The sequence below is a fragment of the Pecten maximus genome, chromosome 15 (genome assembly GCF_902652985.1).
Source record: "Pecten maximus chromosome 15, xPecMax1.1, whole genome shotgun sequence".
Classification (NCBI taxonomy): Eukaryota; Metazoa; Mollusca; class Bivalvia; order Pectinida; family Pectinidae; genus Pecten; species Pecten maximus.
This window is the reverse complement of record NC_047029.1, coordinates 32,006,130-32,237,552: the sequence shown is the minus strand read 5'-3', so window position 1 is coordinate 32,237,552 and position 231,423 is coordinate 32,006,130. Positions and strand designations below refer to the sequence as shown.

General features: G+C 35.2%; 3 protein-coding genes and 1 long non-coding RNA gene across 10 annotated transcripts; 2 read left to right on the top strand and 2 right to left on the bottom strand.

Annotated features, from left to right (window-relative positions):
• Nucleotides 1–32,875: 32,875 nt before the first annotated feature.
• On the bottom strand, nt 32,876–33,841 carry LOC117343389 (putative uncharacterized protein DDB_G0282133). Its single transcript, XM_033905731.1, has one exon. The coding sequence runs from the start codon at nt 33,839–33,841 to the stop codon at nt 32,876–32,878; it is 966 nt and encodes a 321-aa protein (XP_033761622.1).
• A 13,741-nt stretch (nt 33,842–47,582) lies between these two features.
• On the top strand, nt 47,583–74,863 carry LOC117343445. 5 transcript variants are annotated; one of them, XM_033905795.1, is made up of 4 exons: nt 47,583–47,716; nt 48,851–48,928; nt 70,408–70,672; nt 74,482–74,863. In XM_033905795.1, coding segments are annotated over exons 2-4 (330 nt in total). In that variant the 5' UTR covers nt 47,583–47,716; nt 48,851–48,864; the 3' UTR covers nt 74,483–74,863. The 5 variants fall into 5 exon arrangements, with proteins under 5 accessions (XP_033761686.1, XP_033761685.1, XP_033761684.1 ...); XM_033905794.1 differs by lacking the exon at nt 74,482–74,863 and adding an exon at nt 72,857–73,259; XM_033905793.1 differs by lacking the exon at nt 74,482–74,863 and adding an exon at nt 71,092–71,726.
• Nucleotides 64,442–69,244, top strand: LOC117343446. Its single transcript, XR_004536016.1, has 2 exons — nt 64,442–68,225; nt 68,559–69,244. It is a non-coding gene; the product is annotated as an uncharacterized LOC117343446 (long non-coding RNA).
• A 7,298-nt stretch (nt 74,864–82,161) lies between the features above and the next one.
• Nucleotides 82,162–158,499, bottom strand: LOC117343860 (PDF receptor-like). 3 transcript variants are annotated; one of them, XM_033906404.1, is made up of 13 exons: nt 157,839–158,499; nt 121,952–122,057; nt 112,889–112,999; nt 109,475–109,638; nt 108,660–108,763; nt 108,105–108,273; nt 101,502–101,658; nt 95,983–96,043; nt 93,599–93,668; nt 92,912–93,003; nt 87,325–87,505; nt 86,221–86,322; nt 82,162–83,912 (listed from the first exon to the last, which is right to left on the bottom strand). In XM_033906404.1, the coding sequence occupies exons 2-13, from the start codon at nt 122,025–122,027 to the stop codon at nt 83,823–83,825; spliced, it is 1,377 nt and encodes a 458-aa protein (XP_033762295.1). In that variant the 5' UTR covers nt 122,028–122,057; nt 157,839–158,499; the 3' UTR covers nt 82,162–83,822. The 3 variants fall into 3 exon arrangements, with proteins under 3 accessions (XP_033762295.1, XP_033762294.1, XP_033762296.1); XM_033906403.1 differs by lacking the exon at nt 86,221–86,322 and adding an exon at nt 85,037–85,174; XM_033906405.1 differs by lacking the exon at nt 86,221–86,322.
• Nucleotides 158,500–231,423: the final 72,924 nt, after the last annotated feature.

Below are 231,423 nucleotides of genomic sequence, written 5' to 3'. Positions count from 1 at the left end.
AGGACGCGAGGACGAGGGTCAAAAGGACGTGAGGACGAGTGTCAAAAGGATGCAAGGACGAGTATCAAAAGGACGCGAGGACGGATGTCTAAAGGATGGGAGGACGAGTGTCAAAAGGAGAGGAGGACGAGTTTCAAAAAGACGCAAGGACGAGTGTCAAAAGGATGCAAGGACGAGTATCAAAAGGACGCGAGGACGGATGTCTAAAGGATGCGAGGACGAGTGTCAAAAGGAGGGGAGGACGAGTGTCAAAAGAACAAGAGGACGAGTGTCTAGGACGTGAGGACGAATGTCGAAAGTACGTGAGGACGAGTGTTAAAAAGATGTGAGGACGAATGTCAAAAGGACGCGAGGACGAGGGTCAAAAGGACGTGAGGACGAATGTCGAAAGGACGTGAGGACAGGTGTCAAAATGAGGGGAGGACGAGTGTCAAAAGGAGGGGAGGACGAGTGTCGAAAGGACGTGAAGACGAGTGTCAAAAGGACGTGAGGACGAGTGTCAAAAGGAGGGGTAAGACGAGTGTCAAAAGGAGGGGAGGACGAGTGTCAAAAGGAGGGGAGGACGAGTGTCAAAAGGACATGAAGGCGAGTGTCAAAAGGAGGGGAGGACGAGTGTGAAATGGAGGGGAGGACGAATGTCGAAAAGGCGTAAGGACGAAGGTCAAAGGGACGAGAGGACGGGTGTCTAGGACGTGAGGACGAGTGTCAAAAGGACGTGAGGACGAGTGTCAAATGGACGTGAGGACGAGTATCAACAGGAGGGAGGACGAGTGTCGAAAGAAGGGGAGGACGAGTGTCAAAAGGAGGGGAGGACGAGTGTCTAGGACGTGAGGACGAGTGTCAAAAAGACGCGAGGACTAGTGTCAAAAGGAGGGGAGGACGAGTGTCAAAAGGACGTGAGGACGAACGTCTAGGACGAAACCAATAGAAAGCAAAACAAAACTAAGCTAATAGCTCAGGAAAGAAAGAAAAAATCAAAAGCTTTGAATAGGAGCAGCTGAGCTAACTTTAATATCACCTTAACAGAAGACATGTTGGAAATCACCGATTCCAAAGTTTTGAATAAAACTTGAAAACTTGAAACCCGATTCTGCAAGAAAACCAACTTATTGAATTTTCATGGAAAACGAATTGATTGAACTTATACAAAACCAACTGATTGAACTTGATACAAAACAAACTGATTGAACTTCATACCAAATGAATTTATTGAAATGTATACAAATCGAACTGATTTGACTTTGAAACAAGAGAAATAGATGAGTGTCAAAAGGACGCGATGACGAGGGTCAAAAGGAGGGGAAGGACGAGTGTCAAAAGAACAAGAGGACGAGTGTCGAAAGAAGGACTCGAGGACGAGTGTCAAAAGGATGCGAGGACGAGTGTCATAAGGAGGGGAGGACGAGTGTCAAAAGAACAAGAGGACGAGTGTCAAAAGGACGTGAGGACGAGTGTCAAAAAGAGGGGAGGACAAGTGTCAAAAGGACGTGATGACGAGTGTCGAAAGAAGGACGCGAGGTCGAGTGTCATAAGAGGGGAGGACAAGTGTCAAAAGAACAAGAGGACGAGTGTCAAAAGGACGTGAGGACGAGTGTCAAAAAGAGGGGAGGACGAGTGTCAAAAGGAGGGGAGGACGAGTGTCAAAAGAACAAGAGGACGAGTGTCTAGGACGTGAGGACGAATGTCGAAAGTACGTGAGGACGAGTGTTAAAAAGATGTGAGGACAAGTGTCAAAAGGACGCGAGGACGAGTGTTAAAAAGATGTGAGGACGAGTGTCAAAAGGAGGGGGAAGGCGAGTGTCAAAAGGAGGGGAGGACGAGTGTCAAAAGGACGTGAGGACGAACGTCTAGGACGAAACCAATAGAAAGCAAAACAAAACTAAGCTAATAGCTCAGGAAAGAAAGAAAAAATCAAAAGCTTTGAATAGGAGCAGCTGAGCTAACTTTAATATCACCTTAACAGAAGACATGTTGGAAATCACCGATTGGAAAGTTTTGAATAAAACTTGAAAACTTGAAACCCGATTCTGCAAGAAAACCAACTTATTGAATTTTCATGGAAAACGAATTGATTGAACTTATACAAAACCAACTGATTGAACTTGATACAAAACAAACTGATTGAACTTCATACCAAATGAATTTATTGAAATGTATACAAATCGAACTGATTTGACTTTGAAACAAGAGAAATAGATGAGTGTCAAAAGGACGCGATGACGAGGGTCAAAAGGAGGGGAGGACGAGTGTCAAAAGAACAAGAGGAGGAGTGTCGAAAGAAGGACTCGAGGACGAGTGTCAAAAGGATGCGAGGACGAGTGTCAAAAAGAGGGGAGGACGAGTGTCAAAAGGACGTGAGGACGAGTGTCAAAAGAGGGGAGGACGACTGTCAAAGAGACGTGAGGACGAGTGTCAAAAGGACGCAAGGACGAGTGTCAAAAGGATGCGAGGACGAGTATCAAAAGGACGCGAGGACGGATGTCTAAAGGATGCGAGGACGAGTGTCAAAAGGAGGGGAGGACGAGTGTCAAAAGAACAAGAGGACGAGTGTCTAGGACGTGAGGACGAATGTCGAAAGTACGTGAGGGCGAGTGTTAAAAAGATGTGAGGACGAGTGTCAAAGGAGGGGAGGACGAGTGTCAAAAGGACGTGAAGGCGAGTGTCAAAAGGAGGGGAGGACGAGTGTGAAATGGAGGGGAGGACGAGTGTCGAAAGGGCGTAAGGACGAATGTCAAAGGGACGAGAAGACGGTGTGTCTAGGACGTGAGGACGAGTGTCAAACGGACGTGGGGACGAGTGTCAAATGGACGTGAGGACGAGTATCAACAGGAGGGAGGACGAGTGTCGAAAGAAGGGGAGGACGAGTGTCAAAAGGAATTGAGGACGAGTGTCAAAAGGAGGGGAGGACTAGTGTCAAAAGGAGGGGAGGACGAGTGTCAAAAGGACGTGAGGACGAACGTCTAAGACGAAACCAATAGAAAGCAAAACAAAACTAAGCTTATAGCTCAGGAAAGAAAGAAACAATCAATGTACAAACCAGGAAACAAAGAATACTAGATACATGTCAAAGACCATAGATGTATCCATATGAACACAATACAATGGTATGATACTAGTAACGGTACCATGATTGATTTAAGCTTAAACGTCTTTTTTGGATAATGGTCTAAAGATGCCAGAGCTTTGGGACAATGTTCAAATGCGCATTATGGAATTGTGTTCAAAAGTGGCATCTAATGAGACCATAATCCATTAAAAGACAGTTGTGCTATGTTCTTAATTAGTTTCTTCGATTTCACTTTATTTGTATGATAATTGAAATGGACGTTAGACGACTTTCCATTCAGAGGTCAAGAAATGAACAGCAGATGTCAACGACTGTGGATGGTAAAAAAATAAAAACAATAGTGCGGAAAAATGAAAAAAAATGAAAAATCGAGATATTTAAAAACAAATGAGATATTGTCAAAGGATGTCAGAATATACGGAGGGATGTCGTTGTTACATTTGGATTTTTGTTTTTAATTGCTTTGAATAGGAGCAGCTGAGCTAACTTTAATATCACCTTAACAGAAAACATGTTGGAAATCACCGATTCCAAAGTTTTGAATAAAACTTGAAAACTTGAAACCCGATTCTGCAAGGCCCACTTTTAGTCGCCTCTTATGATCAACATGCTCCGTGAATACACTCGTGTGTGTTTAAAAGTTTTAAGAGGTCAATGTTACAAACCATATAAATACAATAGTATATACTAGATACACTGTACCATATATATACCATATAGATAACTATACAATTACAATTGTATATACTAGATATACTGTACCATATATTTATTTAAGCATTAAACTGTCTTTTTATGGATTATATGGTCTATATAGATGCCAGAGCTTTGCAGACAATCTTCATAATGCGCATTATGAAATGATTGTCTGCAAAGCTCTGGCATCTATATAGACCATATAATCCATAAAAAGACAGTTTATTGCTTATATTTACGTTTTCTATATTAGTTTCTTTTCGATTTCAACTTTATTTTTCATTATAATTTGAAATCTGACTTTTACCGACGTTTCCATTGTCAGAGGTCAAGAAATTGAACAGCCTATTGTGATTCACGTGCTGATTGGCAAAAAAAATAAAAAAAAATAGTGCGTGGAAATAATTAAAAAAATACTGAAAACATCATCAGATATTTTAATAACAATATCAATAATATTGGTAGTCAGTATTTCAGAATATACGGATGGATTATTCAGTTTGTTAACGATTTCGGATTTTTTCTTTTTAATTTACCATCCGGAACAATTATGCGGATGGAAATTTCACCCGTCACCACGCGAACGCAACGGCTGACAGCATTGACAGAGTTTAGCTATGAAAGTTGAATGTGCAGTGGGAGAAAGTGGAATTCGTCAAAAAACCAGATGTAAACATGTTCTTTGATTGCATGGAAACCTGATTACAGTTTATAGTAGCTACAACAGCACCGGTGTCAGGGATACGACCAATGAGAGAAGTGACAATGGCCGAGGGAGTTAGACGAGCTTCAGCGACAACGTTGCTTGTGACGGGTACCATGGCTGTTTCAAATTTAGGATGCGTTAGACACGATAATGCACCACTTGATGCTTTCTTTTGTGAAGAAGAAACTGTTCTATTGTACGACCGGAGAGAAGCCTCGTTCTTATGATTTGACATAAACATGATGTGTCGGGTTTCAAAATTTTTGTCATTCAAACACTGGATGGCGGTGGCGCGCAAACAATGTGGTGTGTAATGATTTTCCACTCTGGCCTCGGAACAAATATGTGTCAACATATGTGTTTATTAAATCTTGTTTTATTTCCATTTTCGTGATTGTTAACCATTCTTACCTTTATTTTCGTTTTACATTTTAAGATTTGTTTTCTGGTCTCGTACTCTATCCGATAGCATGATGAGCAATGATAAGATGCCATTTGTTTACATTGGTTGCAAGTAGTTACGGGGGATCCCGTCCGTACATCCGGTCGCGTATGAATAACACCCGAATGCACGATTTGGGTGTCAGTTATGCATAGAATGGTGTCACGCTTTGGGTGTCAGTTATACTCTATTAGACTGCAAAATTGTTTAGTTTGTTTATATCATGGCTTTGCCATCCAAATGTAAATATAACCATATATTTACATTTGGATGGCAAAGCCATGATATGAACAAATTAAACAAATTTGCAGTCTAATAGAGTATAACTGACACCCAAAGCGTGACACCATTCTATGCATAACTGACACCCAAATCGTGCATTTGGGTGTTATTCATACGCGACCGGATCCCCCGGAACTACTTGCAACCAATGTAAACAAATGGCATCTTATCATTGCTCATCATGCTATCGGATAGAGTACGAGACCAGAAAACAAATCTTAAAATGTAAAACGAAAGTAAAGGTAAGAATGGTTAACAATCACGAAAATGGAAATAAAACAAGATTTAATAAACACATATGTTGACAGATATTTGTTCCGGGGCCAGAGTGGAAAATCATTACACACCACATTGTTTGCGCGCCACCGCCATCCAGTGTTTGAATGACAAAAATTTTGAAACCCGACATATCATGTTTATGTCAAATCATAAGAACGAGGCTTCTCTCCGGTCGTACAATAGAACAGTTTCTTCTTCACAAAAGAAAGCATCAAGTGGTGCATTATCGTGTCTAACGCATCCTAAACTTGAAACAGCCATGGTACCCGTCACAAGCAACGTTGTCACTGAAGCTCGTCTAACTCCCTCGGCCACGGTCACTTCTCTCATTGGTCATATCCCTGACACCGGTGCTGTTGTAGCTACTATAAACTGTAATGCTGTTTCCATGCAATCAAAGAACATGTTTACACCTGTTTTTTTGGCGAATTCCACTTCCTCCCACTGCACATTCAACTTTCATAGCTAAACTCTATCAATGCTGTCAGCTGTTGCGTGCGCGTGGTGACGGGTGAAATTTCCATCCGCATAATTGTTCCGGATGGTAAATTAAAAAAAAAAAATCCGAAATCGTCAACAAACTGAATAATTCATCCATATATTCTGAAATACTGACTACCAATATTATTGATATTGTTATTAAAATATCTGATGATGTTTTCAGTATTTTTCTAATTATTTCCACGCACTTTTTTTTTTTTTTTTGCCAATCAGCACGTGAATCACAATAGGCTGTTCAATTTCTTGACCTCTGACAATGGAAACGTCGGTAAAAGTAAGATTTTAAATTATAATGAAAATTAAATTTGAAATCGAAAAGAAACTAATATAGAAAACGTAATTATAAGCACTAAACTGTCTTTTTATGGATTATATGGTCTATATAGATGCCAGAGCTTTGCAGACAATCATTTCATAATGCGCATTATGAAGATTGTCTGCAAAGCTCTGGCATCTATATAGACCATATAATCCATAAAAAGACAGTTTAATGCTTAAATAAATACAATAGTATATTTACATTCTGTGTTGCATTTGTCTATATGTCGTTACAGTAAACCAAACTGTATTCATGAGACTGTATACTACAATTTACAGTGATTCGGTCAATGTAGGCAAACAGCTCCAGGTGTTGTAGGTTACACCACAGGCGCTTGCGTAGAAAATGCGATTTTCAAAAAGGAAAAAAAAAAAAAATGATATGACAGTGGTATGTGTAATCTGTTAAGCTCATACACATGCCACTGTCATATCAATTAATTATTTTTTTGAAAATCGCATTTTCTATGCAAGCGCCTGTGGGTTAAACAATGGAGGCCAGTTACTTTCGGTCTAGAAAGCTTTGGAAAGCTAGCATTTATTTACAGAAGCCACAACGAAAAATAAAGCAACGTCACAAGTTATGACAGTATTATTTTATATTAGAAAAATGTAGTAAACACGAAATTACTATAAGTGCCATTCTTACGAAATATAATCAAAATGTCTATGTCGTCACACTCACAGGAGCTCGTTCCGAATGTTCAGAAATGCAAGACACGACACCAACAAAAGTAAAGTATTTACAACAAAAATCTTGTATAAATATCGGGAGTATCGACATGGTTTCCGGTTGTGTATGTGAAGGCTTACTGTTTGGTTTGGTTTATTTTGTTTAACGTCCTATTAACAGCTAAGGTCATTTAAGGACGGCCTCCCGTGCTTGCGACATGCATGCGTGTTGTGAGTGCGTACATGTATGTGTGTTTTGGTAGGCTGCGGTAGGTTCGTGTTAAGTCTCCTTGTGATGACCGGAACTTTTGCCGATTTATAGTGCTACCTCACTGAAGCATACTGCCGAAGACACCCACCAGCACACCCCACCCGGTCACATTATACTGACAACGGGCGAACCAGTCGTCCCAATCCAAATATGCTGAGCGCTAAGCAGGAGTAGCAACTACCATTTTAAAGACTTTGGTATGTCTCGGCTAGGGGACAGAATCTAAAGTCTTCCTCACCGGGACGAACGCTCAACTAAAGGCCAAAAGTGAGGCATTGTCAAGGGAGACATTAGGAACAAGAAAGTTGTTAAGAAAGAAGAGAAAATATAAGATCCCAAATTTAGTCGCCTCTTACGATCATACAATGGGGGCAGCAGGTGCAATTCTAACGCCCTACCTGCAGAGCAATAGGCCTACTGGATTTTAGTCCCCTTTCACGATAAAAATTATTGAACAATTTGACGATACCAACAAACGTATATGAAATAAAAAATAAAGCCAAATTTGTACAAAAACGATCTTATGTGCTTGCTATTAATAACGTCATAAGGGACTTTATTATTCCTTCTGAAAATTTCGGCTGTTTCGGTATTTGAACTTGATGACGTCAGTGATAGGGTAAACGGGTAATTTAAACGCGTAATAACCTACATTCTACCATGTTTGCTTTGCAACGCCAGTTTTGATTGGTTTAAAACCATGTATTATTTTCCAATAATACACGCTCGTGCCAATAATACACGCTCGTGAGTCACGGCTGTTATAATTTTATATATCTAATATTCACATATTTTACATAAGGTTACTATAGCCGAGTGGGCTAATGGGTTAGTATGTATGGGATATTAAAATTTTAATTTAGAAAAAATAAAAATAAAAATGGGTTAGTCTTTCATTAAATTTTTATCACGACGCGAGTTCGAATCCTACGGAGGCTCCCTTTTTTTCTTTTTTTTTCTTTTCTTTATCCTTTTTTTTTTTTTTTTTTTAAATTTTCATAAACAATGCCATATTATAGATGCTCTTGATCGTAGTACTGTAGTGCCTGTAAAGAAATGTATATTTCATCAACAAATAATGCAATACTCAAGAAATAAATTACAAGGTTTTCCCGGGGTTTCTTTGCTGTTTTTCTATTAGAAATAGGTCGATCTCAGAACTAAACAGTACATGGTAGAATAGAAATAATCTACTTTGACTCGTGTATTGTTGCAGGATATACAACTCGGACTCGGATATTTTGCAATTTTAATTAATAACTCAGGCCTGCGGGCTTCGTTATGAATTTAATTGCAAAATATCCTCGTCCTCGTTGTATATCCTGCAACAATACACGAGTCATCGTTAATTATTTCTTAAGTAAATAAACAAAAATCTTTATGAATGTAAATATAAGAATTTAACTGTTACCAAATGGTAGTATACAGTCGATATGAATACAATTTGGGTGACAGTTAAATAGTTCATGTCGTCCTAACGGGTAACAGTTCAATGCTTAAATATACTAGATATACTGTACCATATATATAACCATATTTAAGCATTGAACTGTTACCAAATGGTAGTATAAAGTTGATATGAATACAATTTGGGTGACAGATAAATAGAATGTCGCCCGTTAGGGCTACATGAAATATTTATCTGTCACCCAAATTGTATTCATATCGACTGTATACTACCATTTGGTAACAGTTCAATGCTTATATTTACATTCATAAAGATTTTTTATTTACTGTAGGTTATGACGCTTTTAAATTTGCCGCTTACTCTATCACTGACGTCATCAAGTTCAAATACCGGAACAGCCGAAATTTCCAGAAGGAATAATATAGTCCCTGATGACGTTATTAATAGCAAACACATAAGGCGGTTTTTGCACAATTTGGCTTTATTCTTTATTTCATATACGTTTGTAGGTATCGTCAAATTGTTCACAATTGCATGATTTCTGATTGTTTAAAATCGAAACTGTTTTTCTGCGCAATGATATACAGTTAACATTTAGAAGTGATGCGGCGTTGAACGGGCATTGCAATGGACAGACTCGATTCCTCGAAAACACTTATGTTTCTATCGACTGGATTTACGTTATTTTAAGAAGAATATCAGCTCTTGAATTCTAAATGAAAGTCGTCTTCACAGTAGGGGAAAACGATTCCAAGGATATTTCGTTCGAAACAGATTCCAGTCTAACCGGTCACATCAGTGTCGCTAACTTAGCAGACGATTTTCAACTTCACAGGGGCTCGATTTGGTAAGGTAGGCCTTTGACATCAGTGAATAACCACAATATTAAAATCCAGTAGGCCTACACATACACAACCGGAAACCATGTCGATACTCCCGATGATTAGCCTATACAAATTTTTTTTTTTATAAATACAATGTACTTAACTTTCAATGTTGACGTGTCTTGCATTTCTCAAAATTCGGAACGAGCCCCTGTGAGTGTGACGACATTGACAATTTGATCATATTTCGTATAGATCAAGAATGGCACTTAAAGTAATATCGTGTTGACTACATTTTTCTAATCATAAAATGATACTCTCATAACTTGTGACGTTGCTTTATGTTTCATTGTGGCTTCTGTAAATAAATACTAGCATTCCAAAGCTCTCTAGGCCGAAAGTAAACTGGCGGCCATCGTTCAACCTACAACACTTGGAGCTGTATTCCTACACTGACCGAATCACTGTAAATTGTAGTATACAGTCTCATGAATACAATTTGGTTTACTAGCGACATATAGACAAATGCAACACAGAATGTAAATATATAGTGATAGCTCGCCGTATATATCAATGAAGGTCGAATGCAATTTCAAACGGACAATGTAGTTGTCATGCAATTGCATGGCAATATGAATTGTAATTGTGTAAAATACATAGGTTTTCGACTATATTGAAAGTACAGTTCCTCGGCTAATAAGAATTAGTTTCAAGTATACTTCACAAGCTGATTACTTATATAAAACAATGAGTGTTAAATTGGTGTCTCTAATTCATTGTAATATTACAATGATATAAATAACGATATACCAACACCGTTATTATATACAGGTGCCCGGGTGTTAATAATAAATAGAAACAATGATGATATGATTATATAGTAGTAGAGGATGAGCTATCAGTATTGATTCTTTATATTATTAGAACATGGGTACCTGTGTATAAAATACATAGCACGATACGTAGTATACCAACCCATCTACCAATTTAAGTGGATTTTTTTTTATTCAACAATCTAAATATGCTGATGAGTATATGTTCTTTGGAATTCATCTTAACATGATAAGATTCAAGGTTAAGCTGTTTTTTTTCAGATAAAGTAGAATTGGCCACGAGACGAAGATTCAATAGAACCAATTTTTAATAAATTGATCAAATTACGTCTTTTAAGGGATTTTACAAGACATGGTATTATCGCCTTCTAGACAAATTTACAATAATTACAGTGTAGACATCAATCTGTTTCTTCCTCCATGACTCGTCAGTGATGTTGAGGGCCTGAATAAGATAGGAGGCGACCAAAATCTGGAAATAGATCGAAAGAATGTCAAAGTCTGGACGGCAAGGTGCGATGACATTGACAAGTTTTTGAAGAGAAATTTATTGTTTACACTAGTTCTTTTTTATATTCTAATATTGGTAAAACCCGTGTCAGTAAGTAGTTTAATATACCTACATGTACGTCATTGACATTCTACTGTCAGGCAAAGTATCACAAAATGTTATCAGTGCAGAAACGGGCATGGCTATCTTTCGAGTTATCTCCCGTTGAACGAACACATTGAATTTGTGTGTTCATCATGTATAATGACCTATTGCGAGATAGTTCATGTCAGAGGATCACGCTTAAATGTGGCTGACAAACAAGCGGTTTATTATCCATTCATTATTTATTCAAATGAATGCACAGAGATTACAAGTCTAAAGCCATATGTAGTAAACTTAGTTTCCATTCAATTAAATTACATTTACTTAAATGGTACCAACAATACAATAGAAAGTCATTTATTAATGTCAGGACCTGGACAGGGGAAACTACTTTTTTTGTTTACAAATTATCGCTGTAGTCCTAGTTAGCATACGGGGTAGGGTTTTCGTTGATGAAAAATGTAATAAACAGAATATCTAACAGTGTCTTCAGTAATACCAAATATATTTCACTCGTGTGGCTAATATTTTGATATTTTTCACTCGTGCTGCGCACTCGTGAAAAATATCAAAATATTAGCCCCACTCGTGAAATATATTTGGTATTACTGAAGACACTGTTAGATATCCTCTATTTATTACAACTTGTACAACAATGATAAAGTTTATACGATATATTGGCTTTCAAATTGATGTCATTACGTACAATGTATCTTACTCACACTCGCTGTTTGTCGTTCCAAAATCTCTCATTTAAGCGCTTTGTATTAGACGACAGTTATTACTTGTTATTTGTTTTTTTTTTTAAATGAAATGTAAGCTTGATCTTGGAAATATGTAGAAACATAATATTCTTCATGCTCAAAGTTTACAGGAACAAGCGAGTTTATATATATAATTTTGCCGAAAGTTTTTTTAAACATTGGCCGACTTTACGTTTCTGCTCGGAACCATTGCTCATCCAATTGATTCGTCACAAGAATGTACCGCTTTGAAAAGAAAATCAATGAAAACAGTATTTTTCATGATAATGGGTCGACACCCTATCGGTTTATTGCTGGTAAGATACATGTATCTATTGAATACATCATCGTTAAAGTCTAACCTTTTAAACCTGACACCGGCGATGACGACTGACAGAGGTGAACAGAAGCAGAGGAGGGTTGTAAGAGTTATCCTCTTTGATAGCCGGTTACTCTGCGCGCGTAAAATGCTATGTAAGATAGATTTGTCTTACATATCTACAGTATCTTACATGGGCCAACCCTGGCGAGATGGGAGAAAAAGATCTTTCGTATAATACAACTTTTTTTTCCCTAAAACTCCCAGATGGTGACGTGCACACACCACCCATGTGTGTCCGTATCCACTGACCTTGTAGATCAATTATATCCTCACGCATCATGTACTCAAATGCGCAAACACTATCGCTGAGATATAATAAAGAAATGACAACGGCGGAATTAATTTACATATTTTTTGTCTCCTTGAACAGGGACGCATAAACAAATTTGAATTTTTATTATAATTTCAAAAACACGTACTGTATATGCGTACCCTTTCCAAAGCTAACCATTCATATACACGTGTATTTCGCGACGAACAAAACAACCAAAACGCATGTTTCTTCAATTGTTACAGGCAGTTTTATGTGCGAGTTACTTCCCTTGTCCTGTACCATGTGGATGCATGAAAACTATGTAAATGGCGCGAACAATTCTCAAAATAAATTGTAAATATTTAAATAAATTATTTTCATCTAGTAATGGTCAATCGAATGTCTTGAGTTAAACTACTTAACAATGTAACAACTTATGAGCACGCAATCTCTACTCTAAGTTAAAAAAAATGTCTCTGTACCAATCAAAATTTTGGCAACAGAAAATCTTCGTTGAAAATTAGCAATGAGAACTGAGAAAATGAACGATATTTACTTTTTGTGTACACGTGCCATTCCCACTGACCTACAGTAAGGATTTTTAAAAAAAACTAATTGATTGTACGTTTTCATTAAGCGACATCAAAACAGTTATTTTTAATTTTCTAACATAACAGCAAGGCAAACAGTAGCAACATAGATAACCAGCTACTCAAAACATGTCCAAACTGATTGTCTGGGATTCATTATTAATGTCAACATTTGTAGATACGTGTATCATAATATCAATCGGTTTGTCAAAATATCTTATTAAATTGCATCATGCGGTTTGTCATTACCGTGAAAAATCAGCTGCTTTTCCAACAGCGAAAAATTCATATACACTCATGTACATATGTATAAGGAAATTTATTCAGGTTAAATTGAAGGTAAAATATCTTATTGTAAAAAAGACATAACCTATTTATTTATCCTAGTTAGAAATCCGCATGTCAACTGTTCAATGAACTACGGTTTCACACTATAACGATTGTCTCTCTTGGAGTGACGTTTCTGTAAACTGTATTCACCATGACAGAGTGACGATTATCTCCCTTGAGATATCTGTTTTGTTAATTACAATGTCACAGAACAAATAGCTGTTCATTTTTTTCAGAAGGTGTAATAATCCGTTATTCTTGGTTTACTCATGACTTTTCAGGACAAGCCAGGTATTGTTTGACTTAGAATTGTTACCAAAGTAAATTACCTACTGGCCCGGTTCACATTTGATCTGTGGTGAAATCCTTTAATTTTAGGTTGCTTCCATGATAGTTTGATTTATACTATATGAGACCTCAATCAAGAGATTCTACACTTTTAGTGTACATTTCATTTTCTGTGATTTTTAACATTCACACTGGAGACAGACAAGGCTCTTTAATTTTGGCCTTACTGTTATTGTGTTTTTTAAAATTCGGTAAATGGTCATGGCTCTGAAATTTCAAATTGACGATAACCAAATAAGAACTTGACTTGGACATATTAATAACATTACACATTGTACCAAATCATGTTTCTGTATCTGTTAAACAGTGAATATGCGGAAACGAAATTTTGATGGGATGAGGGCCAAGAGTAACACAATATGTCCCCGACCATGAAACGGCGGGAACAAAAACCGTTGAAAAGAAACAATCTAGTAAATAATAAATAAACAGTCTTTATATTTACTATTCTAGGGATCATTTTATTAGTTATCTCCCTTAGAACAGAGATATCCTTACGGAAACCCAGTGATCATTGACTTTTTTTTCTGAATAAAAAATACCACCAATTTCTAATCCTAATAATTAATAGATAAAAAAAAGAAAATAAATATATTACGAAACAATTCCAATACATAGTCAATCAGATTTATTTTACTTCAATAATCAAGCATGGTTTAACTTAAATTTTTATGAGGAATGTTCCAACATTCCATTGTGTTATTAGTTATTTTATCAACACCATTTTCTAATAATTAAAAAATATAGGTAAAATGTAAATGGCTGAATAACGTTATTTTCCCCAGCACACTAACACTGAACAGAAACAACGTGTGCGTTCACTTACTGCTGGGCTAAACACTATTATTTTATGGACTGTCCTGCCAAAGAACGACTATAAAACTCCGGACATTTATGTAGGCCTACGACCTACTTGACTTAAATATAGTAGAAATATCAATTGGTAAAAAAATCGCTGGAAAGGTCACATGGACACGAGGGTTTATCTCTGGTTTAGGATCTTACTTGAGAAGGACCTCCTATTCACATGTGACGCAATACACTTAAAGCAATGTAAAATTTGATAATGTAAGAGTTTTTCTTTATTTTCTGATTAAGTGTCATTAGAGATGCCGATATCGGTCTGGTGCTATCATTGTAACAGTTGGAATCTGAATTTTTTCCTTTCTTTACTATCTTGTTATTCATTAAATATTGTTTTCCTCGGCGTTAAACGTCAGATCAATTATAGAGGGACGGGTGTGTGAGCTTTTCGAAGATAATTATTTAAAGACTTTCCGAAAGCTACCTTGTCAATGTTCCAGTAAAACAGGTCATTATTCATCCATATGTTTCCAGTGGTTAAATTGTTATTTCATTAACAGTTAGACAGGACGACGACCAACGTGTGGTGCTGTACTTGTTTAACATAATTTTGCAGATCTTTTGTTAAGTTTGAGGGTGTTTAATATTTTTAAATCACGTGATTTCGTCAGTGCAATAAATTGTAAACAATTTAGGCCCTTTAAATCCTTAGATTAATAGCGAAGACTTTTTTTAACCCATTCAACAGAGTATCATTTGAGGACAGTTTCTACATGTGCTGGGGCTACTGAACGATTTTATAGTGTCATCATATTGAAACGCCAACTGGATACGGAATCTTGACAACGCACTTGGACACATCACAGCAACAGCGGTCACACTCTTTACTGCAAACTTTACAACTGAGCGTCAAGCAGAGGGCACCAGTCAAGTTTTAGATAATTTGGTTTGTTTGGACGAGGAGACAGAAACCCATACCTTCGTCACAAAGGCAAACGTTCAACTAAAGGCGAAAAGAAATATTAACAGAAAAAAAATATTTAAAAGAAAGAAAAAGATGAGATCCCAAAATTTAGTCGCCTCTTGTGAATAAATGCATCGGGGTCTGCAGGTGCAGTTCTTACGCCATAAGGAAACTAACTTATTTTTGGAAAGCTACATTTGTAACTCTCTGACTGGTGATTACGCTAAGCAAGGACAACCTCTGGTTCTGACACTGAAATACGAGTAGTCCCCCCCCCCCCCCCCCCCCCCCCATACACACACAACACAAAGAATGAATAACACCTTCAAATATATGTATGGGTATAGAGAATAAATGCGGAAATATGAACTTTTGGGTTAAATGTCCATTATTACAGTCTTGAAAATTGAACCTAAACAGTATCATTAAAAAATGGCTTGTAACAATGTATAAGATAGAAAGGGTGGTGGGGGTTATTTTAAATTTATTTATTATGTGTTTGTTTTAATAATGTTATATAATTTTAAATGAGATTGAGAACAGTGCATATACGGAACCGTTACCATTCTGAAGTATTAAAGGTGGTATGCAGGGTAACAACATTACTCTCTTTGTTTTACAAATATATATACTATATTCCCAGGTTCTGATGCTATGGGAACTAGGCATAAATGTCACAAATTATTGTCATCAAAACCTTTATGTACGGCAGGAAGATTGCCCTTTAATATACACAAGTCAAACAGCTCTGGGAATAATTTATCATCGAGTTAAAGAGAAGAGACAGACTTAACGAGACAATGTCTATATAATATACGCAGATATATATACACCAGGCTTCAAATATGTTTCAATGACTATATACTTCAGAATATTTCTGAAATATACCTGTCATCCTAGATACAAAATAACTCAAAGTTCTCATTGGTTAACCTCCAAGACAATAACTTTCACATTACGGATCTGCTCCGGGTGATATAAATACCGGTAAACGTGATTCAGTTTTAGTACGTTTATACGTGGTCTTGAATCTGAAATGCGGAGAAACGAGCTTTAAAATCTCATCAGATTGAGAGAACGGCGAACGGATTTACAAGGTGTTCAGTTATCTTCGTAACAACAAAGCAGATAAATGCTTGAAAAAATACCCCTATGTTAATAGTTGAATATCTTAACACACTATGAAATGTATGCCCACTCGTCCGTTTTCTGTATTCTCTAACACATAGTGGGATCACAGTATGAAATGTATGTCCACTCGTCCGCTTTCTGTATTCTCTAACTCATTGTGGGGATCACAGTATGAAATGTATGTCCACTCGTCCGTTTTATGTATTCTCTAACACATTGTGGGGATCACAGTATGAAATGTATGTCCACTCGTCCGTTTTCTATATCCTCTAACACATGGTGGGGATCACAGTATGAAATGTATGTCCACTCGTCCGTTTTCTGTATCATCCAACACATTGTAGGGATCACAATATGAAATGTATGTCCACTCGTCCGTTTTCTATATCTTCCAACACATGGTGGGGATCACAGTATGAAATATATGTCCACTCGTCCGTTTTCTGTACCCTCTAACACATGGTGGGGATAACAAGCTAAGACAAACCAAATATTGATTTGATAAGAAAAGCCGATGTAACAACATTCAAAACATTACTTTTCCCTTGGTCATTTTCCAAAATCAAAATAGCGAAGAAATAGGATTCGGTGATTAATAAGATTAGAGTATGTTTAATGCAGAAAGATAGACAATTAACAAAGTACACTGTAGTCTATATTGCATGGCAATTTCACCCAATGTTGGTCGAAACATTATTACATGTAAAGGTCATTAGTACAATTCTGGACATCGCTATACTGGCGTCCTTAGTTACAGCTGTTCGGAATACCTGGGATCATTTCCAGGAACACATATATAGCTTGCAAAGCTCCAATTTTCAAAAAATGAATATAAGTTAAAGAAAAAAAAAAAAAAAAAGGTAAAAAACAACAATAATAAGTGCCCGTCTAAACGCTGTTTTTCAAAATTAAGCATACGCGTACACAATTCTATGTATGTATGTACTTATGTGGTAAGGAGGGCTTTTAATTGATGAAATAAAAATAGACCTACTCCTCCGTACCACCTCAAATCTATGTACCGTTCTCTTTTTCTTTTGGCGATGTCTTTCGTGCACCCGCCATCATGAGACCATGGTTCTTGCATTCACATAATAAAATACAAAAGTTGATATTATTATAAAGGATCTAACTACAAAATCCGAGGAATATTTATAGTTTTCAACATGATTCGTTACTAATAAATTGTCGATGTACACAAATCACAGACCACACATGATTTCTGTACCATAAACGATACATCCATACGATAATAATTTAAGAGCAGAGATCTTATTTCTGCATTTTTTTTTACTTCTATACTTTTTGATGCATGTTTTACCACTGTTAATTGAGTTTGCGATTTGTGCTCTCTCTCATCCCCGGCGAGTTGTAAAAGGACTTGACAACATTTTGTCAGGTGTGTTAAGCGAAGATGTATATCGATATTGATACTAATAAAACAGTGTCATTTATCATATTAGAATAACATTAGTTCATATTGTCGGTATATATTCTAACCGAACTAAAGTATCAATCAACCGAATTTATAGAACTTTAATTGATTGACATATGAAGTTTGATGGATAAATTTAAGCTCAATGGTCCAGCAATATTAAGAGACATGCAGTACTTGAGTAGCAAATCGAGATCAAACCAGGAAATTAAAAACAATTATGAATTGTACAAAAAATTTCATTGCATGTGCAAAGTTTGTGCTAAATGAGGCCTCGCACAAAACACTCTTTCGTGATGTTTTTGTTGCTGTTTAAATTGATGAAATACTTAAAAAAATGAAAAAAATCGAGAATAAAAAAAAAACAACAAAAAAACAAAACAAAGCAAAACAAAACAAAAACAAACATCTCTATGCATTAAGGCAAGTTTGAAACCATATTCCAGCTTTACATTTGCATATTCAGAAAATATGTGACCTCACAATGCCTTAACTCATACACTAAAACACATATGACATGGTTATATTATAACTAAGCAGCAGGAAAATAGTCAGAGAGGTTGGTAGTTCTTTGTCTATATTATACCACTATAAACCCTATGGCTGATGACATATTTACATCTCAGCCGGTCAGGTCTTCTGACAGTTCGGGTAAGTTGGACGCATCAAGTAAATCTGTCATCTGTCCGGCATAAAACGGTTTGATTCGTAAATGTTACACCTAGAGAGAGCTATCCCCCGGTCATTCTGTGTCATTGCTTGCTGCTACTTGGAGATGACAGCGATTTTGTCAGAACTGATATATCGTCCATTACAAAATACATGGAAGCAAGTCCCTTTGCAAGTTTGTAGATATATTAAACAATACAAGTCGTATGCATCTTGATTTACGTTGGTCCAGTTTTATTCATCATCGGAATAAGGTCAAACACTGCCAGCCATGCCAAGACAAACATTGACTCATTATTGTAAAGACGCGAACAAAACTGAAACTTTAACAACAATATGAAAGTTTTTAATCGCCCTAGCAACACGGACACAGAGTCCACCAAATGTACAAAGTCACATCACGTTGGTCGCCTCCAGCGTTTTCAACACACAAATTATGCTGTCAAGATAACAATACAAAAATCGAAGTGTAAGCAAAGCCATCATTCCAGCGGAATGATTTAGAAACTATTTCAAACCTTAATAAATAGAACTAGGATGGTATCAAACCGTACATACACATTTACTATTTCTATGGACAATGCATCAGGCACCCTGGTGTTTATACGGCGATGCCGTCTCTCATACCTGTCAGTGTTTATCATGCTTACTCTAATACGTTTCTTATAAACGTCTATATTTACTAATAATATCCTATTTCCTCTCACAAACGTGTATTACGCTACTATGGCGAATGCGATGGTACATTCTCCCATACTTATCAATATTACCAATATAATGTTTATATAATCGTATATTTTCCCATGAACGTCAAAGCGACAACGATCACCTGTATTCATAGCTTAACTCCGTCTGTTAGTATACCGTGCTGGGAATGTATTCAAGGAGCCCGAGGGCATTGTCTTTCACCTGCGTTCTGATATATACATAGAGATATATTATTATTTTTGAAAATTACCACCAAAATTATTATTCAAAGAAACACAATTAACTTACAATATCAACATCTAGCATCCAGGCTGGAGTGTATTTCATTCTAGTCTGATTGGAAGGAAGGATATTGTAGAAATATTAAAACAAAATTGACTGCTTTGCGCTCAAAATCATCCAGTGAATCCACAAGTGTGGAAATCTGAATCCTTGATCCTGCTATTGGTATCTCAGGCGTGGATGACGCACGCTCCAACTTTAAGCTTTCTGAGTTAAGTATGACCACGACAATATTATCATTAGAGAGACAAATTGTTATTCTTCTGTTTCACATTTAACGTGTACTGATTATTCTGGAGAATCATATATCGTGTATCCTGTAAATAAATTACTTCTTTTGTCACTTATACAAATGTATATACCCACATGTATTGCCTTTCGTAAGCCCATTAAAACTAATCTTGTTGTACCTTACAAGTATTTTAAAAGACGAAGATATTAAAATGCTGTTACATATATGATAATTGAAAAAGGGAAAAAAGTGACATTTTTACGTCATCGCTAGTAACGAGTTTGAATTTTCTTACAGACCATTAAAATATCTTATGTACATAACACGCAAACGCTCTGAACATTCATGTAATACCAAGAGTACCAATAGCTCTCACTGAACAAGTTAGTATGGTACGAAGTTGTTTATTTTACGGGATTCCAATGTTTACTGGTTTTGTGAATAGAAATATAATCTTGAATATAGAGACCTTGTATATAAATAAGTAAAGCAAAAAATAGCCCGATTCACGATTTTCGAAAAAAAACCCATTACCCCTATTCCTCCAAACGTGTTGTATACTTGTCTACAGTTTAACTAAGGTATCTGTCAGTCTTGACATGATTTTATCAAAGTTTGGTTATGTGGAAGGACCAAGGAAAGCAGATTAAGAAATACTTCAAAAGAATGGTAAACAATGGGGAAGTTAAGTCGGTCGGGTTTGGTACCTTTTTAATATTTCCTGATTAACATCTAAGGTACAGTGTATCCGCATTCATTATCTTATTCTATGCGTAAAAATACCGAAAATGGAACAAAAAAAACCATATACAGTACCTCTTGTATCGAAAACAGTTGATCGTCTAACACTGCGGGAACTCATGGTCATATTCTTCTAGGTTTTCAAGGGTTTCTGAGTAAATTTGTTTTGTTTTGTTTTATTATTTACTTCTGTTAAATGTTTGAATGTGATGTACAAATCGACGAGAAACTGTTCAAGTTTTTTCGAGAATCCTTATATGTATTTGTATATAAATTTGATGGAAACATGACATTATGGCGTATTTCAAAAAGATAAGCAATGGCTTGACCTCTATAATAGCACTTGTATATATACATACATTATGTATATAAGATGCCACTGTTTGTTATCCGACTTAGACATCCCGAATTTGACCTCTTGACCTAGATTTTCTATAAGTCCCAGAAGATGCTACCTTTGTAGTTTTCACATCTCATTCGTCAGTGACGAGAAAAATGTTTACGAAATTATTCTCGGATGTTAATGGCCGCAACCATGCTGCACATTAACAGTTATTTTGACCTTTGACCTTTTTTGTTTTTATATACACCGTCGTGTACGTAAACAAGAGTTTAACGGTATAATAAAGTGTTTTCTATGTATGGTTGATGAAACAAATAACACATGACATTAAAGTTTTCAGGTTTGGCTGCTTATCAGATCTGACCCGGAAATGAAATGGTCGCCCAGGTTGACATATTCTATCAATTCTCTTTTTACGTTCTGTTGAGAAATTTTAAAAATGCCGAATTAAACATTAATTCACATCACTGCGGTATAATTGTCAAATGGGTATATATCTCAATCCATGTTTTATTCTTCATATTTTAGCTTTTCATTTTATTCCATAATTCAAATAAAGAATAAACAATCAGTGGTGAAAAAAGTTTTTTAACACCAACATACTAAATAGTTTAAAATAGTTGTCTGTAGTAGTTGCCTTCACCAGTGCTGTATTCAGTGCATTAGCTACCTCCGAGATTCAGGCCACAGACTTTGCCACCTCTACCGTAGACATGATTCCAATATGTTTTTACTGTGATTTACAGTTACCGATGTTTCGGAAAGGTATCAGACACTTTGTTTAATAGCTTAACATCTGCTGTCGAAATTCGAAAATCCTTGCAAAGTTCGGGAAGATTAAAATTCACGTGATTACACCCAGGTTTTGGACCCAGGTTTACTATATAAATTATGGCTTGTTTACTCCTGTATATATATGTTATGCTGTGTATGTTATGATTATTATGTAACGCTTACATGTAATGCAAAGCACAGAGTGATTTTGAAAATTATTGCGTTATATTAATGTTGCATGCTATTACATATTATTATAGATAGTGGTTAGCTTTCTCTAGACTGACAACTTTCAGATAACCAGAAGTGTGTTTACATTGTATATTTACAGTGTTCAATAGAAGTTTAAGACTTTTTAGATTATCTTAAATTTGTTTTATTAATTAACTTGTTCTACCTTTTATTATTATCCCTGACAATTTTGCTATGTATATTCTATATAATCTATCTTTTTACTTATATACACGTAAACAACGTTTAAAGTTATCTATTTCAGTACAATGTTATGTACAGCTATACTTATAATTTGTACATGTTAAAGAAACGATGGACAGTTCTTAAAATTGTTTCCAACATTATCATTATCGGAAAGCAGAAATATATATTTTGTAAATGGAACCATCGGTTTCTAAAGTCTATACTATATATAAATAACATCTCCGTATAAACCTATTAATGTAAAGTTAGTTACGTCATATCCCTCAGGGTACTGAAACAGAGGTTGCCGTCACTTTTCTTTCATATGGCAAGAACAAAGATTTCCTTTAAGACAGGTACTAGTTTTGTTTGACACTTTTCATGTACCTGCTTGAAGGCATGCGCATCAATTATATCGTGTAACACGCATGTAGATATAAACATGGTGAGAACAAGATTGTATGAGACGCAGATCTGTACCTGATACTGTGTCGTATACCTGTATACATATGCATGACTACGGTAAGCTTGTATGAGACGGCGATTTGTCATCAGAAATTCATAACATTTTTCTAAAAGTTTCATTAGGCGGATTTAAGTCCGGTTTTTCACGTAAAGCGTCTGTCTATGAACTACATTTGTACATATCTCTTCTCTAGCTGAAATTTAACCGGATCGCGAGACCTTAGTATAAACCTGTTTTGCAATATTGACTAGGATATATTTGTCATTATTGGACTATTTCTCCAAACCATATTAATATATAAATATCTATACATAAATATAATCTAATATCTTTCATGTCCTTTTACTGATGTTGAGGAGATCATTGTAACTTTTTGAATAAGTGCGTAGCTTCTCCATACCTTTATTTTTTTCTAATACATCAATATATTCAGTTTTTAACATGTGTCGCACTACGCTTGTATTTGTGTATTTAAAAGAGCAATTGAAGTAGAATAGATATATAAAATGGTAAAGTAGATTTGAACGTACTGAATTGTCGGAAAAAAGGGGAAATGGCCCTGCCTCTTAGTAACGGCTTATCTCATCAAAATATGACGAGCATGATGTATAATATTGACGACATTACACTCGCGGACAAATTACATAATACCGGATGTTGCGATTGTGGAAATTTCAATTAAAGACAGTGGGTTTGGATGGCGGATATTTCCTTATGTATAAATCATAAAAAAACAATGCTCAACTAATTACAAAGTGAGTCAGTGTCAAAGGAGTCTAGGAAGAAACAATTTAGGTAATTGAAATAAAATCCTTTATTTAGTCCCCTCTTACGAATCATAGTATGTAGGCATTAGGTACAACTTTTACGCATTACCTACAGATATATGGTTAACTAGGTCCTTTGGTAACATAGTGTTCTACATGGGATGCATGTGTATCACATATATACAAAAGGGAATGCTATTATGCACACCTGTTTGTATTTACAGATGTGAGGGTTGTTGTACGTTCATTTATCATTGTGCTCAGACTACCAAGATATCGTTGCTAATTATAAAACAGGCATGTCTGTATATGCTTACCTCGTGTACGACATGTCTGGTTTATGCGTTTGTCCTTTGTGTTCACATAAACATACATTTTTTATACATATTATAAATAAGTATTGTATACGATACATATAGATATCACATTTTGATATAGATCGAGTAATATATACAGCGAATGTCGAGTCATAAATAAAGGACCGTATAATACCGATGTAGTGTTCTTCATTGGTGGTGGGTGATAGGGAGCCATATGTAAGGAATTCCACAGAGTAATCAAATTGGCCAGAGTAAATGTTGAAACATCGCTCTTCGTAAATAAACTGGTTTGTTGGATTTCGTGGTGCTTACACGATGTAAAGTGATATAGAAGTAGTGTTCTAGACTGATGGTGCCGTCCAAAAACGTTATATAACAATGTAATTGAAATCAATATGCTCACTCTCATTGTAACGGAGTAAGATTGAGGAACTAGATTATAATTAGATTGTTTATATAGAGTCATCATACAGACATGGTATACAGAATGTATCTGGACCTGTTCTCATTAATTTACAATAGATGATATTCACCGAGGATTCAATTCCGTTCATTAATCATAAGGCGAAAATAAATACCCGTCGACTATTTATACATCCACACAAATGTATAGTGGGCGACTGTTAATGCCGAGTGATTATCCAGGTGTTGCCCGAACTAATTCATATCAGGGCATCCACAACAATTACATATATTTCAATTTCTACTCAAGTTGGACTCAATGAAACTACCAAACTTAATCTGTTTCATTTGCTCATGAATTTGACCAGATTAACACTGATCAGTGCGTATGAATACATGGTTAAAATCCGCGGAACGATTTCACTTTTTTTTTACATTGTTGTTATAAACATGGAATAATTATTAAAATGATCAAATTTATAATGTATTCTTGTATTCTATGAAAGACCAGATATGCTAGATACTTCTATTTTGACAAAATAATGCTATTTTCAATCCTAAAATTGCGGACTATTTTACTCGACCGACTAGACATGCACAATCCGGAACTCCTCGGGCTTTTCCGCATTTGGACTTGCACAAGCTTCGAGACATTAATATATAGACCGACTTTTTTATTCGAAAAAAAAACAAACAATTGAAATATAAGGATTGAATCTTCATTTGGTCGATTTCATGGGGTCATGAATTGAGTTGCTCTTGAGACAAATTCAACATGAACTGCTTCGCAGTTCATTAAATTTGTCTAAAGAGCAACTCAATTCATGACCCTAGTAAATCGACCAAATCAAGATGCAATCCTTAAATACATGGCACTGACAATGAACAGGTTATTAAGTTTGAGGACTCTTTCTTTTGAAATTTACCTTCAAAACCCCGTTTATTTAACTGGTAATTTCTACTATATATTTGGGAACAGCAGCTGATATTGCTTAGATATAAAACTCCTGAGGCACAGAAACAGTTATTTGTTGAATGCTGAAGCAATGAACTTCGAAAATGTATACCATTGCATCAAACATGAGAGAAAATGTGTGTTTCAACCATAAATTCATGTGATGGTAACCTTAGTCATTAAGATGGATGGAATATTTGGCAAAACTAGTTTTGAATATGACAGCAATGATGATACGATATAATTGTACAATGCAGTTGCTTTAGAATTAAAGCTTTTATGGACGGTCTTAATATGAGGTTAGTAAACTCAGACCCAACATTTTCATAACGAATCGGAAATTTACCTGTGAAGTGTGGGGACTACAGTGACGTTAAAGTGGTGTGGTTTGGAGGCACGTGAATGTGTGACGTTCGTGTATACGGTTTGTCTAGGTAAATAAACAAGATTTATCTTTCACCTTGCTGAAACGTAATTATTCCTGCAAGGCGTTAATGGAAGCTTTATTTCAGTATAGCAGCTCAGTATGAGAGGAAACATATTTATCACAACCCCAAATCGTGTTTCACAGTGAAAACACCCATGTTTGTTTGCATTTTGTAGAGAGTTATTTTCTTCCTTGTGACGCCAAATCACGATGTAGGTCACATAATGACCTTATAACATTATATTAAGGACGCAATTAGCAAAACTGAGGTAATTGGGTAAGTGTTTATCATCCCGAGTATTTGTTTTGAAAGCGACAAATCCTTTCTAAAGCAAAGCTTTCCACACAGGTATCAGAACTTATGAAGCAAGCCTAAGTGCCTTATAGATGATATATATGCTCGAAATCCTCATTTGTAGTATAAAAACATCCCATTGTTATAAGCATAGTTGAGTTGACCACATGGAAATGAATAAATATATGTCAAAAGATTTCACGTTCGTGACAAGGGCTTGACCTGATGACCACAGGGATCTACGCCAAGAGAGGCTTTAGTTACATTTGTGTTTTATACGCATTTGTTTTGACTCTCTCCTGCTTTTACCATATCTATTGATAGTGATATGATAGTGATATTTATAGTGATAGCTTTCCGCATCACTAATAACACCATTGGCTATTTTGATTATCTAGAGAAGATCTTTAATGAGGGAAACCATAGCATCATTACGGATTTTTTTTTATGATCGAGCAGGGTGTCATGCTACCGTCTCCAGATGTGATATTTCACTGTGATAGCACTATAAAAGCGTTCATTGGTGACCCTGTCATCCGCGGAAATCGTCATTAAATGACCTTATCGTGTTCCTATCACGTGAAGTTATTCCAAACCAAATTAAGATTATTTGTTGATCACATGATAGAATACTAACTGCACGTAGAGATGAACTAAATACATTATGGATCAGGAGTTAGAGGGGGCTTTGAGCAAGAGACAGATATGGAGGCACACTTACCTTTGTACTAAAATATATTCTACTCTGTCTGTAGGTGGGTAAAGTACGGTATACAGTTTTGCATAAACTAACGAAACGTACTCACCGGAAACGTAAGTTACTAATGAAATATTACCCCCATCATATCATACACCTGTATGGCGGTTTATTAAAGGCAGTACATAACATATGGTATTAAAAAAACAAACAAAAAAACATTATCTATGTTAACACCATTGTTGGCGTATACTGTAAAAGTGGATATTTTCGCGTGTGAAAATTTTCGCTTAGCCAGTTTATGTTTATGTACTGTAAAGTGGAAATATTCGCGGTGTGGATATTTTCGCGCCGTCAAGATATTTTTGCGCTAACTTGTATCTTTTATATTTAGTATTTTTATGTGTTAATATATTCGCGTGTGCAAATTTTCGCGGAGATTTACTGATAGCGAAATAAGCGAAAATTTCCACACCGCGAATATTTCCACTTTTACAGTACATAAACATCTGAAATATGGCGCTAAACGGACCGTATTTACTGGTGAGACCCACACTATATATGTACACTGTATATGACTGTGTATTAAAGCTGGTAAACAAGTACCAATTAACTAGGAATTTTTGTTTGATATATAACGAGACTTAATTGCATTGACGGTACGAAGTTGTGAATAAATCATAAGTTGTCGGACCACTTGAAAATATTAAAATTTTCATGAAGCATTTTGTTACGATTGATACTAGATATTGGTTGTATGCTTATATATTGTGTAGGTATCTATTTTGTAAAATAAAATAAATAAATAAAAAAAATAGAAAAAATAAATCAAATGGTGTGTTTATATTGCCGCCCTAATCAATTAGCAGCATATGATATTGAAAACATTCTTTAAAATCAAGGTCTACAAGGATAGCAGGAGATCGATTCATACATTTATGCATTTAAGATTGTAAACACCAAGTACCACTTTTCGTTTTATTGATGCCTTTTTTTCTATCTGATCCAAGGGGTTAATCCGATTATTAGGATTTCCTGCCATGTATTTAGAGAGATGACCTATATATACTGTAGACTATTGACAGGGTGTACAGTCGCATTGTGCCATAGGAAGGTCGTACCTTCATTATTTTATTGGTGTCCTCTGCAGTCTTGTTTTAATTTCGCCAGACCAGATTTATTTATCTTATTCTTTATTTCTAATAATTGTCTTATTCATATTTTCATTATTCATCTGTTATACGTGTTGTTCATCTCGCACTTTCGGTATTTCAATGTTTTGGCCCAGCATGCCAAATAAGGAATTTAAAACAAACCATTTACCATGTTTTCCGTTTTTAATAATAGTCTAACTTAATAGTCTGACATTTAATGTCACTGAACTTTGTCATAGTACTTCTTTAAGGATATTCTAGCCATTGTAGACTAGAACATAGTTGATACGAGACAACTAAGTCTACATAATAAGTCAGCGTTAGTGCTCCCGTTTGAGTGTAACAGATTTCTCCGAAACATGTGACAATTACTACAGATAACATACCGGGCGAGAACTGTGTTAACTGTCATATAATGTCACATAGCCTTATCACAAAGATAGTTTAACAATTGATCCATATATACTTGTACAATGGAATACATACATTTACAAAGGAACGCAAACGTGTGCAATGTACATTTCTTATTGTGCAAGTCATCAGAAACTGTTGTATTACATTAGTGTTCTTGGAAATTAAAAAAAAATTGTAGTTTATTGCTAACGATGGTAACTTGAATCTATTTGGGGAAGGGACGGATGTCCTCCCAAAGGATAGGTACAGGAAGCAGAGAGTAGGGATGAAATAACATACATTACGCGTAATTATATGTGTCGCCTGTCTCACTTACTCAGTATATAAAGCATTTTACATAGGTACAGATGGAATGCATTGATTTTCCAGATTTGAGATGATTTAAATATAAATAGTCTAGATATTTGAGTGATTTTTATTTTACCTAAAAATACAAAAATCGTAGAAATGATAGTAACAATTTTAATGCATTCAGCTAATCATCCAACGATATACCTATAACCCAAGTTTGGTTGCTCTAGCTTTTATATACTTTGTCAGAAACAGCCTAATATGAAAGAGTTAAAAGCAAAATCGGAAAAGAAGTCCAAAAATTTGAGATTTTCACCCCAAAATTGCAGAAATGCATGAAATATATTTAGTGTAGTGGGCTCTACTACCTATGCTACGTTCATGATTTTTATGAGGTTTTGTTGGCCCAGGCGACACAAAATGAGAAGAGAGGAAAAATATAACATATATAAATTGCATGAGAAAAAGAAAGATTTATTTTGGTCTCCTCTGAAGTAGAGTGAAACATAGTCTAGGCCTCGTGACTGATAATGCTTTTTAGTCGGACGCGAAGGCAAGTGAAATGCAGCTTTATTAATTAACCGTCCAACATGCTGCAATGTGGTGTACATGTTAATTTATTGTTTTAATTTTGCAAATTAAAAAAAAAAAAAAGAACAAAACAATTTGTATGACAGTTGCATAAATTAATGTTTAAACGGAGTTAAGGGTAATGGGCAGGGATGAGGAATGCTTTAAAACAAGGAATGCTGCAATATAAAACCCACACAACAACTGACGAGGTTTATTTTTCTATTATCCTATATCAGTACCCGGTTAACGTTGTGTCTACTCTGTGAGCTGCATAGTTGTATGGGATGACTATTGTTTTGCCTGTAGGATAGGATATACATTTAACAGTTCTATAATATTATATATTCTCCGTTTCCAGAAAGTATCTAATGCCTCTCTGCAGCGAATCCTGTAATATTGCGGTCTTATGTTCAGATTGTGAGTAAGTGTGACATGTATCAAGTCAATCTGGTCCATATTTTGACTTTTGATCTATCTGTAAAATATGTTTTTCCGAGGTCTATCTTCTACACTACTTGTCACTGAAGCTTTATATTTGGGGTATGAATTAACCTTATTTGTTAAGAATATATCATCTGTTGCATTCTTTGCATATCATTTCACGTCCGATTGGGAATTGAAATTAGCCGAATTATCTTGTTACATTATTTCTTTCTCTCTTCGTTTAAATTCTCGGGGTTTACCTTTACCTATTGTCAACAACGAACACACGATGTATGTCGCGCTATTTTGATTCTTTAAGTATCTTTCACGTTGATGTCTCCGTCAACACCATCTAAATGACAAAAAAAAAAAAAAAAAAAAGAGAAAAAAAAAACCCGCTCAGACGCTGGAGATTATGGGTTATGTTCACTGGCTGAGACTATAAAACTATAACATTACCATCACTGCTCTCTGCTTCATGTTAAGCATGACGCTTTGTGGACTTTTAACCTGTTACCGGCATTTGTGTACGATTTCTTCGTTTTACCCTCTGCCGTCGAGGTTTGGCTTTTCAGTGTGACTGAACTGTAAAAGCCCCCATTAACTGCCTTGCTATCGATGGCCAATTTTTATAAGGGGAACTCTTACGAGGATGTAAAGCCCAACAATGGCTATCAAAGACAACATCATTAACGCTGGCATTGTCGTCAATATCACTGATGACCAAAACTATAAGTTCATTACCATTTCATCAGGACCACCCGTGTTGAACACACTATGATGTTCAACCACCATGTTATTTTTCCTTAAACACATACACGTGTATTAAGGATAAGGAAGAAACAACGACTTTAAACAACCGGCCTCAGGTACATACTTACGTCAGACCATACTGACATTGTAATTTGTAAATATGTCCGAGTTGTGGAGTAACGTTGGGATTAACTAAAGAGTTATTGCATTGCTGAAGGTTAAACGAAGGTTAGCAGTGTAAACTTTTAACGTAACAACGGTAAAGTGCGTTTAAAACTAGCGTTAATGATTAAGACGTTATACACAACATTTAAAGATCTTCAAGACGAGATTAATTACAAATAGTATGAAGATATGGATAGCAAATGACACAATGACCTGGTCTTGCGGTAATACATTTTCACATAAGCAAAGGTATACTTATGAGCATCATACTATTAGGCAAAAGAAAAAGAGTTAAAGGGGTTCAAAAGAAGGTTTGTTATAGGACATTGTATAAGGAAGCCGATACATAATAAATCCTATAACTGAACGAAAACTTTGCCAATGTGGTGTTTGACTGAACCTGGCTGAGAGATAACATAATCTCTAACAATGGTTGTATTCTTCAGTGATGTAACACTATAAAATCGGCACCAGTCATAAAAATGTAAATTGATTATTCTTGGTCAGAAGCTGTCAAATAATAACAGTGGTGCGGATTAATTGCTGTTTCCATTGTCTCATAACATGGTCTGGTTTGAATGGTGTTACGTCCTATGGACAGATATGGTCTTTTAAGGATGGCCTAACCTTGAGTGCGAGATCCATGCGTGTTGTGGGTATGTGAAGTGCAGTATACTTCAGCGAGGTAGCACTATACAGTCGACCTCATTTTCGTGTTATCACAATGAGATAACTACAAACATATTGCAGCCTCTAAAAACACTCACCACACGCAAGCATCTTTTACACAATGGAGGCCGTCCTTGAATGACCATAGATGTGGATAGAAAGTTAAATGGTACTACACGAAACCATGCCCACGCCGTGGAGGTCGTCCTTAAATTACCATGGATGTTGATCGGACGCTAAATAATACTAAACCAAACCAGACATTAATATACTTGACGAAATTGCCTCGAGCCTTAGCACAGGCTTTTTATGTAAGAAATCAAATTTGCAGACAACACAAGCATAATACTTTTACAATCTTTAAATCCATTAATGAAGAAGCTGGCACATAAACATCAAAGGAGATCTAGAGTAAGTTACGATTTACGTTTATAAAAAAGCCATTGACGATTACACTTAATTCTCTGTATAATACATACAGAAACACATAAAAAATACTATATATTTATATATAAACCAAACTGATACTGTTTTCGAAGACACAAATATTACTTCCACGATTTCAAAACGGTTATACACAAGACCTCACGCACATACCACGCACGGACAATCAAATGCGACACTTGGTCACTACCTGCGTATAGGTTGACCACATGTTAACATCAAGAGCCGAATTGTGGCAAGTTCATGAGTCGTACATCATCATACTCAACATAAACATCATATGTACATTAGCATTCTTAACCAAACGGAATGTCAATTGCGTATGCGAGACGTTCCTTTTTTTTATAGCGCATGAGCAATAAATTACACAGCTGTTGCAAAGCGAATTTAAACTTTAATAGTTTAATTTCCGGCTGGTCTTTTATTGGTTTGTAAATGTGTCCAGTTAACATACACAGATGTATATATATCTGCTAGCCAGAAAATGTCTAATAGATAAGTATTATATCAGTTAATGACTGCTTACGGAAATGTACCCCACATACAACGTACATTTCCGTAAACACCTAGGTTCATGCATAATGTCTTCAATAGTTTCACATGATACTCTTATCTGTCTGACAAAAACTGAATATACTGCACATTAGCAAAACAATAAATAGTACAACATGTGCGCCGTCAAAATTTAGGTAACACTCGTGAAATTGTCCTCCAGCAGTCACGAAAAAAACCCACCAAAAACCAAACTGACATATACTCATCTTATGGTTTACAGTCAATGATGTATATTAAACGTTTACCTATACAAACATGTACAGAATAATCAAATCCACAGGGGTATCTATATTTGGTATATTATTAATTAATGATGTTATCATATTGTTTATTATATACACTACGCGACACAACAGAACATATTGTGATACATGCGTTGAGGTTGACCTGCATACGGTACCAGGACTGTAGTCGTGACTTAGCTGACATCCTAACTGTTGTGGTATCATGCCTTGCTCTTCCATCATTGATCAACTACGCCTTTACTATACCTCTCCAACGTTCATATGTATTCACAGTACACACTAGACTAGCTTACGAGTAAATAATTATGAAGGGAAAATGATGAGACTTTCAAGTATTAGGTAAAGCAGCGATGTACATGTACTCGTTTTATTTTTTGTCAGTATGACGTCAAAATACTTTCTCAGGATCCTTTTCTAAACAAACATAGCAGACTTGTAGGTTAAACATTTATTATACCCCAACATTAAACAAAAACGTATATATTTGTATATCCAAATCATTTATAGAGTGCACGGAGAACAAGACCAGGTGTTCTGGAAGGTGAAGCGTTTTTCTACTTAATGAATACACACAGCATGCAAATCTATATAAAAAAGGCGAAAGAACGAGCATCGAACAAGTCTAACTACAAATCGAGATTTCTCCCAAGGTGCTGGTGCGCATATTAGTATACTGTCAGTGTTTCTGGCTTACGACGGGGTTAGAAGTCCATCTGGCTGTAAACAGAAGCACATTTTGGGCCGTAAGAAGATTGCCTGTCATTAACACCTTAATTTTTCATAATACTACAACTCATAATGTGAGTTTTACAGGTCAATCTTAAAACAAGTTTTGAGTTGAGCGGTTGTCTATGTGAGACAAGTTTTGAGTTGAGTGGTGGCATATGTGTGACAAGTTTTGAGTCGAGCGGTGGCCTATGTGAGACAAGTTTTGAGTTGAGTGGTTGCCTATGTGAGACAAGTTTTGAGTTGAGCGGTTGTCTATGTGAGACAAGTTTTGAGTTGAGCGGTTGTCTATGTGAGACAAGTTTTGAGTCGAGCGGTGGCCTATGTGTGACAAGTTTTGAGTTGAGTGGTTGCCTATGTGTGACAAGTTTTGAGTTGAGTGGTTGCCTATGTGTGACAAGTTTTGAGTTGAGTGGTTGCCTATGTGAGACAAGTTTTGAGTTGAGTGGTTGCCTATGTGAGACAAGTTTTGAGTTGAGTGGTTGCCTATGTGAGAAATGTTTTGGGTTGAGTGGTTGTCTATGTGAGACATGTTTTGAATTGAGCGGTGGCCTATGTGTGACAAGTTTTGAGTTGAGTTGTTGCCTATGTGAGACAAGTTTTGAGTTGAGCGGTTGTCTATGTGAGACAAGTTTTGAGTTGAGTGGTTGTCTATGTGAGACATGTTTTGAATTGAGCGGTTGTCTATGTGAGACAAGTTTTGAGTTGAGTGGTCGCCTATGTGAGACAAGTTTTGAGTTGAGTGGTTGCCTATGTGAGACAAGTTTTGAGTCGAGTGGTTGCCTATGTGAGACATGTTTTGAATTGAGCGGTTGTCTATGTGAGACATGTTTTGAATTGAGCGGTTGTCTATGTGAGACAAGTTTTGAATTGAGCGGTTGTCTATGTGAGACATGTTTTGAATTGAGCGGTTGTCTATGTGAGACAAGTTTTGAGTCGAGTGGTTGCCTATGTGAGACAAGTTTTGAGTTGAGTGGTTGCCTATGTGAGACAAGTTTTGAGTCGAGTGGTTGCCTATGTGAGACATGTTTTGAATTGAGCGGTTGTCTATGTGAGACATGTTTTGAATTGAGCGGTTGTCTATGTGAGACAAGTTTTGAATTGAGCGGTTGCCTATGTGAGACAAGTTTTGAGTTGAGCGGTGGCCTATGTGAGAAATGTTTTGGGTTGAGTGGTTGCCTATGTGAGACAAGTTTTGGGTTGAGCGTTGTCTATGTAAAACATGCTTATGGTTGAGCGGTCGCCTATTTGAGACATACTTTTGGTTGAGCGTTGTCTATGTCATACATGTTTTAAGTTGAGCGGTTGTCTATGTGAGACATGTTTTGAGTTGAGCGGTCGCCTATGTGAGACCTGTTTTGGGTTAAGCGGTTCTGCTCCCACGTCGTGATTTACCAAAGCCATTATAATGGTACATGACGCTATCTGCTCAACGCTTAGCAATGAAGCGTTTGACAAAGAAGACTTACCTGGATCATTCCAGTTCAATTAACATGAGTTTTAGGTTTGTCCTCGTAGGGCGAACGCAAAAATAAGGAAAGACTAAAAAAGTTTAGGCAGTGTCGAGGGAGAAAAACGTTTTAGAAAGACGAGAAAATATTCCTAACTAGGTCGTCTTTTCAGATCCAGCAATGATATTACAGGTACTTTTTTTCGCCCTACTTAATCAGCTATGGAGAACAATGACAGAAAAATGATTTAATTATCGATCTGACTTTTTGTTTCCTTAATTTTTCCTTCCAAGGTGCTGGTGCGCATATTAGTATACTGTCAGTGTTTCTGGCTTACGACGGCGTTAGAAGTCCATCTGGCTGTAAACAGAAGCACATTTTGGGCCGTAAGAAGATTGCCTGTCATTAACACCTTAATTTTTCATAATACTACAACTCATAATGTGAGTTTTACAGGCCAATCTTAAAATTGATTTTGGCCTTAATATTTTTTATCAACCAACGTACATGATCATTACATTAAAACTGAGATCGTTTCAGACCATGGTATGTGTCAACTCAGGGGTTGACAGGGAAAGCATTTGCAATGAAACAGGAGACAGATCTGAATTGGGTGGATAAATCATGTTCCTCATATTCTTAATTTTTCATAATACTACAACTCATAATGTGAGTTTTACATGTCAATCTTAAAATTGATGTTGGCCTTAATATTTTTTATCAACCAACGTACATGGTCATTACATTAAAACTGAGATCGTTTCAGCCCATGGTATGTGTCATACATGTACCTCAGGGGTTGACAGGGAAATCATTTGCAATGAAACAGGAGACAGATCTGAATTGGGTGGCGAAATCATGTTCCTCTTATTCTGAATGACCAATTAGTGTAAGGCCGCGAAATACCTGGCCTGGTGTCAAAAAACGTGACAAAAGAATGTGTCAAAAGTCACCAGAATTACACGAACCTTGCATTAGCCAAATATCACCTCTGACAAAGCGAGTTTTATATTGTTTCCGTGAAAACTAAAATTTAACAGGATAACATGAACAATATATTCTGTATGAATTATAGGTTGTGTTGGTTTAAAAAGACCCCTTTAATCTGTCCGATGCAGAGTCCCAGCAGCCTGAGAAGAATCACTTGCCTGTTATTAGTTGTTCCTGTACACTGAAAAACGCAATATGAAATACATGTTTTATTATCAAGTAATTCAATCAGACTACTCTAACATGCGCTCTAATTTGGTTCGTCACCTTTTTCCGAGATACATGTGATAGTTTTGACAAAATATTTTTTTGTTCTTGTTTTGGTTATCTCTCTCTGTTGGCTTTTGAGTTGAGCTGTCGCCTATGCGAGAAATGTTTTGAGTTGAGCGGTTGCCTATGTGAGACAAGTTTTGAGTTGAGCGGTCGCCTATGTGAGACAAGTTTTGAGTTGAGCGGTTGCCTATGTCAGACATATTTTGAGTTGAGCGGTGGCCTATGTGAGACTTGTTTTAGGTTGAGTGGTCGCCTATGTGAGACAAGTTTTGAGTTGAGTGGTTGCCTATGTCAGACATATTTTGAGTTGAGCGGTGGCCTATGTGAGACTTGTTTTAGGTTGAGTGGTCGCCTATGTGAGACAAGTTTTGAGTTGAGTGGTGGCCTATGTCAGACATGTTTTGAATTGAGCGGTTGTCTATGTGAGACAAGTTTTGAGTTGAGCGGTTGTCTATGTGAGACATGTTTTGAGTTGAGCGGTTGTCTATGTGAGACATGTTTTGAGTTGAGTGGTTGCCTATGTGAGACAAGTTTTGAATTGAGTGGTGGCCTATGTGAGACAAGTTTTGAATTGAGTGGTGGCCTATGTGAGACAAGTTTTGAGTTGAGCGGTTGTCTATGTGAGACATGTTTTGAGTCGAGCGGTTGCCTATGTGAGACAAGTTTTGAATTGAGCGGTTGTCTATGTCAGACAAGTTTTGAGTTGAGCGGTGGCCTATTTGAGACATGTTTTGAGTTGAGCGGTTGTCTATGTCAGACATGTTTTGAGTTGAGTGGTTGCCTATGTGAGACATGTTTTGAGTTGAGCGGTGGCCTATGTGAGACAAGTTTTGAGTTGAGCGGTGGCCTATGTGTGACAAGTTTTGAGTTGAGTGGTTGCCTATGTGAGACAAGTTTTGAGTTGAGCGGTTGTCTATGTGAGACATGTTTTGAGTTGAGCGGTGGCCTATGTGAGACAAGTTTTGAGTTGAGCGGTTGTCTATGTGAGACAAGTTTTGAGTTGAGCGGTTGTCTATGTCAGACAAGTTTTGAGTTGAGCGGTGGCCTATTTGAGACATGTTTTGAGTTGAGCGGTTGTCTATGTCAGACATGTTTTGAGTTGAGTGGTTGCCTATGTGAGACAAGTTTTGAGTTGAGCGGTGGCCTATGTGAGACAAGTTTTGAGTTGAGTGGTTGCCTATGTCAGACATGTTCTGAATTGAGCGGTTGTCTATGTGAGACATGTTTTGAGTTGAGCGGTGGCCTATGTGAGACAAGTTTTGAGTTGAGTGGTTGCCTATGTGAGACAAGTTTTGAGTTGAGCGGTTGTCTATGTGAGACAAGTTTTGAGTTGAGCGGTTGTCTATGTCAGACAAGTTTTGAGTTGAGCGGTTGTCTATGTGTGACAAGTTTTGAGTTGAGTGGTTGCCTATGTGTGACAAGTTTTGAGTCGAGTGGTTGCCTATGTGAGACAAGTTTTGAGTTGAGCGGTTGTCTATGTGAGACAAGTTTTGAGTCGAGTGGTTGCCTATGTGAGACAAGTTTTGAGTTGAGCGGTTGTCTATGTCAGACAAGTTTTGAGTTGAGTGGTTGTCTATGTGAGACAAGTTTTGAGTTGAGCGGTTGCCTATGTGAGACAAGTTTTGGGTTGAGCGTTGTCTATGTAAAACATGCTTATGGTTGAGCGGTCGCCTATTTGAGACATACTTTTGGTTGAGCGTTGTCTATGTCATACATGTTTTAAGTTGAGCGGTTGTCTATGTGAGACATGTTTTGAGTTGAGCGGTCGCCTATGTGAGACCTGTTTTGGGTTAAGCGGTTCTGCTCCCACGTCGTGATTTACCAAAGCCATTATAATGGTACATGACGCTATCTGCTCAACGCTTAGCAATGAAGCGTTTGACAAAGAAGACTTACCTGGATCATTCCAGTTCAATTAACATGAGTTTTAGGTTTGTCCTCGTAGGGCGAACGCAAAAATAAGGAAAGACTAAAAAAGTTTAGGCAGTGTCGAGGGAGAAAAACGTTTTAGAAAGACGAGAAAATATTCCTAACTAGGTCGTCTTTTCAGATCCAGCAATGATATTACAGGTACTTTTTTTCGCCCTACTTAATCAGCTATGGAGAACAATGACAGAAAAATGATTTAATTATCGATCTGACTTTTTGTTTCCTTAATTTTTCCTTCCAAATAGTACTTATTTCAGTGAGGCAGGTTTTTGATTCCCTCCCCTGTTGGAGAAAAGCTAGTTTGTAAAATTAGTAATTTTTTTTTATTTCAAAATTCATCTCCAAATCCAGATTTTTCTCGACCTACGTATATTGAGTTTCCTTTGTCGCCTCCTAGGAATCAACACTTCATGTCCTCAACATATGACTAGTCTAATGACTCACAAGCTGAATAATATAATTGAGTTTTGACGCTGACAGAACGCTAACTAAAGTTATTAAAAGGAAACCTAGTAGCCGGAGGAGTTATGTAGGCGGTAAACCAATAACTAACTAGCCGATTCATTTTTTGCTTTATGGCATAATGCTGAATTTCTTTTAACAGGTGATAGTATGGCTTTTGTGCAATCCTTTGGTATACAAGGAGAATTGTTTTATATTATTCACGAAAATGTGAGAACATTATCTCTAATTAACGAGTACGGTACACAAGGCTCAAGTATGATTAAACATCTTCTGTTTCGTTCTGTTTAATAACACATGTGGACAGGTATATACGGAAGATAAACATTGACTACTAACCACGTGTTGTATTAATTGTACATATTGCCACATTTTTTATGAACTAACGGACATTTACAAATTAATTATTTGTTACAATTAATTAACCTTCTCTTTAATTTGGATAATGTCATCATTATATATTCATAATCATGACTTTGAAGGCTATAGTAGCCACACACGTCACCCGACAAATCCTGTTACGGTATGACAAATTGAATAATTACTCTTGTAAAATATATTAGTCTAGAAGAATGTCATTCATCTTGAAACAGAACAGAATAAACCACAAGTCCAACTAGCAAAATAATAATAATAAAAAGCAACCAATTTAAAATAAAGTTTTCTGACAATATAAGGATGGTATCTGATGAGGAATTAAGAGTTGTTATACAATGATGGTAGAATATCAAATCATTCAAATCGTCGAGATATCTCGGGTATTCGAGGTGATCGAGTATATTTTTTGTAGTATTTTACTGTCAGAACTGACCTTTTACTTCGACTTAAACAGGTTCTACAAGCTTTCAGAGGTCGGGATAAGGAAGTTTGGTTGTAATCCTGAAAAAAGATGAAATGCCAGCTTTACGTTACCTCCTCAGATACGGTATATCCTAGTATTGGGTCCTAAAGTGCTCCTTAAACAGAAGGAATCTTTGAAATCATCTTCGACAATTCGAAGTCAACTCCTAATATATTTATGCAGCAAGATGCAGCAGGTATATTCTTGCGTTCTCCCCAAAACAGAGGATGTAGTTGGCATGGAGCTACCTGTGAGGGAAATGTTGGAGCTACCTGTGAGGGAAATGTTGGAGCTACCTGTGAGGGAAATGTTGGAGCTACCTGTGAGGGAAATGTTGGAGCTACCTGTGAGGGAAATGTTGGAGCTACCTGTGAGGGAAATGTTGTTTGTGCCATCGGATTAATAAACCGATCTCACAGATCATTTGCTACACTTTTGCAGAAGTCATATTTTACAGAATACACCCTAAAGCTATTTCATTAGCAATACGATATAATCATCATATTAAATAATGCGTATTGTCGGAATACCCAGGAAGCAGGATACCAAGATTACCCTTATTAAAAAGATAGCTTATTGGCAGCCAATGTGCATCATCTATTACGTTTTTGCCACACGTCTCATAATTCCGATACATGTGTCGACAGTTGTTTGCATAAACAAACACATTACATGCATTTAAAAAATCAATGGAAACATATTTGCATTTTAATTAGTATAGGTAAATATTTTTGTTGGAAAACCGTTTGTCACACAAAGTGGTTTCCCTGAATATCAAAAGCTGTGTTTACTTCTCCGCCGAATCACTTACCTGGATATCTTACTTGTGAACGTAATGAGAATGTAATGTGCTTCCCCACTACTTGGATTATGTTAATGTCACTCGCTTAAATGGCGATATAAATTATTTCATGGTGGGATTTTAATTTGAATATTTGGCAGGTATTATTATCCTAAGTTGTTAATAGATAATCACCCTGTCAAATTCAGTAGTGAAGTCTTAGGTATACTGATAATTTTTTGTCAAATACGACAGTCATTTTACATGCGGCATAACCGCGAGCCCATTATGTATGCATTAATTCAGACATGTATTACTTCTTTGTATTGCATAGTATTTATGCAAGCTAATGTCAAATGCTAGGAAGACGTGTTGATGGCATACGCATTTCAACTTCAACTCTGTCGGTAATTTAGACAGCAGAAGAATGAGTATTTTGTGAATAAACGGGGAACAGAAAATTTATTTAGTTTAAAGAGTCTGCCATTCGCTAATGTCCTTATGGTTGGTGTATCGCTCCCTAAACATACAAAACCATTATGAAGCAAGGTAGAAGATGGTAGCTTCCAAGCTGACCAATATATTGGTCGTTTTTCGGATACTGTTCAGGGCAAACTGCCGCGGATAGTAATCGAACCACACATCGTAGAGTTTTTCTGATGTTGCATTTGCCCGATATCATACCGATTGAGGGTACTATCTTGAAAATTAATCAGTTTAACTATTTTCATTACGTAATTCCTTTAAATTAAATCGGTTCAAAAAGACAAAGCAGATAAACTTCTTGTGACGTGCACTACAAATATTTGCGGCTTCGGTGAGAATGACCTTTAGAATGTTTATGAAACAATATTTGTGTTCAATCTTAGTTAAAAATTGTACAACAATCCATATTAAAGGTACACATATTGTCACATAAAATATCGTTTACATAAGACACAAATGTTATCACTAACCTTAATAAAACAATGTATAACATAGAGGAACCATATCTCAAGTTAAGGGATTGATGAATGTTATTAACCAAAAGCTGACATTTTATCGCTATAACTTATACTTTCCCTCCCGGCCTGTTTTTTTTTTAAAATTATGAATTGCTTTCCTATATCTTTTCGTCCTCATGACACCCGCCCTCATATGTTCCTGATTTAGCGAGGACGTTGAACTCCGTAAAACAAAAACACATCATGACTATCCTTTACGATATCGACGATAAACTTTCGCATGCTGGAAGACAATTCAATGTAAAAAAATACACCAGGCAGTAAACTATGTCACTACACGTTCCATATTCACTTTTTGGGCCAGAAAGAAGACAGCTGCTTTCCTAATATATTTGTGATTAATATGTTTGAGACAGAATCCATAATATTTTGTCTCATTACAAAAATATAAATAAATGCCTATGATTGATTAATCATTGTCCAATGCTATGGCGATACTAAACTTGCCTCAAATCTTGTGTATTGTCTTATACATATATACAGGGATTTTCCTCTAAATGAATATTTTTGTTTGTTTTTGTTAACCTTGAGCTATATGACCCTTTCATAATTGACAGATGGGTTGGCTGTTTATAGATAAACGTGATGTCCGTATACAAAGCAAGGCTTGCAGTTCCATCTTAGTTTAGATGCCCTTTCCTAGATCGTTCTCTTCTCCCACGTTGATTATTTGCTCATACATATATATAAAGGTACCTTTTTTATTTGCGATTGACCCTAATACAGTATTGGGTTTGCTGTTGTGGTTGAATGACTTGCTATATTAAGATACTTTTTTTATTGATAATTCTACCATGACGGTGATACTGGGCCAATCATCCTTCTATGATGAGAAATGTTTATGCTTATCATACATAAGCACATATTTCGTGATGTTAGAGGTTTTAATGAGAAATATACGTGTTGATGGAGACAGAATAAAAACAATCCAGCAGACACCGAGGAGGAAATATGAAAGTGTACTGTAAAAGATAAGGAGCCTAACGAAAACTTTTGATCCTAAGACGGATTTATAAACAATGACAGTAGCCAGTGCACTATAGCAAGCGACAATATATTTGATTCTGACAAGTCACAACACATACATGTATATTGAAGCCCAAAGCAAGAAGTATATAGAAGGAGAATTAAACGGCCTTCATGTACACACGGAAATATTGCATCAAAAGACTCCTGACAGGATTGTTTATATACGATAACATCAACGGTGTAACTGACGGTGTGCTGGCCATTACTCGACGATAAATCGTAAAGCCATTGTTCTTCTCTAAAAATAAAACATAATTGGAAGCTGTTTGCATGTCAATATATGAATATGGCGTTATATTGTGAGAAATTCTTAGAGGTGGATGCACATGGAATATTACTTTGTCGTATTATGTTAAGGCAGTTATGTAGTGGATTAACAAAATTTTATCATATTTGTGATTTTTTCACCATTTGTGATGCGACAACTTTCAGATGGAAGTATTTAAAACAAGTTTACACGTGAAAAGTTCGTTTTATAGCAATTATTCATGCTTTGAATTTGTTTCGGTATATCTTATCAAACAACATTTGTAATAAACACGTATACACAAATCATCAATTTTTCAACCGGGCTTCTACTTCTTCGATATATAACATTAAACCTTAAGAAACAGATAGTAAAAAAACAATCATAATTAAATAACACAATCATGAAGAAAAATCATCGGTTGAAAAATGTACCTAGGGAGCCTTAACATAATATACTAATATTAATCTACATATTAGCCATACTTACCTCACTTCAATACATAAAGTCGAGAAGAAGTGTACACGTAGGTTTACGAGCGATAAAAATCTGTACTTATTTTAGCGGTACTTTTAATTCAGATTTGTTCGTATTGAAATTATGCGACTTAATGGTTTCGTTAATTACACTCTCTTTATATTGATTTGTATAACAAGAATCCTGGATTCCTCATTACGCTTCATGTACCACACACACAAGGGAGGCTGTCCTTATATGAACATGACTTTGATTGGACGTTAAACATTGCAACCCAAACTATTACATCACCTAAATTCATTTTGTATCAACGACACGAGGAAAAGAAACAATGTCTCTTTAGCGTTTAACATGGAATGTGTATATCCAGTACATTTAGAATTTGTTTACAGATATTTCACACAATGCGATACGCAATTCCTAAACATTGAAACGACATTGAATATGCTGTATATTGTCAAAATGTAATCGGTTTTCATAACCAAAATCAAATACTTTCTATTTTCTTTGATACTATATGATGTAACATTCATATAATCCATTAAGTAATATTCTAATGCCTTTTGATATATGTGCAATGTCAAACCTTATCCTTCAAATATATCACATTATGAATTCTTTATCGCCAACACCTGTGTATAATAATATTACTCACAACAAAAAGCTGACGTTTGGTAAATTCTCATCCCTTGTGGCACAATTTAACATATCTTTATCAATGGGAATTTAGTCATAGGTCAATGGTATTGGCCTTCATCATCAACCAACTCTCCCTACCAGTCAACTCTGGTTATCAATTACAGCATCCACCTACGATCTCTCGTGTCAGTACACTCCACCTGTGACCTAATCTTATAATCTCATTTGTCATTGGTGTAATTTTCTCGAATAGTCATTATCTTTTCGGTGAATTTCCTGTAAAATATTTTTTACTGTACCAGGATTTTCCGTGTGTGCATCACTCTTGACACAGAATGGTCCTGCATGATGCAAGGGCACATTTTTACTGCAAGCTTGAGTTGTAGTTCGGTTTATTTGGAATTAAATAAATGCAAAGCAGATAAGAGGTCTTTATAAATTACATTCATTCAATTTGTCGAAACCCCCCCCCCCGCCCAATTTTTGGAAATATGACGTGCTTCCTATTACTATTATCGTTCCACTTGTGGAATATAAACCTATGAATTTGGTTTCAGTTGGTATAGTTACTGTTTTCATTTTGCTCATTTAAGTTCCAGCTTTGTCTAAAGATTGTTGTTTTTGTTTTGGTATTGTTTGTCTGAAGAAGCTTTTTTTTATATTTCACGTAAGTGTTCTAATTAATTTTCTTAGTAAAACACATCCCGAACAAAGTCGGGAGTCCCATACGGCTTTCCATAGGAACGAGACACTGAAACTATCACACTGTATTTGTTTCCGTTGCCATCCTAAACCTACCAGTAAGTTTAGAGACGACACACACACGGGTAAGGTAAACTAACATTAATTGCTTATCATTTCGCTAGGTGCCCTCTTTCAGACGCGTTTTACTATCCAACGACCCTGTTCAGGTTTATCTTAACTAAACAACTAGTCTTTATTTACAACTCGAAGGTGCAATATTTTGCCCATAACTTCTGCTGATTAGTCAGTTGAAAAAATAAAAGAAGAACGCCTCACCAATTATGAAGTGTAGAACAATGAATATATCTATACTTTAATGTAAGATGTATGCACGCTAACGTGTACGATTAGTTACATTTTACATTAAATGTGGTAATTTTGTTCTGTTTTATCCCAGATGAGTAAATGTTTTAGATAATATTTTGATAAGACCGTTGCTATCAACATGTATTGAAATACATGTGTTTTTAAAATCTTTGGCTATGGTTGTAAAAAAAAATTGGTTATGGAAAATTTGAAAAAATAGAAACAATATAGTTATATATGTTTTACTCGAATTAACATACGTTTTCTGCTGATCTTTGCAGGAACCCCTATTTGAATTAAACAACTGCCTTTTTTCAAGTTTCTAGGTATAGTGTACGGAGATTCGGTTTAACGCCCTCGGGCATTCGACAATAACGTCCTTACTGTCAATCATAAAACTATTTCCACCCGCGCACACCATTTGACAGGTCAAGGATAAACTTCAGGACGAAACATATCAGTTTTCATTATAATCTAGGAATACCAGAAAAATGAAAAAAAAAAAAGTATTAACATACATGTACATTTCTTACTTCAGAAATCATCAGCCTGTATACAAGAAAGTAAACAAGATAACAAACGCCTTTCAATAAAAACACAGCTAGAGTTAAATACCGTAGAGTACAAAATCAGATAACATCATATATCTGCCTGGTTATTTAAGACTCATCAGTAATTTCTAACCTCTTCTATCAATGCGTATCACCTTTGTTTGTTATAATATAAAAAAAGAATCATGTCAAAATAATTGTTTTTGTAGTAAACATCACTAAAATGTTGATAATATGTTAAAGAAACTGCAAATAAATGTCTTTTCAAAGCTGTTATAAACTATCTAAAAATAATAACTATAATAAAACCAACAAATATCCTAATGTTTATTATGATTTTTATGTTATATATTCTACTGATATTTTAAAGATATCAGTCCACAGCTAGTCGCTTCAAACGACACCAAGGTACAGCAGATCTACAAAGGACAATGTACACATGTGCACTTGTTATTGGTGCATATTTTCCCAAATGCACATTTATATAAACTATTTAAGCAAGGAGTTACTTGAATTATTTCAAAAGTATTAAATAAGTAACTGAGACAAAGTGTCTTATGCACAATCAGAACATTTCTCTGTGCACTACACATGTCCCTATTTAAATGCACTATCGATGTATATGTCTTTCAAACAGCCTGTCGATCACATTTAAAAAGAAACAACTAAATTCGGGATATTTCATTTAGTCCAGCAAGTGTAAAATTTAAAAATATTATAACTTCAAGAACGAATGTAGATAATCGATATTAAACATATTACGGTATACGACCAAGCCCATTACACGCCCCGGGGTATATACATGTATAAGTGTCATTAAGTCTTAGTACTGAATGCAAGTCATTGTACTGATATAATGTGTTCTTGTCATACTATTACATCACTGTCTTGTCTTTCGCCTCGCCCTTGTCACCAGATGATGTAAGGTTCCACCTAAATCATCAATAATAAATCAGTTTTCTGCTGCATGAACTTTTGTTAAACATTGATGTTCAGTTCATTTGTCACATCGTCGCTTAATATGTTAATTACTTGTCACACAAAGCCGATTCCAACCGATTTTGACAGGTTTACCCAAAGGCACGAGACCGTCTAGAATAGCAAAATGCTCATTATGTAATATACTACAACAGCCATATCTGTTGTCTGTATTGCTATCAATGTCATTCGTGGTGGTATAACATATCTGCACTAGTATTATGATTCTAATAAAACGTATCAGCTTGTGTTGAAATATATTTGTCAACGAAGAAATTGAACTTTCAGTACATAGTTAAAAGATAGACATGCTGATGAAGAATGCAACAACAGTTAAACGATCGTCAAATCCTGTTTAAATGTTGAATCTTAGTGATTTCTTCAATTTCTAAAGATAATAATAAACATTTCCTAACGTTTCTGTTCGTCCTAAAGTAACACTATAACATAGAACATATTATTAGGACCAGCACACGAGATAAATATATTGTTTTAAAGGAAAACAATGTGAAACAAACCATGAAATATCACTTGTTACGCACGCGCTGATATACTTTCTAATAAACGAAGTGGCCTTGACTAATTATAGTTTGAAGACAGTTTTCGGCTTTATGAAAGTCCAGAACATTCCTTACCTTTGAAATAAAAAGTTAGTGATATTAGTATTGAAATATCACGTATAGGGTAATGGCAGTTTACGACCTGTGAACATTTAATTATTCATGTTAAATAATTGTAAATGTTATATCAACTGATAGCATTCGCACTTTACTACCAGGAAAGAGGCACACGAGGTTTGCTACCTTGGCAGAAAAACAGAGTACCCGGACAAAAATAAACATGGTCAGACATGCGACCCATAATTACATCATAAAGAAACGGGTAGCGTACAGTACGCAAATTCCCTTTCTTAATGAAGTTAGAAATCAACAAAATTTAAATAGTTAATTTTGATTACGTTTTGATTTAATCAACACATAGGGTTAGAGTACATTTTGCTTGTATCGTGTTATTGTTTCTATTAATACTTGTACAAAGACAGGGACCGATAGCAAACAAAAATATTATTTACATAAATATGCCTTACCTACGTAAATGAACTACTTTGGTCGCATATCAACAAAAACATCTGTTTGTGATGAAGCGAGGCTGTTACGGTGTGATTAGTCTATAGCTGACGTTCACCACCCTGTTTGTCTATTGTATATTGGCTTGAAATGTGTATGGCTATCATTGTACACAGACTAGACAAAAAAGCTTAATTTACACTTTGAACGTCGATTATAGATTATCCTTCAAAAGAACAAGAAACATGGAAAACAAATCGTACCAATAAAACAAACGTGCTTGTTTATGTTTAAATACACACTGTTCTTATCGACAATATTCCACAAATAATAACAAATACATAAGACTCACTTTCTTAAATTGTAACAATAATCATTAAGAAAACAGAATGAACTTAAGTATTCTAAAATTTCGTTTGAAATGTGTGTTAGCCATAGCTTTACACACATAAATTTAACGTTTTGCACATAACTGGCATATCTACATTACAGCTAATTTCATTGCATTAAAAACAAATTGCATTGTGTTTTAGGAGAAAATAGTGTAATATTTCTGTTGCTGTTCTTTGTAAATCAAAAACCAAATTAACAAAACAATTTACTCTAGAAAATGTAGCTTGGTTATGTTGATGGCCAATTTGTACACAATTCTTTCTTCATAAGAGGTCAGAGTTTACAATGTTGTCATGTGTTGTTGAAAGAATACTAGAGGGATGTTTCTTTATCACGATTTTTTTCGCAATTTTTCATTAAACATCACGTTATAGATAAATCACAAATATATAGATACTGTTACAGAGTTGCACCAAACGTTTGGGAAAAATTTGTCTCGCGAGTGCCAAGGCAGACTAATTGTTATGACATGTCATAGTTTTACGGAATGACTGTGATGTTGGCAGGGTCACGAAGTTTATTGTAGCCGCGGGCATTGGACAGAACATGCCCATCTTAAGACACAAAGCAAAGAATAGTCACGTGAGGGGAACCATTAATAATATGTTCTGCATTGTCTCGAGCTCATTTGCATATTGGAGTGCCAGTACCTATATAGGGGGAGTCGACGTGCAGTAAGGACAGATTCCCAGGCATCAGTAAGCTCTCCACTTGTCTTCCAAATCGCAGCGGTGATTTACCTCTTGGATTAGGCTGCTAGTACCAGTTTACAGGTTAGTACAATGTAATTCACACAGCAAAATACATACTCTGTATTGTGCTTTATCAATATGTTTGCATTTTCAGCTCAGGGATTCTATGTTTCGTTGAAATACTATTTAGCTTTTTTGCTTACACTTTCATCGTTCGCAGTGACTTATTCTAGTTTTCATTTCATGAGGAGTATTCGTTCTAACTTAGCAGAAATATTTTGTAGTGAGTCCTCTGTTATTGAATTATCAATCAAATCCTTTATATATATGTAAATAACGCACTTATTTTTCTATTATAAGGAAATTGTAAGGAAACATAAATATAGTTGTATTTGCTTTAATACTATGATTATCTTGTGTATGATGTAGGATAAAAGCGAATAGAAATCTTAATATTGAGTTTAGATCATAGATCTTGGTAATTTAGAAATAAGATTTATGAATAATATTTTCTTATTTCACTATTTCCGATCGAGAAAGTTAAACGTAAATATCTTATTTGATATAATAATTTAGAAATAGATTAAATCGATTTTAGATATACTACTTACCTGGATATCACGATAATACATATTTGTGTTATTACTTTTAACGAATCGTCCTGAAATATGATTTCGATCATCAGTATGCATGCTTTTTTTGAAACTGTAATCAAAATGTTTTGAATAATTACATCATGTGATATTAGACAGACTTTTTAATATAGGGAAAGCTAGTGATCGTTTTAGCGACATTTTTAGTCTATTTTTTAATCTGTACACATTTCTGATACAAAGTTTTACCCAAATACACATTTAAAAGATTTATCACACATATAAATTGTATATAGCAAATTATAGGTAGCTTCTGATATGTCCAAATGTTATACAGCTATACGTAATCACTGTATGAAATTAAACAATGCATAATATACTTAACAGCATACTAAAAGTTAATGCATTGACATTGCTGAGTGAAATGTAAACCGAAAGAGAAAATATGTGTATTATCGCTCTGATATTCGTCGTTTCTACGACTATTTAAATATTTATGTGAAACAATAGTTATTTCAGCGAATGTGACGTTGTTGCTATGGAAATATTTGACGATATTTTCATGATAATGAATTACAATTATCGTTTGACATATCATCATGTTTATTATTTTCGCCTACAGAAACACCAAACAAAATGAACTCATACATTGCCATCGCCCTCGTGCTTTGCATAGCAGTTGCTCAAGTACAGTCACAAGGTAGGTGTCGCCGAGCATGCGCAATGCTCACTTTGTATAATGGGCGTGGTCTAACTTCTTTATAGCATGCTTATCCTTAGCCTTTAAGACATAGCCAGCAAAGTATATTGAAATATTCGCTAATATTTATCAGCAATATATATTTCATTGTGAAACTACAATAACAAATGTAGCTAATGCATGCATAGAAACCATTATAGTTAAATGTGCAATTACACTGTAGAAGAAAAACCCGAATTAATGTGTGTTTTTGATTACTTCTGATTGATACGAGAATATACATCTGTAATGTTCCATACTTCATAGAAATAATATAGCAGAAACTGCATTTATATCGCATGTTTCTATCTATTGTCATCTCGAATGAATGATTAAGGCAGGCAGAGCGATCTCATGAAAAAAAAACCTGGTGCACATGCATGGATAATTCCTACCTGTAAAGAGTGATGCATTCTGGGAAGGCAGCCGGATTGACAGCGGTAGTTGACAGGCGATAAAGTTACACGGCCACCGCTGACAAAGATTACGATTCCGCTTCTCATAAATGCACACGGTCCCTCTTAATCTGTCAAGTTGACTGACGGCCATCATTATCCAAGAGCCTATATAGGTCATATATCCTGGCAGTTTTGGCCTGCAGGTGGATTCGTGAGTTACAAACCGAGAGAGCACTTTTGGAAGACTTGCAATATAATTCACATTAAATTGTGGTCCTCCTTTTTTCTCAATATTTTTTCATTCAAAAGGAATAAAAAGACACCACTGTACATTAGTGATTTAGTCTTAGTTTAGAAATATTAGATTAAAAGAAAATATATTATCTATATATACATTTTTTTCTTAAATATAAATATTAGACTAAGATTTATATATTTATATAACATATGTAGAAACTATAATCCTTGGAATTTCAAAGTGATATTATATAATAGATTTAGTACGAAAACATATATAATAGTTAGAATAGATTAGCATTCACATTGGATTGTTTATCAAATAAAGGAAAAGACAATGTTACATGAAACTTACGGATAAATGTTTTAATCAGTTTTAATATATCAATCAAATATTTAAATATGTAATTTTATCAAGCATTTTGCATTTCATTTTATTTTTTAAATAAGCTTTGAAACAATTTTTTCCTTCCATAATTTTCGTTAAAATGAAAATAAATTAAAACAAGAAAAGACAAAAACTAGAATGATAAATTGATAACTTGTAGACAAATCACAGGTACAGTAAGGTGTAATAAAAAATTGTCCTGGATGAATTTCAGGGAGCGTAGCTGTACCTAGAAGATATGCTTCAGCAACTTTGTCGGCCGCGCGTGGTCGGGTTCAAGGGTCATCCTCCAGGTTACCTATTGTGATAATGGGGAATGATAATTGGTTGGAGATGATGATGTATCTTCAAATACTAAGAGGCTCACACCAAAGTGCCTATGGTGGCTTCAACATTGCAGATCTGCTGCTGTTTGACACTATAGGAGAGCTATGAAGCCGTGCGCAAAACATATATCGCCTGTTAACCTGTCATGCTTGCAAGATCACCTGACGTGTTATAACTTATCAAAAATGAAAATGTCGCTTTTGTATGGAATTACAGATGTATACAGCTCTCATCAGTTGTAATGTTTAACACAAAATCCACTCAAAAAGTTTTAGTTGATTGCATGTCGCGTTAGGTTGATTCTTCCATCTATATTTATATACATGGTCTTACAGGAGTTTCCATTTCATTTGATATTTATGTGGCGAATTGACATAAGAAGTTCGTGACAAGTTTCATATGAAATTTGAACTCGTGTAGGGTCCGGTTTATCACATAACCAATATTTTCGAAGGCTTGTATGACATCTTAAATATATCTTTGTGACGTCACTCTACATTTTGAACAATGAAGTAGCTATGTCACAACTAGTTATGTGATAAATAGTATATATTGGTTTTATATATATTTCAATATCTTTATTTATTAACTCAATATCATTTTTATATATATCGAACGCATATAGTATGCTTGTTTGTTAATTGACTACTATCTTTGCTATGCATTAGTTGATATATCTATATTATTAACATAACTGCACGTTACATAAGCCTCTTTGCACTCCTTTGCTTTTCATTGTTTGCTTGCTAAAATAGCTCTACAACTTCTCCCCTCAAGGGATAATGAAGTAGGTTTTCGACAAACTCCAGTTAGGTCAATATTAGTTTCCGTATTCGGAAAATTATGTTCCAATAAATAAATGATTCCAGGTACACAGTCGAAGACAGGTGGTAACACACAAACGGCTAGAGCTGCCGCACCCACAGGAGGTCTTTTGGGACGTGGCAGCATGTTGCCACTTATGGCTGCTGGCTCCGGAAGTGACATGATGCAGAACCTGTTCCTTTTCCGTATGCTGTCCCAGGGTCGTCGTGCCGGTGGTGCCATGGGTGGCTTGGAGCCACTTCTCATGAGCAACCTTCTCGGATTAGAGCTCTTCGGAATGTAGACGAAGTTCGTCAGATTTACCGACAATCCTTTGAATGGAGATAATTCATTGTACATCGCGTTATTGACAATCATCCAACTTTGGTGCATGGATAAATGAAAGCGTCATGCGTTCATGTTGTTCGTCCATTAGTCTGTCCATATCATACTTGTACGCATAGTATTTATTCTCATGTGAAGTGTGACTTTTGCTGAGATTCATTGTTGTGTTAAATAAATTCCTTTTCTATCTAACATAAGATGTTTGTCTGCTTTGTAACTGTATATTGTTGCTTGCTTGTACCGTGGATCATATACCTATACTTTAATACATAACCAACTATATACTAACAACGCTTATCAATAGAATTTAGAGGTGTTTTTTAAACTTCTGGTTAACGAAAACAAATACAAATTATATTATGGCAGCTTGAGAAATATCAAATATTAAAACGGACCGTTTAACAGATGAATGCAATAACTTAAAAACTTTTGCTCTAATGAAGAGAAACACAACGCATGCCTGAAGAGATTATTAGAAGATAGATGTCTTAGACAAATATACTAATAACTAACTGTCTTCAAGATAGAGTAATTAAATTAGCATTGACTTCTCTATATTTCGTAAAATTATAACAACTATTGTTAAATGTTTAACATCATAATATGCCGTTTTGCTATAAAATCAATATGAAAGAAAGGTTTAATAATTAACGAATTAAAACTATTTTTATATTTATGTGATACAAAAAACTAAAACTAAATTTATTTGGAAAAAATCCATATGTATTATAAGGAAACACTTGAAAATGTGTTACTTATGTTAAGCATGAAATATTGCTCATGATTGATTTTGAATTTAATATGAACTACTATACTTTTTAACATAAACGTTGGTATTATATTATAAAGAACATTATCATAATAGTACGATTAGAACATTTCTAAATCGCTTTAACAAAATTATTGAATACATTGACGCATGAATCGTATCAAACACCATGCCTCTGCCTACGTCATTGATGTATGTGTACACGTCAATGCTTTGCTTTGCTTATATATATACCTATGCAAATCTGTATCCTGCAGCAACACGATCCGGAACAGCATCACCAGGCAGATCAGGCCAAAATGCTGCTCTCATGGCCGCTTTGTCAAGCATGGGGAGTAGGGGTGGAGGCATGAGCCAAACACTCCCATTGATGGCTATGATGAATGGAAACGACAACATTAGAAACATGCTTTTTTACAACCTTTTAATGAGGGGAGGAAATGGTGGTCGAAGCCCAATGGGGTCTCTTGGAAATTTGATGATGTTTAGCGCCATGGGAGAAGGATTCATGTAAATAATACAAACTTCAAATTGAGTTTATTTGTTGACACCATGTGCTTTGTGCTTTACAACTGAGTATACAAACATTTCTATTTTGCGTTCGTATGTAAATATTGCCTGTACATGTTTGTGTTTGTGCTGTCATAATAAAAAAAATGTTTAAAATGTAACCTATCTCGTACGTCTTGCTTGCTTCCGTCCCTGTTTGTTAAACATTCGCTTCCATAAATACACAGCATTGAATTATATCTATCCCAGTCTTGATTTAAATTTCTACATTTTGAAGATACTTTCAATAAGCTAAGTTACATTAGCATCAAACATTTTCTATCTAACATTCGGATTTTTTTTGTGAATGCTCAGATAAGTATATACAAATATTATATTTGGTGCAAAACTCCATATGACGTTAAAACAATTAATACATACGCAAATAGCTATAAGGTTGCGGCTTCAGCTTTTTTTCTTGTGTAAACATATTTTTTTTTACATATTTTGCGCCTTTTCTTGTCAGCTTGCAACGTATATTACATCATCACACATTTATTTGTTTAAAGCTTTAAAAGTGTTTCATATCATCATTACTATCAAACACACGTTTGCATTTACAAGTTTTGAAAACAATACTGGTTTTATTTACTGTAATCGTTTCACTGCACCGAACTATAATTGGCGTTTGACAAATATGTGTTACCGGCAAGAATCACACTACTCATGACCATCTAACCATTGGATAGAAAGGAGGATGCAGCTGATTATGGAATTGTAGCTTCGTCGGCTGATACAAGCGTATCACGTGCTCTTATTGTGCTCAGGTAAATTAAGAAAGAACTTATGTTTTTCAGACGAATACTTTCATAATCTTCCATTGCATTATAATATGAAGCATGCACAGAGAAATCTATATATCATTTTAATCAAGCTTCATTAATTAATTTCGCTTAAAACTGAATGTCATATATTCGGAAATCATTTTGATGAATATAACATAATCAGCTTAATGTATGACACGTTTACCTTTTTTATGTAACGTTTATGTTTCTTTTAAGGAAGTATTAATCATGACCAACAAAGTTGATTTTAACCACAGAAAAGATTAGGCGACCTTGGCATGTTTTAAAAATTCTGACGTCTCAAACAAGACTATTTCATGACGTAACATACTTAGAATAGTGCATTATTACGTCGAAAAATTGCTTTCAGAAGGTATTTTGGATATTAATTAATTCAAAATAGAAAAAATAACTATGCCTGACGTGAATAACTCTTAAACTTCTTTCAAAGAATGCATTAGATTTTTAAACTCCACATATAAGCTAAAATAACCGTGTTTTTCACAAAATGTTTTTTTTTTCTTTAATTAGATCATTGACAAAAAATCAGACATATTATCAGTACACTAAATAAATTTATCTTATTAGTTGTTAATGATATTGATTTGAAAACAGAAGTCGGTCTAAATAAACTTATATTATAGATACCTGTCCTATTGATAATGTAAAAACAGAAGTCGGTCTAAATCAACTTATATTAAAGATACCTATCCTATTGATAATGTAAAACAGAGGTCGGTCTCAATAAACTTATATTATAGATACCTATCCTATTGATAATGTAAAACAGAATTCGGTCTAAATAAACTTATATTATAGCTACCTATCCTATTGACAATGTAAAACAGAGGTCGGTCTAAATAAACCTATATTATAGATACCTATCCTATTGATAATGTAAAACAGAATTCGGTCTAAATAAACTTATATTATAGATACCTATCCTATTGATAATGTAACACAGAATTCGGTCTAAATAAACTTATATTATAGCTACCTATCCTATTGACAATGTAAAACAGAGGTCGGTCTAAATAAACCTATATTATAGATACCTATCCTATTGATAATGTAAAACAGAATTCGGTCTAAATAAACTTATATTATAGCTACCTATCCTATTGACAATGTAAAACAGAGGTCGGTCTAAATAAACCTATATTATAGATACCTATCCTATTGATAATGTAAAACAGAATTCGGTCTAAATAAACTTATATTATAGATACCTATCCTATTGATAATGTAACACAGAGGTCGGTCTAAATAAACTTATATTATAGATACCTGTCCTATTAATAATGTAAAACAGAATTCGGTCTAAATAAACTTATATTATAGATACCTGTCCTATTAATAATGTAAAACAGAATTCGGTCTAAATAAGCTTATAATATAGATACCTGTCCCATTGATAATGTAAAACAGAATTCGGTCTAAATAAACCTATATTATAGATACCTATCCTATTGATAATGTAAAAACAGAAGTCGATCGAATTAAACTTATATTATAGATACTGTCCTATTGATAACGTAAAACAGAATTCGTTCGAAATAAACCTATATTATAGATACCTATCCTCTTGATAATGTAAAAACAGAAGTCGATTGAAATAAACTTATATTATATATACCTGTCCTATTGATAATGTAAAACAGAAGTTGGTCGAAATAAACTTATATTATAGATACCTATCCTATTGATAATGTAAAACAGACGTCGGTCGAAATAAACTTATATTATAGATACCTATCCTATTGATAATGTAGAACAGAGGTCGGTCTAAGTAAACTTATATTATAGATACCTATCCTATTGATAATGTAAAACAGAAGTCGGTCTAAATAAACTTATATTATATATACCTATCCTATTGATAATGTAAAACAGAGGTCGGTCTAAATAAACTTATACTATTGATACCTGTCCTATGATAATATAAAAACAGAAGTCGGTCTAAATAAACTTATATTATATACACTGTCCTATTGATAATGTAAAACAGAAGTTGGTCTAAATAAACTGATATTATTGATACCTGTCTTATTGATAATGTAAAACAGAAGTCGGTCGAAATAAACTTAGATCATAGATACCTATCCTATTGATAATGTAACACAGAAGTCGTTCTAAGTAAACTTATATTATAGATACCTGTCCTATTGATAATGTAAAAACAGAAGTCGGTCGAAATAAACTTATATTATAGATACCTATCCTATTGATAATGTAAAACAGAGGTCGGTCTAAATAAACTTATATTATATATACCTGTCCTATTGATAATATAAAAACAGAATTCGGTCGAAATAAACTTATATTATAGATACCTATCCTATTCATAATGTAAAACAGACGTCGGTCGAAATAAACTTATATTATTGACACCTATCATATTGATAATGCAAAACAGAAGTCGGTCGAAATAAACTTATATTATAGATACCTGTTCTATTGATAATGAAAAACAGAGGTCGGACTAAGTAAACTTATATTATAGATACCATCCTATTGATAACGTAAAACAGAATTCGGTCTAAATAAACTTATATTATAGATACCTGTCCTATTGATAATGTAAAACAGAAGTCGGTCTAAATAAACTTATACTATAGATACCTGTCCTATTGATAATGTAACACAGAATTCGGTCTAAATAAACCTATCTTATAGATACCTATCCTATTGATAATGTAAAACAGAGGTCGGTCTAAATGAACTTATATTATAAATACCTGTCCCATTGATAATGTAAAACAGAGGTCGGTCTAAATAAACTTATATTTTAGATACTGTCCTTTTGATAATGTAAAACAGAGGTCGGTCTAAATAAACTTATATTATATATACCTGTCCTATTGATAATATAAAAATAGAATTCGGTCTAAATAAACTTATATTATATATACCTGTCCCATTGATAATGTAAAACAGAATTCGGTCTAAATAAACCTATATTATAGATACCTATCCTATTGATAATGTAAAAACAGAAGTCGATCGAATTAAACTTATATTATAGATACTGTCCTATTGATAACGTAAAACAGAATTCGTTCGAAATAAACCTATATTATAGATACCTATCCTCTTGATAATGTAAAAACAGAAGTCGATCGAAATAAACTTATATTATAGATACCTATCCTATTGATAATGTAGAACAGAGGTCGGTCTAAGTAAACTTATATTATAGATACCTATCCTATTGATAATGTAAAACAGAAGTCGGTCTCAATAAACTTATATTATATATACCTATCCTATTGATAATGTAAAACAGAGGTCGGTCTAAATAAACTTATATTATAGATACCTATCCTATTGATAATGTAGAACAGAGGTCGGTCTAAGTAAACTTATATTATAGATACCTATCCTATTGATAATGTAAAACAGAGGTCGGTCTAAATAAACTTATACTATTGATACCTGTCCTATTGATAATGTAAAACAGAAGTCGGTCTCAATAAACTTATATTATATATACCTATCCTATTGATAATGTAAAACAGAGGTCGGTCTAAATAAACTTATACTATTGATACCTGTCCTATGATAATATAAAAACAGAAGTCGGTCTAAATAAACTTATATTATATATACTGTCCTATTGATAATGTAAAACAGAAGTTGGTCTAAATAAACTGATATTATTGATACCTGTCTTATTGATAATGTAAAACAGAGGTCGGTCTAAATAAACTTATATTATAGATACCTATCCTATTGATAATGTAAAACAGAATTCGGTCTAAATAAACTTATATTATAGATACCTATCCTATTGATAATGTAACACAGAAGTCGTTCTAAGTAAACTTATATTATAGATACCTGTCCTATTGATAATGTAAAAACAGAAGTCGGTCGAAATAAACTTATATTATAGATACCTATCCTATTGATAATGTAAAACAGAGGTCGGTCTAAATAAACTTATATTATATATACCTGTCCTATTGATAATATAAAAACAGAATTCGGTCGAAATAAACTTATATTATAGATACCTATCCTATTCATAATGTAAAACAGACGTCGGTCGAAATAAACTTATATTATTGACACCTATCATATTGATAATGCAAAACAGAAGTCGGTCGAAATAAACTTATATTATAGATACCTATCATATTGATAATGTAAAACAGAGGTCGGTCTAAATGAACTTATATTATAGATACCTATCATATTGATAATGTAAAACAGAAGTCCATCGAAATAAACTTATATTATAGATACCTGTTCTATTGATAATGTAAAACAGAGGTCGGTCTAAGTAAACTTATATTATAGATACCTATCCTATTGATAACGTAAAACAGAATTCGGTCTAAATAAACTTATATTATAGATACCTGTCCTATTGATAATGTAAAACAGAAGTCGGTCTAAATAAACTTATATTATAGATACTTGTCCTATTGATAATGTAACACAGAATTCGGTCTAAATAAACTTATATTATAGATACCTATCCTATTGATAATGTAAAACAGAGGTCGGTCTAAATGAACTTATATTATAGATACCTGTCCCATTGATAATGTAAAACAGAGGTCGGTCTAAATAAACTTATATTTTAGATACTGTCCTATTGATAATGTAAAACAGAGGTCGGTCTAAATAAACTTATATTTTAGATACTGTCCTATTGATAATGTAAAACAGAAGTCGGTCTCAATAAACTTATATTATAGATACCTGTCATATTGATAATATAAAAACAGAAGTCGGTCGAAATAAACTTATATTATATATACCTATCCTATTGATAATGTAAAACAGAAGTCGATCGAAATAAACTTATATTATAGATACCTATCCTATTGATAATGTAACACAGAAGTCGGTCTAAATAAACTTATATTATATATACCTGTCCTATTGATAATGTAAAACAGAGGTCGGTCTAAATAAACTTATATTATATATACCTGTCCTATTGATAATGTAAAACAGACGTCGGTCTAAATAAACTTATATTATAGATACCTGTCCTATTGATAATGTAAAACAGAAGTCGGTCTAAATAAACTTATATTATAGATACCTATCCTATTGATAATGTAAAACAGAGGTCGGTCTAAATGAACTTATATTATATATACCTGTCCTATTGATAATATAAAAATAGAATTCGGTCTAAATAAACTTATATTATATATACCTGTCCTATTGATAATATAAAAACAGAATTCGGTCGAAATAAACTTATATTATAGATACCTATCCTATTCATAATGTAAAACAGACGTCGGTCGAAATAAACTTATATTATTGATACCTATCGTATTGATAATGCAAAACAGAAGTCGGTCGAAATAAACTTATATTATAGATACCTATCATATTGATAATGTAAAACAGAGGTCGGTCTAAATAAACTTATATTATAGATACCTATCCTATTGATAATGTAAAACAGAATTCGGTCTAAATAAACTTATATTATAGATACCTATCATATTGATAATGTAAAACAGAGGTCGGTCTAAATAAACTTATATTATAGATACCAATCCTATTGATAATGAAAAAACCGAAGTCGATCGAAATAAACTTATATTATAGATACCAATCCTATTGATAATGAAAAAACCGAAGTCGATCGAAATAAACTTATATTATAGATACCTATCCTATTGATAATGTAAAACAGAAGTCGGTCTAAATAAACTTATATTATAGATACCAATCCTATTGATAATGAAAAAACCGAAGTCGATCGAAATAAACTTATATTATAGATACCTATCCTATTGATAATGTAAAAACAGAATTCGGTCTAAATAAACTTAAAATATATATACCTGTCCTATTGATAATGTAAAACAGAAGTCGGTCTAAATAAACTTATATTATAGATACATATCATATTGATAATGTAAAACAGAAGTCGGTCGAAATAAACTTATATTATAGATACCTATCCTATTGATAATGTAAAACAGAGGTCGGTCTAAATAAACTTATATTATATATACCTGTCCTATTGATAATATAAAAACAGAATTCGGTCGAAATAAACTTATATTATAGATACCTATCCTATTCATAATGTAAAACAGACGTCGGTCGAAATAAACTTATATTATTGACACCTATCATATTGATAATGCAAAACAGAAGTCGGTCGAAATAAACTTATATTATAGATACCTGTTCTATTGATAATGAAAAACAGAGGTCGGACTAAGTAAACTTATATTATAGATACCATCCTATTGATAACGTAAAACAGAATTCGGTCTAAATAAACTTATATTATAGATACCTGTCCTATTGATAATGTAAAACAGAAGTCGGTCTAAATAAACTTATACTATAGATACCTGTCCTATTGATAATGTAACACAGAATTCGGTCTAAATAAACCTATCTTATAGATACCTATCCTATTGATAATGTAAAACAGAGGTCGGTCTAAATGAACTTATATTATAAATACCTGTCCCATTGATAATGTAAAACAGAGGTCGGTCTAAATAAACTTATATTTTAGATACTGTCCTTTTGATAATGTAAAACAGAGGTCGGTCTAAATAAACTTATATTATATATACCTGTCCTATTGATAATATAAAAATAGAATTCGGTCTAAATAAACTTATATTATATATACCTGTCCCATTGATAATGTAAAACAGAATTCGGTCTAAATAAACCTATATTATAGATACCTATCCTATTGATAATGTAAAAACAGAAGTCGATCGAATTAAACTTATATTATAGATACTGTCCTATTGATAACGTAAAACAGAATTCGTTCGAAATAAACCTATATTATAGATACCTATCCTCTTGATAATGTAAAAACAGAAGTCGATCGAAATAAACTTATATTATAGATACCTATCCTATTGATAATGTAGAACAGAGGTCGGTCTAAGTAAACTTATATTATAGATACCTATCCTATTGATAATGTAAAACAGAAGTCGGTCTCAATAAACTTATATTATATATACCTATCCTATTGATAATGTAAAACAGAGGTCGGTCTAAATAAACTTATATTATAGATACCTATCCTATTGATAATGTAGAACAGAGGTCGGTCTAAGTAAACTTATATTATAGATACCTATCCTATTGATAATGTAAAACAGAGGTCGGTCTAAATAAACTTATACTATTGATACCTGTCCTATTGATAATGTAAAACAGAAGTCGGTCTCAATAAACTTATATTATATATACCTATCCTATTGATAATGTAAAACAGAGGTCGGTCTAAATAAACTTATACTATTGATACCTGTCCTATGATAATATAAAAACAGAAGTCGGTCTAAATAAACTTATATTATATATACTGTCCTATTGATAATGTAAAACAGAAGTTGGTCTAAATAAACTGATATTATTGATACCTGTCTTATTGATAATGTAAAACAGAGGTCGGTCTAAATAAACTTATATTATAGATACCTATCCTATTGATAATGTAAAACAGAATTCGGTCTAAATAAACTTATATTATAGATACCTATCCTATTGATAATGTAACACAGAAGTCGTTCTAAGTAAACTTATATTATAGATACCTGTCCTATTGATAATGTAAAAACAGAAGTCGGTCGAAATAAACTTATATTATAGATACCTATCCTATTGATAATGTAAAACAGAGGTCGGTCTAAATAAACTTATATTATATATACCTGTCCTATTGATAATATAAAAACAGAATTCGGTCGAAATAAACTTATATTATAGATACCTATCCTATTCATAATGTAAAACAGACGTCGGTCGAAATAAACTTATATTATTGACACCTATCATATTGATAATGCAAAACAGAAGTCGGTCGAAATAAACTTATATTATAGATACCTATCATATTGATAATGTAAAACAGAGGTCGGTCTAAATGAACTTATATTATAGATACCTATCATATTGATAATGTAAAACAGAAGTCCATCGAAATAAACTTATATTATAGATACCTGTTCTATTGATAATGTAAAACAGAGGTCGGTCTAAGTAAACTTATATTATAGATACCTATCCTATTGATAACGTAAAACAGAATTCGGTCTAAATAAACTTATATTATAGATACCTGTCCTATTGATAATGTAAAACAGAAGTCGGTCTAAATAAACTTATATTATAGATACTTGTCCTATTGATAATGTAACACAGAATTCGGTCTAAATAAACTTATATTATAGATACCTATCCTATTGATAATGTAAAACAGAGGTCGGTCTAAATGAACTTATATTATAGATACCTGTCCCATTGATAATGTAAAACAGAGGTCGGTCTAAATAAACTTATATTTTAGATACTGTCCTATTGATAATGTAAAACAGAGGTCGGTCTAAATAAACTTATATTTTAGATACTGTCCTATTGATAATGTAAAACAGAAGTCGGTCTCAATAAACTTATATTATAGATACCTGTCATATTGATAATATAAAAACAGAAGTCGGTCGAAATAAACTTATATTATATATACCTATCCTATTGATAATGTAAAACAGAAGTCGATCGAAATAAACTTATATTATAGATACCTATCCTATTGATAATGTAAAACAGACGTCGGTCTAAATAAACTTATATTATATATACCTGTCCTATTGATAATGTAAAACAGAGGTCGGTCTAAATAAACTTATATTATATATACCTGTCCTATTGATAATGTAAAACAGACGTCGGTCTAAATAAACTTATATTATAGATACCTGTCCTATTGATAATGTAAAACAGAAGTCGGTCTAAATAAACTTATATTATAGATACCTATCCTATTGATAATGTAAAACAGAGGTCGGTCTAAATGAACTTATATTATATATACCTGTCCTATTGATAATATAAAAATAGAATTCGGTCTAAATAAACTTATATTATATATACCTGTCCTATTGATAATATAAAAACAGAATTCGGTCGAAATAAACTTATATTATAGATACCTATCCTATTCATAATGTAAAACAGACGTCGGTCGAAATAAACTTATATTATTGATACCTATCGTATTGATAATGCAAAACAGAAGTCGGTCGAAATAAACTTATATTATAGATACCTATCATATTGATAATGTAAAACAGAGGTCGGTCTAAATAAACTTATATTATAGATACCTATCCTATTGATAATGTAAAACAGAATTCGGTCTAAATAAACTTATATTATAGATACCTATCATATTGATAATGTAAAACAGAGGTCGGTCTAAATAAACTTATATTATAGATACCTATCCTATTGATAATGAAAAAACCGAAGTCGATCGAAATAAACTTATATTATAGATACCAATCCTATTGATAATGAAAAAACCGAAGTCGATCGAAATAAACTTATATTATAGATACCTATCCTATTGATAATGTAAAACAGAAGTCGGTCTAAATAAACTTATATTATAGATACCAATCCTATTGATAATGAAAAAACCGAAGTCGATCGAAATAAACTTATATTATAGATACCTATCCTATTGATAATGTAAAAACAGAATTCGGTCTAAATAAACTTAAAATATATATACCTGTCCTATTGATAATGTAAAACAGAAGTCGGTCTAAATAAACTTATATTATAGATACATATCATATTGATAATGTAAAACAGAAGTCAGTCGAAATAAACTTATATTATAGATACCTATCATATTGATAATGTAAAACAGAAGTTGGTCGAAATAAACTTATATTATAGATACCTATCCTATTGATAATGTAAAACAGAATTCGGTCTAAATAAACTTATATTATATATACCTGTCCTATTGATAATGTAAAACAGAGGTCGGTCTAAATAAACTTATATTATAGATACCTATCCTATTGATAATGTAAAACAGAATTCGGTCTAAATAAACCTATATTATAGATACCTATCCTATTGATAATGTAAAAACAGAATTCGGTCTAAATAAACTTAAAATATATATACCTGTCCTATTGATAATGTAAAACAGAAGTCGGTCTAAATAAACTTATATTATAGATACATATCATATTGATAATGTAAAACAGAAGTCAGTCGAAATAAACTTATATTATAGATACCTATCATATTGATAATGTAAAACAGAAGTTGGTCGAAATAAACTTATATTATAGATACCTATCCTATTGATAATGTAAAACAGAGGTCGGTCTAAATAAACGTATATTATAGATACCTGTCCTATTGATAATGTAAAACAGGTTAAAATAAATTAAATCAGTAGTCTATGTAAACGTTTGTCTTATCCAACGTGTTGGATAGAATTGAACTGTTTTCTGCAGGCCTAATTTACATCAAGTCATTAAGTTATTACATTTGTAATCAAAAGTGACTATTTCCTATGTATTGCAATATCTCATATGTTTACCTGATTAAACATGACAGTTAACGATAAGTTTGTTTTCCCCTATGCAAAATAGCATACATCACATTAAATTGTCATGAATCAAACCAAGGTTTAGTGAGAAAATAATCATTGTCATTTATGTCTTCAGAATAGCCTAGACTCCTTTTATTGTGACGTTAAATATCAGCATTTCATTATCAGATTTTTGCAGGAGACGCTCTGTCCATCTATTCACTTGAAAGAAAAAACTATAATGTACTCGTATCATATCTCAAATTTAGGAAAGATATAAATGATATATTAATTAAACATAAGCTTTATTCACTGTCACACTAAAGTGTGCTCTTGAAAAAGTGTTCAAATAAATAACCATTTTCCCCAGAAGACTTTAAATGCAATGTGGAATACATTGGAACATCGTCGGGCATCAGGTTATTAACCCAATCGGATCAAAATAAAAAATAGGAAAAATACAGACAAAAAATTCATGAATACAATCTGATATTGCCATTTTTTAAAAATCCATGTCGCTTCAAATTGCATTGCATATGTTATATCGCTCATTGAAGATTTTATATATTAAACAAGACAAATCAGCTAAAAAAGGCCGGAAAACAATCAAATATGAGAATTCGCAACGTGCATTTGGCCACAACTCTGGCAAAAATGGAATTTTGATCCGGAGATATAACTTAAACTTCAATATACTGTGATAATGCAACTTACCAAGTATGGATTAGGAGAGGAAAGCGGTTGCAAAAATATGACGGAAAACGGTTCAATATGATAATTTTCTATTTACAAAAAGCCATAACTCCAACAAAAATTGAAATAATAACACGGGGGGTTAGCTGTCTTATGCATTCTATTTTAATCCAGTTTATATGACAAAAATATTGCGACAATACAATTATACTGAGATAAGAAGATGCGGTCGGAAACTCGAGATGAATTTTCTTCCGAACGATTGAAAATCCCGCGGGATTTCCACTTGTATTGACGTGATTCGATGAAGTTTAGAAGCGCGCTGGTTTTCATCCTCCGGTAAGTAGCAATGTTTCCTGATTTTATACCATTTTTTATCGATACTTGAATTTTACTTTAAATTTGAAGAAGAGCAAAACTGTTTCGATGCGTGTTGACAGAACATAGACTTTAAAATGTTCAAACAAAACCATTCTTTCAAATTTTCAAAATAAAAATTTAAGTGTCTACCGGGAGATATTGCTACCATATTTTAAAGTTCAGTTTTTATTTCAAAATTTCGCGACCATTTCGAGCGTGTTTCCCGGTAAACTTATTACTTTTCAAAACAACATATCATCGTGTATCCGCTGGTATCATATACTATAAGCATGATCTAATACAAGACAAAGTAATATGTTAAATTCCATCTATGACTTTTTGAGATGTTTTCTTTCGATTTCTAAAACTTTATTCGTAAAGAAAGAATTCAGAATGCAAGCGTCATTAGCTCACATTGTCATAATTTATTAAAACAGATATTGACCTCTATATACTTCAAGAGAAAAGTCAAATGTCAAGGTCATGAAGATGTAAACGAAATGACTATCCCTATTCGTATTTTCATATGTAAAAATCATTTGCGAAAGTAATTAGTCATTTAAGACAGTATGCTACGATTTGAAATAATCTTTAATTGATACTCTTTAAGTTTTACTTGACCACAACATAAAATCATGGTATCTATTAAATTTAATCATTAAATTAAACAAGAAAGTTAGAAACGTTCCAACATACTCAAGAAAGATATCGATATATATTTGCGTGTACAAATAACAAAAGCGCAAATTGACTATGAATCCTCTAACTATTTTGCGTGTCTTTACAAGGAGAGAAAATTGTGAATAAACAAAAATATGTAGTATTTTTTGTTGTTACAGCTATCAGTACAAGAACAATCGAAACTACGGGTTATAAAAACAATAAATATTGGTTATGTTGAGCATATCTAGCTATATTCGGCGTAATATTTCAATTAAAACTGAATCAAAACGTCATGTTTTATGCAATGAGTTGGTGTTAGGAATTAAATTATATCGAAAACTTTCTCTTTATATATCCGATCGTTTATAGTTACTAATGGTCATTATTCATGCAATGTTGTATCCTCGCTTTCAAATTCAATATTTCCCGTTACAGCTGCTGTTGGTAAGACGCCACAATCTGCAGCTGGAATGTTTGATCTGATGAATATGATGAAGAATCGTGGAGGCAAAGTAATGCCGACGGCGATGCCTGGTCCAAACATGCTGTTTTCACCCCGTCCAAAGATGGGTACTCTTCCATTCATCATGAAGATGAGAATGCTGGACGCCATGGGCATTGAAAATCCTATCTTAATGATGAATTTAATGGGGGGAAATATGGGAGGATTTGGAGCAATGAGTAGCATGGGATCCCTGCCAAGAGGATTAGGAGGAATGATGGGCGGTATGCCCGGAAGAATGCCAATGTCTATGATTGGAGGAGCAAGCAGAGGAGCAGGGGGCAACTTCATGAACAAAATGCTCCAGATGAGGATGCTGGCAAATATGGACCTAGTGTGATCGTTTTAATCTATTTCATTATAACTTTCTTCAAATTCTAAAATATTAGAAACAGGCGATATATATGTATATATATATATATTTGTAAGCAGAATGCAACAAAGGACTTATTGCGAGATATTTTCATTCTCATATATTTAGGTTTTGTCTGTATAGAAAACAGAAACTTATAGGTATGTAAATACGCGAGATATCGAATCGGTGACTTTCGCTACTTATAAATCAATTATCAGACATCGCTTTGATGGGTTTCTTACAAAAAGCTATTTTGAGAATGACAATGAATAAAAAATAGTCATTATGTTGTTGTTTTCCTATTGTGTTTAGCTCACTAGTCCTCAACGATGTCGTGAATATATATTTGATATACTACGGTGTACGCTGGCGGTTTTTACGCATGCTAATACTTTTTAACTATTCCTCGATTTCGTCATAAGATTACACAAGGACGGTCGTGAAAACTGTGGCATCCGTGTTACACCTTTCATTTCAAGTTGCGATGATAAACAATCGTCACTGAAAAATAAAAAGGAGATCGCCCACTTCCTGCTTCATCACGGTGAATCATATAATGCAATACGTACATAACTGCATAGTTTTTCTTCCTATTTGTGGAATATTCATCCTGACGAATCGTTTATCCTCATAAGTGAACGAATCCCTCAGAAAGCTTATATTTAGTATATTAATGTTCGCAGCTTGATACTGACATTAGATAGATATATAGGCATTGGCTATAACTAGGCCTTTAATTGGGCTTATATCGTGTGTGTCTTTTGCGCAAACCCCGTAAGGCGCTTCTTATTATAAAACCGCAGAATGCCGCATACCCAACAGGTTCGTTTGTATTATTTTCTTTACCCTATTTACCTTAGTCCCCTTGAAATAATATCGTTGAAATAAATATGTCATTTTTATATAAAAAAAAAAGCTTTGATATAAATTCGAAAATTCCACTCATTATAAGCAATATTAATAATATGTTTTATCATTTGACCAGACGAAGACCACCGGACTATATTTATAAGAAGTCGTTTTTGTCAACAAAAGCACTTCCGTTAACACTACGATATTTTTCTCTACATTTTCGAAATAAATATCCCCACCTAACCTGATGGGATATGCGGCAAAATAAAAGTTAGATTAGGATGTATGACAAATATTTAGTGTCTTTCATCAATGGCATGTTGATAATGTTTGCAGTTTTATTAATCCATTTCTAGCTAACTATTGTGGAAATAGGTTTGATTTAACCATTTTCAGTTATTCATTTGAGCGATAAATGTGTAATCCCTAACATGAATCAATCTTTATTATTACACTGTATAACTGATAAAAAAACTTGCTTGTCCAAGAATATCCCATATAAATTGAGCTGTGACATCATTTTCTGATAAATACATATGTTTCATATCTCATATCAAATAACATTATACTCATAAGCATGTACATATATAGCTCTATCGAATAACATGCATTCTTCATCTCATGGTACACTATTTTCTAATTTTTAAATAAATGCATTATTAACAAATATCTTGCCATACACACTTATTCAGATTGCTTCCTGCATCCCACCATGCTCCGTCTTTCTTCAGGTTATATCCAGCCCGGACAACGGCCTTACAACAACTACAATGGCTTTGGGACTTCATTGAATAACCCAATGTTAATGTCGGGAAATTTTAATCTGCGAGATTACATGCTAATGAACCTGATTGCGGGAAAATAAAATGAGGTAAATTAACTATTGGCAATGCGTGAAAATACAAATGCAAACTAATGTATTTTTTCTGTCAAATGAAGGCATTGCTTTTTTACATTAAAAAGGAAAATATGTATAAATGTAATGTTTCTTTAATATTTTGGGATATAGTAGGGTTTCCGTTTCTCGTACTTACGTATTATAATAAACAGCTTCCATTCTACAAATATCAACATATCCATTTTCTTTTAGTCATCTCCTCGACTTCAGTTAAGCATATGCGCTATCTGTTATATAGTTTATATATAGTATCAAACCCATTTATAAACTGAAAAAAACTATTTGATATTTCATCATTATCTTCAGGCATGAGGACGTTCGCAAGTGAACCGCGTCTAAGAAGAAGTGATCCGCCAACTTCCAGTATTTAGGCATATCTGACTAATCATAGATTATATAGCGTTTGTCGCCAAAGCTTGAAAAAAATGTGAATTGTTAATCTTGTTTGGTACAAGATTTGATGTCATGCCGATGAAATATAGGGAATGTATGTCTATATCGTTACAAATAGATATCTCCTGAAATGTTTTTGGAAGTTAGATCTTAGGTGATTTCATTAAATTCATTTGTTTGAAATGTTTTTCATCGCATGACCTAACTATGTATAAAAACAACACTCTGAATGAGTTGATTTAATACAATATAACCATGAAAGAAAGGAACATAAGTAAAGCATACTATCTTTAAATTCTGAAATGTTTTCATGAATTTTTTTGGTTAAGCACTGATTTCAGTTAGATATAAACCATTCAATCTGTAATGCGTTCACGTTGAAAATAATAAATATTTCTCTAACGTTAATCATACAATGCAGTAAGAGCCACGCTATTATTTTTGGAAACATAATCATAAAATAGAATTACTTAACATGTTCGGTGCAGTGACAAATATTGATATATTTCTATGATTAGTTGGTGTAAGTGTAGTTAGGCTTATCCCAAATGGTAATGTCACTTTTCTAATAAATGTGTGCTTATTTAGCATATATCTTACGTGTGTTTATGTTTTGTTTATTTCATAATCAGCAAACAATCCATACTTGATTATGCTGTTCGTGAGTTTAGGTTCACTCTAAAATATCGTACACAATTTGCATGCATACCCCATAATGTATTTGTGTATTTTTTCGCAATTTGACGGTTAAATGTAAATATTGAGTGCAATTGTATACTTTTTGATCCACCATATGCCTGAATTGTAATATATATCGCATGGCTGTGCAAACATTATAATTATATAAACTACCGTTATATATGCCATATTGCATCACCACAATAATCACATCAGGACAGACGCGCGTCTTTTCGAAACGCGTGGGATGAAGAGCCTGCTCATACTGATTGAATTGAGGTAAAAGCAATTAACCACTTTTTTTTTTGAAATTTACAACGTTTGATGTTTTTATAACAATGTACATAGCATGTGCCATTCATGCCTATTTTTAACATAATGCATGTTGCAATTGAATAACAACATATTATCTCCCCAGCTGAGAATGTAACTAGACTTCCGCCAATAAGTGTTTGGAATCATTGAGTTTTGATATTGAATTGCCATTATTTTTACATATGCATTAATATTAAATGTTTAACTGTCAGATTATCAATTTAAAAGTTATCTGAAATCAATATTCAAAACGACACATTTCACGAGCTTCAGTGCTTTGAATTGACCACGACGAGAAGATAAATGAAACTAGTTTAATATCTTATTTTTGAAATTAAATATGAATGAAAGATGGAGATTAAAAGTAAGTTTCTCTTTTAAGTTTTCCCTAATCACCTGATATATAAAAATGATTTATTTAGGAGAGTTAGCAAATGCATTCGTTATCACGGAAAATGACAACGATAATTTATTTATATAAATAAAACGATAACGATGTCAGATGTTTGGACAAGAAGAAGAGCTCGTGACCATTATTATTAGAAGTTGCGATTTGAGATGCAAAATTCTTTGTAACCGAAAGAAATACATTTCTATCATATTACGGTCTTACATTTTCCTAGTATTCGATATATAGTTGACCATCAACAATCCATTGTTTCAGATAACATCAGAGAGAGTCAATGGCCTTTGTAATAGATTTCATAATTAATCTTTGTCACAGTTGTGTAACAATTGTTCATTTCATGCTTTTTTTTCTTTTAAAAAGGAGCCCCTGGTCAGGGCGGAATAATGAAACCAGCAGCCACTTCTCCGACCATGGGTAACACTGGTGCTGTACCCACACGATCTAATCCTCTCATGGGAGGTATGGCTCCCTTTCTGATGATGAGCGGCAACGATATGATGAGGGATATGATGAGATGGAACATGATGATGAGGGGCATGGGTCCAATGATGGGAGGTAATGCCATGCAAAGGTGGATGTACTTGAATGCTCTTACCGGAAACGATATGGGATTCGGAATGTTTTGGTAAGTTAAAAATATTGTTGATAAAGCAATATCAAGTTGTATCTTGAGTTCTTAAATTGATACGAAACTGGGCAACCAAATGAATGACGTCATGACGTTTTAACGAAGCAAACATTTTCTCAAAACTATGTCTACCTTTATCATCGGTTTTAAAATGTGTGCTCTGATTTTTCCTCAAAATCGCAAAAGAGGTGTATCATGATTTCTGACTTTTGTCCTTTTGATTTTATCGGAAAGTTTGCCCGTGTACTGGTTTCTGGATTGTTCCATTAATCCTACATGTATATTACATTGTGTAGAATTATAAGTACAAATGTATATATATATTTCATCATATCATATTATAATAAAGACAAATGTTTTTTATAAAAAAATACCACGCATATCAATATTATGTTTTCTTCTTTCTTTTTTAAAAGATTCCACTTCCATGGACACCAAGCATCCAAATATGATTTGGTCTTCACCTAGGACGGTTTTTCGGTTTCATTTGTTCTGTCCAACAGTTCGAATGACCCTCTTTAATGCAGGTTGCGGTAACAACACAAGCGACATTCCATAAGACAATTCATTCTTTCCTTAACCATTATGTTTTCAATTTGTCTTACACACAAATGTTTTTGTTTGTTAAGCTATTTCGTTCAAGGAAAACAACACGTGTCTTTATAAATTGTTATCTTAGATTGTGAATACGCGCATGACTCCGAACTTGTTCTGATGAACTGATATTCATATTCTATAAGGCATGTTTTGTGATATACCTCACCCATATAAGAGATTTCATTTCGTTAATCACTAGAAACTGTTTAAAAATGATACTCTTTGCTCTTAAACATAAATTTAGAGATAAAATTAAAAAATGAACTAATAGAAATATTGCAGAAAAATGATATTCAACGAAACATTTAAATGTATAAATTTGAAATTCAGCATGCATGTGCAAATATCTTTTGTTCTTTTGTGATTTTCTGGTGTGATGTTGTTTTCACCTATAAATAATATCAATTTCATATGTTTTCTTAAGTTTGTCTTCTCTAATAAAATCTCTTCTAAATATTTATTTTTGTCGTTATTGGTTTCTGAATGAGTTTTTGCTGTTGATTGTGATTCCTATATGAATATTTAATGTATCAAAAGAGATACAAATTGGGCATATATTTGATATATATATGTACGTTTTAGTTTTACAACAAAAGTAACGAACATATTTCTCTCAGTTCCATAAATAGCCCAGCAGACTCGACCAAGACGCAACAAAAGATGACAAGAAAGGTCAAACCACAAATATTCTCAGGAAAACACTACTTAATATCTATATAGATACTTTACATATCTTATCATTAGTGATGTTTGCCGAGCGAGGACGATACTTTATAGTAAGAGTGACCTCTTTATAGATCCCAGGATATTGAAACGCAAATTCACTGCAGAGATCAAATTTGTGAGTAAGTGGATTTCACCAACCTGGGGTCAAAGTTTAGGCCACCATCATCCTTTAACAATTGTTCATTTGTTCATTTCATGTTTTTTTCTCTTTTAGTTATCACTAGTGCTGTACGCACACGACCTTTCGCTCTGGGAGGTATGCTTCCCATGATGATGATGAGGATGGGCCGCGGCGGCGGCGGCGATATGATGGGGAATATGCTGAGATGGAACATGATGCCGGGGGGCGCGGGTCAAATGATGGGAGGTATGGACATGCAAAGGTTTATGATGATGAATGCTCTTTCCGGAAACGATATGGGATTCGGAATGTTTTGGTAAGTTAAAAATATTGTCGATAAAGCAATATCAAGTTGTATCTTGAGTTCTAAAATTGATACGAAACTGAAAAACCAAATGAATGACGTCATGACGTTTTAACGAAGCAAAAATTTTCTCAAAACTATGTCTACCTTTATCATCGGTTTTAAAATGTGTGCTTTGATTTTCCCTCAAAATCGCAAAAGAGGTGTATCATGATTTCTGACTTTTGTCCTTTTGATTTTATCGGAAAGTTTGTCCGTGTACTGGTTTCTGGATTGTTCCATTAATCCTACATGTATATTACATTGTGTAGAATTATAAGTACAGATGTATATATATATCTCATCATATCATATTATAATAAAGACAAATGTTTTTTATAAAAAAAAAACCCACGCATATCAACATTATGTTTTCTTCTTTTTTTTTTTAAAGATTCCACTTCCATGGACATCAAGCATCCAAATATGATTTGGTCTTCACCTAGTACGGTGTTTCGGTTTCATTTGTTCTGTCCAACAGTTCGAGTGACCCTCTTTAATGCAGGTTGCGGTAACAACACAAGCGACATTCCATAAGAATGTCGCTTGTGTCATAATACTCTTTGCTCTTAAACATAAATTTAGAGATAAAATTAAAAGATGAACTAATAGAAATATTGCAGAAAAATGATATTCAACGAAACATTTAAATGTATAAATTTGAAATTCAGCATGCATGTGCAAATATCTTTTGTTCTTTTGTAATTTTCTGGTGTGATGTTGTTTTCACCTATAAATAATATCAATTTCCTATGTTTTCATAAGTTTGTCTTCTCTAATAAAATCTCTTCTAAATATTTATTTTTGTCGTTATTTGTTTCTGAATGAGTTTTTGCTGTTGATTGTGATTCCTATATGAATATTTAATGTATCAAAAGAGATACAAATGGGGCATATATTTGATATATATATGTACGTTTTAGTTTTACAACAAAAGAAACGAACATATTTTTCTCAGTTCCATAAATAGCCCAGTAGACTCGACCAAGACGCAACAAAAGATGACAAGATACGTCAAACCACAAATATTCTCAGGAAAACACTACTTAATATCTATATAGATACTTTACATATCTTATCATTAGTGATGTTTGCAGAGCGAGGACGATACTTTATAGTAAGAGTGACCTCTTTATAGATCCCAGGATATTGAAACGCAAATTCACTGCAGAGATCAAATTTGTGAGTAAGTGGATTTCACCAACCTGGGGTCAAAGTTTAGGCCACCATCATCCTTTGTACGAGTAAAAGTTCACTAGCAGATCCTTTTTCGGACGAAGAATTTTGTTGATAGCCTTAATAAAAAACGCCTATGTCCAAACACCGCTTATCGAAAATCTTATCCCCAAAAAGATTGCAAAATTTGTGTAACAGTTGTTCATTTCATATTTTTTTCTCTTTTAGTTATCACTAGTGCTGTATCCACACGACCTCTCGCTCTCAGGGGAAGTTTGCTTCCCTTGATGATGATGGGCGGCGGCGGCGGCGATATGATGGGGGATATGATGAGATGGAACATGATGATGAGGGGCATGGGTCAAATGGGAAGTAATCCCATGCAAAGGTTTATGATGATGGATGCTCTTACAGGAATGTTTTAGTAAGTTAAAAATATTGTCGATAAAGCAAAAACCAAGTTGTATCTTGAGTTCTAAAATTGATACGAAACTGAGCAACCAAATGAATGACGTCACGACGTTTTAACGAAGCAAACATTTTCTCAAAACTATGTCTACCTTTATCATCGGTTTTAAAATGTGTGCTTTGATTTTTCCTCAAAATCGCAAAAGAGGTGTATCATGATTTCTGACTTTTGTCCTTTTGATTTGATCGGAAAGTTTGCCCGTGTACTGGTTTCTGGATTGTTCGATTAATCCTACATGTATATTACATTGTGTAGAATTATAAGTACAAATGTATATATATATTTCATCATATCATATTATAATAAAGACAAATGGTTTTTATAAAAAAAAACACGCATATCAATATTATGTTTTCTTCTTTCTTTTTTTAAAGATTCCACTTCCATGGACACCAAGCATCCAAATATGATTTGGTCTTCACCTAGGACGGTGTTTCGGTTTCATTTGTTCTGTCCAACAGTTCGAGTGACCCTCTTTAATGCAGGTTGCGGTAACAACACATGCTTGTGTCATGATACTCTTTGCTCTTAAACATAAATTTAGAGATAAAATTAAAAGATGAACTAATAGAAATATTGCAGAAAAATGATATTCAACGAAACATTTAAATGTATAAATTTGAAATTCAGCATGCATGTGCAAATATCTTTTGTTCTTTTGTAATTTTCTGGTGTGATGTTGTTTTCACCTATAAATAATATCAATTTCCTATGTTTTCTTAAGTTTGTCTTCTCTAATAAAACCTCTTCTAAATATTTATTTTTGTCGTTATTTGTTTCTGAATGAGTTTTTGCTGTTGATTGTGATTCCTATATGAATATTTAATGTATCAAAAGAGATACAAATTGGGCATATATTTGATATATATATGTACGTTTTAGTTTTACAACAAAAGAAACGAACATATTTTTCTAAGTTCCATAAATAGCCCAGCAGACTCGACCAAGACGCAACAAAAGATGACAAGATATGTCAAACCACAAATATTCTCAGGAAAACACTACTTAATATCTATATAGATACTTTACATATCTTATCATTAGTGATGTTTGCCGAGCGAGGACGATACTTTATAGTAAGAGTGACCTCTTTATAGATCCCAGGATATTGAAACGCAAATTCACTGCAGAGATCAAATTTGTGAGTTAGTGGATTTCACCAACCTGGGGTCAAAGTTTAGGCAACCATCATCCTTTGTACGAGTAAAAGTTCACTAGCGGATCCTTTTTCGGACGAAGAATTTTGTTTATAGCCTTAATAAAAAAACGCCTATGTCCAAACACCGCTTATCGAAAATCTTATCCCCAAAAAGATTGCAAAATTTGTGTAACAGTTGTTCATTTCATATTATTTTCTCTTTTAGTTATCACTAGTGCTGTATCCACACGACCTCGCGCTCTCACGGGAAGTTTGCTTCCCTTGATGATGATGATGGGCGGCAACGATATGATAAGGGATATGATGAGATTGAACATGATGATGGGCATGGGTCAAATGGGAGGTAATCCCATGCAAAGGTTTATGATGATGGATGCTCTTACAGGAATGTTTTAGTAAGTTAAAAATATTGTCGATAAAGCAATACCAAGTTGTATCTTGAGTTCTAAAATTGATACGAAACTGAGCAACCAAATGAATGACGTCACGACGTTTTAACGAAGCAAACATTTTCTCAAAACTATGTCTACTTTTATCATCGGTTTTAAAATGTGTGCTTTGATTTTTCCTCAAAATCGCAAAAGAGGTGTATCATGATTTCTGACTTTTGTCCTTTTGATTTTATCGGAAAGTTTGCCCGTGTACTGGTTTCTGGATTGTTCCATTAATCCTACATGTATATTACATTGTGTAGAATTATAAGTACAAATGTATATATATATTTCATCATATCATATTATAATAAAGACAAATGGTTTTTATCAAAAAAAAAACACGCATATCAACATTATGTTTTCTTCTTTCTTTTTTTAAAGATTCCACTTCCATGGACATCAAGCATCCAAATATGATTTGGTCTTCACCTAGGACGGTGTTTCGGTTTCATTTGTTTTGTCCAACAGTTCGAGTGACCCTCTTTAATGCAGGTTGCGGTAACAACACAAGCGACATTCCATAAGAATGTCGCTTGTGTCATGATACTCTTTGCTCTTAAACATAAATTTAGAGATAAAATTAAAAGATGAACTAATAGAAATATTGCAGAAAAATGATATTCAACGAAACATTTAAATGTATAAATTTGAAATTCAGCATGCATGTGCAAATATCTTTTGTTCTTTTGTAATTTTCTGGTGTGATGTTGTTTTCACCTATAAATAATATCAATTTCCTATGTTTTCATAAGTTTGTCTTCTCTAATAAAATCTCTTCTAAATATTTATTTTTGTCGTTATTTGTTTCTGAATGAGTTTTTGCTGTTGATTGTGATTCCTATATGAATATTTAATGTATCAAAAGAGATACAAATTGGGCATATATTTGATATATATATGTACGTTTTAGTTTTACAACAAAAGAAACGAACATATTTTTCTCAGTTCCATAAATAGCCCAGCAGACTCGACCAAGACGCAACAAAAGATGACAAGAAAGGTCAAACCACAAATATTCTCAGGAAAACACTACTTAATATCTATATAGATACTTTACATATCTTATCATTAGTGATGTTTGCAGAGCGAGGCCGATACTTTATAGTAAGAGTGACCTCTTTATAGATCCAAGGATATTGAAACGCAAATTCACTGCAGAGATCAAATTTGTTAGTGGATTTCACCAACCTGGGGTCAAAGTTTAGGCAACCATCATCCTTTGTACGAGTAAAAGTTCACTAGCGGATCCTTTTTCGGACGAAGAATTTTGTTTATAGCCTTTATAAAAAAACGCCTATGTCCAAACACCGCTTATCGAAAATATTATCCCCAAAAAGATTGCAAAATTTGTGTAACAGTTGTTCATTTCATATTATTTTCTCTTTTAGTTATCACTAGTGCTGTATCCACACGACCTCGCGCTCTCACGGGAAGTTTGCTTCCCTTGATGATGATGATGGGCGGCAACGATATGATAAGGGATATGATGAGATTGAACATGATGATGGGCATGGGTCAAATGGGAGGTAATCCCATGCAAAGGTTTATGATGATGGATGCTCTTACAGGAATGTTTTAGTAAGTTAAAAATATTGTCGATAAAGCAATACCAAGTTGTATCTTGAGTTCTAAAATTGATACGAAACTGAGCAACCAAATGAATGACGTCACGACGTTTTAACGAAGCAAACATTTTCTCAAAACTATGTCTACCTTTATCATCGGTTTTAAAATGTGTGCTTTGATTTTTCCTCAAAATCGCAAAAGAGGTGTATCATGATTTCTGACTTTTGTCCTTTTGATTTTATCGGAAAGTTTGCCCGTGTACTGGTTTCTGGATTGTTCCATTAATCCTACATGTATATTACATTGTGTAGAATTATAAGTACAAATGTATATATATATTTCATCATATCATATTATAATAAAGACAAATGTTTTTTATAAAAAAAAGACACGCATATCAACATTATGTTTTCTTCTTTTTTTTTTTTAAAGATTCCACTTCCATGGACATCAAGCATCCAAATATGATTTGGTCTTCACCTAGGACGGTGTTTCGGTTTCATTTGTTCTGTCCAACAGTTCGAGTGACCCTCTTTAATGCAGGTTGCGGTAACAACACAAGGACATTCCATAAGAATGTCGCTTGTGTCATGATACTCTTTGCTCTTAAACATCAATTTAGAGATAAAATTAAAAGATGAACTAATAGAAATATTGCAGAAAAATGATATTCAACGAAACATTTAAATGTATAAATTTGAAATTCAGCATGCATGTGCAAATATCTTTTGTTCTTTTGTAATTTTCTGGTGTGATGTTGTTTTCACCTATAAATAATATCATTTTCATATGTTTTCTTAAGTTTGTCTTCTCTAATAAAACCTCTTCTAAATATTTATTTTTGTCGTTATTTGTTTCTGAATGAGTTTTTGCTGTTGATTGTGATTCCTATATGAATATTTAATGTATCAAAAGAGATACAAATTGGGCATATATTTGATATATATATGTACGTTTTAGTTTTACAACAAAAGAAACGAACATATTTTTCTCAGTTCCATAAATAGCCCAGCAGACTCGACCAAGACGCAACAAAAGATGACAAGAAAGGTCAAACCACAAATATTCTCAGGAAAACACTACTTAATATCTATATAGATACTTTACATATCTTATCATTAGTGATGTTTGCAGAGCGAGGACGATACTTTATAGTAAGAGTGACCTCTTTATAGATCCCAGGATATTGAAACGCAAATTCACTGCAGAGATCAAATTTGTTAGTGGATTTCATCAACCTGGGGTCAAAGTTTAGGCCACCATCATCCTTTGTACGAGTAAAACTTCACTAGCGGATCCTTTTTCGGACGAAGAATTTTGTTTATAGCCTTAATAAAAAAAACGCCTATGCCCCCACCCCCCACCCCCCCAAAACAAAAATTGCAAAATTTGTGTAACAATTGTTCATTTCATGTTTTTTTTCTGTTTTAGTTATCACTAGTGCTGTATCCACACGACCTCTCGCTCTCACGGGAAGTTTGCTTCCCTTGATGATGATGGGCGGCGGCAACGATATGATAAGGGATATGATGAGATTGAACATGATGATGCGCATGGGTCAAATGGGAGGTAATCCCATGCAAAGGTTTATGATGATGGATGCTCTTACAGGAATGTTTTAGTAGGTTAAAAATATTGTCGATAAAGCAATACCAAGTTGTATCTTGAGTTCTAAAATTGATACGAAACTGAGCAACCAAATGAATGACGTCACGACGTTTTAACGAAGCAAACATTTTCTCAAAACTATGTCTACCTTTATCATCGGTTTTAAAATGTGTGCTTTGATTTTTCCTCAAAATCGCAAAAGAGGTGTATCATGATTTCTGACTTTTGTCCTTTTGATTTTATCGGAAAGTTTGCCCGTGTACTGGTTTCTGGATTGTTCCATTAATCCTACATGTATATTACATTGTGTAGAATTATAAGTACAAATGTATATATATATTTCATCATATCATATTATAATAAAGACAAATGTTTTTTATAAAAAAAGACACGCATATCAACATTATGTTTTCTTCTTTTTTTTTTTTTAAAGATTCCACTTCCATGGACATCAAGCATCCAAATATGATTTGGTCTTCACCTAGGACGGTGTTTCGGTTTCATTTGTTCTGTCCAACAGTTCGAGTGACCCTCTTTAATGCAGGTTGCGGTAACAACACAAGGACATTCCATAATAATGTCGCTTGTGTTATGATACTCTTAGCTCTTAAACATAAATTTAGAGATAAAATTAAAAGATGAACTAATAGAAATATTGCAGAAAAATGATATTCAACGAAACATTTAAATGTATAAATTTGAAATTCAGCATGCATGTGCAAATATCTTTTGTTCTTTTGTAATTTTCTGGTGTGATGTTGTTTTCACCTATAAATAATATCAATTTCCTATGTTTTCTTAAGTTTGTCTTCTCTAATAAAATCTCTTCTAAATATTTATTTTTGTCGTTATTGGTTTCTGAATGAGTTTTTGCTGTTGATTGTGATTCCTATATGAATATTTAATGTATCAAAAGAGATACAAATGAGGCATATATTTGATATATATATGTACGTTTTAGTTTTAAAACAAAGGTAACGAACATATTTCTCTCAGTTCCATAAATAGCCCAGCAGGCTCGACCAATACGCAACAAAAGATGATAAGAAATGTCAAACCACAAATATTCTCAGGAAAACACTACTTAATATCCCCCTTTTTCGGACGAGGAATTTTTTTATAACCTTAATAAAAAACGCCTATGCCCAAACACCCCCACCCCCGCTTATCGAAAATCTTATCCCCAAAAAGATTGCAAAATTTGCTATAATCATTTCATTTACCGAAATTTTGGCCTCCAGGCGCTCGCATTACCACTAAATTACTGGACCCTTTTCGAATTCCTGGATCTGCGCCTGAAACTTTCACAAACCTGGGTCAAAATTGAGGCCACTATTACTATAGATCGATTCCCGATGTCCTTGCTTTACCAACTTAATCAATGGCATCATAGTTCTGTAACGCCATACACTTACATGTACTCGCAACAATCATCTTTCGGGTAAATCTTCCGGGGTCAAAATTGAGGTCAATGCTAGCTGCTAGTCTGTGATATTCGACGTTCTCACTACCAACTTAATCAATAATTAATGATTGTTCTAGATATACATATGAAGTTTTATGACAAGGGGGTTGAAACGCGAAATTGTATAAAGGATGATAGTTTTGATTAATTGTATAGTTTCAAGATATTTGGCTTATTAATGAAGGTGGTAGATCGATGACTCGATAATCGATTTCGAGTTACAGAGACCTCATTTTAACCTCAGGTGGTTGAATTGTAAACTCGTACAAGAGATGATAGTTGCGAGTGTATGTTTGAAGTTTCATGACAATTTGATAATTAAACAAGTCAATAGATTAAGGACACCCTACTAACATCCGTACGAACCTATATCTACATCACCTCGCTGACTCGTCGTGAGGAGATTAAAAGCGACACCATATAATAAAAGATCCAGGTCAGTGTAATATAATGGGAACTGTGGCAGTGATGACGAACCACTACGCATATCAACAAGAATCAAACATCAGACTTCATATCGCACAAGAATACTTAACAACTCTTTGACCAGGAGCTTATGAACTAAGCTGGCGTTTAAATATCTTAGCTATCAACTCTCCAGTTATAACAAGTATGCTTGCAATGATTTTCCTTTCAACATTAGTCGAAGGGAGATTACTCTAGCTATGGTAGCCAACGCGTTGATTGCTGCTACTAGAATAAATATGGTATAGCAGATTATTAATGGCGTTGCTAATTACACCAAAGGTAATGCATTCAGTACTGTAAATTATCCAATTTTATTAATTAATGAGATGGATAATTTAAACATAAACAATTAAAACCTTTATAATTACTGCCAATATACTTAAGCTCTCGATCGAGGATTATAATAAAAAGCTGAACAACTCGTGATACATGGAATTGGTGTGTTCAGTGTATTTGCCTTTGTGTTTATCATATGTTTAGTTAAACAGAAATATATAAATAAGTGTTATACGTAAGAATTCAAGACAGACAGGTGATCAGGAAATATTTAAGCAGGTACATATTGCTTACACAATTTGATAGTCCTAAATGTTCATTAAACGTCGCAGCATTCTTTTTTAACTAGCAAAATAACCAAAGAGGGTTATTAACTTTCTCTGTAATCCTGTGAGAATTATAGGACAATAAAGTTCCAAAGAAGACAGCTTAATTGTTATATATATATTTATTATATCTACAGTGAAAACTAACGTAGACAGGTATATCTAAAAACCAAGGTTTAATAAATAGCAACAGTTACATCACATCACTTACATCGGTAAATGATGGCAGCATATTGGCCGAGGTGGCGACATATATACATGTACAAGTATATGATAACATGAAAAGGTAATTTGTCATAGTGCTATGTCCTGAATATCTACCTGTAATTTTCTTTACTGGTGATGTAAGACGAAATGTAATTCCCGTGTTAAGATTTGTAGAATTAAATAAAGTGATATTCATTAAGTGTTTGTCAAATGGTGTTTCTAACAAAATACTAATGAAATGATCATATTACATTTAGATCTTCATTTCTGTACATATAGGTTTGTCCTAATGTTCAGATAAATATCTATATATTATATGACCCAGATAGGATCAGACTTTTGAAATATTATGCATGAGTATTTTTTTTATTCAATTTGTTACCGAGAAAATATTGATTAGAATGGTAACACTCGTTTCTCATTAATGATATCTTTAACATTGCTTTCGTTTGTATAGTTTTCATGAGGGATGCTGCTTTCGCACTGATTTGATATAGATGACTGTGGTAAATTTCCCTTGTTATGAAAAACAACAATAATAGGTATCACAGAGTTATATGAAGACTTTATTTGAATTGAACACATGAAATTACGTATTTCATACATATATAATGCCATGAAAAATAAAGCAAAAGCGTTCTAATGTCACAACGGACGTCTGAAAACCTTGCTGGATTCGCAAAAAAATTATGAAAAAATTGCTGCAGTTTAAAAACCCAATGTATCTTAACCATTGATGTTTCAACAACTAAACAAATATTTCATTTATTGTTAATGAAATGCCGATGGCAATTTATACCATCATCATGTAAGCTAGAATGCACTTTAATGCCTCCTTTGTCGGCTCTCTTGCCGTCGTACTGTCTTGGAAAAAGCGTCATTTGATAAATGATTGATATGTCATTTACTTGCAATGCATTACATGAATACATATCAATAATCAGATTTGCAATCAATAACGTATAACGTTAGCGTAATTAATTTTACGCAATAAAAGGTTGCTTCACAATGGATATTAACGGTAATCAAAGCCTGTCGATTTAATGGATCTGAACCTTATTTCTCACATATTTCAGAGTGGCCCATACTGTCACATACTTTGAAAAAAGCAGCTGGAAGCGCTGTAACGAAGGAGTCCGATGTTTTATCAGACTGGAATTCTTAACAAGCCCATTCTAGTGGATAGATGTTGCATAAAGAAGAATATGTTTTATTTTTGAAAATCAAAATTTACACATAAATAAGGAGAATGGTTCACAATAACACACTGACTTTGTATCCTAATTTGTTCGTATGTACATATCAAGCTCGACAGATAATTTTCAACAACATGCAGGAATTATAGAATAATTAGCGAAACGAAGGAAAACTGTCTATTTAATCTCTATTATTTGTCTAGCAACATGAATATAATATAATATATTATATAGCGTTCAGCAATTCCAGAAACTACGTCAAAAATGCCATTGTAGTAATACATGCTTGACGTTTAACATTTAATAGTGACAACATCAACAATATAGCATATTTGTAACAATGTGGGCAAATCTGAAGATTGCTTTAGTTCTTAATAATCGTAAATGTCGGTTTAAAAAACTGTTTTAAAGTGATCATAACACCGAAATATAAAAGAAAACGTTATAATTCTATAATATTTGTTACATGAAAATATACTGTTAATTATCATAAAGATAATGGTATATGGTATAGACAAACACATTTGTATTCAAATTTTGAATGACAGTTTTGTCTACAATTATATAACACACATAAACTACAAGTATTGCAAGAATGATTCCAATGCAGACATATGAATCAGATAAGGGAATTTCTAGACTTGTCATATTCACTTACTTAAATACATCACCTTTTATGCCTACATAATCAAATAATCGTCATTTGACACACTACAATATAAATACGTTAGTGTGTAATACAACCGGATTCAGTAACATGATCTCATAGCACAAAGCATTCGGTTGATCCTGTTCAACTTTCCAAACGCCGTATAGATTAATGATTTATCTATAATTTCATCATGCTATTTATTGATGTGTCTTGGTTCGTTTAACGATGATCCATGTTCAGGGACTAAATCCAAATAATTATGTGGCTCCGAATAAAACCACGTGACTTGTAGGATGTGGTACTAACATCTGGAACGTACGGTACGAATATGTACGATGTCGTTCCATGAAAAGTATCGTCACATCCGGGACTCGCGGCGTACAATCATACCGCGCAGAAGCGGAACAACATTGCCATTTGATATAGGAAGGGCTGATGAGCGGCGATTCTGAAATAGAAATTATATTCAATGAAAAAGATTATAATGGATATAATAATGCCAGATATCATAAAAACATTTGTTTGTGTCGCAAAATAACTAACTTTGTATAAACAAACTAAATTATTTCTTCGAGGTACATTATGTATATAATGGAAAAAGTCCTTAACAAGTGAACAACTAATACTAATACATGTACTTACTAGCGATATCGAACGAAAGATGTACATACTGGCTACGTTGGTCTAAATATACTTTGTATGCAAGTATACACGCAAATATCAACAAGTCATTCAGCACAACCTTATTGACTAAAAATAGAATACATTGACTTTATTTCTAATTTATTCGAAAAAACTATTTGATATATTACAAATTCTAAAATGAACCAATGAAAAACAACAAATGTTATTCAAGCAAACTATCACTGTACCAATAAAACAGGAAAGGCAAACCCACAAATCATACCTAGACTAAAAAGGCAAATCCAAGATGCATTCAAGTGATAAAAAAAATATTTTCTAGAATTAAGTATTATTCATGCGTTGTTCTATCCTGGAATATAAACAAACAAGTCAGTCAAAAGTAAGTAGTTTTCAAATGATAACAAACTGCTAAATAGTTTATTCAATATTTGTTAGACCCTTTTTCATCTTATTAACACATCTAGGCTATTCAAAGAATAAATTAATTTGGATCAAGCTAATGTCTATTCGAGATTCACGAATAAGGCAGATTAACAGTATCACACTCTAATAAGTTTATTCTGACACCGAAATAGACTACTTTAGCATCCTATTGTAATGCTGGATATATTGTTCATGGCTTTACTGGTCTCGGCCTTGGATGAGATTTCACAGCCTCCTTCAAAGGGACAGCTGTCCAACGAATGGTCAAAAGTGCGTGCCAGTTAAGACATAAGGGAGGAAAGGGCTATTTAAAAGTAAGAGAAGATTATCAGATCGTAATGTATTTCCTTCTTATAATCATGCACGAACCATTAACATTTCATCGTCCCTCTCTGTAAAGGAAGAGTAATATTTACACGTGTAGATAATTCATTGCAAATGTTAGCCTAATACCTGTAACCGAAATAAAAAGGTGGTGTACAAATGATTTTGACGGGGTAATACCTGGTTAACTGATGTGTTTGGGACCTCAGTTATTGATGTGAAGACAGAGAAGGATCGGCTGAGTCGTCTAAAGCTGGCTGATTGTACCACTCGACTATGCCGGTACCTCTCCCAGCGTTTTCGTAGAGTTAGCTGTACCTACGTAATGAACATGCAACATATAGCTATCGGGCGAAATAAATATCTACGGAAAGACAGGGGAAGAGAAAAGTAGTTTTGCATGACACTTGAAGCTACTAAACATTGTGGACTGACATAACAACAGAAGGACGGCTTCCTGCATCAAAGGAAAATAAAATGGCTAATCATATCTTTGAGAATTATACTTGTTATTTGGGCTAAATAAATTTTGCCATAAATTCTTTAAATCATTATTTATGATATTTTTTGCTACATTAAATTAGAGGGCCAAAAAGCGTTGAATGTCACCGACGTTTGATTTATCACAGTATAATTATTATATCTGACATTTAATTCTTCACTGCATCAACAAAACAGCTAATATCATTTAAAGACAATATCAGTGTATAAATGGATCTCTAAAGGAAATTTTAGAAACATACATGTTTTATTTAAAAAATATCAAAATAAATATTTTCCTAAATTCCATGACCTGGGCATAGAAGTAAGAAAACACACCTAGTCAAATAGCCTCCTATGTGAAATGAAGTTTCACAAACTTAAAAACATTGATTTAAGTGTTTATATCCAGACATCGTTGATTGAATATCAGATAAACTATCTGCATATTATGTTACACTATCATATATATCTGCGTATTAAGAACTTTCAGTTATTTATCTTTTTGAAAAATTGCATCATTTTTCATTTCAGATGTCGTTTGCTTATTTTTTGATATTTTACCAGACAATGACACAGTGAATTTCTTTTGGAGTTACTCATATGTGAAAGATATTTTTTGAATGTTAATAAACTGTATTATAACCTATTTTAAGTTAATTATCAGCTGGATTTATTGTTTATACACTACCTGATACTGTTTAATGAACAGAAATGACTCATTTTCGGAAACTATCACTAGCTAACATATATTAGTATAGAAAAGTCACTAGAAACAACTGAAAACGGAATTAGGTTCACAACATTGAAAAATGGCAATTCGCTGAGCAGTTTGGTTCGCGACAAGATAGCTACAAGCATGCGCAGAACTACTTTTCTTCTACCTTGTCCAGCCGGGGCGGTGGGTGTACCCTGATAGATGTGAGAGAGGTGTCCCACCGCACAGAAGACTTCATGCATAAATGTTTCCTTAAAGTGTCTTGTACCTGATCAAAACAATCACTTCCGTTACAGGTTTTTATCTTCAAATGTGTGTTGTGTAATTTGGCGAACTTACAAATTTGGAAACCGATAAAAAGAGCATCTGAGGTTTAAATCTTTCAAAGTTCAATTTCAAGTTCGTTATATACATGAGTAAAAGCAATAAAAGCAATATATGTTTGTTATTTTCAACATAAGCACCCGACCATTTTTAGTCGTTTTGTAAAATTTTACTCTGATGAATGATAAATGTTATTTCTTTCCAAAAATGATCAATGTTTTTGTTTATTTATCAGTGAATTATTTCTATCAAACCCTGTGTTGTTACATTTCCTGGTATTCTACATTGCACTTGGACAACCCAATAAATGGAGTTTTTTTTAATCTATTTATTATATTATATCCATTATGATAACAAAGGAAACATATTTCCTTGACAAGAAGCTGCGAAGAAAGCATATTTTGCTTCGACATATGTATTTGTTTTAATATAGTGTAAATAGGAGAGCAAACGAATGCGTTAAACATTATTTTGATCCTTGCTTTTCGAAAAGTTAACAATATGCAACAAATTATATTTCTAGATTATATAAAAGTTATAAAAATTAGATATCAAGAAAACTCAAATGTATGAAAGACGAGTAATTTTATAATTCTTCTTGTTCTCGTTCCAAGAATCATTGATGGCAGTAGAAGGACCAACACTTACATAGGATTATGTCGTATATACTGACATTACCATAAGCCGGCCGTACATCGTAACCTCATTACAATTCTATCTTTGTCGAAAGATATATCACAGATTGTTTGTCAGGTATCAATGCGTTATTCTACTGATATGCTTTACAGACAAAAACTTATGTTCAAAAGGCGATCTGGCATCACATTAAACCCTATTGAAAGGAACTATGTAAACGCAAATTGTATTCTTATGGTTGTAAACGCAAGGGGGGGGGGGGGGGGGGATGTTAGGGGGGGGGGGGGGGGATGTTATATAACGCAGTTACCTCCCCGTTGAGGAAGCAGTAGAGTAATGATATAAGAAATCCTTGGAATGACACGAGGAAATATGTTGTGTACGACCAGATCCCAAACTTGATGACGTCATCAGCAGGAGGGTCCGTCATAACGACGAAGTTTGTGATACCTAGCAACGGTAGGAGTACTAGCGCCGCTTTCACCGCCTTTCTGCAAAACAATTGTATACAGGTAAAGATAATAATAAAGTATCAGATAATTAGCATATCAAAAGTAATAGTTCGTATTTCAAAATTGTGCCTTTAAGTACGAAAATACTAAGATCTAGCACGGCGTTTGCTTGTATAAATTTGTTTGTATGGGTTTTAACAGCCAGTCATATGACGACAGCTGTAAGGTACTGTCCCACTGTAACGTCTAGCGATTCCGTCTGAGAAACGGACGCGGACGTTTATCGGACGTTGTTATGCGTTTCTCAGCTGGTTTTCAGCTGGTTTACAGACGTATATAGACGTTCATAGACGTTGACAGACGGAGCTGGCCGTTTTAGACTTTGGACATGTTCAAAGTTTCCAACGTCCAGCTAACGATCGCGATGGACGGTTCTCAAACGTTACTCACACGTTTGTTGGCCGTTTTCACCGTTATTCAGACGGAACATTACCGGTGTTTAGACTGTACACGGCCGTTAGGCAGACGGACAGTTCGTCTACCTACAGCCAAGGAACGCATTAAACGTCCATGGAACGGTTAAACCGACAAGAAAACAGCCGAATAACGTCAAAGAAACGTCCACTCAACGAACACTCGACCGCCCGAAGACCGTTTAAGTAACGGTAGAAACGGATGGATACGGATTGAGGAACGTCTATTAACGTCTAATAAAGTCTAAATAACGGTCGAAACGAACGTAAAACGTTTGAGAAACGACTTGACAACGATTAAGATTGGCGGGTTCTAGCTGACAAAGTTTTGGGCCTGCATACTCTTCATTTACTCATCCGCTTTCAATCGGAATGGATGACTATTCAGATGAGGTGGCACTTATGCAGGCACAGCTTGATGTGCAAGTTGCCAGAATAAATCTTTATACATATGCTGTTCAAAGACAAAGGGCAAGGCTCAGACAGCAGAAGAAGCGAAGGCGCAGATTCTGGTTTCGCCCATGGCTTGGCATCGAGAGGCGGAGGAGTTTTGGTCTTTACGACCAGTTGATGGTCGAGCTGCGAGCTGAAGATCACAATTCCTTCTGCAATTTCATGCGGATGCCACCGGATATGTTCAGTGAGATCCTTCGCAGAGTCGGACCAAGAATCACCAAGAAGCATACATGGTTCAGGGCCCCTATTGAGCCTGGAATGAAGTTAGCTATAACACTTCGACATTTGGCATCAGGGGCCAAGTATATGGACATGCGCTACGGATGGAGGGTTCCGCATAACACAATCTCAAAAATTGTGAGAGAGGTAATTATGAAAACAATTGTGCTGATTTTGATCTTGCTTTTCCATGTTCTAATATAATGTACTTACCATGCCTTGCATTCTTGTACTTAAAGGTTTGTGGGGCGATCGTGGATGAGTACATGAACGAAGTGATGGCAGTGCCAACATCACCTGAAGAGTGGAGGGTCATCGCAGATGGCTTTCGCACAAAATGGAACTTCCCTCACACGCTTGGTGCATTGGATGGTAAACATGTTGCAGTTCGGTGTCCACCAAAGTCTGGTTCAACGTACTTCAATTACAAGAAGTTTTTTTCCATAGTGTTGCTAGCTCTGTTAGATGCGGATTACAAGATCATCTGGGCCGACATTGGAGGTCGTGGGGCAGCATCAGATGCCCAGATCTGGAACGATTCCGATTTGAAAGAGGCAACAGAGTCTGGAGAAATCAACCATCCCCCGCCAGATCCTCTCCCAAATGACACTCAGTCCGTCGATTGGTTCTATATAGGTGTGTATTGTTATAAGCATTTGTGTCGTATTGGAATAAAATTGTACAAGTTTCCCTTGATTGTTAATTGTATACAGAACAGTTATGTGATCATTATGTTCAATTTCCGTCTTTTTAAGGTGATGATGCGTTCGGTTTACGCAACTTCATGCAGAAACCGTTTTCCCAAAGAAGTCTCACCAGAGAAGAACGTATCTTCAACTACCGGCTGTCGAGGGCTCGCAGGGTGTCAGAAAATGCGTTTGGGATCCTTGCAAACAGATTTCAGGTTATGCTGACCACTATGCAGCATAACCCTACGACTGTGCGTCTGATCACTACTACTTGTATCGTGCTTCACAACCTCATGAGGACAAGATACCCGACAATGCAAAACTAGCTTGTTGACCGAGAGGATGCCAACCACCAGCTCATCCCCGGAGCATGGAGACAGGACCGCCATATGGAAGACTGTGTCACTGTCCAGGGGCCAAACACAGGCAACAAGGAGGGCAAGCGGCTGCGCAATCTCATCAAACACTGGGTAAACTCTGATGCAGGAGAAGTGTCATGGCAGGACAACATGATTTAAAGGACATATTTCCCATTATATTGCTAATTGTGAAAAGTAGTATTATTGAAATAAAAAATACAAAGCCTGCCAAAATAAGAAAGTAGTTTTTTCTTTATCTACACTCCACCCCATACACAAACAACATCAAAGATACAAGCAAATAATTGTAATTTTAATGCAAATTATTTAACTGTTATTTACAGATATTTCAACAAAGTCCAGAATGTAATATGTTCTTGCTTATAATCACACATTAATAAATGTCTGTATCATTTGACTGTCTTTACTTGCTGCTACATTCATCTGACTCTTTCTCTGAGTCTGATCATTGGGCGCCGTTAGCGGAAGCCTTATGGGTCAATCCTGATGTTAGACGTGTCTCTGTCACCACGCTCAATATTCGATAGCCCAGAGATAGTCAGGTCTTCCTTAAAAAGAGAAAGAAATCAAACTCATAACTGAATCTTAAATATACTTTATAGAATTATTATAAAGTTGAAGGATTACTGCCAGAATTTTCTAAAAATATAAAAGCTTTCGAAATTCATGTACAAAAGATATTAATAAAATATACTGTTGTGACAATTACAAAAAGATATTTTATGAAGTTTACGTTCAACAAATATTTTAGTCTTACCTGTGAGGATCGGGTTGAAGATGGCGTGCGGATCATGTACATACTGTCAAGAGCTGCGACGAGTGGTGACGAACAATTGGTTGATATCGGTGCAGTCATATCCGTTAGTGTTGTGGTCGTGGACGCAGGTCTAGCCAAGTGTTGCAGCGTGTGTGGAACTAACGAGGTAGATCCAGACTGAGAGGGACCACCAGCTGCAGCAGAAGAGTTTGAGTTAGGCATGAAGTCCATCGATTGACTTCCCCATACTGAAGTGGCTTGCATCTGTGGTGTAGGCTGTCTCCACTGGTGGGGTTGAGGCTGCCACTGGGCGGACTCTGACGACCCTGGGTACCAATGATGCTGCGCGGTGTGAGGCTGGCTCCTCTGCTGATGCTGTCTCTTGACCTTCCATCTGGCCTGCCAGTCCATAAAGACCGTCTGAAAGTCGTCAAAGGCATCCTCAGTACTCTTGCAGACTACTTTGCTAACCTTGAAAACAAGAAAATGGAAATACAATTTTTACAATAATATGATAAAAATGAATGTCTCCAAAGCCACAGCATGTTTGATACTAGAATTGAATGAATTCCGTTAACAGTTATATTTCTAAATATTTCCGAATCAATAAAAATACCAATTTATATTCTCACATATTTCATGTAGGCAGTCCGCTCGTCGTCCGGCTCCCTCTGTTGCAGGGCAGTAAGTCGCGTCTGGGACTCAACAAGTTCCTTGCGTAAGACTTCAAGGTACTGGTCGTCAGCCTCCTCCTGAGACCCTCGCTGACGCTTACTGCTCCTGCTACTGTTGCTGCTAGTCGAGTCCTGGTCAATGTCCTTGAGGGACCTCCTTCGTTCAGTTGCAAGTCGCTCAGCGTCTTCGAGGTTCCCAGACTCGATAGCATCCTTTGCCGCAGCTGAGGACTGCACCTGGGATGAGATAAAATGTAAACATCCTAAGTATTTCACTTTTCACAACATTCAGACAATAATTTCAATATAATCAATTCATGTCCAAAAATATATTTTTACAAAAAATGTACTCACACTATGCAACGGATGTCGCCGATGACGGATCCTTTCCTTCAGGAACTGAAACTGTCCCATAACCCACTGTTCCCTGTCAGTGAACGTTCGTGCTCCGTCCCCCGATTGCACACGTAGGAGCTTGGTATTGAAATCACGCAGGTCCGTATACCATGTCTTGAGAAACTGGACTGAACATAGAAAAAATAGTAAAAATAAATTCATTCAGCAATTCAAACAAAACGCGTTTTCAAATAAAAATGAACAACCGTATTACATTATGCACAGTGTCAAAATGTTCACAAAATTCACAAAATTACCTTCATAACCAAGCTCCTCGGCTTTCTCGGACCACAGTCGATCTTTCTTGCTCTTGTTTTTGAAGTCGTGGTCCTTTTGGTCCCAGAGGAGGCGATTTTCTTGGACCCACTCAATCATGAGGACCTCATTATCCTGTGTTTTAAGCTTGAAGGCCCCCCTTGGTTTCTTCTCTGTTGCCAGGGCTCCTTGTGCTGGTTGTAGTTCGGGGGACTCTTCATCTGGTGTTGGGACCTCCTCTGGTGTTGGGACCTCCTCTGGTGTTACCTCTAGGACCCCTGGGGCATTCGACTCTGCTGATTCATCCCTGGGAGGAGGACAGAGTTTTCTGTCCTCGCTTGGGTGGGGCTTTCGATTGGGCCTTTGCTTTACCTCCTTTCCTAGCCGGCATGATGGAATGAAGATGTTGACTGTCCAGTTGCCACGACTGTTGTGATAATGACTTGGTGGAGTTAGCCTTTTATAATACGCACTCAGGGCGTTTGTTAGGCGTTTGTTAGGCGTTTGTTAGACGTTTGTTAGACGTTGTTCGGTCGTTTCGGTCGTAAGTCATACTGAAGCAGACGTTACTCGGGCGTTCGATAATCCTAATACAGACGTTATTCATACGTAAGCAAACGGTTCTCAGACGTTACTCAGACGTTACTCAGACGTTCCTCAGACGTTACTCATGCTTTTCTCTAAAACGTTCATGGCCAAAAATGTGAATTTGTCACCGTCTGAGTACCGCATGCCGTATTTTTTAGACGTTGGCAGACGGAATCGTTAGACGTTAGTGTGGGACAGGGGCTTTAAAAAACTAACACGAAGGAAAGCGCGGACAAAAAGGGTAATGTTAAACGTATCAACCACATTTATTAAAAACACAGAAAAAATATCAAACGCGAAAAAGCATCCTTTCAATATAATCTCAATGATAAATTGCTATTAGAAACGATATAACCGAAGTGTACTTGCCCTAGTATTAATTACATGCTAGTTGCTTGTTGAGTTTCATTTCGCGACATTATTTAATTACCCGACACAAGTTTTAACTGTTTGTTCGGGTTTTAACGTTTTTGAAACAATAACAGAATTATGAGGAAGGTTGTCAAGGAGACAAAGGAAGAGCAGGTAGATGTTCCGGAATTTTGTTTTTCTACTTACCTGACTTTGGTCACTTGCGGTTCGTTAGTTTGACTTCTTCTTAGTTTTATCACCAATACACGGATAATGTTAAGTAAAAATAATAAATTGATCTGAAAAGATACAAATCATCAGCTAATAAGTCAATATCACATGACTGACTAACAAATCACAGTTCAAAGTGATATTCTCCACAAGTGCCAATCTTCGGGCTTTTGTCAGCTTCATAATATATTTTATGCGGTCAATTTGGACAAGCAAAATTGGTACATGTAGGTATAACCCCGGTCAATCTATAATTGGGTCGAATAAATACAGCGCTTTGCGGAATTTAAATCGAACTTCCGTACGTCTGCTAGCTTGTGTATTACATAACAAACCAAGCGGAACAACTCCTGTACGTCTGTTAGCGTGGAAAGTCACGAGAGGTTTCGAATATACCTTTAAAATGTAGTGCAATCGAAAGAAAATATGAAAACATTTAACAATAAATTGAAGGCATTTATCAATATCTAAGAAATAATTATCATCGTTTCGTATTCCTATACGTAGATTCCCTCGTACCATGGACTAACAAAATTCAGGGCAGTGTAGTATATGAAACGCTAAGCTGTGTAGTGCATAAGTCGTCTGGTTTTCCGTGGTAATATGTTTTAAGTAACTAATGATTGAAGAGATATTCTTCTGATTATGAGTTTCATGACTTACCGCTATGACGGCGACCCTAGGAGCTTCTATTATCCAATAATAAGGCAGAAAATAATACGGAAACCAACATCTGGAATAACAATAGTATTAAAATAATACGGAAACCAACATCTGGAATAACAATAGTATTAAAATAATACGGAAACCAACATCTGGAATAACAATAGTATTAAAATAATACGGAAACCAACATCTGGAATAACAATAGTATTAAAATAATACGGAAACCAACATCTGGAATAACAATAGTATTAAAATAATACGGAAACCAACATATGGAATAACAATAGTATTAAAATAATTATATTGTTGGTGTAATACAGTATTTTGTTAGTGGCATATACAAATATAATTTCATTGAAATAAATAATCTCATTTTGGCAGAAAATCTTATAAAACAGATAATCTCATAGAGTAGATAATCTGAAAAAACAACAACAACAAAAAAAAAACAAAAAAAACAAACAAACAAAACAAAAACAAAATAAAAAACCCAGATAATCCCATTTAAACAGATAATTCATTGAAGCAAATCAATAATGTAAATGAAAGGCGTACACTGCACTGAAACAATAATACACGGACAATGTTAATATACCCTGGCATATAACTGTAGGATCCATACAGTGCATATCGGTTGATTGTGCAGATTTTAAACAGATTCGATATGGTTATACATGTAGTACGTTGTAATTACGGTGTGTCAATAATATACAAATATTCATATGATTTTTTTTTTAATATTACCAGATTAAAAAGTTTGTTGCTATAGTGAAAATTACTATTTTGTAGTATGTAAATTTCATTACAAAGCATTCCTCCTGGTTAGTAGTTATGTATTGTGTATCGATTTTCATATATCACAAGATTTTATGCTTGACGTTTCACTATGTCACTTTGATAAGACAAGTAAAGTGTATGTACCCTGTGGTGTAAAGTGTAGGGGATTGTAATCAAATTAGCAAGTGAAATACACGAGTCATTTGTCTGATAAAGGTGGCAAGAGTTGTGTCCGAAATGTCAGGCGTACAGACAGAGTGTAGGTTTATGGTAGGTTTCTCCCCCATTAAACAATAACCAAACAAACCTTCACAACTTAAATGTTAGCGCACCCACATTTATAAAGTCTAAAGTAATGACACCACGCACTCTCTCATAACATCAATATTTCAATGACTCGCATACATTGCATGGCACTTCAATGGATGCCAAACTATTAAGTTGTATATCCTTAATGGTCAATCAATACAGAAAATGTCATTAGGGCTAACCCATTGCGGTCATAATGTCTTTAAATGGACACATCAAGCACATTAACAGTGTAAAACACAAATGTCAACTCATATATACATTTCACAACGACAGAAGTGGTCACCGTATGTTAGTTATATCGGAGAGCTGATTGACAGCAAAAATTAAGTTGTCGTTAAAAGCGAGTTTAACTATACAAATCATTTTTGAAAACTATTATCAATTAAGGATTAAGATCAATTATTTTTTCTGTTATACAATCATAACAGAAAAAACTGGAGTGTACTCTAAATAAACCGTGAAGCGTCTTATACACACCAAGATATTTCACTTTCTTTGGCGAACTCATTTCTGTGATAATTATTACGCCACGTCATCAGCCAATCAAAAATGACGTTACAATTCGCAACGTCAAAAATTGTGTTATGGAGGTATAACAAAATTAGTTCAGCCAATGAAAATGCGTGTTTCATACAAAATTAATTTATTAATGATATTTTAGAAAAAAAAATAGGTAAAAAACTAAGATCTTTCCTTAATTACGAGAAATGAAAGTCCGCCACCGCGTTTTGTAAATGATTGTATCTTAATCAGCGAAAAACGTTGACATTAGAATTTGGTAGGTCCTACAAGAGTGTATCTGTTATCGCTTGTAGGAGAAAGCTGCTCAACCACGTGACTAACAACCACGTGACTCACAACCACGTGACTATATTCGGCTTTGTCTGTGTAACATTTAGACTGGCTCCATGTCTCTAGAATATTAAAATTATAACTAAAATTGACCTTTATGATTTTGGTCCCTAGGATATGTCTGATTCTAGTTTCAAACTAGGGTAGATAATCTAGTATTAAAATTTAGTGGAGCTAACAAAAAACTTAGGGCTGGTGGCCAGTCTTGTAACGTTCTGTACAAGCCTCAGCTGATTTATAGAGCATTGCTCACGACATACATGTTTTAGTTTTCGCTATTTCTTTCACCGATTTAACTATTTATATGTAAGTAGAAATACCGTTTAATGAGTATAAAAACTATATATATATATGGCCGATTTAATATACATGTATACCAACGTATGTAGCACACATATACGGATACTACCATGCTTTTACGAGATGAAGTTAACGCTTACCTGGCTGTGTGACTAAATGCCATCGTAACAACCCACACGACAGTGAACGGAAGTGGGATACCTGTCAAGAGAACAAATATTCAGTATCTGTCTTAAACAATAATCCTATCTACACCAATAACCCTATTTATAGTAATAATGATACAGCAATTACCATTTCTACAGCATAATCACTCTTTACAACAATAATCATATAACAGCAATAACTACTTTATCTACAGATATAACTTTGTCTACATCAATAACCTGTCTACAACAATAACCTGTCTACATCAATAACCTGTCTACAACAATAACCTGTCTACATCAATAACCTGTCTACATCAATAACACTGTCTACATCAATAACACTGTCTACAACAATAACACTGTCTACAACAATAACCCTGTCTACAACAATAACACTGTCTACATCAATAACACTGTCTACATCAATAACACTGTCTACAACAATAACACTGTCTACAACAATAACACTGTCTACAACAATAACCTGTCTACATCAATAACCTGTCTACAGCAATAACACTGTCTACATCAATAACACTGTCTACAACAATAACACTGTCTACATCAATAACCTGTCTACATCAATAACCTGACTACAACAATAACACTGTCTACAACAATAACCTGTCTACAAGAATAACACTGTCTACAGCAATAACCTGTCTACAACAATAACCTGTCTACAACAATAACCTGTCTACAACAATAACCTGTCTACAACAATAACCTGTCTACAACAATAACACTGTCTACAGCAATAACCTGTCTACAGCAATAACACTGTCTACAACAATAACACTGTCTACAACAATGACCTGTCTACAACAATAACACTGTCTACAGCAATAACCTGTCTACAACAATAACACTGTCTACAACAATAACACTGTCTACAAAAATAACCTGTCTACAGCAATAACACTGTCTACAACAATAACACTGTCTACAGCAATAACCTGTCTACAACAATAACACTGTCTACAACAATAACACTGTCTACAACAATAACACTGTCTACAAAAATAACACTGTCTACAACAATAACCTGTCTACAACAATAACACTGTCTACATCAATAACCTGTCTACAACAATAACACTGTCTACATCAATAACACTGTCTACAACAATAACCCTGTCTACAACAATAACACTGTCTACAACAATAACACTGTCTACAACAATAACACTGTCTACATCAATAACACTATCTACAACAATAACACTGTCTACATCAATAACACTGTCTACAACAATAACACTGTCTACATCAATAACACTGTCTACAACAATAACACTGTCTACATCAATAACACTGTCTACAACAATAACACAGTCTACAACAATAACACTGTCTACAGCAATAACACTGTCTACAACAATAACACTGTCTACATCAATAACACTGTCTACAACAATAACACTGTCTACATCAATAACACTGTCTACAACAATAACACTATCTACAACAATAACACTGTCTACAACAATAACACTATCTACAACAATAACACTGTCTACAACAATAACACTGTCTACATCAATAACCTGTCTACAACAATAACACTATCTACAACAATAACCCTGTCTACAACAATAACACTGTCTACAACAATAACACTGTCTACATCAATAACCTGTCTACAACAATAACACTGTCTACATCAATAACACTGTCTACAACAATAACATTGTCTACAACAATAACACTGTCTACAACAATAACACTGTCTACATCAATAACACTGTCTACAACAATAACACTGTCTACAACAATAACATTGTCTACAACAATAACCTGTCTACAACAATAACACTGTCTACAACAATAACACTGTCTACAACAATAACATTGTCTACAACAATAACCTGTCTACAACAATAACACTGTCTACAACAATAACACTGTCTACAACAATAACATTGTCTACAACAATAACACTGTCTACATCAATAACACTGTCTACAACAATAACACTGTCTAAAACAATAACACTGTCTACAACAATAACACTGTCTATAACAATAACACTGTCTATAACAATAACACTGTCTACATCAATAACAATGTCTACAACAATAACACTGTCTACATCAATAACAATGTCTACAACAATAACACTGTCTACAACAATAACCCTGTCTACAACAATAACACTATCTACAACAATAACACTGTCTACAACAATAACACTGTCTACAACAATAACATTGTCTACAACAATAACCTGTCTACAACAATAACATTGTCTACAACAGTAACACTGTCTACAACAATAACACTGTCTACATCAATAACACTATCTACAACAATAACACTGTCTACATCAATAACACTGTCTACATCAAAAACCTGTCTACAACAATAACACTGTCTACAAAAATAACCTGTCTACAACAATAACACTGTCTACATCAATAACCCTGTTTACAACAATAACCTGTCTACAACAATAACAATGTCTACATCAATAACACTGTCGACAACAATAACACTGTCTACAACAATAACACTGTCTACAATAATAACACTGTCTACATCAATAACACTGTCTACAACAATAACACTGTCTACAACAATAACACTGTCTACAACAATAACACTGTCTACAACAATAACATTGTCTACAACAATAACACTGTCTACAACAATAACACTGTCTACAACAATAACATTGTCTACAACAATAACCTGTCTACAACAATAACACTGTCTACAACAATAACACTGTCTACACCAATAACCCTGTCTACAACAATAACACTGTCTACAACAATAACACTGTCTACAACAATAACACTGTCTACAACAATAACACTGTCTACAATAATAACACTGTCTACATCAATAACACTGTCGACAACAATAACACTGTCTACAACAATAACACTGTCTACATCAATAACATTGTCTACAACAATAACACTGTTTACAACAATAACCTGTCTACAACAATAACACTGTCTACATCAATAACCTGTCTACAACAATAACACTGTCTACATCAATAACACTGTCTACAACAATAAACTGTCTACATCAATAACACTGCCTACAACAATAACATTGTCTACATCAATAACACTGTCTACAGCAATAACACTGTCTATAACAATAACACTGTCTACAGCAATAACACTGTCTACATCAATAACACTATCTACATCAATAACACTGTATACACCATTAACCTGTCTACATCAATAACTCTGTCTACAACAATAACCTGTCTACAACAATAACCTGTCTACATCAATAACACTGTCTACATCAATAACACTGTCTACATCAATAACACTGTCTACATCAATAACACTGTCTACAACAATAACCTGTCTACATCAATAACCTGTCTACAACAATAACACTGTCTACAACAATAACCTGTCTACAACAATAACCTGTCTACATCAATAACCTGTCTACAACAATAACACTGTCTACAACAATAACCTGTCTACATCAATAAACTGTCTACAACAATAACACTGTCTACATCAATAACACTGTCTACATCAATAACACTGTCTACAACAATAACCTGTCTACATCAATAACCTGTCTACAACAATAACACTGTCTACAACAATAAACTGTCTACAACAATAACCTGTCTACATCAATAACCTGTCTACAACAATAACACTGTCTACAACAATAACCTGTCTACAATAATAACCTGTCTACATCAATAACCTGTCTACAACAATAACACTGTCTACAACAATAACACTGTGTACAACAATAACCTGTCTACATCAATAACCTGTCTACATCAATAACACTGTCTACATCAATAACACTGTCTACAACAATAACACTGTCTACAACAATAACATTGTCTACAACAATAACCTGTCTACAACAATAACACTGTCTACAACAATAACACTGTCTACATCAATAACACTGTCTACAACAATAACACTGTCTACATCAATAACACTGTCTACATCAATAACACTGTCTACAACAATAACACTGTCTACAACAATAACACTGTCTACATCAATAACACTGTCTACAACAATAACACTGTCTACATCAATAACACTGTCTACAACAATAACACTGTCTACATCAATAACACTGTCTACATCAATAACCCTAGCTACAACAATAACACTGTCTACAACAATAACACTGTCTACAACAATAACACTGTCTACATCAATAACCTGTCTACATCAATAACACTGTCTACAACAATAACACTGTCTACATCAATAACCTGTCTACATCAATAACACTGTCTACAACAATAACACTGTCTACAACAATAACACTGTCTACAACAATAACACTGTCTACAACAATAACACTGTCTACAACAATAACATTGTCTACAACAATAACTCTGTCTACAACAATAACCTGTCTACATCAATAACACTGTCTACATCAATAAAACTGCCTACAACAATAACACTGTCTACAACAATAACACTGTCTACAACAATAACACTGTCTACAACAATAACACTGTCTACAGCAATAACACTGTCTACAACAATAACACTGTCTATAACAATAACACTGTCTACAGCAATAACCTGTCTACAACAATAACACTGTCTACATCAATAACCTGTCTACAACAATAACCTGTCTACACCAATAACACTGTCTACAACAATAACACTGTCTACAGCAATAACACTGTCTACAACAATAACACTGTCTACATCAATAACACTGTCTACATCAATAAAACTGCCTACAACAATAACACTGTCTACAACAATAACACTGTCTACAACAATAACACTGTCTACACCAATAACACTGTCTACAACAATAACACTGTCTACAACAATAACACTGTCTACATCAATAACCCTGTCTACAACAATAACCTGTCTACAACAATAACCTGTCTACAACAATAACACTGTCTACATCAATAACACTGTTTACAGCAATAACACTGTCTACAACAATAACACTGTCTACAACAATAACCTGTCTACAACAATAACACTGTCTACAACAATAACACTGTCTACAACAATAACACTGTCTACAACAATAACCTGTCTACAACAATAACCTGTCTACAACAATAACCTGTCTACAACAATAACACTGTCTACAACAATAACACTGTCTACAACAATAACACTGTCTACACCAATAACACTGTCTACACCAATAACACTGTCTACAACAATAATCATACATGTATCTACAGCAATAACACTGTCTACAACAATAATCATACATGTATCTACAGCAATAACACTGTCTACAACGATAATCATATCTACAGCAATAACCCTATCTAAAGCGATAAATCTGTCCACAGTAATACCCCTATCTACAGCAATAACCTTGTCTACAGCAATAGGTCTATATACAGCAATAACCCTATTGTCAACAATAACCCTGTCTACAGGCAGTGCTCACAACATCAGCCTTGTGGAACGTTTTTTCCATGCTGGAGAATGTTACCATTGGTCACAAAAATATGTTTTAAATGGATAATTGATAATGCATGTGCTTTTACTTACCCCATCCCATCAAGTAAAAGACGATGTAGTTTGGACGCCCCGAGAAGACAGACACAGCGATCATATTGTGTAGGTAGAGGCCTTCTATCAACATCCACATAAACTGCACTGTCTTAGTGTATTCAATCATTGCATACAGGAACTCACAAAGCACGGGCTACAATGACAAATGGGTGACACGGGATTGATAATCATCTAAAAATTCACAAAAGAGTATGCAGTTGAACGCTAGGGATGAAGAGGCTCGCCACATACATTTGCGTCTCAATATTTTACATTGATGATTCAATAAGAACCTATGAATTAGCATCAACTGATATCCGCTTAGTATCGTATTTTATTCTGTTCAGGCATAACCAACTGTAGAGACATCATATTTGCTCTATCAATACGTAGCTATATTGTGGCAAAGTGCAAGTTTTCCAAACCCGTACGACGTGTATGTAATATACTTTTCGCTATCTTTAAGATTAAAATTCTATCTTGATATTCTAAAAAAATGAAATTATCCGAACAAAAAGTCTCCGCAGTTGTCCGCTACCATGCTCGCCACATTCGAATAAGTAAATATTGTGGCGATGATTACAAATAAGCTGATGTATTTGTTTAAATTTTTAAGCAATAAAAACAAATCAGACGTAATTCTATGTGTCGCCTGTCCCGCTTTGACAATAGCATAAACAGTTTTTCTAAATCCAGAAATTACAAAAAATTACAGAAATATAAAAACGTAGTAGTGCTACAAGGGAGTGTATTTCTTTACATTCCACGATATACCTATAGCCCAAGTTTTGTTGCTCTACCTTTTATAGTCCAGCAGAAAAGAGCTCAACGCAAAACCTTAACGTTGATTTTTTTCAAAAGTCCTGAAATTTGAGATATTTAACCCCAAAAATGCAGAAATCAATGCAATATTTTTAGTATAATGACCTCTACTATCAATGTTACAACTGTTGAGGTTTTGCTGGTGTAGCTTTCTCAGAAACAGAGCTAAATGCTCATCCTTAGCATTATTGACGCCTTTCCAACATCCATCGTAAGCGTCATAAAATATACGAATTTAATCACATTACACGGTTACACCCCATTCTTCATTTAATCATTTCGGCCCATTTCGATTTCCATTCTATTTTTCCAAACATTAGTGTTGTGCAGTTTTGTATTATTTTAGTTATTCACCTATACAGTCCTCAATCCAGGTTCAGATGGTGCTCACTTGTACGGTTTTAGTTTAACCCTTTACAGTAACAATGATAATAATATAAGTGCATGTACTTAGAAAAAGCAAATTATACAAGTTCGACTTCTGTACCCTGGTTCGAATGTACAAAAAACATTTATCATTCTGGCTTTGATTGACAAGGCTGACACAACGTAGGCAAAACAATTACGATTTGATGTTTGAGCGTGGCTATCAGTTAAGTGAAACCATCGCGATATTCCAGAGGATATTGATTATAATACAGCCAAATAGTGTCATTCGAGGTCTGCAAATCTATTTTTGGAAACCAAGAAGATAATATATCAACAAACACGCAGTAATGATACATTAACTGATAAACTAGCAATTACTAACTAGGTTTAGTTAACGTCCTGTCACACAAAATGGAATTTTACAAGTCCGACCAATCTCCGGCGCAAAAAAAAATCTAAATATGGGTTCATTATACCAAGGACGAATCTGTATAAAGAATCATCAATGTATTATTTAGATGGCTCTTTATTCTCTGACTAACAGTGATAGTTGCTAATGGGTTTCTGTTGACATAAGGAATGATTATTTTACAAATACATGTACTTGATCTGAGTTAATAATAGAACATCAAACATTATAAATGTAGGTACATTAATTAGGTACATGTATATATAGCTCAGAACAAATCCTACATATTAATCATGAGAACATCAGAGTCTATTGGAAAGTCGAGGGATAAAGAACACATTTAGGATTGTATATATTGCCTGTTTGAACATTGTGTTACACTTTTGAATTCTGTACAAATCATTTAACAATACTGCAATGCCCATCCATTCGTCCTTTTTTTCAACGAAGGATATTTGTTCTATTGATTTTTGTGTTCCATACCTAATTATTCAGATTATTTTCACTGTTGCTTTAAACGAACCTGCAATTTGTGATACTAGAAAGGTAAGATAAACAGTTGACACAAGGAATTACTTCCCACGCGTTGATTAGGATGCTGTCTAACGAACTTGCTTTTTCGCCTACACACAGATTCGGATCGAAGCCCACTGAACGCCTCATCGCTAAACTAATATACATGTGTCCCCTACGATTAATTTGAACAGAACCGCTATATTATTATCATCAGATATTATGTTAGATCTTAACTGATAAGATTCACAACGTAAACACATTTGTAAACAGGTCATATATTGTAATCAAACAAATAGTTGATACGGATGATATTACGGATGATTCCATTTGTGATCGCTGGCAAAATAGACATCGGATGTTTTTTTTGTTGTTTTTTTTGTTTTTTGTTTTTTTTTTTATTGCGTGAATCTTTCTGCAAAAATGAAGCTTAATAGGGCCAGATGCCAATGAACTACCAAAAAGCAGGTCTACGTTAGAAATACAATAAGTATATAATATATAAATCAAGGATCGTCTGTTACGATAATCAGGTTCAAACAAATGTAGAAAAAAAATCCATAAATGACAAGGCGTCGTCCATATCAAAACTAATTCCAATCCGGAATTATTCGTCTCCTATGATAGTTACAAAAACCTGCAATGAGGTATACGGCTTATTTTGTACTCATACCTACAGGTGTAGGTGTTCTTGTTAGTATTATAACAGCCTCGCAAGATTTAATGTTAAATGGAGACGGAGTTTACGAATAATGGAGCTATGCCTTAGTGGTGTACTGTAAATATCATGATCAAACAAATAGTACTGTTATCTGTATGTGTAATGATATGTATACAGACCACAATGTATATACATATTGATGGAAACAACGCCTGTACTCAGGTTCCTACGCTAGAACGTTCCATTTCTTTCCATCTGAATTGAAAGCTACATTAAAAATGGAAAGTTTTATTGCGTTTAAACGAAAAATCAGCACCGAACGTTTATTTCCTGCGAATTACCGAAATGAAAAAGATCGATTTCGATTACAACTTCAAAATAGGTATTTTAAGGCACCTTACACTAGCGCTATCAATGGAAATTGCTAGTAGCAACACATTTTAGTTTTAATTACCTGTTAAAAGATTGTGGTTTGAACATCCCAAGACGAAGATAGCTCTAGAGCTTGTTCGTTTCTACATGTTTAATTTATACAGTAATGTCTATTTCTGTAATTAACATTGTTTTGTGTTATTTTTTTGTTTGTTTTCCTGAAAGTGCATCCATTCCTTCATAGTTTTTCATGAACAGTTTTGTTTTTGAATGTGTTAGCGATTCAAATGTATTTCAAACGACGTAAATTTTGAAAATTGCTATTTTCGTGTGACAGAAATACACAATTTTCGTTCGTTTGATGTAGTTTCCTTTTACAAATTTCAACAAACCTTGCATTCGCCCTTAATTATATTTCCGGTGTTGATGAGCCGTTACAAATTACAAAATCTCGTAATATTTTTACACAGCTTTCTGTTCACCGTTTCAAATAATCATAGCCTGACAACGAAAGAAAGAAATAGAATAATAAATAAAAGTTATAGAACAACTGTACTCTTGTATAATTAAATAAGAAAAAACATACTGTTTCAAGAATTCGAAATTATTGCTCCAATATCTGTTCTAAAATAACGTCATAACGTAAATTGATAATCTTTAATTATTTCCCTTCCGAATTGATCTATAAAACAGTAGAGGATATCGAAATAATAGCCAAACCGTATTTCTACAATTTAATAACGAAGGCAAATTATGAACAAAAAACTTAGATTTTCATATTTGCCCTTGAAGGAGACCATTCTGTTTCGTTATCTAGGTACAGCATTAGAAAAATATTAACTGAACAATGCAGCATCGTTAATGGTAGACGGGATACTAATTAACCGATCACGGTTTGTTTGTTAGAGCCTTTACATTCTCAAATGACAACGGAATTCATATTTGGCTGGAAACCAAAGGCGCATTTAAAGTGTGTTCACTCTGAAATGTCATAGCGTGACCATCGCGGGACACCATAGCATGACACCATGTAGCATGATACAATACTGTACCATCACGTGACACCATAGAGTGACAATCGCGTGACACCATTGCGTGACACCATAGCATGACACCATAGCGTGATACCATCGCGTGACACCATTGCGTGATACCATCGTTTGACACCATAGCGTGATACCATCGCATGACACCATAGCGTGATACCATCACGTGACACCATAGCGTGATACCATCGCGTGACACCATAGCGTGATACAATCGCGTGCCACCATCGCGTGACACCATCGCATGACACCATCGCGTGACACCATAGCGTGATACCATCGCATGACACCATAGCGTGATACCATCGCGTGACACCATAGAGTGATACCATCGCATGACACCATAGCGTGATACCATCGCGTGACACCATAGCGTGATACCATCACGTGACACCATAGCGTGATACCATCGCATGACACCATAGCGTGATACAATCGCGTGACCCCATCGCGTGACACCATCGCATGACACCATCACGTGACACCATCGCGTGTGACACCACATTCAATCACATTATAATTTTAGTGAAAATCATATAAATCTAGTAAGAGCTGTTCCTATCTTTTTTTCAATGCTCTCGAATTTTGAATTATTTTTGCTAAATATTAAAAAATTCAAAGTAAAGTTTTGGCGCCTTAAACGCAAGTGATTTAATTCGTATATGTTGTTTAATACCAAGTCCAGTGTTTCAATCACTATAAGACTTTAGTTTCAAACAACGTCATGATGAATTGCTCCAGGGCGAAGAGATACATGTCTGACATGTCACACGTTTTATATCGAATTTGGTACTCGCTAACGTGTCGCACCGAATCGAAAAACATTAACCACTAATATTGCAGGTAGATAAACGGAAAGATAACAATGGAGACGACAAATCGTTGAGGGAGATATTAAGTAATTTATCTTTTCAAATACCAAACGACGAATATAATATATATGTGACGCAAGGGATTTGTAATCAGAAAAATCGTCTGTGCGATGACAAAACTGCCATAGTCGATAGTGTCATGTCCAGAATGACGGGCGTCGGTGTGACGTTGTTGACACTTCCACCGGCCCAGACAACCTGGGTCGCACTAAGCCTGAAATTCGTGTAGACCATTATCTGGGTCACTAGCCAGACAAGGACCTCTCATGGATACTGTAGATGTCAACAGAACTGAAGGTTCTATGATATAAGCAATACACTTCATGCTAAGTCGCGGACATAGTTAACACCGTGGATGAACCTGACCTAACAATGACGAGTAGTGGTCTTTTGGTTAAGTGAAAAGACTTTAGCTGTGTTCTGTATTCACGGATGAACTCGAACTATCGAATACGAGTAGTGGTCTTATGGTGATTAAAAGGTTTTAGCTGTCTCCTGTGTTCATGTATGAAGCCGAACTAACACAGAAAATACTGTTCTTTATTGTAATTTTAAAAGTCTCATTAGGGCTGGTCCGATCCCTGGGCTTTTGCTTGAAAACCCTACTCCTTCTAATACCATCGGGTGGGTATCAACAAGATTTAATGTGAAATATCATTGGGAGATGGCAATAATATTTTATATAAATGACGCTGGCGTGACCAATTGGGTCCGAGTTGCGGGGACCCAAAAGGGGAACTTTGCTGAAATGTTGCTTTAAAGTACTATCGAGAGACAGGGTCATATCATATGGACACTTGTGTAAGATCTTATATATATATATATATATATATATATATATACTGTATATAGATAATATTTCAATTTCTACTGAAGTTGGACTCAATGAAACTACCAAACTTAATCTGTTTCATTTGCTCACGAATTTGACCAGATTAACACTGATCGGTGCGTATGAATATATGGTTAAAATCCTTCCGCGGAACGATTTCACTTTTTCTACATTGTTGTTATAAACATGGAATAATTATTAAAATTATCAAATTTATAATGTATTCTTGTATTTTAAGAAAGACCAGATACGCTAAATACTTCTGTTTTGACAAAATAATGCTGTTTTTAATCCTAATATTGCTTCGCAGTTCATTAATTTTGTCTCAAGAGCAACTCAATTCATGACCCCATGAAATCGTCCAAATCAAGATTCAATCCTTAAATGGTTCAATTGACAGATGAGGGCCATGACCATATATTTAAAGAAGTATATCTACAATTTGTATTTCCAAATAAAAAATAAAAACATACACTCATACAAATTCAAAATTCCCTTGATGTATACAGGAGAATAGCTAAGTTAAACATTGATCTAATTCACTTTGATGATCTTCTGATACATTGCCGAGATCTTCTGATACATTGCCGAGTTAGGTTATGAACCAGGACGAAACGACGTAAAATCACGAACTACCACTACTTGACCTCATTCGTATTATATAGTTAACGTCGTTAGGTGATGTTATCACGAAACATGCTTACAGTCTCAAATATGGTCGCACCCTCACTCATGCCAGTGGTGCCGACAGTCGGCCGCCCTCCAGCCTGAGCCACAAACTGGTCAACGTATAGTATCAGACGCACAATAGTCTGCACACTGATGGACACGAACAGGTTTCGATGGATTCTGGTTCGATGACATCTAAGACTCCTGTAAGAAATCATAACATTTTGAAAATGAGATTCGTCATAAACTCTTCGTGCAATAATACATTATTGCTTGAGCCTAAATTTACTTACATAGCGGATGTCGTTAGATAAGCTGAAGACCTTCTGAAACACCAGGTCTTTTTTCATTGTACTTTGTAGCGTCCCTGTGAATCTATGCTTTGTTCTTAGTTTGTCCTCATTATGTAGCTTTTGAGTTAGACGTACGATATTGTTCGGATGTCAGTATTCTCTGTTCTTTTTATCGATAACAAGATGTTTTAAAGTGTTATTACTGAAATATCTTTCATAGTGATCAAAATGACTCCAGATACCGTGATCAGAAATGTACTGTCATAAATAATATGAAGTGTTCTGTAAACAACTTACCTAAAATAACTAAAGATGAAAAGCGATATTAACGAGGACACAAGCGACACCCATAGCCCAACAATCTCCATTGTCCTGGTACCAACCACGATGTCCTTGATCATCTGGGGAGAGAAACAAAGAACACGCCGTCACATACAAGGGAGGAACACGACCGTGGACTTAAAACGAAATTCGAAAATTGTGATCTGTCTCTTCCTTTATCACATACTTTTCAGCAACGTTTTTATTTTTGACCATTAAGTATATTTGTTTCCTTTTTACATTTCAAAACAATTGCATATCCATTGCTGTTGATAGGACGTTCAATTACATACAACCAAGCAACACTTTTCTTGTTCTATTGTCTAACATGACAACATCCAAATGTCGGCCTTCGGAGCATCAGAAAGTGATGAAAGTTATAGTCCCCTAACTGAAACAAGCCAAACTCTGTAAAATCGGTTTGATGCCCTATTTATACAATAAGATAATTAAAAAAAGGCTTCTAAATGATTGTGTCACCGGCGGATCATTTCGATGGTGAAATCACACTGCAAGGCAACACATTGGCTAGGGTAGCATGACAACTACCAGACTACATTTATAATTGACACGCTATGTTCTCTGAAAAGCACTCAACATTTGAGTTTGCGGTAAAGAATGGTTAATGGTCCAATTATGATATTTCATTGTGATAGCACTATAAAGGAGTCGAGTAGAGACTTCATAATCCATGAACACCGCCGTGATATGATAAAGTCTTTAAATCTTATCTATTTCAATACGACGACGTTGGATGAAACAATTCAACTTTTATAACAAAGCAAACGTACCTGTCTCTGAGCTGAAGACTTGTTGGCGTAAAACTTCTTCCAAATGTCGTAAGCCTCTGGTGTGTAGCAATTGGTATAATTTGTGTAACCTTTTGGGTTGGAGTAATCTCCGGGGAATTTCCCCTCCCAACGACCATCCGCTCCACATCTTCGGAAACCGTGCTCTAAATAAAATAAGAAACATGTTAATGCTTTTTTTATTCTTAATTCCCAATATTGAAAAAGTAATGTGGGAAGAGAAAACAGGATGTTGATTATCATATCGTATGGACTCATCGTATTTATGTCGACTTGCTATATAAAGTTGCTTGGATACCTGTTTTTGTTTGGACATCAGTCAAGTGATCCAACGTAACAATATGTATTTCAAAGTGCTTTGCAACAGCCTAACAATAATTTGTGTCATTTTGAGGCGCTCACAAAAACAAATATGTATATATTAATCTAAATGTAGCAATGTAGCAATTCTAGTCTTAACAACTATCTCCGACTCATGAACTGTATCAAACAAATGTTTGATATAACGCACACGTGATAAAATGTTAACACGTCAGTTTGAAGTCTATGCATTCAATCATAAAATGTGGACAGTAAAATATTGATCGTAGATGTTCCGAGGAGTAGGATCTTCCTTTCGTAAAATACAATTGAGTGATATATCCCATGAACAATGTACAGACGCGAAAGGACAACTTTCTTTTCTCGGTGGTTTTCGCAAGTGATATCACAATGGACCTACGTTAGGTTTGATTTCCATGCAGCATGTCTGCTGTTTAGGTCAATAGCCCTCCAGGTCAATTGTAAATATGAGTAGAGCAGTTTCACATTCTCTCGCTGTAGGGTAAACGCTGCATTAGCAGTCTTGATTACCTTCATCATTTTAATAATTTCTAATTTCGAACATCACTAGAACCAACAAAAAAATGTCAAGGCGGATCCAGGGTTTTGAAGTAAGGTTAATGACCAGAAAAACGAAGGATTTCTCGTTAGAGTTATATTGCATATACAAATTTATACTGAAAATCTCATTGAAGTTTTATACTCAATTTTTGCTTCTGTTGTCGAAGATACTAATTTCAATAAAATCGTATGCTCGACTAGATATTATGCAAAACGAAACATTTAGGTATGTGTTTTTAATTTTCTAATTTTTTTTTTAGTTTTAGTGTTTCTTTTTTTGTTGACATGTAATTTAAATACGTGTCTGAAAAAGCATGTTTGACTTTTTCAATGAGAAAAAGAAACAACGTGACAATCACATGACTCATCCTGTCATACACACTGAAATGATATGCAAAAGCCATTACGAAAATTATTTAATCATTTTCGTGGAGTACACTTTTAAAGTTGAAATAAATGGAATGGTAATTTAAAAGTGGAATTTAAAATAATCGCTGCATTATTATAGCCAAACTATAATTGATTTGAAATTAAAATCATATGTACAAACAGAAAAGATTAAATATCTATTTATTTCACATAATTCCGTCTACCGCGTAATGATGTTATTGAAACGAAAACCAATATTGTAAGAAAATTTCAAGCATATTTCAGAATTAATTACAAATCTAATTTACTGAATTATAACAAACTTGTTTAAAATTGAAATTTAGGTTTAAAAAACCACCAAACAAAATAATAGAGCATTGTTCAGTATGATGTATTGTTTCAAACACAAGTATTGAACCTGAGCCGAAATACGTTACAACGAAATATACTGATAAGAATTCTTACCGCAAGAAACAAAACACATTAAAAGAACCAAAACCAATTTACAGAAACAATACAAACATATCGTGTAACATCAAGTATTGATGTTTTTTTGTGTGTCCAACCCGTCTGATATATTACAGACGTGGAGGCAATCACTTGGGTCATGCACGGGTCGGTACTTAACTGTGCAGTAATTATTTGAAAGATGAACGATAGGTTGATCATCTATGACAACGCATTCGTTAAAATGACAAGCAAGTCCGAATAATAATAAAGCCTTCAGACAATACTGGGAATACACAGATATCTACGGAGGTGTTATCACCAGACGATAGGACGAGAATCCTCGGTTCTACCTAGAGACGATTAAATCAAATTAAACGTTGATTGTAAAAGAACAAAAATGTTTAAAATTTGTATAACAGAAATGATCTATATTCAATTTGATGCAACATGGCGTGCCTTTTATCGCTGAGATACCTTTATTGATATATATGACCACGTCTACTACCAGAAGTATACGTCACAATCACTTGTAGTATACATAAACGATAAGAACATCAACGCTTGGAATAATGCCAAAATAATATTTATTCAAGTTAGTGTTTTTGCTTTTGAGCAAAATATACTTCTTAGTTAAAGATAGTTTTTGTTCGTACGAGAGACTGACGTTCTTAGCTACTGAAATATCTTAAATATCAACAGAATATTACAAAATATTGATGATTTGTTTAATTATTTTGGTTTAATTTGATGGCAGATTGACAGACGATGGTGCCATTCAGTGTAATTTATAGTGTGATCAAACTGAAATAACACGGACTAACTTTTCACTTACTTCGTTTATATGTTACATACATTGTGTTATCATTAAGTTTTATTTCGTTTTTGAAATAATGACGCCTTTTACTATATTATATTAAATACGCACAATTGCGTTACGATAAAGCTCGTAGAGATATCTCTGTAAACAGAATCGATAAAGCGGGTTTCCGTACAATATATTGCAGACAATATCACTCATATCACTGACATTTGCCCTATCGTCATGATGAAGTAGGTAATGGTATACTGTAGACAATTCCTGAATAACCATAATGGAATAAGGTACACCATATTCTTTATCTTTATACGAAATAAAATATAAGAAATACAAGAATCATATTTTGTTTACATTAGCGATTCTAATAATGAATATTGAGTCAGTTTGAATACACGTATATAAAGATAATTCCAGATGAATACTGATACGGTTGCTCTTATATGACATCTTGACTGCAATAGAAGTAAATTTCAGATACAAACAGCATCCTACTTCTCTGTTAAGTTATAAGAATGATTCTTAGCATAACAAATAATTTTATAAGAAACTGTTGGGAGTGCACGTTTATGTAGCGGGAGGAAATAACTTTGTTAAATGACCCATTGCCGTTAATGCTGTGGAAACAATTAAACGCTTCTTACGACATGAACCGATACACAGCAGGCACGGGCTTCATTGTCCTAAAAGACATAATTGATTGTTTATGCAATATATCTTTATATCAAATTTACACTATAATCACAAATATTGACTGATTTGTTTGCATAATTACCAATAATGAATAAAATCGTTGAATCAACTTATTGTTTATTAAATCAGGATGTTTTTTTGTTTTGATACTCCATCGGTAAAAGTTAACGGCTGGCGTTAATACTCACTTGTGGCGTCTAGCCCAGGAAATTGAGGGCAGGGTAGGAAGGTGACAGTTCCAACCCGGGCAGCCGGCCAGCATAAAATAGTATCCCATGTTGCATTGCAGTACACACCTCCTGTTTTAAACAGAAACATAATATTTACCAGACAAATATCAATGGTATATGTGGAATATACTGTAATGTATCACAAGAGTTTTATATGCATTAGGGGTCGGAAGAAAACAAAGACAGCATAGTCCCTGACGATACATTTCTGCGATATGAAATTGACCTCCCCATGTAGCTCGTAATTCAAGCAACAAGCCTTAAAAAGTCTTATCAAAAATCATATTCCTAAACTGGAATAGATTATTCCATTTATAAATACCAAACAGCACATCTTTGACATCACAGAGTAGATTCTATCGGAATTTATTCATACGTCTTGCTTTGTTATATACAGTCCCTAATTCATGCACATACTAGTTCCGATACTCATTGCATTTATACTGTGATGTCATAATTACCTAGCTACGCGTATCACCAACATACATGCCATATCGATTGACATAGATGCATTAATCAACAATCAAAAATGTAAGTGGTCTTCAAACTGCAGAGTCAGCGAAATTGTCCTAGTTGATGGAGTTTCCTCATCTAACCTAATTGCATTCCTCCAGTCACAATGGGATAATTTTTCCTTCTGCGAGCTACATGTGGCAGGTACCACGTTAACATTAAATCGTTCACGGCAGATTGTGCATTATTGATAGTATTCATGTCTGAATGAACATCAATGCATATAAATTGCTAATACAAGACAATTGATGTACTTCTTGTAAACATAAATTGATATGTTCTGTTGAAAGCAATTTATGTTTGATTTGTGAAACTAGGTCACGGCCACTGGCTGCTACAGATATCATGCTACAGATATGTTGCTCGTTAAATCTTCTAAATGTATTCCGACTAATTTCCTGCTGACCTGGAGAACATGATAATATGACAATGAACTATTTTCTCAATCTCATTTTAACAATGGAACCGACGCCATGTGAAATTGACTTCATTGTCTCTTCTTTGGAATCACCGGATATGTACGCATTTCGCTCGTGACCTAGTGGAATGATTGGACTGATCTATGATCCTGAGAAAAAAAAATGCGTGACATAATTCAAAGATATTTTAAGATGTTAATTCGTAAATGACATATCAATTGAAAAATGAATTTTTCCGATGTCAAAATCAAATTAGAGCAAATCTGGAAAAAACGCTACCTTGACTTTCTGAAGAGAGTAATAATCGTTTACAATATAAAGCAAACAGTATAAGAAGTCAGCTTAATGTTAAAGATGGTCAATGATGTGTTGAATGTGTATTTATATGTTTTGGTATCTCATGTTTCAATTTTTGTTTCGTTTTCATCGAAATTTGAAGTCATTGTTTTGTCTTTTTATATGTTTTACAGTCTATCGGTATTTGAAGTCATTGTTTTGTCTGTTTTTAATGTTTTACATTCTATCTACATTTGAAGACATGGTTTTGTCTTTTATATATCTGTTTTACGGTCTATCGGCATTTGAAGTCATCGTTTTGTATTTTATATTTGTTTTACAGTCTATCGACATTTGAAGTCATTGTTATATCTCTTTATATTAGTTTTATGGTCTATCGACATTTTAAGTCATTTTTTGTCTCTTTATTATACTTTACGGTCCATCGGCATTTTAATTCATTTAGGATCAACCTTTTTCTATGAGAGTTATTGTCTTTTATACCAAGGCACGCTTTTAAGATATGATTTTTTTCCTTTGTTTACTCTGCTCTATGATATCAGTGTTATATGATGTTTTACAGGTGTATAGCGATGCGAGTTTCCAGACACCTTACAATAATGCCTTGTGTGTGCATTCGGTAATACTTCTCACGGATAATAACTGTAATTACAGAAAATATATGGTTAATCAATAACACACATAATCTATGTCATCTATTTTTTACGGAATCCAGAGGACGAAAATTATTTTCCCGGGATGTGTAATTAGAATTTGATGTACGAGACCCGTACAGAGATTTACAGCGTTACGCTATAAAACCTTTATTAAATTTGTTGACACAGAAGTAGTTTATGACGGTGTTATGCAGTACGTATTCAATAAGAAGAACTGAAGCAATGCCACACCTCGTAAACCTACCACAATACACTAATATATGGCCACCGGTAGACAATATGACCCATTTTTTATGTTCAATGAATACTACCAAGACATAAACGGCGTGATAAATATATGTTTTCTATACTGACCAAAGCGTCAAATTTCTATTACCGAAGCGATTGGAACATAAATAACACGAGCCTTTTGAAGGGAAGAGTGATATCCAGCGAGGTTAATTTTAAATTAATTGTGATCAGTCATGTTCAATGAATCTGACTTCGAGTTCGAAATGTTTATAGCGTTGGTAAGGAAAGGCGTCTTTTACTTGATATACACTACAGCGGTGTAGGGTTTAAAGTAATAAATACAAAAAATATGCAATGTAAAACCAATATGTCTACTCCTGGTATGAAAAAAACCCATTGATTTATGTCAAAAAATAAATTAAAGTAGATACATGTATTATTTTCGAACTTTATAGGACGACATATTGAACTCGATCCTATGTGAGAAGACGACCGAATATACATAAACACTTTTTTCGTTTTGAAGGTAATAACTCAAATATTTATCATTCTCACAAAAATATAGTACTCTTTATAAATGTGTTGTATTAAAATTATATTATCAATTATATAACTGTTTATCTGTCATGTAAATGAAAGCGAATTATTTATCTATTACAAAAAGGATGACGACTAACTCAATATAATTGTTAAATAGTATTCAATAGTGTATTTTTTATCGATAATCAACCTACATATGTATAAAGTGTTCTATCATACGAAGTCTTTTTCAAAATCCTTTGGATTACAATGACGAACGAGCTCTACATAACACACGAGGTATATAATATTGAGAACGTAACCGTTGGATTAAGAATGGTAAAAAAACAAACTAAAGTACAAAACAAAATGGCTAGAAGTGCCAAGATTGTTAAAGCATTATCAATAAACATATACATGTAATATCTGAAAGAAGAACATGTATGTAAAGTGCAAAGTACTCATAGATAAAACAAGCCAATATATGTAGAAGAAAGTCTGCATTTTGTATAGATCAATGATTATACTGTACTACAAACCAATCACGCTACATCCAGAAAGGAAACTCTGATTTATTGCGAAAACCAATTATTTTTTTGTAAATTAAGTTCATCTAGAATGAAGACAACCCCTGCAGTCAATTGAATGAAACTAAAAATAGATATTTGTACTTTTGCTTTGAGAAGACCTTTTAGTTCTCACACCAATCGAACCAGATAAGCTGTCTATATATATTTGTTAAGTGGGTAATATCTTCTGTAACCGGCTTATATTGGCCGACAAGGGGATTCGTGTTGAAGAGTTGATTTCGACCGAATGATTCAAGCTATTACACATAGAATAACGAGGCACATACGTCAGCGATCTGTATTTGCGTTACGAGCGTTCAAAGCACAGGCAGCTTCATACCACACTTTTGTCAATGTTGAATTTGTGATAGTCACAATAATATTTTCAGCAAATGCGGATTCAACATGTCTTTTAATTCTTACAAAATATCTAAAAATGCAGATAAAACTAAAATTATTCATTTGAGAAAAAACTTATAAAAAGCTAAACAGAATTGCACCAAGTAAACTAGAACGTAATGACAATCTGTTTAAGCATTGATGTCATTTTTTTTAGTTTCATCGGGGTATGAAACAAATTTTGTTTGCAAGCTACGCGGATTCTTACAGAAGTTTGCAAACAAAATTTGTTTCATACCTCAATGAAACTAAAAAAAAATGACATCAACGCTTATAATTAATTTTTGAAAATGATTTTCTAATTTAAAACATGTTTTATGTACAATTTTACAATTTTTAAATGGGATTCTTTTTCTCAAATCAACACGCATTGTCAATTGTCGTATTGTGACGTCACATTTTTCGCGCCATTCTCGGAATTTCTTTCATAGAAGAATGAAAAGAATTTTTCGACCAATTACATTTGAGTATTTACCATGAAAACAAAGAAAAAATAATTATTCAAAAATGGATGAGGTAATTTAAGATTTTCCTTACGATGAAAAAATATGAACTATCTAATAAGGAATATTCAATTAGTTCAACCTCACTGTTTGATCTATAAACATCGGAGATATGACAGTACCTCCAATCAGAAATAGGTACTTTGGTTTATGTTATAACTTCCTCGCAAGTACTAGTGCCATCAAAGGTCAGAGTCTTGGTAAGAAAGGGGAAACACATATTCATACGGAGATGGAGATCAACTCTAGAATCTTCAATGTCTCCTAGGCACAGCGGACAAAACAAAATGTGCCTCCTGTAACAGGGAAGACGTTGCTCTTGACTATTTGCGTGTAATACATATTGCATGTACAGGTATGATTACATTTGACGCACGGAATTGGTTATTATATTGTGACACACATTGATTTTACGTGTACTTGTAAGAATTGTACCTGCTGCCCCCATTGCATGATCGTAAGAGGCGACTAAATTTGGGATCTTATCTTTTTCTTTTTCTGAACAACTTCCTTCTTCCTAATGTCTCCCTTAACAATGCCTCAATTTTGGCCTTTAGTTGAGCGTTCGCCGCTGTGAAGAAGGCTTTGGGTTCTGAGACATACCAGAGTCTTTAAAAATGGTAGTTGCTACTCCTACTTAGCGCTCAGCATTTTGGGAGTGGGACGACTGGTTCGCCCGTTGTCAGTATAATGTGACCGGGTGGGGTGTCCTGCTGGGTGTCTTCGGCAGTATGCTTCAGTGAGATAGCACTATAAATCGGCAAAAGTTCCGGCCTATCACAAGGAGACTTAACACTAACATACTGCAGCCTCCCAAAACACACATACGCACTCACCACACGCATGCATGTCGCACGCACGGGAGGCCGTCCTTAAATGACCTTAGCTGTTAATAGGACGTTAAGCAAAATAAACCAAACCAAACCAATTGAACAAAGTCATGATCATTATGTGTACGTACACATTTAAATAAATTTCTGGCTCATTGATAGTTGACTGTTTGTTCAATGGAACTGTGAGAAAAACGTTGTATGTAGAACTTAGATCGGTCACTAATCCAAATATACAATAAGACCGACTGCAACGGAAAGCACTGGGTGTATTTGTCTCCAGAACACATGTCTCAAGGTGCGATGTTTGAAACTATCCACACAAAGTCTCTTACCTCATGAGATTACACCGAAATCGAATACGTTATCCTGGTGTCAGCAGCAAATATGATATTCTGTTTGTGATACGGTACAGGTGGCCTAAATTGTACCTAAACTCAATAAACATTTTCCCGAAGCAGGTTATTCTGATGAATGGATATGGCGTAATTTCTTCTGTACAATCAAATATGAACAGAACTCACGATGCATGAGCAAATGGCCTAAAACAATTTTAGAAACAAAATTGGTTTATTCTAGATAAAAGGAGACCTTCATTGGCTATTTCTAAAGGACTTGCTTGTTTATTATGGTAACAGCATGTTCGTTTGTAATACACTGGTTCACTTCTGGAAAAAGTTATCATGATTTATTTGCATGTTTGTTTAAGTAGTTGAAAACAATTAATGTGCATGCCTTGCATTTCTTGTAATTTTGCAAGGATATTAAATTCATCGCATCAACCAGTCATACAAGGGCTGATGGCAGGAGAAATACACATCCGATAGGAAGATCTGACATGGTACAGGAGAACATAAAGATCCAAAATGTTACAATGGGTGAAGTAAATCAATCCCATCGATGTCTCCCCATATACTCCAAATTGTCTTAGAACTGTGAAGGCAATTCTATTTGATTATTTGCTTATATTGTTTAATATCCTCTCTAACAATCAGGTTTATACCCGGACCACTCCGGTATAATTGTTAAGACAGCGGCCGAATAGACTTTATCGCAATCTATTAAAACTGAAATCAGAGGACAACTTGTATTAATATTATAGACCTGGCTCAAATCAGATCGAGTCTCAGCATTTCGATCTCGTCACAAAAACCAATATACTTAGGAACATTTGAAATTGACTCCATAATGTGACGAGGCTTACAAAGTAATACTGAAACATCTAAAATCAATACCCGGGTAGGGAACGCATATGCGGTTTCCAGATAAAAGTTTGCAATCTAATTTGAAAATAAATGTCAAGGAGATATCTGATTATCGAAATAGGTCAACGTTAGGCAAAGCAAACGTCTCGCTTACCGTCATACGAACTCCTACTGTATTAGGAGGAACAATATACGTGTACTTGCTTTTGTCACAAGAAACGACCAAAATATACAAAAGATTTGGATATTTGCTTTGCGGTTTCAACATGAAACACATCTAACATACAGGATATTTTTGGACTCTCTTTGACATACAAAATGACACTTTCTTCCTACAAAATAATTATCAGCGAGAAGTTTTACAGATGGAAGTATATACATATATTAAGATTTGATAAACTACTTATTTAGTATTAATGTAAATCTAGATAAAGTTATACTTATTGGCTCTATCACTAACGAGTAAGTGCGTTTTAAAATACACTACCTCCAGATGTGGCATTTCAGTGTTTTGACGCTATAGGAACGCCATTTACTTATCCAATCATAAAACAATACCGATCTCAAATGACATGGCTTATCACGATTATCATAAACTGTAAACACACCAATTTTGGCACATTGGCAAGTTTTTGACAGAATACCGCTAAGGTGATTTGGTGCCCCACATTTTATTATTATATTATTTGTATATAGAACGTCAATGCGCAATAATAGTTTAACGCAACGCTTCCAATGCAAAAATAAGATTACCGCTAAACTGAAACCGTATACAGTAAACAACTCGTTTCTATTAGGATTGTTATTCGTTTGTAGTCCACTTTGATGTTTATCTTATTAGGTTCATTGCTTGACCATAATGGACTTCAACTGTTTGACTGTAAGACGATACACAAGCCAACTAAAACATTCCTCTCGGTCCATTATACTGTCACTGGAATTATCCAGTTAGGTTTCCTTTCATGACGTAAGACAGACATATTCGATAAGGTTATTTTTCTCGGTATATCAGTATTAATGTACGCAGTAAAATACAGGAGAAAAATTTAATACAAGTACATTAGCGTTTGGCTTAAATAACGTCGACAATAAGACGCAGTGTACATTAAGATGATTCCTAGAAGGTACGAACGGAAATGAAGCTTTTTCTAATAAAGTAGATTGTCGCCAGGTTTATGGCATTCATAGATAACGCTTATGAAAGACAAGATAAGATGTTGTATGGTCGAGGGACCCGTGTTCTTTTCTAATTGATATACGTTGTTTGTGAGTTGCGTGTACTTCTTGCAAATGAAATCAAGAACGGAACTTCTTATTACATTACTTATAATCAATGTCATTGTAGTCTAACTATCAGAAATATCACCAATCCATACATTATATCACCAATTCTTCACATAGGCGCCACGCGGGGAGGAAAAGATAAAGAAAAAGTAAACTGCACATTAAGCGATCAGATTCTGATAGTACGGCGACAATTTGATATTTCGTGACGACTACCATCCCGATCAATTACAACTGTTTATGAACGTCTTAGTTGCACGATATTCATTTAGGTGTCCACCAACGAAAATGCAACATATCCCAACAGCTGCAATAGGTATAGCGGATTTATTTTTTTCGGTTTGGAAATTCGCGTTCAGAAAAAAATTAAGTATGGAAAAAATTAACGAATTCTAACATAATTCGCTTGTCTTTCACATGGCATTATCTTATATTTATTTGTTTTCTAATTCCCCAAGCTGAAGGGATGCAGTAACATTATAACCATCGAGATGTAATTATCCAAAGATATGTATATCGATCAACAACAAAGTAGTACCCGTATATGTATATGACGAAATTACAGGTACGCTGCCATTTGCAGTTAATAATAGATTGTACGTCCTTATCAGTAAATTCCAGTTGATAAGAAGCTAGATGGCTAACGAAGGATGTGTTTTGCGTTTCTTATGATCTCAAATAAGGACAATATCTGTATTATTTATCAGTATTTTGATGTGTGCATTACGTTGATATATACATTAAGATTTGTTTATTTTATCTTGTACAAATCTATGCAAAATTAAGATTGATTTGTGTGATGTTTACATTGTAGATGATATTCATCCGAAGCACCCTTTGCTAATTAAGACAAATTCCAGATATTATATATGTTTTTTGTGTCGATAACCGAGATAGATATTGGTATTACCAGGCAACCAAGACCTCCCCATCAATACTGATATATTAAATCATTTATATTGATTTAGATATCCCGATTGATAATAATACATGCTCATGCTGGTACATGTTCGAATACAGCAAACCATTATGGCTCTAAAAACATCCCGAATACCAACGTAATTTATTTTATTCCTTTTATCTTGTGGATTATTTTCTGTCTTTGTTGTTTAGCCTTCTTAATGTTCGTAATCCTCATATTGTCCCTGTCTAGTACATTTAACCACACAAATCTCACGATGAAAAAGGCAAATATCAATAAATCCGCCCAATGGAAAAATATTTCCCCAAGCCTGTATGCAGCATGCAGATGATATAGTTCTTTTTTGCTTTACGTCTATTAAAATATTTATGTTTTGAACGATGGGTGTCCACAGTTGATGTGATTAATGGGCGGATTAATAGTGTTATCACAATGACATGTCACAGCTGGACACAAAACTGTGACACCCAATCAAGTCAAATGGAACTATAGGAATCTATACGTCAGGTAGATGTGCCTGATTCAAGATACAGTATAAGATGAAAACAAGAAATATCTTTTAAAAAGATAAACGGCATAGTTTTAATGCTGGTGGTTATAATGTAAAATTGAAGGTGAAATAAATTAACGAACTTAATTATTAATAAAAGCACGGATATACACAACATACTTACCTTCTATTTGCAAACTTTGGTCAGCCTGACTTCTGATGCAATCTTCGTCACTACCAACCTTCCAGGTCCTTACCATGCTAGGGTCAGTGATGGAGCCATTGTACGCCTGTCAACATAGAGAAAATATATTTATATACGTTATATCTACAAATACGAGGAGTGTTCAAATTTCATGCAAGATACTGCATGGTGACTGTAAAATGGTTTCAATGTGAGCATAAACTCATGCAATGACTTAAATGTATTTCTCATAAGCATGAAGAATGTAAGCTTGCGCATGCGGGAAAGGACAGCTTTATCTCGATGGTTTGCTCCAATGACTGTACATGTGTCAAACTAATAAATATATTACTTTTTATGTCATTGAAAGAGACAGTTTTTTAATAAAATTTGAAACAGATGGTTATTAACATCTTGTTAGAAAGCTGATATTCAGAAAGGGCCTCATATTTACATGCAACATGTACAATATGCACGTCTTATTTGGACATTTCTCATTTTGAGGTAGACCGAAGCAAGGAGCGTGGAGACGGACATCGATACCATGAAACAAGGGGCTACCTTAAAAGCACTTTTCGTCCCTGCACGTGCTCACCTCCAAGCTAAATTCACAGGGACTTGGTATAATTTACCAACAAACAGTCCATGTACATATGTATTACATGTATATCATACAATGCGTGTATGGGCCGTGGGTTGTGAATTCGTATCAAGTCCCTGTAGCTAAAACATAACAATAAGAACATTTCTCTTAATCATCTATACTTTCGGACATGATATACAGAACTGATAACCGGAAATGTTGATGTTACTGTACATTTAAAAAAGAGATTTAAATATAAAATTGTCGTATCAAACCACCGGGACTTGGTTCGAATTCCAACCCCAAAGTCCATATAATACATGTAAGATATCAAGGGGAGTATACACGTTTTAACTCTTAAAAAGAGAAAAAACTTAACAAGCATATTAAAGTTGTTACAGGTCGCTTATCCAACTTACATATGTAATTATAGATCAAGGCAAAGATAAATATTTCATCTTCCCTACAAGTGTTGAGCTAGTTATGACAACAAATTAAAAAACTAGGTAGGTTAGGTATGTCACTAATGAGTAGCTACTTATCGAATGAAAATACACAGATTTGGTGCCCTTAAATAGTAAGATAATCTTATGTCCTGTCTGTGGTACGAACATCGTATTGAAATCAACGAGCTATGTAGAATTTGTTTACATACATAAATCGTCATGTTCGGGTTAAATTCAAAGAGTTTAAAATGGCTAAAGGCGATCAATATGTATCTCCTCAATGGTAGTCTATGGCGCATCCAAGGTGATATATATGTGCATTTGTGCGGCATTTGCGGTTAGGCAACAGAGACTTTTCCAGAAGTCTTACTGTCTTATGTCGGTAAGTCTAACGATAGTATGTTACCTTTGATATATATCTGTAGTTCCGCCAAAGTGTATGGGAACTTTACACAAACTGAGTTAATAAAACATTTTTGAGATGACCCCTGTATTGGACGTTAAAGGTCTCCGTCTCTGTTCTCCGCACTAAGTCTACCTCAAAATGAAAAATGTCTATTTGAAGTGATGACATAATAGTTTAAAAGACAAGGATACGCCTATTTGTAAAATGCGATCAACACTATGATTTGTTTGCATATATATTTATTGCTTTCATAATCCAATTGAAATCAAATATACAGTTAGGGTCGCACAAAAAAACAATTATACTCATTCAGCAGATGCTGCATACAACGTGCGGACACGCGAATGAGATATTATCTCGTAAATCCACAGCTGTACGATTACACAGCACATTTTATGTCATTTGGTAAAAATATAACGGATTGGAAATTGAATGAAAGACTCCTGTACTTCTCAGTTAAAAAGGTTCACAGGCATGTTTTTGGTTTCAACAAAGGTCACTGGATATTAAAAAACACAAGCACATCCTGATTATGGCAGTTTAGGGTATAGGGCTCAGGCATTTACACATCTCGGCAAAACGTTTTACAGTCAATATATAATGACTTTAAACAGTCATCTTCCAACTAATTCGTCAGTAAACTAGTTCCGAAAGCAACTTACATCTGCAATCTTACATTTTACCTTTCATTTTCGTGTATATAAGTTCGAGATAGTCATTCAAGCCATTTCCCCTATCCCCCGCCCACCACGCGTGCGCACATCCTACTTTGTGTTACATTTTTCGGCCATACCATTCCTTCGTAATTTTCGTATATGAATATCTTCATCATATAGGGAATACTATTAAATATTTTGAATAGATGTGCCAAATGAATTATAAATACTGAATCGCGTCATCAATATTGTATAACTCTTCATTACTTCAAGCATAAAATGTATTTTTAACTGAATGCAATACAGAGGACCGAACTACTTTTAGACATGACATTATGAGCGTCTGTAGAGTCATCACCCAACATTAGTTACTTTCACCAGGAACTGTGCAAGCTATACAATTCTGTTATTAAGACCCGAACCGTGATCAATTGTTTGCCTTCGAAAGGACAGGATAGAGGGAATTACGAATAATCTGTGAATTATACCACACATCAGGCTACCGTTCCCCAGACAGAAGTTAAGGCGCTCTCCACGCTGAAGACACATTCTATTTCCATAGGCTTAACTCCTACACATCTCCATAGTGTTAAAGGGTCATGTATAAATACACGTGACATGATGAATATCTCGACAGCAATAAATTGTCTCACTGATTCACATCATTACATGTGAATTCATTCCATGTTCTTGCCATTAAAATGCATACTGCAAATTGACTGATATTATTTACATGTATTCCTCAACAATATTAAAGGACATATCGCTTTTTCTTTACTCTTGAATGAATCATTGATTCTAGTTTCCCTCTTTAAAAAACTACCAATTGAAAATGACATTTTCTGTGCAAGATGAATCTTTTCGCAGAGCGATGTGCTCTTGAATAGATAGTCATCCACTTTTTTGTTCTGAAATAAAGAAATGACAATGATTTGATTCGGAAGAAGAGTGGTAACAAGTGTCTCCTTGATTTTCACTTGAATATTTCCTCAAAAGTTAGCATTTTTTTAACGGAAAACTATGCATCAAAGGTACTGTCATGTCGGTGTGTTAATTCTAGGTAGTATACAAATGTAACGCCGAGGCAGTAAATCAAGATCTTACCGACCACAGAGAAAGGACCCCGTCAAAGCCAAGGTTAGTTTCCATTTAAATATGATATCAATACATTAATCAGCAATCACGGAAATATTGTTGTTTCAATAAAACTTTAATTCCAACTCAAAATCGATGAAGCCATACATGACTAAAAGATTCTGGTTTCAACTTCCGTTTTTCTACTTCTTTTACAGAATTAATTGTTACAGCAACTGCTGACTTCGTCAACAGACAGTGTCAATGGATGATGGATCATAGGCGCATTGTTAGGAGTTCTCGTCGTCGCAACTGCTGATGTCCCTAAAATAAGATGGTGTACATTGATAATGGATACTTGAGTCATTGTTAGTGTTTCTTGTCGTCGAAACTGCTGACGACATCAAAGGAATGTATCAATTGATGAGGGATCCGTAAGTCGTTGTTTGGAGTTCTTGTCGTCGAAAATGCTGATGTCGGCAAATGATGCTGGCAATGGATGATTAACCATTAACGCATTCTAGTGTTGTCACAATGAAATGTCATTGCAAGGATATTGTAGTACAATGCCCTTCCGCCCAGAAAAAGATGTAAATGTTTCTTTGTACCCATTGTAATCATATCCTTTCTTTTAAATATATTGTTGTCTTCTCTGCATCACTGACAATCTTCATCATATGATCTTTGCTATGTCGAATACGCTAAACTTTGGACAAATAAATAGGTAAAACAATTAACTAATGTCAGGTCATCCCCCAAACAGAAATTCACGTTGTATGTCAACTAATGTTTTCATCTGTTGGTGTTTTTGTGACGTTTTCATCATATCTCTGATTGTTGTAACGCACAAGACATTTAACCCCAGACAAACACATCTCTGGTTGTTGTGCCTTTAATATTCTGTAGGCCTTTTGTACTTCCCGTATTGATGGTACTTAATAAGTCACTACGAGGGATTTCCAAGGAGCAGGAGCTAATCCGCTAGAAATCCCACTAAGCAAGAGGAAAGATACTTTTATCGCCGAGGAGCAGGACAAAAGTGTCGAAAAATTGTCGATAGAAATCGCAAAATAGACGGAGAAAACCCACAAAAAACCCAGCCTGAAGCAATCACAAAAGGCCGGGACAAAATAACAAGAAACTAGCCACAGGAATAAGCAAGGAGCTGAAACTAAACGTTGCGTCGTATAACATTTTTGAGAACTTTCCGTTGCTAATAAAATCATGCATTTGTGGTGCATATCATATAGTGTGATAATTTTGGAGTAGTCACTTTTTCTGAGTTAATACATATATATGATTAAGCAATTGAGGAATCAAAAAAATGTGATCAGTCAGGTAGACACACACAATACGAAAGCAAAATACAAATCTGACGCAAAAACGTTACTTCTCCTTAATCGCTGTATTAATCAACTAAATCCATCAAACGTACCCAGAGTTACCTTACACACAGGAAAGGAAGTGGATTTTTCCTTAGGTCAAATAATTTCATAACGTGCGTGACATCAAACGTTTAGTATTATATAGATGATATTCATTTTTGTCATTGATGTATTCCGACGGGGGAAAAAGTCAATTAAATTGTATATTATACAAATCATACGTTTGCAGGATTTTAATTTCCGTACACAGATGTTATTGTACACAAATGTCATCAGCATCGCGGTTCAAGAAGCGCGCTGATTGGTTAATACTTTTTTAATACGACCGCGTTACTGGATTGCTGTACCAACCCGGAACACTGATTGTGAGTTGATACATGTATTATGCTTGAGCAGATAGTGAATGCTTAGAATTGGCCAATTAGGACAAGATAAAAGCACAGCCGTGTAGTCTTGGTTTGATATCTAAGCTTTAACGGAACATATTCTGTATTGTTTGGTTGTTTTTAATCTAGGCAATACTAAATTTAAAGGAAGTCAAACCTGCTCTAACGATCACCTGTATAAATAAACTTTATCCATTTACATTTGTGAAACAAGTGATATCAACTTATATAAATCAACCCTGTTGGGCCGTATTGAAGCGCGCGAGTGTCTTCAGCGGGAGGAAACTATAGACCCCGAGGGAAATCTACGTGGCCGGTGTAAACAACGACCCTCTGTCTATAACCACCCCTTTGTTAGCCTTTTGATTATATAATGACACCGTATTGAACGACCACCTGCACAACGCGACCAACGACCGGTCTTTTTGTTTACCGGAATGGATGTATAACGACCGGTCTCCGAGACTGATCACATGAGTTGCTTCCCTGTAACCATGGTTTCTTTTAGGGTTTCGGAACTACCTCGGGGTTTTCCCGACTATCTTGTTGACGATATGAGCTCATTAGCCCACACTATGACTGATGTTACCGACCGTTGAATGGAAAAAGTATTCATTAACTTTAATTATGTCATACGGAAAGATCAAAAGATACGTTGAATCACCATTGCGTGTATCACTTAAACATAAGAAGTTAACGGGAACAACATCGAAAACGGTCTTTTCTGTCCCGAGATGTAAGCCTCAAAACTGTTTACAACATGAAATTTCGGCTACGAATAGGTCTTTATGCTCGTTACCTTTTCATTCTGTCTGAACCTTTGTCATTACTTGGATAGACCTATAACGGTGAATGATCTAGTCTTCGATACAGGTTTAGTATTCATTATTAAACATTCAGATTGTTGTTATCGTTCATCATTTATCCTTTATAGGTGATTACTCAAACCAAAATAGTTCCATTCTGTCTGGTAAAAAAGTTAATTATCAACTTGATATATTACTAACAGGCTCAGTGTAAATTTAAATTCTTAAATGATTAAAAAAAGAAAAAAGAAAGGCAAACAAATAAAAAAAAAGTAAACATTATTGATATAATTATCTAAACTTACACCTGTACTGAACATGTGCATGTAATACATACAAATTATATATATCAAGGGACTTATGACTGGTCCATATCAGTCAGTCGGCACGAAAATATCAACCTGTCAATAAAGACCGCCTGTCTATGAAGACAATTTTGGTGTCCCCCTTAAGCGGCCTTTATAGAAAGGTTTGACTGATTATTGTTGTGACTAAACTAAAAGTACATGTTGCAATTGTTGACTTTAACGAACCAAGAAAGACATATCTACCTGAAAAATGAAGTCACTAGTAGCCGTATACGACGAGTTTGTTTGTTAATGTCTATTATCTTTTGGCTGAAACTGGCTGTGGAGCTTGCACGAACATGAAATCGAACAAAGAAGGAACCTTTTTTCCAATATGTAATGAATTGATATATGATGCGAGAGCTCATTCTGTAACAAAGCTCTAAGACATTGCCCGTTACTTTAATTAGCAAGAAGACTGTACAAGATACAAAACTGTCTTTAGCATTTCCTCTCCTGGTGCCGATATCATGCTACCGGTCCTAGCCACCATGATGTACTGTTTAGGGAATATAAGCTACACAGTCGATTGGAGCGCATTAATCGGAATGATATGCATTTCCACAAGTCAAAATGATATTGACATATTTTAGAGTTTGGAATAATTGAAAGTATTCATTTTGGCTATAAGATTTTTTCGGTTGTCAGCCAATGTCGAGGAGTTTGGTTTAATGTCCTTAAGAAGTAAAGTTGTAAAAAGCCAAATTTATCGGTTAATAACAAATTCAAAAAAATAATGTTTTCTTAAATATAGGTTTTCTCTCATTTAACAATTAAGGTCACTGCGTCAACAAACAGTTGGCCATTGAAACACGCTTCTTTATTGCAAACAAAATATAAAGCCATATCCAGACAATACAGAAAGACATTAACAAAAGAAGTATATCAGACCTGTTCCAATGGTGTGTGCCTCTGTTGTTAAGGACTTCGAACAAGCCATGGCTTCGTGGGAACGAATGCACCAGTGGGGAAATCGTAGAACGACAGAACAGTTATGAAAAGACAGAAGTCCCCGGTGTTTCAATGAAAACAGAAGATCATATTTTGTGTTATGTGTCTCATAAAAATCGGGGACATTTAACAAAAAGGAACACCCTTGTAACAGACAGATTGATAGTGCTGCCTAACGTGAATATGATATCGCAAGTCCGGGAAATTGATTATGTTTCCGCAACGGTCAGGGCATTGACAGCAGGCATCTAGTTGGAAAGAAAACATATATTCAGACAGAGGACTAAGTGACCAGAAAGCAAATACCAGGGTAATGATAGGGTATAAAGTGTATTGAGGACGCATGCACGGAAAGAATTAGTTGAGGGAAATTTCAACAGCAAGCCTTGTTTGAATAAGGTTTCTTTTCTGCATCAGGACCCCGAATAAGCAGAGGCATAAATACAACTAAACCCTAACTGAGATCCAGACAACCAATAATTAATAACTCATTCTATTTCACCCTTATTCCATATGAACTGATATCGCCAAATATTGCTTCATTTGAGATACGACAGTAATACATCATGCTGGAACCTTCTTGTGGCATTGCTTCCATAAATAAACGCATAATCAAAGCTGGAATTAGAAAGTAGTACAGAGAGTTACATAGCAAATTGGAATGTGGTCTAAATAGACACGTGTATTCATTAAGCTAACGAGTTAGCATTATAATGATTATTAATAATAATCTTAACATCCCATCAACGCTGAAATTAATTATAAAGAAACGTGAATGGTTGTTAGAAAAGTACGAATCAAAGAAAACATCCAATTACAAAAATGTAATAAATAATCTTCATGATAAAGGATAAAATCAAAATGTAATTTAAACTTTTATGTTACTGTAGAAGTGTATATTATACCAACAAACGAAGCAAGGTAGTAAAGAAGCATAACCCTGTTTTTTTATTTTGAGAATGTAACGCAACCTTGATTTTATCAAGATTTGTTTGTTGGATGTCGTCGATGAAGCAGAAGACGCTCAATCTTCAGAAGAGCCTGGTCCTATTCTTCTGGTACTAGTTCAAGGGTCGCAATGCAGATTTCTTATTTTGGTTCATATTTGTTGCCCTTGTCTTATCGATTGTGAGTTATGCTTTCGTCATTATGTCGGTTTTCAATTGTTCTTTTAATCTCCTGGACCTGATCCACATTTAAAGCGACTATTATCAGTTATAATGTTGATTTTTTTTCCGTTTGCTGCACAACGTAATTTTACATTATTTGAAATTACGACCGTTAGCTTTCATAAATGTGATAAAATCTATTGCAAGTTAAAGTGTAATTGATAATTCATGGTATACTTTTGCGATGAAGATATTTTATTGTGTTCCTTGTTGCAAGTTGATGGTTTTCTATAGACCTGTATCCCTTTTCGGCAGCTATTAATCAAACCCGTTCTGGGTAATAATCCCCTGCAGGAGTTTTCACTTCCCACTTATGACCTCACAATACAATTATGTTCTAGTGGTGTTTATCTTATAATGGCTGAGATAGCTGCAGTTTGTATACACTAGACTTTATTGACGTGACGTTTATTTAGATTTTGTGTTAGGAAAGATTGCCCAGACAATCATTGTTTGGGTGACAACAGCAGTCACAATGTTGGAACAGAAAAAAAACATTGTATTTCTTAGATAGTCCAGTCGAATTTCACGCGAATCATATAATGTAAACAGTGGAACATAAATTGATAACTTTTGGCAACATTTAGAAAAAAACAAACCAATGTCATTCAGATCTCCCATCTAGAGATGCTATAGAAAAAATGCAAATGGCAATATTCAAAAAGTAGCGAAAACGATTTTTTATTATACAGGACCACTCTCGCCTGCCAGAATAATGTTCATTGTATATAATACATTGATATTATGAACATACCTTCATTGCAATAAGTACATCTATACCCTACAGAACATCATCAAATTATCTTATAAAAAATAACACTGATTTTTTGCGGACAGATATTATTTGCAAATCCCTCATGCCTCATGATCTTCGTTAAGCGGAGAACTATAAGATTCTAATGAAAAACCCAAGTAAAACATCTCAGGCATGCCGTTTCATGTTGTGCGAGTTAAATTAACTCCTTACCAATATTTGAATTATGTATTCTTAAGTGACTGTCAACACATGAACATTAGGACAAATAAAAAGAGGAAAAGCAAAACAAAATGTATAACGGAGAGAACATAAACTATTCAGTCATATATAATCAGATTGATAGCTTTCTGATATTAAAACAATTAGTTGGTATCGGGAGACGAGTTTCTCTTAACCATGTTTTTGTAACTTCAAATAAAAAAAGAAGAACAATGCTTACAAATAAGTACAAAAAAGTTAAAACCTAAAATCACAGAAGCATTCGATAGAACACCGCTAATTTTGCTGATCTAGAGATCAATGTTATGGTAACATTTTTGAACTATTTTCCAGTAAATGTGACTTACCATGTCCACGACCACTTTTGTTATTTTGAATTATGTTTGATGTCGTTCCCATTCAAAGCGATTTCTCCTCAATTTACTGAACAAAATGACAAAATTAGAGGGTCGTATAGTTTATAATTACCGTAATCGATGTTAATGTTACATTATATATATCACGTGACCTTACTTAAATACACATAATGCCAAATGGTTAATGTCTTTGCGTTGGCGATGTGCGTTGTCTACTTTAAAGTGTACGACGTACATGTATGTACCAGGTTGAAACGATGAAAATCCTTAAAAGAATAATTAATAATCCATTGTCACCATGCACGTAAAATGTCAACATTCTAATGCAATTATGACTTATAAAAGTGGTACATGTATGTGCTAAAACTGCCACTTGATAGTCTGAAAATGAATATTTAAAAGTCTTGGAAATTGTATTCACACAACTCGATTGCGTGTATAATCTCGGAAAATCCTTCAGCATGATACCAGAACCTACGACAATGAACATAAAGTATTGATGGATTGCATTCGATCTCGAAAGCAATTTAATCCAGCCTTTTATTGTCGGAGAATGTCTTTTAACAGCCCTTAGCGTGATAATACATTGACAAATGTCTTCTGCTGTCCCAGCTGTAGTTTTCGTATCGAGCATGTCTTTGTCGTTATCTGAATTTCACTATATGATTGATGGAAACAAATGAATCCAATATCCGAGTATTAGAGCAAGGCTGATGAAGTTAACTCGTAGGGACTAAGCTCTATAATCATTCCTCATATCAACAGTGTCCTATACATGGCACAGCTATAGCAAACCAAACGCCATTGAATCTGGTCTTGAACACGATACATAATTGAACGTCAGCATGAATCTAAATATGTGCTTTAAGTGTTTGTAAGTGATGCTTTTTACGAACGATTGTACATTTCAATAATGTCTTTGAACATACAATTCTGTCACAAGGGGATGCCAGACGATCCTGATCATTTCCTTATTGGTGAAGTTCAGACAGTAAGATTGAAAATCTACTCACCAACATGCAATCTCATTCAAACATTGCATTTACACATGTAATACAACAGACGCTATATATACGAGACAGACAGACAAAGGACAGGTACTCTAAGCCGTTTCATTTCCATGTACGCAACATCGACACGGAATTTGTGTACATAAATAGAGCTGAAGACCTCTTTGAACCTCTGATGAAACTTTATTATGGATAAAAGTGGACCGCCAAGTACTCCTGGATCTGAGACATCATGTTGTTTGCCACATAGTTCGGTTTGGTCGTGTATTGTATTTGAGGACGGCCTCCCTATGTGAAATTAAAGTATGTAGTGAGTGTGTGCTTTGTGAGGATGTTTGTTTTGGCCTGTTATAGCGCAGAACTGATGCTGACTTGATAGTGCTATCTCAGTGACGTATACTGTCGAATACACCCAGTAGAACCCCCCCCCAATCCGATCACATACTACTGCCAACGAACAAACCAGTTGTTTCACTACCAATATACTGTATTCAAAGCAAAACCATTAACTGCCCATCCCATTGATGCTGGTAAGTATCTGTCTCGGCTAGGGGACGTAACACATCAAGGTAAATGTAAGAGATACATAAACACGCACTCACTCATATAACTTAGAAATGGGGGCATTGGATAGACCAATACATTTCCTACAGTTGATTATTTTTTAGACATTTACAATTTCAAATAGAGATTTAAGACACGATAAATCATTATAAAAATAGCCTGTGATGTCTCTACAGCAGTTTTGTATTTTCTGAATGTGCTTTTAGTAAGACCTGTCATCAAAAGAATAACTACACAAGCGCTACTTCTAAAGCTGTCAACCAGCCAGATACCTGAAATAGGCTATGGCAAATTGAACCGTTCTACTCGCCGTTCATATCTCCATATGTAGACTAATAATACTACAGTTCAAACTGACAGTAAACATTTTCCAGACGTTTCCAAGCAAGGTATAAACTAAAATGTCTCCTTTATGTACGTCGACTAGTATGTGTTATCTGAGGGGCATTTCGGCATCCTTCAGAAAACTGCAGATATGTTTTGGAAAATTTGTAAAAGCAGTCTGACTGTTTTGTCACTGGGAAATTCAAAATGTGAAAAGCAGCATATATTATGCAACTTATGATCTATTTAACAGGAGATCCCAGAGGGAATGAATTATCTTTATTGGTTTTATGTAAAAAACATTTCTTTTTTATTTGATAACAAGGTGAACCTTCATATGAAATCTAAGAGCTATCTAAGACGAACTTTCTGTCAATTAGAAATCGCAACAATAAACTTCAAGTGTCGGCCATTTTTGCTTTGTTTTTTGAACCAGACACAAAATAAAACGTGCACATTGAGGGACGAAGATGAACATAAAATGAGGTTTGAGAAAAATCATCTTAGAACATCTCAAAACATAGCGATAACAAACTTCTACTGTCAAAATCAAAATCAAAGATGGTCGCCCTTCGGCCATTTTATTTCTGAACAGACTGAAAATCAAATGGCACATCTCGGGAACAAAGACTGTTTAAGAACTGACAGAGGGAGGGACAAAGGACAACAAACGACGGACGACGTGCCAAGGACGAAGGGCAATTTGAATAGTCCACCATCTGATGATAAAACAAAGTGTCCATAGTAATTATTGCGCCGTGCCTGCACAATCTGCTTATTCACTACCTTATATCCCTGAATATCAAAACACCTGTTATGTTTCAATTTGCTATAATTTCCAATTGCTAAAATTATGGATTAAAGATCGAATTTGATTTCAAACGACTATTAATTTTTATTCGTCATTTGTTTCATAATTTTATTCAAGGAAGACAAATTTTGCTTCCAGTGAAAAAAGACATAATTTGGCAGCGGACAGCAGCATGTTGAAAGCATTGCCGTATAAACGTTAACACCCATTATCAAAATATGAAATGTCTCAAGCTCATTGCGCAATGTACAATTCGAATTTCATATGCCTGCTACGTGGGAGACGGTGGTGTCATCCCAAAAATATCCTAAAATTATAATGCGATGTTTATTTCTGTAGCAATGATTGATTCATTAATGCGGTGAAAAGGAAAATCAGTACCATAAACACCATCGTATATTCAGTTTGGAAGCATATTTTACATTGGTGTCCAACGACACGTTAGTAGATGTCTGATCTTATCACTGTAGAATGGGAATGAATTGCGAGAACATTTTGTTGATACGGACAACTCATCAGTTGTCGATTTCTATATTTCTGACAGATTAATGCATATTGAATTATTGAACAAACACGGTGACAAATTGCATTTTGATATGAATCGCATTATGTATGATATATGGATTTGTTTACTTCGATTAATAAGTACCACGGGTCGGTGAACGACTTTTAATGAACTTTTGTACAGGCGGCAAGAAGAGATAATTGATTGTATATTAATTGATAGCAGTTTAAAGACCTCATCAACGAATTACAACGGTTAATCTCACTGTGTTAACACTAGCATATAACACACAAACAACACCAAACCACTCTTCCAACACTTCTCAGTTTAAATACCTCATCAACGAATTACAACGGTTAATCTCACTGTGTTAACACTAGCATATAACACACAAACAACACCACATCACTCTTCCAACACTTCTCAGTTTAAAGACCTCATCAACGAATTACAACGGTTAATATCACTATATTAACACTCGCATATAACACACAAACAACACCACATCACTCTTCCAACACTTCTCAGTTTAAAGACCTCATCAACGAATTACAACGGTTAATATCACTATATTAACACTAGCATATAACACACAAACAACACATCACTCTTCCAACACTTCTCAGTTTAAAGACCTCATCAACGAATTACAACGGTTAATCTCACAATGTTAACACTAGCATATAACACACAAACAACACCTCATCACTCTTCCAACACTTCGAAGATCTTGTACTGTATAATTGGTAATTTTCGCGGAGATTGGATTTCGCTGTATTCGCGGTCATTAAATATAAGGCGAACATAAAATACCCATAACAATAGATATATGTTAACAAAATATGTACCGAAGTGTTTACTGCAGAATGTCTACAGGGCGCGCTTGCTCAAAAAAGTATTTTTCGTGAACTAGGCCTGACTTTGAAAACCGCGAGATAAAAGCCCCATGAAATTTTGGAACTATACGAGTTGGAAATAACAAACCGAATACAGTTATTGATAAAGACCTTGAATTGAACCGATTTTTGTTTGAAATATAGATATTGCTATTGAAAAATAATCTACGTGTACACGTTTATATGTTTTTGAAATATAGCAAAAGCATTATGACTCATTTTGTTTTTGCGTGTAGCCAAGCAATAGGTCTATACAACGATAAAGGGAGGATTCTGTGGTACTATCTTACTGCAATTTAACTTATCCTTTAAAATTTAATGACAATTTCAGCTTTAAAAAAAACCGTTATACAGCATACAAGAAAAACAGAATAAGTCAATGCAATTAAGCAATTAAATGTTCAGTCTAACATAATTACCATTTTGGTGAAAATGTAACGTTAGTGATGAAGTACAAAAAGGTCAGATAAAGGGAAAATATCATAAAAAAATCAAACATTGTAATGTTCATGTTATTTGAAAGGGGGCGGAAATATCCCTCTAGTATGTCTTGGCGTAGTGGTTTTATTTGCAGTTTTTTTTCGGAGTATACTGGCACGTTCTTATAGTAAGCCTGTGAACACCTTAATTGACTTAATACAGATATAATGACATAGTTGGCATAAAATGAAAATCATATCTATGTTTTACTAAGTATGTTTCTTACAAAGAATGATGTAGCAGTCAACACGTAGTCGACATCTAGATTCCATGAATGGAGCTGTAAAATCACAATTCTGTTTGGAAGAGATAATCACTTTAGAATGACATAACTATTTATGCGTTTCGTATCACAACACGTACTTTAAAAACCTGTATCTATCGGTAAGGTGGAGCGTAGGTGGATAGAGATTGTTTGCTCGAATGAGTTTAACAAGCCTGTTGATGAAGATCAGTAACGAAATCAATTGCAGTTGTTTTTTCTGAGCATTCCACACAAAAGCTTTCCTAAGTAATGCCCAAGTAGCAGTGATATTGCATATAAAAATGTTTTTTTCACAAATATAACAGGTTTTCATGTATTAAATGGATTTTTCCATTAACCTGGCCTTGATAATACTGTCACATTCACAAGTTTAGCTTTTGTTTCCCCCCTTCCCACAACGACTAAAGTTGATTCTGCAAGACAGCCACTAATTACTATACCTCGGTATTAGAGAAGGAGTACCACTACTCGTGTCATTTTGAAGTTAAACAGATTAGAAAATACATTTAAAGAAGCTGTGGTGGTAGACAGGATTTACATATAGCTATGAGATCGATATTTGATATGCTGGAACTTGTTTATTTTGAAATTGTCGCTTGATTTGTTTTGAATGCATTTCCTGTCGCAAGAACAAACTTGTTAAACATCACATATCTTTAATTCACTCTGTATTTGATAGAAAGCCGAAGATATTTTATGTTAGCGTAATGATAACGGAGATTAATGAAACACTAAGAGATTAGTAGATTCATATCACACCGATACGGACATATTCGATTAACTGTAAATCTGTATTTTAGTTTACTACAACTTGCTTCAACATTATTAGTGCATTGATAGTTACAGTATTAATTCGATGAAAGCATGACACAAAGAGAATAGTACGGAACATGATTGTTGATTTATTCAGCAATACTCTGCATTCTGATTCAGGTTATAGGTCCCAACAACGCCTACTACATTACCGGAAAACTACGTGTATTTTTTTGTTTTTGTTTTTCATTTTTCTATAATGCAGTAGACGTTTATATGATATATAACCCAAATCATAGGAAATCAATTTTCTACTTATATTTTCACTCCCCGTGCAAGGGAAAAATAAATCAGAGATAAAATAATGACAGATAATCAAATACATTATTTTTCCAACAACCTCTAATGTTGAATTGGCGGGAAAAATAAATCAGAGATAAAATAATGACAGAAAATCAAATACATTATTTTTCCAACAACCTCTAATGTTGAATTGGCGGGAAAAATAAATCAGAGATAAAATAATGACAGATAATCAAATAAATTATTTTTCCAACAACCTCTTTAATGTTGAATTGGCGGCACAGCCCTTAGCGCGTGCTTCCTTTCCCATGACGGAAGCATTTTCACGCGCTTTCTTCTGAAACGGAGATTTTGAACTACATGTAAAGTCCGTGGGAAACAGCTTCTTTAAAAAAAAAAAAAAATTCGAATCAGGTCAAATTTTTTTAATCTTTTTTATTGTTCTTAGCTCAAAGTGCAGTAAAACCACAATGGGAATAATTGCCGTGAATTTAAATGGCATCACGTGCTTATGACTTCATACTGCGAATAAATCTCCACTGAGTAATACAGTCGTCGCCATGGACAATCTAATTAAAATCTAGATTGTCATTCCCACTACGTTACATGGACATCTAACAACATCCAATATGGGGTCACGTTCTGATGACCTTTGAGATATTTGTATGTCACTTCCAGGGCGAATTGTCTATTTGTCGATGAAAGTGAAGCAAACCATTTCGTCACAACATGCATCTGAAGCAAACCATTTCGGCAGAGCATTATTTAGCTATATGGTTAATGGGACGAAATGACTCGAAACAAATTGACAGATAATGCAAGATATGCTCTCTAGTCATGCTAATTCGCACATATAAAATTCACTTCCAAGATTCTGGAAGTAGTCATTTGATTGGCTAATTTCAAAGGTCACCCTGAGGTAATGGAATGTTGTTAGATGTTCATGTAACGTAGTGAGAATGACCACCTAGATTTGAATTAGATTGCGTCATGGAAAAACAGGTCTACGACAAGTGATCTGTTGATATTGAAAAAAATTACTGTTATGTGTTATGTTAAATGAGGGCCTGAATGATATTGCTATTACGAATGGGCTTTTTCTAGATATTTCGTGTTGGCATGGTGACACTGCCCTCTTTACTTCATATGATACTGTAACGATACTGGCAGTCGGGACATTCGAAAAATCGCAAAGTTCTACTTATGGCGGACAATGAATGCTTTAAAGCTGATATATATATATTAACATAACGTACTTTTTCATTTCTATAACATGCTTATTTGCCTCCGTCCAAAGTGCAAAATAAGGTGAACATTTAAAAATGTAAAATAAGTTGAAATAAGGTGAACATTTAAAATTGTAAAATAAGTTGAAATAAGGAGAACATTTAAACAGCTTTTAAGAGATCGTTTTAACAGACAAAAATTACGTCATTGTCTTTTCTATAACTTCTCGTCAAAACGAGAGTCAAGTATTATATGTTACTAGCATGCATTCGTTTTGCTTAAGCCTGTTTTAAGAAATATTTTCAATGTTAGAATAAAAATACAGACTTTGGATAGCAAGTTGACAAACTTTACTTCTACTCAGTAATCAGTTCTGTAATTTGATGATGTCAGCAACAGCACAGGTTTATTTTTTTTTTATTAAAGTCGTCGGCACAGTCACAATTTCAGTCGAATGTTGAATATTCAATAAGATAAAGGATATGCAGCTGTCGCAGACGTGGACTTAATACAATAAGAATTCAATAATAGGAATGATTCAACAACTTGCAAAATCACGTATTTCTAAATTCTTTGTTAAAACTTCATGTATTATAGAACAGTGTTTTAAGTCCGTATGCGTTCTCTTAGTCATATTATTAAGATTTGAAATGTTTTATAATAGGCTGTCCAATACAGATAAAAGCATTGTTTCGATTTTAACGTCTTCACATTGCCCTAGCGATTCAAAGAGCTCATATGATTTCTTGTAATCGTTCTATCAATACTTTTATAAGCAACCGAATACAGTATGAAGCTATCGTGTACATGCTCGATATTGAGGTGTTACTGCACAATTAAAGTGCTCGTCAGTGGCCCAACAATACAGTGTCCTAACATGATGTTGTGTGGATTGAATAGAACCTGTATCACATCATACAAGTCATTTATGGGGTCAACTAAGAGCCAATGTATAGTGTCATTTAATTAAATAAGCATGTCGGAGGCAAATTGTCTGACGCCAGACTCATAAGGGAAGTTTGTAAGCGTTGCAATTGTGATGGGGGCAGCAGTACGTGTAGGTCATCTTTGTTGCTTCATTGACTACAAAGCAGAAGACAACATTACTCTACATTTGTTTTAAAGCTTCTCGAGAGTAAGTTACTTATGCTTCAGCTGGTTTATCAGCTAAAGAAGGAACAGATTGAGCACGCATACATTAATCAGGACCCTTAATGGATCAACAGGTAACACTTAAATCAGTTTAACGTTTGATTATCGCCTCGATGGAAGTGTAAGCGCGCTTTCTCTCTCTCTGCACCCAACAACCATATACTTAAGGTCGCAACACGAGCGGAGCAGTGATCTCTGTAATAGATTGGAGTCCTGTAGGACAGGAAGCACAGACTGGTGACTAGTAATGCAAAAGGAAGCGACAAAAATAGATGACAATCTAAACATCGTTTATTTTCATTTTAGCTAATGATCTTCTGTCGCAGACCACGCACAGCATTATAAACACGTGACTTACACTGAAATATGTCTGTAGGAGTACGCCGGAAGGAACAAATATCAATTCTATTTAGTTGTTGTGGCTGCGGGAGGGATGTTTTCCGGGGGTCCATATGTGTCTTTTTTTCTTCACTGGTTTCGGAAACGATCACTTAACTGGGGTATACTGATTACATGAATAACTTTTGCTACTGACGTGTATTTGAGTCCTGATTTCATACAAACGTCAACAGTTTCTAAGGGAAATGATCTACGAGCGAAATTAATTGAAACTATAAGAAATATGAATCCCCCTTTAATCACCCTATACTATGTCGATAATCACTTATAAAAGTATATGTTTTATGTCGGGCTATGATACCTTGATTTACCTTAATATCTTTTTTATTGTTTGATATGTTATGATATATCATTTTACATAATATATTAAGTTAATGTTATGGGGAAAACACCGCGTCAATAAAACACATAGGTTTTAAATACTGGGGCGGGTGGGCGGGTGACACAATGGAAACACACTAAGTTTCATATAGGCGACTGAGGTTGGGTTTCCCGATCAGACATGGATTTGCATGGGATAACCTACCCGACGTGGTGCACTTTCTCAGGGTAATCAAGCTTCCTTCATCAGTAAAATAATTTGTTAGCGGTTTTCTCTATAGCTATTTAGGACATATACGTGGTTCCAACTGTGAGCTTACCATGAAACGATTCAAAATCGAACACTGTATTCTTTTTTGAAATGATAATTATGATAATGAAGAAATACCAGTTTTGGTTTGATTATATTAATATTATGAAATAACTATACGTTTATAATGTAATAGCAAATGGTTAATTAGTTTGCAATTACATTTCACGTTTGGAAGACATAAGTTCTTGGCAAGCTTACATTTCTTGATGAAGAAAATAATGGATATTGATAACTCAAAACACTATAATCACAAATCGTCTTAAAGGAAAATAGAGAAATTGGCAAAATCGAATTTTGTATCCACGGGCTTCCAAATAGCCATTTACGCGCTGGGGCCGATTCTGTGATGTTTTCTGTTTCATCGATTTTCGTCAATTGATATGCAACCAACCTTTACCATCAGCTTTGATATTTTGGTACCTGTGCGTTTTGAAATGAGTATTGATTTTAGATATTTCATTCTAACGTTTGTCCAGCAAAATCATCTCTGATATAAATCTATATACATCTATCCTGAACAAGATCACCATGAAAAGTGCAAGTGTCGCTTTACGTATCTAGTGTTGGACAGTGTAATCACATTTATTATCAATGTCCCTAGCTGCTATACATCATAACAGGCTGTCAGATAAGTTTACATCCCGATGATTGTATATCTGACAAATATGTCGATATCAGGCGCTGGTGTGACATTCACATCGACACCTGGCACTGTCCAGATATTTAGCGGTCTGATATAGCCGTCTCGTGACCATTAAATGTAAGAAACGTAACGTTCCGTACAATTTAGTTATCTAGACCTTCGTCAAATATTCAAGCATTCTGGCTTGTCATGGCCAAGCAAGTGATTCATGATTTATGTGTTTTCGTAGCACGCGGTAGAATAGGAGACAATTCGCTAAATAGAGAATGTCTTGGCAATTTAAAGTATCGTAGTGGACATTGGTTGTGCATAATCAACCCGGTATATCGGGGAGTTCTACTTCATTTCCCAAAGCTAGCATTACAGAAACGGCTTCTATCCAATTTGCGTCGAAATGTAGAAATTCTGCAAAACCGTATTCCTCCAATGTCCAATAATGTCTTTTCTATGTATGAACCGACGTTACGTTGATATGAATAGCCGTGAAAGGTGTTTTGACAAATTACGTTATAGACTAGAATAACGAAAATTGGTTAAACGTCCCTATTTCCTCTAGCAGAACGGACAATCTAGTATCTAGACACGTTTATTTATGATATAGAACCTCCAGTCCATTTCCCACCACACACACCATAAAGTATAGTGGAGCCATGCTGTATAAATCCTCATTTGGTACATGTATGTTCTTTGATAATTTGCTAAGGGATGAGAAAGAGCTCTTGCGAGAATGTAAATTATAAAATTACATATACGAAATGGGGATACCTAAGTTAATATATGAAAATAATGTATGTTTATTGCAAATAATTAGATTTAAAAACACCATTCGTATATTTCGTCTTATATTAATGTTATTTTATTTATAGTCTTAAGATCATAATTTGCATATTTTGTCTTACATTATTGCCATTTTTCTAGGGTTAAGAATGTCTGAGAAGTCTTTTTTTACATATACATTATCAGAAAAGTCAGTGAACGACGTAGCAGAAAATGCAAGGAAAATTGTATGTCAGGATACTCCAGTATGACATTATATTCTATGTTGAATTTTGATTTTTCTGTTTTTACCTGTTGCGGGACAAATCCATATAATATCCTCCATATGTGTTATCATATATATAGGTATGCTTACAGAACTGACAAAAATAGTATTTACTTTTAAATCATTGTAGCTAAATTCTTCAACTCAGAAAAGCAATTCGCATTACGCCTACCGCTTAATTTTTGATTGCAAAATACTCACCATTTGCACCATATTGTTTTGCAGATCTTTATATAAAAAGTTCTGCAATTAAACTTTTAAAAATATTTAACTGATCAATTTTTGAATGCAAAATACTCACCATTTGTCCCATATTATTTGCAGATCTTTATATAAAAAGTTCTGCAATTAAACTTTTAAAAAATTATAGCTGATCAAAAGAAAAGTTAATTTGTCTAATTGTTCACATTGTTGTACATTATTTTCACAGTATTTAACATTATAGAGTTGTTAAGCAAAAATTAGCTTGCTACAATTAAGAATGACCACACACTGATAAATTGAGTGATCAATCTGGAGTCAAAAAAGGCAAAATTTGGGCTTTTCATAAAGGGCTAGAAATACACATTTTCAAAATGGCTGCGATTTTTATTATTTGTATTTGCTATTAAGGTTGAGCATATGTTTTTGTAAATATTACAAAAGACTACACAAGATTAAACCGAGACTTGGACTTGATTGAAACCACAAAGGTGTATATCCTGAAAATAATCCCTTGCCTATTTTAGTTTACATTGTTGACATTAAATACCGAGTCTTTATATCATCCTTTGCGATTTTTTTAAAAAATTACTACCTTTTGATGTTTAATTTAAAGATAATCGGTTGCGTGTTTGTCATCAGTGCCATTTAATTGATTATCTTAAGTTGACCCTCCTCGTTGTCCTAACGCTTTATATGATTTGTTTCCATGTGATTGATCTTGCTTCCTCAGTATTTCAAGTACAAAGCCGTAATTTTAATAGCTGCTTTATAACATGTGTCTAATTTAGTTTACTATTAGTATAAATTGCGTACATACCAATGCTTATTCTGTCAAACTCCTAAGTCTGTGCAAAGTATATTGTCTCATTTCGGGCTGCACATTGCATAAAACACATACAATGATTACAGATGCCGTCTCAGGGGGAAACATTTTATGGATAAATCGGAATAGGGAAAATGGAAGCATGTTCGATATCCTGGGGATGTTGCAATTCCGACTGCAAACCCGGCAAAGAGCATGCTGTATTGATTAAATGATATTTGAATAATATATATATAGAACAGAAACAATCATATCCATAACAATATGTATGTCTTCGATTGAAGTAACAAACATATAATTGAGCGAAGAACCTGTACATGTATATAGGAATAGCATGGAAATTATTATATATGCATATAAAAGCTTTCAAAAACTAGATTGTCTGTATTACTCTTAGAAAAGTATAGTTACTTCTGGATGACTGCAGCCATCAATACGAACCTTTCAGCATGCTGTTCAGTGATAGAAAATGCCCATTTTATGACCCAATCATACTGTGTATAGTTGAGCGTTTTACGTCCTCACAGCAGTTACAGTAATATATAGTTACACGGATAAAACGTTAATTGTCGGCTAATTAGCAATACTATCGCATTGAAATGTTACTGTTATTATTCCCAGTCTGTTCCGTTGCGGTTTATTCAAATTATCGATGGCGTACGTTTAACTTGCTCATCTATGGCTTCTTTAAATGTTTATGAAGCTATTATCACAGGAGTTTGGAGTACATTTCAGGATAATAAACCCTAAAGGGGAAAAGTTGTATCCGAGGATTACCATTGAAATGAATGATCATATAGATTAACAGTTTACATAATGATCTAATAATAAGGCTATGACAACTATATTTCTATATCTCAAAGGATTTAATGAAAAGGAAACGCCAACTCTTCTATTATATACGTTTACGTTTGATGAAACTATTAATTTTTCTGATATCAATTTTGGATTTCGAAGAATTGCTTAACACACTTTTTTTTTAATGTAGAGCTAGTTTGCCAGTCGTCAGTATATTGTCACTAAACATGTCACACGCTACAATGTCCGTGCATAGACAGTTATGCTGACTTTATAGTGCTACCTCACTGAAGCTTACTGCCGAAGACACCCAACAAAAACACAGAACGAACTCGGCGTATGTACTAGTTGGGGATAGATAAACTTCAAAATATGTCAGTGGATTTGTTGCTGGAGATACATTTCAATTGTATCTTCCCATCTGAATTGACAAATGATGTATATTGATTAGACAAAATTGCAAACAGTTTATGAAATGAATAAAATCGTCAAATAAATGGCAAACAAGCCATACAACGTCTCTTTTTAAAGAAATGAATATTGTCTTATACAGTTTCAGAAATATATTGACGTTTGCAGTTATATACATCTGCGATAGCGTCGTAAATGTTGTTTTGTCAACAGTTTACAACGTTACGTATTGATTAAACATGAGTCTGGAAAATGTCCCTTCTATCTCTTCACTTTTTATACCGCAGGAAAAACAACGTTCTGAATCAATACGTGTACTACTGGTTCTGACTAATGTCTATCGTGTTTTAAACAACCTGCAAACACAACCGGTAATAAGTGAAATTGACTTTCAATACACATTAATGTGATCAACACTGACACGTCTTCAAATCACATTTAGACAATACTGAAAAGCAAACGAAACCGAAACTCACAATTGAAAAAAAGAAGAAAAAGAAAAAAGAAAATTAAAACAAGAGGTAAATCCGAAAAAAAAGTTTTTTGTTTTGTTGATATTTTTATTTTAGATGATTATTTGTTTGCATGTACACGTATATAAACATCATCGCAATAGCTATGATGTCCGTGCAGGAACTTTATTTGTGTTCTCTTTTTTTGTCCAAACCAAGCATTGATACATATTGACATAATACTTAGATTATACATCACGGAAATCGTAACTATTCAGCACAGACTCTATTATACTGTACTAATCTGTAGAATTCATTACATGTTGAATAATAGTTACGAAGCAGGGAGTCTATGATACTGTTACACAAAAATAAATAGACATAATAGTTTAGTTATGACCATTGCATTGATTAATAGATATAATACTGATTCATGACGTCTAGAGATAATGCTAGTATTACGGTGTTAATTTCCGGATTATACTGAATCCATGTCCTTTATTAAACGTTGACCACATGTTCCGGTTTAGTCTATACAAGCAATCAACTTGTGGTTTCAGTTTTGACTTGTCAGTTATGTCAGAGCCAAAAGTTTGAAAAGTGAAGAGATAGATCGAGTGGGCAAAATATAATTGCAAGGAAACAGCATTCGGAAATAAAACATACGTATAGTGGAACGATAACTTGAAAGATAAAACTTTAATGCATTGATTCGAATACGAATTTATTTGAGACTGCACAATACTAGAAAAAAGTCAGTAAAGGATATGCAACAAATTATACATCATTAAGCGAAAATTTAAAGGTAAAAAATAATAAAGAAAACAACAAACGTAGCACGTGTTCATATAGTGAAACACTTAAATCACACTTTATGATATGTGATTCAAACAATATGTCTGCATTTACAATAATGGATGTTAACAACAATATTTTTCTTGATTTTTTCTCACTAGCGTCATTTAAGCAGTGTGTGTTGCCCATTCTGATATAAATTGTCAGATTAAAAGGATAGTCAAGATGACACACAAGTTGCATTTAGCTATGAATTTAGTAAGAGATGATAGAATAATGGCCAAACATACAGTCAATTATTGTCATTGATTTTTAAGATTGGCACTCCTCGTAAAAGGTTGTTAGTTCTGGAAATTCCCCAAAATATAAAAACCACAAAGATAAAGTGAAACACGTGCTTACACACAGGTGAGCAATCTGTCTTTACTTATTCTCTGTGTGTATAAACATGACTGATGTCACATGTTTTCTGAGTCTAAGCTATAAAGGCTTTTAATAAATACGTAAGCCGATTTTCCACATGTTTTTGATCAAAGTATAACGAACGAAATGTATTATGTTTGATACATACGACACGTCAAAATGTTAATGTGTAGACTGTAACAGCCTGATCTATATACCACTGTCATCTGGGGAATCTACATTTATTACAGGCAAAATGTGTTAGTAAAAGTACTGGTCAAAGTAAGTGTAACCTGTACATCTCCGCCCGTAGACATGTAAAATAATATTGGCTCTCTCCCGGACCCGCGATAAAGTCAGTGTCTATAAAATCTGTGTTTGTTTCTCCCCGTGTGGCGTGCAGTTCATGACTAGTTTGCCTATTGACAGTATAATGTGGTCGTGTGTGCATCATGCTATTATACACTATAAATAGGTAACTCATTGTCACAAGATTCGTAGACGCCTTCAACTAAACTAAGTAAGTTAATAATTGTCATAGAGATTATGTCTACTATCAACTTCTGATTACATATCTCGACAACGATATGTAGCTAGCTATATATACAAGACAATAATTCTATCAATAAAAATCAACTTTTTTATTTCAATTATTTTTAGATACCACAGGTAAATTAGATAATTGTAAGCATAAAAACCAACATGACATCTCCACCACACCATATTTATACTTTTCAGTCCAAGAGATTGAACCTAACCTGTTGTTACGTTTTGATCAGTTTGAATACAGATACAGTTCAAACTATACACATGTGCTCAACAACCTTTTTATATCCAGTATCGCAAACTATGAAATTATTGAATAATTGATCCTTTGCACCTCTCCATCCAGATTTCGACATTTATTTCTACCTATTGTTTGTGTTGTTGGTTTTTTAATTCTTTTTTAGCTCCTACGTTTCAACATTTGAGACCCTAAGCATCACTGATGGGTCCTAGACGGACCAAACAACTGTATGTTGCAGATTAACTCAGTTTGGTTCGACTGTATCTAACACACGCGTTGTTTTGATATGTGTCAATACCCCTTGTGTCTTTTGTACAATCCCTCTTATCAGTAATATACAAACTGTTTTGAATGTCCAGCTACAATTTCAAAGCTTAGAATCAATGCCCCCCCCCTCCCCCAACATCAATTGTCACTTCTGAAATCTAGTCTCCGTTACATTTGCCGAGTCAGTTCTGTACTCCATCATACATTTTACGCCGAAGTGGCGACGGAGTAATCTAGGTCACTTGAGACAGTCAGATCTTGTGCTGAGCTCTTTCGCTCAACTAGATAATCGGATCGACCAGTCGTCTGATATTACATCAGTTGTACTGGTAAATTTTCTCCTGTATCCCAAGGTTCGCCTTATTAACAGTAGAATGACGATAACAGAACAAATTCAACACATCCTATAATCTTTTGAATAAATTCATTGCTTAGAAATGTTAGTTTGGTATTTATTTACGTCAACAAGATACGGCATTCAAGGACGGGTCTTATCAAGACCGCTTAAATATGTTATTTCACTTAAATTTCACGTAACATAATTGATAGATAACAACCTAAAAGCCAATAACTGCTATATAGGACCCTACAGAGATGCAAAAACACATCTAGAAAAGATATCAGCTTCTCATAACAAATAAATTATATTCTTGATAATAATTATCACAATTCTAGAGGCTTATTTCAATATGGTCGAAACATATTTTTTTTCCAAACAGTATTTTAATATAGTAATATTTTTATCTAATATACTGAAGATCAATGCAATCTATCATAAAGTGCTCAACAGTGAACAGTTTACCCGACATACAATCACGTTGATATTTAAAAGGAATTATTATATCAGAAGTGTTTTACTTATGTAAGGCAGGATAACGCAATCATTTCTGTCCTTAAGTTCCAATTACCAGGACATCTTTCAGAAACAACACTCGTTTAGAAATCGGACTCTTGATTAAATTTAACCTATTATCCGTATAAATACATTTGTATTCTAAAAGTCTAGAACTATACCAGATAGCACGAAAGAAGTCTTCGCCATGACATCTGCTTTTTGTTACCGAAATGCCAATGTTCTTATATACATAAACAATTGTAATTGTGATATAGGAATATGTTTGTTTTATGATAGCATCACTCTGTTCAACAGATAACGAATCTGAAACAAGAGTATTAAGTACAAGTTGTGGCTGTGAATTATGTCGTAGGTACATGTGCGCGACATCATTTCCGGTCCATAATACAGACAATCACACTGGCAATCTACGTTTCCTTGTGTACCCATTTCAGTGTTCAGATGGGAGATGCAAGTATCATTTAAGTTTAACGACTTTGATTTTTCTAGGTCAGGACATATAACCTATAGCATCAAAGGGCGAGCGCTCAGCTCAAAGCCAGAGAGTATGGAAAAGTCAAGGGATACGTTGAAAAGAAAAAAAAATGTTTAAACTGAAGAGAAAAGGTAAGCTCTGCAATGAAGCCATTTCTAATCAGTCGAGGGATTGGGGATAAGGTTATAATTTACATACTCAAGGATGAAATCTCGATTTTTTTTAAAAAATCCAATCTTTTATAATCGGCAACTTATGTGGCGTCAGTGAAATTCTAGTAGCGTGTGTTGGCGTGGCTTTCCATTTTAATTCTGATCAGTCTCGTAATTCCATTCTATCGCACTTCATTTGGTTTAAAACTTTCAAATTGAACACAATCTTTGACTCATTATAGTCTCTTTTCGCCAATTTTGCAACGCTCAAATAAGTAGACATTACATAAGATGAACAATGACAATAATTCTCGTTCATGTGAAATTGCTACACTCCTTCAATTATATATTGTAATTATTGATGACAGTTGCATTTGTCTGTTTGCTGTAGACGCTACATTCCGTTCTTTGAAATACAATTTGCATTACATTAGCTACTTTGTGAGAGAAAAAAAGAGGAAACGTGTCAAAAGATGGCATATTTTGCCGATGCTGTAAAAAATACGCTTTTATTTGCTTGAAGTCTAAAATCCTCTCAGCAACTTACACGTTAACGTTTGGAGATGTTAAAATGCAAATGGATTGTGGTGACTTGCACGAATGCGGGGGTTAGAATATAGTAAAATCACAGAATGTTATAGTAGACATGGAAGGCAAGGTTAGATAAAGGATACCGAAAGAGACCGCTGTGAATCATGGTGATAGGGAAAACAACATAGTAAAACGTCGACTTTGCAGGGTCCTCTTACCCCCCCCCCCCCCCCCCCCACACACTCTACCTTTTTGCTATCAACATCCAATATAAACTATGTTTCTCGAGCAACCCCTTAATAGAAGTTCTTGGCCTATTAATAGACTTTTTTCACATAAACGACCCCTTCCCCTCAACTACACCTGTTGCAATCAACATATTCAAGTTTTACTTTGTTTTCCGAACATCCCCTTAAAAGAAGCTAACGTATCGTCCTATTCAACAGGAAGAGGGACTTGTGAGATATTCTCTCCAAGATCCAGCACGAAATATGCTGAGAAATATGAGAAAAAAAATCGGGCAAAAAATCGTTTAACATTGTCACACGTTTTAAGTTATTACATGTAATGATGACGCACTGAAAGTTGATATTAGGTTATCATTAAGGCTGGTTTCATGCTGAAGACAAACATTAACACAGAATGATTCTAACCCGTTAATTTGCTCAGATAATTTCAGATGATTTTAAGAAAAAAATAATAATTTCTCAACTCTTTTCATCAGTTCTGTTGAGCAGTTATTCAGGATTGGTGATGTGAGGTAGTTGACAACACTTTATTCTCTCGAGCATCGGCACACGGCTTGAGACGCTATAAGGTTCACGATTGATTTCTCCTACCACAGAGAACGCCATTCAGTGTGGAGATTGCTGAAGCTGAAACTATGGGTCACTACAGGAAAACGACATTATCACATCGAAAACACTGCCTGTTATTGTAAAGATTATATTTTTCGTGAAATTGTCTGATTATAGTGGATACGCTATAACAGTGTTAAACCTTAGTGCCAGTTGCGTCTTACCGGGTAACCATTAGTGGCGAATGAACGAAATCATCCAGGCAACACTATCAGGCAAATATTACACGCGGAAAATACCACAGTACACCATGCTACGAGTTCAAGGAATATAAGAATCACAGAATAAATTTCTCAATTGCAAAATTTGTCAACAACAAGAAACATAACACGTCAATTTTGAAAAAAAACAGCATCATATTTCGGAATAAATTGTATAATGTGGATTTCTGAGGCATAGACAAGATGATTATCATTTTTTGTATTGAATCATGAGTCCTCAACAGTTGGTGACCCCAACATTCATGGACATTTTCCTCATCAGGCTTTGTCTGATGCGAATCATATGTAGAACATGACATAAGGGTATAAAAATGTCTAATGGGAATATTGGAGCTTGTTACGATAAACAACCTCGGTTAGTCATTTGATACCACTTAATGCTGATCAATATCGCTTCCGGTGTGACAATATCGCTAATCAAGATCCATTAGGACAGTGTATACTCGAGTCAACCAGTCAAAAATATTCTAATATCCTCATATGCTAAATTCTCTATAACGATCAGCCCGGTACTTGTTTATTAAGGTAAGTGAGAGCTATTACGTATATGTATACATTTATCCATTCCAGGTCGACGAGGTTGGGAATCCCTACGAACATCTTCACTGTTTCTGTCTCTTGTGTAGGGAAACCTTTGTTTGATGTCTAGACTTTCTGGAACACTGAAGTTGTAATGAATGAACAGTAAAAGAACAAACTAAATTCATGAGATTTATAAGATTGTAGTTCTGTTGAATTAGCAATATCCTTTTGTTTAGTTATAAGTGAAACGTCCTTACGAGAGGGTTACATGAGTTGTTGTCTAGAGCGACACCACCAGACAACAGTAAAACACTAGAAAACACAACCATTCCATTCAAACAGTTGTTCGATCAATATTTTCTGTATCTATGAAGAGACTTAAATTCGTAATAAGAAAAAAAATCTATAATCGACTTTAGAGAATGACGCAGTTGACAAAGCGCGCCTTATGAAATAAATACGGACGTTTCTGTTGAACTCATGAACAAAGGAGCTGTCATCGACATGACGTCACAACAGGGATGAACCTAGGTTAGTTCGCAGATGTTTACGACAAGCTTTGGCGACAATAAGATTCATGCTGCCCCATTTCCGATTGACCATTCTCTCTAATTATTATACTAAGGCTCTGCGACCAACAACTACAGTGATTTCACAGAGACAGTCATGTTTCAGGCAAAACATAACAGCGTTCAACGTCGTTATGTTATGTGGTCTGAGGTATACGAAAACAGCCGCGTAAGTTAATCTAGACAAGAGCCACAGCTCCTAGTATTGACATTTAGTCGAGTGTTCGTCCCTGTGTGGAAGGTTATGGGTTTTTAACGATGGTTGTGACAAAATAAAGACGACAAGACTGAAGCTTGCTGTTCCCTACGAACAATTGGGTTCCCGACGCTTTGTCAAGGTGTGACATTAAAAGTGTCCGCCAGTTGCATCATTTGTTTACACTATCCTTTAATTCATATTTATGTGTTGAAAGGACATTAGAAAATATGAAACTAAAACTACGGGGTTTTAATATCTACCAGTTGTGACATATCACGGAAATTATCTAAAGTACAACGCGAAATATTAAACGTGTACGAATATATCAGCCGTTAATATATCCAGCGCATCACGACGGTACGCATGCAGGGATTAAGGAGATGCTCAATGACATTTTAGTGCAAGCTACCAATAACCAGAGAGATGTAACTACCTTAGAAAATCATAGTTAAGGGGAGATAACTAATCAGCTTCCCCCCTTGTGGCTAGCATTGAAACCGAGAGCTAGATTCCACCAAGTGAGACATTTTGAAAGAAAACAATAAATCAAGAAAGATGTAACAAAATAGATCGTCTACGTTGAAATAGATGCGGAAGCTGTATATCCAGCAAACATTTCTCAGAAATATAGTGTTACGACTTATAGCTTGAAACAGCAACAAAAAATAAATAATACGATACTGTGATTCATGTAAACAAAACATGCAAATCACACTTAACTCTCGTTTTGATGAGAAATAATAGAAAATGGAGTTGATTTTTTTTATCCCATTAAAGTATCTTCTTTAGTCAGATTTTCGACGGGAAAGAATCGAATAGGTAAGAGCTGACGACGTAGATATGAACCCTTTTAATCATTCACTGTATACATTTTGTAGACCATCGTTAAAGTTATATATGCGTGCTGCGACACGTCCATCAGCAAATTGACGCATTCATTAGAGCCTTTTCTCCAATTGCAACAAACAACTTGACATGTCCTTCATGGTGACCACTTTACTCAGTTTTCAAATTCAGTGGATATGCGTCTGCAATGTAACGTCAGCAACGCCTGGTGTCCTTTATATAAAAAAGAATTGTTCGCTGCACTTTCAGAAATGAACATTGTAACAAATGAAAAGTTCTGAACTCACAATGAAATACTTTTTTTATGATAGCGTTTCGGGGGACTTAATTTCAAAGCCTCAGCTCCAAAAGAAGGCTCATGAAAAGTAACTAGCACTAGAGCAGGTGATTTTGGACGTTCCGCCATTTTTTTACAGTGAGGAGTGGATATGTAAATATAAGAAATGAAATGCATTACGTATCGGATTATTTGAAATATGAACTCCTTCTTTTTTACAGGAAAATGATACATGATCCGCTAGTGTGGTTCATATTATTGTCATTAAATGTAGAGGACTAAAACCCGAAATAAAATGTATTTCAACAATTAAATAATATTGAATGATAATTCTTGTAAGTGTTTTGATCATCTACTGATATAACTTAAGGATTTTGTGTTTATGTAAAGTATTGTCTCATGGCTATAGATAAAAGAACGCTACTTTAGACAACATGAAGAGAGTGTTGCAAAAATAATCACCTACTTATGTACCATTGGAAATATCAGAGAGAGATAAACGTTGTAATAGTTACTTAAATGAAATAACGATAGACATTTTACAAGGTGGTTCCAAGTTCTACTGATAATAAATTTCGCGGGTAATTTCGATAAAATATCATTTCGCAGGCCCGTTGGATGGTACGCTAACTCTCTCGGTCTTGTATGGACATTTCAAATGTCCTTTCAACGGTTTTGAACAAAATGTTATCTAAACAACACTGAATAATTGATAAGGAACTATTTTATAGCTAAATGTCATGTTCCAGACATATTGGCTGGCATCTCGTCAGGTCCATAGAAAATCCTCTTCATAGGAGCGAACAATCAATACCAGAAAAGAAAGTGTGATATTAAAAATCAAGTTCTTCAGAAAGATAGAAGAAAGGACTCTTATCAATCATGTAATGACGATCGCAGGTATAAGGTACATACATATTACGCTTATCCTCTTACTACCAGGTTGTGGTATATCTGTTCATTGCGCATGCGCAGAATATAGACACCTGATATAATCATATGAACTTTTCCTCTTCTAACAATATCACAATCAATACATACGTGGTAACTTTGGCGTCATCTAGCCTGGAAGCTGTTGTCTGTACATATGCTTATATTTACATTTAAGATACAATGCCATTACAGTATAACGGTGTTCGTATGTTATACGCATGAACGTAGTAGTTTCTAATGTACCTTAATCTCACTAAGGTACATCAAAGGAGTTTTAATACCTCTTTTCGTATAAAGTCTCCCGATATCGGAATAAAAATGGCATGTAATACAGCAAATATGGTGATAAAATCAATAGTATTCATATATAAGATATAGAAATAATCCACAACGATTCTAGAAATGTTGAACTTAGGCAAGCTGCTTAAAGCTCCAACATATCCTAATAAATCATTTTCAGCTATTTTTTCATACATGAAGGAAAACAGTAAAAAGATATTTTCCCCGCTAATTTTTATATTCCAAGTTATACCTTACCTTTATCTTTTCACAGATTTCATGAATACGAACATGTAAAGCCCAGGTGTGAACCGATGAAGAATTTAAGGAATGTGTTGGTTTTTTGTGGACAATTGATAATAACTGACGTGCATTAGATGGGTAGCTAGAAAGTGTCATGCATTAGTTTTTAATTAGTTTTAATTACATTGTAGATGTATTTAAATATATGCATTGTGTTTATCGTTTATGAACCCTAACTTGTAGTATATCCTAATGTCGCAACATTTATCTTACATGTGATCTTAGATCTCTAGACCTATCATTCTTCCTGTCATTCCTCTTTACTTTTCTTTCTTTATAATCATTTTAAGTATACTATGTCGTAATCACAATCTTTGTAATATATGTATTGGTGGAGAGGGCTTTATAACTTGTTTAAAACTTGAGCCCAATCCAATTTTGTCTAAACAATAAAATACGTTCAAATCAAATAACAGATTCTCCACTTATGTGAACTCGTGAACGCTAACAGAGAGATAAATCGAGAAACCAGCTTACAGATATATGAGCTCATCAAATAAACGATATTATCAACTCCACAAATTTTGTACCACGTATCCACATATTTTAGTAGGATGTTCGGAAGTTTACATGTAATTAAAAAAAAAGAATAACTTAGAATTATTCTTTTATTCAATTGGTTGTGATTTTTTGATAACATAAAGTTTATTTTATTCCAATATGTATATATGATTACATCAGTACAGACAAATTATACAGGAACACGATCAGGAAACACGTTTTAAAAAAAAGTATTAATCTTTTCAAATAGTAAATACTTAAACTTTAACACAATAGCAAATGTTATAGAACGCCTCGAAATGTGTTTAAACACAGTTTGAGAGGTTGTGTGGATTGTAAAAGGAATGCAAGTTAGGGATGAGTAGGGGTGTGGAAGAGTGAGAGGGAGGGGGTATGTGGGAAGGGTTGGGTTGGATGAATGTGAAAGACGTGGGATTGCCCTTGTCAGTATTTTTTATTGATTGCGAAATAATCTCAATTGACAAGCACTTTCTTCCAAATGATATTGTTTAAAGTCTGTTCATCTTATTCCTCTCTCTTTAGGTATTAAGTTGTGTGATTTATATATCATGGCTGAAGCGTTCGACTGGTTTGCTAAGGAGATATTAAAGAGGCGCGGTAATCAAGAGAACGCGTAAATAATCACTTTCTTCGATATTCCATATATAGCATTTTCCTGTATCGACCTTTTTAGAAAACACTATTGATTATTTATATGTTGATAGTATATAATGTGTCTAATTTGGACGATTACAGTTATTCGTCTTTTTTGAAATAAACATATCTCGCGGGACCATGATGAAAGGCGATTATAGACCTAATAGAAAATTACACGACATATTCCAATCACCTAAAATGCATTGTTAGCGTGTTGAAGGTATGTATACTGCATACCCACCATAACCATTACTTTTTAAATCGCACAGGTATCAATTAGGGGACGAAATATATTATATCACGTTACAAAATAAATAAACAAAATGGGGAAAAAATATGTCAGTAATATGTTAATTTGTGTTTATACAGTCTATCCCGAAAATATTATTGGCGCTCGTCTGATCACACAAATGATGTTTGTTTGTTTGTTAACTGTTAAGCGCCTACCAATAGCTATGATCACTGATGCATCAGTGTGGTGTGTGTTTTTGGAAGCTGCGATATATTCGTGTTTGTCTCCTTGTAATAGCTCGGAACTGATGCCGGCTTTATAGTGCTATACCACTGAAGCATACTGCCGAAAACACACAGCAGGATACCCCACCCGGTCACATTATACTGACAACGGATTGCAGCTGTTCCCCTCCCTTAATCATGAGCGTTAAGCAGTCATTTTTCTGTATAATCTAAACAGGTCAAACTTGTACAGGTTTAAACGTTTCACTATGACAAGTACCTTCTTCCAATGACCTTAGAGGTTTTTTGGACATAAGACAGCATTTCCCGTCATTGTACAGTTTCTTATAATGACCTTTATAAAAAATATGTTGAGGGTATCCTTTATCTTCCCGTCAAATATTAGTCATATGCAATTCACGAGTCTGTAAAATATCCAAATGTGTATATTTTAATATTCCGTATATTCTTTATTCTGTTATTTTACTAATCTTGTCAATCGGACATACCCTAGCGACTCTCCATCATCATCATCATCATCATCATCATCATCATCATCATAATCATCATCCGTTTACCGAGAACAAGTACCTGAACGTTACCAGCAGGGACAGCTCTATGCTGTATGATAAGTGTTATTATTTCAAATTTACAACATTCAATTTGCAATTTTAAGAAAATAACATCGCTGCATGCCCTACATGCGGTGCGTTCATGTCCCAGTTTATTCGATATCCAACGTATTGTTCCTGAAATCACGATTTCAATAAAACAAACGAAAAAACACCCAGAAAAACCTTGTTACCAAGGTATGCAGGTTGAGGATAAATGATAAAACACCATGATTGACATCGTGATCTCTTTGTGATATTCTATTTACTTGAGTCAAATAAAGGGATATTCGACGCAACTTTACCGTTTTAAGCGCTTTCTTTTTTGTAAAAATGTATCATAAACCCTGTTGTACGTATCAAAGTTAGTTCACACGTATCCAATGCGTTTTCAAGCTGTTGTATCCAACTTTGTAACACCGCAAAGAATTTATTGTAACCCCGTATAAAGGACGAAATTGGAGGTAGTATAATAATACATAAAATCAAATTGTCGTTAAATATGAAATGAACAATTAAGAATAGTTCTTCCATTATGTAGCATTCAGTCTTTTCCGAACGTAAAGCGGTTTGTTTTTGTCCGGATGGAGTGTTCTCAAAATAGACAAGGTCGTATGGTACGGGTACTATGTAGGCTGTTGTAGATATCAACAGAACAGATCCGCTAGTGACAGAATTAAATTTTAGGACAAATAGTTATATTCTTAGATTCATCGCAAGTGATTGCAATCGAATCCTCGAAACAAACGTCTACAACGTTCAAAAATAATATCTCTGTCATTTTCATGAATGTGACTTAAGTAAGTGATCGAAAACTGACGAATTTCTTTTGTTCCCTCAATATTTCCTTTATATTCAAATACTGGAAAAAATGATAAATGGAACAGCATGCAGGTTGCATGTCTCTATCGTCATTCTGTAAGCATAAATACTATAATTTTGACTTAGGTACGATCCACATACAATATCTGGTTAAACAGCATATCGACGATGTTAAATGTACAGTAAAACATGTCATGTTCAAAATACGATCGAGACAAAGTAAGGTTTGTGATTGAAATTACAGAAATCTATAACTGTAGATACAGCTTTTTAAAACATAAATTACTTTCATTATTTCATAATGAAAATTAAAAAAAGAGTTAAAGACTTACGTGGAAATATTCAAATAGTATAAGCCAATAAAGTTGTTTAGGTAAGTAGCTCTTCGTGGAACTGAAGGCTAATTCCAAATCATCTTCGTTTCAGTTTAATGCTCTGATCTCCTGAAATTATTGGTGGTCAGCAGTCCTTTGGCGTAAGGATCAGCGTCTGTCCAGCATCATCAACCACAATCAATACCTGTCCACAGCACGCACGCCTGTTCCAGCAAGCTTACGTCAACATATCAGATATATTGTCCAGTATCTCTCTGTACGAGGTCAATTATAACTCATTAACACGTGCTCTTTCCCCCTGACAAAAGAGGCATGAACAGCTGGTAAATAATATTCGGTTAAATGGTTCTTTGAAGTAAAGTCGAATGTTTAGATTCTGTCCACTCCTGATATCAAGATCCATTCACCATAATAATGAAGCAATTACCATTGTATATCCAGGCTTATATTGAATATCAAACGTAAGTCTGTGATTTTTTTTATGAATATACACTATTAATTTACAACCAAATGTTCAGGATGGCTATTTAGACAGAAATATGAAGACAAGAATTACACACTCCTCAGAAATTTGCAACACCAAGATATTCCTAGAATGTACCTGCGCTGGTCTCGTATCTGTAATAAATCAACAGCGTGACGAACTCGGTGTGAAACGTTTGTGCTACCATCCGGATGAAACACGAGAAAGCTGGTCATAGTGTTCGCTCTGTCGGATTCCTCTCTTAACAGATCGATAGTTGATGAAATGTGTATAACTAAAGCGAAGACAATTCTCTAAGGCTCCTGTATGATTGATCCCAGGAGGTGGGGAATCAACCGATTGGCACTTCCTGCATTCATATAATGCATTTTTGAATCAAATTTTATTTTATTTTTTAAATCTGTGAAGTGTCCTTAATGATACAAACGGATATTTCCTGCATATTTTGTAAAATCAAAGGAATATTTCACTATTCATAGATTTGATCTTTTCAATTTTTTCCACGGTATCCATTCGAAGACTTTAAACATTGTCCGCCCGCATTTCACCAACCCCCGTATTAGCCTGCGGTGGAACACGTTATTGGAAAAGGCACCAGCATTGTAAAGTTCATTTGCTCTTAGTGCAATGTACCAATAGAAAAAAATCCTGATTTAAATCATTGTATGGGTTTGCCGTAATGAGAGTCTTCCGTCCGGGAATGGCGTACAGCGATTAAACCGTACCAATGAATACTTGACAGTTTGTGATTATATAAACATACAACTGTTTAAAACTGCCAGGGCTTTGTGTTTAAGGGTTAGATTTGATTCACGTTCCATTAACATATGGAATCATTTAGCTCCAAACAACGCTATAATAAGACAAAAAGACATATATCAAACTAAACTGCAATTTAAAAACATATGAAACTAATCTAGAGACACCACATCATACGAGAGGCCAACTGGTCTTGACGGTCACCTGAGTTCTGAGCATTACAGTAAATTTGACCTTTTTCGGCCCAGCCACTCATTCAAGGCCATCAGGTGCTTATCATTAAAACACCACCCCATACCGACAACACGGACCAAATCAGAATGAATTTTTTCAATTTAGATTCAACAAATTAGAGTTTCAAATGTGATTTTCCTAAATAAACTATAAACTACAAACGCGAAAACGTCTTTTGAACTCAAGTGCGACAAAACGAGGGCAAGATATGACCAAGTGATCTAAGAAGGATCTTGTCGCTCACCAATGAATTACCTTTATCGGTCTTATAAAAGACTTTTTCTCAACCTTTCCCCTCTTCCCCTTAATGATGTGATAACAATGGAAACCTACATATAAAGTCCGAGAAAGATACAAAAGTGACTTTCTGAATGTATCAACAATAGATAACAAAATGGTCACCTATCGAGCATTTTGATTCCCAGCTCCGACTCAAATTTAAATGGGCACAACTACGGACTACTACGGACTAAATTCAGCCTGTATATGGAGACTGAGATTATTTTGTACTTCGACACTTAAACCGTCAACGTCCAAGATGGCCGCCAGTTGGGCACTTTCTTTTCCCCACTAGAATAAAAAGAATATATGGGCAGAACAAGGGACCATGGGAAACCTACATTTGAAGTTTGAGATATATCCCTCCAGTACTTCTCAAAAAATATCGATAACAAACGTTTACTGTCAAAAGCGAAGATAGCCGCCTCTCAGCCATTTTGCTCGTCTGATAACAAATGGACGATGGACGATGGTCGTAGGGCTAATAAAACATAGACTTCCATAGAGATTTTGAAAATCACAAAGATAATAAGACACGATGTTCCAGACTGGTAAGAATCTTCTGCTTCTTCCAGAATAATATAAAAGGGCAGTGTGCTCTATTTTACCGGAAACAATAACGTTATTAGCATTCATATTCGCCGATTACACACACAACTACAACGTAAATACTAAACTTACAACCTGTGAACAAGCCCCATTTCAGATAAATAGTTGTTAAATTCCAACAGCATACAGGTAAAGTGTTCTAGTGACTACTATACAAATACCCTTTCACTTTGTCTGTAGAAGGAAGGGAATTTCAAGCTGTAATTAGTCTCCTTCAACTGATACAGTTTTTGTAAGTTATCATTCATGCGGTGATCGCACCATGAATGTTTAACATGTGTCCTCTCCTATTGTCGGTCAAAATTAGTTCCCTGTTAAAATATTCAGTACTTACAGTATTGCAGTCTTGGCGTTATAAGCTTTGCGTTGACACCAAATAACAGTTTAAGCATTTAAGGGCGAATTTGTTCTCCTAAAACCAGTTTTAGTTTCGAACCGGTTCTGTAAACTTTCCATTTGTTGAGTAAACCAGTTTCAAACCACATTTAAACTGATTCTGATAAACATTAACTAGTTTATTAAACCATTCAAACTACCACCGGTTGTGGTTTGGAAGGTTTCGTTTCTGAAAACAAGATGGCGAATGTTGTCAACACACATGCAGAATGTGCTCTTGAAGTGCGCTACGTGCTCCAAACTTGCCAGCTGTGGCTTGTAGTGCCATTTGACTGGACAAATAAAATATAAATTATAAATATTAATATTTTTTTTCCCATTGGTATGACAGTTTTCCCTTGTGTTAGAAAGAAAGTCTGCTAGAACTGCATGCGTTTCCCTGTCATTGCATTGAATTGTGGAAGTATGTCTTCAACATAATTTGGGATTCGGGGGATTTTTGTGCGTTCAGGAGGTATTAACGTTTCAAATACTACTCTGAAGCTTTTTCTCCCAAAGACATCATATTGAAAACTAGAATTTCGCATTTGTTTCTCAAAGCAAACCAGTTTTAGTTTACAAACCGTTTTGAAAACCAGGTTTAAACCATTAACCCAAACCTAAACCAGTTTATTTGCAACAAATTTGCCCTAAGACGTGTTAAGATCTGCTTGGATTGGAACGATCACGTGCATTCTGTTATGAATACTAAGGAAGTAAACATTGCGGTACATGAGTACTCCGAAATAGGCGATATAATTATAAAAAGCTGAACAGATAAATACATATTTCTGAAACTTCTTTTTATTAAGTCTTCCATAAAGGTTTTGTTTATGATAAATAATAGTCGAAGAAAGAAACCACAAGCTATGCGGGAACCCATCTCTAAGTACAGGTCCAAGCTTGTAAGCTCCATGTGTAGTTATTTAGGATACAGACTGGCTTGCTAGACGATCGAATATTGTTTGGGCTGCAGAATACAAAATAGAACGCACCCCGTATCAGTATACGGTTTGTATAGTTATCTACATAGACATTACTCAGAATATATTGGCCTGCTATCACCTACGTAAAAGTCTGATGTTATTGCACCTAGCTGATACTATAGTATTGCGTAGCGCATTTTGTTGATTTACAAATTGTAAGATAATAATGACATATAAGTGGAGGTTGTGTAGGTATCTATTCCAAATAAATCTGACATAACTGTTATCGTGTTTGACCCCCGGCTGCTGCATGGCTAACGGAATTATTCTTTTATCATATTGTTTGATAAACATACAAAATCGTGTCGACAGCGGTGAATCAAGTAAAATCTTGTTAGATAAGATTGTATGTGTGTTGCGGGAGAGCATAAGACAACAAAACCACTCCGTGTAGCCGGCACCCACGCGCGATACAGCGTCGTGTGTCGAAGTGCAATCAGATCGAACATCTTGTGATTGGTTGATCAATATTACGGATATGTTTGCTATCTATGCATCCTACATCCTACATCCTAGCAACAGCAAGTGTCATATGAGGACGAGTGTCCTGGGAGATACCTAGAGCCAGGGTAAAATGAAGACGGTATCAAGAAAGATACAAACAGGAATTGCATTATAAGGACATGTGTCTTGGGGGACAACCAACTGTCAGGTGACATATGAGGACGGGTGTCTATGGGGATACCAACAGTCAGATGTCATATGAGGACGGACGTCTATGGGGATACCAACAGTGAGATGTCATATGAGGACGGGCGTCTATGGGGATACCAACAGTGAGATGTCATATGAGGACGGGTGTCCAGGGGGATACCAACAGTCAGATGTCATATGAGGACGGGCGTCTATGGGGATACCAACAGTGAGATGTCATATGAGGACGGGCGTCTATGGGGATACCAACAGTGAGATGTCATATGAGGACGGGTGTCCAGGGGGATACCAACAGTCAGATGTCATATGAGGACGGGCGTCTACGGGGATACCAACAGTGAGATTTCATATGAGGACGGGCGTCTATGGGGATACCAACAGTGAGATGTCATATGAGGACGGGTGTCTAGGGGGATACCAACAATGAGATGTCATATGAGGACGGGTGTCTAGGGGGATACCAACTGTCAGGTGCTATATGAGGACGGGTGTCTATGGGGATACCAACAATGATATGTCATATGAGGACGGTAGTCTAGGGGGATACCAACAGTGAGATGTCATATGAGGACGGGTGTCTAGGGGGATACCAACAGTGAGATGTCATATGAGGACGGGTGTCTAGGGGGATACCAACAGTGAGATGTCATATGAGGACGGGTGTCTAGGGGGATACCAACAGTGATATGTCATATGAGGACGGGTGTCTAGGGGGATACTAACAGTCAGATGTCATATGAGGACGGGCGTCTAGGGGGATACAAACAGTCAGATGTCATATGAGGATGGGTGTCTAGTGGGATACCAACAGTGAGATGTCATATGAGAACGGGTGTCTAGGGGGATACCAACAGTCAGATGTCATATGAGGACGGGTGTCTAGGGGATACCAACAGTCAGATGTCATATGAGGACGGGTGTCTAGGGGGATACCAACAGTCAGATGTTATATAAGGATGGGTGTCTAGGGGGATACCAACATTGAGATGTCATATGAGGACGGGTGTCTAGGGGGATACCAACAGTGAGATGTCATATGAGGACGGGTGTCTAGGGGGATACCAACAGTGAGATGTCATATGAGGACGGGTGTCTAGGGGGATACCAACAACGAGATGTCATATGAGGACAGCTGTCTAGGGGATACCAACAATGAGATGTCATATGAGGATGGGTGTCTAGGGGATACCAACAGTGAGATGTCATATGAGGACAGCTGTCTAGGGGATACCAACAATGAGATGTCATATGAGGATGGGTGTCTAGGGGATACCAACAGTGAGATGTCATATGAGGACGGGTGTCTAGGGGGATACCAACAGTGAGATGTCATATGAGGACGGGTGTCTAGGGGGATACCAACAATGAGATGTCATATGAGGACAGCTGTCTAGGGGATACCAACAGTCAGATGTTATATAAGGATGGGTGTCTAGGGGGATACCAACAGTGAGATGTCATATTAGGACGGGTGTCTAGGGGGATACCAACAGTTAGATGTCATATGAGGATGGGTGTCTAGGGGGATACAAACAGTCAGATGTCATATGAGGACGGGTGTCTAGGGGATACCAACTGTCAGATGTCATATGAGGACGGGTGTCTAGGGGGATACCAACTGTCAGATGTCATATGAGGACGGGTGTCTAGGGGGATACCAACAGTCAGATGATACATGAGGGTGGGTGTCTAGGGGACTACCAACAGTCAGATGTCATATGAGGACGGGCGTCTAGGGGGATACCAACACATGAGAACAAATCACTGAAAGAAAAGGTAGGAAATATGAGAAAGGATAAGATATCCCCGGGTCTTACAATGAGACACGGAAACTACGTACGTGGTAAAGGACTGATTCTATTAACAAGATGCACCAGGCATTGTTTTCTGCTCTCATTCACGGGTACGGTAATAGTTTTTCATTTCCGAGCGACAGAATAGGTATGGCATAATTACAGAAGACGATTAGAAACCAGAGAGGAAAGCGAAGCATGGAGAGGTGGAGAATACAGGAAAAACGTAAAATATTTAGATCCCAAGTGGTGCAGTTTTATATGCTTCCCAGGTAGACTCTAACCCCACCCACTCCCCCCATTCTGAAGGGGGCTATCGTAGCATTAATTCATGCAACGATCAATTACAAACATAAACAACTTCATTGTAGCTCTACCGCGTTTCCAGCACGAAATTACACAAAACCTTGTTGTATCCTGCAATTTCGTACTCAACCTCATATTAATATATACATAAAATATATTTTGACCAAAGGACAATGGGTGATATCTTGCTCGTTCTTACTTAATGGGAAAACCACTTTTGTAATGTAATGAATGAACACGAAGATTAGATGTTATATGTCGTTCTTTTGCTAAATGGTAGCAATGCAACTGAGATGAGGTAAATCAGCGCTGTCCCAAATTCTGTAAATGTGGGCGAAATGACATGTAATACACTCCTGCCTGTGCCTTCGTTAGTAAAGGATATAAGACGATACAGGAATCCCGTATCTAATGAGGGAAGACTAATCAGTTTCAGCGGTTTTTTTTTACAACGCCCTTAATAAATTGCACAGACTAGTCGCCATAAATGGGTCAGCTTGGCTAATTTGGGGGCCGCGTTTAATATTGCTATTTACGTTGGTTACACGAAACCAGCTCGTTAACTTCTACTTCTTCCCGAGCTTGATATACGTCCAATATCAGGACGGCAGCATACATATAGATTACATCTCGGTAACAGCACACCATCCGCCGCGGCTCGGAATAGTGCTAACTTCATTTAGTGCAAACTGTGCTTCCAGGATATGCGATCTTAAATATACATGTTTTTAAGAAGTTTTGAAATGCAATATATATTTTTTCATTGTCTAAGAACTTCCCTATATTACAAATTAAATAGAGTTTTCATTTCATATGAGACGTTATAAAGCGAGTCTAAGCAGCTTTTATTTGACAAACCTTGGTGAAAAACAAGTTGAAACTCGAGATCAGTTCCATTACGTCCAATGTGTAATGAAATCAAATCTAGGATACTTTTTATAACACATCTGAGAAAACTTACATTTTGACAGTCAAATATTGTGGAGTGGAGGAACTAAACGGAGTCAGTCAGTTTCTTGCGCTATGTACATTTAATTACGTTATAGGCCGATCATGTGCTGAAAGGTAATTTAATGTTGCGAGCCTTCTCTTTGGTCCCTGTGGAGTCAAATTTCTGAAGTGTGTTTCTATATAGTGGATACTGAAGAAACATAAATCTGTTTTCCCCGTTGCCATCCTTGATACCTTGAATCGTTTTTTTCTGAAGGTGTATCTTAACACCCATCCTTATACTGCCCTGGCTGTTTCGAGGCCGTTACACTTCGTTAATTAAATAATGATTGTTATATCAAATTTGCAGTTATGATATTTGTTCTAATAGTAACTCATTTGCATGTAGAAGAAGAAAGTTTAATTTGAATATTTGTTTCTTAATGCGGAAAAAAAATCTAACCATTGCTATCAATGTTGCTTGTTTATTTTGAACGAACATAACGCTACTATATCAAAAATTTAATTACCTGAGATACAACGTTTGGAAACTATATGATAACATTGTTAATTATGTTTCATCATTGATAGTGATCTCCGTTCAGTGAATTCACCGAAGGATAGGGACAGAACCTCTGAATGGTATCGTAAGCAGTATTATCACGTTATAGTTGAATGACATCAAGGAAAGCATATCGATCAGGTTCCCCATTACACAGTGGCTGACCATGTGATATGCTGTTGAACACTGATTAATATGGATTTCTCACGGAAGTGTTTTATTTTTGTCGGAATCCCTAATTATTGAGATTCAATGGATACAAAGAAGCCACCAAGTTAGTGTAGTCAGCCTTATCAGTTTATGTAATTTATAAAGCTAATTAAGTGACAAAGCAGTCACAGGGACCTCTCATAAATAGATATTTTTTTCGCTGTTACTTTACGTCTTATTTACTCAAATTAGGTTACTTAAGGACGGTTTTGCCTTGTTTGTCGTCTACATAGGGTCAACTTAAAGGAAGGTATTTTATAGCCAACAGCTAAGGTCATTTAAGGACGACCTTCAGTGCATGCGAGTGGTTAGTGTGTGTGTATGTGTTATGACCCGGAGCTGATGCTGCCTTTATAGTGTTAACTCACTGAAGCATACTGTCGAAGACATCCACAAGTCATCCCAACCGGTCACAACCTGACAACGGGCGTATTAACCTGGCACTATAACGGGTTCTTTTTTATTCCTTTGCTGATACATCATATGCACGTGTCATATCTGATCCTTGAGCATCAAATGCCGATTGAATGGCATGATAGGACAGGGTTTGGAGAAAAAAAGTCATAACCTTCATAAGGGAGCTGGTAAAACACAGAAAAAAGAAAGTGGCAATTTATGATGTAGAGAGCAAAGCTTCATTGATTACGAAAGGTTATGCGCGGTCTCTTCACGCCCCGTGAAAAGTAAACCCAGACGAAACAAATCCCAAATGACTCATTAAACAACCTCATTCTTGTGATCTGCTATGCCCTCTGTAAAAAAAACGACGAAACTGTTTGTGGGCCTTACAAATTGGTCATCTTACCCGAAAATTTCATGATTAATCATTTCGATGATTACTTTACCCGAAATGCATTGATTTGCAGAAGATGAACATTAAATTTCGTCAATCGAAAGGATGGCCCGATCACCTTCGGACACCGTTTCCTAAGATCTAAGCTTCTGAGATAACTCTTTTCTTTTGGGAGTGAGCACCAAACGCGAACTTGTCCAAGATATATTAGTAGAGTGCGATTTTGGTTAGTTCAATTTCATGATCAATCATTTCGATGATTACTTTCTGGAGACGTTTAGATCAAAAGCAGTTGGCAATATATCATTCTGCGTCAGAACAAGTTGAATTGCGTAGGTATTTGTATCGTTTTTGATGATTTGATTTAAATGGATAAGTAACATGATTTCGATGATGAGTAAAAAAGGGTGCACGCTGCAATGTTAACCGTAATATGAGCGACAGTTCACGAGTTTGTAAACATTTACATTACGTCCGATCGCACCCCCCCCCCCCCCCCCCCCCCCCCTTTCCTTCTGTCCTCAAAGTGTACCGTGACCAATTTGAGGCTTAGTGGACAACAGAATTGGAATATCGAACAAAATACAACAAAATAAAACCGTAATTCTACCTCAAATCGAAGTAAAGAGGGCAAATACAAACACAGCATATATATTTGGATGAAGCCCTCTGAAAAAAGACAAGGGAAAATGACTAGGTGTTCCGAAAACGTGGGTGTTTCCTGCTTCATTAACGTGCATGATCCATTTAACTACGAAAATGGAACAACCAGGGATCACTAGTTATATTGCCGTTTGTTGTTCCTGCCATTTGCTTATTTTCTATTAACATAGGACGGTCAACCTTGAAAGCAGTCTGTACTCAACAAACCTGTTTTAAATCGAATGCCTCGCGGATTTGTTTAAATGAATTATACGGCCTGTAATTAGAAAAAAAGCCAGCCAACAGCATGATAACGTCTTCATGATGCCAGTTGTTGTGAGGACGTTTACTATAAATAAACACCAAAGCTTCTCAGCTCTACGTTAAATAGATATGGCTTCTAAGCTGTCGGGCCTGTTTCCCCTGGATGGCGTTGTAGGTATCATGTAGCTCACCATATGGCCGTTCATTGACTGAAGGCAGTTCTATGTGGTTAATCAGACACAACATTTGTTAATTAACGATGTTTCCACCCCCAAAGGTCATTGTGGACCTAAAGCATAAAGATATTAAGTACAAACACAGGATAGCACGAAACAGACAAAAATATCTATGGTTAAATATCTCCAGATCTAGCAAACCGAAAGTTTGTCCTTACGCCCTCACAACAGCGTTTATGTAGGTTAATATGACGCTAAACAATACAATATTAAACCATGTAGCAGTTTAGGATATTAATTAGAAGATAGCGTCTACTATTTAACAGGGAAGGTAGTATAAATACGACGGTAATACATAAACTATGTAACAGTTTAGGAAACTTGAAGAGAACGTCAACGATTTAACAGAATAGGTAATATGAAAACTATTGGACCACCCAAACCTTTTAGCAGTTTAGGAAATTCGAAGACAGTGTCTACAATTTAGTACATAAGGGTATGAATACGACGAACTACATAACTGACTTTTCACTGAAACATCCACGGCCTTGACATTTTAGTGGAGCAATTTTATTTGACTGCCTGACGATCTGCAATGAAGTGTTATGATGAATAACCCTTCCTAACGACCAACCATCACAGAAAAGAGTCCAAAAGGTAAACAAAGGCAGAAACATTGTTCAAGAAATACATAAAGTAATAGTTATAATATTGCAGTCGACAATCAACATCAAACAAAATAATTACAGATAATTTAAAAACTAATCGATAATTAGCTGTTTACGAATAAACATCAAACCTAGAGGGTGGTCACTACTGACCACACTACTGTATTCATTTGGAAACTGACGATCTAATGTTCTATCTTCTTCATTTAATTTGTACATCCAGACTGTCCAGTTCATCTACACCCTGCATATGATGTGTGACATCCTGCCACAACTGTCCACTCTGTCAAAGTGCTGTCAAGTATGTAGTACATGTATGTAGTAGAGGTTTTTTCATAAATATACAATATGTAATTATAGTTGAGATTTACAAATTTACTATGTTCACTTCTGATGGCATCCACACAGATGCATATGATTAAATCAGCCCATATACAATTTACAATAAACTCCAATAATTGTTCAACATAATTATTATTTCAAATTTGTTTACAGGGATCTGGGATGGTCAAGTTCAGGAGTATTTGGACACCACACTTGACTGCCTGGATGCGAGACTGACTACACCAGGTCGACACTTCAAGGTTACTACAGAGCTGATCAAGGATCTTGAGGTTCACTTCAAGATCATCAGGATGGGCATCTCTGACATTGGGGTTTTCAAACAGATGGCATGTCATAAAACATCCAGATTTTTGAGAGTTGTTTGACAGATATTCCGACATTTATTTCAATCAAATTAATGTTTGTCCTAATATTGATTAATTTGTGTTTCAATTAATATTTAACTGATCATCACATATTTATTTATAGATACACTACAATTTTCTGACTGGCCTCATCACCAACATCAAGGACAGGCTCCCAAACTCAACCATCCTCAGTGGCTTCAGCATAATGAAGCCGGCTTGCGTCCGCAACCAGGAGCAGCATGATGTTGGGTTTCATAAATAGGATGATCTTGAGGTAGATATACCAACCAGTGCAACCAGCTATATATTTAAAGATACATAAATAACCTTTATTTTTCAAAAATTGAAAGAAATTATACAAGCAGACAGAGTGTAAATCCATTACATTGATGTTCGCAATCACACGTTTACTGTTATCGCTATATACAGTTGTAATTTCTCATGTTTCAGACATTGCTGGACCAGTACCCAGATGCTGAGGATACTGACAGCACCAGGATGGAGTACCAGAGCTTCAGGATGTGTATGTGGGAACATCGGGACAATGACATTTTGTTCATTGTCTCAAAGCTTTTACAGGAGGAGATGTTGTTCCCCAACCTGATGACTTTAGCCCAACTGTTCAGTCTGGTTCCAGCATCTACATCAGGTATGCATCAACAACATGTTATTCAGTTCACTTTCAAGTTTGTCCGTCCATTAAGGGTCATGTTAATCAAAACCTTGTAACTTATCTACATTGTTTATCGTTGTGAGTTCTATTTTTTTTTTATTGTTGTCTGACATTAGATATTAAACTCAATTGATCAATAAAAAAAGCAATATTTCTTTTTTTCTGAGTTTTGGCATGATTTAATGATTAATGTTTGTATTTTCTAGATTGTAACAAGGATTTTCTTCTTTGAAAAGAATAAAGACCATTATCAGAAACAGAGGATTTTGAAGTCTCTCATGATGGTATCTACACAGGGGCCACCTCCCAGGGAGTTCTACAAAAGGCTGCCTCTTTGTGAAAGGGCCTGTGTAACAGGAGAGAGTCCTTGTTGTAGAGACATAGTGTTTGATTTCTGAGGTTTATAGTGAAGACTTTTTTCAGAAGAAATACGTGACTGTGTTAAATAATTACTTGATATCTTTATTGAAATCATATTGTGAATTTAAATACTTACTATATGTGTATGTCATGAAAAAGTTGTAAAATGTTGTAGATGTTGTATTATAAATATAATATTTGCTATTAATATAATGTAAGCTAATATATTGAGATATTATAGTGCAATTGTAAGATAAATGAAATGTTTTAACTTTAAACATGACAATGTATTATGGTATTCAAGTGGATGTTTATTATATTTATACATTTTGTACCAGTAATAGTTCCTACTTAAGTTTGTTTTATCTAATGTTATATCAAAGTACAGTATATTGGAATTTAGATCGGTTTTGAAAAAAAATAAATTGATGATTTTCAAGAGTGAGAAATGTATATTAGTAGTGTTATCAAAAAATATAATAAGCTGTTATTTGTTTCAATTTACAAGCCTTTGTATAGATGGAAATGAGTGTGTAAATGATTAAAATAAATATGTATTTAGAACGGAATAAAACAATATAATTTAATCTTTATTCGTATTGTCATTAGTGATTCTATTTCTCGAAACGCCACACAGCGATACTGCACGACAATCATTAAAGTACATGTTCACGCGAAAAATATTACCAGAATGTCTTTCCTCCATCCATCATTTTGAAATTATGGCGATCCCTGAATACGGATATATCAAACATTTGATATTTTCAATGGCCGTAAATTCTACTTTGATTCTTAATCTGAATTCAATAAAACTGAGGAAAGATATATTGATCAAAATAGTACAAGTATAGTTCTTTTTAGATAGCTCATTGAAATTGATATTGAAGTAATGTAAGGAAGCTGTTGTTGCGTTTGTTCGTAAAGCAATCGATATTTTGCTCGCAGTACTTAGACCAGCGGACGAGGGGGGATAACTCCGATATAATTTTATTGCATTTTCCATGTTATCTCCATCCATACCAATAAGTATACCTTAAAATGCTTTCGATAAATCGAATGTGGTAATTCTTCAACCTGTAAACCACATAAAAACTGGTTAGTAAGGTAAGGTAAAATTATTCATTTTGTTAAAAGCAGTGATAGTACGCTATTTTCTAAACTTTCTTGTTAAGTGTGGCATAAAAACATGTTTTTAGGTAGTATTAAGAAACACCTTTTACATTCTATACATATGTACATTCAATATCCCAAACATTGTTCTTTCACAAATGATGCTTTGACTTCGACTTCAGATATACCTTTTAGAGGCCGGTAAAACATGGCCGGGAAAAAGAGTTCCAAGCTTTGTTGTTCCGTTTGTATACAATGTTAAGCAGATATAGCATTCGGCTTTGTGGACTTAAAGATTGCATAAAATGTTGTTTTTATATACTTGTACGATAACGGCCTAGAAGTAATTTTTATTGTCATATCCGTAAGGCGTACTGTTTTGACTGTGTCTTACAGATAAATATCTACTTGTATATTACATCTATAATTATATCTATGGCATTAGATGGCATGAAGACGTAACATCCTATACAACTTATCAACCACACCCGTTCATAATGATAGCATTATTAAAGCGAAAGAAAGTAGAGCTTGCCATGTCTTAAGGCTTTTCAGTTAAGCTCGAAAGCAGGATTGATCAGATTTGACAATTGATAAAGTTTCACGCCCTGACGAAAGGAAACATTATTGATTAAGAAGACGTTTTCAAGAAGGTGGTAGCACAGACGGACATTTTCAAATGGTCACACTGAAATATCAAACAAAGAGCTAACCAGTCGCTACCAGTACTGTTGGAACAACCCCCCACTCCTCGTCGCCTCGAAGGAACGAAGGCGAATCCCAAATAACTATTCATGGGATTCTCACAGTAGGTTGAGTGTAAATAACATCATAACGGTTGCTATTGTAACAGTTCTAGAAACATATGATATTTCAAATTATAGGGCTGATATGTTACACCACTTGACTTAATTTGATGTTAGGCGAATAAGCTACGTACCATTACACAAAACATCTATACTGACCACGTTATCATGGTAACCAAATTGTTCATTAATTCAATCATTTCGATATTATTGATTTATTTCAAAACATTGCTTTAATTATTTCGCGAAATGTTTCTAATTAAGCACCAAAGTCGGAGCAAAATCGAACTACGACATGTAATAAAAGGAAGTGTTTATAAACCAAACTTTTCCCATCCCACCAACTACACATGCATATAGTATGCATGATGTTATTAACTAATGTGTAACTTACATGGAACTTTTACAGCAATAGTTTCTTACAGAACTCACGAAAGTAATACATATCAGTATCCCCCCCCCCCCCCCCCCACCCTCCCGATTGCTTATATCAAACAATTTCTCATGTGTCTGTATCACTGAAGATGAAAATCAGAAAAATAAATATAATTTTCGACACTGGTAGGTTCAAATGAGGACTGTTGTCACTGAGGCCCCGACAAACGAGCCCGACCACAGAAATTAATAGCAGAGAGGTATGATAGGAAGGAGGGGGATGCATAAACATCCAAGTGACGTCATAAGGACATCAAGGCCCAGTGTTCAAAAGGTGATAATGCTAATCACGGATTAACAACAATTTTAAAATCCTGATAAAATCATTTCTAGTTAAACTAACTTTTAAAATTTCATAAAACTACAACACTCGTCAGTCCCTTCCTATCTTCCTAGTTCAAGGAATATACATACGTAGATTTTGAAGTAATGGAGAAATGAGATTGTCACTAATCAAGTGATTAAGCTAATCACCCGTTGAACAAATGGGCCCAGATGAATTGTGGTCTCTTTAATGTCTTCCAGGCAGAATTCACAAGTAAAATCGCTCGATTATACACGTCAAAAGTAATACGGGCGTTTTAATGGTAACGGAACACTTTATGGTATATAGATTAAGAGCTAGGCAGATTGATGGATGATCATAATACATCAGACGACACAATTAAAACACTTGAATTGAAAACTTTCTCCGGCAATTGTAATATTTTGTAACGCTTTCAGTATTTATTTCGTTCAGCAGGGCGCCGTTTTGGCGATGATGCTCTTTCAAAATCCTATATAATTTTTTTAATACATCCTATCAAATGCTATACATGATATGGTATAATGTTTAAGTACCTTTTAAACAAATCTAAATTGCGATAAAAGCGTTCTATAATCAATTTGGGACGCTCCCGTTTGAGAGAACTTTGATGTTGAGAAACATTCCGAAGGGACACGCTCGTCATTTCAACATATCAAAATGTGTTTTATATGTATTTGTTATTCAAGTGTATCATCGCCATGTTTTGCTTCATCCACGTTTTGAATTCAATAATTGCATGGCGCATATTACCTGGAGTGATTTGAATGCGATTGACATCAGTGTTAACATCAGTTCAAAGAGGCGACACTATTCTAGACATTACGGACGGTAAAAGGTATAAACAACAACTACTTAGACAAAATGCATTACAAGATGGTTCATCGTTACGTAAATCAATCTCTCATTCACTAATACGTTTACCGTAATGCTTTAACCAACTGACGCCAAACGCTGTTAGCGAACGTTTGATAGGTATTGGGTTTAGTTAATGACAAATTTATTATAAAAAGCGATTGATCTGCAAAAAAATGTTTTCAAACATCCGAGGACAATTTTCTCCTCACGGCGGTTTGTTTTACTGGTTATCTAAGCATCAACACGAGGTCATCTTGACAGTAATATGTTATCGCTTGTTGTGTGTGGGTTTTTTCCCAGGCGAATCCCGCTGCTAATTTGCTACAATGAACATTTTATTCAATGTATGAAATCAGAGTAAGTCCTTCACGTTTGTATTTTACATTTGGCTCCTCTGAAATTATTGAAATATCTCTTTTAAAAGTGTTTGTCATTATGTAATTCCTTGACAATATGCCTGGATTGTGTTTCTGATTTTTTTGTCCGCGGCACAACACCGAGTGCAATTCCGGATCTATTTACATAGTATTTTACCGTGATTAACACACATCCTTCATGAACAACAAACATATAAAAAATCACGAAACCTACAACTTTAATGTTAATGGCCTCATATCATTCGTAGACACCGTTTCAATGCGAGGGTGAAGTGAATGGGGGACTAATAGCAAACACCTCAGCCGGCCATGGTAATAAGATTCAAGGGTAGATAAGTCCTCTTTTTAACCTCATGTCATGTTTAAAGTTGTTAAATACACATGAAGATCAGTGGGCTTTTGATTCTGATTATTTTTTTCTTCAACTGGGTGGATTTTACCACATTTCACCCGGACTAACCGTGGTTAAACGTAAATACATAATGTAGACTTTTAGTCACAGACATGGTAACAGCAAAACTATACTTCTATGCCCGTTGCCCTTTCCTAAACAAGTGTATATAGGGCTTTCTGATAAGTTGTCTGACACTGGTGTCGGCTGTCTTTAACATTTGTCTTACCAAACATCTGTGTCATTTGTTCTATTCTACTCTGTTCCCAATCCAATATTCTCCCCTCATAGCACGGCACCAATCACCAAACATGCCACAAGGTCCCGGATATTCGGAGGAAAACAGCTATAATCCAATAATAAACCCAAACATTGCTGCCCGAGGATCTGGGTGAAGGAGCTCTTGGACATCGGTGATGTATGGAAGCACAGACAAGTACTTGTTGACAATGTCATCAAGCCCAGTCCAATTGAGTCTGGTTCACTTCGGCCGAAATAAATATCTAAAATTTACGTCGGCAGCGTTATCTGCGAATGTGCTAAAATGTTGTTTTTTTTTTAGTTTATATGTGAGGTTAAAAAGGCAATATTGCAAGCCGTGAATAGCATGCAAATGTATACTGGATTGCTGGTAATATTAATTTCCTATTATTTCAGGTAAAATGATATAAACAATGTAACAAAATTTGTTTTATAACATTTACAAAGCAGTCAATTTGTACGCGTTTGTTAGCTCGGATGATAGCGAGTGTGAAAGGTCTTATTGTAGCGACCAGAGAAAAACCCTTTTGGTCTCAATACTTGCGGGAAACCGAACTCCGGTCGCCTATGTGAAGGGAAAATATGTTATCCTGCGCCATCCGACCAGAATTATAACTATTACAGCTACAAAGATTTATAACTATTACAGCTACAACAAATATGAAAAATCCTCAAATAGTATAAAGAATATCAACGACGTAAGGATCACAGATTTTTTGTTTTTGTTTTTTTCAAAATTACGTTTTTTTAAATTGTGTCCACGAATGATAAGGACACTAAAAGAATAAAAATGCAAGTTACATTGAATGGTTATACTGTACAATTATGACAACAACCTTCGAGCACGTACTTACAATGTATCAATATATGATATACTGTGTCTCTACCGAATTATGACTATACAACTACACACTCCAGCTTTTATTCCTTCTAGGACTCGTTAGTGATGCGAGGGGACCCATTTTAAAATCGATAACATCATCGACAGCATGAGACATTTTATAGGTACTTAAACGTCACTTTTGGGTGAATTTTAAACTGGAGAAATCTGTTTATAACACGCATACGAGATGATATATAACGCAAACTTTTTTGATTTGATGTAAAATACAAGTTTATTGCAATTTCAGAATTCCCTTTTCAAACGCACCATCATGAGTGTTAAAATTGTGCATTTTAATATCATGTAAACGCACTCAGTATCGTGTGTTAAAAAAACAAGATTTAGATTTCCAGCATCTAAACATTTAGACATTGATTAACACTTGGGGTTGAAGTACCTTCCCCTCTTTATTCAAACATATTGTTTAAGCTCATTTTGAGTTTTCTGGCGGCTTCTCTTCAGCAAATCTAGTATCACTTACGAGTCATAGAAGGAATCAACAGCTGCATGCTATTCTGTAACCTTGGTATATACTAGCCGTAATATACCGCTCGACTAAAGATATCTTCTCTTTCGCTCAGTTGAGAATGAGGCTAGTAAGCTATAGGTTCCGGGTTCGATCCTTAGAGGAGGCATTGATTTAAATAAAACTGATCACACCCTGATCAATTAACACAATGTTGTCTCCTGATTTGGTGTAAACATCTCATTATCCTGGTGAGGAAAACCCAACAATTACAAAACCACAATTGTCCTGCTACTTGTTAATTACTCAGTATTAATGGTATTCTCTGTACAATCCGTCATGTTCTTGTACTTTGACGATATTCAAGTCAGCCGTTTGATGACCTTTGACTGCACTAATCGTGATAGTCACAAATCCCCTCTGGAGAGTCGACTTCCGGCAATAATGAATAACCTCGACTGTCATAATCTGATAGTACACCTCTTCCACAGTGAGCGGGTGATACATGTTCCCTATAGGCCGATTTACTCGCGAAATGTAAGGTTGTGGTGTTGTGACATTTAGTCTTAACAAGTAAGGTTAGTGTACCCTAACATTTTCATAGTTCGTTTGACCGTTACTGTGTGACTTGTCTTGTAGGTTCGAAAAGGTGAGAGTTGTCACACTACAAATAAGCGATTGATTTGCGAGCTCCTGGGCAGTATAATATGTACGGGTGAGGTGGCTTGATGGATGTATTCGGCAGTATGCGTCAGGGAGTAGCAGGATAAAGTCAACATGTAGCGCTATCACAAGGAGACAAACATGAACATAACATAACCCCCCAAAAACCCCCATATACACATCACGCATGCATCTCGTAAAAAGTTGAGGCCGTCCTTAAATGACCATAGCTGTTAAAGCTGTAAGCACATTAAACAGTACAAGACCTTACCCTCTTCCTTAAAATCAGTTATGGTTAAATATACCCTGTTCATAGTGTAACGAGAAAAAAACTAAAAATAAATCTGTATCCAATTCTATCGTCTTCGTGGAATCACTTTATGTACGTTTCTCCATTGTGTTATGTAATTCACGATTCCCTATGTAGTTGAAGGAGAAAGCACTTGTCTTATCAAACGAAAAATTTTATTGCTTAGGCATTTTATGACCGGACACTCTTGACTTCAAACGGATCCGTGAATAATACCGAGCATGCCATTAACAATTTCTGCATGACTTATAATTGATTATTTGCATGCAATACACTTTGCCTCAGGGTATTTTTCAATTTTACAACTAATTGTTTGTTACGAGCGATTTTTATTTTATTTTACTTTGTACCATTGGAGTTTCAATTTGATGTGTTTTTAGTTCTTGTTGTCGACTTCAGTTTTTTTTTCTCTCTTAATGACTTATTTATTTGGACCATAAACTATGAAAAATAAATAAATATATAAAATTAAGAATAAAGATCAAATTCAATTAGAACTGCTATCCTACACAACAATCAAACTCACGTAAATTACATTAAACTAGGATCTCACACAAATTGTAACACTCCGCGAGCTAAGTAACATCATTCGATACCGCAACAAGGAATACAAAATACAGTAATATTGCGAATATAAATGTACATTTCAAATAAATAATGAATTATATATGATGCAGAGACCGTATCAATTAAATTCGAATTGTGGATCCGGAAAGCCAGGACAATTCAGCATTTGGTTGTATAAAATCGTTACATCTTGTCATAAAATGTCTCGCTGTAAAACGGTACTCGCAACCATATAAAGAGCACCTTCCATTTTTACCAATACGAAAACACAAGAATGTGAAAACCATACATTAAATCAAGAATTGACTTGAAAACTCAATTTTAATTACAGTTGTCGAAGATTTAATGCATTAGGCCCCGGCAGGAACCTCACCTCATGCACATTGAAGCAATTTGGAGGATTATCATCAATGTAAATCTTTAACGCATGAGCTATTGTAAGAGCAGAAACTAATAAGACACTACTTTTATGTGAGTATTGTGGCTTTTGCAAGGTCGGGATAGAAAAAAAAACCCATTGCTTTTGATCAGAGAGACACAATTGGAAGTATAAGCATGAGCATTTCTTTAAGGCAAAAGCACGGACATATTTTTCTTTTCAGATTAAATATCGCAATTTTATTGTTACAAAAATATAAACTGTATCTTGTTTCTTGTTTTTGAAACAATCGCGAAACAAATGATATCAACTTAATCACGCGCTTGTTGGCCTGGGTGGATGTGTGTTAATGTTATACCCTTATAATGACAAGCTATACATATTCACTACTTCCAAACGACTGTGTTGTTTCTTTTATTGCTACCATTTTTTCGGCATAGCCGTATAATATTCTTTTGGCCGCGGATATGACGCGACAGGTGGCGTTAATGGTCAAGATGAAGTATGTGATTGGTCAATGTAGCAGTAAATGCAAAATGCAGATATGCAATTAAAAACGAAACAAAGTTAAGATTGAATGCAAGCTGATTAAATGGATTTATCTTTTCAAATGACACATTAATAAAATCATATTCCCGATTCAAATGCAGTCTTATTATCACCAAAAATAATTCAAACTGATATAATTTTGTTATCCGTGCTGAAACGCATTAGTTCGTTGATTTATTTCACCAGCAGTTTAACATTATAACTACCAGCATTAAAACTATGCCATTTATCTTTTTAAAAGATATTTCTTGTTTAGAATAATGAACGAGATATTAACAATGAAATGTACTGACAGCTATAATTTTACAAACATCTTCCACAAACCAAAGATAGAAGCACGGACAATGAATGGTGATTACGAACTATACAAGGGTATAACATAACAATAAAATGTTAATACATACAACGTACTCCAATAATATCAAACAGACAATGGCACAGATGTTAGCATTTATTGTTTAAGACGTGTGAATTAATTTAGTTTTATGACCCAAAGAGAAAATCAAGTTCTACTTACCATTGTAGATAGTGGATCAAGATCATCATAGTCGCCAAACGTCGAATTGTAACTAGAAGTGAACGCCTCCATAATTGGAACTAAGTCACAAATGCGAACCGATCGCAGGTTAACACAGTCCAGGTATTTCAGTCACAGGTGCGCTAAAATTGGCTGCTGCAAAATGCTTACGCGCCTCGGGATATTAGAAAACCAAACCTTTTTTGAAGTTTTTTTTCAAAACAGCAACGTTCAAAATGTGCACTATGAATTTTGCAGCTAAAGTTTATAACGAGATATACCACAGCATAAATAAGTCCATATGGTTTCTTAGAAATACCTGCGAGATTAAACAGTTTGACCAATATTTAAACAGTTTGGCCAACATGCAGACATTTTGCAATTTGGTCTCAGTGATGATCTGTTATATACGACATTTACACTGTCTTTTAAAATATACAGAAGCCGACCAGGTAATGTGAAATATATGATATATGTGTTTATCCAAAGAAACTCCCTCCTCACTCTTCCAGCAAATAATCTTCAATTGTTCTTGGAATAAGTAGATGGATCTCCTATATTGACATGCGCGTTACACCAAATTCCAAACAAAATAGTTAAGAAAAGTTTCACTTTTATCTTGGCGAAGAAATTAACCACCTATCGCAGTCAGCCTCAAACAGCACAAATCAATGATTGTCACGCGCGAGCCTAACCCACGTGAGACTGCACGGCACGTGTATAGATAACTATTTAACAAGAAAAACATATTGCATGTGTTAAAATTTGGTCTTGATGGTGTTTGGAAGTCTTTTTCCATAAACGAGGAAAATGGAATTGTAAACGTTTGGTGATACATCCATCTATCCACATGCGCCTGTTGTTAATCTCATCTTAACCGAATTTGAATAAATGATCAAGTGTAAATAGCAATTCCAATTACAGACAAGACCAAAACAAAACTACTTAGCCAGTGATCTAATTCCTAAACAAGATCGAACAAAATAATAATCGAAAAACATGATGTATCTTTGTCAAAAGCAGTCAACGCAGCAATGCTTTTCTTGTTTCTTACTAATATGATAAATCCACTGAAGACCGAATAATGTTTTCCCATGGGTGATAAGTCCTTTTTTTGGTCGGTTTTCGTCCCGCTTTTAGTATTGCCTATGTGTATCAAATAGTCACAAATGGTCAAATAAATCCGTGTTGTTTCAACGAAGATGATCCCAAAAGCTGACCGGCTTGTAGTGTTTTCTGCTAGAACGGAATCGATTTCAAATATAACGGGATATCTGTCAATGACAGGGTCACTTCAATTACCTTGTAGCAGTGTTTTCAGAGGAATCCTTGATCAGTGGTACATAGGGAAATCCATACACGTTTACCATTATATATTATACAGAAGTAATAAAATACTAACGTACAGCAAAGTTTTGATAAATATTCAAATTGGCTTTTGTTTTATTCTCATGTTTGAAAAGGAATCGATTGCGATGGTTTGAACACAGGTTTCCTAGTACAAAACAGTTAGATATATGTATACTGTCATGTCATACGCCAGGACCCCACTTGGAAGAATTTATTTGAGATCGATGCAAATTCCACTCCTCTAGACAGTTCACTCATTAGCCTGTATTGGTTACTACGAGACCAACATTATTCGTCTTCCCCATAAAGCACATGTTCCTTACACAACACTGTCTGATAGAAATCCCTATTCCTTCTACAAACACCTGTATACATTCACGCCCAGTCCGAACTATTTGTCTGAAATAGGTTTTTTCTATGATGAGTCCCAGTTCAGTGTGAAGACTTTCCTTCCACTCTTTGACTAATTCATCAAAGGTTGTGTTTTCTTCAAGTAAATAGAAAACGTTAGATTTCCCCAGAATGCAGCTTCTGGCTATACATGTTTTTTTATTGCTTTCCAGAATAGAACTTCATAAGAGTCATCTTCTTTCTGTCCGTGTGCAACAGCTGTCCGTGATAATGTTATATTGGGGCTAGCTATGATACCGTGTATCTCCCTAGTGTTTAATGAGTAGCTAGGTATGCTGGTGTAATTGGCGGTCACAAGTTTAAAAGGTGAATCTTCGGCCTCCGTGTGAATGTCATTAAACCATCTGTTTTATGCTGTGTATTTAGTGTGGGTAGTATGCTGCGCTCTGCTCACGGTCCAGATTTTATCTGCAACGAGAAAACAAAATATGTCTGTAATGAACAAGGAACACATCGAGAAGTAGAATTGAAGAGTACAGTGTATTTACGTCGGCGCTGATGTGTTCATCATCTGTGAGAACCTATCATGATAATAGTTATCAGGGAAGTCTTCACATTGATAGACACCATGTCGGTAGATGGGGTGAAGAATTGATACACAAATACAGATGACAAGAAGAATGATGTTTCCATTGTTTTGTGTTCGATAGAACGCCGAGGATACAATTACTGGAGTAAATATTTATCTCAGGTCAAACTCGGTTAGCATAAGCAATGCCTCTCCCATTGTCTTTGTTCAAACGAGCACATTCACAAAAACGTGAATGAGTCTGGACGTCAGCGGAGAGGTTGATTAATAAACATGAATACTCCAATACATGTATCTGATTATTTCATAACATCTCAGAAAATAGTGATAAAATGTTACATATATAAACATAGAGTAAAATTAATTCTGAAACATAATCAAAGATATTATAACGCCGTAGACGTACATACAACAATAGTGGCGCATTGTAACAGCGTAAAATGTCGCTGAATAAACTACGGGTGAGGCTCGAGTAGCAGTCAACAAAGGCTGTTAGCAGCTCATAGAACTCATTGATAGTGTGAACTATAAAATATTATGTTACATGGCCTGAGAACAAGTGATATCACTAATTTAAAGTGTGCCTGTTATGTAAGACAGTTTTCAAATATGTTTGATTATATTGCTCGGCAGCAGATAGAGAATATAGCACGACTGTTCATGTAATGTTGAATTTATTGAAATTGTTTATTAAAAAATGCAAACTATAAACATTCAGCAGACAGACGAATCAGGCACGTGTGAGGCAGTTGTGTTAATCACACAGCACATGCTGTATTTGAATCGGTTTATCTTAAAGTACACTTAACTGTTCAACTATGTGTCACTCTTATCATTTAAGTACACATGACCTTCTATATTGGTACTATGGGAATCAAAATCGGTCACGTGATATTTTACCAGTAGTTTTAGCTCAGACTATCCTTGTCCGTGGCCTAGGTAAGGGTAATCGAAAAACTTACATTATGCTATATTTTTGATAAAATTTGATGCAAATCAAAACAATGAGTCGATTGTTTCAAATGTACTACAGAAATGGAATAAAAAGATAATGTCAAAATGTGATTAGATTATTTAAAATATCGTAAAAATGCATGTTCAACACCTTTAAACTTTAGACGAAAATATGTCATTTTTACACCACACCTCTTAAAGATTATTCATTATTCATTATTTAAGACCATCAAATATTTATGTTCCCATATAACTGTATGCTTACTATTTTAATTAATTGTACTTTTGCAAAATAAATAACTGTGCCCACTTGTTAATTTTCTCCCTCCCCAACGAAGTTGGCGGGGATATGCAAATAGGTCTGTCCGTCCGTCCGTCCGTCCGTCCGGATTCCTATTCCGCAAGATATCATCTGAAGGTATGAAAGAATTTTTATGAAACTTGCTTGGTAGACTTATTACCTTAATCTTTTGCTCAAACTCGATTATCGGCATATTCCGCGCATATTTGATGAGGTTGTTATGATCTGATTGGCTGATTACTTTACGCAAGATATTTTTTGAAGGAATGATCGGATTTTGATGAAATTTGCTTGGTAAACTTGTTTCTAATTATGTTGATTACTTCCAAAGGAACTTGATAGTTAAGGGCCAAACACATTGCGTGATCAAGAGAGTGATTTTGAAAGAAGAATGTTTCGCTTAATTTGGTAAAACGCTTTGACTTTTGTAGAAAATCGTTTCGCTATTTCTTATATGGTAAGACGCTTTGACTTTTGTAGAGAATCGTTTCGCTATTTCTTATATGGTAAGGCGCTTTGACCTTTGTAGAGAATCGTTTCGCTATTTCTTATATGGTTAGACACTTTGACCTTTGTAGAGAATCGCGCTATTTCTTATATGGTTAGACACTTTGACCTCTAGAGTCAGCCTCTAGTTTTGATGATTATTTTAATGTTGTAAGACACTTTAACCTTGAGATTTCATTGCTAAAGCTACAGCATGAAAACAAGGATGTTTATCGTATAACCGTATTTTACGCATTAATGTTGTTATGATAATATTTAACCCCATCTGTCAGCGCTTTCGACTACCATTACAACGCTGTATTTCGTTAGAACGGAAAGGAAATTCATACTGACAGAGGAGGGTTGTCGTTAGTCGTTGGTCTTGATGATAGTCATATATTCTTATCCAATCCATCAAAGTTCGTTATTCTTGCATATTTTTGACAACAAATAGTCAGGATTGATGTAAGAACCAATACTTTCAACAGATTATGCAAGTCTGGCAATATACAGACCAATGTACTTGTATAGAAATCAGTATACAGGAGCTTTTCGCAATGCCTTGTAGTGTTGTTACCTCGATGTGTGATTCGGTAAATATCGACCGAGCGGCGCGAGGGATAAATTGCCCTATATTTTGACTTGTCACACCGTTGTAACTGTATGACACGCTGTCGCCAGGGCCGTTTAAACTCGTTTCGGGATTCTCGCCACGTACTTCAGATTTCCTTCTCCCTATTCGACTCCTACAATGCACGTGTATCGCTGTGTTATATATTGGTCTCAATTACAGTTTCTAAAAATAGGAAGTTTATTTGTAATATATATGAAATAAAAAAACTCTATAAGAATACGATTAGAACCGATTGTTGTGTTATCGCAAACAATAACACATATGGAGTATAGGGAGAGAAGAGGTCAGTTGTTAATTATTAATTTGGGTTGGTATTTTAGACTTCATTTAGTTCATAATAATAGCGAAAAGGAGAAGCATCGACCGATATCAATCACTATTATTTGTCCGGATGGAAGAGCTTGGGAGTCTTTCTTTTGGAGGAATCCTTGAGAAAATTCACGTAGTCGATCAGGCTATCTCCATACCTTGTAATGTCCCATTAGGGAATCGAACCCCGGCCACCTAGGTGAAAGGCGAGTGTGGTATCTCTGCCCCTACAGACCAGATCGGTTTGTATTATTACGTCATGCTAGCAAACTCAGTGCATTTTAGGGCGATATCTACGAGGACTTGGGCTATCATCGTCCGCTTTTGCAGTGCCATAGCCAAGTATATCCATTCAAAACACGTATTTACTGTGGACCCATTCAAAATACTATTTACTGTGGACCCATTCAAAATACTATTTACTATGGACCTATTCAAAATACGTATTTACTGTGGACCCATTCAAAATACGTATTTACTGTGGATCCATTTAAGATGCTTTTTATTTTGGATCCAATTAAAATACGTTTTTGATTGCGAGCCTCTTTCAAATACGTCTTTATTTGGGTTGATTCAAGATAACGTGTTAATGTGACGTTCAACTATAACTCAACTGAAGACTGTATGGAACCAATGTACTTTTTAACTTTGGCTTTGTCAGCAGTGAGACAAGCCGCTGCTATTCGAGCTCACGGAAATGATTAAAGTTTCGCTCCTACAATATGGCAGTAGATAATATTTGATTCCTCAAATTCCTCCTCAGCACTAATCAGACAATCGATTCTGCAACATGCCTTTAACATTTGCGTCTTACGAAAATTTATCCTGCATCCATTAACCAATTAATACTTATATGTATATATCTCTATAATGAATTCTCAATTCCTGTCACCCATTGTATATTAAGAATTAGCTGACGTTGTCATGATTTGCATCCTAACAGCTGTCTTACAATAGTGTCTAAGTGATATATTCAGTAGATGGTCAAGTTAACAATGATTCCGTTCGATACTTGATATCTGAACCTTTTTTGACCTCCTAAAGTCCGATGGCAAATTTAGAAAGTAAAATATGGCATGATATATATATATATATGGGTCAAAGAAATAATATAAACAGTATAATCCAGATAACACTGGATCCTCACATAAATGTATGGAGGATACGAATTACTTGTAATGATTATATGGGGCAAAGAAGTAATTCAAACAGTGTGAACAATAAGGCTTGTTAAATTTTCGAGGCAATCCGCCCCTTTATCAAAACACAAAGAATACAAATACAATCACATAAGTTATATAAGAAGTACTGGAAATACAATGAAATACAATAAGAATAATGTTTTAGTAACTGGAGAAACCACAATGAACGTGGGCCGAAGGCGGATACTAGCGTGACTGTATCATGTTCAACACTAGAACGCTATGCGACCAACGGCAGAGATATTTTGAATTCCCTCGCACGTAAAAGTATATCGAAGAACTCTCTAAACATGCGTGATGATATGGTTTGATGTCAAAACAATACCTTAACAATCGAGGCAAAATCAAGTGATGGGTATTTTGTTTATCCTTACTTAAAGGACAAACCTGCATATTGATTATAACTAAAGTAATATATTTACCCTATCAGTACCGAAAGCAATAACACTGTAGTCATTTATAAAGGTTGACTCTTGTATATTTAGAAGGTGACAATGCCAGACACTCACTGTAACTGTGAGCTTATATAAACTTAACTTGTTAACCATTATTACAAAGCTACACACTACAAATGAACCACACACTGTATCCTGGCAAAGGCTGAAAACCCCCAATATAAAATTTTAATGGATAACTCTGTCAAACGGGCACTTGCAATGTAGTGTAGGATACTTTAATATATATAGCACATTTCAAAAAATTTATCAGAATTAGATACAGTAGAACTTTGATAAATTGCACTGCCCAATACAATTGGTTCATTCTTCTGGGACACGTCAGTGGTGCCTAGGATCTAACATGTAGATACCTAGGAGGCGACGGAGGAAACTGAAAAAAAAGTTTTGAAGAAATATTCAGATATGGAAGTGGAAATTCAATAGTCCAATGATTAAATAAATTTCTCAATTTTCAAAATTGGACAAAAAGAAATAACGTCTATATATGTCTATAATCCAATTGGATCCACAAAATAAAGCCATATACTCATTATCTGTCATCAAAGTACAGATAACCAATAGTCTTGTTGTTTGAAAGGACGCCGTCGTACAATTCCATGGAAATTACCTTCTTTGCCATTGGTTAATTAGATATTCAGCATTAACCAGTGGTAAAAGTGCAGAAATATATATCTAATTATACACCTATTTGGCGCATGTTATTTTTTCTTTTGCTGCAATGTAAGCATTCATCATATTTCATTTCTTTTGCATTTTTACGTCCTATTGTAATTTTGGAATTTTAGAAGAGTATTATCCCCCAAAGACATAAAATCAGCTAAATTTACCATAAGAGGTTTTCACCTTAATCTGATTGTTTTAAGAATAGGACAATACAATTGTCATTTTCGCAACCAGCAATAACATCAACTAGAGATATCGATAATACTGATAGGAGACAGAAATACCCGACATTATGAATCAAGCACATAAATAGAGGAACATGTATGATTAATGTTCTTTAAACTGTGTTAACGTTGACGTCTGTTATTAAATTTCCGAATGATTGTGTCTTAATGTATTTCTGAAGTAAAACCATTTTAGATAAAAGTCATAATATAATAAAATTGGAGCCATTAAAAACACGCCCAAACAAAATGTGCTAGGGGAATCGGGGTAATACAATAAGATTGACAGAAGTTGAGACTGCCTGTTTTTATGCGGCTGTTGGATTAATGTTTATATTCGCTGTCGCAGGTACAGTCAACAGAAACGCGATTGTTAATGCTTCGTGTCTTCCCGGGTCAACATAATGACCTTGTGGTTTAGTAAAGCATCTCTTGTGGGCGAGATGTACGTGTGTAGTGTATTTGTGTGTTTTGGGAGGCTGCGGTATGTTCATGTTTATCTCCTTGTGATAGCGCGGAACTAATGCCGACTTTATAGTGCTACCTCACTGAAATATACTGCCGAAGACACCAAGAAGTAAACACCACCTAGTCATATTATACTAACAGTAGGAAAACCAGTCGTCCAGCTCCTTAAATACTGAGCGTTAAGCATACTATTCTTGACCTTCTTTTTTTACGTTTTTGTGATGATGCTGTCACGATGTGCTCATATTATAGTTAAATAGAGAAGTTAGGAATAGAAGAATAGTGTTTTTTTTATCAGAAAAGAATCCGATCTACAATCGCTGATTTGAAATAGAAGACGAAAAAAGAATATGCATGTTATTAGTGTGTACGAGCATTACATGTATTTATACGTATTTAATTAAAATCTTTCTTAGCATCATCATGTCGTCGCTGGCGCTGAGCAACTTTTGACCATTAGTTGAGCGCTTGCCCGTGAAAGGAATCATTTGGCTTTTTTATTAATATGTCGTGCCCTATCCGAGGTGTGGTACTGGATGACCCTTCCTGACGCTTAATAATGGAAGGAATAGATATGGCAATAATCGTTCTCTCCCTTAGTCAGTACAGTTGTGACACCGAGCAACGTTACATGATATGCGCATGATGTTAGCATGGTTTGCGATTGAATCGTGCAGGCGAATTTGATAACATAAAGAGGGAGCCATGCTGTTGGACGGATTATACTTTACTTCACTTACATTCACCTGTATGTTTACAAGCATGTTTACCAGTTTGTTTACCAGTTTGTTTACCAGTTTGTTTACCTGTATGTTTACCTGTATGTTTACCTGTATGTTAACACTATATTGGATAATCTGACATCGACCTACGTTATGAAAAGTAGATTCATGGAATTTTTATCATAAATCAGTATAAGTCTATACAGATAATAAAGATATCTTAAATGTTATATGGTCTAAACTTTTAAACACAATTAACATTGCTCTTATAATCTATTAACAAAATATACATCATTGATACGATCGGCACATTCCGTATTTTGTCCTATTGTAATAATTACTATCCAACCTTACAAAACCGCAAAAATGAAATCGCAGGTCGCATATTTGAGCGATGACTGCATGATGTGCGCTCCAACAACTGTATAATTGACTAGCCATGCTTATGATCGTGCGACGGCGAAAAAAAGTTTGATGGTCCTTATATCATCTCGAAGTACCTTTGTATTTCATATTTAAAGAAAAAAAGAAAAATAATACTAATATATTCTTTTTTGTTAACCTATACATTCAGTGTCACCCGATTTACCCGTTAAAAGGTTAATTATTCTTGTTCATTTATCAAACAAGAAATTAATCCTGATTTCGATTGCAAACGCGACAATATGTCAATATATATGGGGCATTTTTTTTTAAATATATTTTCGTGCCTTTCCGATTTTTACGTCGAGGAAACACATAAAATTGTCACTCATACGATTTTCGGCGCCAGAACGCTGTATGTATGATAGATAAATGTAACAGTCGACAGCGAGAGCTTCCGATCATACCCGCTAGTCACGATACACTCAAGATAATCGACATCTTTTGGACATAGATGATATTAATCCTACTTACACGCACACAGGAAGTCGTATTTGATTGGTTAAATCTGTACTTTCCGGAACTTCTGTCATGGGTAAGCTCCGTTTTACGAATTAGTGCCTATCACCACTTTCCGGACAACACTTTTCAATGTACGATTTCTGCTATGCAGACTGTAATCCTGTATCCAAACATTTCGGTTCACGCTAGTTCTGTTACATATACATCATAATTGTACTATCTTACCATAAGAACATATAAGTAGTTATTCAGATTGATAAGTAGGGATATTAAAGAGATATTGGCGCCCACTGTCGTATGCTCTTTATTGGTTGTGTTTTCCCCATTTGAACTTTACTTTGCTTTTCTCGTTAATCCTCTAAATTACCCAGAAGTATTGGCAACATGTGTTTCTTCACTCTTATGTTTATGATCAAAGTTGACGTACACAACACGTATAAAAGAACAAAGAGGAACGTTATGATATACGATATTTACTACTTCCGGTGAAAGAGCCATAGTACACTTGAATTACCAAAATTAACGTCCGCAATCAATCAGCCATTGTATCGACCTGTTCCAAAATTGAACATACACAAAGCTATTAAAGAGAGTCTATATCTGAAATTTAGATAACCTCACCCTTAGTGATTGCTTATGAATAGACTGATCAAATATAGAGTTATAGCTACACATTTTTAGGTGAGGTGTCAGAATTTCATAACAGATACTGATTGGTTCGGTTGGGTTTTCAATTGAATTACGTCCTATCAATAGCTAGGTCTTTTCAGGATGGGCCGTTTGTACGAGGGATGTATGTGTAAAATTTTCATGCGTGCTTCCGGTGGCAGCGATATGGCGTAAAATTTAGTAAAACGTTTGGCAATTTCCTGTTCATTTATATCTATAACTTATATGCAATTTGGCCTTTACCATAAAATACCATAAAATATAGTAAAATACGATAACTTACAATCTGATCCGTTTGCAATGAATAAGTTGTTGAATGGTTTGCCTAGTAAATATATATTTTCAGTCTATATATGCACATGTATATAGGTTTTTGATTTAGTTAATGCCGTATTTCTATTTGGGAATTTCTTTTTTCTGGACCTTTTAGGTCATATATGTCGGTCGAAATGTAAAATATTGTCCAAATAATATCAATTGCATTCTACAAAGGATAAGAATTGTGGCCTGTTAGCATCATCAATATTGGAAATTGTTCATCAAACACAACGACGTGAGGAATTATTGTTATAAAAACCGAGGTATCGTTGGTTTACAGAAAATGTCGCCCAGGTCCTAAATAACATTCGAGCAATGCTATAGTATGGACGTTTATTAGCTGGATTTTCCAAGTCTTCTTGGCGCAAGTCACGCTGTACAGATTCAAGGCGGCGAATAAATCATATTCATGAGCAACACTTCGAAAATTAAATGCCTTGAGCCGTCAATTGCAACCATTAACTGATAATATAATAGGAAACTCTCATGTAATTGCTTTTGAAACGGTCTTTTCAACAAATTCCGTTAATAGAGTAAAACATTGCCTGCCGATAATGTGTCTTTTGCCGCGTTAAAAAATACGGTTGAATTCGTTGTTACGTCATTAAGAACAACATGTTCTGGAACGAAATTAATACATTTGTTTATGACTTTCGACTCCACACTGACTATTCATATTTCTACATTTAGTATGGCCACGTGTTCATCTTGATGTCACACTATATGTTTAATGATATTTTATACAATAACACGGAACGCAATTCCTGCGGTATTTAGCATGTTCGATATATTTGGAGATCTATAACCTTTCAGAGATGCCTTTGGATCTATTTCACTGTGGGTTATACTATCATAAACGTGCAATATTGAAAAGAAATCACATCAAAGCCTGCAGTACGTTAGTATATTGATGTCTTTTGACATACAGTTAGATACATTTCAAAACAAATACAGGTTAGAAATAGCTAAGCACAGAAATATTCAACAGAATTGAGTTTCGTCTGATTATCGCAAACTGTCGCCAAGATACCGCTTTTTGATCAATGATGCTTGGTATCATATTCAGTGTTGCTTTCAAGCTAAATCAATATTCGATAAAACATGGTTCTGAAGCAAGCGGAAGAACAAGTCTTTATACGGATTATGATTAACTTTTCTCGGGTCAAGGTCATATTATGATCGATTAGTTACAAGGGAAAAAAGCAGATTTAATTTACGACTGAAGGATTCATCGAGTGATCCGTTATATCGTCAGCTGGTATCTGTAAAATCACATGTCACGCAAGCTAGAATACAATACCGTTTCATATGGATGTTGTTTAGTTTTGACCAGGCGTATTTCAATCACGTAATGTCAAAAAAGATCAATCTTCACAGTATAGCCAAACTTATACACAATTGATGAATGTGAATTTAGGCTATCCGACAGATCTCTTACACAGTTATCAATTATACAATACTGTTTTTTTGTATTGTTTTTTGTTTTGTCCCAACAACAGAGCATTCACTGGATTTTATGTTGCAGGCACATATCGTCCGGTTTATTTTAAGTAGGGAGCAGCAATTTCGGATAATGAGTTTGGTATCTCATGTCCTGGGTATCAACCTTAAGCCGTCCTCATTTGAAATCACAGACAGTGTTATAGAAGACAATTCAAAGTGGAGAAAAATACAGAAATAAAGATATCATTTTTGTTTGTTCTTGAAATGCTTTGCATATTTTGTTGTGTTAGGTGCTTAAATATACATTCAAGGGATTACATTCATATTCAAATTAAATCAAATTCCATATTTAGATAAACTGATAAACAAAAAAAACAAAAACAAACAAAAAAAAAACAATAAAAACGATGACTACCTTTTTGGTCAGCTTACAGCTTTTGTATCAAAGTATCGCTTGTAATCATTGGTTCACTGTGTCCAATGTCATTGTAGACATCGCCGAATACAACATTAGGTTCTTATATATGATGGTAGTATATGGCTGAACAATGTGCAGTATTTGGTTTTATGGTTGGGCGCCTCCTCTGACCAACAAAAAAACAAAGAAACAAATGTTTATAAAATGTATAATTTGTGTAATTGATACAGATTGGTTGTGTTACTTTCGTCTCTGTGTAGCAGGTGTGATGACAATTTAATCACTAACGCCATTTGCCATTCCATGCTTCTTCGTGGATATTATCTTTTGATAATCTCTTCAGTTTCGGAACGTAAAACGTAAACAAATAACTGAGGATTTTTGCCAAACTGTTCTCCAAAAAATCTTGTTTTAATAGTATCTCAACACATACATGCTAAGTACAATCCATGGCCTGCATTCATCGTTCCGGGGTTAGTCTACATTTTACTGAGAAATTTGCCGTCGATTCACTGCCTGAATCAATTGTATTGGACTCTACTTGTCTAAGTTAAAAACAAATACAGATTGACCCATTGAAATAACCACCGTACTTACATTGGTACGGAGTTTAAGAAATTCATAACATCTATGGTCATATGGGAGCCAACCATACTCTTTATATGAAATATTGACGAAGATTTTGATGTTGATGACAATTTTCATGGCGTGTCAATAATTAGGCTTTTGGGGTCGAAAATAATACATGAAAAAGGTTGATAAACATTAAACGTTAAATGTTTAGAGGTCTTCTCTTAACAAAAAGCCGGTACAGAAGCTGTTTAGAAAAACGTTTTATAAGGGAATCAAATTAATACAATTAATCCAGGGTTGTGTTTGAAGTCGAAGCATTAAAGCACAAACTGTCCGATATTAGAATGTTTACAACATCTTACGACTCAAGAAACACGCACAATCTAAGATCGCAATAGCACCTAAGTATACAACGACAACAAAGCATTATCGACAGAGAAATGGTCAAACAAATCTCCTAGGATAAATACACATCTCAATTGACGCCTACATTTAGTGGGGATAACTATAAGCCCAGACAAATAAATGTATTTTTGTGACATAACCCTATATTCTAACAACCAACTTTTACGCGAAGTGCATAGAAACACGTAATCCACTAGCAAACCGATGGGGAATCCGCGGTCAACTGACAGCGTGATCTGATTCATGTCAAGAAAAATCCATGTTTATGGTAGAAAACATTTCTCTGTTTTACGCTAATTGTTCAGATGAAGTTTACGGATTCAAACCTGTGATCTCTCAAACAGAACCAGCATTACAACAGAAGACAAGAAAAACGTGCTCGGGATTTTATTTGTTCTGGATTCGGTTTACTATTATTTAAACTTATGGTGCTGTTAAATAGCATTTGTTTTATCTATCTTTTGATACAGTTATGCTCACTAAATTTGAATCATTCTATTAATACGTTTATTAATATTTGCGGTGGCGGAGGCATACATCCTTTACCAACATATCTCTAGTTATTGCGCAAGTTATCCATGTTGTATTCATGCTGACAAACACTGAGTAGGCCATACTAAATAAAAGGAACAGTCTATGTTTTTATATATATATTTCCGTTAGTTACACACATATACATATATTTGGAGATATATATGCTCCGGTAAGAAAAATATATGATTTTGGAGAAACAGTCCCCGTTGAAAAAAAAATTCATATAGTTGTTTTTTGTTTGTCAGAAAATTCCAATCGATAGAAAACATTTTGCCTTTAGAGATATGTTGTTTTTAGAGATGCAGTACTCCTTGAACAAAAATTATTAAATATATCAGTACTCCTTGAACAAAAATTATTAAATATATATTGCAGGCTTTTGCTTGTCATTAAGGTCCATTGGATAGAAAACTGAGGAGGATAACGAAAGAAGCCATTGGTGATGGCGTTGACCTTCCGTGATATAACAATACGTCCGACTACCTGATTCTGTCTAAGACATCTGCGGATACTGAGTGGCCAGGGCATCCAAATTGAAATATTTCTTGTTCCTTTGTTCGTCTGGCCTAATAATCAGGGCTGTCAGTCAAAGCCATGAGGTTAATACGGCATGAAAGCTTGGAATTAAAAGGTTGACGTGTGATGGGTCGGTTCAAGCCATGACTATCATACCTAAATCGTTTTTAACAAAGGTTTCTTTATACATCTTCTGTGTCACACGTGCGTGCTTAACATGTTGGCGCAAGACATACGGAATTCGCCACTGGTCAACACAAGGCCGATGTCCGGTGACGCCTACACGCGATATCAACCACTCGACAATCCTTAATTTATTTTAGATTGTACAACAAATACTAAATTGAATTACTTGTCTGCTGTATCGTAATGACCGGTAAATTATGCTTCAGACCTCATGCGATTACCGCTGCGCCAAGGATAAGAATCTTTGTGATTTATCTTATCTATTATTACCATCGGATGTAGCCTACATAAGCATTTTTACTATTGGGTGAATATGAAATCAGTGTTATCCAAATATTTAAAATAGATGAAAAACTTTTTGCACCATTTTTCTACATTTTGTGTTTTCGGCAGTCCGGGCCGTTGTTCCTGTCCCGTCTCCTAACTGAAATAAATCGATTTCAATCAAATTAAATAAAATTGATATTCAACGAACGTAAAAATATTAGAACAAGAAATCCCAGAGGGATCGTGGCGTTATTCGGTGAGTGACTTTTATTGGATCTCTGTTAGACAGATCGTTTCTCTTCTTGTCCCTTCTTCATTTGAAAACAAGCTGAACCTACATATTAAATCTGAGAAAGATCCATCAATAACAATCATGAAATTAGATTAACAAACCTGAACTAATTTAAGCTAGATTTAAACAAAATTCAAGAAATATTCATGAGGGACTTTTAAAAAAAAAAAAGAGATAACATTTAACTTACAAAATTCAAAATGACCGCTTTTCGCCACCCTTTTACAAAACTAGGGGTTAAGGCGAACCTTCATAGGCTATTTGATAAGAATTCACGTAGAACTCTTAAGAAAAAGAAATAATAAACTTCAATAGTAAAAATCAAAATGGCTGCCTGTTGGCCATCTAGTTTTATAAGGGTCTCAAAATTGATCATCAACAAATACATATTAAGGGGAACCTAAAGATGAAATTTTAGTAAGATATGTGAAATTTTTTTTGATAAATATGTCTTATGATTACAAACTTCAACCATCAACGCAAAAAATGGCCTCCAGTCAACCATTCTGTATATTTATCTATCTCAAAATGGCACATGCACAACTAGTGCTCACAGAAAATCTACACATGGAATTTGAGAAAGATCTATGACGAACTTTGAGAAACAAAGATAACCAGAATTGTTTAAGGACGGCAGGCAAAAGTCGATTTGTTGGGTGCAATATTTTGTTTGTCGACTTGTGGGAATGCACCAAGCAAGTCGATCCAAATTTCAACATCTGATTTTATTTCCCTTCATTCTGTCGCTAAAAAGCACATGCGTAGTGAGATTAAATATTGAATTATAAATAAAAAAGGAAAATTACTTTAAAATTCGTCTCCTATAGGCGACGAAGATATTTTAACGCAATGAATCGGTTAACCCCACCTACTACCTATGATTGAGTACGGACGGACACATTACGGAATCCGGAGCGATTTTATTAACAAGAGCTTACACCTAAACGGTGTCATGTTACAAATTATGAAATAGAGACAATTCACATTCCTATATCCTATCTGAAGTTTATACGTTTATCCTTCTATGATAATATGGTCTTTGTTGTCCTTGTGTGGAACTATATTTTTGTTAGATTTTTTTAAAGATATGACATTGAAAGAACCATCACTGCTTTAATAAAGGGATATCAAGCAAAAATAACATGGCACAACGAGTAGTAAAAAGACCTTTCAAACAGCAGATGTCGTAGCGTTTAACTCGGAATAGCAGGGCATTTTGATTTCGATCATATTCGACATGAAGACCCCAGACCGGCAATTTTATGATAACAGAAAGTAATGGTCAAATCTGGTTTGCTATACCCATGTCCCTCACCAAGTCATTTCTAGATAACTAATCTAATTGAAATTCCACGTGGGAATTACAAACGCGTCTATATAGCAATCTGATTTAGATTTAAAAAAGCAGAATGGGTCATTTATCTCGATTGTATAGTAACACAAGTACATCGATTTCTGTTTAATTTCAGGCCGACAGATTTATAAGGAATTCTTATTTGCTTTTTGTTGTTTTTTGTTTTTGTTTTTATTATTCATTTAATATTTTAGAGCTGTCCCATTCTGCTGTAGGCTTTTATTAATATTTATAATATTGATAACGCAAATTTGTGCCATTTTTAAATGTTCTATGCATCATTGTTTTTTGTTTTTTTTTTTTAATTTTCACACTTATTGTTGCCTGATGGTTCCAATTCAACCAACCAGGTTTTCATTTGCGAATGTGACTTTCGTGGATTTCGCACGTGATTGTTATCGTCCAGCGGCGTGAAATATTAATATTATTCACGTCCTATTAACAAAAGATTGTTGACACTTATATTATGATATCGCACTAAAATGACACCCCTTACGATCACATCACAATGCCGAGGGACTTCGAACTCCTTACCGACATTTTAGATGAACGTTAAGCATAATAGAAGTACATATTGTTTTTTGTTTTCTTTTGTTTGTGTCGGGGACAACACCAATTATCTTCCTTATAGAGACAAACGCTACACAAAAGTCCAAATATAAGTCAGTGACAGGGGAGAAGTTGTGATATAGCATGCAATGGAGGCAGAAGATGCATTTAAAGTATCCCGAAAGTTTATTTCAGTTTTATGTTTGTGCGATTTGTGTGTGATTTAGCTTACATTAATCGGCATTTGAAACAGAGTGGGAATCAGTTTGAATTGGAGGGCAGATATTTGACAGCCTGGCGATGGAAAATTGTTATTAAAAGTATAAGACCAGCGGAACGCTTCTCATATAATGCACGGAGAGGGGTTAATGTCTTCTTCAACGGTTAAGCTACATTATATGGAACAGACGGTGACCAGGGCGATATGGCCATATGTTGGAGCTATCAGCCCATCATACTAACATTTTATAGCTAGGAACGGTAGCAGACATCAAAATCCGTTGTATTATAGTTATAAGCGAGGCTTGCCTTGCTGGGCATTAAACTTCCTTGCAACAGTCAGGATTATATTATCAATACGGATGGGTAGGGGACCTCTTACATACAGAAACGAAGCCGAGAAATAATGAATTGAGAGAAAGGGAGGAACAGCTTAAGGTCTCAAAAAATAGGACAAGAGGGGACATTTAAAAGACAAAAAGAATAGAAAACAAATAAAAATCACTGGACACATATTAGTCGTCTCCAATAACAGACAATAACATCCCATTCTTACTACTCCGGCTTATCACTCAGCATGCTGGCAATGGACGACTGGTTAATCGTTGTCATTATACTCTTCCCGGGTGGTGTGTCCTGCTGGCTGTTTCCGGCGTTATGACTGAGTGGAGTAGCAGTGTGAAGCCGGCATCAGTTCCGCGCTATCAAAGCTGACAAATGTTAACATATCGCAGTCTCCGAAAGCAAACATACTAACAATACGCATGCATGCATCCCGCACACAGGAGAGGCTGTCCTAAAAGTGTATCCCGAATAATGTCCAATATCTTTTTCATTGTTTGATTTGTTTTATTAGCTGTTTTACGTCCCCACCACAGCCAGGGTCATATGAGGATGGGCACCAAGAAGACACCAACAGCCAGGATCGTATGAGAACGGGCACCAAGGAGACACCAACAGCTAGGGTCATATGAGGTACGAGCGCCAATGAGACACCAACAACCAGGGCCATATGAGAACGGGAGCCAAGGAGACACCAACAGCCAGGGTCATATGAGAACGGGCGCCAAGGAGACACCAACACCGAGGGTCATATGAGAACGGGCACCAAGGAAACACCAACACTGGGGTCATATGAAAATGGGCGCCACGGAGACACCAACAGCCAGGGTCATATGAGAATGGGCGCTAAGGAGACACCAACAGCCAGGGTCATACGAGAATGGGCGCCGGGGAGACACCAACAGCCAGGGTCATATGAGAACGGGCGCCAAGGAGACACTAACAGCTAGGGTCATATGAGAACGGGTGCCAAGGAGACACCAACAGCCAGGGTCATATGAGAACGGGCGCCAAGGAGACACCAACAGCTAGAGTCATATGAGAACGGGCGCCAAGGAGACGCCTTTCGAAGAAAAAAAAAGCACAGATGAAACAGTGAAGAAATGCACACTGGTTCTTGATGTCATTGATTCTAGATAGTGAACTATCTAGCTGTGATATCACAAGTGTATATTACCCGCTATATTGTATATCAACAAATACTTTAATACTTTAGACGAAGTATGAGGTCAAATAGTACCGTACAAGGTGCGATATCACCGTATTTAGATATTGACATTAAACTATGTTATACTGAAGAGTGTGGTTGTTAGATCAATATGGTTTTTTTTTTATGAAATGTAATTTCCATTTACCCTTGTTGTTAGATGTTTGCCATGGGAACGAAAGGTCACTAGTTCGAACCCCAGCGCGTGCAAGGCATTTTTTATTGCTCTTTCTTGTAGCAGGAAATAATGGATTGATGAACAGGAAATTATTCGGTTATTTGCAAGTGACGTGTCGAGTAAGACTATATGTAAATTATGTAGACTGAATTTTGTGTAAACAAAAAGACCAATATATATTATTTATACACTACTAACAAATCAGTAAGGTCAGGTAACGCCTCGTAATCCAGACCTATTCGTTTGATATATATATGCTACTAGACCAGATACTTTTATTTAAGTCTCTGTTTTCTGTTTATACCTAAAACTAGACGATAACATGATCAGTCCTCGAACGGGACTAATAAGTCGACCATTACCATTGTAACCCTGGTAAATACTAGCCGCAATATACCGCTCGGCTAGAGAGATCTTCTCTTTAGCTCGATCGGTTGAGCGCAAGACTAGTAAGCCAGAGGTCCCGGGTTCGATCCCTAGCGGAAGCAGTGATTTAAATTTATATAATTCCTGCGCTCTGTTACACCATAACCTCCTATATGTGTATCTGACATGATTCTTAAAAAAAACAATGTCTTAAATCAATATATTTATATAGTGCAAACATGTGTACACATGTATGCCAAAAAATAAAACGGTAAGTTGATTCTACGTTTGTACAAAACATTTCAGTCGCAATCAACTTACAGCTTATTCTTGCCATACTAGCTCTATGCATCTATAAGGCGATTCTGAGATGCAGTTTTCGATAGTTTCTAATATTTAAGAAAACGATTTCATAGTTAAAACGTCAAAAATAATTTAGGATACACTTAGCTGTTGCCAGAACGTTAAACAACACGAAAAGCCTGAAGAAAACCGAACAAAACTTAGCTATAAAGATTTTTGAAACAACAAAAAACGGGGAATAAGTCGATGCTTATACCTTTCAACTCCTTTCCAAAATATGGTTTATTTAAGATTTAAGCGAATCGTCCTCGAGTATAAAAATAATTTACAGAATAAACAAACACCGAAAACAACACTGGCTGCAAATACCGGGACATCATTCGACATTGATTTACAATGCACAGAGCGATCTGGGATTTATAAGATAGCATATGCACTCTATTCCCGTTTTAATTGTGTAAATCCACTTCATTCAAACTCGTAGGCTATTGCGTAATTGAAATACCAGTTATCGTTAAATCATTTAAACGCACTTCTTGGCATTAATGGTAACCGCTACTACCCATTACATTCTCTCTCTATTCAATGTCCTGGGGTCCCTATAGATTACAAAACGCGGGGCAATAGTTAGGCAATACATCTGTTAAATTGTTTACTTCTGAAGAGCACTAGAGACAAAAAGAGCATTTTGAGAATAGTACGTACTGAAAGCAAAATCGATCGTTAACTGTCATCTTTAATGATGATTTAGACGTCATCATGACTCGGAAAAGACATATTAGCACCTAAACTAAATCTAAAAAGTAGTCTTGATAGAAATTCAACACAAATTCAACAGTATTCCAGCACTTTCAACAATTGAATGGTTAATCAATATAGCTTGTACTTTAGAAGTACCTGATGTTTTCAAACCAGAAATAGTCTGAATAATAACGGGAAAAGCCGTTCATTGAAACTGAAAACATAACGATGAAATATGAAGTGGTAAAGCATAAAGAAGTAGAGGAACCATTGACAAAACATGGCATTTTGGCATTGTTAAACTTCCTATCAACACATTAAAGACATGTAAGGACCATGTCCATCAATTATAGGTCCACCAACAGACACGCTTGCAGTACCACTACACTAAAACACCTGCTTTGTCTCACTGCATGCCATGATGGACGAGCAATTGTGCCACTCCCCTTGCAGGATGTGTGAAGGATTTGTCGACGTTCGTCTTATAGGATATTTGGAAACCTAGTGAAGGTGATACTATCCTGTGTGTTTTCTTAACACTCCTTTCATATTGCAGATGTTAGATAATTTTTTGTGGACTTTTCAGTTCCCGACGTCTACCGTTACCTGCTTGTCAGCGTTTTAATCCATTCGTATAGTGACACGATTTAGAATATATAGGTGTATTCATCGTCCTTTTAAAATCCAATATTGCAAATTTATTATTGAAGATTGAATAATATGCATTTTGTAGATCCCATTTCAGGTACTTGCTATTTCTTGAGACCTATGTCGGTTGCCACCAAGATATCAATGGTTTATGCCCTTATAATCACGGACGAGTCCTTGAAGTACAAAACAGCTGTATATAACATTTGTTTTTATCTTTTATACTACCGAATCTAACCCTAAAGTTTTGAAAGGTGCTTATATCTTATTTGTCTGTTGTACAATCCTTAAAATATGCACCAATCATTTATTAAGTGTATAGTTAAATGATATGCAGTGATTGGAAAGGAAAACTAAATCTGGATTTATGTCTATATTGGTTTTAAATCGAGCGAAGAGATAGCGCTACCCAACTCTGTCCTAATGCTGCTATGGTATAGTTGAGAAAACATATTAGACATAATTATTTGCTTGGGAAATCAATCAGCACCAACTTGTCGGAGTCTTAATGGACTTCCCTGCTGTTTCCATTACTTGGGCTATATTAAAGTACTATGTCGTGGCATCATGGCAAACGATAACATGAAGGCGCTATGCTGTTCTTCTTTGTTACAAATGTATCAAAGGAAAAATATGATTATTATTATTACTTTTAGTTCAAAGGGCCCAGACAACACAAAAAATGTATTTATGGCCATTGAATGGTCGATGAATAAATTTATACAAATATTAAACAAACGGAAAATGACATTTTTAAATGATTATAGTTAATTCTTCTATAACTAAACGTCAACTGTTTGGTCTTACATCACATTTACTGTTAGACGAATTATTTCCCGTCAATAATTCTTTCATTATTAACATGTTAAATTGATAGTTTGTTCGTTGCTGCAATGATTTTGTCTATTATCTCTGACTCTACATAAGTTTAATAATTAGTGTCCATGTACCGTACACATTACAACAAAACAGATACCAAAACGTCGAAGGTCAATGGTTATGTCCTAGACTGTGACAACCCAAACATCCGAGGTTAAAGTGTTTTGTCCCCGACTGCGACAACCCAAACGTCCAAGGTCAAGTGTCTTGCCCCCGACTGTGACAACCAAAATGTCGAAAGTCAAGGATCGTGTCCCCAACAGTGACAATCCAAACAACAAAGGTCAAGGGTTATGTCCCCGACTGTTACAACCCAAACGTCGAAAGTCAATGGTTATGTCCCCGACTGTGACAACCCAAACATCGAAAGTCAATAGTCCTGTCCCGACTATGCCAATCCAAACGAAAAAGGTCAGGGATCATGTCTTCGACTGTGACAACCGAAATGGCAAAAGTCAATGGTGTTGTTCCCGACTGTGACAACCTAAACTTGGTGTAACGAGCACCTGAACATTTTCCTTATTATGTTGAGATTAAGAAGGATGACGTACGGTCGAGTTTGCTTAGTTTTTTGTCTGTAGAACATGACCGAGTAGATAGCACGTATCTCCAGTATGATAGCCATAATCGTTAGTGCTGAGCGTCGTCCAGCAGGGAGCAGCCTGTACTATGTAAATAGTTTCGGTATGCACTGGCCTAAGGACAGGACCCGTAGCCTTCACCACAGCGGCGAAAGCTTAACCGAAAATGATGCAATGTTAAGAAATGTATTATTAATATCCCACATTCATTTGTCCCTTACAAATTACACAGCGGGGGCAATGGGTATAACCATCATGCCCGACATACCGGGCAGTATTGGCACGGACATATAAAATGTCATTGCTGTCTCAACATCTGGTTGTACACATATCCGGATAGATTTCATAAACGACAAACAGTCCGTCTGTCTGATCAATAAGAATAGTAGTATCAGATAATTTCTCTTCGGAATTGTCAGCGATTCTCATCACTAGACGTGAACATTACCAAATTGTCCAGAAAGATAAAACTTTCACCATTGAGAGCGCCCTCTAACATGTAATTGGTGTGGAATGACCATCACGATATATATGTATATCTGTAACGGGCTACTTCAGGCAGAACCCCAACCCGTCACTATAAATATATAGAATTTTCTAATCAAGCTAAACATATAGATTATCCCGTTAAACTAATAGACGTTTCCCTACAATCCTTTACAAGGCACGTTTTTGTTTTTATTATTATTGCAGCTTTAGCTTTTGCTTTTTGGGGACCTACATATCTAGGATTTTACAAAACGCATATATAGAAAACAAAATTGTGTTCGCCTCCTATTTGTCAACAACGTAGGCCCTAAGTATCATTGACGAGTCCCATAATGACAAAACAGCGCTTTGCAATTCATTGTTCCTCCACTGTACCTAATCCTCAGTTTATTTTGAAAGGTGCTAATATGTTGTTTGTCTTGTGTACAGTCGTGGTAAAAGCCTGTGAATTTACATTAAGCTTCTAACATTAATGTTAACACCTTTTAGCATATTGGTATCTTTATGAAACCAATAACGTACATGGAATAACTAGAAAACCAAACACGTATATCAGACCGAGGCCAACGCTTGCGACCAATTATAAATCTATACTGAAAAATGAAGAATTAATACTTAAATAAAATTAAGTGAGTAAAATTAAAAATAAAGCAAGTGATCGAGCCATGTATAACATTCAAACTGCATACGACTTCTTTTAAATCAGATTGACGCCTACAGCTGTAACATTACACTAGCACGAAAGACGAGTTGAAATTGCTCGATCAAGAGCAATCAAGACTACCAGGTCTTAACATTATCGAAGACCCATAAACAGATGTTGTTCTTTTCCCTGTAAGATATCTGAGCCGCATTTCTTCTTTTATATGACATCACTATAAATAGACTGTATTGAACACATGTAAGGTTGATTCATTACCGGGACTATTGTTACAGCTAGGTAATACTGCAAAACATATACCACATCATCAGGAATATATCGGAAGTGAACCTCGATATGAAAATCCAACCGGAAACTATGAGACCTGAAAGAAACATAAAGATTTCAATACCTGTGAAAAAACCGGAAACAAACCCAAGTAATCCTTAATGTTGAGGGTTTTCTCTGTAACATATAAATCTTTGTCTTATAAATAAAGGTACCTGAGTGCATCGAATCTTTGTGGTCTTCTTTTGTTGGCGTTAACACCGGATTAGCATTTATCAGTATGATGTGACCAGTTGGTTTTATCCCGCTACCGTGTGTTAACGTGCCTATATGGAAACATTATTTGTAAATACCAATAAAGCTGGAATCTTACATCTAATGCGTAATAATCTTATTATTATAATTCATAATTGTGTTGCCATAGAATCATTGACCATTTTTATGACATATAAGTTTTCGCTTTTTAAAAGCAGAAAAAAACCGACATGCGAAAAACGTAATTTTACATAATAGTCGTCAAAAACAAAAACAAACAAAAAACAAGAACGAAGTAAGATAACAATAGATGGAAGCACTGAAATAAGCACAGGAATATCTAAATAAGAGTCACTGTTTTCTGCTTCGTCGACAACACTGTCCTGCATTTTTAAATCCAGCTTGTATTAAATCTTCAACATTAGATCGACACCGAACCAACAGGCACACAAAGATACAAGTTAACTTTATTTCGCCACAATACAGACATATTGACCAGCTTATATTTATCACAATTATTGGCCCGGATTGAAACGATGGTGAGAGTTCTGACTGTGGGAGGTACCTTGAGAAAATTCATATCCGGGCAACTTACCCTCCATACATTTTCATATTTGATTGTGAATCGAACCCCGGCCGCCGGAGTTAAAGACAAGTGTTTTACACTGTGCCATCCAAACACTCTTATCAACGAGCTTCAAATGTGTCTAACTTTAACCAGACAGTACCTTGAATAATATCTCGTGGTGCAAGTTTGATGTTGTAGCCAGACATGGCCCTACTACAGTAAATAGTATCGTAGGCAGATTATGACATTTCGGCGCGAGGATAATGTATTCCCGTTAAGTAGATCCATTTTCCGCCGGCGCGGAATTCCATAGTTATGGATAGGGACTAACAATTCAGATAATCAATTCTGGTCAGTCATTACACAGGATTGTCTTAAGTAATGTTTACTTATGTATACCAATCTGTGCTGAGCGACAAGTTGGGAACATTAAGAATCATTTTTATGACCAAAGTGTAACCCAGTCTTTCTAAATACGGCACAGAGAGGAAATAGTCCACGACGCATACATATTTATTGCAGCGGGAAGACAAATCCCGATGATTTAGATCAATTATTGTGATTTCATAAGGTCTGTCGCCATGGACTTTAAAAAAATGCAAGAACCCTTTCATGACACAAAATGTACCAAAATGTACAGAATTGTCATTTTCTATCAAAGACAGATAAACTTTATTTTGCAGGTCAAAAAGCAGTTTAACAATCGTCTGTTCAACAATTGTCATCATCAGAATCTAAGATATGCTGGAATGAAATATTGCTAATGACACTCCATTTAATCTTGTTTACATAGGTAATTATTATACGTTAGTGTTTTTTTTATATATATGGTATAATTAAATTTTTGTTTGAACTACAAGAGTATGATAGTATATCATTTAGATCCTAATCTTTATCTAAGGGTTACGAGGTAGGTTCCAACCTCGTGGTTAGGTGTTCTGTGAAATCATAAACACTACTCTGTCTTATATATGATTCAAACCGGATGCCTCGTAGCAAGTATTTCAAAATATACTATTAAAAAATTTAAAATTTTAAAATATTATATTGGTCAAATTGTTGGCTAATTCACAATTGCTATACAAGGTATCATCGTCATATCTTCATTGGAATGTCCATATCAGTTGTGTTAAGGGTTTGGTTTGGCTTGGTTTGTTTAACATCCTTTTTACAACAAGGGTCATTTCCTAAAGGATGTGCCAGATGTTGGAGGTCGAGGAAAGCAGGCGTACCTGGGGAAAAACCACCGACCTGTGGTTGGTACCTAGCAACTGCTAGTGATAAAGTGTCGGGACACCTTAATCACTCGACCACCGCGGCCCCTTTGTGTTTAGGGCTTCACAACTCAAGAAAAGAAACAATTCAAGCTAAAACAGCGTCAACTGCATCTAAGACAAGTCGATGGTCCTACGGGGTCAATATATTTGATATCAAGAAGGAACTTCAGCGTGAATCAATACAGTCTGACCAAACGTTTCCCACGTATAAAACAATAATCCAATTTCTTGCATTTTTTGCCAGTGAAACATATAGAGGATATTGAAAGGTTCTCCCATTAAATATAACATTATAACACAAAATTAAAAACATCAACAAATTAATAGTGTCAAAAAGTGCGGAAATCAGTAACATAATTCATGAAGATTTTGCAGTGAAAATATAAGTTTTCTATTTTGACCAATCAGAGCGAACCTTTGTATTCACCTCAATGAAACTTGCCGATTTTTCCAATCGGAGCCAAGGTAGATAAATTGGTTGTTTTGCTTTATTTCTCAAATATTCAGACTTTTGATAAAATACTCACTTGCAATTAGCTATTCATGCACAGCTTTTCCGATAACAGCAGAAAACTCTTGAATTGCGTTGATCAGTAATTTCAAAATGGCGCCGTCAAGTTGACGTGGAGTAACGTCAAAAAGAGATGACTTCATTAATTATGTTACTGATTCCCGCACTTTTTGACAAAATTAATTTTTCGATGTCTTTAATTTTGTTTTTTATGTATATAAAATGCAATAAAAAGAAAAATTTTGATATAACATTTATTTCACTCGTATGACAGAATATTTCGATATTTTTCACTCGTGCTTCGCATTCGTGAAAATATCGATATTCTGTCATACTCGTTAAATATATATTATATAAAACGGGAAACCTTTCAATATTCTCTATCTATTCACCATTCCCCAGTCATACCTGAACTAGATATGCTAACCAAAATTAAACCTTCCGCTATGCAAGACATGATACAGAAAAAAACTTAATTTCCATAGAGGTAGCATTAAGTCTAACTTAGGACGGAGCAGTTCATTATAAAATGTCCGACAGTAAAAGGCTTATCACAACACAATATACAATATAATTTATTCATTTGTTATAATATGGAGTAGGCCGGGCTTGATGGTTGTATATATGCCCAGTTTTCACCATCTTAGCTGTCATTTGAGATTGCGACTTAATCTCGATATGACCAGATTTGTAAGGCGGTTGTTGTGGATGAAGCCAATGGTCTTATTATCCTGGCAATTTTTTCATGAATCTTCATGCAAAACATATTTTGTTTATATGTTGCCCTCGATGAATTATGGTTCGTTATTATCTTGGTATTCTTTGGTGAGGTTTCGTTAGATGCAGGCATAACTATGTGTTATATCATTATACAGCTATTGCTGAAATAAATCAGGTCAACATTTAGTCCTTGGGTATTTGGTATTGTTTTATGACCAATCGAAAGCTGGCCATTTAGAGCCAAACAACACGTAAGGGTCATCTATAAATGGGAATAATTTGTTACAAATTGTCTAAAAACTAGTCGTTTGATATACGTGTACCAAAATGTTTGCCTGAATTGTAGTCTCATGTGATGCACATGAGCTTATTGTCTTTTGATCAACTTACTTCGGTCAAATCGCACCATATTAGTGATTCGCAGGCGTATAACTTATCACCGGATTTGCTATTTAGATGACCCTTAAAAGGTTAAGTAGGCCTTCATGAGCCATTTCCGATATAAGGCGTTTTAATGGACGCCATTTACCTGCAGATCACAAACTTATGTATCATGAAACAATTCTCAAATCTCTTAAAACATACAAACTCCAGACTACTCTTGGGTGAAATATGTTTGCTCCAAAGACATACATTAAAAACATATAAAAGTTTGATGCAACGTCCTTTTTTATCCGCCAAAATATTCACTGTGGTAAACGCCCTCGTAAACTATGTGAGGACGTTCGAAAAAGATGCATTAGAAAGGCTACAAATCTACGAATTGGTAGGGGACATAATCCACATTATCCTCATATTTCCTCTCTCTGTAAACAATGTATTAGACTCCAAAGACACATGTAACAGGACAGATAAAAAGACAAAAATGCAACGACCAGAGCGGGATTCGAGCAGGGGACCCCCAGACTTTGGCAGACGCTCAGATTATCTGAGCTACGTTGCCACCAGCGTTCAGTCAGGTCGAGGGTCGTCTTCACAAACGTAACCTGTCTAAGTAAACAATCTATAAAAAATAATTACGGAAATAAATCAAAATGAATAGAGGGGCAAAATTTTCCAATGAGGTAGCACTATAAAATCGAATTCAGACTCAAGTCACACAACTCGACTAACGCGAACTTATCGGAGCCTTCCAGAACGCATGCATCCTCCACACGAATGCATGGCACATATAATGTACAGGGGAGCCCGTCTCTAAATGACTATAGCTATTGATAGGACATTAAACATTAAAAGCAATCTTTCACGGTATATTTCAGGGAAACGTTCACCAGATTAAATTCTTTATTTTACAGGCTAGATAATATTTATACTTTTTTTAGTGATCAGTTTTCAGAATTCCCTTTTTTCGTTTCTGTCATCCCTCGTGTGTCAACACGGAGCATGCAAAGAATCCTATAATTTACATATACATCATTGAAATACATATCCGATCATAAAACATACCATTATCAGGATTTATCATCATTGATATAAACCTGGTTTATGTAGATGTATTCACAATAGGGTCATAACGATGTCCTTGTCTATTTTACAGTTGTCATGTACATATTCTTAATGCTTTCGGACCGACAAAACATTTTACAGCGGATACATTATATCTTTAATATCAGGTTTAATAGCAGTAAGACTATTAACCGTCGTCTACGCAGATATATACCAGAACCACATGTTAGCTATTAACCTGGGATTGATGAGTGTCACATGTGGTACGTTTAACCGTTTCTGAAAAGAAGCGTACGCCGGAGTTTAGGTTTATTGGGTCATAAATGAGAATAGCAAACTTTTGAGGGACTTTATAAAACAGCCCACAGGTGAATCGCACCATTTCTATATTTAGTAACAGAGAGGTACGTGTTCATCTTTATTAATGGATATATTAATGAATATTATAAGGTTCATCATTATAATATTACATTTGCTTTGTTATTAGGAGTTTAACGTCCTCACAACAACAGGGCTATTCAAGGACGGGTGTCAAGGAGACACACAGAGTAGGAAAAACATACATAATACCATTAAGGTCAAACAACACGAAAAAAAAGGTTCTCATGCAGAAAATGGACCCATATTTTTAGACAACCTACTTTTTTCCCGATTTACTCTACTTGAATGAGCATGTTCATGCATTGCTTTTAATTTTGCTTAACCAACTATTGTCTTAGTGCTAACATGATTAAAAGCTGAATGACATGCAGAGAGCTTTAAGTACAGATTGTTGAGAAACATGGATTTGTCTTTGTGAAGTCAGAGTCCATAATCGTTCACGCTTGAGCGGATCCATCTTCTGTACTAAGACCACGAGTGGGAAATTATCAAGGGAGGTATTAGGACAGACAGAAATATCTTCTTCATTCACATTATCGTTATGTCTTTTTGGTCGTCAGCATTTCTGACGACAGGAACTCATTCTTTAAAAGACAAATTGTTACATTAGAGTATACACCGATACTGACACAGCTACTTATACTCGTCGTGTGGGCCTGCCGAGGCGTTTTATTTTAGCCACATAACATTCCTTCCGGAGATAACAAAGTTTTACGAATACTGAATACTTTACATTCCAACACCAGGTTCACCACACTTTTGTGAATTCAGTTATTGGTTATGTTAAATTTGACAAATGTCCATAGCTTCTGAAAAGTCTATCGATCAGTCATTTTGTAGAAAACTGAAATTGCACTCTCCTTGGTGAAATTACTCTAAATTGCGCCTAAACCTGGTAAGCTACTTACTGCATGACAAATACAAATTATTCCGTATTCAAATCACGTAATTTTTAACGTGCGACCATTGACTTCAATTCTAATTCTGACAAAACTAACCACATTTTATTTCCTCACGCTGAAATTGGCTGATCACATACATACCCAAGTTGCTAATATTCTGAAAATAATCCATTGTATCGGCATAAAGACTTAACGTATTGGGAAATAGAAATATAAATTCGCATTAATACGCTGTGTTCACGGAGGCCGCACTACAGATACGGGCAAAATTAGTACATTCCAATATAAAATCGACCCTCGTTATCTGGAGGCTATGCAGACAAGAAAAAAACAGTACATTTTTCATAACTGTTTATAAGAGTTCGAATAACTAATTTTGAATGTACTTCAAACTAGTTATGGAACGTATGTATATTCTATGTTGTTTTTAATATGTTGGTGATTTATTAAGGAAACAGCGGATTATCTATTCGTTTATCAAAGTAGAAACATTTTCAAACGACAATCCTGTTCGTTATAATTTCCTAAAATAAATAAATGATCTTTTATAATGTAATTATCAAACACACAATTATGTATATTAGACAAACATCACCAAAATAACAATTTCAACTAAAACGTTTAAAATGGTTGAGGACCCATAAGATAGAAGATTTGTAGATTTATTAGTGCTTAGTACACAATACTTGCTTTTAGTTTTAAAGTCTTTCAATTTATGACTTGCAGTTTTGCAGATTGAAGTGTTACAGATGATACAAGTAGTAATAGGAGTAACTTTGCCATCATCCCCCTCCTTCGGAGGTTGGGCGTAAGAATTGTACATGCTGCCCTCATTGCATGATTTAATGTTGTCTTCTCTTTTCTGCATCACTTTTAGTCTTTAGATGAGGGTTCAACCCTGTGATTAAGGCTTTGGGTTATGTCCCCTGGCTGAGACACGTCAGAGTCTATGAAAATGGTGGTTCCTTTTTTTTGGGGGGGGGGGGGGGGGGGGGGGGGGGGGGGGGAGCTGTTTTATATATTGTGACCGAGTAGGATATCCTTCTAGGTGTCTTTGCCTGTAGGCTGCATTGAAATAGCTCTATAAAGTCGACATCAGTTCTACGCTATCACAAGGAGACAAATACGGACATATCGCAGTCTCCCAAAAACTTACCCTCGCATCACGCATGCATCTCGTAAAAAGGGGAGGCCTTAGCTGTTAATAGGACGTTAAACAAAATAAATCAAACCAAACCAAACCGTCTATAAATGATATAAGCTGTTGATCGGACCTTAAACAATATAAAACCAAACCAATCCCCAAACGGATCGAGAAATCAACATTGATGCAAACTTTACCTAACGATTATGTTAAATTATTTAAGCAACATCTCATCATAAGATGCTATATGAAATATATTGTATGGCCATTTAAAACATATGAATGATACATGTTATAACGTCTACGCTTCATTCTTTTGCATGGCCTCTGAAGATTTGGGGATTTCCCTCGCTGTGTTCTCCTCAAATAACCCTAAAAGATCTAAATTTGATAAGTTTTCTCCAACGCATCACTTGGAATCTGTATCTTTTCCTTTTTTGCCTTTGCAATTTTTCTTTGAGCTGTCATTTGCTTTTAGTTTATCAGTGACATCCGTCGCCTTATGACTTTGGCTGTTGCGATGACGATAAACCTCGCTCTCGCAACAACTAATTTAGAGTCAGAGCCAACGGATGAATTGGTCATCCGAGGCCAATTTCATACTTCATCACACACTGTATGGTCATAAAATCTTAATAGTTTCTTGTTCCGAAAATTTATCGCAACACTGCACATGTTTCTAGAGAAATTCGGCATTTCTATACAAAAACTAAAATGTCTGTCATCCAAGGAAAATTGTGACAATTGTACATACACAATAATGCAATTATCTGATGTTGATTTCGGTGAAGACAATGTACACAGCAATACATATAAAAACTTATGAATCTACAAACAAACACATGCTGGACTCAGTTTAAGCGCATGCAACTTGAAATGTCAAAGCCAACAAAACAACTAGGTATGGCGTGTTTAAGCTTTCTGATAATACCGTTTAAATATTGATTAATTCTGTCATTGACATTTACCGTTATTTTATGTTATAACTGTGTTGACAAATTAATGTCAGGTTCATGTTGTAAATAAAGCCCTCACTTATGACCCTCTTAGTAGGGTGATGTGAAGGTTTGTCTACCTGAAGAAGTGATATTCCCCAACCCTACCAAGAGGACCATCAATTGGTAAATATACTGAAAAATCACAATTTTAAGTTAAGTTAAATCAACAAATTATATTGACGTTTTATTTTAATCAAAAATTTTTTAACAAGTTTATAAATTTCAATTTTTTATATATTTTTAAAGGAAACCTCTTGTTATCGTCTGCTCCATGTTTGTTTACAAAACGGAAATGACAAGAACGTTTGCGAGAGAGGGTCGTCATGGGAGCAAGGAGATATGTCTTATTTCCCTAGCTCATACGGCTCAGGGGAAATATGATTTTATTTTCGGACACATGATGCGTTTCGGCTAATCGCATACACTGTTATAAACATGAGGTATACTAATTACAGTTAAAAGTGTAAGCTTTTATGCTTAAAACGGTATTTCAGTAATTTGGATAACCTGCATATTGCACACATTCATCGCTCAAACAATAATAAAAACCTAAGTCCACGGGTCCTACGTATAATTTCTACCAGCGTAAAAAGCGGAACTCATTCCTTACGATTACGGAAAAAGGCTGAGTTTGCACCCTGGTCGGTTGATTTCGTTCTTGTTTTGTACTAGTTTTACATTCTAGTGATATTTATACAGTGAATCTTTTGACGAACAGGCTTTAAACGAATTTCTACTTAATACGAGGTATGTTAAAGTCTCGAATTTACCATATACAATAATGTACCTAATATCCGCAATGATCAAGTGGTTGAGATTTCCCGACACTTTATCACTAGCCGAACACCTCTGGGTTGCGAGTCCGAAACCCGTGTAAGGCAGTGGCCTGGTACTGACCGTAGGTCGGTGTTTTTTGCTCTGGGTACTCCGGCTTTCCTGCACCTCCACAACCAGACATGTTCTTAAAAGACCCTGGCTGGTAATGGGACGTTGTTAAATTAAAAAAAACTAATATATATGACGAAATTCGGATATAGCAAACACTGTGTCATTGTAGTATAGCATTAATACAAAAAGAGAAACAAAGAGAAAAAAGGCTTAAAGTGCTATAATTTCAATTTCGAAACTATCGGGGAAAATATTTTTTTAAATATAGTTGTCTATACGTTGTTGCAACATAGCTCATCATTCAGATGGGAACATGTCAAAATCAATTTCACATCATACAAATTTCCTGCAAATTCATTTAACATGTCGTGCTATCTTCTCGATGTATAATGACTTGTATACAAAATTTGAATCTGAGCGATCTTCCATGTTCCCCAAGTGTGTATTCGGTGGCGACTATGTCTGAACTTATGAACAATTATTTATTTATCATCAGAACGGTATTCTGATAAATACACTTTCCGCGGCTATTTTCCGCCTTGTATAGTGTAATGACACAACACTCCGTTGGATACGGCGGCACGTCGTCCCAAAGGTAAAATAACGAACATAGAGAATACAGAATACGTAACTGAGGTAAACTTAATTCTTGATTTTTGTTATTTTTACATGTCACAGCCAGTCTTTAAAATTGGTATTTACTACTCTCCGCTAGACGTTCAGTTTTATTTTGGTTGCCTATAAATTTTACGTTCTCACGATAAGTAAGGTCACATGACGTCGGTGTAAGCACATGCTGGGTCAACTAAAGGGTCGTTTAATGGAAGCATGACTCTTAAATTTCCCAACTTGGACGCGGAACCAAAACATTAAACTGTGTCATATTTTTATTGATAATGGGTCTGACATTTCTCGTTTGATAATACAGTTTAACGTTTAACGCATCATAATTAGCTCGTTATTTAAAGTTATCAATTTTGTAGTTTTACAATAGTTACATTGTGTTTTCAGTTGACGTTTTGCTTTACATTTGAAGGTAAAGGGCCGCGGTGGCCGAGTGGTTAATGTGTCCCGACACTTTATCACTAGCCCTCCACCACTGGGTAGCGAGTTCGAAACCTACGTGGGGCAGTTGCCAGGTACTGACCGTAGGCCGGTGGTTTTTCTCCGGTTACTCCGGCTTTCCGCCACCTCCAAAACCTGGCACGTCCTTAAATGACTCTGGCTGTTAATAGGACGTTAAACGAAAACAAACCAAACAAACCAAATGTAAATACACGCTACCGTATCCAGGTGAGAAGCCTTGCTACCGTGTCCAGGTGTAAAGTCATACTACCGTGCCCAGATGTGAAGTCACTCTACCGTGACCAGGTGTAAAGTCATGCAACCGTGTCCAGCTACCGTGCCCAGGTGTGAAGTCACTCTACCGTGCCCAGATGTGAAGTCACGCTACAGCGACCAGGTGTGAAATCACGCTACCGTGACCAGGTGTGACATTTCAGTTTGATGACGCTATATTTTGAAATACGTCCGTCAGGTTAGTCTTGTTTTGTAGTGTTTAATATCGTATCAACAGCTTAGGTCGTTTAAGGACTGTACATGCCAGTAGCCTGGTTTGACACGTTAGATCTTAATGTCATATATTCAAACTCCACGACAAAACATGCTATACAATTATGCGGTTTTACGTGTTTATACTGATTTTTAGGAGTTACAAACCAACAACAAAATATAAGTGTTGACAAAAACATTTTTTTAAATTTCCAATTTTGAAATTTAACCAAAATTCGAATGGAATGTGTAACACAAGAAATATCTACCGTTCATTTGATAGAACACCACCATTATGTTATCCAAATGAAGTTATAATGAGTATTCCTAATCTGACTACTTACCCGGGAATGTAGCATTAGCTGTCGAGAAATCATTAAGGCGAACACAACAATTACCCCAATTTGTCTACAAATAACATATGTATTACTTACCGCTATAGGCTGTCGTCCAGACAGCAATTTTAGATCAGATGTCTGATGGAAGCATTCACAGGTTGCTGTATCCAATATGTTCCTCATCAATGAAATAATGTTAATTAAATTGATAACAATCGTTCATGTATATTGTCAATTCACTGACAAGTGTTGCAGTGAGAAAAAATTAAACGCGACAGAAAGAAGGCACACGACACATATTAGAACGTCTGTAAGTTGTTGCCTAGCACAGGCGAATGAACGAGGACATATGTCGGCTTCGGAAGAGTACCACTCCGGGAGAACGTCACGGTAATCCTATTGAATGGTCAATGATCAGATACCAGGATATCAATGCCTCAGTGTCACCATGGGATCACCAGAGGACATTACAATGTACATGTATATTACTTTACTTTACTAGTACCGTAAGGTTGTAGACTATATATGCTGGTACATTGTTTTCAACGGAAAGTCTATATTTATCTTATAAGAGGTATTTTCGGTTGACTGAATTATGCTATTTGCTTGATAATTTCCGAACTGGCAACCATCTCTGAAAAAAATAATGGAATACAGAATCTGATACCTAACTGGGAAGCTACAGAAGTTTAAACTAGAGTTGTAAGACATTCACTCTTGTCAATAGTAATATTGAAATTTAACCGTGAATCATTAAACCGTATATATCAGTATGTGTGGGAACTGAAATAAAGAACGGACCGATATAGTTAGCAGCACGCGCTCGCCAATCCAAATAGCCAATAATACGAAATCAGAAGCCGACCTATGCTAATGAGCCGCTAATAAGGGTTTATCCTGTCCGTAAAGATGGGAGATATCCTTTCGTCGATAACATTTTCGAACGAAACCCTAAGCCGAGGACATCAAGGCGAACCTACCGCTATGTCCAGGAATCCCGGGCAACAAAGCCAACAGACATTACTGGGTCCGTCAGGGGAAATGGTGACGCTGGTCTAGGCAACAATCTCAGACATCAACACAATAATCCCACCAAATCAAACTTCTATTTTCTCTCTCGGAAGCATCCGTTTTTGCCTTTATAAATAAACGTGGCTAAGGAATCCAGAGTGCTCCCCAGCATTTGAAACGTATCTTAATTCAAAGATGGTGGAACGAGCATGCGAAAGAAATGGCAAAATGTATTAGGGGAAGTCGGAACCCTTTGTCTGAGACACGATATTGCATTAAAGGGATATGAAGGGCGATGCTGTCGAGTGTGTACTTGGCTTTGCTTAAGTGATTACAATTCTTATCAGAGCAAATGTTGTCAGAACTGTCAGGATTCAATTCCTATTCAAATTACATCCAGCTGATACCAAAGAAAGATTTAATTTATTGATTAAGACCACTCAAAAGCACCAATAGTAATTATCTTGCGAAAACATAGAGCCACGAAGATGATAGTTAGATATTAATTTAACGAAAAAGCAAATAAGTATATGTTAGTAGACGAACGAAAGTGATTCAAATTCTATGATATTACCAAATAAACTCCATCAATTGCTATATAAACTTTTAAGGATAAATAACATTTAGAATGTTATGTAATTAATGGAAATGATTTTGAACAAACATCGCAGAAAGGAATTGAACTAAATGAAATTGAAACGTGAAACTACAACGTACCACGTTTTAATAATAGTAATTGGTTGTATAAACATGTAATGTTCCGTTGACGTATTAACTAACACGTTATATATATAACAGTTCCAAAATGTAGTTACAGAATAGATATCATTATGGAAATCTTTAATGGCCGTTTAATATAGAAAGAAATCGTTTAATTAATGTTAGATGAAAATATTGTGAAATATCAAACAAACCAAAAATAGAATTGACAGACATTAACGTTGATATAAATTTTAAACAAAACATAATACAGATATAAAAACGAATCTTTAATTCTTACTCTCAATAAAACGGAGACGAGATATGAACAAAAAAAAACCAGGATCTCAAGGATGCTAATAAATAAGTAAAGGAAAACATATGTTTTCTGAAAGGAACGCGTCTTTGCGTCATCAATGACACCCGCCATGCAATATCACATTCATTTCTTTTTAAATCAACGGCGTCTCTCATTTCCAACCAGCAGAAATACTTCAATCTTTTCCATACAAATGTAGGGCTGAATAAAGTCGAAAGTCCACCAAGCTGAAATTCTGCAATCTTTGTCATACCGATAACTGGCTAAATAAGGCGAAAGTCCACAAGCTAAAAGAACTGCAATGTTTGTCATACCAATAATCGGCTAAATAATGTCGGAAGTCCACCAAGCTGAAATACTTCAATCTTTGTCATACCAATAACTGGCTAAAACAAGTCGAGTCAGAGATATTGTGGGGAAACCAGCAGTGTTTCACAGGCTGGTTTTGTGGCGGAGTTTGGCAACCCCCACACAGGCTTTTGTTGTAATTGACTACCATTGTCATTTTTAGATGTTTATTTTTGGACGGTTTTTAATTATTGTGTTATGCTATGTTAATTTTGTATTGTTAATTTGTAATATGTTTAGAATTGATATTAAATGTCACCATATGCCATATATGGCGGCCATTTTCAATCTATACATTCTTTGTGTTGTCTGTGACAGGACCGAAGATGCATAAAGGGCAGCTAAGCACTTAGCTTAATTTATGCATCGTGAGGCCTGCACATTTTCAAATTTTCATATTATTTTGCTACAAATTATACACGAGTTATTCCCCTTTATAACTTATATTTCCATACATACTTATCTGCCCCTGTCAAGCAGCTAGGAATTATGGGTAGCAGCTTTCGACGCGCGCCATTAAAACATTGTAAACAAAGTTTTGTAATTTGAAATATTCTACTAATTTCCTGAGTTCCTTTGGCCTTCACACTTAACCCACCCACTTCCTCCCCTGATTCTTTTATCTTCTTATTTTATGTTTACTATATTGAATGATGTTTCACATGCCTGTTTTTAAGGTGGCGGAGTTTGGCAACCCCCACACAGGCTTTTGTTGTAATTGACTACCATTGTCATTTTTAGATGTTTATTTTTGGACGGTTTTTAATTATTGTGTTATGCTATGTTAATTTTGTATTGTTAATTTGTAATATGTTTAGAATTGATATTAAATGTCACCATATGCCATATATGGTGGCCATTTTCAATCTATACATTCTTTGTGTTGTCTGTGACAGGACCGAAGATGCATAAAGTACATTGTGTATGTGGCTTGGTCGTGGGATAGGTCCATTATCATTCATTGCTTAGACGTTTTGGTTTAGTATTGTGTAAGGTCAACAACGTTAACCGTCGCCGTGTAAAGGAGGGCCCCTCCTGTGTGAGAGATACATGCGTGTGGTGAGTGTGTATTTGTCTAGTGTCGACTTGTGATAGCGCGGGACAATAGGGAACTAAAAAGAACACACGAAATGATGCAATGAACACAGAAGGTTTATTTACTGCGTTTTCTTATGAATAAACATAATCCATGATATAGTTCGACAACAGTTACTATCAACCGTTTCCTCTGATGCACACGGAAGTAGTCAACAGCATGCCTATCCTTGTTGGATGAAGTCGATGAAGCAAATGATGTTTACCCTTCGGAAACACCTGGTCGTATTCTCCTTTACGCAAATATCTATTCTATAAATAGTCTGCCCTCGTTTTACGTGCTCTGAGTTGGAATCATGTCGGTATTCTCTGTGTGTTTTATTGCGGACTACTGATCACAATTTATCAACCAAAACCTGGAAGAGGGCATATGATGATTTATCTTGAACACTGCCTTTTAACATTGTTTGACCACCAATTTAGTTGTTACTGCAAAAAGTGCTAATACGCTCAAACGAAATTCTGATTTTTTTAAATGCTTGTAATTATTTGCATTAATCGATTGATGATGATGATGTAATCTCCTGCTGTCTCCGATTTTCCCTCTAACTTCGTTAACTATGTTTGTATCAGTGTAGCGGTGGCCCTTGTATGACAGCATATACCACGGGATATTGATGCATATTTAACGATGCAAAAGAGAAATTGGGTCACACTTTTTATAACGTTGACGGTGTCCCACTACGTTCTTCTTAAAATCTCATTTCTATGTGTTCTAGATTAAATTTATTCCTCAGAAGTTCAATTCATCATCATGAAAAATCCATTCTAGTTTATTTGGGTTAGGTCGATCGATATAGATTACCATCTTCTAAATAAGGCTATTCTATTGATTGAGCTGCTGTTATTGACTGATAGTGTTATCGCTCGTAATATTCGTCTTTGATGAAACGTAAAGCAACATCAACTGTACTAATCAACAACTCTTTATTTCCTTTTTATATGTAATACATAAACAATAAAAACAATCAAACGTCATATCATTCAAATGCATTAATGCAATACAGTGTTCACGACTCCTACTCCTATTTGCGTTGTTTTTTCTGGTTTGATTAGAATGTAGATGACCATTGGAATTGATGTTTTAAACATAGCATAATTTCAAAATACTGATGAAAATATTTTCATTGAAAGTGTGAGTAACAAGTCAATAGCAAAATAGGCTCTAGTGCACAGGTAAGTTATAAGCGGTAAAACCATTGTATCAAACGTGTATATTGATGAACGATATGCTTTATATTGAAAAAAACAATCTTGATAATGTACTTTCAAGAGACATTTCAAAATTGAAATTAATCCGTCCCCATTACAATGTAATGTCTTCTGACAACATTTTCTTTTCGTGATGTATCCCTTAACATCCCATTTACTTATGATAATACAATGGCGAAAAATCAATAAGAATATAAATCAAGCGTACAGACATTTTACAAGAGACGAATTATGAAAACAGGTCTGTAGGCTAAGAACCTGTAATCTTATAACGAAGTGAAAGTTTTAACGCACGTCACCAACCAATGTCAATGACAGTAATGCTATCCTAGGACAAGTATACCTCTGTATCTTATAATACACAGATCAGAAGATAACAGTCTACATCTCCCAAATACCTATAACTTGTCCATCACGTCAACGTTTCTCGCAGACATTTTGCAAGATCAACGCCTAACTGTGGTTTACTTCGGCAATACAAGGGCGTCTGCACATCTTCAGACCTTATTTTCATCCACATTACAAACCGACTGTATGGACTTAATAAGGAATCTCTGTTAGGACTCTTGGTATTCGACATCTGTTTGTGTTCAGGTTTGGTAGCCGATGATAGGGTGTTTGTCTGTGATTGTGTTAGCTAAAGCTTCGGCTTCACGGTATCACATTTGACACGTAGAACACACTAATATCCCTAATCCTAAATATGACATTAAGACAATGCAGAGTCGATCAACTCTTAACACATAAATTTACGTATCCTAGGGAAGGAAAATAAAGCCAGTAAAATCTGTGTAAGTTTAACATTTTATTTACTTACATGAATAGTGTGATGGCAACGGAAATAATATCTTGGATTTGAATAAAAGAAAAACGAATGACACTAAGAACAAAACTTATTTTTGTTGATAAGTTGAGGAGGTTAACATACCTGAGAATTGGTTTTAGTTCTGGTCACTACATATTATATTGATAAGTTAAGGAGGTTAACATACCTGAGAATTGGTTTTAGTTCTGGTCACTACATATTATATTGATAAGTTAAGGAGGTTAACATACCTGAGAATTGGTTTTAGTTCTGGTCACTACATATTATATTGATAAGTTAAGGAGGTTAACATACCTGAGAATTGGTTTTAATTCTGGTCACTACATATTATATTGATAAGTTAAGGAGGTTAACATACCTGAGAATTGGTTTTAGTTCTGGTCACTACATATTATATTGATAAGTTGGGACATAACGGCTTCAAAACAATTCATATCAAATAAAGAGTCAGTCTGCTAGAGGGTAAAGCTAGTGGACATATGCTTACATATAAGGCACTTGTCGGTTCGTCTAGACTTCCAATGATATAATAATGATATGTGTGTTTCAGACCATTTTCATCTACATAGTTCGCATATCGTGAACCTGTCAAAACAGTATCATAATTTTGAAGATATAAGCAAATTCCAGGCAACAAAACAAAAACATTTCCATTTGCGTGACTCGCAGACATGATCACTAAATTATTATCCAAGCCTAATACCACACACTAAATGATGTAGTCATGATTATCGCCTGGTTTAACAGCAGTTTATATATGTTTAACGCTTTGATAGTCGGTGTTCGCAGGTTGAATGATTGTGCAGTTGTTTTGTGATTTTGTCTATCACGCGCATGTCTGATTGGACAGCGCAATGCACGATATCAAAAAATTACAAGGGGATTTTATTTATGTCTATGATGGATATAGTGTTATCAGACAAAGAAACCTGTCATTTTGTCGATAACATCCATAGAAATAAATCTATAAATTGTGCTTTATGCAATCCTTTGTGTATAGCACGCTCTGCTTACGTTAAGTTGCAGGCATACCGGAGAAAACCCAATTGGTAGGGACACGTGATTCCATACCTTTCCACGTCCGATCGGAGAATCGAGCCGTGAAAGCTAGGTGAAAGGTAAAAGTGTTAACACTGTGCCACCCGACCACCCCAATGGCTAGTGGTTGCCGATACCTTAGTTTCCATGTTCCGAATCTGATCGTTCGTTAAGACCTATGTTTATCTCCAGGTCATCCATTCTTGATATCAAAACTTTCGCCAAAGTATCAATAATGAGAGTTAGAAGGAGGGAATATTCAACAGAGCATTTTTATATTAATTATAGGACATGTACTGTATACATTACTAATGATACTAATCTTACACTAAAAACGTTTTAAAAATGTTTTTCTAACATTAGTACATGTATAGCCTATCATAAAAAATTCAAAGAGGATGACGAGGAGTCCTGCTTGATGCCCTAGCATCATGCTTCAGTGAGATAGCACTATAAAATCGACAGCAGTTTCTCGCTATCACAAGCTTACAAACATGAGTATACTGCAACCTCCAAATAAGATAAGCATACACTACACAGCTATTAATTGAACGTCAAACAACACAAATAAAAGAAAACCGATAAACAACTTTCAGATAGCCATGTTCACTATACATAAAATGTAGCTCTATTTGGGAGAAAAAACGCCTGTTGAGATATGTCTACTTGTCATTCCGCCAGTGTCCACAGGGTTCAAAATTGGCACCTCCTTAATTACAGCCGCAATCAGCGAGATATTGTAAATGTTCTAGTGGTGTACCAAGCTCATTAGGTTGGGATGACATAGACTACTGACGCGAACAATACGGTTATGTAGATAAAGCTTTGTATCATTACTGTCCAATTTGTCCTTAATCTTTATAAACTGAAGTCTAAAAATACACGTCGGTTGTATAAAAGACGGAGTGACATCAGTGAACGGAGGGTTTTAAGACTTCTTTATTATAGAGGAAACCTCTCTGAGACCTATTTGTGTTTTTGGTCGGGGGTATCTTTATACAAAATATGATACGATGACGTTTGCTTGATGAGAGTCTACCTAGATATTAATTGATTAAACATGCTTGGTGGTAGTGGTAACCAATTTTGTCGATTTCCCTATAGAGAATCTTGGTTTTAACAAAATTGTTTTAAACCTTATCTAAATTTACCGCCCACTAATGGTCTATGCTGATAAAATATCCACAGAAACAATAACCAACCAGTTGCCGACTATAAATTGAACGGCAGCCAGAGAGAAATACATTATATTTTTTATGGATTGTGGTTGTCTCAGTCATGGGCAGACGTTTCATATATTCCTTCCTATCAAGAGTATGCAGTAACTTTTTTTCTGACTGGAAATGGCAATTCATCTCAAGCTTTTACTATACTAATCAAAAATGGTAGTCGTAAAATATCAAAAGTAAATGTCAAATGTTGATTTATAGAGCAATGAATCAAACACCTAGACGAACTAATATGCTCGTAATGCTCAATGAAAGTTATACCCCATCTGCTACACACAGTAGCCGACAAGATAACTTTACATTTGTCCTCATATTATTTCAGTCTTTTACGTCTTGAAAGGGGCAACTGTCCTGATAAAAGTCAGGCTCATATGACAATGGGTGTTGAACATGACCCCATCAAAAGACAAATGATCCAAGATGGATTTTGATCGCAGAATGACACATAAATACATAAATATATAGCGGCTATCAAAACAGGGGCATTAAAATGATTGCTTTTGCTCTACATTATATGTAGTCATTTATTCATTCATTTATTTATTTTGCTTTTTGTTTGTTTGTTTGTTTAGGGGTATAAATTCCTCGCAATAAAAGGGTCATCTGAGGATGGAAGTCGAGTGTCAAGAAGACACCTACAGAGGGAAAAAGCACAGACAGACAGAGCAACTAGGAAAGAAAGGAAAGATTTTAAGATTTAAGATCCCACGTATTGCAATGGCGAAATGGGATCTATTTTAAGTGTCTTCAATGTCCCCACCAAATAAGACACGGACGCAAATCCCAAATACCTAATAAAAGGAAAAAGAGAAAGAAAAGAAGAGGGGAGAGGGGTGGGGGGTGGGGGGTTGGAGGGGCTACGTCTTGCAAAATGTTTCATTTTACATATAACATGACATTTCACGCTGTCGTCCAGTTAGCGGAAAGAGCGTTTACAATAACCCCTATCCCTATTCTGGTAGGGCGTAAAATTGCACCTGCTGTTCTTAATTGTGTGATCTAAGAGGCATTTCGAAATTCAACCTTTATTTGACTCATTGTTATTATATATAAACAGGACTAATATAAGCCTCATTAGAAAAAAAGACATTCCAAAATTAACTTCCGGTAGATTATTACAATGGACAATCATATCAAGGCAAACGCGTTCCAAAATTAACTTCCGGTAGGGACAGCATTGATTAATTCGAAACACATGTCACAAAATAGAAGTAAAATGTAACTTATACCTTAGATTTCATCATTTTACAAATTAATTGTCGAATTATATTTGTGATACCTCCGTTGAATTGTGCAGTACATAATCCTGAAATTGCTCAGTTATAATAAATACCTCCCGAATATACGCGACTATGTTAGCCTAGATTAGCATTTCTCTGTACATGTCTGTAGTCAACAAACAACTGCTTAGATAAAGTTTATCGGAAGTTCATATCAGGACGCCATATAAAAATAAGATCAACCATTAAAAGATAAGAGTGTCTTTGCTGGTAAATAGTTTTTCTAAAAGGCAAAGTCAATTCCGATAAGCTAATTGTCCTTTCCTCAAGGAGTGCCGCACGTTGCCGGATGTTATCGGTTGATTTTGCCTGTTAATTGTCTTGTCACACAGACAGCACTTCATTTGATATGACATTATCGGTTATTTTTGTCCGTTGTGTCAATGTTGTGATATACTATATTGTAATGTCCCCATAGAGAGCTTGGACGCACATTAAACCGTTCAATAACAAAAGTTATCCGTCCTCGACTCTTGTATAAATGACTATTAATGATTGTGGAAATCAATTATGGCCTTCGCTATCATGGTATTTATACAGTAATTCTAGAAAAAGATATATAAACAAATACAAATAGGGCATAAGCTTTTATTTGACATTGTAATTAAGGCAAAAAAATTTAAGATTGGCATCTCTGGTGATAGAAGATATATTGTTTAATTCGTGTCTTGTACCAAAGACAAATTCTTTTACATTCCATCTAAGTTTATTTGGTTTCTGTAATAGGGCTTGGTTGGTATTCTCATGTCTCGTCTGTTTTAGGGATATTGAGGTATCGTAAAATAAACTAGACCTTCTGAACCGACTACATATTGATCGCAGGCGACAACTTCTACTTACAGATGCTAAATCCACGTGTAACACTGATCGATTGAAAACAAAAATGCGTTGTATATTTCATACAATACTAAAGGTTTATATTTTACATTATAGACAACCCCAAACAAAGTAAACGTTTTACTTCTTACACTTAAAGTTGATAAATAATTAATTGTATCCAGTAATGTATTAATTACGCTATACATACTGAGGGATATTGACAACCAGATCTAGATGTGTCGGAGTGACAGGGACGTCTCCGCCGGTATTCAAGCAGAAGTTTAGAACGTTATAGTATTAGTTTGCTTTAGTGTTCTGATGTCTTTTCAGTAGAAAACAGTTATTGGTTATCAAAGCATCGTTAGCTAGCTAATTACCAGCTGGCTTTGTTCAAATTTCATTTCAAGTTGTCCCAGATGATGTCATTATATTGTCATTTTGATTGTGTTTTTATTCGCACTGGAATCAGACATGGCTCGCTCATTTTTGGCATTACGGTGTTTGTACGAATTTCAATTGATGAAATTGCCATAAATTTGGAACTTATAAACTGGATATAACTCAATCAAAACTCGACCTGCATTTTGTCATTATACCTCTACACAATACTATTATATTATTATTTACCTAATTGCATGCTCAGAGGTAAGTTGACATTTTATTCTTTATGATAGGCAAACACCAAGGACAGGTGATAGCGATTCCATTTTTGTAATAAAAGTACACTTATAGCCTTAAATATCCTGAGATGGGAATTGATTTACTGTCCCAAATGCAAAACATTACCATCTTTGCTTTATTATTTCTTTACTGTTCTATACTTCTTTCCGTTTTTCATGTGTCGCCCGTTGCCAGGGTGAAGTATCTAATTACCAAGTCCATGTGTAGCATTTCGGTGTGATAGCACTACAAAAACGTCTGTCATTGGCCCTATCACTTATCGACCCTTTCCTAAAATTTCATTATTATCTTAACAACGACAACCCGAAAATGGCGACATTGGATACTGACGGCGTTTTCATACTGCCATACCCGGGTAAAATAGCAATGCAATACACGCTCTCATTTTAACAATGGACTAATGGATGTTAAAAGTCAAACGGAAAACAAGAAGTATATGTTTATAAATTCCTTGTAAGTGGAAACACATTACAGAAAAAAAAATGCCTAAAACAATTAACGCCAAGATCTGAACCTTGTCTCGTGTATTTGTTTATAGTTGAACACAATAACAGCAGCTAAACGCATGGATATGAACTCCATGGATAATTGGGTCACTCAAGGCCAGAGGTTTAAAGTGCCGCTAGTCATATGGAGATGAAATTCATTGATAACTAGGTCATTTAATGACAGAGGCTTAAAGTACCGCCACACGTTAATGTAATAATCTGAAGCCTTATGAAAACCTTATATCGTTCAGATGGCCGCAAGTACTTATACAAAGTGCTATGTTTATATAATATTTAACTAATGCGAAGATGAAAGTGAAAGACTTTGAATGACCGATATACGACACGTTCCCACCTTTGGCAAGATCCAATAGAACGAACGAATTAAAAGTTATTATATTTCCGGCGGTTTCCGGGAAAATTACTTTCCAGGACATTACATTTTCATTCCGAGGATAAATGATACTTAACAGGCATGTTTCGCGAAAGCTAGAAATAAATTGTGTGTCTAGCGGTAAAGTAAAGGATGGCTCTATTTGGAATTAACCCCATATCACTAGATATATAGTTTGCGACCTGCTGAGCACAGCGGAACATTTAGAAAGTTTATTCATTATAATGAGATAAATAACTTAATATAAAACGTCAGTCACTTGTCAATGCTTCATGTCTGCCCGTTCAACATCTGCCATTTACAGGAAAGCAATGGTAGCTCTTATAATACTGTTAAAGGTTAACAAAAGTAGGACGGAGGAATTCTAAACGTTTGCAGATCATGGGAGATGACTGGATGTGTTATCATAATCATCTTTACCTTAATACATTGGATATTAGCCGGGATTAAAATCTATTTTGGAACAAAAATAAAATATCAATATTCAAGTGAGTTAAGAAGGGCTCAAAATAAATATTTGTCTTTTAAGAATCGGGTTTTACAAATACTCGTCTTGGCAACAGCAACGTTATAATCTAAGTGTAATATGAATGAAATGTCATAATCACGGCATTGTTTTTCCCGCGGGAATGTTTGGGATGGTCCCCAAGTTTAGAGAGCATCAAACACAGCGAGTCTTATCATATAAAGACTTCCGTTCTCCACAGAAAAAGTGAGAGGAATTGTCACAAATCACATATCATAACGAGGTTCGTATTCTTTCTTACGGTTCCAATTTACTAAAAACAATTGGTATTGATTTGGTTGAGGTTCCAATTGTCTCAAAACCACTATCAATAATTCACTTATCGCACATTTTACCGGTACTACATGTCCGTCCTCTTGTCCGACCTTGGGGATAAGACCTATTTGGTTGGTCATTACAACCATTAAGATAACAATACGATATAGCTTGTTGGTCTTCATTTTCTCCCAGATGTATTCCTGTGTCGATAACCTGATTTACAACTGTGGCCAAATGCTTTGCTCGTGTAGAGTAGAAATAGCTGTAAAGCATAAAGATACTACATTGTACGTCGCCGACAGTACATACATATGTACATTGTTCTCTTTAAAATACATAAAATGACACCCGTCGTATACGAATATATCTAATTAACGCCCATTAATAACAAAATATTAATCTCTTAATTATTGTATATAAGACCGAAATTTATACCTACAAATAAAGTGGCTTGGCACCAGAGAACGTCTTTAAGCTGACAGTGCAAGTTAAAAAGCATCCAATTGAGATTAAAAAAAAAAAAAAATACATGTACCGATTTCCAAAAATCGTTTCCGAGACATCCCCTAGTTATAGTAGTGTCGTATCTAAGGACTATGTTGTGGACAACTTGCTGGAATATCTTCCACGTCAATACAATGTAACTGCATCATGTGTCATTGCAGTATCCAAGCCCTGTATTTCAGTCCGATAACATCTATTCTGTTATAAAAGCGCCATATCACTGTCCTTGAAGCCTAATTTGGGAAAGATGTAAGACCAACTCGACGTTCCCCAAGGGTTTTAGGTCCTCACCAAAGCACCCTGAGAGCAAATCAGAAAGTTAATAAAAGCCATTTCTTCAGATATATGTAGATATACCCTCAAAGAGCTTTCAAAATAATGAATAAAACGTTTCCTGAAGTTGTGTTTAAGCGATTTTCGCGTAGGCGAAATTTCACTAAATATTATTATCCAAGTGTTTTATATATTGCTTTATATAACATATACTGTAATATCTGTCTTGGTTTGAGTATACATTAGAGCAAAACTCGATTTATCACAAACTCATTATGCAAATGGATTATAATGGACACATTTTCTAAAAATAAATGTAGCAGTCAGATTGTGAGGACACATAAATAAAAGCTTACTCAACTGTGTACACATATATTCCTGACGCTGAGGACGGACGCTGCTACATTATGTATGTCCTTGACATGTAGATGGAACAATTAAACATACATAAGATAGGTCCCTAGTGTGTCATTTCTACGTGCTTTCAGTTTGGTAAAGTTACGAAGGAACGAGGAATTGATCCTGTTGTGTCAAACTGTTTGTTAAAAGAAGTGAGTAATCTATGAGGGCCTTAGCTGTTGAGAGGACGTTAAACAATAATAAACCAAAGAATACTCTATGAGGGCCTTAGCTGTTGATAGGACGTTAAACAATAATAAACCAAAGAACACTCTATGAAGATCCCTTGTAATCGTGGGTGTATGGCATTATCTCAACAGATTCAAACACATGTCCCAATTGTAGTATCATTATAACATCAAAAATGTTAGTTGTTCATCTGGGATTCAGGTTCAAGAGTCAAGGTTATATTAACCCCTTCTGCACGGGATGCATTGTTTTATAGGATTAGGAACATTTATATCGTACAAACATTTGATAGGTGAAGGAGAAAATAAATCATTATACGATCTAAACGCAGGAAAAAACATTATGGGTTATTTTGGGGCACAAAGCTTGTCACAGCAATATACAGAGTGTTTTGCAGAAATGGCTTGCTCTTATTTACAAGGCTGGTGTCGTCACGTGGCAGATGACGCTTACTCTTCCGAAACGTATGTTTCGTTTTTCTTAAACGTTTTCAATGTTTAATCTAATCTTTTACTTTTTTTTATTTTGAGTTAGAATTCAGATTTGGTTTAAATGCTTGTATGCACTCTTTGCTGTTGTTTAACTAAAACGTACAAGTGTATATTCAGGATAATTTGAAATTCATAATCTCAACATGAATTAAATATGCCTATATTTTCATGTTAGTACATGTTTACACGTTCGTTAAAGCAATTTTGATTTAAATTGTCAACAGTTTAGGAGTTTACGACTAATTTGATTCGACACTAAAATCTGTAGAAGCACATCTTTTCGCGGTGATCTTATTTTTGGGATTTTCACATTGGCAAAATTGTTCCAAATTAGGATGCGCAAAAGTTGTTTTGGTTGATATCATGTCCTTGTTATAATCCACTTACATTTGAATACACAAAGCATGTACGCATACAGTATATGCATTGGGACATGTCTGATTTTTAAATGATAAAACTCTGAAGAAAATCTTGGTAAACAAGTAATCCGTTTTTGTAAATTATTTTTCAATTTTTAGACCAATAACTTGTACAAAACAGCACCAATTTTTTCCCGGACTATATGGGTGTTTTGATTGGATTTTGATCATAGCCATTATAATCGATTTAGGAGAGGATCGTTATTTGCACTTTTATTTTCCGCAGGCTATCTTCTCTACATTATGGTTAAATACCTGAGGTGTCTGGAGGATTACTGAGTTTAAATCACCTCGGGACTACCAATATACCGCCGCCATCACCCTTAACACGACAACATGTTCCAGTCTGCCTGTCGGCTTAGTTTTGTGTACAATAACACATTGCTTTTTGTTTCGATTTTGTTTTTATTGTTTTTTTTTCTGCCGAGAGTTTCGGTACAGTAAAATAAAGTGATGATAATAATAATATGCAACATTTATACAGCGCACTACAATGTATCTAATTTGTACAATCAATCTAATGCGTTTCATCTTATATTATATAATAATACATTTTATTTCAAGTGTTACAAAATGTACATACGCATGTACATGTATATAACCTGAGGGGCCGCGGTGGCCGAGTGGTTAAGGTGTCCCGACACTTTATCACTTGCCCTCCACCACTGGGTTGCGAGTTCGAAACCTACGTGGGGCAGTTGCCAGGTACTGACCATAGTCTGGGGTTTTTTCTCCGGGTACTCCGGCTTTCCTCCACCTCCAAAACCTGGCACGTCCTTAAATGACCCTGGCTGTTTAAACAAAAACAAACCAAAGTTTATAACCTATATTAACTTGAGAAATCAGATGATAATGTGGACAGGACGTCTGGAAGAGATTATAAAGCACATATACACAACTGAGTTTTAACCTCCTTGAATTTGGCAAGCGTTTTCGACTTCCTGGTAACAAATAGTAATCTGTTCTACAAAGAGACCGATACATTTCCAAAGCACCGGTTACCATAAGTCACTGTACTAGTCGGAGTGTTTGTAACGCAAAACAAGGAATATGTCTCCGACAGCAGTGATCGTGACGGCTGCTAGATAGTGACAAGTTCCTATAATACTCCGGAACTATTCATTTTATTTCCTTGTATGTAACCTGGAACGTAAAGTAGCCAATGCAATGAATAAATCACTAGTGCGATGTACTCCCTCTTCGAGTACGGGAAACCATGTGTGTTGCAGTGTTCTGGACCATCTGTAGGCGGCTAATGAGTGCATCAGATACAAGAAAGAGCAAGGCAGTATCATAGTCTAATCGAGAAGTAACAAGCGAATGTACCAATGTCCTGCATGCAACTTTGGTGAAGAACTGCTGGATAAACCCTGATTTAGATAGCAGGAACAGGCACCACCCTGTAGTTGGAGAACTTTAGTGTGCTGACACTGATGGGAAAAGACTAGACTTCTGTATTTTCCCGATTTATCTTGAGCATACATATTTGTGTCCTCCAAGTACCGATGCCATTTAGACATTGTTCTAGACTTGTTGTTATTATATCCCAGCTGTCTTTTTGTCCCGGTAATCATCTAGATTTGCGTGTCGTCGGCATAACTATGGTACTGAAGGTTATGACGACGACAATTTCCCTGATTGGTTTAAAATCAAGAAAATATTTTCTTGGTCCCAGTACAGACCCCTGAGGAACCCCGAAGTCTAAGGTTTTGTCGTCCGGAAAGGTTAATCTGATCACACGCTATCGTAGTGGGATTACGATGGTAGGATTGGATCCGGCGTAGTGGATCACCAGTCACCCCCATAAAGGTATTAACGTTTGGCCAGTATACCATGGTCAGGAAATCTACATCATCTGAAACTTGTGTAGGATGGCATTAATGTTAGAACAAGATGTTTCGGACAACTGTTAGAACAAGATGTGTCGGACGACTGTTAGAACAAGATGTGTCGGACGACTGTTAAAACAAGATGTGTCGGACAACTGTTAAAACAAGATGTGCCGGACAACTGTTAGAACAAGATGTGTCGGACAACTGTTAGAACAAGATGTGTCGGACGAACTGTTAGAACAAGATGTGTCGGACAACTGTTAGAACAAGATGTGTCGGACAACTGTTAGAACAAGATGTGTCGGACGACTGTTAGAACAAGATGTATCGGACAACTGTTAGAACAAGATGTGTCGGACGACTGTTAGAACAAGATGTGTCGGACGACAGTTAGAACAAGATGTGTCGGACAACTGTTAGAACAAGATGTGTCGGACCACAGTTAGAACAAGATGTGTCGGACAACTGTTAGAACAATATGTGTGGGACAACTGTTAGAACAAGATGTGTCGGACGACTGTTAGAACAAGATGTGTCGGACACCTGTTAGAACAAGATGTGTCGGACGACAGTTAGAACAAGATGTGTCGGACAACTGTTAGAACAAGATGTGTCGGACGACTGTTAGAACAAGATGTGTCGGACAACTGTTAGAACAAGATGTGTCGGACAACTGTTAGAACAAGATGTGTCGGACAACTGTTAGAACAAGATGTGTCGGACAACTGTTAGAACAAGATGTGTCGGACAACTGTTAGAACAAGATGTGTCGGACGACAGTTAGAACAAGATGTGTCGGACGACAGTTAGAACAAGATGTGTCGGACAACTGTTAGAACAAGATGTGTCGGACGACAGTTAGAACAAGATGTGTCGGACAACTGTTAGAACAAGATGTGTCGGACCACTGTTAGAACAAGATGTGTCGGACAACTGTTAGAACAAGA

What these genes read in the sequence shown, in the direction of transcription:
- LOC117343389 (XM_033905731.1), bottom strand. Translation starts at nt 33,841, where the DNA reads ATGTCTCACATAGACAACCGCTCAATTCAAAACATGTCTCACATAGGC.
- LOC117343445 (XM_033905795.1), top strand. Translation starts at nt 48,865, where the DNA reads ATGAACTCATACATTGCCATCGCCCTCGTGCTTTGCATAGCAGTTGCT. An exon ending in TGCTCAAGTACAGTCACAAG is followed by an intron (nt 48,929 to 70,407) that starts GTAGGTGTCGCC and finishes TCTTTTAAAAAG; the next exon opens with GAGCCCCTGGTCAGGGCGGA.
- LOC117343860 (XM_033906403.1), bottom strand. Translation starts at nt 122,027, where the DNA reads ATGGTAAGGACCTGGAAGGTTGGTAGTGACGAAGATTGCATCAGAAGT. An exon ending in CCAAAGTTTGCAAATAGAAG is followed by an intron (nt 113,000 to 121,951) that starts GTAAGTATGTTG and finishes TGTTTAAAACAG; the next exon opens with GAGGTGTGTACTGCAATGCA. An exon ending in CTAGGGTCGCCGTCATAGCG is followed by an intron (nt 93,004 to 93,598) that starts GTAAGTCATGAA and finishes GTATCTTTTCAG; the next exon opens with ATCAATTTATTATTTTTACT.